Consider the following 288358-nt stretch of genomic DNA (forward strand, 5'->3'; position numbering starts at 1 on the left):
GACAGTGTTTGCGCTTATGTGCAGATTTACCAACGGTTAAAGGAGCTTCAGGCTGCACACATTCTATGAATGGAGACAAAGAAGCTGTATTGTGGTATTGTGGGCAGAATCTATGACTGAGGACGTGGAAATATTATGTTTGCAACATGGAGAGCGTGCAGCAGCAGCTTTATTACTTAATCGATTAGTTTTGTCCTCAAAAGACTCAATAGTAATGCGTTTATTGCAAGCAGCATTAACAGTGTCCAAGCGCTTCTGTCTGTCCTGTGTAGTCTCGTTAGCACGCTGTTTGCGCTTACGTGCGGCATCGGCGGCTTTTCGCTCTGCGTCATTGGTATACTTATTATCAGACCTGATGTTACGTGCGCCATCAGCAGCTTTGGGCTCTGTGTCATTAGTATACTTAACAGTGTCCAGGCGCTTGCATCTATCCTCTGTACTCTTGTTAGCACGCTGTTTGCGCTTACGTGCAGCATCGGTGTCTTTTCGCTGTGCGTCATTGGTATACTTATTATCAGACCTGATGTTACGTGCGCCATCAGCAGCTTTGGGCTCTGTGTCATTAGTATACTTAACAGTGTCCAGGCGCTTGCATCTATCCTCTGCACTCTTGTTAGCACGCTGTTTATGCTTACGTGCAGCATCGGCGGCTTTTCGCTCTGCGTCATTGGTATACTTATTATCAGACCTGATGTTACGTGCGCCATCAGCAGCTTTGGGCTCTGTGTCATTAGTATACTTAACAGTGTCCAGGCGCTTGCATCTCTCCTCTGTACTCTTGTTAGCACGCTGTTTGCGCTTACGTGCAGCATCGGCGGCTTTTCGCTCTGCATCATTACCATACTTTATATCAGACCTGATCTTACGTGCGCCATCAGCAGCTTTGGACTCTGTGTCATTAGTATACTTAACAGTATCCAGGCGCTTGCATCTATCCTCTGTACTCTTGTTAACACGCTGTTTGCGCTTACGTGTGGCATCGGCGGCTTTTCGCTCTGCATCATTACCATACTTTATATCAGACCTGATCTTACGTGCGCCATCAGCAGCTTTACACTCTGTGTCATTAGTATACTTAACAGTATCCAGGCGCTTGCATCTATCCTCTGTACTCTTGTTAACACGCTGTTTGCGCTTACGTGTGGCATCGGCGGCTTTTCGCTCTGCATCATTACCATACTTTATATCAGACCTGATCTTACGTGCGCCATCAGCAGCTTTACACTCTGTGTCATTAGTATACTTAACAGTATCCAGGCGCTTGCATCTATCCTCTGTACTCTTGTTAACACGCTGTTTGCGCTTACGTGCGGCATCGGCGGCTTTTCGCTCTGCATCATTACCATACTTTATATCACACCTGATCTTACGTGCGCCATCAGCAGCTTTGGGCTCTGTGTCATTAGTATACTTAACAGTATCCAGGCACTTGCATCTATCCTCTGTACTCTTGTTAACACGCTGTTTACGCTTACGTGCGGCATCGGCGGCTTTTTGCTCTGCATCATTACCATACTTTATATCAGACCTGATCTTACGTGCGCCATCAGCAGCTTTGGACTCTGTGTCATTACTATACTTAACAGTGTCCAGGCGCTTGCATCTATCCTCTGTACTCTTGTTAGCACGCTGTTTACGCTTACGTGCGGCATCGGCGTCTTTTTGCTCTGCATTATTAGTATACTTTATATCAGACCTAATCTTACGTGCGCCATCAGCAGCTTTGGGCTCTGTGTCATTAGTATCCTTACTATTAGAGCTCATGTTGGCTAAGCTAAACAGCTTTAAGCGTGGTGGTGGCAAACAACAGGTTAATAAGAGGCAGTGTCAGGTAGTAGGAAAATAGCCAGTTAATAATAGGCAATAGTTCTTTGCAGGAATACAGATATTAATAAATAGGCAGTTTATATTGCAGAGAAATTGCTGGGCAATAATGGACAATGTCCTTATGTGGCAAATAATAGAGCAATATACCCAGTGTGGCAAAGAAGAGGTTAATAAACGGCAGTCTCTCAGTATAACAGTCAGTGAATAATAGGCAGTATATGGAGAAAACACCAAACAAAAGTTCAAAATTGGTGTGAAAATGTCACTGAACCACTTCACAACTAAATATATATAGTTTTGGTAAATGGTATTATCATTTTTTTGACGAAATTCGGCAGGAGCTTGAAGAGCGATGTCACTGGGACCGCCTCCACGCAGTAGAAACTTGCTGTGAGGTAAAAATTCAAAAATCACACCAAAATGGCGGGCGGAGTGTGTCACAGTACGGCACATTTCTGATTGGTCGCTCGCGGCAGGCGGCAACCAATCAGAAAAGTGCCGCGCACCACGAAGGCATATATCTTTGTCCACCCTGAGCGGGTGTAGGACGCTGGTGACGTCACTTATCTCCGGACATTATCTCCGGACAAAGCCACGGAAGTTGGCACAAATTGCCGGAAGTAGTATTCTAGGCAATTATATATTAGATTTGAATGTTATCAGTGTTTACCTTTGAACGTTTATATTGTATTGTCCTGTCACCAGCCATGTGTACGATTATCGGCCGAAAGCCTCTCTGGAACCAATAGTCACCCCATGTAAAGGTATCTTTATAAGTTAAAGATTCAGAATACTATGACTTTTATCATATCCTGAACAGTCAAGTTTTTTATGAACCGTTAAGGTTTTCTGGTTGAAGTAAAAAAAACTCTGAGTGTTTACAGTTTGAAACCATAAAATGTTGAAAAATTATGTCATTCTTGAGTATATCACTCAATGGTGCTCATAAACGTGTCAAATTTGATCTATAATATACTTTAATATACGTTACTTTAATCTTTAATATACTTAAGAACAGGGCCCCAGACATCACACAGGGGGTCTGAAACACCGCACAGTGGTCCAAAATATCGCTGTGCTCTGCCTGGGGCCCCATATGCTGCCTGGGGCCCCTGTGCTCTGCCTGGGGCCCCATATGCTGCCTGGGGCCCCTGTGCTCTGCCTGGGGCCCCTGTGCTCTGCCTGGGGCCCCATGTTCTGCCTGGGGCCCCATGTTCTGCCTGGGGCCCCTGTGCTCTGCCTGGGGCCACTGTGCTCTGCCTGGGGCCCCATATGCTGCCTGGGGCCCCTGTGCTCTGCCTGGGGCCCCATATGCTGCCTGGGGCCCCTGTGCTCTGCCTGGGGCCCCATATGCTGCCAGGGGCCCCTGTGCTCTGCCTGGGGCCCCATATGCTGCCAGGGGCCCCTGTGCTCTACCTGGGACCACTGTGCTCTGCCTGGGGCCCCATATGCTGCCTGGGGCCCCTGTGCTCTGCCTGGGGCCACTGTGCTCTGCCTGGGGCCCCATATGCTGCCTGGGCCCCTGTGCTCTGCCTGGGGCCCCATATGCTGCCTGGGGCCCCTGTGCTCTGCCTGGGGCCTCTGTGCTCTGCCTGGGGCCCCATGTTCTGCCTGGGGCCCCTGTGCTCTGCCTGGGGCCACTGTGCTCTGCCTGGGGCCCCATATGCTGCCTGGGGCCCCTGTGCTCTGCCTGGGGCCCCATATGCTGCCTGGGGCCCCTGTGCTCTGCCTGGGGCCCCTGTGCTCTGCCTGGGGCCCCTGTGCTCTGCCTGGGGCCACTGTGCTCTGCCTGGGGCCCCATAGGCTGCCTGGGGCCCCTGTGCTCTGCCTGGGACCACTGTGCTCTGCCTGGGGCCCCATATTCTGCCTGGGGCCCCTGTGCTCTGCCTGGGGCCACTGTGCTCTGCCTGGGGCCCCATATGCTGCCTGGGGCCCCTGTGCTCTGCCTGGGGCTCCATATGCTGCCTGGGGCCCCTGTGCTCTGCCTGGGACCACTGTGCTCTGCCTGGGACCCCATATGCTGCCTGGGGCCCCTGTGCTCTGCCTGGGGCCACTGTGCTCTGCCTGGGGCCCCATATGCTGCCTGGGGCCCCTGTGCTCTGCCTGGGACCCCATATGCTGCCTGGGGCCCCTGTGCTCTGCCTGGGGCCCCTGTGCTCTGCCTGGGGCCCCATGTTCTGCCTGGGGCCCCTATGCTCTGCCTGGGGCCACTGTGCTCTGCCTGGGGCCCCATATGCTGCCTGGGGCCCCTGTGCTCTGCCTGGGGCCCCATATGCTGCCTGGGGCCCCTGTGCTCTGCCTGGGGCCCCATGTTCTGCCTGGGGCCACTGTGCTCTGCCTGGGGCCCCATAGGCTGCCTGGGGCCCCTGTGCTCTGCCTGGGACCACTGTGCTCTGCCTGGGGCCCCATAGGCTGCCTGGGGCCCCTGTGCTCTGCCTGGGGCCACTGTGCTCTGCCTGGGGCCCCATATGCTGCCTGGGGCCCCTGTGCTCTGCCTGGGGCCCCATATGCTGCCTGGGGCCCCTGTGCTCTGCCTGGGGCCCCATAGGCTGCCTGGGGCCCTTGTGCTCTACCTGGGACCACTGTGCTCTGCCTGGGGCCCCATATGCTGCCTGGGGCCCCTGTGCTCTGCCTGGGGCCACTGTGCTCTGCCTGGGGCCCCATATGCTGCCTGGGGCCCCTGTGCTCTGCCTGGGTGTAGGACACTGGTGACGTCACTTATGTCCGGACATTAGCTCCGGACATTAGCTCCGGACATTAGCTCCGGACATTATCTCCGGACATTATCTCCGGACAAAGCCACGGAAGTTGGCACAAATTGCAGGAAGTAGTATTCTAGGCAATTAATCTCCGGACATTAGCTCCGGACATTAGCTCCGGACATTAGCTCCGGACATTAGCTCCGAACATTAGCTCCGGACAAAGCCACGGAAGTTGGCACAAATTGCAGGAAGTAGTATTCTAGGCAATTATATATTAGATTATTATTAATGTGAAATGCTAATGCACTCGGCTCCTGCTCTGCTGCGAGTGGGAGCCGCCTATCATTGCTGTCTGCTCTGATCCTCTAGCATGATAAAATCAGAGCACAGCTGCAGAGGAGACAGAGAAATTAATTTCTCCATCTTCTCTGCTGCCAGCGTCGGCGTGAATCGCACTGCACTCGGATTAAATTCGAGTTCAGTGCGATGTTTCACATGCACCCATAGGCCAGCGTCACACAGTGTATGAAAATACGGTCCGTTTTCATATGAACTCGAGCGTTGGAATTTTTCCCAGGCTCGAGTTCATATGAGGACATCCAGCAGAGGGCGCCTCACCGTGACTCAAGGTAACTACAGGACATTCCCCTGCATTTCATTAATTCCCTGTCTTTTTACAACCACAAACACAGATGCTTTAGCAGAGCTCCTGGGTGTAAAATTATTTAACCCCTTGAGATGGATTTACATCATGGGACGTTCCAGAATGGCGGAAGGTATGGGATATTGTTGATTTTTTATTTTTCCTTTTTTACAGAACGAGGGTCTTCAGGTGGATTAAGAGTATAATAAAATATTAAAACACCCTGTGTCTTTATTTCATTAAAGTACTTTGTAATAATGTGTGTGTGTTTTATTAACCATTTCGTACTATTGGATTAATAATGGATAAGTGTCATAATTGACGCCTCTCCATTATTAATCTGGCTTAATGTCACCTTACAATAGGAAGGTGACATTAACCCTTCATTACCCCATATCCCACCGCTACACGGGAGTGGGAAGAGAGTGGCCAAGTGCCAGAATAGGCTCATCTTCCAGATGTGCCTTTTCTGGGGTGGCTGGGGGCAGATGTTTTAAGCCAGGGGGGCCAATAACCATGGACCCTCTCTAGGCTATTAATATCTGCCCTCAGTCACTGGCTTTACCACTCTGGTGGAGAAAATTGCGTGGGAGCCCAAACCAATTTTTTCTGCGATTTAACCCTTTAATTTAATAGCTAGAGGTCCCAAATTTTGCATATACACACTACTAACATTAGTAGTGTGGAATATGCAAAAAAAAAGGGATATGAGATGGTTTACTGTATGTAAACCGTGTCTCATATCCTGTCGGGTTTGTGAAGGAGATAGCAAAAGCCGGCAATTGAATTACCGGCTTTTCTATAGAACACCGCTGCGTATTTCTCGCAAGTCACACTGCTGGTCCGTGTGTAATCCGTATTTTTCTCGCTCCCATAGACTTTCATTGGCGATTTTTTTTGCCCAATACGGTGACAAACGCAGTATGCTGCGATTTTCTACGGCAGTAGAAGACCGTATAATACGGATCAGTAAAATATGGCAGATAGGAGCAGGGCCATAGAGAATCATTGTACCGTGTGCAATCCGTATTTTCAGCACCTCTCATACGTCCGTATAACTCGCTAGTGTGACGCCGGCCTTAGACTTGTATGGATGCATGCGATCCGAGTTAAGCATGCAATGATGGACTGCTGTGATTTTTTTCCTGTCTGATCACAATCCGATTGTAGCAGAAAAAAAAAACGCAATTGAGAACAGAACCAAAGGATTATATTGGTGCGAATGCAATACAATTTTTAATCTGATTGCATTCGTCCGATTTAAATGCAAGTGGGCCATTTAATAGAACATAGTGCATGATAAAGTATTATAAGACACATTTAAACATCTCCATGTGTGTTCATGTTCTCACAGTATTTAACATGAGTAATAAACAGAGAAAAAGTCATGAGGGTTTAAAATTCCACCGTCGCCATCTACCAACCATTGGAAATCCTGAGGCAAGCATAGCTGCTTGACTGCTCTTATTGTCTGGGGCCACGCTGCAGTAGAGCGGACATCCCTTGAAATTTAATTTGTGTGCCAATTGTATTATCATTGTACGAAACACTCCTTGATTCCTGTATTTTTCTTCGGTATACCCCATACGCATTTCTGCAGATTGGTCACTCGTTATCCAAGAAACAGGCTTCCCAACACCCAATCTTCTCGTGCAAACACTGGGAAAATTCTGGATGCACCGAGTAATATAACGTTCACTGAGTGGATTCCCACCAAGTGCCCAGACTTCATTGACCAGGTTGGCTTCTTCAGGCTTTAGGCTAGAAAATTGCAGGTCACTGCATGAAGAAAAAAGATGTACAAAAATGTGTCACGAATAATCAAATTTCAGGATATTGGTAAGCAATAAATTCACTATAACATGCGCAGTTTTAGGCACCTGTGTATAACACAAAGAAAACTGCATGAATTTTATCCTTGATTGAATTGAAATCAGGACTCTATTGCTGCAAGACAACATGGCTAACCACACTGCTCTTTAGGCCGGCGTCACACTAGCATATTGCATCCGATGCGAGATCATCGGATGCGATATGCTGATGACTCTCGGCTCCTGCTCGCAGCAGAGCAGGAGCCGAGTGTCATGCGTCTGTGCTCCAATTCTCTCGCACAGGGAGGATCGGACCACAGCTGCGGAGGAGGTGGAGAAATTAATTTCTCCATCTCCTCCATTGCTGGGGTCCGCTTATTACGCACAGCACTCGGATGATATCCGAGTGGTGTGCGCTGTCTCACTCGCACCCATAGGCTCATATGGGTGTGAGTGAGCCGAGAGTTTTCCTCGGTCCGAGACAATCGCAGCATGCTGTGATTGTCTCGGACCGAAGAAAACGGCTGACAAAAAGTCGGCTGGTGGGAGCTGCCCCATAGCTGAACATTGGTCCGAGTGCAATGCGAATTTTTATCGCATTGCACTCGGCCGTTTAAAACGCCAGTGTGACGCCGGCCTTAGATAGGTCTTACCTCTTGATTCTTTAGCAAATCAATCATTAAAGTAGTTATCTGTGACTTAGGGTATGTTTCCACGGTCAGTAAATGCTGCGGGTTTGATGCTGCGTACAGAAGTTACAGCATCGGTTCTTTTTTTTGTTTAATTTTTTTTTTTTTCTTTTCTTTTGCAGTTTGGGTCTGAAAGAGACGGAGATATCTGCTTGTTTTATAGCGTTGGATATTACAGATATTAGTGTATTTAATAGGATTAGGGTAAGGAGGAGGAGGACTTTATAGCAGAAGATATATATATGTTGTAATGAGTATAAAAATAATGTCATTAAATGTTAAAGGCATGAATTCCCCTAGTAAAAGGAGCATGGTTTGGTCAGAGGTGTTAAAATCACAAGCAGAAATAATTTGTTTACAGGAGACACATCTGCTTGAAATAGATAATAGGAGATTTCACCATGATCAGTTTCCACATATTTTTTTTTCTAATAATACGGCCAAAAAATGTGGGGTCTGTATTATAATTAAACATACAGTGGCATGTGAAGTGTTACAGACATATGTAGACTCAGAAGGGAGATTTTTGATTTTGTCCTGTACTTTAAATGGGATAATTTATACATTAGCGACAATATATGCTCCGAATAGGGGCCAAGGAAAATTTATTAGAAAGGTATTTAAAAAAATACAGGCAGTGGGAAAAGGAGGTAAAATAGTTTGTGGGGATTTTAATCTTCCTATGAGTAGAGAGATGGACAGCTCTCGAGGGGGTGAGCGGAGTCGAGGGGAGTTGAGACCATTAGCACTCGAATTTCACTATCATGATTATTGGAGATATGTTCAAGCATCAGAAAGAGATTATACTTTTTTCTCCCACCGACACCACACATACAGTAGAATAGATTATTTCCTGGTGGATGATAACATTTTATTAAGGAGTATGGAAGCAAGGATTGGTCTGATAACATGGTCGGATCATGCTCCTATATATCTTAAGATCTCATTGTCTTACCAACAAGCGCCCATATTCAGGTGGCGCATGAATGAGGAAATGCTCCTGAATGAAAGGGTATCTGCGATAGTAGGTTCTGCAGTAAGGGAATATTTTGACCAAAATGACAATGGGGAGATTAATGATGAAACATTGTGGATGGCACATAAAGCGGTTATAAAGGGGGTGTTATTACAACAAGCTTCTATTCTGAAACAAGGAAAGGAGAAGGAGAAAAGAGAGCTTCTGGGCAGATTGCAAATCTTAGAATCTATTAACAGGAAGGCGGTCACTCCTTCAATCACTGCTGAAATCAGATTTAATCAGATTTAAATTACGAGATTCAATGCTGTCTGCGTATGCACATAACATGCGTAAATTAAAAATGAAGTGGTATTCTGCAGGGTATAAAGGGGGGGCCCTCCTTGCTCGAAGAATAAAAAAAAGAGAGATAAAAAATAGGACTGAATATATTTTGAAGTCAGATGGGTCTTATATGAGAAATCCTATGGGAATAGCTGAAGAGTTTGTTAAATATTATATAGAGTTGTATAATCTGGGGAGTGACCCAGGGATCCCACAACCCTCGATGCAGGGAATAAAAAATTATCTCGGATCCGTGAATCTCCCTAAGATTTCAGATGAGCAATTGAGCTATTTGAACGCTCACTTCACAAAAGAAGAAATTATTTCGATCATAAAACAATCTAAAAGGGCTAGCGCTCCTGGGCCGGATGGATTTCCTAACTATTATTACCAAATTTTTCAGGAGGAGTTGGTTCCTTTTATGTTGAGAATATTTTCGAGGTGGAGGGATGAGGGGTCAATCGAGAAAGTTAATTTGGAGGCTACCATTATTACTTTACCGAAACCCGGCAAAACACCCACAACCCCAGAAAATTTTAGACCTATAGCTCTCTTGAACACCGATATAAAAATTTTTACTAAAATGTTAGCCTCGCGTTTAAATCAGATCATTTCAGATCTGGTCTCACCAGACCAGGTAGGGTTTGTGAGGGGTAGAGAGGCGAAAGATGGAATACGCCGAATGATAGATCTAGTTCGGATTGCGGAGCTGTCTGGCCTCCCCAGTGCATTCCTGTCATTGGACGCAGAGAAAGCCTTTGACAGGGGTTATGTCCGGGCAGTTCTGGAAAAAATTGGGTTGGGAGGATCAATTCTCGCAGCTATTTTAGCTATATATGCGGCCCCTTCGGCGAGAGTGTGGACGGCGGGCGCTCTATCGGAACCTTTTTACATAACACCTTCAATTCTCTCCTCCGTCCCCCAGCACCTCCTCCCTCCTCACTTATCTCTGCTGAAGACTTTGCCTCATTCTTCAAGCAGAAGATTGATAACATCAGAGACAGTTTTGGTCAACAAGCCCCAGAGCCCTTCCTCCCAACTTCCCTACCCTCCACCTCCAAAACCAACTACTCCACCATTACAGAAGATCAACTCGCCACTCTACTCTCAAGATCGCATCTCACAACCTGTGCACTTGACCCGCTCCCATCCCACCTCATCCCAAACCTCACCACAATCTTCATCCCAACCCTAACCCATCTCTTCAACCTATCACTAACAACTGGTGTTTTCCCCTCAAGCTTTAAACATGCCTCCATCACACCTATCCTCAAAAAGCCCTCTCTTGACCCATCCTCTGTATCTAGCTATCGCCCTATATCACTTCTCCCCTATGCCTCAAAACTACTGGAACAACACGTCTACCTTGAACTGTCCTCCCATCTCTCTTCTTGCTCCCTCTTTGACCGCTTACAATCTGGCTTCCGGTCACACCATTCCACTGAAACTGCGCTAACTAAGGTCACCAATGACCTCTTAACCGCCAAGACCAAGCGACACTACTCTGTTCTCCTCCTCCTCGACCTGTCGGCTGCCTTTGACACAGTGGACCATTCCCTATTATTACAGACCCTCTCATCCCTTGGCATCACAGACTTGGCCCTATCCTGGATCTCATCATACCTAACAGACCGGACATTCAGCGTCTCCCACTCACACACCACTTCCTCACCTCGCCCCCGCTCTGTCGGAGTCCCACAAGGTTCAGTCCTTGGGCCCCTGCTCTTCTCCATTTACACCTTTGGCCTGGGACAGCTCATAGAATCTCATGGCTTTCAGTATCACCTCTATGCTGATGACACACAGATCTACATCTCTGGACCAGATATCACCTCCCTACTAACCAGAATCCCTCAATGTCTGTCCACTATTTCATCCTTCTTCTCCGCTAAATTTCTGAAACTTAACATGGACAAAACAGAATTCATCATCTTTCCCCCATCTCACGTGACCCCCCCAACGAACCTATCCATTACAGTAAATGGCTGCCCACTCTCCCCAGTCCCACAAGCTTGCTGCCTCGGGGTTATCCTTGACGCTGATCTCTCCTTCAAACCACATATCCAAGCCCTTTCCACTTCCTGCCGACTTCAACTCAAAAATATTGCACGAATCCGTTCATTCCTCAACCAAGAATCTGCAAAAACCCTAGTCCATGCCCTCATCATCTCTCGCCTTGACTACTGCAACCTCCTGCTCTGTGGCCTCCCCTCAAACACTCTCGCACCCCTCCAATCTATTCTAAACTCTGCTGCCCGACTAATCCACCTGTCCCCCCGCTATTCTCCGGCCTCTCCCCTCTGTCAATCCCTTCACTGGCTCCCCATTGCCCAGAGACTCCAGTACAAAACCCTAACCATGACGTACAAAGCCATCCACAACCTGTCTCCTCCTTACATCTGTGACCTCATCTCCCGGTACTTTCCTACATGCAACCTCCGATCCTCACAAGATCTCCTTCTCTACTCCCCTCTTATCTCCTCTTCCCACAATCGTATACAAGATTTCTCTCGCGTATCACCCCTACTCTGGAACCCTCTACCACAACACATCAGACTCTCGCCCACCATCGAAACCTTCAAAAAGAATCTGAAGACCCACCTCTTCCGACAAGCCTACAACCTGCAGTAACCACCGATCGACCAAACCGCTGCATGACCAGCTCTACCCTCACCTACTGTATCCTCACCCATCCCTTGTAGATTGTGAGCCTTCGCGGGCAGGGTCCTCTCTCTTACTGTACCAGTTATGACTTGTATTGTTCAAGATTATTGTACTTGTTTTTATTATGTATACCCCTCCTCACTTGTAAAGCGCCATGGAATAAATGGCGCTATAACAATAAATAATAATAATAATAATAATAATAATAATAATAATAATAACAAACGGGACGCGACAGGGCTGCCCCCTGTCCCCAATAATTTTTGTCCTATGTATGGAACCACTGGCGGAAAGGATTAGGATTTCGCCTTTAATTTCAGGGGTAATGGTAGGAAAGGAAGCTCATAAAATAAGTCTTTATGCGGATGATATTATTATTTCTTGTGTGAACATCAAACAGTCCCTATCGACAGTCTTAGAGGAGCTGAAGGAATTCAGTGAGATATCGTTCTATAAATTAAACCTAAATAAATCATCAATTCTTCCGGTGGCAATATCAATAGAGTCCATACAAGATATGAAGAAATTATTTTCATTTCAGTGGTTAAAAGAAGTAATTCCGTACTTAGGGATAATGTTGACAACTACAGATCAGATAATAAAAGTAAACTTTACAAATCTACATATACAAATTAAAATTTTACTAGAAGATATGCATAAAATCACCACTTCTTGGATAGCCCGTATTAATGCTTTCAAAATGATAGCCTTACCAAAGATCTTGTATTATTTCAGAACCCTCCCCCTAAATATACCAAAAAAATATATTTATGATCTACAACTATTAGTTAGTAAATACATATGGGCATATAAGAAACCACGCGTAGCAAGGGCGTTACTATATCTACCTATGGAAGCAGGGGGGATGGGAGTCCCGGATCTAATGGCATATCATAGAGCCTCAATATTAGTGGGTTTAAAAGAATGGTGGCAGATGACTGGAAACCACAGATGGATGCAGATAGAAAAATTTTATTCTAGACAGGGTTCCACGCGTCTGGCGCTAGAGACAGAGTTAATTCAAACTGGACCCACCTCCCCCTTATTGCCAACAATGCAGGCGGCAATCCGGATATGGAGACTGTTATTGCCCTCACTGCTAGGGATACCATGTGAAACATTATCAATATATGCCATTGAGCCCCATATTCCTTATTTAAACCTCCAACAATGGCGAGGGGCAGGTACAGTATACAAACTTTAGCAGACATAATGGAAATCACTGGAGTTATCCCTTTTGATCAATTGGCCAATAAATATACTGGAATACGAAAATATTTTTACCAGTATTTACAAATTAGGAATTTTCTAAATAAAATTGTAATAGCGAGACACTCTGGTACTACGGGAGAGGGAAAGATGGGAAAACTTATAGTAACATCAGGTCCAATTATAAAAGGAATATCAGTGTTTTATAGAGCTTTAATTAATCCAGTGGAAGAGATTAAACTGCCCTATATGAAAAAATGGGAACTAGAGTTAGGGGAGGTATTAGAATTAAAACTATGGGGAAATAGCATAAAGGAGGTTAAGAAAGTGTCATCCTGTATAAATCACGTGGAACAATTAAAGAAAACTCAAATGAGATGGTATCTATGCCCAGAGAGAATTGCAAAATTTAATCCGCAATCCTCCCATTTATGTTGGCGAGGATGTGGACTAGTAGGCAACCAGAGACATATCTGGTACTTGTGCCCGAAGCTTTTATCCTTCTGGGGCGATGTGTTGAAGCTGATTATGGAGATTACGGGGGTAATGGCACAAATTACACCCTCAATGGCGATTTTACACATCGGTTTGGAAATATTTCCTAAACAAATTAGAGGGTTGATATCACATATATTGATAGAGGCTCGGATACTGTTGGCTAGAAAATGGAAGGAGACCTTTCCTCCAACCCTAAAAGAGCTGACCGAAAAGCTGAATGTGAACTGTAAATATGAATAAATGTTGTCTCAGTCTCTCACTAGGAGAAAAAAGGTAGCAAAGATTTGGCAAACCTGGACTGTGAGCAAATATTATTTGTCTTAACATAGCTGTTAAATTTTTTTTTTTTTTTTTTTGTAATTATAATTTGTAATGGAATTAATTTATGTTTTTGTTGTTATGTGTTACTTTTTGAAAATAAAATAAATATTAAAAAAGAAAAGAAAAAAGAAGTTACAGCATAGTGGAGAGGATTTCAAGAAATCCCATCTCCACTATGCATTAAAAGATGTCCACGGCTCCCTGTGCAAACAGACATGCGGCGCGCCTTTCGTCTTTCTAAACTGCAGCATGTCTATTTATGTTGCGGAGACGCTCAGTGTCCGCAGCATAAATTTCCCATAGACTATCACTAGATGAGGTAAAACCGCATCATCTTTATAGTCACATGCGTAGTAAGTGCGGAAACGCAGCTTACTATGCATGTGTACTAATTTAAATTATGTCCTACCTTGCTTCAGCCGGAAGTTCGCGTACACTGCAGTTCTCGCGAGACACTTGACCGCGAGAACTGCCATGCACGTGACCGCCAGGGTTATTTCCAGTCACCAGCAAAGTTCTCATGGTCAGCTGATCTTGAGAACTGCAGTGCAGGTGACTGCCGGAGACCGAGTTATCTTCTGTCTTCGAGTCTTCTGCTCACAGAGCAGACGCTCAATGGGATAGATGAGGAGGGGGATGGTAGGATGGAGCTGCAGGACAGTGTGGCAGTTAGCTGGATGACAGATAGAAGGCGGGGTAGAGGGAAGAGTGCCAGGGAGGCTAGTCCTGATCTGGCACACCCCAATAAGTTTGCTAAGTTGGCAGATGAGGGGGGTGCCAGTACAGGGGTAGCACTGCTGCAGCCAGGCATGTCCTCTGAAAGCCGGAGGAGTGACTGCTCCAGTAAGGAGGGAAATAGGAGAGCAGGGCAGGCCAGACAGGTGCTGGTAGTGGGGGACTCAATTATTAGGGGAACAGATAGGGCAATCTGTCACAAAGACAGGGATCGTCGGACGGTGTGCTGCCTACCTGGCGCTCGAGTCCGACACATTGCTGATCGGGTGGACAGATTACTGGGAGGGGCTGGTGAGGACCCAGCGGTCATGGTGCACATTGGCACAAATGACAAAGTAAGAGGTAGGTGGAAGGTCCTTAAAGATGATTTCAGGGAATTAGTCTGCAAGCTGAAAGCAAGGACCTCCAACGTGGTATTTTCCGAAATACTGCCTGTACCACGTGCCACGCCAGAGAGGCAACGGGAGATTAGGGAGGTTAATAAGTGGCTCAAGAATTGGTGTAGGAAGGAGGGGTTTGGGTTCCTGCAGAACTGGGCCAACTTCTCAGTTGGCTACAGGCTCTACGCTAGGGACGGGCTGCACCTCAATGGGGAAGGTGCAGCTGTGCTGGGGGAGAAAATGGTTAGAAGGTTGGAGGACTGTTTAAACTAGGGATTGGGGGGGAGGGTATTCATTTTATACGAGGGGAAGATAGTGCAGATAGAGACCTGGGCACAAATAAGGAATTTGGGGTGGCGGTGGCATGGGGGGTGGGGTTAGAACAGTTAGTAATTTAAGAAAGAATAGAGGTACAGAGAGGAACATCAAGTGCATGTATACTAATGCCAGAAGCCTCGCCAACAAAATGGATGAATTAGAACTAATGTTGTTGGAGCATAATTATGACATGGTGGGGATATCTGAGACGTGGCTGGATGAGAGCCATGACTGGGCTGTTAACTTGCAGGGCTATAGCCTGTTCAGAAATGACCGTACAGATAAGCGAGGGGGAGGGGTGTGTCTATATGTAAAATCTTCCTTAAAACCCATCCTGCGTGATAATATAGGTGAATGTAATGAAAATGTAGAGTCCCTGTGGGTGGAGATAAGGGGAGGGGGAAAAAATAATAAATTACTGATAGGGGTTTGTTATAAATCTCCAAAACTAATGGAAGCAATGGAGAATATCCTCGTAAAGCAAATAGATGAAGCTGCGACTCAAGGAGAAGTCATTATTATGGGGGACTTCAACTACCCTGAAATAGATTGGGGAGCAGAAACCTGCAGTTCCAGCAAAGGTAATCGGTTTTTGACAACTATGAGAGACAATTACCTTTCACAACTGGTTCAGGACCCAACAAGGAGGGGGGCACTGCTAGACCTAATATTAACCAACAGGCCAGACCGCATATCAAATATAAGGGTTGGGGGTCACTTGGGGAATAGTGATCACAAAATAATACGTTTTCATGTAACCTTTAATAAGATGGGTAGTAGGGGGGTGACAAGGACACTAAACTTCAGGAGGGCAAATTTCCAACGGATGAGAGAGGATCTTGGTGCAATTAACTAGGACGATATCCTGAGACACAAAAAATACACAAAGAAAATGGAAGACGTTTATTAGCATCCTGGATAGGACCTGTGCACAGTATATACCGTATGGGAATAAACATACTAGAAATAGGAGGAAACCAATATGGCTAAATAGAGCTGTAAGGGGCGCAATAAGGGACAAAAAGAAAGCATTTAGAGAATTAAAGGAAGTAGGTAGTGAGGAGGCATTAAATAAATACAGAAAATTAAATAAATTCTGTAAAAAGCAAATCAAGGCAGCAAAGATTGAGACAGAGAGACTCATTGCCAGAGAGAGTAAAAATAATCCCAAAATATTCTTTAACTATATAAATAGTAAGAAACTAAAAAATGACAGTGTTGGCCCCCTTAAAAATAGTCTGGGTGAAATGGTGGATGAGGATGAGGAAAAAGCCAATATGCTAAATGACTTTTTTCATCAGTATTTACAAAAGAAAATCCCATGGCAGACAAAATGACTAGTGATAAAAATTCCCCATTAAATGTTACCTGTTATGAACTATACTTTTTGGCTCCCTCTTGTGGTCACTCGCGGTATGGCTCTTGGATACTCTTTCCCCAGGTTGGTCGTCACCTGGTTCGTTAAGACTCTGGGTGTTCCTATTTAAACTTCCTGGAGTCTTAGTCCATTGCCTGGCATCTATGTAATCAGTCCTTGTCTGGTTGCTCTTGTCTACTGGTCCTGATTTTTGCAACAATAAGCTAAGTCCTGCTTTCTTGTTTTTGTTTATTTGTATTATTCTGTTTTTTGTCCAGCTTGTTCATAATGTGATTCCTGATTTTGCTGGAAGCTCTAAGGGGGCTGATATTCTCCCCCCATACCGATAGTCGGTACGGGGGTTCTTGGATATTCAGTGTGGATATTTTTGTAGGGTTTTTCGCTGACCACATAAGTCCGCTTTCTATATTTCTGCTATTATTTAGTGGGCCTCTCTTTGCTGAATCTAGTTCATACTTACGTTTGTCCTTTCCTCTTACCTCACCGTTATTATTTGTTGGGGGCCTGTATCTACTTTGGGGTACCTTTCTCTTGAGGCAAGTGAGGTCTGTATTTTCTCTGAAAGGGTTAGCTAGATCTCCGGCTGGCGCGAGACATCTAGAACCAACGTAGGTACGTTCCCCGGCTGCTATTAGTTGTGGGCTAGGATCAGGTATGTGGTCAGCTCACTTACCACCTCCCTAAGAGCTAGTTTTTATGTTTGCAGACATCGCTGAAGACCCTGAGATCCTCTGCCATTAGGATCACAACAGTATGCCAGGCCACTGAATAGTTAATGCATTGCAGAAGTGGGATTAAAAGAAAAAGAAGTTCTGAGTTGTTTTTTTTTGTTTTTTTTCTTCCTTCCCCTTTATCTCTGAATGGCTTGAAACTCTGCTGCAGACATGAATGTGCAAACTCTGATTACTAGTGTGGATCAGCTTGCTGCTCGTGTGCAGGGCATTCAGGATTTTGTTATTAGCAGTCCTATGTCAGAGCCTAAGATTCCTATTCCTGAGCTGTTCTCTGGAGATCGATTTAAATTTAGCAATTTTAGGAATAATTGTAAATTGTTTCTATCTTTGAGACCTCGTTCGTCTGGAGACTCAGCTCAGCAAGTTAAAATTGTTATCTCCTTCTTGCGGGGCGACCCTCAGGATTGGACTTTCTCATTGGCGCCAGGAGATCCGGCATTGGCGAATATTGATGCGTTTTTTCTGGCGCTCGGATTGCTTTATGAGGAGCCCAATCTTGAAATTCAGGCAGAGAAGGCTTTGCTGGCTATTTCTCAGGGCCAGGATGAAGCCGAAGTGTATTGCCAAAAATTTCGGAAATGGTCCGTGCTTACTCAGTGGAATGAGTGTGCTCTGGCCGCAAATTTCAGAAATGGCCTTTCTGAAACCATTAAGAATGTGATGGTGGGCTTTCCCATTCCTACAAGTCTGAATGATTCTATGACGCTGGCCATTCAGATTGATCGGCGTTTGCGGGAGCGCAAATCCGCTAATCCTTTGGCGGTGTTGTCTGAACAGACGCCTGATTTAATGCAATGTGATAGAATTCAGACTAGAACTGAACGACAAAATCATAGACGTCAGAATGGGTTGTGTTTTTACTGTGGTGACTCTACACATGTTATATCAGCATGCTCTAAACGCCTAACAAAGTTTGTTAGTCCTGTCGCCGTTGGTAACTTGCAGCCTAAATTTATTTTGTCTGTGACTTTAATTTGCTCATTGTCTTCCTACCCTGTTATGGCGTTTGTGGATTCAGGCGCTGCCCTGAGTCTTATGGACTTGTCGTTTGCCAGGCGCTGTGGTTTTGTCCTGGAGCCTTTAGAAAATCCTATTCCTCTTAGAGGAATTGATGCTACGCCATTGGCGGAGAATAAACCGCAGTATTGGACACAAGTGACCATGTGCATGACTCCTGAACATCGGGAGGTGATTCGTTTTCTTGTTCTGCATAAGATGCATGATTTGGTCGTTTTGGGTCTGCCATGGTTACAGGCTCATAATCCTGTTCTGGATTGGAGGGCTATGTCTGTGTCAAGTTGGGGTTGTCAGGGAATTCATTGCGATTCCCCGTCGGTGTCTATTGCTTCCTCCACTCCTTCAGAAGTTCCTGAGTATTTGCTTGACTATCAGGATGTGTTCAGTGAGTCCAGGTCCAGTGCTCTTCCTCCTCATAGGGACTGTGACTGCGCTATAGATTTGATTCCTGGTAGTAAGTTTCCTAAGGGACAATTATTTAATCTGTCGGTACCTGAACATGCCGCGATGCGTTCTTATATAAAGGAGTCTTTGGAGAAAGGACATATTCATCCATCCTCTTCCCCTCTTGGTGCGGGATTCTTTTTTGTGGCCAAGAAAGACGGATCTTTGAGACCTTGTATAGACTATCGGCTTCTGAATAAAATCACGGTTAAATTTCAATTCCCTTTGCCACTATTGTCGGACTTGTTTGCTCGGATTAACGGTGCCTGTTGGTTCACCAAGATAGATCTTCGTGGTGCGTACAACCTTGTGCGCATTAGGCAGGGAGATGAATGGAAAACTGCATTTAATACGCCCGAAGGTCATTTTGAGTACTTGGTGATGCCTTTTGGGCTCTCTAATGCTCCTTCAGTGTTTCAATCCTTTATGCATGACATCTTCCGGAAGTATCTGGATAAATTTATGATTGTTTATCTGGATGACATTTTAGTTTTTTCTGATGATTGGGATTCTCATGTAAAGCAGGTCAGGATGGTGTTTCAGGTTTTGCGTGATAATGCTTTGTTTGTGAAGGGCTCAAAGTGTCTCTTTGGAGTGCAGAAGGTTTCTTTTTTGGGTTTTATTTTTTCCCCTTCTGCTGTGGAGATGGACCCAGTCAAGGTCCGAGCTATTCATGATTGGACTCAACCCACGTCTGTTAAGAGTCTTCAGAAGTTTTTGGGTTTTGCTAATTTCTACCGTCGTTTTATTGCTAACTTTTCTAGCGTTGTTAAACCTCTGACGGATATGACCAAGAAAGGTTCTGATGTCGCTAATTGGGCTCCTGCGGCCATTGAGGCCTTCCGGGAGCTGAAGCGCCGGTTTACTTCGGCGCCTGTTTTGTGCCAGCCTGATGTCTCACTTCCCTTTCAGGTTGAAGTGGATGCTTCTGAGATCGGTGCAGGAGCTGTTTTGTCGCAGAGAGGCTCTGGTTGCTCTATGATGAAACCATGTGCTTTCTTTTCCAGGAAGTTTTCGCCGGCTGAGCGGAACTATGATGTTGGTAATCGGGAGCTGTTGGCCATGAAGTGGGCATTTGAGGAGTGGCGTCATTGGCTCGAGGGAGCTAAGCATCGTGTGGTGGTCTTGACTGATCACAAAAATCTGATGTATCTCGAGTCTGCTAAACGCCTGAATCCTAGACAGGCTCGTTGGTCATTGTTTTTCTCCCGTTTTGACTTTGTGGTCTCATACCTGCCTGGTTCGAAAAATGTGAAGGCTGATGCTCTCTCTAGGAGCTTTGTGCCTGACTCTCCTGGAGTCTCAGAGCCGGCTGGTATTCTTAAAGAGGGAGTGATTTTGTCGGCCATTTCTCCTGATTTGCGACGTGTGTTGCAGAGATTTCAGGCTGGTAGACCTGACTCTTGTCCACCTGATAGACTGTTTGTTCCTGATAAATGGACCAGCAGAGTTATTTCCGAGGTTCATTCCTCGGTGTTGGCAGGGCATCCTGGGATTTTTGGTACCAGAGACTTGGTGGCTAGGTCCTTTTGGTGGCCTTCCTTGTCACGGGATGTGCGTTCTTTTGTGCAGTCCTGTGGGACTTGTGCTCGGGCTAAGCCTTGCTGTTCTCGTGCCAGCGGGTTGCTTTTGCCCTAGCCCGTCCCGAAGAGGCCTTGGACACACATTTCCATGGATTTCATTTCAGATCTTCCGGTGTCTCAGGGAATGTCTGTCATCTGGGTGGTGTGTGATCGTTTTTCCAAGATGGTCCATTTGGTGCCCTTGCCTAAGTTGCCTTCCTCTTCCGATCTGGTTCCTTTTTTTTTTCAGAATGTGGTTCGTTTGCACGGCATTCCTGAGAACATCGTGTCTGACAGAGGATCCCAGTTTGTGTCCAGATTCTGGCGATCTTTTTGTGCTAAGATGGGCATTGATCTGTCGTTCTCGTCTGCCTTTCATCCTCAGACTAATGGCCAAACGGAGCGAACTAATCAGACGCTGGAGGCTTATTTGAGATGTTTTGTTTCTGCGGATCAGGATGATTGGGTGACCTTCTTGCCATTGGCTGAGTTTGCCCTCAATAATCGGGCTAGTTCCGCTACTTTGGTTTCGCCATTTTTCTGCAACTCTGGTTTTCATCCTCGTTTCTCCTCGGGTCATGTTGAGCCTTCTGACTGTCCTGGGGTGGATTCCGTGGTTGATAGGTTGCAGCGGACTTGGAATCATGTGGTGGACAACTTGAAGTTGTCACAGGAGAAGGCTCAGCGTTTTGCCAACCGCCGCCGCGGTGTGGGTCCCCGACTTCGTGTTGGGGATTTGGTTTGGTTGTCTTCTCGGTTTGTCCCTCTGAAGGTCTCCTCTCCTAAGTTTAAGCCTCGCTTTATTGGTCCTTATAGAATTTTGGAGGTCCTTAATCCGGTGTCTTTTCGTTTGGATCTTCCTGTGTCGTTTGCCATTCACAATGTGTTCCATAGGTCTTTGTTGCGGCGGTACATTGTGCCTGTGGTTCCTGCTGTTGACCCTCCTGCTCCAGTCTTGGTTGAGGGCGAGTTGGAGTATGTGGTGGAGAAGATCTTGGATTCTCGTCTCTCTAGACGGAGGCTTCAGTATCTGGTCAAATGGAAGGGCTATGGTCAGGAGGATAATTCCTGGGTGGTTGCCTCTGATGTTCATGCGGCCGATTTGGTTCGTGCCTTTCACGCTGCCCATCCTGATCGCCCTGGTGGTCGTAGTGAGGGTTCGGTGACCCCTCCTTAAAGGGGGGGTACTGTTATGAACTATACTTTTTGGCTCCCTCTTGTGGTCACTCGCGGTATGGCTCTTGGATACTCTTTCCCCAGGTTGGTCGTCACCTGGTTCGTTAAGACTCTGGGTGTTCCTATTTAAACTTCCTGGAGTCTTAGTCCATTGCCTGGCATCTATGTAATCAGTCCTTGTCTGGTTGCTCTTGTCTACTGGTCCTGATTTTTGCAACAATAAGCTAAGTCCTGCTTTCTTGTTTTTGTTTATTTGTATTATTCTGTTTTTTGTCCAGCTTGTTCATAATGTGATTCCTGATTTTGCTGGAAGCTCTAAGGGGGCTGATATTCTCCCCCCATACCGTTAGTCGGTACGGGGGTTCTTGGATATTCAGCGTGGATATTTTTGTAGGGTTTTTCGCTGACCACATAAGTCCGCTTTCTATATTTCTGCTATTATTTAGTGGGCCTCTCTTTGCTGAATCTAGTTCATACTTACATTTGTCCTTTCCTCTTACCTCACCGTTATTATTTGTTGGGGGCCTGTATCTACTTTGGGGTACCTTTCTCTTGAGGCAAGTGAGGTCTGTATTTTCTCTGAAAGGGTTAGCTAGATCTCCGGCTGGCGCGAGACGTCTAGAACCAACGTAGGTAGGTTCCCCGGCTGCTATTAGTTGTGGGCTAGGGTCAGGTATGTGGTCAGCTCAGTTACCACCTCCCTAAGAGCTAGTTTTTATGTTTGCAGACTTCGCTGAAGACCCTGAGATCCTCTGCCATTAGGATCACAACAGTTACCTGCTTAACCCAGCAGGAAGTACAGCGGCGTCTAAAAATAACTAAAATTGACAAATCTCCGGGCCTGGATGGGATACACCCCCGAGTACTGCAGGAACTAAGTACAGTCATTGATAGACCATTATTTTTAATCTTTAAAGACTCCATAATAACAGGGTCTGTACCACAGGACTGGCGTATAGCAAATGTGGTGCCAATATTCAAAAAAGGGGCAAAAACTGAACTCGGTAATTATAGGCCAGTAAGCTTAACCTCTACTGTGGGTAAAATCCTGGAGGGCATTCTAAGGGATACTATACTGGAGTATCTGAAGAGGAATAACCTTATGACCCAGTATCAGCACGGGTTTACTAGGGACCGTTCATGTCAGACTAATTTGATCAGCTTCTATGAAGAGGTAAGTTCCGGACTGGACCAAGGGAACCCAGTGGACATAGTGTATATGGACTTTTCCAAAGCTTTTGATACGGTGCCACACAAAAAGGTTGTTACATAAAATGAGAGCAATGGGGATAGGGGAAAATATGTGTAAGTGGGTTGAGAGCTGGCTCAGGGATAGGAAACAAAGGGTGGTTATTAATGGAGCACACTCGGACTGGGTCGCGGTTAGCAGTGGGGTACCACAGGGGTCAGTATTGGGCCCTCTTCTTTTTAACATATTTATTAATGACCTTGTAGGGGGCATTCAGAGTAGAATTTCAAAATTTGCAGATGACACTAAACTCTGCAGGGTAATCAATACAGGGGAGGACAATTTTATATTACAGGATGACTTTTGTAAACTAGAAGCTTGGGCTGATAAATGGCAAATGAGCTTTAATGGGGATAAATGTAAGGTCATGCACTTGGGTAGAAGTAATAAGATGTATAACTATGTGCTTAATTCTAAAACTCTGGGCAAAACCGTCAATGAAAAAGACCTGGGTGTATGGGTGGATGACAAACTCATATTCAGTGGCCAGTGTCAGGCAGCTGCCACAAAGGCAAATAAAATAATGGGATGTATTAAAAGAGGCATAGATGCTCATGAGGAGAACATAATTTTACCTCTATACAAGTCACTAGTTCGACCACACTTAGAATACTGTGTACAGTTCTGGTCTCTGGTGTATAAGAAAGACATAGCTGAACTGGAGCGGGTGCAGAGAAGAGTGACCAAGGTTATTAGAGGACTGGGGGGTCTGCAATACCAAGATAGGTTATTACACTTGGGGCTATTTAGTTCTGAAAAACGAAGACTAAAGGGTGATCTTATTTTAATGTATAAATACATGAGGGGACAGTACAAAGACCTTTCTGATGATCTTTTTAATCATAGACCTGAGACAGGGACAAGGGGGCATCCTCTACGTCTGGAGGAAAGAAGGTTTAAGCATAATAACAGACGCGGATTCTTTACTGTAAGAGCAGTGAGACTATGGAACTCTCTGCCGTATGATGTTGTAATGAGTGATTCATTAATTAAATTTAAGAAGGGGCTGGATACCTTTCTGGAAAAGTATAATGTTACAGGATATATACACTAGATTCCTTGATAAGGCGTTGATCCAGGGAACTAGTCTGATTGCCGTATGTGGAGTCGGGAAGGAATTTTTTTCCCCAATGTGTAGTTACTCTTTGCTACATGGGTTTTTTTTGCCTTCCTCTGGATCAACATGTTAGGGCATGTTAGGTTAGGCTTTGGGTTGAATTAGATGGACTTAAAGTCTTCCTTCAACCTTAATAACTATGTAATCTCCTGTGGTCATCTACAAGCTCTGCTGTGTCTGGATATCAGGCTTGATTGGGGCATATTGCCACTGTTCAGCCAAAGGCATCCAGATGTTGCAGAGCTGGACTCGTAGTGGGACACTCGGTAATTGGACTACGTCGGAAAGGGAGTATTTGTGTTGGTTTATTTTATTTTTTTTGCAGGAGATCGAGGACGTTGGGGATTAAGCGATGCGGTAAGTATGGTTAATAGTTATGAGCGAGTATACTTGTTGCTCGGGTTTTCCCGAGCATGCTCCGGTGATCTCCGAGTATTTGTGAGTGCTCGGAGGTTTAGTTTTCATTGCCTCAGCTGCATGATTTACAGCTAATAGACAGCTTGATTACATGTTGGGATTACCTAGCAAGCAGGCAACCTCCACATGTACTCAGGCTGGCTAGCAGCCGTAAATCATGCAGCTGAGTCAACAAAAACTAAATCTCCAAGCAGTTTCAAATACTTGGAGACCACCCAAGCGTGCTTGGGAAAACCCGAGCAACGAGTATACTTGCTCATTACTAATGGTTAATTAATATTATTAAAAAACTTTATTCTGGCTGTGTCTTTATTGACCATATAACTATAGGACTAGTAATGGATAGGTGTCTTATAGAAGCCTCTCCATTACTAATCCGTGGGCTTGATGTCACCAGACAATACAAAGGTGACATCAAACCCACAAATATTACCCCACTTGCCACCACTACAGGGCAAGTGGGAAGAGCCAGGTAAAGTGCCACAATTGGCGCATCTTTGGATGCGCCAATTGTGGGGCAGCTGCGGGCTGCTACTTTTAGGCTAGTGAGGACCAAAATCCATGGGCCTCGCCAGCCTGAGAATACCAGGCCGCAGCTGTCTGCTTTTTCCTTGGCTGGTTAACAAAAATAGGGGGACCCCATGCCGTTTTTTTTGGAGGGGATCCCACTATTTTTGCTAACCATCCAAGGTAAGTAGACTGCTGCGGCCTGGTATTATCAGACTGATAAGGTTCATGGATATTGGATCCATATCAGCCTGAAATACCAGTCCCAGTAGTCTGCTTTACTCTGGCTGGTTAACATATATAGGTTGACCCCATGCTATTTTTTTAAATTATTATTTATTTATTAAAAAGGAGGGGAACTCTCTCTGTGCTTTCCGCCACTTGTGTCATGTACGTCTGGCTGCGTCACAAGATTCACCATTATGTAAATTAGTACACATGCATAGTAAGCTGCGTTACCGCACTTAATACGCATGTGACTAGGAAGATAATGCGTTTTTTGCCACATCTAATGAAAGTGTATGGGTTATTTACACAGTGGAGACGGAACATCTCCACTACATAAATTGACATGCAGCGGTCTGGAAAGACGCGCTGCATGTCCGTCTCTGCGGGTGAGCCACGGGCATTGGTGCATACATGGGGGGCATAGGATTTCTTGAAATCCCATCCACTATGCTGTAACAGCTGGATGCTGTGGGTTGGATGCTGCAGATGTACGATGCCACAGCGTTTACTGACCGTGGGAAGATGTGCCAATATATCTGCAAACAGGAAATCACTTTTTTTTCCTTCCCAGAAGCCAACTTTCAATTAGCTTTATTTCAATTGACAAAAAATAAGCATGCAATCAAAAAGTGCATCAAAAACACATGCGGAAAAAAATGCATCAAAAACGCATGTAAAAAATGAATAAAAAACCTCAGGTGACCACAGCTGCAGATTTGGTGCAGATTTTAGCTAATCCTGAGCAAATACTGAGACATTTCTGACCGTGGAAACATATCCTTAAGGTTTTTTTCTATGGAGCTAAGCACTGTTCTGCTGTAAGGTGATTTCTCCCGGCACACAGATTACTCCTGGCAACAATTCTCCTACATCTAGTGACTTCATGTCGACAGAGCAGCTTCTTCTCTTGACAATGCTCTGCTGATTGGACGTCATCGCTGTTGATTGACATGTGGCTCAGCCTAACACAGTGGGGAGCTGGCTGTCAATCAACATGATGTTGGTGGTGACGCCTGGTCAACAGAGCAGAGCAGAAGAGAAGGAACTACTCTGTAGATGTAATGCAAGGGGGTGTGCCTTGAAAGATGAGATTCCCCAGTGCTGTGTGGCATTTGTGACCGGAGACTGCCATCTACTAATCAAATATAACCCTGTGGAACTAAATGAAGAGGGAATTGTCGCGGGAAGGATGGGAGTGAAAAGAGCACCAGGCCAGGTGACAAATGTAATGCAGCTACCTGATATAAAAGGTTGGAGTGGCACGGCGGGAAGAGAGTTGGTGCCAATAAATGACACCAGCAGGACATGTGCTGAGAGGGATGCCACTGCCGAGTCACTGGTACGTGCTGGGAGGCATAGACCAGAGGGCCATCATGAACCAGTGAACAAGGTACAGAGGTCGCCAGTCAAAACCCGTGAACCACCCTACGTTGCTGAAGATCTGAGGCCTAGCCCTATGCCAGTCAAGGCCCATGAACCAGACTATGCCGGTCAAGACATGAGGCCTAGTCTTGTGCCTGCCAAGACCCATGAACCAGAAAACTCCAGGCAAGACCCTAGGCCCAGCCCTCAGCCATCCTGGCCTGATAGACAACCATCGCAGGTCAAGCACTGAAGACTGGATACAGACCACAATCCAGAAGTGGACTTACACGGACTTAAGAGGAGCATGTAAACCAGGTTGTTACTTCCAACACTGATGTTCGGTACAGGGTACGTTCTGGGGCTGTAAAGCACATGGTCCAGTCTCACTAGCCAAGAGTCTGTACCACTGGACCTTTTTTGAGACCGCAAAGGATGACCCAACTCACGTTTGCCAAATTTGCACACAAAAAAAATCAGTACAGGCAAAAATTGCCATAATTCGACAACTACATGCATGAACCAGCACATGCGTGAGCAACATGCCTTGGTGTGGGAATCTCACTGCGCTAAAATGCCGAATAGCGGGCCTCGCCAACAACTGGCCGTCCCATTAACCACATCTGCTGCTTCTTCCTCCTCCGTCACCATGCCAAGTCTTCTCACACTGGTCTCCAGCGACAGAAACTCCACTTGTTTACCCACTATAGTCGTGGTGAGTTAGAACCCATCAGCTGTTACAGAAGTGGACATGACTGCTGTTTTTGTGCAACCAGCACAACACATCTTTTTCAATCCACCTTAACATCTCCTCCTGCACCTCACTCACAGTCTAGCAGTTTGTCCTGTTCTCTGTACTCCAACCTCATGGAAGTCTTCAAACAGAGGCTGGACAGACATCTGTCTGGGATGATTTAGTGAAAACTGCTTTGAGCAGGGGGTTGGACCAGATGACCCAGGAGGTCCTTTCCAACTCTACCATTCCATGATTCTATGATTCTCTCTCAGCACAGCAGCCAGCCCTCTGGTCCTTAGCTGCGGCCATGTACAAAAAATGTTTCCTCCTACACATGCGAAAGCTAAGAGCTGGCTCATGTTTTCTACTTGGTGGTACCAAAATTTCTCCTCCACTTTCCTGGCCTGGATGCGCCACTGCAGAAAGCACGATCGCTGTGTGCTTACTTCCAACGATAGCACCCCACAGGTCAAAGACTTGCATCGCTACAGAGGTCTTTCGGCGTACCAGTTAACTGTTTGATTTGCGATCTTCCAACACGGTGGAATTACACTCTGCACATGTTGCAGTGACTGTGGCAGCAGCAACAAGCCCTTGTACAGTATGTAATTTTGCAACATATCGTAACTCTCTTTTAATCGACCTCCCTCTTACCAAACTCTCTCCACTCCAATCTATCCTGAATGCTGCTGCCAGGATTATATTCCTCACAAACCGTTACAACGATGCCTCTACCTTGTGCCAGTCATTACACTGGTTACCCATCCACTCCAGAATCCAGTACAAAACTATTAACCTCATCTACAAAGCACTCCATGGCTCAGCACCACCCTACATCTCCTCCCTGGTCTCAGTCTACCACCCTACCCGTGCTCTCTGTTCTGCTAATGACCTGAGATTAGCATCGTCAATAATCAGAAGCTCCCACTCCCGTCTCCAAGACTTTTCACTTGCTTCGCCAATTCTTTAGAATGCACTACCCTGGTTAATATGATTAATCCCCAATCCCCACAGTTTTAAGCGTGCCCTAAAAAACGTATTTGTTCAGACTGGCCTACTGCCTCAACCTAACTATCCCTGTGTGGCCCATTAAAAAAAAAATAATAATCAGATTCCTGACGTCATTTTCTCATACACTTCATGCAGTTAATAGCCCTCTGTGTCTGTACTGTTACATACTTACGCTGTTAACTGGTTCATGCAGCTTTACATGAACACCCAATCATTACACTATGGCTGGTCAAAACAACGAAAGCAATTGTTACCATCCACCTCTCATGTCTCCCTTTTTCCTATAGATTGTAAGCTTGCGAGCAGGGCCCTCACTCCTCTTGGTATCTATTTTGAACTGTGTTTTTGTTACGCTGTAATGTCTATTGTCTGTACAAATCCCCTCTATAATTTGTAATGCGCTGCGGAATATGTTGGCGCTATATAAATAAAATTATTATTATTAAATTATTATTATTTGCATAACCTGGGCAAATAACGTGGTGCAAATCACGCTTTTAGAGTGGGCACAGATGAAGACCTTTGCACCCTTCTGCACAGTTTTGAAAAGACTGCTAAGATTTCAGTCATCTACATGCTGGATCAAACTTTAAATAGTCTGCCTGAGGAGGTGGTGAACCCAGAGGAAGATGCAGAAGCAGAGGAGGATGCGGAAGGCATAACAATATCTCCCTCATGGGAGGGTGGCTTACAGCAATTGAGAGAGGCTCATGGTACCAGACAAACTGCTAGTAGTGTTGAGCATTCCGATACTGCAAATATCGGGTATCGGCCGATATTCGCTGTATCGGAATTCCGATACCGAGTTCCGATATTTTTGCGATATCGGAAATTGGAATCGGAAGGGCCTATAGTGAAATTATGCAGTAAAATGAAGTGTCGGCGGTGTGTGGGCGGTGCGTGGGTGGAGACTGCGTGTGTGCGTGTGCGGGTGGTGTCTGTGCGTGACCGCGAGGCTCTCTGCGTGTGTGCCAGGGCTCTATGCAGCGTGCGGTGGGTCTCTGTGCAGGGTGTCTCTGTGCGGCGTGTCTCTGTGCGGCATGCGGGGGTCTCTGTGCGGCATGTGGAGGTCTCTGTGCGGCGTGTGGGGGTCTCTGTGCGGCGTGCGGGGAGTCTCTGCGGCGTGTGGGGAGTCTCTGTGCGGTGTGCGGGGTGTCTCTGCGGCGTGGGGGGGTCTCTGCAGCATGCGGGGTGTCTCAGTGCGGGCATCGTCCGATGGGACTACAAGTCCCATCGGACGATGCCTGCTACACTGACAGTGATTGACACATTAGCCAATGATGTTACAGTAGTAGTCCCATCATCCGGCTAATGTGTTGAATGAAAAAAAAAAATACTCCCTACATGCTACATACATACATGCTACATACATACTACATACATACTACATGCTACATTCATACTACATACATACTACATACATACATGCTACATACATACTACATACATACATGCTACATACATACTACATACATACATACTACATACATGCTACATACATACTGCATACATACATACATGCTACATACATGATACATACTACATACATACATACATGCTACATACATGCTACATACATACTACATACATACATACTACATACATGCTACATACATGCTACATACATGCATACATACATGCTACATACATGCTACATACATACATGCTACATACATACTACATACATACATACATACATTCATGCTACATACATACTACATACATACATACATGCTACATACATACATGCTATATACATACTACATACATACATGCTACATACATACTACATTCATACATGCTACATACATGCTACATACATACATACATACTACATACATGCTACATACATACATGCTACATACATACTACATACATACATGCCATACATACTACATACATACATGTTACATACATACTACATACATACATACATACATACATGCTACATACATACTACATACATACTACATGCTACATACATACTACATACATACATGCTACATACATGCTACATACATACATGCTACATACATGCTACATACATACATGCTACATACATGCTACATACATACTACATACATACATACATGCTACATACATACTACATACATACATACATGTAACATACATGCTACATACATACATGCTACATAAATACTACATACATACATACATACATACATGCTACATACATGCTACATACATACTACATACATACATGCTACATACATGCTACATACATACATACATGCTACATACATACATACTACATACATGCCACATACATGCTACATACATACATGATACATACATACTACATACATACATACATACTACATACAATACATTCATACATTACATACATGACATACATATAGACATACAGCACATTAAGCATAGATTACATACTCACTATTACTTGTCATTTTGATCCCCGAAGCCAGTGTCATCTGGAAAAAATATGAAAAAAACAAACAACCAATATACTCCCTGTCCGCAGAAATCCACGAGTGTCCCACGACGATCTCCCATAGAGAACGGCAGCAAGAGCTGTTGCAACCGCTCTCTAGTGGCTCCAGAAACACAATGACGGAGGAAGGTATTCCTCCGCCGCTGTAAAAAAAAGTCCCTAGTCTCACTTTATGGCATTGCTGTATGAGCAATTTTCCCAGGCAGCAATTGTCATAAAGTGAGATTTGTCCTAAGGTAACCTCAGTGATGCACTGCAGGAGCCATTGTCTCCTGTCAGTGTGTCACTGAGGGTCCTATAGAGCAGTGACATCACCCGAGATCGTCATGGGACACTCGTTATTAATTGGACTACGGCGGACAGGTAGTATGCGGTTTATTATTTTACGTTTTTTGCAGGCGCTGAAGTATGGTAAGTATGGTGAAATGAAGAATATTAAAATACTTTTTCCTAATGTGTGCGTGTTTTATTAACCCTTTCTTACTATTGGATTAATAACGGATAGGCGTCTTATTGACGCCTCTCCGTTATTAACCCGGCTTAATGTCACCTTACAATAGCAAGGTGACATTAACCCCATATTACCCCATATCCCACCGCTACACGGGAGTGGGAAGAGAGGGGCCAAGTGCCGGAATTGGCGCATCTTACAGATGCGCCATTTCTGGGGCGGCTGCGGACTGGTATTTGTAGCCGGGGGGGGGAGGCTATATCCATGGCCCCTCTCTAGGCTATGAATATCAGCCCGCAGCTGTCTGTGTAGCCTTTTAAAATATAAGGGGACCCCACGTAATTTTTTTGGGGGGTCCCCCTATTTTAATAGCCAGTAAAGGCTACGCAGACAGCTGCGGGCTGATATTCATAGCAGGCTACAAATATTGGCCCTCAGCCATCGGCTTTCCCCCTCTGGTGCAGAAAATTGCGCGGGAGCCCACACCATTTTTTTCCGTTTTTTTTTTGTGTTTTTTAAATTCAACGCTCATAAAGGCCTGCTTCACACTTGCGTCGGTACGGGTCCGTCGCTATGCGTCGGGCCGACGTACCGACGCACGTTGTCAAATTTCTGCACGACGTGGGCAGCGGATGCAGTTTTTCAAAGCATCCGCTGCCCATTCTGAAGTCCGGGGAGGTGGGGGCGGAGTTGCTGCAGCGCATATGCAGTAGAAAATGGCGGACGCGATGGACAAAAAAACTTTCACTTGAACGTTTTTTCGTGCCGACGGTCCGCCAAAACACGACGGATCCGTTGCACGACGGACGCGACATGTGGCCATCCATCGCGATCCATCACTAATAGTTACATAGTTATTAAGACTTTAAGTCCATCTAGTTCAACCCATAGCCTAACCTAACATGCCCTAACATGTTGATCCAGAGGAAGGCAAAAAAAAAACATGTGGCAAAGAGTAAGGTCCACATTGGGGAAAAAAATTCCTTCCTGACTCCACATACGGCAATCAGACTAGTTCCCTGGATCAACGCCCTATCAAGGAATCTAGTGTATATACCCTGTAACATTATACTTTTCCAGAAAGGTATCCAGTCCCCTCTTAAATTTAAGTAATGAATCACTCATTACAACATCATACGGCAGAGAATTCCATAGTCTCACTGCTCTTACAGTAAAGAATCCACGTCTGCTATTATGCTTAAACCTTTTTTCCTCCAGACGTGGAGGATGCCCCCTTGTCCCTGTCTCAGGTCTATGATTAAAAAGATCATCAGAAAGGTCTTTGTATTGTCCCCTCATATATTTATACATTAAAATAAGATCACCCCTTAGTCTTCGTTTTTCCAAACTAAACAGCCCCAAGTGTAATAACCTATCTTGGTATTGCCAACCCCCCAGTCCTCTAATAACCTTGGTCGCTCTTCTCTGCACCCGCTCTAGTTCAGCTATGTCTTTCTTATACACTGGAGACCAGAACTGTGCACACTATTCTAAGTGTGGTCGAACTAGTAACTTGTATAGAGGTAAAATTATGTTCTCCTCATGAGCATCTATGCCTCTTTTAATGCATCCCATTATTTTATTTGCCTTTGTAGCAGCTGCCTGACACTGGCCACTGAATATGATTTTGTCATCCACCCATACACCCAGGTCTTTTTCATTGACGGTTTTGCCCTGAGTTTTAGAATTAAGCACATAGTTATACATCTTATTACTTCTACCCAAGTGCATGACCTTACATTTATCCCCATTAAAGCTCATTTGCCATTTATCAGCCCAAGCTTCTAGTTTACATAAATCATCCTGTAATATAAAATTGTCCTCCCCTGTATTGATTACCCTGCAGAGTTTAGTGTCATCTGTAAATATTGAAATTCTACTCTGAATGCCCCCTACAAGGTCATTAATAAATATGTTAAAAAGAAGAGGGCCCAATACTGACCCCTGTGGTACCCCACTGCTAACCGCGACCCAGTCCGAGTGTGCTCCATTAATAACCACCCTTTGTTTCCTATCCCTGAGCCAGCTCTCAATCCACTTACATAAAATGAGAATAATGGGGATAGGGGAAAATATGTGTAACAACCTTTTGTGTGGCACCATATCAAAGCTTTTGAAAAGTCCATATACACTACATCCACTGGGTTCCCTTGGTCCAGTCCGGAACTTACCTCTTCATAGAAGCTGATCAAATTAGTCTGACATGAACTGTCCCTAGTAAACCCGTGCTGATACTGGGTCATTAGGTTATTCCTCTTCAGATACTCCAGTATAGCATCTCTTAGAATGCCCTCCAGGATTTTACCCACAGTAGAGGTTAAGCTTACTGGCCTATAATTACCGAGTTCAGTTTTTGTCCCCTTTTTGAATATTGGCACCACATTTGCTATACGCCAGTCCTGTGGTACAGACCCTGTTATTATGGACTCTTTAAAGATTAAAAATAATGGTCTATCAATGACTGTACTTAATTCCTGCAGTACTCGAGGGTGCATCCCATCCGGGCACGGAGATTTGTCAATTTTAGTGATTTTTAGACGCCGCCGTACTTCCTGCTGGGTTAAGCAGGTGACATTTAATTGGGAATTTTTATCACTAGTCATTTTGTCTGCTATGGGATTTTCTTTTGTAAATACTGATGAAAAAAAGTCATTTAGCATATTGGCTTTTTCCTCATCCTCAAGTCTATGGGAAAAAAACGCATCCTGCGAACACATTTGCAGGATCCGTTTTTTTCCACCAGATCCGTTTTTTTCCACCAATCACAGCCATGCCAATAGTTACATGCCTAACATGCAGAACAGGATGTGCCCACACTTCTAATGATTCGTCATTGGATGAATTCTGGCTCTTTGAATTATGAGAACTTCCGATTCCAGTATCCGATATACTGAAAGTATCGGAAATCTGTATCGGAATTTCTGATACCGCGAATATAGGCCGATACCCAATACTTGCGGTATCGGAATGCTCAACACTACGCCAAACATGTCTAGGTTTTTTTTATCTAAGTCGTGAAAAAAAATTCCAAACTTTGTTAAAAAAAAAAAAAATTGCTCCATTTTACGATACCCCTAGCATATCCATTTCTTCTGTTCTCGGATTGGGTGAGAGCTATTTTTTGTGCGCAAAGCTGACATTTTTAAAGATACCATTTTGGTGTAGATACGATCTTTTGATCGCCTGTCATTGCATTTTAATGCAATGTTGCGACGACCAAAAAAACATAATTCTGGAAATTTTACTTCCACTTCCATTTGTTACAGATTGCTACAGCCATGGAACCCGCTGGATCCTAGGTACCTCCAGCCATGGAGCTATGTCAATAGGTTACCTGTCTGAGGGATCAACAGGACAAGGTCACGACCTATCTGCATAACTTGTCTACTCGTATGGATTCCCTGATTTCTTCAACTATGTCCGTCTCTGCTACCGGCATCCAGGTATCTAGTTGCACAGCGAGTAAAGGTCCTCGCCTAGCGGCTCCCACCCACTTCCATGGTGACCCCTTTCAGTGTCGGGGGTTCATTAACTTTGAACTCCTGGGGCATATGTTTACTTCTGATCAGGTCAAGATGGGCTTCATTATGTCTCACCTTGCTGGAGAGGCCCTCACCTGGCTGAATCCGATGTGGGAGAGAGGGTTACTAATCTCCAGTCTTTTCTAGAAGCATTCCGCAGGACCTTTGATGAACCTGGTCATGCCACGTCGACAGCTTCGGCTCTTCTATGGCTACACCAGGAGGCTCTTACAGTGGCTCAGTATGCTGTTTGGTTCTGTACCCTTTAGTCTGAGTTATCCTGGAATAACGAGGCCTTGGTGGCTGCCCTCTGGGAAGGTCTTTCGGGAAGAGTAAAGGATGAGCTGGCGGGACAGGACATGCCTACAACTCTGCATGACCTGATTTCCCTGGCAGTCCAGACAGATCTGCGATTTCAGGAATGCTCCAAGGAGATCAAACGTGATAAGAGGCCCTACCATCTGCTTTCCAGCTCACCAAAACCTGTGGCCTCCCTGACTTCAACCTCCTTTCCTGAGGCTATGGAAGTGGATCAATTTAACTTGGCCAACCACCGCCAGGAGGTGCGACGCCTGGAGGGGAACTGTTTCTACTGTGGCAGTTCTGAGCATCTGATCCGCTCCTGCCCAAAGAAGTCGGGAAACTCCAGTGCCTAGGGTCTGTAGGAGGGGCTACCCTAGGTAAGGAACATCTATCACCATAACTGCAAATAACTATCTCCGTATCCTTCGGTATGGTAAAATTTTCAGAACTCTGTCACCTGGATTCTGGAGCCAATGGGAACCTCATTCAGCAGGCAATACCAGTCCAGCATCTTCCAGATCCGTTGCCGGTGACATCCGTGTATGGCAAACCCCTGACTGAGCCCGTTTGGCTCCAGACTGTGCCAGTGGAAGTTCGGGTAGGTCTAACGCATTTGGAAAGAATCTGTTTTTGTGTTGCCTGGTTTGTCTCACCCCTTGCTTTTAGGTCTACCCTGGCTTCGGATGCATGAACCATTCTTTAATTGGAAGACGGGAGAGGTTCTGCGCTGGGGGGACTCCTGCTCAGACCGATGTATCATCCCTGTTCAGCCTGTTCCACCTCCAGTGAAGCCTACTGCCCTGCCGGGTCTACCTTCCTCTTACTGGGCTTTCGCTGATGTCTTCAGGGAAAAAGGAAGCAGCGAGACTACCTCCGCACAGATCGTATGACTGTCTGATTGATCTCATCCTCAAGGGCGAATCTATCCTCTTTCGCAAGCAGAGACCCAGTCCATGTCTGATTACATCCAGGAGAACCTTCCCAGAGGATTTATCTGGAAGTCATCTTTGCCGGCAGGGGCAGGATTCATCTTCGTGAAGAAAAAAGACAGATTTCTACGGCCCTGTATCGATTGCAGGGGGCTTAATCAGATTTTGGAAAAGAACAGGTACCCGTTAACTTTTATTTCAGAGCTGTTTGATTGTCTCAGAGGGGCCAAGATCTTCACTAAACTGGATATCAGAGGGGCCTACAACCTGATTCATATACATAAAGGAGACGAGTGGAAAACAGCTTTTAACACCCGGAATGGACACTATGAATACCTGGTAATGCCATTTGGCCTAAGTAATGCACCTGCAGTCTTCCAGGAATTAATAAATGACATTTTCAGAGATCTGCTCTATTCTTTTGTTGTTTTTTACCTGGACGATATCCTGATCTTCTCTGCAGACTTAGCCTCACACCGGAGGCAAGTATGTCAGGTTTACAAAGACTCAGGGAGCACAGACTTTATGCCAAATCTGAAAAGTGCCTCTTTGAACAATCTTCTCTGCCTTTCCTCAGTTATATAGTTTCGTCCACAGGACTGAAGATGGATCCGGAGAAAGTGTCCACCATCCTCAAGTGGCCTCGCCCATCCAGGCTGAAAGCTATACAATGGTTCCTGGGATTCGCCAACTACTACCGTCTATTTATTCCACACTTTTTTCACCCGAGAGGCACCCATCTTGGCTTTGACCCGGAAAGGTGCAAACGCCAAGGATTGGACACCCGAGGCAGAGGAAGCTTTTGTTTCTCTAAAACAGGCCTTCTCTTCCGCACCTGTTCTCCATCGACTGGACTCTGATAAGCAATTATTGCTTGAGGTTGACGCTTCTTCCATAGGTGCTGAAAGTCAGCTACCAGTCGTATGGTCACCTGTGGGTTTTTCTCCAAGGTTTTTTCCACTTCTGAAAGGAACTACTCCGTGGGAGATTGGGAATTGTTGGCAATCAAGTTGGCTCTGCAAGAGTGGCGACATCTCCTCGAGGGAGCAGTCCGTCAGGTTGTCATTTTCACTGATCATAAAAACCTCGCTTATCTCCAATCCGCTCAGAGGCTGAATCCTTGTTTTTTTCCTGATTTAATTTTGGTTTTCATTTTTGTCCAGCTGACAAAAATGTTAAAGCCGATGCACTCTCTAGAGCGTTCTTACCTCCCGATTCCGAGGAAGAACAGCAACACATCATCAAGCCGTCCATGTTGGTGCCCATAGACTCAGCTAATCTTGCCCGACTTCCCCCGTGAAAGACTCTTGTGCCCACTTTGGACCGGAGTCGTGTCCTCTGGTGAGGTCACTCTTCCAAATTGGCCACCACACTGGTCAGAAAAAGACTCTGTAACTCCTCTCCTGTTATTACTGGTGGCCCACCACCGGAAAAGATATCCTGGAATATGTCATAACCTGTCCTTCATGTGCCCACAACAAGACTGCTAAACACCTGCCCTCTGGGCAGCTGTTACCTCTTTCTATTCCTGCAGCTCCCTGGCAGCACATCGCGATGGACTTCATTACGGATCTTCCCATCTCTTCCGGTTGTTCCGTTTACTGGGTAGTGGTGGATCGCTTCTTGAAGATGGCCCCCTTAATTCCGTTACCCGGTCTTCCGTCTGCTCCTGAGCTCGCTGACCATTTCATACAGCACATCTTCTGTCTTCATGGGTTTCCTCTCCACATTGTGTCCGACATGGGCATCCAGTTCACCTCCAAGTTCTGGAGAGCGGTTTGTAAATTAGTGAAAGTGGAACTGGACTTTTCTTCTGCATACCACCCTCAACCCAATGGGCAAGTAGAGAGGATCAATCAAATCTTGAACGGATTCCTGCATCACTTCATCAATGCGCATCATGATGACTGGGTCAAGCTGCTGCCTTGGGTGGAATTCTTGTATAACAATCAAGTAAGTGAATCCTCAGGAAGATCTTTCATATTGTGTTTGGATTCCAACCCGGGATCCCTCTTCCCATCTCTGGGTCTTCAGGTGTTCCTGCAGCTCACACCTTTACAGAGGAAATCTCGAAAGTGTGGAGCGACACCAAGGTCGCTTTGGAAAAGGTCTCACAACTTATGAAGAGGCATGCGGACAAAAGATGCCTGGATGCTCCAATCTTTCGGCCCGAAGATAAGGTGTGGCTCTCCTCCAGGTACATCCATCTGAAGGTGCCCTCCTATAAACTGGGTCCTCGCTTCATTGGTGTTTTTGAAATCTTGAAACAGATCAATGCAGTCTCCTACAAATTGAAATTGCCTGCTTCTTTACGTGTGCCTAACTCTTTCCGTGTTTCCCTCTTCATACCAGTAGTTTTGAGCTCCTTCTTTAAGGACACAGGTTCCACCCCTGATCCTGTCAGTGAGGGGATGTCTTTGAGGTAGAAAATATCTTGGCCACTAAGAAAGTAAGGGGTAAGACCTATTATTTGGTGGATTAGTGGGGCTTTGGTCCCGAGGATAAATCATGGGAGCCTAAAGAGAACATCCAGGTCCCTCTCCTACTGAAAAGATTCTACGCTAGCTTGAAAAAGAGGGGGCGTTAAGAGGGGGATACTGTTACACCCGGTCCTGGCAGGACTCCCGCTCTGTGCCATCCCCACCATCCTGCTGCAGCCCCTGCTTCCTCTCTTCCCCCTGCTTCCTGGCGTGTGGCCAGCAGGTCCTCGGGTAGAGTGCTTAGGTCGTGTGTTGTGAAATTGGATTTTGGGCTCCCCCGGTGGCCACTGGTGGAATTGAACTGGTGTGCATCATCCCCTCTGTTCACCTGCTTCCATCAGGATGTGGGAGTCGCTATTTAACCTTGCTCCTCTGTCACTTCCATGCCGGTCAACATTGTAATCAGAAGCCTTTCTGTGCATGTTCCTGCTGCTAGACAACTCCCAGATAAGTTGGACTTTAGTCCTCGTTTGTTTTTGCATTTTGTTCCAGTTCACAGCTGTAGTTTCGTTTCTGTGTCTGGAAAGCTCTTGTGATCTGAAATTGCCACTCTGATGTTATGAGTTAATACTAGAGTCTTAAAGTAATTTCAGGATGGTATTTTGATAGGGTTTTCAGCTGACCATGAAAGTGCCCTTTCTGTCTTCCTGCTATCTAGTAAGCGGACCTCAATTTTGCTAAACCTATTTTCATACTACGTTTGTCATTTCATCTAAAATCACCGCCAATATATGTGGGGGCCTCTGTCTGCCTATCGGGGAAATTTCTCTAGAGGTGAGCCAGGACTATATTTTCCTCTGCCAGGATTAGTTAGTCCTCCGGCCGGCGCTGGGCGTCTAGGGATAAAAAACGTAGGCAACGCTACCCGGCTACTGTTAGTTGTGCGGCAGGTTTAGTTCATGGTCAGTTTAGTTTCCATCCTTCCAAGAGCTAGTACTTATGTTTGCTGGGCTATGTTCTCTTGCCATTGAGAACCATAACAGTCGTGCACATGCGGGCTCCCGGTCTCTTAAAGACACAGCTTTTCAAAAAGTACTTTTGACCAATAGCGTGTTAGTAATGACTATTTCTAGCCCCTCTGCCATAGGGAGAGTGCCGGAGCAACAAGTATCCTCTGTTGCTAGCTTATGGTTTCGGCTAGTGTGTGCTTCAGCTTCTGAAGTGTTCTGCCAGTGCTCCGCTTACTCTGTTTGTCTCCGCAGACTTTCAGCTTACTGTTACCTGACTATCCTGGATGACGACCGTTCTGTCTACGCGAGTTCTGTTATATCCCGCCATTCTGTCATCCGTACCTCTGGACAACGTCAGTACCACCAGTGTCAGCTCCATGACATCTGTCAACCCTGCTTGTCAGTCTGTCCCGCTGGGACAGATGCCACATGTTCGGGGTCTAACTGGAGGTAGCACCTGTGTCCCCCAGGCATTCCATTCTGACCCTGTTCAAGGGGACTTACCATGGGTGTCTGGAGTTCACATAGTCATGCCCCCTTCAGAACCCCCCGGACTGTGGTCTTGAGGTTCTACAAAAATATCAATAATAAATGAATGTGAACTTCACCGCCTGTGCCTCCGCTTCCATTCATTACATTCATCTGTTACTAACGTCATACAGAAGAAGACATCTCACTTTCAAATTGCTTGTACCATCTTGTCTGTTATAGAGGCCTAATCCACAGGCATAAAAAAAAATTCTGTTACTAACGTCATAATTTAGGGGACATCTCACTTTCAAATTGTAGCATCTAGTCTATGCTATTGAGGCCTCATCCACAGGAGCAAAACAAATTATTCTGTTACTAATGTCACACAGTAGGGGACATCTCACTTTGAAATTGTTTGTAGCATCTAATCTATTATAGAGGTCTGATCCACAGGTCCCCCAAATTCTTCTGTTACTAACGTCATACGGTAGGAGACATCTCACTTTCAAATTGTTTGTACCATCTAGTCTGCTATAAAGGACTAATCCACAGGCACAAAAAAAATTATTCTGTTATTAATGTCGTACAGTAGGGGACATCTCACTTTCAAATTGTTTGGAGCATATCTTCTTTGTCTTACAGGCCTCATTCACACTCAAACAATTCTGTCTTCTGTGACTAACACAAATCAGCACACCATATTTCACCTTGTAATTTACTGCCGCTGAAATTCAGCTGTTTGCAGAGCTGGTGCAGAGTTTTTGTGGCTAATACTGTGCTCCTATCACATTATCTGAGCAACATGACTGGGAAAAAGCGAGGCCGTGGTGGAAGGAGGATTAGGCTTGGTGTTCAAGGTGTAAGTGGGGTAGGTGGTAATGTTTTCAAAAGCGCTTGTAAACCAACAACGTCACGTCCTATGCAAAGACAACTGACAACTTCTGTTACTGGGTGGGTGACTCCACTACATTTCTTCGGCAGACGCACAGCAGTATGCCTTGTTGATGATGCCCAAAAAGAGCATGTGCTCCAGTGCCTGGCAAGCACAGCTTCAAGTGGCCTCTCCTCCTCTTCCTCAACATCACACACAGTACAGTTCACAGAGGTGGCACCCAAATTACCCTTGCTTCCCCCCCACTTCCCAACTCTCCAACCGTACAACTGACTGTAGGGAACCACAGATGGGTGAGCCGAAGAGCTGTTCACACACTCTATGACATGGTCATCAGAAGTGTACGCAAAAGCTTCACAGAGTCAAGAGGAGGAAATCTGCACCGATGCCCAAAATCTTTTTAGCTTGGATCTGGGGCAGGATGAAGTAGGGTCCGAGCAGTATCCTGATCATCATCATCATCTGACGTTAACCCCAGGGGGATGGAGGTGATCCAGATGAGACTCAGATATCTGAGGCTCACACATGCTGTACTGTACTGTCAGGGTAGGAAGAGGAGGAGGGCGACTCCAGCGGTGAGGAATGTGATAACAAAGAGGATGATGATGATGAGGTGGTAGATCCCAGTTCGCGTGAACATAGAGGGACAGCTGAATAGGTCATCTGAGGAGAAAAGCAAGGAGGTTACGTTGCGCCGTACGTCACAGTCACGAAGTGATGCAGGCACGACGAGCAATGCATCCTCAGTCAACTGTGGCTGTAACCAGCAGAGTCAGTGGATCTGCAGGTTACAGGGGTAGCAAGTGTTACCTATCCTGGGCCTTTTTTGACATTGCAAAGGATGAGCCAACTCACGTAATCTGCCAAATTTGCAAAAAAATTTGAGTAGAGGTAAAAAGTGCAATAATTTGACTACTACATGTATGAACCTTCACATGCGTAATCAGTATGCGTTACACTGGGAATCCCACTGCACTAAAATGCAGACCAACGGACCACAACAACCTTCAGCCGCCCCATCAATCGCATCTGCTTCTTCCTCCTCCTCTGTTACTGTGCCAACAATTGAGATGCAGGTCTTCGACCGCAGAACCTCTGGTTGTTTACCCGCTCCAGTCACTCTGACTGAGAGCCTGCCATCAGCTGTTACGGACATGCCTGTTGTTTTTGACTGATCTCAGAGAACAAGCACACCACAGCTTTCTCAATTCACTGTAACATCTCCACCTGCACCTCCTTCATGGTCCAGCAGTTTGTCCGGTTCACTGTACTCCTCCCACGGTACCGCAGTTATCGTCACGTAAAAGATTGTTTCCTCCTGCGCATGACAAAGCCAAGAAGTTGAACTCCACCATCTCCAATCTGTTGGCCACGGATGGCCGTTGCAGTCCCCCTGTACCAATTGCCCAGTCGCCATTACTTTTCTCAGAAAGTTGTGCCCGTGCTACACCAGCATGTCGCAGACAACATCACCATTACTTGACTAAATCTATGTCTGCCAGAGTGAATTTCACCACAGACACTTGGATGGGTAAGCACGGCCAAGGGCATTACATCTCATTGACTGGGCACTGGGTGACTCTGGTGGCTGTGGGGCAGGTGCTGCTCCACAAGACTTTGAATCCCCAAGGCTTGCAGGGCAAACCTCTACATTTAACACTTTCTCCACTGCTTCTGCCTCCTCTTCTATCTCCTCTAGGGCCTCCACCTGCGTCCTCAACCTCTGCCTTAATGAGACACACGTTTCAACAGTGCAGAGCGAATCCCCACCAGCTCCATACTGAGCAGCCAGATCTCACCGCAATCAGGCAGTGTTAAAATTGATATGCCTTGGAGATCGCAGTCATACAACTGAAGAGTTGCGGAAAGCTCTCCAGGCCAAGTTTGAGCAATGGCTGTCTCTGCTGAACCTGCTTCCAGGGAAGGCCATGTCTGATAGCGGAGCAAATCTGGTGGTGGCCCTACAGTGAGGTAAGCTCACACATGTTCCTTGCATGGCTCACGTCTTCAACCTAGTGCTACAGCGTTTTCTCCACCATTATCCTGGCCAGGGTGAGCTGCTGCAGAAAGCATGGAAGCTGTGTGATCACTTCGGTTGTTCACACCCCTCAGGTCATTGACTTGCATCGATACAAAGGTCTTTGTTCATGCCAATTGACAGGTTATCTGATGTGCCGACATGGTGGAATTCAACTCTGAACATGTTGCAGCAACTGTAGCAGCAGCAATGAGTCCTGACGCAGTATGTCATGTTGTATAGCCTGGGCCAATGTAGTATGAACGTGGCGCATATCACGTTTACGGAGTGGGCACCGATTAAGGACCTCTACATCCTTCTGCACAGTTTTGAAATGGCTACTAAGATAGTTAGCGCTGATGACGCTGCTCTCAGCATCACTATTTTGGTCTTCTATATGCAGGAGCAGGTTTTGAATAGCCTGCGGGAGGAGGTGGTGGTCCCAGAAGTAGAGGAGGAAGCAGAGGAGGATGCAAAGGGATAATATTGTCTCAAAGTTCCATTCTGTTGCCACACAGGAGGGTGCCAAGGGAGGGTGGATTACTAAGATCAAAGGGGGCTGGTGATAACAGACAAACTATTAGTGAAGGTGCAAGATCAGAGAAACAAAAGGAGGAGAAGGTGATGGGTGAGTAAGTGTCAGGAGATGAAGAGGGTAACCCTCTCCTCTCTGTTATTCATGGTTGGTGGGAGGGGACGGAGGAAAGAAACATCAGTGTTACCCAACCACCAACACAGCATGGGCTTGGACCTCATGGTAGAGCCTTACATATGAGTGCCTTCTTACTGCACTATCTGAAAATTGATCCCCTTATAGATATGATTAGAAATAGTGCTGACTACTGGGTTGCCACTCTATTAGATCCATGTTATAAAACCAAATTTTGCTAGATGCTTCCTGCCCTCAAAAGGGACCCACGAATGCTGGAGTATCGAAACACACTTTTACACAACCTTAAGAGAGTTTTTCCCCAAGAAAGCAGTGAAGCGCACAGTTTGCATTGCAGCTCTAGACTTCCAACCTTCGGCACGTCAATTCATCAATGCCAAAACATTAGCAGCAGCAGTAGTGTAAGTGGAAGAAGCCTTTTCTGCGAGTCATGTGACACTTTTTTTAGACCAGCTTGTGCGCCAGCACAACAGAGTCTTAGTCTCACATGTGGTGAATGAATGGAAAGGATGGGCAGGAGTATCTAGAACGGAATATCAATACCATCAGGAAGGGTTTGGACTTTTTTACATTTTGGTCTTCCAAAATGGATGAGTGGCCTGAGCTCGCCACACACGCCTTGGAGGTTTTATCGGGCCCGGTAGCCAGCGTTATCTCAGAATGTGTCTTCAGCACTGCTGATGGTATCCTGACGGATAAGCATAGCCAGCTGTCCCCTGAAAGTGGAGACCACCTAACTTTCATCAAGATGAACAAGTCATGGATCTCCAAGTACTTTTGCACCCCAATTGCAGACTGTACAGACTAGGCGATATTGCATTTTTTAGTATGCTCCATTAATGTCGCATAACTGCACTCTGTGATATCTTTAGTGTGGCTTCTGTGCCTGCTGTTGCTGCTGCAGGTATTAGCACAAATTTGTGGAAATGTGAACCGTTATTTTTGGTCTACATCTACTGGGTTGGCTATAGTGGAAAACGTGTCGGTCCCAATTATACAATTTTTACTCTTATAAAATTCATGCCACTTCTGTGGTGTCAGGTCCTCATTTTTTAAATTTGAAAACTCCTGGTTGGGTGTCCATCTGCTGGGTTGGGTGTAGTGGAAAACATGTCGGTCCCTATTATGCTATTTCTACTGTGGTGAAACTGATGCAACTTTGGTAGTGTCTGCCAATAATTTTTGGAAATGTGAACACTCCTGGATGGGTGTCCATCTGCTGGATTGGACGTAGTGGAAGACTTGTCAGTCCCTATTATACTATTTCTACTGTGGTGAAAATGATGCCACTTTGGTGGTGTTTGCTAATAATTTTTGGAAATGTGAATACTCCTGGTTGGGTGTCCATCTGCTTGGTATGGTGTAGTGGAAGACTTGTCGTTCGCTTTCATACTATTTCTACTGGGGTGAAAATGATGCCACTTTGGTGGTGTCTGTCAATAATTTTTGGGTACATTCCTGGTTGGGTGTCCATCTGCTGGGTTGGGTGTAGTGGGAGACTTGTCATTCACTATTATACTATTGCTACTCTTGTAAAATTTATGCCACTTTTGTGGTGTCAGGCCCTAATTTTTTAAATTTGAAAACTCCTGATTGGGTGTCCATCTGCTCGGTTGGGTGTAGTGGAAGACCTGTTGGTCCCTATTATACTATTTTTACTGTGGTGAAATTGAAATCATTTTGGTGGTGTCTGCCAATAATAGCTTTTGGGGCCCTTAGAAGGTGTTGTGTGTGCATTTGTTTTTTCCTCCCATTGACTTGATTGGTGTTCAGCTGTGTTCGGCGAATATTGCAAATTTGATGATCATAATCCCAACCAAACATTGAATAATTCACATATCTCTACACAAGAGTACTTTCGAAGCAGTGACCTCTTCAGATATAAAACCGTAAATTAAAAGAATGACAACCCAATTACTTCTGGATCTCTCAGAGGATAAAATTGTTGTTGACGCCACAAAACACCAAAAACATTTTACTTATCCAAGAGAAATAAGCCTTTCTTTCCAATCTTTTTACATACAGAAAAAACTATTGGCTTTAACAAGGAATTCAAAAGGACTTCCCGCTCCATACAACTCCATTCTCCCCTTCAAACACTTATCTAAGTCAACCATACTAGCTAGGAAGTATTTCCAAAGCATCACAAGGGAACTCATCCCCACTGGAGTTACATAGCAATGGTCTGCTATTCTTGATATCCATCAAGAAAATAAAACCTTCTCAATCTTATCCCCAGAAGAAAGACAGCAATTGTTGAAACAATTAAATAATCAACTCTATTCAAAAAATCAAATTGTGTTTCCTACTTAATTGGATTATAATATCTAATGGATTACAATTGACTTCATAAACAATTTTAATATATCTGTGCTAATTACATGACTAGTGAACGCTTTTGTTCAAAAGTATAAGTCTTCATTCTGGAAAACCATACTTACTGCTATGAGATTACAATTCACATTTTTGATTAATAATTTAAAATCCACTCCAAGTTAGTACTCAAGGAACCTCAGAATCAAATTTTCTACCCCGCACTGTTCATCTTGACCTCAGCAAGACGACATAGCGCAACATTTAAAGCAAATCTTCTTTCTGTTTTCTTACTAACAATTTATTTTTCCTAATCTACAGGTTATTTTAAACATGATAAAATGTAATACTGTAAAAATTGCTACATTTTAAAAGTTAATAAATATAACGGTGTTAACGGTGTTAAAAAAACAGGCTTCCCTTCTCTAAGTTTTACTTTATTTGCATTACTTCTTCTCCCTTCCTCCTTATTAAAGTTCAATTTCCTATTCCCTTCCATTCCTTTTTTCCCATTCTTTCTTCAGGGAATATAGTGCTGATTTTCTTATGTTTATTTATTTTTTAATAGAAATAATGAAATAATGAATCCCTACCTATTTTACTTTTCCATTTTTAATTTTGTTACCCCCTATGTATTTTAAAACCCTAATAAAAAGTACTTGTGTAAGGAGGAAAACAGGGCTGCAGGTGCCTGCATCATGCTGAGTCCAGAACTGGTGAGGCGGCGTCCCATGTTGCCCGGAGGAAAGAATAGGGGACATGACAGGCCCCATGACTCGGGAAGAGGGGGTGTGACTAAGCCAGGCAGTGAGGACAAAGCATGTGAAGAAACAGTTTCCCGCTGGCAGCGCGAGCAGCATGCAGCCGGGTAAGCAGCGTGCTCCGTCCCCTGAGCTCCGGTGCCGCGATGTGCTGCACTGTTTGGTCCCCGCCGCCTCCAGCGGGACCACTGCAAAGAGAAGTGCCGTGCCCTCAGTAGCTGCCAGAGACAGAAGTGCCGTGCGTCCAGTGACTGAGTAATTTACACATGCAGGGGAGAGAAGGCCGAGTACTGATCAGACATTTGCTGCCTAACCTGCCACTTGCTTCCCACCCGTTTACCTTTGACTCTGAGAGTGCCGCGGCCTTATTTGCTTCGGCCGCACGTGCTTATGGACTAGAGGCTCAGTGGAAGGTACCGGAGACTGTCCGCTGCTGCCAGAAGACGGACCATTGCTTAAAGAACCCCATCTGAGGACATCGCCCGACCGTTGCCGCTTCAACAACCCCCTGTGGGATCATCTGCTGCAGAGTACCATACAGGACACGATAAGTTCTTGCATTGGACTGTTACTGTTTAACCGTTTGCTCCCTTACCATTTGCCCCTTAACCATTAACCTCTCTGCGAGGAGTGAATACCCTGTTTGATTAAAACTGTTATACATTGTTAACCTTTGCTCTGCCTTCTGTCTGTCACTGCATCCCGCAACCTGCTTACACTTGAACAAGAGGAGTGCATTTTCATACGACAAGTATTGCCAGGTAATGTTATAACAGTTTGATTGCAGTTAAGTGGGTAGAAGAGTTGCAAATCCTTATCCTTAATACCATTTTCATCATCATAAAAACCATGGTGGTGCCTGTATTGGTGATGGCAGAGATACTGTACATACAGATGACTTAGAAACAATAGAAAACACAACCATGGTTTTTATCCTCATCATAATGGGCACCTGTGCCACCATTAGCACCACTCTACTAGCCATGATACATGGATTATCACACAGCACGTCTTGTACCTTATTTCTCTCATCTTCTCCAGCTTTTCACTCTCTAGTCCATCTCTCATATGTAGCAGATGACTTGTGGTATGCATGTGGCTGCCATGTTTGGAGCTGACCTCTTGAAGCACATCAATCAGTGATGGTTGACACCCTGTAAAATGTAATTATTAAGATGTAAAATGACAAAAATAATATATTAATGTAACGATTTTTAAGCAACAATGTAAGGCGGCCAGGGTGGTAGTCGTGGCAACTGGCTATATATCACTTTGGCAGCATGATTCGCACAGATTCTCAAATCCTGCACTTTCCCTGTCTTCTGGGCAGATTCCGATTCTTCTGTATCCTCTCTTTCTTTTCTCAAAGCAATCCCTGCTGTTTCTGTGGACCATCCCTGTCCCATCTGCACTTCCTTCATCACCAGCTCCCTGACGTCCCCTCATCCGGCTCCAGTGGGAAGAGGTGCCAGGAACGCTATCACATTTGCTTCCATTCCAGTCAAAGACCCTTGGATCTGTCTTGGGGATGGTTCCGCTGAGCTGGTGCCCGTCTGCCCTGTTCTCCAGCCTGGGGCCCCTTTCTGCCATGGCAGCTCTATCCCCATGGCCTGTAGCTGTCTTTACACTGCATGCACCCTGCCCTGGGTAGGCTGCCCAGGCTTCTGTCTGTAATCAGGAAGAATCCTAATTATCCTTCTTTACTCTGTGCTGTTTCTCCCCTTTAGTTAACCCCTGCGCTGCCTACCTCCTACTCTATTCTATGCTGTTATCTATCGCTAGTGTGCACCCATCTATTCTAGCCCTGCTATTGTTCTACACTATCCTATATCCTATTCTAGCCCTAATCCTATAAACAGCACACATTAAATACATTTGCATTACAGTATATAAACATTACATCACATTTCACAACAATAATAATGAGGTGCCGCATGTAACCATGCAAACAACGTCCAGTAGAGAGGAGGCACGCGAGGGTCCCCACCACCTCCTTACAACAATACTAAGCATTACACTACAAAAGGTAAACTATACATATAAGGGACAGTGGAAAACATACCACTAACACTGCAGCATAGGGCCATTGCCATCTTAATAGGGTTGTTTAGGAGTCAATGAAATAGTGCAGATTTTGGGGGGTAACATTTCCACTTAGGTTTTGTCTGATATTAAATCGTACTCAACTGAAGTAAATGGGGTTGAGGTTCAATACCAGATACAATTTGTAGACAAAAGGGCTGTTGATTCTTGTTAAAAGGGTTGTTCACTACTGAGTAACCCCAGCTTAATTACTCCTGCAGCAGCGTTGTTCTAGCGATGACATTTTCGCTATTCCCGAAGAGTGACGTGAGTTGTGTCACATGCCGACTGCAGTAAATGAGCTGTCGGTTCCTCAATATTCCCTCAGGGCAGACATCGACTCTCACAAAATATTAAAAGATGCAGCTGATGAGTGGCCTCTCATTGGCTGCAGCCTGCCTGTGATCCAACAAGTCATGTGACTCTCCAGGAACAGTGGCGCTGATATCGCTGGAACATCGACACTGCAGGAGGGGAGTAGAGATTGCTTTTATTTTAATTGAGATCTTGAATTCATTAACGCCTTAAGGACCAGGGGTATTTCCATTTTTGCTTTTCCATTTTTTGCTCCTCTTCTTCCCACGGACATAACTTTTTTATTTTTTAGTCAAAATTACCATATGAGGGCTTGTTTTTTGAACTTTTGAACAACACCATTGGTTTTACAATGTTGTCTACTTCAAAATGGTAAAAAAATGGTTAAAAAAAAGTGCGGTGAAATTGAAAAAAGTGCAATGCTATACTAGTTTTTTGTTTGTCTTTTCTACTAGGTTCACTAAATGCTAAACCTGCTATTATGATTCTCCAGGTCATTCCAAGTTCATAGACACCAAACATGTCTAGGTTCTTTTTTATATAAGTGGTGAAAAAAAATCCAAACTTTGTTAAAGAAAAATAATAAATTGTGCCATTTTCCGATACACGTCTCCATTTTTCAGGATCTCGGGTCGGGTGAGGGCTTACTTTTTGTAAGCTGAGCTGACGTTTTTAATGATTCCATTTTGGTGCAGATGCGATCTTTTGATCGCCCGTTATTGCATTTTAACCCCTTTCAGAAGCCCCGCTTTGATGCAGGCTCCGGCGGTGAGCCCAAATCAAAGCCAGGACATGTCAGCTGTCAAACGCAGACAGCGTCATTCAACCGGCGCTTCCGGCCGGGCGGCCGGAAATGAGCGCATCGCCGACCCCCGTCACATGATCGGAGGTCAGCAATGCTTCAGCATTGTAACCATAGAGGTCCTTGAGACCTCTATGGTTACTGATCGCCGGTAGCTGTGAGCGCCACCCTGTGGTCGGCGCTCACAGCACACCTGCATTTCTGCTGCATAGCAGCGAACATCAGATCGCTGCTATGTAGCAGAGGCGATCGCATTGTGCCAGCTTCTAGCCTGCTATGGAGGTTATTGAAGCATGGCAAAAGTAAAAAAAAAAGTAAAAAAAAATGTGAAAAAAATAAAAAATATATAAAAGTTTAAATCACCCCCCTTTCGCCCCATTCAAAATAAATCAATAAAAAAATCAAACCTAAACATATTTGGTATCGCCGCGTTCAGAATCGCCCGATCTATCAATTAAAAAAAAAAGCATTAACCTGATCACTAAACAGTGTAGCAAGAAAAAAATTCGAAACGCCAGAATTACGTTTTTTTGGTCTCCGCGATATTGCATTAAAATGCAATGAAGGGCGATCAAAAGAACATATCTGCACTGACATGGTATCAATAAAAATGCCAGCTAGGCACGCAAAAAATAAGCCCTCAACCGACCCCAGATCATGAAAAATTTAAGCGCTACAGATATCGGAAAATGGCGCAATTGTTTTTTTTCTTTTTTAGCAAAGTTTGGAATTTTTTATCACCACTTAGATAAAAAAGAACCTAGTCATGTTAGGTGTCTATGAACTCGAAATGACCTGGAGAATCATAATGGCAGGTCAGTTTTAGCATTTAGCGAACCTAGAAAAAAAGCCAAACAAAAACCAAGTGTGGGATGCACTTTTTTTGCAATTTCACAGCACTTGGAATTTTTTTCCTGTTTTCTAGTACACGATGTGCTAAAACCAATGATGTCATTCAAAAGTACAACTCGTCCCGCAAAAAATAAGCTCTCACATGGCCATATGGACAGAGAAATAAAAAAGTTATGGCTCTGGGAAGGAGGGGAGCGAAAAACGAACACGGAAAAATGGAAAATCCCAAGTTCATGAAGGGGTTAATGCAATGTCGTGGTGACCAAAAAAACATAATTCTGGCGTTTTGACATTTTTTTTTCTCGCTGCGCCGTTTAGCGATCAGGTCCTTTTTTTTATTGATAGATTGAGTGATTCTGAATGCGGCGATACCAAATATGTGTATGTTTGATTTTTTAAAAAATTGTTTTATTTTGAATGGGGCGAAAGGGGTGATTTGAACCTTGATATATTTTTCATTTTTTTTTATATTTTTTGAAAAAAATTTCTTTACTTTTGGCATGTTTCAATAGTCTCCATGGGAGACTAGAACCTGCCATAACCCAATCGGATCTGCTACATACAGGTGATGATCAGATCGCCTGTATGTAGCAGAATTACTCACTTGCTATGAGCAACAACCACCAGGCGGCGCTCATATCAATCCGACAGTGACAACTATAGAGGTTTCCAGGAGACCTCTGGTTGTCATGCCGACCCATCAGTGACCCGAGGTCATGTAACACAGGTGCCGATGGGAGGAGGTAATGATGCGCTTCCTGCATGTACATGTTAAATGCCTCTTTAAGAGTTTGACAGCGGCATTTAACAGTTTAACATCCGCCCAGAGCCCATGTCAGCTGATCAGATCAGCTGTCATATGCCAGAAAAGGTGCGGGCTTCGGGGATGAGCCTGCACCAAACAGTAGGAGGCGTCAAATGACAGACTATGTCCATCATTGAACTTTAAGGGGTTAAGCTTGAAGGAAAAGAAAGTTATGTTTTTTCTTATCTCTGGCAATCCTCTTCGGAGAAAAATAGTAATGCTTCATGTCATAAATGATATGAAACCGTAACAGACCATGATAGTAATTCCCATGCTTTTGGTTAATTTGAAACTGGAATATGCCTAGGAACATGTTAGGCATTGTCATATTTGACATGCCCTTGCCTGAGCTACTAGTGCCACTGCATAGGTCAACCGTTAACTATTTTGATCTACACACTTACCCCTGAACTATAATTTTCCCTGATGTGGCCTATGAGGAAAAGGTTTGGGTTCACTATTGCAGGGCCACACTTGGGTACTGCCCTTGTTAGGTCAGGCGTCCTGCATTTGCACACAACAGGGTCTATAGGAACCAAACTATATTATTGATCCCTGTCACCTATATTGCCTTCCAAGGGTGATCTCCAGTGAAATGGGTGAGATCCTCCCAATTTTTTACTGCACTGGTTCGTCTTAAGCGCTTTTTGTATGTCTATGTCATATATTTGTTTATTGGTGTTTTAAGTTTTTAGCCCTCATACATTAAAAGTTAAGTTTTATGATTTCTATGCTATGCACCATTGATCCATGGGAAAGGTCCAGAGTGATCATATTAGCTACATTTTTAGTTTCTATTATCTCAAAACAAATCCAAAAACAGAAATAACTACTGGACATGTGAACATAACCTTAGCCTGCCTCTATTTTATCCTTGGTTTCTCTTAAGACCTGATAACTCATAATAAGATATTCTCTTATGACAGTCAGTGTAGAACTGAAATGTACATTTGGTCGGATGATTATTAAAGGGAATCTGTCACCAGAAAAAAACACTATTAACCTACAGATATTGGGTTAATCTGCAGATTAATAGCGTTATTATAGTGGTCGATGCCTGCACTTAGCCTAATGCTTTGGGGAGAAAAAGAACTTTATTGTTCCTGGCAGCGTTTCAGTCACTGGGGAGGTGCCTCCGCTGGTTTAGTCACCACTCTGAGTATACAGAGCGGCGGCTGTAACTGCGCCCATAACCCTGACTGACAGCTGGCCCTAATGCCAAGGGTGCGGTTACAGCTGCAGCTCTGTATGTCTGAACCATCGCCGCCACCGCCCCTGTGACTAAATCTGCTCCCAAGACCTAACTGATGCTGTCTCTGCATTAGGGCAGTCTGTCAGTCATGGACGGGGAGCGGTTATAGCTGCCACTCTGTATACTCAGATCGGTGACAGAAGCAGTGCCGGTGCCGCCCTAACGAACTGAAATGGGAATGCTGACGGGGAGAATAAAGTACATTTCTCCCCGCAGCGTTAGGCTAAGTGCAGGTGCTGGCCAGCATAATAACGCTATTAACCTTCAAATTTACCCCATATTTGCAGGTTAAAAGTGTTTTTTCAGGTGAAAGGTTCCCTTTAAAGGAGTTGCTGGACTGTAAGTAAAACATTGCTATGTTCTTTCTCTAGTCTGCCCTAACATAAGGTTCTACCCTGATTATCTCAAAGTAACAAGGTGCTTACTATTTAAAACCCGATTGTATTTGAGAAATGTTGCCCATCTTTCTTCCAGCTTTGATAAAATCTTGTCCCTTCCAACCGCTGCATGGTCAGCCATTACAGTAGGTTTGCCACTGTCTAGTTGCTGTTGTCGTTACAGCATCAGTTTACTTATTATTAACCCTAACTGTGGGGCACATGGTGATATCACTCACGACTAAACAGATATCCCCCTTGGAAATTATATATTACCAAGACTATCATTACCTTCTATCGCCAACTCCTGCTTCCAGTTCACAGTTTGTGGATCTTCAAGGAATTTTCGTAAACCTTGTGGGTTTTTACTGAAGAGAAAATATGTGTTGGTGTAAGGATCCGATGGGTCTGTCATTTCCTATGAAAGAAAAAGCTTTATGTATTTACAAACTTCACTGATTATAGACAGGGACATTTTATTGGTAATCTGATGGATGGGGGTAGCTACAATGGGGTAGATTGAATGGGGTAGATTGCTCTTTTGGTGCTACTACTGTCAGCAATACATAGATATAATGAACTGATCACTTGAAAGGCAATGTAGCAAAGTCAGATAGGACTGGATTAAATCCTAGCACTGCAGGTTTATAGATGCACCTGCCTGGCTTTGACTAAAGACCAGGAAATGTGTTCACTTTGTGTTTGTCTGCGGGAGTTGAGCAGTGTGGAGTGTGTTGCAGCTGGTGAGTGACCAACCAAAATGTGAGCTGTAACTGGGAGAGAGACAAGCCAGAGTTTCTCTGTGCATGGAGACTGCAAGGGACAGCTAGGAAATCTGAGCAGTCTGTGTTGGTGCTGCGGAGTAACATGTGGAAGCTCCCTCCTGTTCAGTGTGAACTGTGCATGGAGTTGAACACTTCTGTTTGGCGCTGGATATGCTGTTTACTTAGATATAATTACTATTCAGCTGTTTAGTTTGCAATTCTATTGTCAAAGAAAATATGTTCTGCAATTATTTGTTCCATGCTAAATGTATTATCTTGAGACGCTGCCATCTGTTGGTCAGTAGTGATGAGCGAATATACTCGTTACTAGTGTTGAGCATTCTGATACCGCAAGTATCGGGTATCGGCCAATATTTGCGGTATCGGAATTCCGATACCGAGTTCCGATATTTTTGTGATATCGGAAATCGGAATCGGAAGTTCCCAGTGTATGGTTCCCAGGGTCTGGAGGAGAGGAGACTCTCCTTCAGGCCCTGGGATCCATATTCATGTAAAAAATAAAGAATAAAAATAAAAAATATGGATATACTCACCCGTCCGGCGGCCCCTGGACCTTACCGTTGTAACCGGCAGCCTCCGTTCCTAAGAATGCAGTGAGTTTAGGACCTGCGATGACGTCGCGGCTTGTGATTGGTTGCGTGAGCGGTCACATGAGCGGTCACGCGACCAATCACAAGCCGCGACGTCATCAAAGGTCCTTCACTGCTCATTCTTAGGAACGGAGGGTGCCGGTTACATCGGTAAGGTCCAGGTGCTGCCGGAGGGGTGAGTATATCCATATTTTTTATTTTAATTCTTTATTTTTTACATGAATATGGATCCCAGGGCCTGAAGGAGAGTTTCCTCTCCTTCAGACCCTGGGAACCATCCAGGATACCTTCCGATACTTGTGTCCCATTGACTTGTATTGGTATCGGGTATCGGTATCGGCGATATCCGATACTTTTCGGATATCGGCTGATACAATCCGATACCGATACTTTCAAGTATCGGATGGTATCGCTCAACACTACTCGTTACTCGAGATTTCCCGAGCACGCTTGGGGGTCCTCCGAGTATTTTTTAGTGCTCGGAAATGTAGTTTTTATTGCCGCAGCTGAATGATTTACATCTGTTAGCTAGCATAAGTACATGTGGGGATTCCCTAGCAACCAGGCAACCAGCACTAAAAAATACCCGGAGGACACCCGAGCGTGCTCGGGAAATCTCGAGTAACGAGTATATTCGCTCATCACTACTGGTCTCAGTAATTGTTTACCGCTTGCTATTGTTCGTTCCAATTAAGTTGATTCAAACTGGGCGCTGCTTCACACTGCAGTTCATAGGTCACTTTGCTCTAGGCAACCATTGTAAAGCCCGTGTTGCTGTTAGACAGGGACCACTTATGCTCAGCTTGTGAAGTTATCAATTTCTGACCAACAGCAACCAACGTCTGCGGCATCAGAGAAAATTGCAGTATCGTACGACAAGTATTATTTCTGCATCCAGGTATAAACCAAATCTTCAATTGTACCCACAATGTCATTCTACATTTGAGCTTGTGCTGGTTCTGTCTGCTCCTCATCTTGGATACAGAGGTAGGAAAATCTCATAGCACCTTATCAGTCAGCTACACCTCCAATCATCTTATGTGGAGACAGAACATGAAGATGCTGCAGCTTGGGCTGAAGGTGATATCGAGTCTGGTAGGACCATACCTCTTCTGTGTGTAAAGGTTGCTCCATAAGAAAAGACTGTAATCTGTTCGGCTGTGCCCGTACTGGCATTTTGCACCTGCTGAATTAACTGTTTATTTTCTGCTATACCTCAGTGCCCAGAAGAGCCTATTTTGGTTATGAATCCCTTGGAGTTTTATGAAAGCAATAAAACTGCATGTTTGGACAAAATTGAATTGCTTGTGTGTACGCCACCTAGTTTTGAGTGTGAATTCCTACAGAAGCTACTTCCTACTTTAGTTTATTGTCTACCAGAGGTAAGAGGTTTTTCATCAGCTATAATTTACTAATATGCTTCATGTTTGAAAATTGCCTCAATCTTCAGCCTTAAAAGGTCCAGTATTAGACAACTCTTAATTATTTCCCAATTCCAAGTCCCAATTAAAATAATAACAATCTATACTCACCTTCAAGAGAAGTACCATTCCAGCGATGTTGGATGCCTCTGTTCCAGGAAAGTTACATGACTTGTTCTGTCACGTGCAGGCTGCAGCCAATGATTAGCTGCAGCACATCAATATTCCTTCAGGGCAAACATCCACTCTGGAGAAATAGTAATAAAGGCTTCAGCTGAAGAGCAGCCACTCATTGGGTGCAGTGTACATGTGACCCAACTAGTCACGTCATTTCCAGGATCACTGGCGACGCCATCACTAGAATGGCACCACTGCAGGAGGTCAGTAGAGATTGTTTTAATTATAATTGGGGACCTGAAATTATTAAGCTGGGGTTGACACCTTTAGGCTATGTACACACGTTGCGGATTTTGATGCATTTACGAATCACTTTTGGACTCGCAGAATTGCATCAACTCCACAGTGTAGTGCACAAGCAATGTTAGTCAATGGAAAACTGACAATTGGTGTGCAGATGCTGTGGAAAAAACACCCGAGTGCTTGCGGCAGTACCGGGTATTGAGGTGCGAGACTCGTGCGAGTGTCTCGCAAGTGTGACCCCAGCCTAACACAGATTTTGTGTGTGTGTGTTTATTTAACTCTCTATGTACCATTTTATTATGTTTATTACTAAACATCGGGCTTAGTATTAGCTATCTATCTATAGATATATCTATCTAGCTATACATCAATATATTTATACATAGATATATCAATAGATAGATAGATAGATAGATAGATAGATAGATAGATAGATAGATAGATATAGATGGATATATCTATAGATAGATATATCTATAGATCTACAGTGCCTTGTGAAAGTATTCGGCCCCCTGGAACTTTTCAACCTTTTCCCACATATAATGCTTCAAACATAAAGATACCAAATGTAAATTTTTGGTGAAGAATCAACAACAAGTGGAACACAATTGTGAAGTTGAATGAAATTTATTGGTTATTTTACATTTTTGTAGAAATTCAAAAACTGAAAAGTGGGGCGTGCAGTATTATTCGGCCACTTTGCTTTCAGTGCAGCAAACTCACTCCAGAAGTTCATTGTGGATCTCTGAATGATCCAATGTTGTCTTAAAGGCCTAATGATAAATATAATCCACCTGTGTGTAATCAAGTCTCCGTATAAATGCACCTGCTCTGTGATAGTCTCGGGGTTCTGTTTGAAGCACAGAGAGCATGATGAAGGCCAAGAAACACAACAGGCAGGTCCGTGATACTGTTGTGGAGAAGTTTAATGCTGGATTTAGATACAAAATTATTTCCAAAACTTTAAACATCCCAACGAGCACTGTGCAAGCGATTATATTGAAATGGAAGGAGTATCTTACCACTGCAAATCTACCAAGTCACGGCTGTCCCTCTAAACTTTCATCTCAAACTATGAGAAGACTGATCTGAGATGCAGCCAAGAGGCCCATGATCACACTGGATGAACTGCAGAGATGTACAGCTGAGGTGGGACAGTCTGTCCATAGGACAACAACCAGTCGTGCACTGCACAAATCTGGCCTTTATCTAAGAGTGGCAAGAAGAAAGTCATTTCTCAAAGATATCCATAAAAAGTGTTGTTTAAAGTTTGCAACAAGCCACCTGGGAGACACACCAAACATGTGGAAGAAGGTGCTCTGGTCAGATGAAACCAAAATCGAACTTTTTGGCAACAATGCTAAATGATATGTTTGACGTAAAGGCAGCTCACCAGCAGCTCATCACCCTGAACACACCATGCCTACTATCAACCATGGTGGTGGCAGCATCATGGTTTGGGCCTGCTTTTCTGCAGCATTGACAGATAAGATGGTTAAAATTGATGGGAAGATGCATGGAGCCAAATAAAGGACAATTCTTGAAGAAAACCTGTTGGAGTCTGCAAAAGACCTGAGACTGGGACGGAGATTAGTCTTCCAACAAGACAATGATCCCAAACCTAAAGCAAAATCTACAATGGAATGGTTCACAAATAAACGTATCCAGGTGTTAGAATGGCCAAGTCAAAGTCCTGACCTCAATCTAATTGAGAATCTGTGGAAAGAGCTGAAAACTGCTGTTCACAAACGATCTCCATCAAACCTCACTGAGCTCGAGCTGTTTGCCAAGGAAGAATGGGCAAGAATTTCAGTCTCTCGATGTACAAAACTGATAGAGATATACCCCAAGTGACTTGCAGCTGTAATCGCAGCAAAAGGTGGTGCAGCAAAGTATTAAGTTAAAGGGGCCGAACAATATTGCACACCCCACTTTTCAGTTTTTGAATTTCCACAAAAATTTTAAATAACCAATAAATTTAATTCAACTTCACAATTGTGTTCCACTTGTTGTTGATTCTTCACTAAAAATTTACATTTGGTATCTTTATGTTTGAAGCATGAAATGTGGGAAAAGGTTGAAAAGTTCCAGGGAGCCGAATACTTTTGCAAGGCACTGTATCTATCTATAGATCTATCTATTGTCTATCTATTATCTATCTATTATCTACAGATCTATCTGTCATTCATCTGTGTGCCATATATATGTGTTTTTCTATTTTGTAGTTTAATTCTGTAAGTATATTTGATTTGCCGTTCAAAGACTTTGCAATCTTTGTTATTCCTTGATTAAAAATATTCAAAATGTAGTACCGAAAATCGTGTGTTTTTATTATAAAACATTAGGAGTAATTTTCATCAGAAATTGAAAATATCTCGAAATCCTGATGTGCTAGTGCAGCGCCCCAGAGTCCTGGTCGTTGCAGTACTGTGGCTCCGCCGCTAAGGGGGGCTATGGTACGTCTGATGGCACTGAAGGAGTTCATCTGACCAGGTATCACATACACCAATACATTTCACAGTCGGGCCTCCAGGGGGAGCTAAGGGTACTATTCATTAGGCCACTCCTCACATACTGGTAAAACTGGGGGTCAGGCAGGAAGTTAGAGAGAACGCTGACTGGGTTGGAACCAGGCAACACCTTGTGGCAGAGGGTGTTGCAGGGGAAGATTCGGTAGGGTCCCTGTCAGGGGTGGGATCCTGACAGAGGCCTGGCAAACAGAGAGAAAGACATGGGACCGCGCCTGCACTTCATAGCGGCGGTGCCCTAAGAAAGGACAAGAAGCGAGATTTATTGTGCTGAGTGAGAAACGAGATCAAAGCAAGAAGGAGAATACCAGTAGGAGTCATGCTGTAAGATCGAGGCAACATCCTACTGAGGCGTAAACAACCGGCGGCTGGAACACCGAGGAGGTACAGAGCTCTAAGCCATACTTCAAACCAACGGCAGGACAGTCAGTCACAGGCGGGCTGTCTCACCTAAATCACCTACGCAGACATAGGGGGCAACCTTTGGAGAGGGGCGACTCTAGGGTCCCGGAAGAGCTCCGAGCCTACCCGTCATACGGGTGCGTCCCAACCATAACACCTGGGAGGGACGGAAGATTAGCAGAAGATCATCTAATCGAGTTGTGAGGGAACACGAGAAACAGACACAACAGTTGTGGGGACTATCCCTTAAGCTCCGCAGGGGAGGATCACAACACATAGCGCTAGAAGGAAGGCACAGATTTCCACCTGCAAAGGGAACTCTGGAGGTGCCATTGGACCGGCTGGACTTGCGCAGCCTGGTGAACCGTATTCCGGACTGAGGACCCAGAGACCTTCAGTAAAGAGGTAAAGAGACTGCAACCTGGTGTCCTCGTTATTTTCTGCACCGCACCACCACCACTATCCACATCTATTACTGTACGCCCCTCAGCAGGGTCACGGACCGGGTCTAGCCACCGTGACAACCCCAGAGCAGAGACTCAGAGGCCCGGTACCGGGTACCCCTTGGCCCTGCGGCAGTGGGGGCGCTACACTAGCCAAAAACGGAGTTCATATTCGTAATCAGCAGCCAAAATTGACTTAAAATATGTTTTAAAACCTTTTGCCAGAAAAATTGCGTTGACCAGTGTAATAGATCTTTATTTAGCTTACAAAAACGCATACAAATCCACACGAAAAAAACCGCATGAAAATCCACATCAAAAACGCATCAAATCCACATGGATTTTTACCTGCATTTTCTGTGAAGAGATGCAGAATCTGTGCAGAAAATTCCACAGGCAAATTTGCAAGGTGTGCACAGGTGTGCAGCTTCTCCTTCTGCTCAGACACGTCTGTGTCAGCATCTCCCATTTAGCCACCAACGCTGGCTCCTACAGCAACTCCAGGGAAACTGCCTGATCTGCAGGCACAGCTGTGCAACCAACGGACTTGTTTCCAAACCCTCTTTTGGCCATAAAATCCTCCTTGCCTGGATATATATGTCTCAGCAATTCCACTGTATCACTAACGCCGACCAGCACAGTAACTCCATTCAAACACGGACGTGTTCTTTTTTCAAAACCAAATACCAACCTTATTGTCTGTCGGTGCACACTGTATGCATTCCTACCTTGGCGTCTTTTGGACCCCAGTGCAAAAACTTTTTTTTCCCTCAGTGTGGATTTTATGTATACACCCTCATATTTATCTACCTCAATGATACTACATGTTCAAATTCTAGAAAACAACCTACGAAGGGCGACATTGTGATCAAGGCCACTGATTGGCCGAACGTTAATTTTTTCTGTCACCTCACTTTTCACCAATAAATTATTCACTTGAAGCAAACCTTATCCTGTACGAATGCAGTGATTATATATTTTATTATCGATGGGACTACTGGCTCCGTTCACTAGCACCGTCACCTCCACAGAAGTCGAGTGCTAGCTTTCTTCTACAATTATTTTTCTGAAAGAATGCATGCAGCATTTAAAGGTAAAATCCTTCAACTCAAGGATGCAGAATGAAACCGCAACTTCATCTTATATAACTTGTTAGTTTCAGATGATAATGAAAGCAAAAGCGACAATTTTCTAGGGGCATTCATCAACACTAATGTGGCTCTACATACGGTATCTCACTCACTTCCATCGGTGGGCGACATATGACAGAATTAAAGTCTGGCCACTGGTCCACCAGAACCTGAAGTCTGAAAGGATTTTGGTTGATAACATGATGCAAAGCACCACACACCTGCAAGGAGGAAAAGGCAACAGATTAGTACTCAAATACAAGTGCAATTGTTTATGCTAATTAAAGGTAAACATTTAAAGCCAGTGGTTAAATGCTTGTCCTGTTATGTCAGAAATACGACAGATGTTCTGATGAGTTGGAATCTCATTGGAACCTAATATGTATTTGTTGACTGCAGATAAAGCAATATACACATGTATTACACATTACTACGGTGTGGAAGCGAGGGTTCCCTTCTTCAAGGGCATGACCCTCTAGGTCAGACCTAGGTGTGAGCTGTGTTTGCTACGGTTACATTATTGACTGGACTTAATGCAAATCAATTCACAGCACCCAGTCCCGCAGCCTGGTCAGTAATCTGTGACTGCTGGATAGGAGCTCTGATAGCCAGCTCCTCTCTCCAACTGCATCTGCTGTTCTAATTTTGACTACGCAACTTGGCGTGACATCACATGAGCGTCATGCCGCTATGATGATATTGCACCACGCCAGTGAAGAAGAGCCACAGATGCAGATAGAAAGGAGATGGTTTTCAGGCTCATGCCCAGTAGCCAGAGATTACAGACCTGACTGCTAGACTGGGTCCTGAGAATCAATTTGCACCAACTCTAATACTGGCACATCATTTTTTTTGCTTAAAGTTATTTTTTTCTACAGAAACAATACACTGTCACTGGCAGCTATGCAGTCCAGGCTTTCAGAGAGTCAGGTGTTGCGTGGCAAGGGTGTGTAGATCATCGACCATTAGCAGTGCTGAATGAGCTATACTGATGTACTTAATTATTTGTCAGGGTAATGACTAGTGTTGAGCGATACCGTCCGATACTTGAAAGTATCGGTATGGGAAAGTATCGGCCGATACCGGCAAAGTATCGGATCCAATCCGATACCGATACCCGATACCAATACAAGTCAATGGGACTCATGTATCGGACGGTATCCCTGATGGTTCCCAGGGTCTGAAGGAGAGGAAACTGTCCTTCAGGCCCTGGGAACCATATAAATGTGTAAAAGAAAGAATTAAAATAAAAAATATCGCTATACTCACCTCTCCGACGCAGCCGGGACCTCAGCGAGGGAACCGGCAGCGTTGTTTGTTTAAAATTCGCGCTTTTACTTGGTTACGTGAAGTCCCGGCTTGTGATTGGTCAGGGCGGCCATGTTGCCGGGACGCGGACCAATCACAGCAAGCCGTGACGAAATTACATCACGGCTTGCTGTGATTGGTCCGCGTCCCGGCAACATGGCCGCCATTAACCAATCACAAGCCGTGACGTCACGGGAGGCTGGACTTGCGCGCTTTTTAAAAAGCGCGCGTGTCCAGCCTCCAGTGACGTCACGGCTTGTGATTGGTTAATGGCGGCCATGTTGCCGGGACGCGGACCAATCACAGCAAGCCGTGACATAATTTCGTCACGGCTTGCTGTGATTGGTCCGCGTCCCGGCAACATGGCCGACCTGACCAATCACAAGCCGGGAATTCACGTAACCAAGTAAAAGCGCGAATTTTAAACAAACAACGCTGCCGGTTCCCTCGCTGAAGTCCCGGCTGCGTCGGAGAGGTGAGTATAGCGATATTTTTTATTTTAATTCTTTCTTTTACACATTTATATGGTTCCCAGGGCCTGAAGGAGAGTTTCCTCTCCTTCAGACCCTGGGAACCATCAGGAATACCGTCCGATACATGAGTCCCATTGACTTGTATTGGTATCGGGTATCGGTATCGGATTGGATCCGATACTTTGCCGGTATCGGCCGATACTTTCCGATACCGATACTTTCAAGTATCGGACGGTATCGCTCAACACTACTCGTGACACAACTTGTGTCATGAATAGGGAGGCATGAACCTGCACTGTAAAGTTAGGGATTTGTACCAGACTCTGACTTTTCCCCACAAGTTCGTTTTACTATTCGGGTTTGGTGCCAAATAAAGTTTGTTGAAAGGATGCAGCACAGGCAATCAACAAGCTTTTGGCTGTATACGCTTCTGAACCCATCACAGCCATGCCAAGTGAATGGCAGGAGCAACAAGTGAACCAGCCTGTGTAAATGCCAGATCATGGATTGCACCGCCATGGGTTACCATAACAGCCTGGTACCATGTGCCCTAACAGCCTAGTGCACAGTGCCATAACAGCCTTGAGTAGAGTGCCATAATAGCCTGGTGCAGTATGATCTAATAGCCTGGTGCAGCATGCCATAATAGCCTGGTGCAATGTGCCATAACGGCCTGGTATAGAGTGTCATAACTCCCCATGGCCCTCCATACAATAAAATGCACTCTCCATGGTTCTCCATTTTATATACAGTGGGTACAGAAAGTATTCAGACCCCTTTAAATTTTTCACTCTTTGTTTCTTTGCAGCCATTTGGTAAATTCAAAAAAGTTCATTTCTTTCTCATTAATGTACACTCTGTACCCCATCTTGATGGAAAAAAGACAGAAATGTAGAAATCTTTGCAAATTTATTAAAAAAGAAAAACTGAAATATCACATGGTGATAAGTATTCAGACCCTTTGCTCAGTATTGAGTAGAAGCACCCTTTTAAGCTAGTACAGCCATGTGTCTTCTTGGGAATGATGCAACAAGATTTTCACACATGTACTCCACATGGTCCTTCATACAATATAATGCACTCCGTATGGTCCTCCATACAATAAAATGCATTCCACATGGTCATTTATGCAATATAATGCACTCCCCACAGTCCTCCGTACAATATAATGCACTCCCCATGGTTATCCATACAGTATAATGCACTCCCCATGGTTGTCCATACAATATAATGCATTCCCTTTGGTACTTCATACAATACAATGCATTGCCCATTTTTCTCCATACAATACAATGCACTCCCCATGGTACTTCGGTACTTCATACAATATCATGCACTCCCCATGGCCCTCCATATGATATAACGAACTCCCCATGGTCCTCCATACAATATAATGATCTCCTCATGGTCCTCCATACAATATAATGCACTCCCCATGGTTGTTCATACAATATAATGCATTCCCTTTGGTACTTCATACAATACAATGCACTCCCCATTTTTCTCCATACAATATAATGCACTCCCCATGGTACTTCATACGATATCATCACTCCCCATCGCCCAACATAATGAACTCCCCATACTCCTCCATAAAATATAATGTACTCCCCATGGAACTACATACAATATAATGCACTGTACATGGTCATTCATACAATATAATGTACTCCCCATGGTCCACCATACAATATTATGCACTCTGCATGGTCCATCATACAATATAATGCACTCCCCATGGTCCACTATACAATACATTGCACTCCCCATAGTCCTCCATACAATTTTATGCAACACCCATGGTCTTCCATACCATATAATGCAACCCCATGGTCCTCCATACAATATAGTGTACTCCCTATGGGCCTCCATGCAATATAATGCATTCCCCATGGTCCTCCATACAATATAATGCACTCCCCATGGTTCTCCATGCAATATAATGCATTGCATGGTGGAGCAGTGGATAGCACAGCAGCCTTGCAGCGCTGGAGTCCTGGGTTCAAACTCCACTAAGGACATCATCTGCAAAGAGTTTGTATGTTCTCTCCGTGTTTGTGTGGGTTTCCTCTGGGTACTCTGGTTTCCTCCCACATTCCAAAGGCATACTGATAGGGAATTTAGATTGTGAGCCCCAATGGGGACAGCGACGATAATGTGCGCAACCTGTAAAGCGCTGCGGAATATGTTAGCGCTATATAAAATAAAGATTATTATTATTCCCCATGGTCCTCCATCAAATATAATGCACTCCCCATGGGTCTCCGTGTAATATAATGCAATCTCCTTAGTCCTCAATACAATATAATGTACTTCATACAATACAATGCACTCCCCATGGTCCTCTGTTAAATATTAAATAATGATTATTACACTCAATTCTGTACTGAGCCTCGTGGAAGGTTTCGCTGACATTACATGTGCTTTTTCTGTATATTTAGTTGAGAGTAAACGTTAACACCATATAGAGAGAACACGTGCTCTATGGGACATATATAATCATAAATCATAGGAGAGAGGGGCTGTCACTTAGGGGCTTCTCCTTCACTCTCTACGGACTTCAGACTACATACAGACTTCAAATGGAATGAACGTCTGGTATGTGAGTTAGCCATGATGACTTCTACCATTCTCCATGACAGAGACAGACGCCATTTACCATTCAGAATCTCAGGAAAGATGGGGAACAATCTTTGATAGGGACAAATGGACAATCTGCTAAAAACACCAGTAGCGCTTATAACCTAGTAAACCTGCAGCAGATAATGTTACGGTCACTCCTATCCGTAACTAAAAACAATATAGTCCAAAGATATAAAAGAGAGTTATCTGCGCTGGATTACAATTGTTCCTTCTATATGTAGAGACTTACAAGGGATAATTGCTTTACATTCAATGTAAACATGGAATAAATCAATATACCTGATGGAATTTCTTATCTGAAAGTGTGATCTTCCGTGGTTGAAGCCCCTCGCAGAATCCTGCAGACAGAGACCAAATGAAAACAAGACTGTGTAAGGTCTGTCTAGGCTGATGGATAACTGCCGTTTACGATGCAGGATCTTGCCGCAGTCCTCACACTTACGTGTCCCGGGGAAAAAAAGGAGGGGGGAGAAAAAGTGAGACGAGAGAGGTCCAGGAACTACCGGATATTATCTGTAGAGTAACAGGTAGCAGGAACTGCCCCGGCCGGTGGCAGTTAAAAAATCCTGCACTCGTTATACTCTCCTGTTGGTCAGTAATGCTGTGTTGCTTGGCTTAGCCGCTCGGTACTCTGCCGTAGCAGGACCTGTGTGACGTCACAGTCACGTGATGCCTCACGTGACGGGCTATGGAAAGACACTAGGACCAAAATCCTACGCGTTTCGGAGCTGAAAACGAGCTCCTTCATCAGGGATGGTCCTACCTGAATCGTATGTGCCTAAATAGCTACACAGTCATCTGACCTACATCTAAGAGTTAAAAGCAAAAAGTTCAACCTCACTATTTAGACCCTTGGGAATTAAAGTGTCAAAGATGAAAATCATTCTAGTTTCCTCTCTAGACATTTTCTGAATAAAATCTCCTCCTCTTCGGCACTTTTTCACCACTTTTAAACCAGTAATAACGGTGCCACGTATTAATCCCCCATGATGCATTAAATAATGTTTGGAGAGGGGATGCCCTTCAAACTTCTTGTTAATATTATTTATGTGCTCATTAATTCTGATTTTTAGAGCCCTTTTTGTTCTGCCAATATACATTTTATCGCACGGGCATCTGATCGAATAGATAACCCCTTTCGTGTCACAAGAAATGAAATTATCTATTTTCCAATCAGTCTTACCCTTTTTGCATCCAAGTTGTTTTTCGGTTCTCAATAATTTGCACGATTTGCATTTTTTACAGGGGAAGAAACCTTGAGGTTTCTGAAAGCACACTCTGTCAGTTGAAACAAGATGTGGAACTGTAGGGGCTATTCTATTCCCCAGATTCCGGGCTTTTTTATATATGAACAATGGATGTTCCGGAAGTTTTCCACCAATGACTTTGTCCTCCTTCAAAATGTCCCAATGTTTCTGCACAATCTTTCTAAGAAGATGTGTATTGGTGTTATATCTGGTGATGATTGGGATTTTCTCCAATACTACTTGGTTATCACGTTTTTCTTTAGTATGAAAGAGGCTACTGTCTAATGAAATATAATTGTTCCCATCGGTGGGTTTATGAAATGTTCTCGTGTGGATTTTGCCCTCCTCAATAAAAATGCTGAGGTCTAGAAAGTCAATCGAAACTGTACTGGTGGTACCCGAAAATTTTAAAAAATATGAATTTTTATTTAAATTACTGATAAAATTGGACAATGAATCGGGTCCACCAGACCATATAAAAACAATGTCATCGATAAATCTATGCCAGAGTACCAGGTTCGCTCTCAGGGAAGGGTCATTGTAAATGGTGTCAAGTTCCCATTTGCCAACATAAAGGTTGGCATAACTTGGAGCGAACCTGGTACCCATGGCCGTACCCCATTGCTGGGAGTAGTAGTGCGCTTGGAATTTAAAATAGTTGTGTGTTAAAATAAAACGCATACAATCTAAAATAAATAAAATTTGACTTTTTGGGAGTATTCCCTGTTTATCCAGAAAAAATTCCACCGCCTCACACCCCTTCTCATGCTGGATGACCGTATAAAGTGAAGTAATATCCAGTGTTCCTAAAATAAAATGATCCTTCCAATTTTTTAAAATTTTCGGGTACCACCAGTACAGTTTCGATTGACTTTCTAGACCTCAGCATTTTTATTGAGGAGGGCAAAATCCACACGAGAACATTTCATAAACCCACCGATGGGAACAATTATATTTCATTAGACAGTTGCCACCTCCCCCACTGGCTGCTGAATGTTCCCAAGAGCCAGATGATTCGGGCGCATAGGAATTGCTCCCGACCACAGGACTTTATACATGAAACAGATATTCTCATGGACAAATTTGTTGAGAAAGGCTATTCATATAGTTCTCTGTCTGCAGTAAAAAATCAGGTTGAGAAATTACCAAGATCGAGCCTCTTTCATACTAAAGAAAAACGTGATAACCAAGTAGTATTGGAGAAAATCCCAATCATCACCAGATATAACACCAATACACATCTTCTTAGAAAGATTGTGCAGAAACATTGGGACATTTTGAAGGAGGACAAAGTCATTGGTGGAAAACTTCCGGAACATCCATTGTTCATATATAAAAAAGCCCGGAATCTGGGGAATAGAATAGCCCCTACAGTTCCACATCTTGTTTCAACTGACAGAGTGTGCTTTCAGAAACCTCAAGGTTTCTTCCCCTGTAAAAAATGCAAATCGTGCAAATTATTGAGAACCGAAAAACAACTTGGATGCAAAAAGGGTAAGACTGATTGGAAAATAGATAATTTCATTTCTTGTGACACGAAAGGGGTTATCTATTCGATCAGATGCCCGTGCGATAAAATGTATATTGGCAGAACAAAAAGGGCTCTAAAAATCAGAATTAATGAGCACATAAATAATATTAACAAGAAGTTTGAAGGGCATCCCCTCTCCAAACATTATTTAATGCATCATGGGGGATTAATACGTGGCACCGTTATTACTGGTTTAAAAGTGGTGAAAAAGTGCCGAAGAGGAGGAGATTTTATTCAGAAAATGTCTAGAGAGGAAACTAGAATGATTTTCATCTTTGACACTTTAATTCCCAAGGGTCTAAATAGTGAGGTTGAACTTTTTGCTTTTAACTCTTAGATGTAGGTCAGATGACTGTGTAGCTATTTAGGCACATACGATTCAGGTAGGACCATCCCTGATGAAGGAGCTCGTTTTCAGCTCCGAAACGCGTAGGATTTTGGTCCTAGTGTCTTTCCATAGCCCGTCACGTGAGGCATCACGTGACTGTGACGTCACACAGGTCCTGCTACGGCAGAGTACCGAGCGGCTAAGCCAAGCAACACAGCATTACTGACCAACAGGAGAGTATAACGAGTGCAGGATTTTTTAACTGCCACCGGCCGGGGCAGTTCCTGCTACCTGTTACTCTACAGATAATATCCGGTAGTTCCTGGACCTCTCTCGTCTCACTTTTTCTCCCCCCTCCTTTTTTCCCCGGGACACGTAAGTGTGAGGACTGCGGCAAGATCCTGCATCGTAAACGGCAGTTATCCATCAGCCTAGACAGACCTTACACAGTCTTGTTTTCATTTGGTCTCTGTCTGCAGGATTCTGCGAGGGGCTTCAACCACGAAAGATCACACTTTCAGATAAGAAATTCCATCAGGTATATTGATTTATTCCATGTTTACATTGAATGTAAAGCAATTATCCCTTGTAAGTCTCTACATATAGAAGGAACAATTGTAATCCAGCGCAGATAACTCTCTTTTATACAAATGGACAATCTCTTTGTAAATATTTCACCTATTTTATGTTTTGCTGCAATTATGTTTTTTGGTGGACAATCCAATAAACCACTACATTTTTTTATGAGAAATATCATGACATTTTCTGTAGAAAATCGCATCTGATAAAGAGTCCTGATAAAATAAATATGCAAAATAAGCATATTTAACATCCTCCATACAATATAATGCACTATGCATGTTAATTCATACAATATAATGCACTCCCCATGGTTCTCCATACAATATAATGCACTCCCCATGGCCCTCCATACAATATAATGCACTCCCCATGGTCCTCAATACAATATAATGCACTCCTCATGGTCATTCATACAATATAATGTACTCCTCATGGTTCTCCATATAATATAATGAACTCCCATGGTTCTATTACTTACTCTATTATGGCCACCAGTCACTGATTTGAAAAAATAAATAAATATAAGTATCACCTCTCCTCGTTCCATCCGATGCTCCAGTCTCCTGAGCGTGTTGGTGTGACACCAGGCTCCCCCAGCTCAAGGGTCCCATTGTAGTCCCGTGGCCTGACGCCATTGGTGGTACGCCACTGGAGCAGACTTATCACTCAATATGTGGACACATACTCTTCCACCATGCTGTGGTTGTAGTAACAATGCATTTTTTTATTTTTCTCGCTCATATAGTCATTAATTTAGCAGCAGTTTACAGACATTATAATCACTGTCCCCATTGGTGTTCACAATCTATATTCCCTATCAGTATGTCTTTGGAGTGTGGGAGGAAACCTACGCAAACACGGGGAGAACACACAAACTCATTACAGATATTGCCCTTTGTGGGATTTGAACTAGGACCCCAGTGCTGCAAGGTTACAGTGCTAACCACTGAGCCACCGTACTGCCTGCGCCACAATCTGGGCAATTTGGCGGTTGTTGAGTAGGCACAGCAGCATGTATTTGCTAATGTGTGCCAGGCTTCCCAGAGGCAATGACAAACTGTCCTTGGTGTGAGGTGTGTCTGTGTCCAGTGCATCCCTCAGCCATACTCCAATGATGCTCGTGAGCTGCTTTGAATGCCACCCTGCTGTGAACATATTTTCTCTTCCTCATCCTCCAAAACTTTCCCCTTGCTGGACATTTTGGTACCTTGCCACTGTTGGCACAGGAACCCACCCTTAGAGCCATGTGCGGACGACTTGCCTGATAATGGTGTGAATGGTCCCTGTTCCTCCTCTTAACCACCTCATCCGTCATTGCCTGAAGCGTTCTTTTCATGGAGGCATAGAAGTGGGATAGTAATTGTGAGGCAGTGATGGGAATCATATATGAGGGCTATTATGTTTCTCCCAGGATGTACATAGAAACATACTGAACCCAGTGGTGAGTGTTGTCATTACAGCCGCAGATATGGTTGCAACGCAAAATAAAAGTGTAAGTGTGGACGAGGTCAAGCTATTTGACCAAGTCAGATTTAGGAAAACCTGACATGGGTTTTTATTTTTGGAGAGATCTGTAGGAAGGTAATGGGACTAATCTCTCCATCCATTCCAGGTGTTGTAAGTGGCCCTTGGCCACAATTCACTGTTAATCCTGCAGGTAAGGGTTGGGTGTGTCAGTGTTGGTTTTCCAGCAGCAGAGCAGGAGGTTCAGTCCATGTTTGTATGTGTGAGATGGAACATAGACCAGAGCCAGAGACTAGATCAAAGCCATTACCACACCCACGAGATATATGGTGGTGCAATTGTCCACGGCAATAGATTGGATATGGATAAAAAAAGTTTAAACTTATTTTGTAAGTTGGCAAATAAAGACATTTAATTTGATCTTTCTTGGGTCATTGTCTCATTACCATGCTGACATGAAAGCCGCTGCCTTACATATGGTGGAGAATGCTGGCAATGTGAACTGAGGCATACCCCCATGGAGAACTGCATGTCAATGATCAAGCCTGCAACACTACATCACAGGCCCGTCGACAAGATGAAGGAAATACTAGAATAGTTGGTCCACTACAGTGTGCAGCAGCAGCAGAATAACAACCTGTTGGTATAATAGATTACGGGCTTGCGGGAGACACCCCCAACCACGACACCAGTCTGTCCTGAGGCCTGGGACAAAGTCACATCAGCGCTGAAGAAGATGAGCCCGGATGATGACATGGAAGCCTTTCTCACCATGTTTGAAAAAGCAGAGGAGCGGGAAAGCTTGCCAATCTCCCAGTGGGCTGAAGTGGTAGCCCCTTTCTTGATGGGAGATGCCCAGAAAGCTTATTTTTACCTCAGCCGAGAGGACATCTTGGACTATGGCAAACTCACAGGTGAGATCGTTACCTGGATGGGGGTCAATAGGTATGTGCCAGTGCAATGAGTGTACCAGAGGACCTTTGTGGAGGCTCGACTCGCTAGGCCTCAGGAATATAACGCTCTGCATCTAGTAAAAAAGTGGCTCCAGCCTGAGACCTTGAGTCCAGTCCACATGGTAGAGAGGGTAGTAGTCGACCAGTTAGTGCGGATTCTGCCGGTAGCCATACATCACTGGGTGGGCAAGGAAACCCAGGCAATCTAGATAAGGTGACTAGCCTCATAGAACATTATATGGCCACCCAGGACTTGGTACAGGCCTCTGCACCACTGCAGGTCCAGCCCAGGAGCCTGGAAAAGGGACACAACCCTCTGCAGGGGTGAGTCAGAAGAGAGCCCATACTAATAATAATAATAATAATTTTTATTTATATAGCGCCAACATATTCCGCAGCGCTTATACTAAGGGGGTTCCCCAGAATGAGGGTAGCAGGAGTCCAGTTTCCCCTAACCCGGTCACATGGGCCAGCGGAGCCACCGCCATCAGGTGATTGCGGTGCCAAGGGCCAGGGGCCCGGACATGTGGTGGTCAACTGCCCCCTTACTGCTGAGCCCATGGACTGCGGGTTCACTTGTCGGATACCAATGTATGCACAGACCGTCTGCACAGCGGACGCAGTTGCCCCATCTGTGCCACGAGCCCATCAACAGGCACCTGGTGGAGGCTCTTTTGGACTCTGGTACGGAATCCAAAGATCCCGAGTCAGGGATATCTGCCGTAGGGATCACCCTCAGGTCTTGGCAAGAGAGGTCGAAGAGACCATGTCAATTCCGGAGCTGGAAATATTCTGGGGCATTTTTGGGACAACTCAGCTCTAGGATCCCACACTGGCCCAGGCATAGGAAAGGGTGACAGCAATAAATGGGGTGGCTCAGCAACCTGAAAAAGAGGTGTTTTTTCCTCATATGGCGGTCAACCAGGAGTTGCTATACTGAGTTGACAAAATCCGAGATGAAGTCATAGAACAGCTGGTACTGCCCCAAACTTAATCCTAGGCGGTGCTTCAGTTGGCCCATAAATGCATGCTGGGTGACTACCTAGGGGTTAAAAAGATGCAAGAGCTATTCTGCTAAGGTTCTTTTGGCCAGAGATAGTAAAATCAGGGTGTGGCCACCAACACATATTAATGATAGTGAATTATGTCACTTGGTGCCCAGAGGCATTTCCGCTTTGTCATACTTCTGCAAAATTTACTGCCTGGGAGTCGTTTGCCATGTTTTGCTGCCTTGTGCTACCTAAGGAGAGGAGACTCCTTGTATGTCCAAGGTGACAAAAGAACTGTGTACTAATAGAGAACCGTGTGCACTACTAAGAAAGGTGCCATAGTAGGATCCCACACCATGAAGTAATACAAAATAAACTAGGCACTCAACGTAAGGATTAATTTTTTGACTTTTAATGTAGTCAAGGCAAAATGTTTCGGCCACATCTGGCCTTCATCAATTACAAACTATACAGGAGTGTCAGGGATGCGTGGGAATCCTGTGGATTTTAGTGAGGCACGTCTCGGTATGGTCACTTTCACAAGAGTATAGGGCATCAGGGGACCTGAATGTGCGCATGTGCCTGGAGAAAGATGCAGTGGGGAAAACCACTGTTTGGGCGCACAGCAGGACTCGGAAGGGAAGCAGAGCCTTTTGACTTTTTGAACGCAAAATTGGCTGGAATTGAGAGTGGATGCCATGCTGCGTTTGAAGAGCCCCTGATGTCCCTAAACATTGGAACACCCCCACAAGTGACCCCATTTTGGAAAATAGACCCTTTAACGAACTTATGTAGCTGTGTGGTGAGCACTTTGATCCCCCAGGTGCTTCACAGAAGTTTATAACGTAGAGCTGTGAAAAAAAAACACATTTTTTCCACGAAAATTATCTTTTAGCAATGATTTTTTTATTTTCACAAGTGTAAAAGGAGAAAATGATCCAATAAAATTGTTGAGCAATTTCTCCTGCACTTTGAACCCCCAGGTGCTTCACAGAAGTTTATAATGTAGAGCCATGGAAATAAAAAAATTGTTTTCCACACAAATGATCTTTTAGCCAAAATTTTTTTATTTTCACAAAGGTAACGGGAGAAAATAAACCACTAAAGTTGTTGCACATTTTCTTCTGAATACGCCGATACCCCATATGTGGGTTAAAACCACTGTTTGTGCACGCGGCAGGGCTCAGAATGGAAGGAGTGCCGTTTTGGATTGCAGACTTTGATGGAAAGGTCTGCGGTCGTCATGTTGCATTTGCAGAGCCCCTGATGTGCCTAAACAGTGGAAATCTCCCAAAGTGACCCCATTTTGGAAACTAGACCTCCCAAGGAATTTATTTAGATATGTGGTGAGCACTGTAAACCTCCAAGTGCCTCACAGAAAATTATAACGTTGAGTCATGAAAATAATAAAAAATCACATATTTTCCACAAAAATGAATTTTAGCCCCAATTTTTTTATTTTCACAAAGGTCACAGGACAAAATAGACCACTAAAGTTGTTGCACATTTTCTCCTGAGTACGCCGATACCCCATATGTGGAGGAAAACCACTGTTTGTGCGCACAGTAGGGCTCAGAATGGAAGGAGTGATGTTTTGGATTGCAGACTTTGATGGAATGGTCTGCGGACATCATGTTGCGTTTGCAGAGCCCCTGATGTGCCTTAACAGTGGAAATCCTCTACAATTGACCCATTTTGGAAACTACACCTCTGAAGGAATTTATCTAGAGGCATAGTTTTATAGTAATAACTATAATGCTTTTGGTTTTAGTGTATGAATTTATAATGTGGCGGTATGTGTAAGATGTGCTCGGTACATCAGATTATAGGTGTTTTGTGTCAAAAGCGTATAAACTAATTTTATTAATTTGTGGACGTGTGGTACGCTTTGAAACAATCCTTAATGCAAAGACCAGGTTTCTCAGGGCAGGTTTCACAATGGTAAGTTGTGTCCTTTCAGATTCCCCTCTTGGAGCATGCTCTGCACCGTTTTTGTGATCAGCCTGTCCTCGCTGCTTGGGGAACCTGTCCTGGGAAATGTTGACCTGGGACAATACGGGCACTATCAAATTCAGAAGTACTGGGGTCCTCATCTCCCCGAGTGCCAAATATTAGGGCCTAGATGACTTCCTCCTGAAACTGAAGGAAGGTCCCCGTATTGCCTGCAGATCGGGACAGCACAAAAGCATTGTACAGTGCCATCTGTACAATGTGCACGGACAATTTTTTGTACCATACTTTGGCTTTTCGCATAGCACTGTATGGTTGGAGGACCTGATCTGAAAGATCCACACCCCCCATGTACAGATTGTAATCCAAGATGCAATCTGGCTTTCGGACATGTGTTGTGGTCCCACAAACAGTGACAAGGGTACTGTTGTCACGGTGTATGGTGGTCAGGATAAGGACATGCCTTTTGTCCTTATACTTGACCACCAGCATGTTGTCGCTGCATTGGGCTCTGCTTTCCCCTTTTCTCAGCATTTGCCCAATTAGCGGCTTAGGGAGGCCTCGCTGATTTTTTCGCACGGTGCCACATGCAGCTGTACCTCTGGCAGAGAGGGCCTTGAAGAGTGGAATGCTGGTGTAAAAGTTATCAATGTAGAGGTGTTAACCCTTATCCAGCAGTGGGTGCAGCAATTCCCACATAATTTTCCCACTCACCCCCAGGAGGGGGGGGCATTCAGGGGGGTGAATTTGGGTGTCCTTCCCCTCGTACACCCTAAATCTGTGAGTGTACCCTGAGGTACTCTCGCACAGTTTGTACAGCTTTATTCCGTACCTGGACCTCTTACTGGGCAGGTGTTGTCGGAATTTTAGCCTCCCTTTGAAGCAAACAAGAGATTCATCAATAGCGATGTCCCTCTGGGGCTATGTACGCCTCAGCAAATTTTCTTGCTGAAGTGTTCAACCACTGGCCGAATTTTATATAGACGATCAAAGTTAGGATCGTCTCGGAGAGAACACTGCGCATTATCACTATAATGCAAAAATCTTTGGATCCCTTCAAATCGTGTCCTTTTCATGGCCATGCAGAACATTGGTGTACTGTCTCTGTTTTTTTTTTTTATTATGCCCATATGCAGCACAATTCCCTAAAATGTCACCATCTCTGCTGCATTTACGGGGGTCCATCTGGCGTATGATGATGTGGAATTTTGGGTGAAAAATTGCTGGGCATACAGCTTCGTCTGGGCCACCATAAGATTTATTATTTCCTCACTGAAAAAGAATTTGAAGAAGTCAATTTCAGTGAGGCCAGTGGTGTCAAACTGGATTCCTGAGCTGCTGCTGAAATCTGGAATGATGGGCTGAAAATTTTCAGGGGGGTGCAATCCATACGGGATCGATTGCTTCAGGAGTTGCCTGGGTCCTAGGGTGCCTTGTTGGGGGTCCTTCCTCACCAGATGAGGAGGAGGAATAGAGGAATGTGGGATCTTCCTCACTGGCTGAATCTGTGTCGCAAGGATGGCATAAGCCTCCTCTGGTGAATAGCGCCTTGTTGACGAATGGGCCATTTTTATTTTTTCCCCCAAACTCGGGGATGTGTATGTAAGTGGTGCTTTTACATGTGTAACGTGTGGGGCTTGTGTATAGGGTACTCTTTATTATGACAAAACAGAGAAAAAAGAAGTAGAGAGGTAAAATGTAGAAGAAAAAATGGAAAGAAAAATCAGATTTAAAAAAAAAGTTTGTATAAAAAAAACCAGACATTCACTACACTAATGCCCTCCCTATAAATTTACCCAACGCAAATTATTTTTTACAAAAGAAAAACGGACGTCACCAACAATGTAACGTACGCTCCCCTAATGCACTCGCTAAAAAGTAAATCGACGAAACTAATTCTTTTTTTTTACAAAAGAAAAATGGACGTCACCAACAATGTGACGTACTCTCCCCTAATGCACTTTTTATGCAAGATAAAAAAAAGCTACCTCCCTACCTATAAAACTACTCTGTACTTTTTTTTCTAAAACAAGATCGGTCCTCACTAACGCTGTGACGCCGGCTGTACTATCACTCTACCACTAAAACTATGCTGTTCAATTTTTTTTTCTCTAAAAGAAGATCGGTCGTCACTAACGATGTGACGCCGGCTACGCTACCTTGCTATGTCTAAAACTATGCTGTACTAACTACTATTATTTTTTTCTAAAAAAGCTTGGACGTCGCATAGACTGCGAAGTCCGCTACACTAACTAGCTATAAAAGAAAAATTCCCATGGCGCAGTCTCTGATCAGCAGCGATACTGATCAGAGCGCTGGGGACACAGGAAGAGCACGAATGCTCTGCGCGGGATGACGCGCACAGGAAAAAAAGCGCAAAAAAAGTGCCCTAAAAATTCAATTGGACGGGGGGGACGTCACCAAACACTGACGCCGACTGCGCTACTTTGCTACGTCTAAAACTACACTATTCTAACTACGATTATTATTTTTTTCTTAAAAAAATCAGACGTCACTTAGACTGCAAAATCTGCTACACTAACTAGCTAAAAAAGAAAAATTCCTGTGGCGCAGTCTCTGATAAGCAGTGATACTGATCAAAGCGCTGCGGACACAGGAAGAGCACGAACGCTCTGCGCGGCACGCAGCGCACAGGAAAAAAGTGCATAAAAGTGCGCAAAAAATCAATTGGAGGGAGAAGAGGGAGGGGGGTTTGTTATGACCTCAATGGCAGAGGGTCTCAAAAGTACATACCAAGTCTGCAAACACAAAAAAACAGCTCATAGGGCAGTGGTAACTGGGCTGACCATATATCTAATCCTAGCACCACAAATAGCAGCAGCCGGGGAACATGCCTACGTTGGTTCTAGACGTCTCGCGCCAGCCGGAGAACTAACTAACCCTAGAAGGGAAAAGATAGACCTTTCTTGCCTCCAGAGAAAAGACCCCAAAAGTTGGATACAAGCCCCCAACAAATAATAACGGTGAGGTAAGGAGAAAAGACAAACGTAAGAATGAACTAGATATTTAGCAAAGAGAGGCCCACTGACTAATAGCAGAATATAGTAAGATGACTTATATGGTCAGCAAAAACCCTATCAAAATTTCCACGCTGGATATTCAAGAACCCCCGAACCGTCTAACGGCCCGGGGGGAGAACACCAGCCCCCTAGAGCTTCCAGCAAAATCAGGAATCACATTTAGTACAAGCTGGACAAAAAATAAGAGCAAAGCAAATAACCAAAAAACAAGGAAGCAGGACTTAGCTTAATTTTGCAAGATCCAAGACCAGCAGACAGGAGCAAACAGAAAGGAACTGATTACAACGATGCCAGGCACTGGACTGAGAAACCAGGAAGTTTATATAGCAACACCCCTGGACTAACGACCCAGGTGGGTGCCAAACTGAGGAAAGAATCCCAGAGTCATATCACTAGTGACCACAAGAGGGAGCCAAAAAAGTCTAATTCACAACAGTACCCCCCCTTTAAGGAGGGGTCACCGAACCCTCACCAAGACCACCAGGGCGATCAGGATGAGCAGCGTGAAAGGCACGAACTAAATTGGCCGCATGCACATCAGAGGCAACCACCCAGGAATTATCCTCCTGACCATAGCCCTTCCACTTGACCAGATACTGAAGCCTCTGCCTGGAGAGACGAGAATCCAAGATCTTCTCCACCACGTACTCCAACTCGCCCTCAACCAACACCGGAGCAGGAGGCTCAACAGAAGGAACCACAGGTACAACGTACCGCCGCAACAAAGACCTATGGAACACGTTGTGAATGGCAAACGACACCGGAAGATCCAAGCGAAAGGACACAGGATTAAGGATTTCCAATATCTTGTAAGGACCGATGAAGCGAGGCTTAAATTTAGGAGAGGAGACCTTCATAGGAACAAATCGAGAAGACAGCCATACCAAATCCCCAACACGAAGTCGGGGACCCACACCGCGGCGGCGGTTGGCAAAACGCTGAGCCTTCTCCTGTGACAACTTCAAGTTGTCCACCACATGATTCCAGATCCGCTGCAACCTATCCACCACGGAATCTACCCCAGGACAGTCAGAAGGCTCCACATGTCCCGAGGAAAAACGAGGATGGAAACCAGAGTTGCAAAAAAATGGCGAAACCAAAGTAGCGGAACTAGCCCGATTATTAAGGGCAAACTCAGCCAACGGCAAGAAGGTCACCCAATCATCCTGATCTGCAGAAACAAAAACACCTCAAATAAGCCTCCAGAGTCTGATTAGTTCGCTCCGTTTGTCCATTAGTCTGAGGATGAAAGGCAGACGAAAACGACAAATCAATGCCCATCTTAGCACAAAAGGATCGCCAGAACCTGGAAACAAACTGGGATCCTCTGTCAGACACAATATTCTCAGGAATGCCGTGTAAACGAACCACATTCTGAAAGAACAAAGGAACCAGATCGGAAGAGGAAGGCAGCTTAGGCAAAGATACCAAATGGACCATCTTGGAAAAGCGATCACATACCACCCAGATGACAGACATGCCCTGAGACACCGGAAGATCTTAAATGAAATCCATGGAAATGTGTGTCCAAGGCCTCTTCGGGACAGGCAAGGGCAAGAGCAACCCGCTGGCACGAGAACAGCAAGGCTTAGCTCGAGCACAAGTCCCACAGGACTGCACAAATGACCGCACATCCCGTGACAAGGAAGGCCACCAAAAGGACCTAGCCACCAGATCTCTGGTGCCAAAAATTCCCGGATGCCCTGCCAACACCGAGGAATGAACCTCGGAAATGACTCTGCTGGTCCACTTATCAGGAACAAACAGTCTGTCAGGTGGACAAGAGTCAGGTCTACCAGCCTGAAATCTCTGCAACACACGTCGCAAATCCGGAGAAATGGCTGACAGGATAACTCCCTCTTTGAGAATACCAACTGGTTCTGCGACTCCAGGAGAGTCAGGCACAAAGCTCCTCGAAAGAGCATCAGCCTTCACATTCCTTGAACCTGGTAAATACGAGACCACAAAGTCAAAACGGGAGAAAAACAATGACCAGCGGGCCTGTCTAGGATTCAGGCGTTTAGCAGACTCGAGATACATCAGATTTTTGTGATCAGTCAAGACCACCACACGATGCTTAGCACTAGGGTTGAGCGACTTTCATTTTTTTAAGATCGAGTAGGGTTTTGGGAAACCCGATTTTGTCCAGAGTCGAGTCGAGTGCAGTCGGCCGATTATCGCTAAAAGTCGGGGATCGACCGAAACACGAAACCCAATGCAAGTCAATGGGGAAGCATAGTCGGCAGTGAGTGGAGGCCAGGAAAACACCTACAGTGCCCATTTTAATGCCAAAAACATCCATTCTTGTTTCTGAAGCTTGCCAATCTTAATTAACTGTATAATAATAGTTGGGCATAGGGAATTGGGGGAAAGTTGTGGGGGGAGTAGGGCTGGCTCAAGTTTTTCGTGGGCCCAGGAAATGCGGACTACGTCACGGCGGTGTTGCAGGGAAAGGTAAGTATTTAAAAGTTGCAAGTGCTGTGATCCTGAGCAAGCAGGGGGGGGGCCCACTCGTTCGCATTGCCACTGGCACAGGGCCCCTCAAAGTACGGCGGTGTGTTTGCATGGCGGGGGCGCCTCCCACCAGCAGCGACACTTTTGCGTACTCTGAGGGGCCCTGTGCCAGTGACGTCGCCAACGAGTATGCCCCCCCACCTGATGAAGGAACCTGCACTTTCATCTGCACCTTCCTCTTTGTCCCTGTGTAAGGTGGTATAACATGCGGGAAGGGGAACCTTACTTTCAGCAGGGACAGATTCTGGCTGTGTAGAGTACAAGGGGAATGTAGTGGTCTAGGTCAATGTACCAGCAGACTCATTTAGCAGTGGCTGGGCAATGGGCAGGATGAGGAGGAAACAGATATAGGGCCAAAGAATAAAGTAGGCTACATGCAGTTCAAAATTGGTAACAGGACTAAACAGGCGGCATTGCTTTGTTCAGTGGAGTAGCAAACCCAAGAGCAGCAGACACTGTTTCAAGGGCCTAACCACACTAGTAGGCCAAATGCAGTTTAATATCTGATAGTATAGGGCGAAAGCCAGAATGTGGAAGCTCAGCTTTGTTCAGTTGAGGACAACACCAGGGAGGGGCAGACACCTTTAGTAGGCCGGAAAAGCCTATTGCATTTTTTAAAATGGTAATTTGGAGCAGAAGGTTGAAGCTCAGCTTTATTTAGTTGAGGGCAACACCAGGCAGGGGCACACAGACAGACACCTTTAGTAGGCCGGAAAAGCCTATTGCATTTTTCAAAATGGTAATTTGGAGCAGAAGGTTGAAGCTCAGCTTTATTTAGTTGAGGGCAACACCAGGGAGGGGCAGAAGCCGTTAGTAGGCCCTAACCACCATTTTTTTTTTTTAAACCACATAATGAGAGCCGGAAGGTTGAAGCTCAGCTTTATTTAGTTGAGGACAACACCAGGGAGGGGCAGAAGCCGTTAGTAGGCCCTAACCACCATTTTTTTTTTTAAAACCACATAATGAGAGCCGGAAGGTTGAAGCTCAGCTTTATTTAGTTGAGGACAACACCAGGGAGGGGCACACAGACAGACACCTTTTGTAGGCCTGAAAAGCCTATTGCATTTTTCAAAATGGTAATTTGGAGCAGAAGGTTGAAGCTCAGCTTTATTTAGTTGAGGGCAACACCAGGGAGGGGCAGAAGCCGTTAGTAGGCCCTAACCACCATTTGTTTTTTTAAAACCACATAATGAGAGCCGGAAGGTTGAAGCTCAGCTTTATTTAGTTGAGGACAACACCAGGGAGGGGCAGAAGCCGTTAGTAGGCCCTAACCACCATTTTTTTTTTAAAAACCACATAATGAGAGCCGGAAGGTTGAAGCTCAGCTTTATTTAGTTGAGGACAACACCAGGGAGGGGCACACAGACAGACACCTTTTGTAGGCCTGAAAAGCCTATTGCATTTTTCAAAATGGTAATTTGGAGCAGAAGGTTGAAGCTCAGCTTTATTTAGTTGAGGGCAACACCAGGGAGGGGCAGAAGCCGTTAGTAGGCCCTAACCACCATTTGTTTTTTTAAAACCACATAATGAGAGCCGGAAGGTTGAAGCTCAGCTTTATTTAGTTGAGGACAACACCAGGGAGGGGCACACAGACAGACACCTTTTGTAGGCCTGAAAAGCCTATTGCATTTTTCAAAATGGTAATTTGGAGCAGAAGGTTGAAGCTCAGCTTTATTTAGTTGAGGACAACACCAGGGAGGGGCACACAGACAGACACCTTTTGTAGGCCTGAAAAGCCTATTGCATTTTTCAAAATGGTAATTTGGAGCAGAAGGTTGAAGCTCAGCTTTATTTAGTTGAGGGCAACACCAGGGAGGGGCAGAAGCCGTTAGTAGGCCCTAACCACCATTTGTTTTTTTAAAACCACATAATGAGAGCCGGAAGGTTGAAGCTCAGCTTTATTTAGTTGAGGACAACACCAGGGAGGGGCACACAGACAGACACCTTTTGTAGGCCTGAAAAGCCTATTGCATTTTTCAAAATGGTAATTTGGAGCAGAAGGTTGAAGCTCAGCTTTATTTAGTTGAGGACAACACCAGGGAGGGGCACACAGACAGACACCTTTTGTAGGCCTGAAAAGCCTATTGCATTTTTCAAAATGGTAATTTGGAGCAGAAGGTTGAAGCTCAGCTTTATTTAGTTGAGGGCAACACCAGGGAGGGGCAGAAGCCGTTAGTAGGCCCTAACCACCATTTGTTTTTTTAAAACCACATAATGAGAGCCGGAAGGTTGAAGCTCAGCTTTATTTAGTTGAGGACAACACCAGGGAGGGGCAGAAGCCGTTAGTAGGCCCTAACCACCATTTTTTTTTTTAAAACCACATAATGAGAGCCGGAAGGTTGAAGCTCAGCTTTATTTAGTTGAGGACAACACCAGGGAGGGGCACACAGACAGACACCTTTTGTAGGCCTGAAAAGCCTATTGCATTTTTCAAAATGGTAATTTGGAGCAGAAGGTTGAAGCTCAGCTTTATTTAGTTGAGGGCAACACCAGGGAGGGGCAGAAGCCGTTAGTAGGCCCTAACCACCATTTTTTTTTTTAAAACCACATAATGAGAGCCGGAAGGTTGAAGCTCAGCTTTATTTAGTTGAGGGCAACACCAGGGAGGGGCAGAAGCTGTTAGTAGGCCCTAACCACCATTTTTTTTTTTAAAACCACATAATGAGAGCCGGAAGGTTGAAGCTCAGCTTTATTTAGTTGAGGACAACACCAGGGAGGGGCAGAAGCCGTTAGTAGGCCCTAACCACCATTTTTTTTTTTAAAACCACATAATGAGAGCCGGAAGGTTGAAGCTCAGCTTTATTTAGTTGAGGACAACACCAGGGAGGGGCACACAGACAGACACCTTTAGTAGGCCGGAAAAGCCTATTGCATTTTTCAAAATGGTAATTTGGAGCAGAAGGTTGAAGCTCAGCTTTATTTAGTTGAGGGCAACACCAGGGAGGGGCAGAAGCCGTTAGTAGGCCCTAACCACCATTTTTTTTTTTAAAACCACATAATGAGAGCCGGAAGGTTGAAGCTCAGCTTTATTTAGTTGAGGACAACACCAGGGAGGGGCAGAAGCCGTTAGTAGGCCCTAACCACCATTTTTTTTTTTAAAACCACATAATGAGAGCCGGAAGGTTGAAGCTCAGCTTTATTTAGTTGAGGACAACACCAGGGAGGGGCACACAGACAGACACCTTTAGTAGGCCGGAAAAGCCTATTGCATTTTTCAAAATGGTAATTTGGAGCAGAAGGTTGAAGCTCAGCTTTATTTAGTTGAGGGCAACACCAGGGAGGGGCAGAAGCCGTTAGTAGGCCCTAACCACCATTTTTTTTTTTAAAACCACATAATGAGAGCCGGAAGGTTGAAGCTCAGCTTTATTTAGTTGAGGGCAACACCAGGGAGGGGCAGAAGCCGTTAGTAGGCCCTAACCACCATTTTTTTTTTTAAAACCACATAATGAGAGCCGGAAGGTTGAAGCTCAGCTTTATTTAGTTGAGGACAACACCAGGGAGGGGCAGAAGCCGTTAGTAGGCCCTAACCACCATTTTTTTTTTTAAAACCACATAATGAGAGCCGGAAGGTTGAAGCTCAGCTTTATTTAGTTGAGGACAACACCAGGGAGGGGCACACAGACAGACACCTTTAGTAGGCCGGAAAAGCCTATTGCATTTTTCAAAATGGTAATTTGGAGCAGAAGGTTGAAGCTCAGCTTTATTTAGTTGAGGGCAACACCAGGGAGGGGCAGAAGCCGTTAGTAGGCCCTAACCACCATTTTTTTTTTTAAAACCACATAATGAGAGCCGGAAGGTTGAAGCTCAGCTTTATTTAGTTGAGGGCAACACCAGGGAGGGGCAGAAGCTGTTAGTAGGCCCTAACCACCATTTTTTTTTTTAAAACCACATAATGAGAGCCGGAAGGTTGAAGCTCAGCTTTATTTAGTTGAGGACAACACCAGGGAGGGGCACACAGACAGACACCTTTAGTAGGCCGGAAAAGCCTATTGCATTTTTCAAAATGGTAATTTGGAGCAGAAGGTTGAAGCTCAGCTTTATTTAGTTGAGGGCAACACCAGGGAGGGGCAGAAGCCGTTAGTAGGCCCTAACCACCATTTTTTTTTTTAAAACCACATAATGAGAGCCGGAAGGTTGAAGCTCAGCTTTATTTAGTTGAGGACAACACCAGGCAGGGGCACACAGACAGACACCTTTAGTAGGCCTGAAAAGCCTATTGCATTTTTCAAAATGGTAATTTGGAGCAGAAGGTTGAAGCTCAGCTTTATTTAGTTGAGGGCAACACCAGGGAGGGGCAGAAGCCGTTAGTAGGCCCTAACCAAAGTTGAAGGCCAAATGCAGTTTAATTTCTGATACTATAGGCCGAAAGCCAGAAGGTGGAAGTTCCGATTTAGACAGTGGAGGACAATTTGAATTAGGGACTGCAGACAGACTTAGTAGGCTGTCCCCTGTGGACCATGCATCCACCACATTAACCCATTGCGCCGTAATGGACACGTAATCTTCCGTGGCCATGCCTACAGGTCCATGCGTCTGTTGTCAGGTGCACCTTTGTACTCACAGATTGCCAGAGTGCATGGACAATGCGGTCTTCTACATGCTGGTGGAGGGTTGGGATGGCTTTTCTCGCAAAAGAAGTGTCGACTGGTTAGCTTGTAGCGTGGTACAGCGTAGTCCATCATGGCCTTATTAATAGTAAATAAAATATATAACTAGGCTCTATGAACTTTTAAATAGGTTCCAGGGGTACACGGGCAGCATTGGTGTGGTCAGTGGAGGAGTATTGCAAGTAGGGGCTGCAGACAGGCTATCAAAGGCCTAAAATAACAAACAGTAGGCAGTCATGGCAGTTTTACATCGGTTACATGGATACACAGGCAGGCACTCCAGGCAGCATTGTGGTCAGTGGAGGAGTATTGCAAGTAGGGGCCGCAGACAGGCTATCAAAGGCCTAAAATAACAAACAATAGGCTCATGGCAGTTTTACAGCGGTTACATGGATACACGGGCAGGCAGCTTGGTGGTGAGTGGAGGAGTATTTAAAGTAGGGACCGCAGACAGGCTTCAAAGGCCTAACATAAGAAAATGGGCTGGCTGTAGGCACTTTATAATTGGTTCCAGGGGTACACGGGCAGCAGTGGTCTGGTCAGTGGAGGAGTATTTAAAGTAGGGACCGCAGACAGGCTATCAAAGGCCTAACATAACAAACAATAGGCTCATGGCAGTTTCACAGCGGTTACATGGATACACGGGCAGGCAGCTTGGTGGTGGTGAGTGGAGGAGTATTTAAAGTAGGGACCGCAGACAGGCTTCAAAGGCCTAAAATAACAAACAATAGGCTCATGGCAGTTTTACAGCGGTTACATGGATACACAGGCAGCTTGGTGGTGAGTGGAGGAGTATTTAAAGTAGGGACCGCAGACAGGCTATCAAAGGCCTAAAATAACAAACAATAGGCTCATGGCAGTTTTACAGCGGTTACATGGATACAAAGGCAGCTTGGTGGTGAGTGGAGGAGTATTTAAAGTAGGGACCGCAGACAGGCTTCAAAGGCCTAACATAAGAAAATGGGCTGGCTGTAGGCACTTTATAATTGGTTCCAGGGGTACACGGGCAGCAGTGGTCTGGTCAGTGGAGGAGTATTTAAAGTAGGGACCGCAGACAGGCTATCAAAGGCCTAACATAACAAACAATAGGCTCATGGCAGTTTCACAGCGGTTACATGGATACACGGGCAGGCAGCTTGGTGGTGGTGAGTGGAGGAGTATTTAAAGTAGGGACCGCAGACAGGCTTCAAAGGCCTAAAATAACAAACAATAGGCTCATGGCAGTTTTACAGCGGTTACATGGATACACAGGCAGCTTGGTGGTGAGTGGAGGAGTATTTAAAGTAGGGACCGCAGACAGGCTATCAAAGGCCTAAAATAACAAACAATAGGCTCATGGCAGTTTTACAGCGGTTACATGGATACAAAGGCAGCTTGGTGGTGAGTGGAGGAGTATTTAAAGTAGGGACCGCAGACAGGCTTCAAAGGCCTAACATAAGAAAATGGGCTGGCTGTAGGCACTTTATAATTGGTTCCAGGGGTACACGGGCAGCAGTGGTCTGGTCAGTGGAGGAGTATTTAAAGTAGGGACCGCAGACAGGCTTCAAAGGCCTAACATAAGAAAATGGGCTGGCTGTAGGCACTTTATAATTGGTTCCAGGGGTACACGGGCAGCAGTGGTCTGGTCAGTGGAGGAGTATTTAAAGTAGGGACCGCAGACAGGCTATCAAAGGCCTAACATAACAAACAATAGGCTCATGGCAGTTTCACAGCGGTTACATGGATACACGGGCAGGCAGCTTGGTGGTGGTGAGTGGAGGAGTATTTAAAGTAGGGACCGCAGACAGGCTTCAAAGGCCTAAAATAACAAACAATAGGCTCATGGCAGTTTTACAGCGGTTACATGGATACAAAGGCAGCTTGGTGGTGAGTGGAGGAGTATTTAAAGTAGGGACCGCAGACAGGCTTCAAAGGCCTAACATAAGAAAATGGGCTGGCTGTAGGCACTTTATAATTGGTTCCAGGGGTACACGGGCAGCAGTGGTCTGGTCAGTGGAGGAGTATTTAAAGTAGGGACCGCAGACAGGCTATCAAAGGCCTAACATAACAAACAATAGGCTCATGGCAGTTTCACAGCGGTTACATGGATACACGGGCAGGCAGCTTGGTGGTCAGTGGAGGAGTATTTAAAGTAGGGACCGCAGACAGGCTATCAAAGGCCTAAAATAACAAACAATAGGCTCATGGCAGTTTTACAGCGGTTACATGGATACACAGGCAGCTTGGTGGTGAGTGGAGGAGTAGTGCAAGGAGTGTCTGTCCCAGTACTCCCAAAATATAAATAGATGTTAATGTCTCGCAAAACAACCAAAACAAAAAAAAAAGGTGGCATACTTAGGTACAGGGGTGGGCTCATCTACTGAGTTTCTGACATAGTAATTTGGCAGTAACTATTTAATGGTGCCAATATAGGACACAGACACAGACTACTTTAAGTTGCATCATAGATGTCTACAAATTTGTATTGTCAGTGCCAGACATTGAATGATGTCAGCGAATAGACTAAAGATTGGTGGAGCTGTGCGACATAATTTTGCACGTGGTAGAGCACATTTTGAGCTGGGGTAGGGGGGAACTCTCTTGAGGCCGGCGGGACCGCCCCAGGGCCCCTCATGTTACAACGGTGTGTCTGACGTTGGGTGCGCACCACCACCGCCAGAGACACTACATTGTACTATGAGGGACCCAGTAGCAATGCCGTCAACCAAAAGCGAGCACACCCACCTCTTCAGACAAACAGCAGTCTCACGGGTGCTTGCGCCAAGTCGCGATACCACGGCCCCGTGTGGGGAGTTTTGCCATTTAGGGAGGTGTAAACATGTCGTATGCTGTACAATCAGCTGCAGCAAATTAGACATTAGAAAAGTAATTCACAGGCAAGAGCTTTTCATAGGAAAGCTAGGTGTCGGCCGGGCAAGGTGGGGCAAAAGATTTCGAAATCCAGTTGTGGTTCATTTTAATGAATGTTAGATCGTCAACATTTTGGGTAGCCAGACGAGTCCTTTTTTCGGTTAATATTGAACCTGCAGCACTGAATACTCTTTCTGATAGGACACTTGCTGCCGGGCAAGCAAGCTCCTGCAATGCATATTCTGCCAATTCTGGCCAGGTGTCTAATTTGGAGGCCCAGTAATCAAATGGGAATGACGGTTGAGGGAGAACATCGATAAGGGATGAAAAATAGTTAGTAACCATACTGGACAAATGTTGTCTCCTGTCACTTTCAATTGATGCAGCAGTACCTGTCCTGTCTGCGGTCATAGCAAAATCACTCCACAACCTGGTCAGAAAACCCCTCTGTCCAACGCAACTTCTGATGTGTGCACCCCTAACACTCCTAGTCTGCTGCCCCCTGGAGCTCGTGTGAGAACGATCACGTGCGCTGTGTGCTGGGAATGCCTGAAGCAAACGGTCAACAAGAGTTGATTGTTTGGTTGCTAATATTAGTTCCAAGTTCTCATGTGGCATAATATTTTGCAATTTGCCTTTATAGCGTGGATCAAGGAGGCAGGCCAACCAGTAATCGTCATCGTTCATCATTTTCGTAATGCGTGTGTCCCTTTGTAGGATACGTAAGGCATAATCCGCCATGTGGGCCAAAGTTCCACTTGTCAAATCTCCGGTTGTGATTGGTTGAGGGGCAGTTGCAGGCAAATCTACGTCACTTGTGTCCCTCAAAAAACCAGAACCCGGCCGTGACACGCAACCAATTTCCTGTGCCCCCGTGAAAGTTTCCGCATTAAAAATATACTCATCCCCATCATCCTCCTCGTCCTCCACCTCCTCTTCGCCCGCTACCTCGTCCTGTACACTGCCCTGACCAGACAATGGCTGACTGTCATCAAGGCTTCCCTCTTCCTCTGGTGCAGACGCCTGCTCCTTTATGTGCGTCAAACTTTGCATCAGCAGACGCATTAGGGGGATGCTCATGCTTATTACGGCGTTGTCTGCACTAACCAGCCGTGTGCATTCCTCAAAACACTGAAGGACTTGACACATGTCTTGTATCTTCGACCACTGCACACCTGACAACTCCATGTCTGCCATCCTACTGCCTGCCCGTGTATCCTCCCACAAATAAATAACAGCACGCCTCTGTTCGCACAGTCTCTGAAGCATGTGCAGTGTTGAGTTCCACCTTGTTGCAACGTCTATGATTAGGCGATGCTGGGGAAGGTTCAAAGACCGCTGATAGGTCTGCATACGGCTGGCGTGTACAGGCGAACGTCGGATATGTGAGCAAAGTGCACGCACTTTGAGGAGCAGGTCGGAGAACCCAGGATAAGTTTTCAATAAGCACTGCACCACCAGGTTTAAGGTGTGAGCCAGGCAAGGAATGTGTTTCAGTTGGGAAAGGGAGATGGCAGCCATGAAATTCCTTCCGTTATCACTCACTACCTTGCCTGCCTCAAGATCTACTGTGCCCAGCCACGACTGCGTTTCTTGTTGCAAGAACTCGGACAGAACTTCCGCGGTGTGTCTGTTGTCGCCCAAACACTTCATAGCCAATACAGCCTGCTGACGCTTGGCAGTAGCTGGCCCATAATGGGACAACTGGTGTGCAACAGTGTCATCTGCCGATGGAGTGGTTGGCCGACTGCGTTCTGTGGAAGAGCTGTAGCTTCTGCAGGAGGACGAGGAGGAGGAGGAGGGGGTGCGAACGCCTACAGCCAACTGTTTCCTAGACCGTGGGCTAGGCACAACTGTCCCTAAATTGATGTCGCCTGTGGACCCTGCATCCACCACATTCACCCAGTGTGCCGTGATGGACACATAACGTCCCTGGCCATGCCTACTGGTCCATGCATCTGTAGTCAGGTGCACCTTTGTACTCACAGATTGCCTGAGTGCATGGACGATGCGCTGTTTAACATGCTGGTGCAGGGCTGGGATGGCTTTTCTGGAAAAAAAGTGTCGACTGGGTAGCTCGTATCGTGGTTCAGCGTACTCCATCAGGGCTTTGAAAGCTTCGCTTTCAACTAACCGGTAGGGCATCATCTCTAACGAGATTAGTCTAGCTATGTGGGCGTTAAAACCCTGTGTACGCGGATGCGAGGATAAGTACTTCCTTTTTCTAACCAGAGTCTCATGTAGGGTGAGCTGGACTGGAGAGCTGTAGATCGTGGAACTTTCGGGTGTGCCGGTGGACATGGCAGACTGAGAGACGGTTGGAGACGGTATTGTTTCCACCGGTGCCCTACATGCAATATTTCCTCCTACAAAACTGGTGATTCCCTGACCCTGACTGCTTTTGGCTGGCAAAGAAACCTGCACAGATACTGCCGGTGGTGCGGAAAATGGTGGCCTTACAGTGACGGAAGGGATGTTGCGTTGCTGACTAGCTTCATTGGCCGAGGGTGCTACAACCTTGAGGGACGTTTGGTAGTTAGTCCAGGCTTGAGAATGCATGGTGGTTAAGTGTCTATGCATGCAACTAGTATTTAGACTTTTCAGATTCTGACCTCTGCTTAAGCTAGTTGAACATTTTTGACAGATGACTTTGCGCTGATCAGTTGGATGTTGTTTAAAAAAATGCCAGACTGCACTCTTCCTAGACTCTGATCCCTTTTCAGGGATTGCAGACTGAGCTTTAACCGGATGGCAACGCTGTGCTCCAACAGGTTTTGGCTTTGACACGCGTTTTGGTCCAGATACGGGCCCGGCAGATGGAACCTGTTGCGATGTTGATGCCTGCTGCGGCCCCTCCTCCACCTCCGCTTCTGAACTACTGCCGCCTGCACCCTGTTCCCCCAATGGCTGCCAATCGGGGTCAATAACTGGGTCATCTATTACCTCCTCTTCGAGCTCGTGTGCAACTTCGTCTGTGTCACTGTGTCGGTCGGTGGTATAGCGTTCGTGGCGGGGCAACATAGTCTCATCAGGGTCTGATTGTGGATCTGTACCCTGAGAGGGCAATGTGGTGGTCTGAGTCAAAGGAGCAGCATAGTACTCTGGCTGTGGCTGTGCATCAGTGCACTCCATGTCAGAATATACTTGTAATGGGCATGGCCTGTTAAATGTTTCACTTTCTAAGCCAGGGACGGTATGTGTAAAGAGCTCCATGGAGTGACCCGTTGTGTCGCCTGCTGCATCCTTCTCTCTTGTTGTAGTTTTTGCTGAGGAGGACAAGGAAGCGACTTGTCCCTGACCGTGAACATCCACAAGCGACGCGCTGCTTTTACATTTACCAGTTTCGGAAGAGGAGGCAAAAGAGCTAGAGGCTGAGTCTGCAATGTAATCCAAAACTTGCTGTTGCTGCTCCGCCTTTAAAAGCGGTTTTCCTACTCCCAGAAAAGAGAGCGTTCGAGGCCTTGTGTAGCCTGACGACGAAACTGGCTCCACAGCTCCAGACTTAGGTGGAATATTTTTATCCCCACGACCACCTGATGCTCCACTACCACTACCATCATTACCAGCTGACAATGAACGCCCACGACGACCTCTTGCACCAGACTTCCTCATTGTTTTAAAATCTTAACCAAAGTAACTTTATTTGTTGCTATCAAACAACTTACACGGTGAGCTATAACTTCAGTATGATTTCAATATCCCTTAACAGGTTGGTGAGACCACAAGGAAAATCAGGCACAATGTTACACACTCTGTTTTCTGTGGCACAAAATCACAGAGATGACACACACGCAGGACTGTCACTCAAGCACTAATGTCAATATTAATCTCCCACCTAATTTATTTATTTTTTTTTCTCAGGGAGACTTTAGAAACCAAATAATATTAAAAAAAAAAAAAAAAAAGGCTTTCTATGGCCCACAATTAGAGAGAGAGAGGTGGCACAACCAGGAGTCAAGACTGGCGCACAAGCTGAAAGGGCAATATTACTCTCCCACTGTTTTTTATGTTTTTTTTGTTTTTTTCAGGGAGACTTTAGAAACCAAATAATATTAAAAAAACCAAAAAAAAAAAAGGCTTTCTATGGCCCACTGAATGAGAGGGAGAGAGGTGGCACACCCAGGAGTCAAGACTGGCACACAAGCTGAAAGGGCAATATTACTCTCCCACTGTTTTTTTATGTATTTTTTGTTTTTTCAGGGAGACTTTAGAAACCCAATAATATTTAAAAAATAAAATAAATAGGCTTTCTATGGCCCACTGAATGAGAGGGAGAGAGGTGGCACACCCAGGAGTCAAGACTGGCACACAAGCTGAAAGGGCAATATTACTCTCCCACTGTTTTTTTAGGTTTTTTTTTTTTTTTCAGGGAGAATTAGAAACCAAATAATATTAAAAAAAAAAAAAATAGGCTTTCTATGGCCCACTGAATGAAAGGGAGAGAGGTGGCACACCCAGGAGTCAAGACTGGCACACAAGCTGAAAGGGCAATATTACTCTCCCACTGTTTTTTTATGTATTTTTTGTTTTTTCAGGGAGACTTTAGAAACCCAATAATATTTAAAAAATAAAATAAATAGGCTTTCTATGGCCCACTGAATGAGAGGGAGAGAGGTGGCACACCCAGGAGTCAAGACTGGCACACAAGCTGAAAGGGCAATATTACTCTCCCACTGTTTTTTTAGGCTTTTTTTTTTTTTCAGGGAGACTTTAGAAACCAAATAATATTAAAAAAAAAAAAAAAAAAAAAAAAAATAGGCTTGCTATAGCCCACTGAATGAGAGATAGCACACACAGCAGTGGCACACAAGCCCTGACTGAGGCCAATATTTTTCTCCCACTGATTGATGTAGTGTTTTTGTGTTGAGGTAGAATTTAGAACACAAATCACGGAAAAAATAAATAGGCTTTCTATGGCCCACTGAATGAAAGGGAGAGAGGTGGCACACCCAGGAGTCAAGACTGGCACACAAGCTGAAAGGGCAATATTACTCTCCCACTGTTTTTTTATGTATTTTTTTTTTTTTCAGGGAGAATTAGAAACCAAATAATATTAAAAAAAAAAAAAAAATAGGCTTTCTATGGCCCACTGAATGAAAGGGAGAGAGGTGGCACACCCAGGAGTCAAGACTGGCACACAAGCTGAAAGGGCAATATTACTCTCCCACTGTTTTTTTATGTATTTTTTGTTTTTTCAGGGAGACTTTAGAAACCCAATAATATTTTAAAAAAAAAATAAATAGGCTTTCTATGGCCCACTGAATGAGAGGGAGAGAGGTGGCACACCCAGGAGTCAAGACTGGCACACAAGCTGAAAGGGCAATATTACTCTCCCACTGTTTTTTTAGGTTTTTTTTTTTTTTTCAGGGAGAATTAGAAACCAAATAATATAAAAAAAAAAAAAAAAAAGGCTTTCTATGGCCCACAATTAGAGAGAGAGAGGTGGCACAACCAGGAGTCAAGACTGGCGCACAAGCTGAAAGGGCAATATTACTCTCCCACTGTTTTTTATGTTTTTTTTGTTTTTTTCAGGGAGACTTTAGAAACCAAATAATATTAAAAAAACCAAAAAAAAAAAAGGCTTTCTATGGCCCACTGAATGAGAGGGAGAGAGGTGGCACACCCAGGAGTCAAGACTGGCACACAAGCTGAAAGGGCAATATTACTCTCCCACTGTTTTTTTATGTATTTTTTGTTTTTTCAGGGAGACTTTAGAAACCCAATAATATTTAAAAAATAAAATAAATAGGCTTTCTATGGCCCACTGAATGAGAGGGAGAGAGGTGGCACACCCAGGAGTCAAGACTGGCACACAAGCTGAAAGGGCAATATTACTCTCCCACTGTTTTTTTAGGTTTTTTTTTTTTTTTCAGGGAGAATTAGAAACCAAATAATATTAAAAAAAAAAAAAATAGGCTTTCTATGGCCCACTGAATGAAAGGGAGAGAGGTGGCACACCCAGGAGTCAAGACTGGCACACAAGCTGAAAGGGCAATATTACTCTCCCACTGTTTTTTTATGTATTTTTTGTTTTTTCAGGGAGACTTTAGAAACCCAATAATATTTAAAAAATAAAATAAATAGGCTTTCTATGGCCCACTGAATGAGAGGGAGAGAGGTGGCACACCCAGGAGTCAAGACTGGCACACAAGCTGAAAGGGCAATATTACTCTCCCACTGTTTTTTTAGGCTTTTTTTTTTTTTCAGGGAGACTTTAGAAACCAAATAATATTTAAAAAAAAAAAAAAAAAAAAAAATAGGCTTGCTATAGCCCACTGAATGAGAGATAGCACACACAGCAGTGGCACACAAGCCCTGACTGAGGCCAATATTTTTCTCCCACTGATTGATGTAGTGTTTTTGTGTTGAGGTAGAATTTAGAACACAAATCACGGAAAAAATAAATAGGCTTTCTATGGCCCACTGAATGAAAGGGAGAGAGGTGGCACACCCAGGAGTCAAGACTGGCACACAAGCTGAAAGGGCAATATTACTCTCCCACTGTTTTTTTATGTATTTTTTTTTTTTTCAGGGAGAATTAGAAACCAAATAATATTAAAAAAAAAAAAAAAATAGGCTTTCTATGGCCCACTGAATGAAAGGGAGAGAGGTGGCACACCCAGGAGTCAAGACTGGCACACAAGCTGAAAGGGCAATATTACTCTCCCACTGTTTTTTTATGTATTTTTTGTTTTTTCAGGGAGACTTTAGAAACCCAATAATATTTTAAAAAAAAAATAAATAGGCTTTCTATGGCCCACTGAATGAGAGGGAGAGAGGTGGCACACCCAGGAGTCAAGACTGGCACACAAGCTGAAAGGGCAATATTACTCTCCCACTGTTTTTTTAGGTTTTTTTTTTTTTTTCAGGGAGAATTAGAAACCAAATAATATTAAAAAAAAAAAAAAAATAGGCTTTCTATGGCCCACTGAATGAAAGGGAGAGAGGTGGCACACCCAGGAGTCAAGACTGGCACACAAGCTGAAAGGGCAATATTACTCTCCCACTGTTTTTTTAGGTTTTTTTTTTTTTTCAGGGAGACTTTTGAAACCAAATAATATTAAAAAAAAAAAAAAAAAAAAAATATAGGCTTGCTATAGCCCACTGAATGAGAGATAGCACACACAGCAGTGGCACACAAGCCCTGACTGAGGCCAATATTTTTCTCCCACTGATTGATGTAGTGTTTTTGTGTTGAGGTAGAATTTAGAACACAAATCACGGAAAAAATAAATAGGCTTTCTATGGCCCACTGAATGAAAGGGAGAGAGGTGGCACACCCAGGAGTCAAGACTGGCACACAAGCTGAAAGGGCAATATTACTCTCCCACTGTTTTTTTATGTATTTTTTTTTTTTTCAGGGAGAATTAGAAACCAAATAATATTAAAAAAAAAAAAAAAATAGGCTTTCTATGGCCCACTGAATGAAAGGGAGAGAGGTGGCACACCCAGGAGTCAAGACTGGCACACAAGCTGAAAGGGCAATATTACTCTCCCACTGTTTTTTTATGTATTTTTTGTTTTTTCAGGGAGACTTTAGAAACCCAATAATATTTTAAAAAAAAAATAAATAGGCTTTCTATGGCCCACTGAATGAGAGGGAGAGAGGTGGCACACCCAGGAGTCAAGACTGGCACACAAGCTGAAAGGGCAATATTACTCTCCCACTGTTTTTTTAGGTTTTTTTTTTTTTTTCAGGGAGAATTAGAAACCAAATAATATTAAAAAAAAAAAAAAAATAGGCTTTCTATGGCCCACTGAATGAAAGGGAGAGAGGTGGCACACCCAGGAGTCAAGACTGGCACACAAGCTGAAAGGGCAATATTACTCTCCCACTGTTTTTTTATGTATTTTTTGTTTTTTCAGGGAGACTTTAGAAACCCAATAATATTTTAAAAAAAAAATAAATAGGCTTTCTATGGCCCACTGAATGAGAGGGAGAGAGGTGGCACACCCAGGAGTCAAGACTGGCACACAAGCTGAAAGGGCAATATTACTCTCCCACTGTTTTTTTAGGTTTTTTTTTTTTTTTCAGGGAGAATTAGAAACCAAATAATATTAAAAAAAAAAAAATAGGCTTTCTATGGCCCACTGAATGAAAGGGAGAGAGGTGGCACACCCAGGAGTCAAGACTGGCACACAAGCTGAAAGGGCAATATTACTCTCCCACTGTTTTTTTAGGTTTTTTTTTTTTTCAGGGAGACTTTTGAAACCAAATAATATTAAAAAAAAAAAAAAAAAAAAAATATAGGCTTGCTATAGCCCACTGAATGAGAGATAGCGCACACACAGCAGTGGCACACAAGCCCTGACTGAGGCCAATATTTTTCTCCCACTGATTGATGTAGTGTTTCTGTGTTGAGGTAGATTTTAGAACACAAATCACGGAAAAAATAAATAGGCTTTCTATGGCCCACTCAGTGAGAGATGGCACACACAGGGATGGCACTGTAGCAGAAATGCCAATCTTAATCTCCCACAAAAAAAAAACAAAAAAAAAAAAAAAACTGTCCTACAATTACTATCTCCCTGCAGTAATGTAAGCCAGGTATGGCAGGCAGCAATAGGAGTGGACTGATGCACAAATTAAATAAAAAGTGTGGACAAACAAAAAAGATAGCTGTGCAGAAAGGAAGGAACAAGAGGATATGTGCTTTGAAAAAAGCAGTTGGTTTCCACAGTGGCGTACACACAGCAATACAGCTATCACGGAGCCTTCTAGGGCAGCCCAATGAGCTACAGCGCTGAGGGGAAAAAAATAAATAAATAGCTTCCACAGTCCCTGCACACCGAAGGTGGTGTTGGACAGTGGAAATCGCTGCAGCACAAGCGGTTTGGTGGTTAGTGGACCCTGCCTAACGCTCTCCCTGCTTCTGATGAAGCGGCAGCAACCTGTCCCTAAGCTCAGATCAGCAGCAGTAAGATGGCGGTCGGCGGGAACGCCCCTTTATAGCCCCTGTGACGCCGCAGACAGCAAGCCAATCACTGCAATGCCCTTCTCTAAGATGGTGGGGACCAGGATCTATGTCATCACGCTGCCCACACTCTGCGTTCACCTTCATTGGCTGAGAAATGGCGCTTTTCGCGTCATTGAAACGCGACTTTGGCGCGAAAGTCGCGTACCGCATGGCCGACAAGCACAGGGGTCGGATCGGGTTTCATGAGACGCCGACTTAGCCAAAAGTCGGCGACTTTTGAAAATGATCGACCCGTTTCGCTCAACCCTACTTAGCACCCTCGAGCCAATGACGCCACTCCTCAAATGCCCACTTCATGGCTAACAACTCCCGATTGCCAACATCATAATTCCGCTCAGCAGGCGAAAACTTCCTAGAGAAAAAAGCACATGGTCTCATTACAGAGCAACCAGGGCCTCTCTGCGACAAAACGGCCCCTGCCCCAATCTCAGAAGCATCCACTTCAACCTGAAAGGGAAGTGAGACATCAGGCTGGCACAAAACAGGCGCCGAAGCAAACCGGCGCTTCAACTCTTGAAAGGCTTCCACGGCTGCAGGAGCCCAGTTAGCAACATCAGAACCTTTCTTGGTCATATCCGTCAAAGGTTTAACAACGCTAGAAAAATTAGTGATAAAACGACGGTAGAAGTTAGCAAAACCCAAGAACTTCTGAAGACTCTTAACTGACGTGGGTTGAGTCCAATCATGAATAGCTCGGACCTTGACTGGGTCCATCTCCACTGCAGAAGGGGAAAAAATAAAACCCAAAAAGGGAACCTTCTGTACTCCAAAGAGACACTTTGAGCCCTTAACAAACAAAGCATTCTCACGCAAAACCTGAAACACCATCCTGACCTGCTCTACATGCGAGTCCCAATCATCAGAAAAAAACAGAATATCATCCAGATAAACAATCATAAATTTATCCAGATACTTCCGGAAAATATCATGCATAAAGGACTGAAACACTGAAGGAGCATTAGAGAGCCCGAAAGGCATCACCAAGTACTCAAAATGACCTTCGGGCGTATTAAATGCAGTTTTCCATTCATCTCCTTGCTTAATGCGCACAAGGTTGTACGCACCACGAAGATCTATCTTGGTGAACCACTTGGCACCTTTAATCCGGGCAAACAAGTCCGACAACAGAGGCAAAGGATACTGAAATTTAACAGTGATTTTATTCAGAGGCCGATAGTCAATACAAGGTCTCAAAGATCCGTCCTTCTTGGCCACAAAAAAGAATCCCGCACCAAGAGGGGAAGAGGATGGACGGATATGCCCCTTCTCCAGAGATTCCTTGATATAGGAACGCATTGCGGTATGCTCAGGTACAGACAGATTAAATAATCTTCCCTTAGGAAATTTACTACCTGGAATCAAATCTATAGCGCAGTCACAGTCCCTATGAGGAGGAAGAGCACTGGACCTGGACTCGCTAAATACATCCTGGTAATCAGACAAATACTCAGGAACTTCCGAAGGAGTAGAGGAAGCAATAGACACCGGCGGGGAATCACCATGAATTCCCTGACAGCCCCAACTTGACACAGACATTGCCTTCCAATCCAAGACTGGATTATGGGTCTGTAACTAGGGTTGAGCGACTTTCATTTTTTTAAGATCGAGTAGGGTTTTGGGAAACCCGATTTTGTCCAGAGTCGAGTCGAGTGCAGTCGGCCGATTATCGCTAAAAGTCGGGGATCGACCGAAACACGAAACCCAATGCAAGTCAATGGGGAAGCATAGTCGGCAGTGAGTGGAGGCCAGGAAAACACCTACAGTGCCCATTTTAATGCCAAAAACATCCATTCTTGTTTCTGAAGCTTGCCAATCTTAATTAACTGTATAATAATAGTTGGGCATAGGGAATTGGGGGAAAGTTGTGGGGGGAGTAGGGCTGGCTCAAGTTTTTCGTGGGCCCAGGAAATGCGGACTACGTCACGGCGGTGTTGCAGGGAAAGGTAAGTATTTAAAAGTTGCAAGTGCTGTGATCCTGAGCAAGCAGGGGGGGGGCCCACTCGTTCGCATTGCCACTGGCACAGGGCCCCTCAAAGTACGGCGGTGTGTTTGCATGGCGGGGGCGCCTCCCACCAGCAGCGACACTTTTGCGTACTCTGAGGGGCCCTGTGCCAGTGACGTCGCCAACGAGTATGCCCCCCCACCTGATGAAGGAACCTGCACTTTCATCTGCACCTTCCTCTTTGTCCCTGTGTAAGGTGGTATAACATGCGGGAAGGGGAACCTTACTTTCAGCAGGGACAGATTCTGGCTGTGTAGAGTACAAGGGGAATGTAGTGGTCTAGGTCAATGTACCAGCAGACTCATTTAGCAGTGGCTGGGCAATGGGCAGGATGAGGAGGAAACAGATATAGGGCCAAAGAATAAAGTAGGCTACATGCAGTTCAAAATTGGTAACAGGACTAAACAGGCGGCATTGCTTTGTTCAGTGGAGTAGCAAACCCAAGAGCAGCAGACACTGTTTCAAGGGCCTAACCACACTAGTAGGCCAAATGCAGTTTAATATCTGATAGTATAGGGCGAAAGCCAGAATGTGGAAGCTCAGCTTTGTTCAGTTGAGGACAACACCAGGGAGGGGCAGACACCTTTAGTAGGCCGGAAAAGCCTATTGCATTTTTTAAAATGGTAATTTGGAGCAGAAGGTTGAAGCTCAGCTTTATTTAGTTGAGGGCAACACCAGGCAGGGGCACACAGACAGACACCTTTAGTAGGCCGGAAAAGCCTATTGCATTTTTCAAAATGGTAATTTGGAGCAGAAGGTTGAAGCTCAGCTTTATTTAGTTGAGGGCAACACCAGGGAGGGGCAGAAGCCGTTAGTAGGCCCTAACCACCATTTTTTTTTTTTAAACCACATAATGAGAGCCGGAAGGTTGAAGCTCAGCTTTATTTAGTTGAGGACAACACCAGGGAGGGGCAGAAGCCGTTAGTAGGCCCTAACCACCATTTTTTTTTTTAAAACCACATAATGAGAGCCGGAAGGTTGAAGCTCAGCTTTATTTAGTTGAGGACAACACCAGGGAGGGGCACACAGACAGACACCTTTTGTAGGCCTGAAAAGCCTATTGCATTTTTCAAAATGGTAATTTGGAGCAGAAGGTTGAAGCTCAGCTTTATTTAGTTGAGGGCAACACCAGGGAGGGGCAGAAGCCGTTAGTAGGCCCTAACCACCATTTGTTTTTTTAAAACCACATAATGAGAGCCGGAAGGTTGAAGCTCAGCTTTATTTAGTTGAGGACAACACCAGGGAGGGGCAGAAGCCGTTAGTAGGCCCTAACCACCATTTTTTTTTTTAAAACCACATAATGAGAGCCGGAAGGTTGAAGCTCAGCTTTATTTAGTTGAGGACAACACCAGGGAGGGGCACACAGACAGACACCTTTTGTAGGCCTGAAAAGCCTATTGCATTTTTCAAAATGGTAATTTGGAGCAGAAGGTTGAAGCTCAGCTTTATTTAGTTGAGGGCAACACCAGGGAGGGGCAGAAGCCGTTAGTAGGCCCTAACCACCATTTGTTTTTTTAAAACCACATAATGAGAGCCGGAAGGTTGAAGCTCAGCTTTATTTAGTTGAGGACAACACCAGGGAGGGGCACACAGACAGACACCTTTTGTAGGCCTGAAAAGCCTATTGCATTTTTCAAAATGGTAATTTGGAGCAGAAGGTTGAAGCTCAGCTTTATTTAGTTGAGGACAACACCAGGGAGGGGCACACAGACAGACACCTTTTGTAGGCCTGAAAAGCCTATTGCATTTTTCAAAATGGTAATTTGGAGCAGAAGGTTGAAGCTCAGCTTTATTTAGTTGAGGGCAACACCAGGGAGGGGCAGAAGCCGTTAGTAGGCCCTAACCACCATTTGTTTTTTTAAAACCACATAATGAGAGCCGGAAGGTTGAAGCTCAGCTTTATTTAGTTGAGGACAACACCAGGGAGGGGCACACAGACAGACACCTTTTGTAGGCCTGAAAAGCCTATTGCATTTTTCAAAATGGTAATTTGGAGCAGAAGGTTGAAGCTCAGCTTTATTTAGTTGAGGACAACACCAGGGAGGGGCACACAGACAGACACCTTTTGTAGGCCTGAAAAGCCTATTGCATTTTTCAAAATGGTAATTTGGAGCAGAAGGTTGAAGCTCAGCTTTATTTAGTTGAGGGCAACACCAGGGAGGGGCAGAAGCCGTTAGTAGGCCCTAACCACCATTTGTTTTTTTAAAACCACATAATGAGAGCCGGAAGGTTGAAGCTCAGCTTTATTTAGTTGAGGACAACACCAGGGAGGGGCAGAAGCCGTTAGTAGGCCCTAACCACCATTTTTTTTTTTAAAACCACATAATGAGAGCCGGAAGGTTGAAGCTCAGCTTTATTTAGTTGAGGACAACACCAGGGAGGGGCACACAGACAGACACCTTTTGTAGGCCTGAAAAGCCTATTGCATTTTTCAAAATGGTAATTTGGAGCAGAAGGTTGAAGCTCAGCTTTATTTAGTTGAGGGCAACACCAGGGAGGGGCAGAAGCCGTTAGTAGGCCCTAACCACCATTTTTTTTTTTAAAACCACATAATGAGAGCCGGAAGGTTGAAGCTCAGCTTTATTTAGTTGAGGGCAACACCAGGGAGGGGCAGAAGCTGTTAGTAGGCCCTAACCACCATTTTTTTTTTTAAAACCACATAATGAGAGCCGGAAGGTTGAAGCTCAGCTTTATTTAGTTGAGGACAACACCAGGGAGGGGCAGAAGCCGTTAGTAGGCCCTAACCACCATTTTTTTTTTTAAAACCACATAATGAGAGCCGGAAGGTTGAAGCTCAGCTTTATTTAGTTGAGGACAACACCAGGGAGGGGCACACAGACAGACACCTTTAGTAGGCCGGAAAAGCCTATTGCATTTTTCAAAATGGTAATTTGGAGCAGAAGGTTGAAGCTCAGCTTTATTTAGTTGAGGGCAACACCAGGGAGGGGCAGAAGCCGTTAGTAGGCCCTAACCACCATTTTTTTTTTTAAAACCACATAATGAGAGCCGGAAGGTTGAAGCTCAGCTTTATTTAGTTGAGGACAACACCAGGGAGGGGCAGAAGCCGTTAGTAGGCCCTAACCACCATTTTTTTTTTTAAAACCACATAATGAGAGCCGGAAGGTTGAAGCTCAGCTTTATTTAGTTGAGGACAACACCAGGGAGGGGCACACAGACAGACACCTTTAGTAGGCCGGAAAAGCCTATTGCATTTTTCAAAATGGTAATTTGGAGCAGAAGGTTGAAGCTCAGCTTTATTTAGTTGAGGGCAACACCAGGGAGGGGCAGAAGCCGTTAGTAGGCCCTAACCACCATTTTTTTTTTTAAAACCACATAATGAGAGCCGGAAGGTTGAAGCTCAGCTTTATTTAGTTGAGGGCAACACCAGGGAGGGGCAGAAGCCGTTAGTAGGCCCTAACCACCATTTTTTTTTTTAAAACCACATAATGAGAGCCGGAAGGTTGAAGCTCAGCTTTATTTAGTTGAGGACAACACCAGGGAGGGGCAGAAGCCGTTAGTAGGCCCTAACCACCATTTTTTTTTTTAAAACCACATAATGAGAGCCGGAAGGTTGAAGCTCAGCTTTATTTAGTTGAGGACAACACCAGGGAGGGGCACACAGACAGACACCTTTAGTAGGCCGGAAAAGCCTATTGCATTTTTCAAAATGGTAATTTGGAGCAGAAGGTTGAAGCTCAGCTTTATTTAGTTGAGGGCAACACCAGGGAGGGGCAGAAGCCGTTAGTAGGCCCTAACCACCATTTTTTTTTTTAAAACCACATAATGAGAGCCGGAAGGTTGAAGCTCAGCTTTATTTAGTTGAGGGCAACACCAGGGAGGGGCAGAAGCTGTTAGTAGGCCCTAACCACCATTTTTTTTTTTAAAACCACATAATGAGAGCCGGAAGGTTGAAGCTCAGCTTTATTTAGTTGAGGACAACACCAGGGAGGGGCACACAGACAGACACCTTTAGTAGGCCGGAAAAGCCTATTGCATTTTTCAAAATGGTAATTTGGAGCAGAAGGTTGAAGCTCAGCTTTATTTAGTTGAGGGCAACACCAGGGAGGGGCAGAAGCCGTTAGTAGGCCCTAACCACCATTTTTTTTTTTAAAACCACATAATGAGAGCCGGAAGGTTGAAGCTCAGCTTTATTTAGTTGAGGACAACACCAGGCAGGGGCACACAGACAGACACCTTTAGTAGGCCTGAAAAGCCTATTGCATTTTTCAAAATGGTAATTTGGAGCAGAAGGTTGAAGCTCAGCTTTATTTAGTTGAGGGCAACACCAGGGAGGGGCAGAAGCCGTTAGTAGGCCCTAACCAAAGTTGAAGGCCAAATGCAGTTTAATTTCTGATACTATAGGCCGAAAGCCAGAAGGTGGAAGTTCCGATTTAGACAGTGGAGGACAATTTGAATTAGGGACTGCAGACAGACTTAGTAGGCTGTCCCCTGTGGACCATGCATCCACCACATTAACCCATTGCGCCGTAATGGACACGTAATCTTCCGTGGCCATGCCTACAGGTCCATGCGTCTGTTGTCAGGTGCACCTTTGTACTCACAGATTGCCAGAGTGCATGGACAATGCGGTCTTCTACATGCTGGTGGAGGGTTGGGATGGCTTTTCTCGCAAAAGAAGTGTCGACTGGTTAGCTTGTAGCGTGGTACAGCGTAGTCCATCATGGCCTTATTAATAGTAAATAAAATATATAACTAGGCTCTATGAACTTTTAAATAGGTTCCAGGGGTACACGGGCAGCATTGGTGTGGTCAGTGGAGGAGTATTGCAAGTAGGGGCTGCAGACAGGCTATCAAAGGCCTAAAATAACAAACAGTAGGCAGTCATGGCAGTTTTACATCGGTTACATGGATACACAGGCAGGCACTCCAGGCAGCATTGTGGTCAGTGGAGGAGTATTGCAAGTAGGGGCCGCAGACAGGCTATCAAAGGCCTAAAATAACAAACAATAGGCTCATGGCAGTTTTACAGCGGTTACATGGATACACGGGCAGGCAGCTTGGTGGTGAGTGGAGGAGTATTTAAAGTAGGGACCGCAGACAGGCTTCAAAGGCCTAACATAAGAAAATGGGCTGGCTGTAGGCACTTTATAATTGGTTCCAGGGGTACACGGGCAGCAGTGGTCTGGTCAGTGGAGGAGTATTTAAAGTAGGGACCGCAGACAGGCTATCAAAGGCCTAACATAACAAACAATAGGCTCATGGCAGTTTCACAGCGGTTACATGGATACACGGGCAGGCAGCTTGGTGGTGGTGAGTGGAGGAGTATTTAAAGTAGGGACCGCAGACAGGCTTCAAAGGCCTAAAATAACAAACAATAGGCTCATGGCAGTTTTACAGCGGTTACATGGATACACAGGCAGCTTGGTGGTGAGTGGAGGAGTATTTAAAGTAGGGACCGCAGACAGGCTATCAAAGGCCTAAAATAACAAACAATAGGCTCATGGCAGTTTTACAGCGGTTACATGGATACAAAGGCAGCTTGGTGGTGAGTGGAGGAGTATTTAAAGTAGGGACCGCAGACAGGCTTCAAAGGCCTAACATAAGAAAATGGGCTGGCTGTAGGCACTTTATAATTGGTTCCAGGGGTACACGGGCAGCAGTGGTCTGGTCAGTGGAGGAGTATTTAAAGTAGGGACCGCAGACAGGCTATCAAAGGCCTAACATAACAAACAATAGGCTCATGGCAGTTTCACAGCGGTTACATGGATACACGGGCAGGCAGCTTGGTGGTGGTGAGTGGAGGAGTATTTAAAGTAGGGACCGCAGACAGGCTTCAAAGGCCTAAAATAACAAACAATAGGCTCATGGCAGTTTTACAGCGGTTACATGGATACACAGGCAGCTTGGTGGTGAGTGGAGGAGTATTTAAAGTAGGGACCGCAGACAGGCTATCAAAGGCCTAAAATAACAAACAATAGGCTCATGGCAGTTTTACAGCGGTTACATGGATACAAAGGCAGCTTGGTGGTGAGTGGAGGAGTATTTAAAGTAGGGACCGCAGACAGGCTTCAAAGGCCTAACATAAGAAAATGGGCTGGCTGTAGGCACTTTATAATTGGTTCCAGGGGTACACGGGCAGCAGTGGTCTGGTCAGTGGAGGAGTATTTAAAGTAGGGACCGCAGACAGGCTTCAAAGGCCTAACATAAGAAAATGGGCTGGCTGTAGGCACTTTATAATTGGTTCCAGGGGTACACGGGCAGCAGTGGTCTGGTCAGTGGAGGAGTATTTAAAGTAGGGACCGCAGACAGGCTATCAAAGGCCTAACATAACAAACAATAGGCTCATGGCAGTTTCACAGCGGTTACATGGATACACGGGCAGGCAGCTTGGTGGTGGTGAGTGGAGGAGTATTTAAAGTAGGGACCGCAGACAGGCTTCAAAGGCCTAAAATAACAAACAATAGGCTCATGGCAGTTTTACAGCGGTTACATGGATACAAAGGCAGCTTGGTGGTGAGTGGAGGAGTATTTAAAGTAGGGACCGCAGACAGGCTTCAAAGGCCTAACATAAGAAAATGGGCTGGCTGTAGGCACTTTATAATTGGTTCCAGGGGTACACGGGCAGCAGTGGTCTGGTCAGTGGAGGAGTATTTAAAGTAGGGACCGCAGACAGGCTATCAAAGGCCTAACATAACAAACAATAGGCTCATGGCAGTTTCACAGCGGTTACATGGATACACGGGCAGGCAGCTTGGTGGTCAGTGGAGGAGTATTTAAAGTAGGGACCGCAGACAGGCTATCAAAGGCCTAAAATAACAAACAATAGGCTCATGGCAGTTTTACAGCGGTTACATGGATACACAGGCAGCTTGGTGGTGAGTGGAGGAGTAGTGCAAGGAGTGTCTGTCCCAGTACTCCCAAAATATAAATAGATGTTAATGTCTCGCAAAACAACCAAAACAAAAAAAAAAGGTGGCATACTTAGGTACAGGGGTGGGCTCATCTACTGAGTTTCTGACATAGTAATTTGGCAGTAACTATTTAATGGTGCCAATATAGGACACAGACACAGACTACTTTAAGTTGCATCATAGATGTCTACAAATTTGTATTGTCAGTGCCAGACATTGAATGATGTCAGCGAATAGACTAAAGATTGGTGGAGCTGTGCGACATAATTTTGCACGTGGTAGAGCACATTTTGAGCTGGGGTAGGGGGGAACTCTCTTGAGGCCGGCGGGACCGCCCCAGGGCCCCTCATGTTACAACGGTGTGTCTGACGTTGGGTGCGCACCACCACCGCCAGAGACACTACATTGTACTATGAGGGACCCAGTAGCAATGCCGTCAACCAAAAGCGAGCACACCCACCTCTTCAGACAAACAGCAGTCTCACGGGTGCTTGCGCCAAGTCGCGATACCACGGCCCCGTGTGGGGAGTTTTGCCATTTAGGGAGGTGTAAACATGTCGTATGCTGTACAATCAGCTGCAGCAAATTAGACATTAGAAAAGTAATTCACAGGCAAGAGCTTTTCATAGGAAAGCTAGGTGTCGGCCGGGCAAGGTGGGGCAAAAGATTTCGAAATCCAGTTGTGGTTCATTTTAATGAATGTTAGATCGTCAACATTTTGGGTAGCCAGACGAGTCCTTTTTTCGGTTAATATTGAACCTGCAGCACTGAATACTCTTTCTGATAGGACACTTGCTGCCGGGCAAGCAAGCTCCTGCAATGCATATTCTGCCAATTCTGGCCAGGTGTCTAATTTGGAGGCCCAGTAATCAAATGGGAATGACGGTTGAGGGAGAACATCGATAAGGGATGAAAAATAGTTAGTAACCATACTGGACAAATGTTGTCTCCTGTCACTTTCAATTGATGCAGCAGTACCTGTCCTGTCTGCGGTCATAGCAAAATCACTCCACAACCTGGTCAGAAAACCCCTCTGTCCAACGCAACTTCTGATGTGTGCACCCCTAACACTCCTAGTCTGCTGCCCCCTGGAGCTCGTGTGAGAACGATCACGTGCGCTGTGTGCTGGGAATGCCTGAAGCAAACGGTCAACAAGAGTTGATTGTTTGGTTGCTAATATTAGTTCCAAGTTCTCATGTGGCATAATATTTTGCAATTTGCCTTTATAGCGTGGATCAAGGAGGCAGGCCAACCAGTAATCGTCATCGTTCATCATTTTCGTAATGCGTGTGTCCCTTTGTAGGATACGTAAGGCATAATCCGCCATGTGGGCCAAAGTTCCACTTGTCAAATCTCCGGTTGTGATTGGTTGAGGGGCAGTTGCAGGCAAATCTACGTCACTTGTGTCCCTCAAAAAACCAGAACCCGGCCGTGACACGCAACCAATTTCCTGTGCCCCCGTGAAAGTTTCCGCATTAAAAATATACTCATCCCCATCATCCTCCTCGTCCTCCACCTCCTCTTCGCCCGCTACCTCGTCCTGTACACTGCCCTGACCAGACAATGGCTGACTGTCATCAAGGCTTCCCTCTTCCTCTGGTGCAGACGCCTGCTCCTTTATGTGCGTCAAACTTTGCATCAGCAGACGCATTAGGGGGATGCTCATGCTTATTACGGCGTTGTCTGCACTAACCAGCCGTGTGCATTCCTCAAAACACTGAAGGACTTGACACATGTCTTGTATCTTCGACCACTGCACACCTGACAACTCCATGTCTGCCATCCTACTGCCTGCCCGTGTATCCTCCCACAAATAAATAACAGCACGCCTCTGTTCGCACAGTCTCTGAAGCATGTGCAGTGTTGAGTTCCACCTTGTTGCAACGTCTATGATTAGGCGATGCTGGGGAAGGTTCAAAGACCGCTGATAGGTCTGCATACGGCTGGCGTGTACAGGCGAACGTCGGATATGTGAGCAAAGTGCACGCACTTTGAGGAGCAGGTCGGAGAACCCAGGATAAGTTTTCAATAAGCACTGCACCACCAGGTTTAAGGTGTGAGCCAGGCAAGGAATGTGTTTCAGTTGGGAAAGGGAGATGGCAGCCATGAAATTCCTTCCGTTATCACTCACTACCTTGCCTGCCTCAAGATCTACTGTGCCCAGCCACGACTGCGTTTCTTGTTGCAAGAACTCGGACAGAACTTCCGCGGTGTGTCTGTTGTCGCCCAAACACTTCATAGCCAATACAGCCTGCTGACGCTTGGCAGTAGCTGGCCCATAATGGGACAACTGGTGTGCAACAGTGTCATCTGCCGATGGAGTGGTTGGCCGACTGCGTTCTGTGGAAGAGCTGTAGCTTCTGCAGGAGGACGAGGAGGAGGAGGAGGGGGTGCGAACGCCTACAGCCAACTGTTTCCTAGACCGTGGGCTAGGCACAACTGTCCCTAAATTGATGTCGCCTGTGGACCCTGCATCCACCACATTCACCCAGTGTGCCGTGATGGACACATAACGTCCCTGGCCATGCCTACTGGTCCATGCATCTGTAGTCAGGTGCACCTTTGTACTCACAGATTGCCTGAGTGCATGGACGATGCGCTGTTTAACATGCTGGTGCAGGGCTGGGATGGCTTTTCTGGAAAAAAAGTGTCGACTGGGTAGCTCGTATCGTGGTTCAGCGTACTCCATCAGGGCTTTGAAAGCTTCGCTTTCAACTAACCGGTAGGGCATCATCTCTAACGAGATTAGTCTAGCTATGTGGGCGTTAAAACCCTGTGTACGCGGATGCGAGGATAAGTACTTCCTTTTTCTAACCAGAGTCTCATGTAGGGTGAGCTGGACTGGAGAGCTGTAGATCGTGGAACTTTCGGGTGTGCCGGTGGACATGGCAGACTGAGAGACGGTTGGAGACGGTATTGTTTCCGCCGGTGCCCTACATGCAATATTTCCTCCTACAAAACTGGTGATTCCCTGACCCTGACTGCTTTTGGCTGGCAAAGAAACCTGCACAGATACTGCCGGTGGTGCGGAAAATGGTGGCCTTACAGTGACGGAAGGGATGTTGCGTTGCTGACTAGCTTCATTGGCCGAGGGTGCTACAACCTTGAGGGACGTTTGGTAGTTAGTCCAGGCTTGAGAATGCATGGTGGTTAAGTGTCTATGCATGCAACTAGTATTTAGACTTTTCAGATTCTGACCTCTGCTTAAGCTAGTTGAACATTTTTGACAGATGACTTTGCGCTGATCAGTTGGATGTTGTTTAAAAAAATGCCAGACTGCACTCTTCCTAGACTCTGATCCCTTTTCAGGGATTGCAGACTGAGCTTTAACCGGATGGCAACGCTGTGCTCCAACAGGTTTTGGCTTTGACACGCGTTTTGGTCCAGATACGGGCCCGGCAGATGGAACCTGTTGCGATGTTGATGCCTGCTGCGGCCCCTCCTCCACCTCCGCTTCTGAACTACTGCCGCCTGCACCCTGTTCCCCCAATGGCTGCCAATCGGGGTCAATAACTGGGTCATCTATTACCTCCTCTTCGAGCTCGTGTGCAACTTCGTCTGTGTCACTGTGTCGGTCGGTGGTATAGCGTTCGTGGCGGGGCAACATAGTCTCATCAGGGTCTGATTGTGGATCTGTACCCTGAGAGGGCAATGTGGTGGTCTGAGTCAAAGGAGCAGCATAGTACTCTGGCTGTGGCTGTGCATCAGTGCACTCCATGTCAGAATATACTTGTAATGGGCATGGCCTGTTAAATGTTTCACTTTCTAAGCCAGGGACGGTATGTGTAAAGAGCTCCATGGAGTGACCCGTTGTGTCGCCTGCTGCATCCTTCTCTCTTGTTGTAGTTTTTGCTGAGGAGGACAAGGAAGCGACTTGTCCCTGACCGTGAACATCCACAAGCGACGCGCTGCTTTTACATTTACCAGTTTCGGAAGAGGAGGCAAAAGAGCTAGAGGCTGAGTCTGCAATGTAATCCAAAACTTGCTGTTGCTGCTCCGCCTTTAAAAGCGGTTTTCCTACTCCCAGAAAAGAGAGCGTTCGAGGCCTTGTGTAGCCTGACGACGAAACTGGCTCCACAGCTCCAGACTTAGGTGGAATATTTTTATCCCCACGACCACCTGATGCTCCACTACCACTACCATCATTACCAGCTGACAATGAACGCCCACGACGACCTCTTGCACCAGACTTCCTCATTGTTTTAAAATCTTAACCAAAGTAACTTTATTTGTTGCTATCAAACAACTTACACGGTGAGCTATAACTTCAGTATGATTTCAATATCCCTTAACAGGTTGGTGAGACCACAAGGAAAATCAGGCACAATGTTACACACTCTGTTTTCTGTGGCACAAAATCACAGAGATGACACACACGCAGGACTGTCACTCAAGCACTAATGTCAATATTAATCTCCCACCTAATTTATTTATTTTTTTTTCTCAGGGAGACTTTAGAAACCAAATAATATTAAAAAAAAAAAAAAAAAAAGGCTTTCTATGGCCCACAATTAGAGAGAGAGAGGTGGCACAACCAGGAGTCAAGACTGGCGCACAAGCTGAAAGGGCAATATTACTCTCCCACTGTTTTTTATGTTTTTTTTGTTTTTTTCAGGGAGACTTTAGAAACCAAATAATATTAAAAAAACAAAAAAAAAAAAAGGCTTTCTATGGCCCACTGAATGAGAGGGAGAGAGGTGGCACACCCAGGAGTCAAGACTGGCACACAAGCTGAAAGGGCAATATTACTCTCCCACTGTTTTTTTATGTATTTTTTGTTTTTTCAGGGAGACTTTAGAAACCCAATAATATTTAAAAAATAAAATAAATAGGCTTTCTATGGCCCACTGAATGAGAGGGAGAGAGGTGGCACACCCAGGAGTCAAGACTGGCACACAAGCTGAAAGGGCAATATTACTCTCCCACTGTTTTTTTAGGTTTTTTTTTTTTTTTCAGGGAGAATTAGAAACCAAATAATATTAAAAAAAAAAAAATAGGCTTTCTATGGCCCACTGAATGAAAGGGAGAGAGGTGGCACACCCAGGAGTCAAGACTGGCACACAAGCTGAAAGGGCAATATTACTCTCCCACTGTTTTTTTATGTATTTTTTGTTTTTTCAGGGAGACTTTAGAAACCCAATAATATTTAAAAAATAAAATAAATAGGCTTTCTATGGCCCACTGAATGAGAGGGAGAGAGGTGGCACACCCAGGAGTCAAGACTGGCACACAAGCTGAAAGGGCAATATTACTCTCCCACTGTTTTTTTAGGCTTTTTTTTTTTTTCAGGGAGACTTTAGAAACCAAATAATATTAAAAAAAAAAAAAAAAAAAAAAAAATAGGCTTGCTATAGCCCACTGAATGAGAGATAGCACACACAGCAGTGGCACACAAGCCCTGACTGAGGCCAATATTTTTCTCCCACTGATTGATGTAGTGTTTTTGTGTTGAGGTAGAATTTAGAACACAAATCACGGAAAAAATAAATAGGCTTTCTATGGCCCACTGAATGAAAGGGAGAGAGGTGGCACACCCAGGAGTCAAGACTGGCACACAAGCTGAAAGGGCAATATTACTCTCCCACTGTTTTTTTATGTATTTTTTTTTTTTTCAGGGAGAATTAGAAACCAAATAATATTAAAAAAAAAAAAAAAATAGGCTTTCTATGGCCCACTGAATGAAAGGGAGAGAGGTGGCACACCCAGGAGTCAAGACTGGCACACAAGCTGAAAGGGCAATATTACTCTCCCACTGTTTTTTTATGTATTTTTTGTTTTTTCAGGGAGACTTTAGAAACCCAATAATATTTTAAAAAAAAAATAAATAGGCTTTCTATGGCCCACTGAATGAGAGGGAGAGAGGTGGCACACCCAGGAGTCAAGACTGGCACACAAGCTGAAAGGGCAATATTACTCTCCCACTGTTTTTTTAGGTTTTTTTTTTTTTTTCAGGGAGAATTAGAAACCAAATAATATTAAAAAAAAAAAAAAAATAGGCTTTCTATGGCCCACTGAATGAAAGGGAGAGAGGTGGCACACCCAGGAGTCAAGACTGGCACACAAGCTGAAAGGGCAATATTACTCTCCCACTGTTTTTTTAGGTTTTTTTTTTTTTTCAGGGAGACTTTTGAAACCAAATAATATTAAAAAAAAAAAAAAAAAAAAAATATAGGCTTGCTATAGCCCACTGAATGAGAGATAGCACACACAGCAGTGGCACACAAGCCCTGACTGAGGCCAATATTTTTCTCCCACTGATTGATGTAGTGTTTTTGTGTTGAGGTAGAATTTAGAACACAAATCACGGAAAAAATAAATAGGCTTTCTATGGCCCACTGAATGAAAGGGAGAGAGGTGGCACACCCAGGAGTCAAGACTGGCACACAAGCTGAAAGGGCAATATTACTCTCCCACTGTTTTTTTATGTATTTTTTTTTTTTTCAGGGAGAATTAGAAACCAAATAATATTAAAAAAAAAAAAAAAATAGGCTTTCTATGGCCCACTGAATGAAAGGGAGAGAGGTGGCACACCCAGGAGTCAAGACTGGCACACAAGCTGAAAGGGCAATATTACTCTCCCACTGTTTTTTTATGTATTTTTTGTTTTTTCAGGGAGACTTTAGAAACCCAATAATATTTAAAAAAAAAAATAAATAGGCTTTCTATGGCCCACTGAATGAGAGGGAGAGAGGTGGCACACCCAGGAGTCAAGACTGGCACACAAGCTGAAAGGGCAATATTACTCTCCCACTGTTTTTTTAGGTTTTTTTTTTTTTTTCAGGGAGAATTAGAAACCAAATAATATTAAAAAAAAAAAAAAAATAGGCTTTCTATGGCCCACTGAATGAAAGGGAGAGAGGTGGCACACCCAGGAGTCAAGACTGGCACACAAGCTGAAAGGGCAATATTACTCTCCCACTGTTTTTTTATGTATTTTTTGTTTTTTCAGGGAGACTTTAGAAACCCAATAATATTTTAAAAAAAAAATAAATAGGCTTTCTATGGCCCACTGAATGAGAGGGAGAGAGGTGGCACACCCAGGAGTCAAGACTGGCACACAAGCTGAAAGGGCAATATTACTCTCCCACTGTTTTTTTAGGTTTTTTTTTTTTTTTCAGGGAGAATTAGAAACCAAATAATATTAAAAAAAAAAAAAATAGGCTTTCTATGGCCCACTGAATGAAAGGGAGAGAGGTGGCACACCCAGGAGTCAAGACTGGCACACAAGCTGAAAGGGCAATATTACTCTCCCACTGTTTTTTTAGGTTTTTTTTTTTTTTCAGGGAGACTTTTGAAACCAAATAATATTAAAAAAAAAAAAAAAAAAAAAATATAGGCTTGCTATAGCCCACTGAATGAGAGATAGCGCACACACAGCAGTGGCACACAAGCCCTGACTGAGGCCAATATTTTTCTCCCACTGATTGATGTAGTGTTTCTGTGTTGAGGTAGATTTTAGAACACAAATCACGGAAAAAATAAATAGGCTTTCTATGGCCCACTCAGTGAGAGATGGCACACACAGGGATGGCACTGTAGCAGAAATGCCAATCTTAATCTCCCACAAAAAAAAAACAAAAAAAAAAAAAAAACTGTCCTACAATTACTATCTCCCTGCAGTAATGTAAGCCAGGTATGGCAGGCAGCAATAGGAGTGGACTGATGCACAAATTAAATAAAAAGTGTGGACAAACAAAAAAGATAGCTGTGCAGAAAGGAAGGAACAAGAGGATATGTGCTTTGAAAAAAGCAGTTGGTTTCCACAGTGGCGTACACACAGCAATACAGCTATCACGGAGCCTTCTAGGGCAGCCCAATGAGCTACAGCGCTGAGGGGAAAAAAATAAATAAATAGCTTCCACAGTCCCTGCACACCGAAGGTGGTGTTGGACAGTGGAAATCGCTGCAGCACAAGCGGTTTGGTGGTTAGTGGACCCTGCCTAACGCTCTCCCTGCTTCTGATGAAGCGGCAGCAACCTGTCCCTAAGCTCAGATCAGCAGCAGTAAGATGGCGGTCGGCGGGAACGCCCCTTTATAGCCCCTGTGACGCCGCAGACAGCAAGCCAATCACTGCAATGCCCTTCTCTAAGATGGTGGGGACCAGGATCTATGTCATCACGCTGCCCACACTCTGCGTTCACCTTCATTGGCTGAGAAATGGCGCTTTTCGCGTCATTGAAACGCGACTTTGGCGCGAAAGTCGCGTACCGCATGGCCGACAAGCACAGGGGTCGGATCGGGTTTCATGAGACGCCGACTTAGCCAAAAGTCGGCGACTTTTGAAAATGATCGACCCGTTTCGCTCAACCCTATCTGTAACCATGGCAGACCCAAAACGACCAAATCATGCATTTTATGCAGAACAAGAAAACGAATCACCTCCCGATGTTCAGGAGTCATGCACATGGTTACCTGTGTCCAAAACTGCGGTTTATTTTCCGCCAATGGCGTAGCATCAATACCTCTAAGAGGGATAGGATTTACCAACGGCTCAAGAACAAAACCACAGCGCTTGGCAAACGACAGATCCATAAGACTCAGGGCAGCACCTGAATCCACAAACGCCATAACAGGGTAGGAGGACAATGAGCAAATTAAAGTCACAGACAAAATAAATTTAGGTTGCAAATTACCAATGGCGACAGGACTAACAACCCTAGTTAGGCGTTTAGAGCATGCTGATATAACATGTGTAGAATCACCACAGTAAAAACACAACCCATTCTGACGTCTATGATTTTTCCGTTCATTTCTAGTCTGAATTCTACCACATTGCATTAAATCAGGTGTTTGTTCAGACAACACCACCAGAGGATTCGCGGCTTTGCGCTCCCGCAAACGCCGGTCAATTTGAATAGCCAGCGCCATGGAATCATTCAGACCTGTAGGAATGGAGAAACCCACCATCACATTCTTAATGGCTTCAGAAAGGCCATTTCTGAAATTTGCGGCCAGAGCACACTCATTCCACTGAGTAAGCACGGACCATTTCCGAAATTTTTGGCAATACACTTCAGCTTCATCCTGACCCTGAGAAATAGCCAGCAAGGCTTTTTCTGCCTGAATTTCAAGATTGGGTTCCTCGTAAAGCAATCCGAGCGCCAGAAAAAACGCATCAATATTTGCCAATGCCGGATCTCCTGGCGCTAGCGAGAAGGCCCAATCCTGAGGGTCGCCCCGTAAGAAAGAGATAACAATTTTTACTTGCTGAGCTGAGTCTCCAGATGAACGGGGTCTCAGAGATAGAAACAATTTACAATTATTCCTGAAATTCCTAAACTTAAATCGGTCTCCAGAGAACAGTTCAGGAATAGGTATTTTAGGTTCAGACATTGGACTACTGGTAACAAAATCTTGTATGCCCTGCACACGAGCAGCAAGCTGATCCACACTTGTAATCAAAGTCTGGACATTCATGTCTGCAGCAAGCACAAGCCACTCAGAGGTAAAGGGGAGGAAAAAAAAAAGAGAGGAAAGAAAAAAAAAAAAAAACTCAGACTTTCCTTTCTTGTAATCCCACTTCTGCAATGCATTAAACATTCAACCTTGGCCTGGCATACTGTTATGACCCCAATGGCAGAGGGTCTCAAAAGTACATACCAAGTCTGCAAACACAAAAAACCAGCTCATAGGGCAGTGGTAACTGGGCTGACCATATATCTAATCCTAGCACCACAAATAGCAGCAGCCGGGGAACATGCCTACGTTGGTTCTAGACGTCTCGCGCCAGCCGGAGAACTAACTAACCCTAGAAGGGAAAAGATAGACCTTTCTTGCCTCCAGAGAAAAGACCCCAAAAGTTGGATACAAGCCCCCAAGAAATAATAACGGTGAGGTAAGGAGAAAAGACAAACGTAAGAATGAACTAGATATTTAGCAAAGAGAGGCCCACTGACTAATAGCAGAATATAGTAAGATGACTTATATGGTCAGCAAAAACCCTATCAAAATTTCCACGCTGGATATTCAAGAACCCCCGAACCGTCTAACGGCCCGGGGGGAGAACACCAGCCCCCTAGAGCTTCCAGCAAAATCAGGAATCACATTTAGTACAAGCTGGACAAAAAATAAGAGCAAAGCAAATAACCAAAAAACAAGGAAGCAGGACTTAGCTTAATTTTGCAAGATCCAAGACCAGCAGACAGGAGCAAACAGAAAGGAACTGATTACAACGATGCCAGGCACTGGACTGAGAAACCAGGAAGTTTATATAGCAACACCCCTGGACTAACGACCCAGGTGGGTGCCAAACTGAGGAAAGAATCCCAGAGTCATATCACTAGTGACCACAAGAGGGAGCCAAAAAAGTCTAATTCACAACAGTACCCCCCCTTTAAGGAGGGGTCACCGAACCCTCACCAAGACCACCAGGGCGATCAGGATGAGCAGCGTGAAAGGCACGAACTAAATCGGCCGCATGCACATGCAGCGCCCCAGAGTCCTGGTCGTTGCAGTACTGTGGCTCCGCCACTATGGGGAGCTATGGTGCGTCTGATGGCACTGAAGGAGTTCATCTGATCAGGTATCACAGACACCAATACATTTCACAGCTGGGCCTCCGGGGGGAGCTAAGGGTGCTATTCATTAGGCCACTCCCCACCATAGTGGGTAAACTGGGGGTCAGGCAGGAAGTTAGATCAGAAAGCTGACTGGGTTGGACCAGACAACACCTTGTGGCAGAGGGTGTTGTAGGGGAAGATACAGTAGGGTCTCTGTCAGGGGTGGGATCCTGACAGAGGCTTGGCAACAAGAAAGAACGTAACGGGACCGTGCCTGCTCCGGGTAGCGGCGGTACCCAAGAAAGGATTAGAAGCAAGATAGATTGTGCTGAGTGAGAAACGAGATCACGCAAAGGAGAAATACCAGTAGGAGTCGTGCTGTAAGACCGAAGCAACATCCTACTGAGGCGCACTACCGGTGGCCGGAACGCCGAGGGAGTAGAATAACATTCAGCTTCAAGCAATACTCCAAACAGCGGCAGGACAGTCAGTCTAAGGCGGGCTGTCTAACACATATCACCTATGCAGTCTTGGGGGGCAACTTGTGGAGAGGGGCGACTCTAGGGTCCCGGAAGAGCTCCGAGCCTACCCGTCAAACGGGTGCCGTCCCAACCAGAACATCAGGGAGGGACGGAGGATTAGCAGAACATCATCTAATCGAGTTGTGAGGGAACTTAAGAAACAGACACAACAGTTGTGGGGGACTTTCCGTAAGCACAGCAGGGAAGGACCACAACACATAGCGCTAGAAGGAAGGCACCGATTTCCACCTGTGAAGAGAACTCTGGAGGTGCCATTGGACCGGCCGGACTTGCGCAGCCTGGTGAACCGTATTCCGGACTGAGGACCCAGAGATCTTCAGTAAAGAGGTAAAGAGACTGCAACCTGGTGTCCTCGTTATTTATTGCACCGCACCACTACAGCATCACTAATATCATTCATTCATCATATCCTTCACTACGCGCCCCACGGCAGGGTCACGGATCGGGGCCTAGCCACCGTGACAACCCCAGAGCAGAGACTCACAGGCCCGGTACCGGGTACCCCTCGGCCCTGCGGCGGTGGGGGCACTACAATTTGGCGTCACGAACAGGATCTACTTAAGCCTGAAGAATCAGGTCATGTGTGCCTTGGAACTGTGATTTACTGTGCTTGGACTGTACTTTATTAGAAGGGCTGTGCATTGCCGCTTGCCGCCAGAAGTTCCCGCCAAAATCGCCGCCATTGCTGCGCCAAAGAAGAAGGAGGGCGTGCCATGGGAGGAGCCTATCAAAGTGGCGCCAGAAACGGCGACCGCCCCCTGCGTCTCTTGATGCAAAGCGGTGACCTGCCTCAAAGCAGAGAACAGCCCTCTGACTTCCAACGGCGGGAACGAGGTGAAGAAGGAGGCCGACCTTGGAGAAATGGCGGAGCCAGGTGCATGCGTTGCCGCCGAATGCCCGACAGCGACGATGAGCAGCAAGTGCCCGAGCAACGGCGAGGTGATCCCGGCCTGCCCTTACCCATTAGAGGCGGGCCCGCGTCCACCGCTAGTGAGGGACCTGAACCCCTTGGAGCCGCCAGTGGAGGAGCCGAGCCTGCCTATCCCAGCCACGGAACCATGGAGGGCGGAGCTACATCAAGAGGTGACGCCGGAGGAGCCGCGGTTCGGGCTGCAGCCGATTCCAGTGTCCTTGTCAACGGACCGGAGCGACACCGGTGGAATCTCATCAGGCGCAGGTATGGACGGCGTCCCTACTCCCCTGGTCGATTCTGCTCTCCCGACCGATCCGGCTCCCCTGACCGATCCCGCTCCAGTGACCGTCCCTCACCCCAGCAATGATCGTTCCTTCTTGGTGGAGCGGGTCATCCTCACCTCTAACGCGATGGGAAAGCTGGTACCTCCGCTACCAACCAAGATGGGAGAACCCATAGATGTGGGCCCAGACGGAGTGATCCTCCGGTGGGACACCCCCTGGACCGGGCCGGATGGGACCCGGGAGGACGGCCTCACCCTTGCGGTGCTTACCTGGGAACAGTATAAGCAATGTCTAATACAACACTGGAAAGATCGAGACGAGACCGAACCACCGGACACACAACGTAGGAAGTCTACTCCCGGCAAGAAAGACGTGGTAAAGCGGGGAACCGTGCTGACCTACACCCGCCATCGGAGTGCACAAGGATGGTGTGCCCGGAACGTTCGACGGTGTGAGCCTGAGAGAGCGCCCCCTGTTGCCCCGATCATGACTGATCCCGATTTGCCAGATCTTATTCCTATCACCACCGTACGCCTCGTAGCGGCTCCTGAACTTGCGAGCAGGATTAGCTTTCAAATTCAGGCACCGGCTGATCTGATGGCACCTGAGAGACCAACTACCAGCTCAGGAGCTGCCTCAACCGGGGGTGGGAGACCACCCCCAGACTTGGAAGAATAAACCTCGGAAACCTGAAACTGTATATAGTTACTGTTCTCTTATTTTGCTGCTAAACCCGTTCAGGGTAAACTCTTAAAGGGATCCCTTTGTTGACCCGGGATCCCTATTGTTTTGTTTTTTGTTGTTTTTCCAAAGTTTTGCACAAGTTTCTAGTTGAAAAGAACTGCTGAAATCATGAACAGTGCATGATCCGAACTTCTTGTACATAGTTTGCACCTTATTAAAGGCGCTCCCTACTGGTTTTACTTAAAGAAGGACTCTTTGCGAAGATACCACACTGGAACCTTTGCTGAGTATGGACTGGTAGCTTGAGAAGGCGTGCTACCTCATAGAGACTTGGTTCCCTCTTAAAGGGGATGTTCATTTGTTACGCTTAAACCGTGATATTGCTTTAAGACAGGTAGCAATAATGTTTTGACGAAAGGAAGTGATGATAATGTTTATATGAGTAAGTTATATGTATTTAACTAGTTAATTGTGAAGAAATGTCGATGATGTCCTCCGAAAGAAAGTGAAAGATAAAAGAAGGATGCAGTGGGCCCGTAGGGGTAGACGTGATGTCCAGCATGCATGATAGAGAGAAAGATAATGAGAAGGCTTAATGTTCAATAGAAAATGTTTTGATAATGTTGATAGATAGTTAGGATAGAAGGTAAACCCTGAGTCCTCATAGGAGTCATGTAGAGATGGCTCAGTGCTCTTAAACTGAAAGTAATGTTATGTTCTATACTGTGTATAGTAGTTGAAAAGGCAGTAGGCCCTGGCTGAACGGGCGGTCCTGTAACTGAAAGGAGAGGCAGAAGGTCTGGTGCCGATAGGACAGGCGGTCCTGCAGATCTAAAGTAGGAGAATGAAAAAGTTAAATTGCCTTATAATATGATTATAAGAAGGTCTTTAGTGGATTTAGAGTGTATGTCCTTAAAGGCAATGTTAAATTATTGTTCAACAATTTTGCACTTAGTAGAATACCCGGTTGGGTAAGAAGAGTTATTTATAGCCTGTTGCTATGATATTTAACCATGTTTGTAACGTTCAAGTGTCCTTACCTCCCATAAAGGGAAGCCTGTTCAAGTATACTTATTGTTATTACACTCAACAAAACTGTATGTCTTTTTGCTAACTTGTATTGTTGTTTTCTTCCCAGTCCCGGAGTACTGTGTTTAACCAGGGGGGAGTGCAGCGCCCCAGAGTCCTGGTCGTTGCAGTACTGTGGCTCCGCCACTATGGGGAGCTATGGTGCGTCTGATGGCACTGAAGGAGTTCATCTGATCAGGTATCACAGACACCAATACATTTCACAGCTGGGCCTCCGGGGGGAGCTAAGGGTGCTATTCATTAGGCCACTCCCCACCATAGTGGGTAAACTGGGGGTCAGGCAGGAAGTTAGATCAGAAAGCTGACTGGGTTGGACCAGACAACACCTTGTGGCAGAGGGTGTTGTAGGGGAAGATACAGTAGGGTCTCTGTCAGGGGTGGGATCCTGACAGAGGCTTGGCAACAAGAAAGAACGTAACGGGACCGTGCCTGCTCCGGGTAGCGGCGGTACCCTAGAAAGGATTTGAAGCGAGATAGATTGTGCTGAGTGAGAAACGAGATCACGCAAAGGAGAAATACCAGTAGGAGTCGTGCTGTAAGACCGAAGCAACATCCTACTGAGGCGCACTACCGGTGGCCGGAACGCCGAGGGAGTATCATAACATTCAGCTTCAAGCAATACTCCAAACAGCGGCAGGACAGTCAGTCTAAGGCGGGCTGTCTAACACATATCACCTATGCAGTCTTGGGGGGCAACTTGTGGAGAGGGGTGACTCTAGGGTCCCGGAAGAGCTCCGAGCCTACCCGTCAAATGGGTGCCGTCCCAACCAGAACATCAGGGAGGGACGGAGGATTAGCAGAACATCATCTAATCGAGTTGTGAGGGAACTTAAGAAACAGACACAACAGTTGTGGGGGACTTTCCGTAAGCACAGCAGGGAAGGACCACAACACATAGCGCTAGAAGGAAGGCACCGATTTCCACCTGTGAAGAGAACTCTGGAGGTGCCATTGGACCGGCCGGACTTGCGCAGCCTGGTGAACCGTATTCCGGACTGAGGACCCAGAGATCTTCAGTAAAGAGGTAAAGAGACTGCAACCTGGTGTCCTCGTTATTTATTGCACCGCACCACTACAGCATCACTAATATCATTCATTCATCATATCCTTCACTACGCGCCCCACGGCAGGGTCACGGACCGGGGCCTAGCCACCGTGACAACCCCAGAGCAGAGACTCACAGGCCCGGTACCGGGTACCCCTCGGCCCTGTGGCGGTGGGGGCGCTACACACATCAGAGGCAACCACCCAGGAATTATCCTCCTGACCATAGCCCTTCCACTTGACCAGATACTGAAGCCTCCGCCTGGAGAGACGAGAATCCAAGATCTTCTCCACCATGTACTCCAACTCGCCCTCAACCAACACCGGAGCAGGAGGCTCAACAGAAGGAACCACAGGTACAACGTACCGCCGCAACAAAGACCTATGGAACACGTTGTGAATGGCAAACGACACCGGAAGATCCAAGCGAAAGGACACAGGATTAAGGATTTCCAATATCTTGTAAGGACCGATGAAGTGAGGCTTAAATTTAGGAGAGGAGACCTTCATAGGAACAAATCGAGAAGACAGCCATACCAAATCCCCAACACGAAGTCGGGGACCCACACCGCGGCGGCGGTTGGCAAAACGCTGAGCCTTCTCCTGTGACAACTTCAAGTTGTCCACCACATGATTCCAGATCCGCTGCAACCTATCCACCACGGAATCTACCCCAGGACAGTCAGAAGGCTCCACATGTCCCGAGGAAAAACGAGGATGGAAAACAGAGTTGCAAAAAAATGGCGAAACCAAAGTAGCGGAACTAGCCCGATTATTAAGGGCAAACTCAGCCAACGGCAAGAAGGTCACCCAATCATCCTGATCTGCAGAAACAAAACACCTCAAATAAGCCTCCAGAGTCTGATTAGTTCGCTCCGTTTGTCCATTAGTCTGAGGATGAAAGGCAGACGAAAACGACAAATCAATGCCCATCTTAGCACAAAAGGATCGCCAGAACCTGGAAACAAACTGGGATCCTCTGTCAGACACAATATTCTCAGGAATGCCGTGTAAACGAACCACATTCTGAAAGAACAAAGGAACCAGATCGGAAGAGGAAAGCAGCTTAGGCAAAGATACCAAATGGACCATCTTGGAAAAGCGATCACATACCACCCAGATGACAGACATGCCCTGAGACACCGGAAGATCTTAAATGAAATCCATGGAAATGTGTGTCCAAGGCCTCTTCGGGACAGGCAAGGGCAAGAGCAACCCGCTGGCACGAGAACAGCAAGGCTTAGCTCGAGCACAAGTCCCACAGGACTGCACAAATGACCGCACATCCCGTGACAAGGAAGGCCACCAAAAGGACCTAGCCACCAGATCTCTGGTGCCAAAAATTCCCGGATGCCCTGCCAACACCGAGGAATGAACCTCGGAAATGACTCTGCTGGTCCACTTATCAGGAACAAACAGTCTGTCAGGTGGACAAGAGTCAGGTCTACCAGCCTGAAATCTCTGCAACACACGTCGCAAATCCGGAGAAATGGCTGACAGGATAACTCCCTCTTTGAGAATACCAACTGGTTCTGCGACTCCAGGAGAGTCAGGCACAAAGCTCCTCGAAAGAGCATCAGCCTTCACATTCCTTGAACCTGGTAAATACGAGACCACAAAGTCAAAACGGGAGAAAAACAATGACCAGCGGGCCTGTCTAGGATTCAGGCGTTTAGCAGACTCGAGATACATCAGATTTTTGTGATCAGTCAAGACCACCACACGATGCTTAGCACCCTCGAGCCAATGACGCCACTCCTCAAATGCCCACTTCATGGCTAACAACTCCCGATTGCCAACATCATAATTCCGCTCAGCAGGTGAAAACTTCCTAGAGAAAAAAGCACATGGTCTCATTACAGAGCAACCAGGGCCTCTCTGCGACAAAACGGCCCCTGCCCCAATCTCAGAAGCATCCACTTCAACCTGAAAGGGAAGTGAGACATCAGGCTGGCACAAAACAGGCGCCGAAGCAAACCGGCGCTTCAACTCTTGAAAGGCTTCCACGGCTGCAGGAGCCCAGTTAGCAACATCAGAACCTTTCTTGGTCATATCCGTCAAAGGTTTAACAACGCTAGAAAAATTAGCGATAAAACGACGGTAGAAGTTAGCAAAACCCAAGAACTTCTGAAGACTCTTAACTGACGTGGGTTGAGTCCAATCATGAATAGCTCGGACCTTGACTGGGTCCATCTCCACCGCAGAAGGGGAAAAAATAAAACCCAAAAAGGGAACCTTCTGTACTCCAAAGAGACACTTTGAGCCCTTAACAAACAAAGCATTCTCACGCAAAACCTGAAACACCATCCTGACCTGCTCTACATGCGAGTCCCAATCATCAGAAAAAAACAGAATATCATCCAGATAAACAATCATAAATTTATCCAGATACTTCCGGAAAATATCATGCATAAAGGACTGAAACACTGAAGGAGCATTAGAGAGCCCGAAAGGCATCACCAAGTACTCAAAATGACCTTCGGGCGTATTAAATGCAGTTTTCCATTCATCTCCTTGCTTAATGCGCACAAGGTTGTACGCACCACGAAGATCTATCTTGGTGAACCACTTGGCACCTTTAATCCGGGCAAACAAGTCCGACAACAGAGGCAAAGGATACTGAAATTTAACAGTGATTTTATTCAGAAGCCGATAGTCAATACAAGGTCTCAAAGATCCGTCCTTCTTGGCCACAAAAAAAGAATCCCGCACCAATCGGGGAAGAGGATGGATGGATATGCCCCTTCTCCAGAGATTCCTTGATATACGAACGCATTGCGGTATGCTCAGGTACAGACAGATTAAATAATCTTCCCTTAGGAAATTTACTACCTGGAATCAAATCTATAGCGCAGTCACAGTCCCTATGAGGAGGAAGCGCACTGGACCTGGACTCGCTAAATACATCCTGGTAATCAGACAAATACTCAGGAACTTCCGAAGGAGTAGAGGAAGCAATAGACACCTTCGGGGAATCACCATGAATTCCCTGACAGCCCCAACTTGACACAGACATTGCCTTCCAATCCAAGACTGGATTATGGGTCTGTAACCATGGCAGACCCAAAACGACCAAATCATGCATTTTATGCAGAACAAGAAAACGAATCACCTCCCGATGTTCAGGAGTCATGCACATGGTTACCTGTGTCCAAAACTGCGGTTTATTTTCCGCCAATGACGTAGCATCAATACCTCTAAGAGGGATAGGATTTACCAACGGCTCAAGAACAAAACCACAGCGCTTGGCAAACGACAGATCCATAAGACTCAGGGCAGCACCTGAATCCACAAACGCCATAACAGGGTAGGAGGACAATGAGCAAATTAAAGTCACAGACAAAATAAATTTAGGTTGCAAATTACCAATGGCGACAGGACTAACAACCCTAGTTAGGCGTTTAGAGCATGCTGATATAACATGTGTAGAATCACCACAGTAAAAACACAACCCATTCTGACGTCTATGATTTTTCCGTTCATTTCTAGTCTGAATTCTACCACATTGCATTAAATCAGGTGTTTGTTCAGACAACACCACCAGAGGATTCGCGGCTTTGCGCTCCCACAAACGCCGGTCAATTTGAATAGCCAGCGCCATGGAATCATTCAGACCTGTAGGAATGGAGAAACCCACCATCACATTCTTAATGGCTTCAGAAAGGCCATTTCTGAAATTTGCGGCCAGAGCACACTCATTCCACTGAGTAAGCACGGACCATTTCCGAAATTTTTGGCAATACACTTCAGCTTCATCCTGACCCTGAGAAATAGCCAGCAAGGCTTTTTCTGCCTGAATTTCAAGATTGGGTTCCTCGTAAAGCAATCCGAGCGCCAGAAAAAACACATCAATATTTGCCAATGCCGGATCTCCTGGCGCTAGCGAGAAGGCCCAATCCTGAGGGTCGCCCCGTAAGAAAGAGATAACAATTTTTACTTGCTGAGCTGAGTCTCCAGATGAACGGGGTCTCAGAGATAGAAACAATTTACAATTATTCCTGAAATTCCTAAACTTAAATCGGTCTCCAGAGAACAGTTCAGGAATAGGTATTTTAGGTTCAGACATTGGACTACTGGTAACAAAATCTTGTATGCCCTGCACACGAGCAGCAAGCTGATCCACACTTGTAATCAAAGTCTGGACATTCATGTCTGCAGCAAGCACAAGCCACTCAGAGGTAAAGGGGAGGAAAAAAAAAGAGAGGAAAGAAAAAAAAAAAAAACTCAGACTTTCCTTTCTTGTAATCCCACTTCTGCATGCATTAAACATTCAACCTTGGCCTGGCATACTGTTATGACCCCAATGGCAGAGGGTCTCAAAAGTACATACCAAGTCTGCAAACACAAAAAACCAGCTCATAGGGCAGTGGTAACTGGGCTGACCATATATCTAATCCTAGCACCACAAATAGCAGCAGCCGGGGAACGTGCCTACGTTGGTTCTAGACGTCTCGCGCCAGCCGGAGAACTAACTAACCCTAGAAGGGAAAAGATAGACCTTTCTTGCCTCCAGAGAAAAGACCCCAAAAGTTGGATACAAGCCCCCAACAAATAATAACGGTGAGGTAAGGAGAAAAGACAAACGTAAGAATGAACTAGATATTTAGCAAAGAGAGGCCCACTGACTAATAGCAGAATATAGTAAGATGACTTATATGGTCAGCAAAAACCCTATCAAAATTTCCACGCTGGATATTCAAGAACCCCCGAACCGTCTAACGGCCCGGGGGGAGAACACCAGCCCCCTAGAGCTTCCAGCAAAATCAGGAATCACATTTAGTACAAGCTGGACAAAAAATAAGAGCAAAGCAAATAACCAAAAAACAAGGAAGCAGGACTTAGCTTAATTTTGCAAGATCCAAGACCAGCAGACAGGAGCAAACAGAAAGGAACTGATTACAACGATGCCAGGCACTGGACTGAGAAACCAGGAAGTTTATATAGCAACACCCCTGGACTAACGACCCAGGTGGGTGCCAAACTGAGGAAAGAATCCCAGAGTCATATCACTAGTGACCACAAGAGGGAGCCAAAAAAGTCTAATTCACAACAGGGGTTACTGGAACAGGGAGGGGGGATGGGAAAGGGGACGTCAAACACTGACGCTGGGTACGGTACTTTGCTGAGCCTGAAACTACACTGTACTACCTACTATTATTATTTATTTTTTTTTTAAAGAATTATTATTTTTTCTTTAAAAAAAAATCGGACTTCGTTTAGACTGCGAAGTCCGCTACGCTAACTAGCTAAAAAAAGAAAAAGTCCTGTGGTGCAGTCTCTGATCAGCAGTGATACTGATCAAAGCGCTACGGACACAGGAAGAGCACGAATGCTCTGCGCGGGATGCCGCACACAGGAAAAAAAGCGCAAAAAAGTGTGCAAAAAAATCAAATGGAGGGAAGAGAGGGAGGGGGGTACTGGAACAGGGATGGGGGGATGGGAAAGGGGTGGGGGAGGTGCTGCTGCTGCTGTGATCACGGGAGTCACACAGCAGGCAGATGGCAGCACAGCACAGATCGCAGGAGATCAGCACAGGAGGCAGGAGATCGCAGGGATGATCGCACTGGCCACCAATGGAATCCTTTGCTCAGGTGACACAGAGGGGTTTAGACCACCGCTCTGCATGCCAAATCTGAGGTAAAGATGGTGGGCAAGGCGGTGATCGCTATTTTAAATTAACCCCTTTGGCGCTGATTGGCTAGAAGCTATTGTTAAGCCAATCAGCGCCATAGGGGTTAATCAGGTGTGGTGACGTGGTTATCACCCCACCTACTGTGATGACTGTGATTGGTGCTATGTCACACAGCACCAATCACAGCCTGTCACATCCTTTTTTTTTCCTGCAACTTTATTGTCAGCTTTGCTGTGATTGGCTGGTGAGAGTTCACCAGCCAATCACAGCGATCGCTGACGTGGGGGGGTGGATCAGCCCCTCGTGGTGACGTGCCAGGATGTTCTGCTGTCAGAAACACCAGCCATCCTCACCCGGTCACCGCGCGATGCAGCGCGGTGACCGGAAATAGCAGCACCGTACTAGCACCGTACTAGTAACGCAGTTCCCGCAAAGCAGTACTAGTACTGCGCATGTCAGGAAGGGGTTAAATGGAAGAATATTGGCCATGGTTCGGAGGAAAGCTCAGGCAGAGGAAGCATTCCAGTCCCTGATGTCGGTGTTGAGAAGATAGCCCCGTCCTCACCATCCCCAACTTTAGGAATAGTTTTATTGTGCAAACATCCCAGTCCTCACCCCTGCCCGCTTTGTCAGTCAGCACACTGCAGAAATCCGCAGCAGTTGGCATCTGTGTTTTGACAGGATCATCAGAGATGTGCTGCGGTGGTCCACTGACCATTTGCACTACCCTTTTCATGTACTCATCCTCAGCCAGAACAAGTGGCTAAGCACCAGTGCACTCAATCTCTTCCACTTGTGAGGCATAGCCAGGTGGATGGCCCACGGAACCACAGCAAGCAGAATCATGTAAATGCAGAGGTGACTGCTGCATGACTTGGTGCTTAGACTGCTTGCCTGGTTTGAAAAGGGGTGAGGTGGAAGACATATGTCCATGGGATAGTGCAAACTCTGCACTTTCAGCAGGGGACTGGGAGGAAGACAAAGCGAAGAAACTGGAGGTACCCAGTGAATCCTGCATTGAGCAGGGGGTTGGACACGATGACCCTGGACCCTGGAGGTCCCTTTCAACTCTAACATTCTATAATTATGTGATTTTATGATTCCCTCTGATATCCAATCTAAAACCTCCTCTACATGTTCTGGCCTCACGATTCATCCAGCAGTACTCGGGCCTTTTATGCAAAAAGTCTTGCCGCCTGTGTGCACAAGAGGAAGGTGTTTCATTTGACATGTAGCAGGCACAGACAACGTCCTCTATCTCCCTGCAGCAGCTATACCATCACCAGCATCAACACGGTCAAACATACCCTATTTAATGCTCTCATTCTTAGCACCACAAAACAGTACAGAGTATTACACGGCCGGTACACAGAAAGAGAATGGCCAGCAGATTATTATACTGACTGTATGCAGAGTACCCCCAAAAAATAAAAAAATAACACTAAAACAGTGTTGGCTACCTCATCATCCACTACTTCCACCTACACTGCCACGTCCACTTCCACTTAGACATCCACCTCCTGGTTCACGATTATTATTGTCATTTTTTTACTCTTTTATTTTAAGTCATTTTCCTATCCACATTTGTTTGCAGGGGAATTGACCTGCTCTTACCCTCATTTTTCTTCCTTTTTCAACCTCCTAGACCTTACTCCTACCATTTTACAGCCATTTTTCAGCACCAAAGTTTGGGTCCCCATCGACTTCTATTGGGTTTGGTTTATGTGTCAAGTTTGGGTCAAGTTCTGATGCCTGACCCGAACTTTGGACTACAGTTTGACCTAACCCCGACAAATCCGAACATCCACGGGTCTGCTCATCCCTAGTCATGATGCATGAGCAGTTTAGCAGACTGCCTAATGTGGGGCAGTGTTCTGCGGTAGTCTCACTGGACATATGCCATTTAAACAGCTGGCACTAATCAGTTCATCTAGATGGTATTTAAAGGGGTACTCCATCTATAGAAAAATATAAATTCCTAAATACCTTTAATTAGCAAAGCACACTGTTTTTTGTAGAAATCAGTCCTGGGTGGTTGTGAACATGTGTAGTAGAAAGCTGAATGTGAAGATACCAGGGATTCTAAAATAAGAAAACTCTGCTTACACTGCTTTCCACCCTGTTTATCTGATCCAATAATGGAAATACCAGGGGTACTGATGTAAACAGAGGCTGCTCATGCTATATACCTGTATGTATAAAGTATGCACCAAATAATGGTAAACTGACTGAACAGAGAACTAGTCTAAACTAGTCTGAACTTTATAGGAAGGTCAGAAACCAAATGTGTTTGGATGTACTGTAATTAAAATCCAAATGCAGCGCCCCAGAGTCCTGGTCGTTGCAGTACTGTGGCTCCGCCACTAAGGGGAGCTATGGTACGTCTGATGGCACTGAAAGAGTTCATCTGATCAGGTATCACAGACACCAATACATTTCACAGTCGGGCCTCCGGGGGGAGCTAAGGGTTTTATTCACTAGGCCACTCCCCACCATAGTGGGTAAACTGGGGGTCAGGCAGGAAGTTAGATGAGAAAAGCTGACTGGGTTGGAACCAAGCAACACCTTGTGGCAGAGGGTGTTGTGGGGGAAGATACAGTAGGGTCTCTGTCAGGGGTGGGATCCTGACAGAGGCTTGGCAACTTGAACGAACGTAACGGGACCGTGCCTGCTCAGGGTAGCGGCGGTGCCCAAGGAAGGATTAGAAGCTAGATAGATTGTGCTGAGTGAGAAACGAGATCACGCAAAAGGAGAAATACCAGTAGGAGTCGTGCTGTAAGACCGAAGCAACATCCTACTGAGGCGCACTACCGGTGGCCGGAACGCCGAGGGAGTATCATAACATTCAGCTTCAAGCAATACTCCAAACAGCGGCAGGACAGTCAGTCTAAGGCGGGCTGTCTAACTTAAATCACCTATGCAGTCTTGGGGGGCAACTTGTGGAGAGGGGCGACTCTAGGGTCCCGGAAGAGCTCCGAGCCTAACCGTCAAACGGGTGCCGTCCCAACCAGAACACCAGGGAGGGACGGAGGATTAGCAGAACATCATCTAATCGAGTTGTGAGGGAACTTAAGAAACAGACACAACAGTTGTGGGGACTTTCTGTAAGCACAGCAGGGAAGGACCACAACACATAGCGCAAGTAGGAAGGCACAAATTTCCACCTGTGAGGAGAACTCTGGAGGTGCCATTGGACCGGCCGGACTTGCGCAGCCTGGTGGACCGTATTCTGGACTGAGGACCCAGAGATCTTCAGTAAAGAGGTAAAGAGACTGCAACCTGGTGTCCTCGTTATTTACCGCGACCTGCACCCCACGACTGCACCAGTATCATCACACTCCATTCCTATAGACTGTGCGCCCCACGGCAGGGTCACGGACCGGGGCCTAGCCACCGTGACAACCCCGGAGCAGAGACTCAGAGGCCCGGTACCGGGTACCCCTCGGCCCTGCGGCGGTGGGGGCGCTACAACTTGGCGTCACGAACAGGATCTACTTAAGCCTGAAGAATCAGGTCATGTGTACCTTGGAACTGTGATTTACTGTGCTTGGACTGTGCTTTATTGCAAGGACTGTGCTGCGCCACTTCCCGCCAAAAACCGCCGCCATTGCTGCGCCAAAGAAGAAGGAGGGCGTGCCATGGGAGGAGACTATCAAAGTGGCGCCAGAAACGGCGACCGCCCCCTGCGCCTCTTGCTGCAAAGCGATGACCTGCCTCAAAGGAGAGGACAGCCCCCTGACTTCCAACGGCGGGAACGAGGTGAAGAAGGAGGCCGACCTTGGAGAAATGGCGGAGCCAGGTGCATGCGTTGCCGCCGAATGCCCGACAGCGACGATGAGCAGCAAGTGCCCGAGCAACGGCGAGGTGATCCCGGCCTGCTCTTACCCATTAGAGGCGGACCCGCGTCCACCGCCAGTGAGGGACCTGAACCCCTTGGAGCCGCCAGTGGAGGAGCCGAGCCTGCCTATCCCAGCCACGGAACCATGGAGGGCGGAGCTACGTCAAGAGGTGACTCCGGAGGAGCCGCGGTTCGGGCTGCAGCCGATTCCAGTGTCCTTGTCAACGGACCGGAGCGACATCGGTGGAATCACATCAGGCGCAGGTATGGACGGCATCCCTACTCCCCTGGTCGATTCTGCTCTCCCGACCGATCCGGCTCCCCTGACCGATCCCGCTCCAGTGACCGTTCCTCACCCCAGCAATGATCGTTCCTTCTTGGTGGAGCGGGTCATCCTCACCTCTAACGCGATGGGAAAGCTAGTGCCTCCGCTACCGACCAAGATGGGAGAACCCATAGATGTGGGCCCCGACGGAGTGATCCTCCGGTGGGACACCCCCTGGACCGGGCCGGATGGGATCCGGGAGGATGGCCTCACCCTCGCGGTACTTACCTGGGAACAGTATAAGCAATGTCTAATACAACACTGGAAAGATCGAGACGAGACTGAACGACATGACACACAACGTAAGAAATCTGCGCCAAGCAGGAAAGATGTGGTAAAGCGGGGAACTGTGCTGGCCCACCACCCGAAGAGGGGATGGGGCTCCATACAGGAACCGGGGTTACCAACTGATGTCTTTGTTACTAGCTATAATGTAAAAACCCCCTGCTGCAGTCGAGATGGTGACCCATTACAAAGGGGGGATCAGGTGACCTACACCCATCATCGGAACGCACAAGGATGGTGTGCCCAGAACTTTCGACGGTGTGAACCTGAGAGAGCGCCCCCTGTCGCCCCGATCATGACTGATCCCGATTTGCCAGATCTTATTCCTATCACCACCGTACGCCTTGTAGCGGCTCCTGAACTTGCGAGCAGGATTAGCCTTCAAATCCAGACACCGGCTGATCTGATGGCACCTGAGAGACCAACTACCAGCACAGGTGCTGCCTCAACCAGGGGTGGGAGACCACCCCCAGACTTAGAAGAATAAACCTCGATACCATGAGTATGTAAATAGTTACTGTTCTCTTATGTTGCTGCTAAAACCCGTTCAGGGTTAACTTTTTAGGGGGATCCTTTTGTTGACCCGGGATCCCTATTGTTTTGTTTATTTTTCTAAGTTTGCACAAAGTTTCCAGAACTGCCACAATCATGAACAGTGCATGATACAAACTAGTTGTACATAGTTTGCACCTTATTAAAGGTGCACCCTACTGGTTTTACTTAAAGAAGGACTCTTTGTGAAGATACCACACTGGAACCTTTGCTGAGTATGGACTGGTAGCTCAAGAAGACGTGCTACCTCATAGAGACTTGGTCCCCTCTTAAAGGGGATGTTCAATTGTTGCACTTAAACGGTGATATTGCTTTAAGACAGGTAGCAATAATGTTTTGACGAAAGAAAGTGATGATAATGTTTACATGAGAAAGTTATATGTATTCAACTAGTTAATTATGAGAAATGCTGATGATGTTCCCTGAAAGAAAGTGAAAGCTAGAAGAAGGATGCAGCGGGCCCGTAGGGGTAGACGTGGTGTCTGGCATGCATGTTAGTGAGAAAGATAATGAGAAGGTTTAATGTTCTATAGAAAATGTTTGATAATGTTGATAGATAATGAGGATAGAAGGTGAACCCTGAGTCCTCCTAGCAGCCATATAGAGATGGCTCAGTGCTCTTAAACTGAAAGTAATGTTATGTTCTATACTGTGTATAGTGGTGGAAAAGACAGAAGGCTCGGGCTGAACGGAGCGGTCCTGTAAGAAAGGAAAGGCAGTAGGTCTGGTGCCGTTAGGACAGGCGGTCCTGCCGATTTAAAGAAGGAGAATGTAAAAGTTAAATTACCTTATAATGTGATTATAAGAAGGTCTTTAGCAGATTCAGAGTGTACATCCTTAAAGGCGATGTTAAATTATTGTTCAACAATTTTGCACTTAGTAGAATACCCGGTTGGGTAAAAGAAAGTTAGTTATAGCATGTTGCTATGATATTTAACCATGTTTGTAACGTTCAAGTGTCCTTACCTCCCATAAAGGGAAGCCTGTTTAAATATGCTTACTGTTATTGCACTCACAAAAATTGTATGTCTTTTTGCTAACCTGTATTGTTGTTTTCTTCTCAGTCCCGGAGTACTGTGTTTAACCAGGGGGGAGTGCAGCGCCCCAGAGTCCTGGTCGTTGCAGTGCTGTGGCTCCGCCACTAAGGGGAGTTATGGTACGTCTGATGGCACTGAAAGAGTTCATCTGATCAGGTATCACAGACACCAATACATTTCACAGTCGGGCCTCCGGGGGGAGCTAAGGGTTCTATTCACTAGGCCACTCCCCACCATAGTGGGTAAACTGGGGGTCAGGCAGGAAGTTAGATGAGAAAAGCTGACTGGGTTGGAACCAGGCAACACCTTGTGGCAGAGGGTGTTGTGGGGGAAGATACAGTAGGGTCTCTGTCAGGGGTGGGATCCTGACAGAGGCTTGGCAACTTGAACGAACGTAACGGGACCGTGCCTGCTCAGGGTAGCGGCGGTGCCCAAGGAAGGATTAGAAGCGAGATAGATTGTGCTGAGTGAGAAACGAGATCACGCAAAAGGAGAAATACCAGTAGGAGTCGTGCTGTAAGACCGAAGCAACATCCTACTGAGGCGCACTACCGGTGGCCGGAACGCCGAGGGAGTATCATAACATTCAGCTTCAAGCAATACTCCAAACAGCGGCAGGACAGTCAGTCTAAGGCGGGCTGTCTAACTTAAATCACCTATGCAGTCTTGGGGGGCAACTTGTGGAGAGGGGCGACTCTAGGGTCCCGGAAGAGCTCCGAGCCTACCCGTCAAACGGGTGCCGTCCCAACCAGAACACCAGGGAGGGACGGAGGATTAGCAGAACATCATCTAATCGAGTTGTGAGGGAACTTAAGAAAAAGACACAACAGTTGTGGGGACTTTCTGTAAGCACAGCAGGGAAGGACCACAACACATAGCGCAAGTAGGAAGGCACAGATTTCCACCTGTGAGGAGAACTCTGGAGGTGCCATTGGACCGGCCGGACTTGCGCAGCCTGGTGGACCGTATTCTGGACTGAAGACCCAGAGATCTTCAGTAAAGAGGTAAAGAGACTGCAACCTGGTGTCCTCGTTATTTACCGCGACCTGCACCCCACGACTGCACCAGTAATCATCACACTCCATTCCTATAGACTGTGCGCCCCACGGCAGGGTCACGGACCGGGGCCTAGCCACCGTGACAACCCCGGAGCAGAGACTCAGAGGCCCGGTACCGGGTACCCCTCGGCCCTGCGGCGGTGGGGGTGCTACACAAACACATTTGGTTCTGACCTTCCTATAAATACAGGCTTTACCAAGACATTAGCCAGAGGTAAGTGTTCACACTAGGCAGTTACGTCAGGGACCCATCCATGAGTTTACTTTGATGTTGGTGGATGGGCTCACATTTTTTGGCCAAATTTTGTGCTAAGCATCTCATGTTTTTTTTCTTAGATTTCACAAGCCATTCTGCTATTCACATTTGATGTATCAGACATTCACTTCCTTGAGTACAATTGAGTGCAACCATTTCTCTACTTGATATGTATCGAATATGTAGACAGTGAAAATTTTGACCACTGTCAGTCTCATTCGGATACATGTCATTTCTAGTGTGAGCTGAACCACTGACAGTCTTACTATACTCTTTGAGACTTCGAGCGAGATCTAGACCACGGTTTTACCGAGTATGGTCTAGAGTAGTGATGAGCAAATTTGTAAAATTATCGCCAAGCATAAATTCGGCACCAATATGGCTCATTCGGATTTGTGATCGGAAACACGAGTAAGTTGGGAAAAATCAGAAACATTCAGTAAAAAGTGCCGAAACATATTTGTGTTGCCAAAAAAGTATTTCCAACACTTTGGCTATGGTAATGGTAGTGTATCATGAGCGTAGGGCACGTGTTTGATGAGGGGAGAGGGTTTGCAGAGCTCAAAGGAGCGGCGTTCTTGTAAACAGTGATTTTTTTTCCCGTAACTTTATGTGTGCACATTGCGGCAAGCCAATCAGGGCACAGGAAACATTCACAATGTCCTGACACAACAGCTTGCATCATTGGCTGCTGAAATCACATGTACCTCTCCATATAAAGAGCGAACATCTTCTTTTAGCGCCATTTTGACACTGTAACAGCGCAGAGAGGCTGCTACTGATGCTGGGACTGATAGCAGCTAGATTTTAGCTAGTTAGCTAGGCGGTTGTTACTTTTTTAGATAGTTTAGCTAGGTAGTGTCCTGTGTGGCTGTGAAATCAACCCTCCAACAATTTGGCTTTTTGCCATTACTGAGGTCCACGGACAAAGACAGCAGGGCACATTTCATGTGTTATGCACTGCTTCTATTGTGCTCCATGCAGGAGTATAGTGTTCTAAATCTTATTTTTTCACTAGCTAAATGTGGAACAGCATGCTCATACATAGCTCATGCACATAAAAAAAAAAAATAATAATAATAATCTTTATTTTTATATAGCGCTAACATATTCCGCAGCGCTTTACAGTTTGCTCACATTACCATCGCTGTCCCTGATGGGGCTCACAATCTAAATCCCCTATCAGTATGTTTTTGGAATGTGGGAGGAAACCGGAGTACCCAGAGGAAACCCACACAAACACGGGGAGAACATACAAACTCCTTGAAGGTGTTGTCCTTGATGGGATTTAAACCCAGGACTCCAGCGCTGCAAGGCTGCAGTGCTATCCATATATATGCTATTATATATATAATATTTTTTTTTCTGTTGCTAAATGTCATACAGCCCGCCATATACTACATTGTCATTTTGTGGCGGTGATATGAAGCTGTCTGCAGACCTAACACACATTTTTAAAAAATTTTAAAAAAATTTCTGTTGCAAAACATGATACAGCCCATCATATCCCACACTGTCATTTTGTTGGGTTGAAAGAAAGCTGTCTGTAGACCTCACGCACATAACAAAAAAATTCTCTGTTGCTAAACGTGATACAGCCCACCATACCCCACATTGTAGTTTTTTGGCGGTGAAATTTTTGTGTGTGCATAGCTGTTGCACATAGGAAAAACAACATTTTTGGGGTTTTACAAACGTGATACAGCAGACTAAATCTGAATTTGAAATTGTTTGGAGCATATCTTATACAGGCATCACCCATACTAAAAAAAAAATTGTTCTATTACTAACCTCCTACAGTAGTGTACATATCACTTTCAAATTGTTTTAGAGGCCTAATGCACAAGCACCAAAAAAATTCTTCTGTTACTAGTGTCATACAGCAGGGGACATCTCACTTTCATATTGTTTGTAACATCCAGTCTTTTATAGAGGCCTCTTCCACAGGCCCCCCAAAAATTCTTATGTTAATAATATCGTACAGTAGGGGACATCTCACTTTCAAATTGTTTGTAGCATCTAGTCTGTTATAAAGGTCTCATCCACAGGCCCCCAAAAATTCTTCTGTTTCTAACGTTGTACAATAGCGGGCATCTCACTTTCAAATTGTTTGTAGTATGTAGTCTGTCATAGATTTCTAATCCACAGGCCCCCAAAAAATTCTTCTGTTACTAATGTTGTACAGTAGGGAACATCTCAATTTAAAAAACTGGTTGTAGCATCTAGTCTGCTATGGAGGCCTGATCCACAGGCTCCCAAAAAATTCTTCTGTTAGTAACTGTGAAGAAACCAGATTGTATCTTAATTTCCCAGACAACCATGTTTTTGCAAAACCAAAAGAACTGGCTTTTTATCTGTATATTGGCTTGTGAATTTAAGTGTTTATGTCTGGTGGGTCAAGAAGACAGACTTGCCGGGGGGGCGTGTCCTGGCCATGAGGAAGGAAGACTGCTAATTCCCTGAGCTCCTGCTTCTCCAGCCGAATAAAGCCCTGCAACAGCCCAGAAACTGACTTTACCAGAGCCTATGCCTGCTAAACGGAAGCCTGCATGCCCCACCACCCCTTCTGGACCCCCTGTGGAGTTCTCTGCAAGTATATCTCGCTTTTTAAGAAGCTCTGGGAAGGGGCCTTGGAGCTGCACTGTTCCTAAGATGGCTGATCCCTCCCCCAAGCCCTGCAGCACTACACATGAGGCAAAAAACAAACAGAGAGAGAAGGAGACACCTCATGCCTGCACGGAGGTTTCCAGAGCATCTGTCACCAGACTGTTTACTCAGGAGAGGCCCCTGGAGGCCCCCCTGCAGGGGGTCTCAGATGAAGGTACCGCAGGGGAGAGGGAGGATGGTGGGGGCTCGGATCATGAGACTGTACAAACAGAGGGAGAAGTGGTGAGGTCCTGGACACAGAGAGCAGAGCTCTACCCCTCCCAAACTGAGTGGCCTGTGCTGCAGGAGACTCAGCAGCCTCCTAGCCTGTCTCCTCAGCCACTTACACATACAGAGGGGGTGCTTCAACAACTCTCTATTCAGAAACCGGGCTGTGGAGCAGGTTATCTCCCCCCTCTACTAAACCACCCCACAGAAGCCACAGGGGGTGAGAGACGAGTGGAGCCGACCATCACTGGAGGCCCCAGTGGTTCCCCTATTTTACCAAATATGCGGCCACAAGATAGCCCTGACCCAGACATGTGGGAAGCTTTTAAGGCCCGTATTAGCAACGTCCCAACTAAAGAGGAACTTGAGGGCTTTATCTCCAGGGTGGAGAACTCCTTTAAAGCTGAAACAATGGCCCTGAGAGGGGACGTCTCAGCTCTAGCGGGCAGAGTCACACTTACTGACACTACTGTGGAAAATCTCTCCAGCAAGATTCTAGCCCTTGAGGATAAACTGTCAGCCCAGACGTCCACCTTTGAGAGCTTTCTAGACCATATGGAGGACTTGGAGAATCGGGAGAGAAGGCAAAATCTAAGAGTGAGGGGTCTACCGGAATCAGTCCAAGCCAGTGACCTAACTGCGACTCTTCAAGCTTTGTTCAATTCCGTTAGGAACACTGCCCCGGAGGTGGGTATTGAATTTGACAGAGCTCATAGGTCGCTGGGCCCTCTCCCCGAGGATGGAGGTCTGCCTAGAGACGTGATTTGTCGTTTTCATAGGTACCAAGTGAAGGAAGAAATCCTCAACTGTTCCAGAAAGACCCAGGAGATCCGATTCCAAGATTACCAATTACAGTTCCTCTCGGATCTGTCACGGAGAACCCTCCAAAAGAGGAGAGCTCTGCGACCTCTACTTAACCTCCTTCGCCAGAGCCAGATCCCCTATTCTTGGGGATATCCGTTCCGCCTTCAGGTTCGGCGGGGAACCCAGATGGTGTCCTTATCTCACCCCAGGGAGCATCGTTCATTTCTCTCCCTTCTGAACCTCGAGGATCTGGGCTTACAATTCCCTGACTGGCCTTATCCCGTTGGTCAGGATATGGGCCCTATGCCACAGCGCCGAAAGAGGGCGCGTCGCAACCGTGGAAGAGGCCGCACTAGATCTCGTGGTAGAGGACAGAACTGTAATGATGTATCTGAAGACGGCTGATATGCAAGCGTCCAGTAATTTTGGTTCAGTCGGTTGTAGACCTTTAGGTCTTTGGTCTAGCTTCAGGCAGTAATGGCCGTGTTGATGATATATGCTTTGCTCTTTTCCCTTGGTCATTTTCCCTTCCCTCTCTACTATTCCATTCTCTTTCTTTCCCCTTCTATTCTTCCCCCTCCCTCTCCTCTCCTTTGATTACCCCTCCCCCCCCTTTTTTTCTTCTCCCTTTCCCTCCCCCTCTGGTGGTTCGGTTGGTTGTTCTGGGTAATTTTGTGTATTTTCTTTGTCTCAGGGTAGTTCGCCGGGGAACATAGTGTGTTATACAGATATATTGTTTATCGAATCCGTCGGTATACGACTTATTTTGTTATATATTGTTTTGACTTTCTTCCTTTCTTCAGTGGAAAGGACACGACTCATTACGGGGTTATACGGTTGGTCCAAACCGTGATATTCGTAAAACGACTATACCCCATATCTTCAGTAAGAGTTTTCAATTTTCAGCTCCCCCAGGGGTACAATTTACTGCTACATTCCTTTTTTCTTCTATATTTGCCTACTCTTTTTCTCTTCTTTTTTTTCTAATTTGCTGCGTCTTGTTTTCTGCTCTATTCTCTCAGGTGTCAGGATAACCCCTTTTTGGGGCCTAACGGTTGGGTACTCGACGTTCTATTGAAAAATGGGTTCCTTAAAATTTGGGTCCCTAAATGTACGGGGTTTCAATACTCCCCAAAAACGAAGCCACGTACTTTCAGATATGCACAAGCTAGGGGTTCAGATACTCTTTCTTCAAGAAACTCATTTTAGAACTGACCGGATACCAGTTATCGGGGGTAGACTTTATGATAGATGGTCCCATAGTTCCAACCCCGAATCGAGGACAAAAGGTGTCTCAATAGCCTTTTGTAAGAATTTAAATATTATATTGATAGACACGGTCATAGATGAAGGGGGACGCTATATTTTTATGAAAGTTAAAGTTGCTGAACGGATCCTGACCCTTGTTAACTGGTATCTCCCGAACCGGGAACAGCCTAAGGTCTGCAGGTCTCTATTGTTGAAACTGTCTTCATTTGCGGTGGGCCAGGTTGTGATAGGTGGAGATTTTAACTTTGTCTTTGATCCCAAACTAGATACCTCCTCTGGTCGGGGGGCGATCCCATCGAAAAAGGTGAGAGCCCTACAAAAATTCTTACTTAAACTACATCTGATAGATGTCTGGAGAATCCTCAATCCTAGAGGTAAGGATTATACTTTCTATTCTACTCCACATAACTCCTACAGCAGAATTGACCTTTTTCTGGTCAGCAGGGGGGTCTTATCTTGGAGGCCTGATGCCAGGATTGGTAATATGGTTCAGTCGGATCATTGCCCTATTTTTTTATCCTTGGAGATACCTGGGCTGGCTATGAAACAATTCTCATGGAAATTGAATGGCAACCTTTTACGAGACGCAACCTGTTTGAGTGATTTGAAATCTGACATTGCAGCGTTTGCCCATACTCATGCGACAGATCCCACACCTCAGGCAATTAAATGGGAAGCACTGAAGTGCGTCATGAGAGGCACCCTAATCAAACATGGGGCTAGAATCAAAAAACTTCAGACTGAGGAAATAGACGCTTTGTTGTCACAAATTCAGACCCTGGAAAGCAGGCATAAGAATTCGAGGTCCTCTGAGACTTTGGTCAAGCTCACTACAAAAAGGCTTGAACTTAAAGGCCTGCTGGATAGACGGTTTATGGGTGACAAGGAAAGAACTAAAGGGTTTTTCTACAAAAGAGCTAATGTTTGCGGGCGCCCTCTAGCACGACTGCTTCATCCCAGATCGGGTCCCACCCTTATCTCATCACTCAAAAATGATAAGGGCCAACTGGTCCATAGTAATGAGGAGATCCTAGAGGTCTTTCAAAAGTTCTATAAATCTCTATACAACATTAGGGGCAGGTTCGCTGATTTGGATCCCACCACGTTGAAAAATAAAATTAAATCTTATATGAATAGGATCAAGGTCCCGTCCCTCCTTGAGGCGGATTTGGCTGTCCTGGAAAAGGACGTAACCCCTGAGGAGCTGTCAGAAGCTGTTAAATCCACGTCCACCTCTAAATGTCCTGGGCCGGATGCGTTCACTCCCTTATTCTATAAATCCCTTCTATCTGACTTGCTTCCCCAAATGGTCCTCACCTTTAATGCGATTTCTGAGGAGAATAGTTTTACCCCCCAGTCTCTAGAGGCTCATATTTCTGTTCTGCTAAAGCCTAATAAAGATCCCCTACTGGCCGGGAGTTATAGGCCAATCTCCCTGATCAACGTCGATGTAAAATTATTTGCTAAGATATTGGCTGACAGATTGTCGGGACTTCTCCCATCTATTATCGACATTGATCAGGTGGGCTTTGTCAAGGGCCGGGAGGCGCGGGACAGCATTATCAGGTCTCTTCTCCTTATTGAGAGGACCAAGATGCAAAAGTCCCCTCTTTGTCTTCTGTCGATTGACGCGGAAAAGGCCTTTGATAGAGTCCATTGGGATTTTCTACGGGAGACCCTGACCCATATTGGCTTACAATCCAATTTCCTGGGGAAAATGATGTCATTATATTCAAAACCCTCAGCTCGTGTTAGAGTCAATGGATCTTTGTCCGATCGTTTTTATATCCAGAACGGTACTAGACAAGGCTGCCCGTTGTCGCCCCTATTATATGTTTTAGTTATTGAGCATTTGGCTAAGGCTATCCGAGTTAATGACAGTATCTCAGGGATTCAGGTTGGAAACTCTAACCATAAAACGGCCCTATTTGCCGACGACATCCTCCTCTTTGTCTCTAACCCAGTCGTCTCTTTTCCACTGCTTATGAAGGAGTTCGAATCCTTCGGGGATTTAAGTAACTTCAAGATTAATTACTCCAAAACTGAGGTCCTAAACATTTCTCTATCTTCTTCCGTGGTGGCTTCCTTGAAGCAGGCCTTCCCCTTCAGATGGCAACGGGATCAGATTTCATATCTCGGGGTGAACCTCACCTCGGATCCTCTTCAATTATTTTCTTTGAACCATCAGGTCATTTTGAACAAGGTGGGATCCCTTCTGGAGTCTTACGGCCCATTGAGGCTGTCGTGGCTCGGTAGGATTCAGGTGGTAAAGATGGATATCCTGCCGAGATTTCTTTATATCTTTCAGGCAATTCCCATTTGGCCACATAAATCGTTTTTTATTAAAATACAGTCCTTGATTTCCCGTTTTATCTGGAAGGGGAAAACACCGAGGGTGAGTTACAAGGTTTTATCTAGGCCACGCCAGTTTGGTGGGGTTGGTCTACCCAACCTCCGAAACTATTGCAGGGCGGCCATATTAGTTCGCCTCTTGGACTGGAAATATAAAATTAAATTTAAAAAATGGGTAGAGTTGGAACAAGAATGGTCCGATTTGCCTCTTCAGTATCTTCAGTGGATCCCAAAGCAATATGCTCTTCAACGGGGGAGATTTTCCTTCTTAACCTCAGAGGCTATGAGGGCATGGCACTGCAGTGGGGTGAAGGGGTCCGCTCCTTCTGGGGCCAGCCTTCTTACACCTATTTTTTGCAACCCGGCATTTCCTCCGGGCATTCACAGGAAAGCCTTCATGGGATGGAAATACGAGGATGACATACGGGTTGGTGATATCTTACAGCGTGGCGAGATTCCCACCCTCTGTTCCCTCCAAACCCAATCTCTCTCCACTAAACTTCTATGGTGGGAGTACTTGCAGGTCCGGTCTTTCCTGGCCTCTTTGAATTTGCCTAGGGGTTCGAACTGTAGACTCTCTCCCTTGGAACTGTTGTTTGCCGGTGGTGACGCCCCGAGCAGGGGAATCTCTTCCCTCTACTCAATTTTTTCAACACCTGACTCTGACTCAAGGCTCTATTTCCAGTCTGCTTGGGAGAAGGATTTAGGGCGGACTCTGTCGGATGAGGATTGGGAGCGTTGCTTCCTGATGAACCATAAACTCCCGAGTTCCAGTGAGGCCTCGGACAAGGGGTATAAACTGCAATATAGGTGGTACCTCACACCTGACAGGTTACACAAATTTTCTCCCTCAATTTCAAACTGCTGCTGGAGGTGTGGAAATGGCATTGGCTCCCTTTTGCATATCTGGTGGGACTGCCCCTTGATTAGAACATTCTGGGACCAAGTGTTCCGAAATTATGGTTTGATCACAGGCAAGCACATCACCGGTACTCCGGAGATGGCATTGCTCTCCATGATTCCCGGTTCGGTGAGATCCCAAAAAAAGGACATCCTTAAATTTTGCCTAGCAGCTGCTAGAACGGTCATCCCCCGCCGATGGCGAGACCCGGTTCCCCCCGATGTTGTGGAGTGGTTTTCAGAATTTGAAACCATCTTTAGGATGGAGGAAATTGAAGCAGACCTTTCACAGACAAGGGTCTCCTTCTTAGGTACCTGGACTGAATGGATTCTATTTAAAGATTCTGCTCGTTTCCCTGACCTGTTTACCTGAATACACCTGTCTATTCTACAGTCGATTACTAAGCTACTCTTCCTTTCTTTTCATGTTCTCATTTTAAATATCTTTTCTTGAGCCCCACCTAATTGGGCTCCCCCCTCTATTTTTTCTTCTTTCTATCTCCCCCCTGGGTGAGCTGTTCACCTTCCACCAGCTCGGTGTGATAGGTCTGTACCATGATTTACCAGTTACTTTTATAATGATACCATCTGCGTGCATGTCTCGCTTTAGGGGACATGGGCGAACTGATTTTAGGTATGCTTTACTTTATTTACGGTAATGAAAGTCCTCGCCTGTTGCGGGGGCAAGGAGTCATTGCTTATATGTTAAAGATACCGTAGTCATTCTTGAGGGTTTACTCCCTCTAATTTTTTTTTTTTTTTCTTTCTCTCTTTTTTGTAAGATTTATGCAAGGTTTGTGAATGAGTGTTTTTTTGTGTTACTCTTCTCGAATTGTATATTATAAGAAAAAGTACTTTGATCATTGACGTAGTTTTCAACTACTGTTTTTCTTGTAAAATTCTCTTCTCTTTAATAAAAATATATTTAACCACAAGAAGACAGACTTGCCAACTGATATACTATCTAACATACTGTGTAAGTCTGTAATAATGACTGTACATTGAGTGTGTTCAGCTTTGTTTATTGATCTGTGCCTATATGCTAATAGTGCTACTTAATCCCATCACCATTGTTTACCTTATCTTGATGTTGGACTGAAAGACCCTGGGTAATTCTAAAAATAGCCTACCTGCCTTGGGTATAAAAAGACTCAGAGATCACATCCTGGGAGACTGAAGTAATACAGAGCTACCATCCAGACATTCTGCAAACCACCCAACAGACAAGAGAAAGGACTGCAGCCAATTCATCATGACACCATAACGAGGGACACTGATCTATGATTCTATAGGATATAACCTAGGGGTTTTCGGCTCCGGTTGGAAGGACACAGATCTGATCCAGTGACCATCTCTGAACCATGGATATGTTTGGAGAAAGCCAGGTTTGGGACCCGCTGGTTGCCTGGTTCCAAGGAGATGGTCAGATAAGCCAGGTGGCGACTGTCGTGTCAACTGGTTTTGAGCCTTGTATGGACTCTATGGACAGTTCTTGGTCATCTCCCTATGCTTGTCGTTACCTCTTCTCTGTGCGTGCATCCACAGATGAAGTAGCGACCCTGGGAGCTCTGACATCGTGTCAACTGGCTTTGGACCTTGTATGGACTCTATGGACAGTTCTTGGTCATCTCCCTATGCTTGTCATTACCTCTTCTCTGTGCGTGCATCCACAGATGAAGTATCTACCATTATCTCGGCGAGTCAGCGGAGGCCCTGTAATGTGCACCATCTTGGGGTAATTGGTGGGATTGTTCTGTTTGCTATTGTGTGCTGTGGTTCAATAAAGTATTGCCACACTGTTTTACCTTAACCCTGTGTTGTCTGTGTAGTGTATTGCCCACTGGGAGATAGAGTGGGCGTTCAGTGGTATGAGCCGTGGTCCATGCAGTCTTGCTAAAGACAGCCGGGCCAGCGGACGAGAGCACCCACTGACCTGGTTTCTCCACGCTAACGTCATACAGTAGGGGAGATCTAATTTTAAAATTGTTTGGAGCATATCTTCTTTGTTATGCAGGCCTCATACACACTCAAACAATTCTTTATTCTGTGACTAACGTGATTCAGCACTTCATATTTCACCTTGTCATTTACTGCTGCTGAAATTCAGCTGTTTCCAGAGCCGGTGCAGAGTTTAAAATCAATTTTTTTGTTGATAATACTGTGCTCCTAACACACAATATGAGCAACATGACTGGGAAAAAGAGAGCCCGTGGTGGAAGGGGGATTAGGCTTGGTGTTCAAGGTGTGTGTGGGGTAGGTGGTATTGTTTGTGAAAGCACTAGTGAACCAACAACGTCATGTCCTATGCAAAGAAAACTGACAGCTTCTGTTACTGGACGGGCTACTCCACTACCCTTTTTTGGCAGATGCACAGCGGCAAGCCTTGTAGATGAGGCCCAGAAAGAGCACGTGCTTGAGTTGATGGCAAGCGCATGCTTCAAGTGGCTTCTCCTCCTCTTCCTCCACCTCAACATCACACCCAGTACAGTCTACAGAGGTGGCACCCAAATTACCCTTGCTTTCCCCCATGTCTCAACTCTCCAACTTTACAACTGACTGTACGAAACCTCAGATGGGTGAGTCTGAAGAGCTGTCCACACATTTTATGCTATGGTCATCAGAAGTGTACTCAAAAGCTTCACAGAGTCAAGAGGATGAAATCTGCTCCAGTACCCATTTTTTTATAGCTTGGATGTGGGGCAGGATGAAGTAGGGTACGAGCAGCATCCTGACCCTCATCACCAGACATTAATCCTTGCCTGTGGGGGAGCTGATCCTAATTAGACTCAGATATCTGAGGTGCATGAGGACTGTACTGTGCTGTCAGCGCACAGGAAGAGGAGGAGAGTGACTCCAAGGGCAAGGAATATGATAACACAGAGGAGTATGATGGGTTGGTAGATCCCAAACAGATCGCAAACAGCTGAGTAGGTCATCTGAGGAGGAAGACGAGGAGGTTACATTGTGCCACAATGTCGCAGACACATAGTTATGCAGCCACAACAAGAAATGCATCCTCACCCAACAACGGTGGCTGTGACCAGCAGCGTCCGCAGGTCTGCAGCTCGCAGGGGTGGCAAGGGTTGCCTAGCCTGTTTTTTTAACATTTCAAAGGAATAGCCAACTTACGTAATCTGCCAACTTTGTGAAAAAAAACGAGTAAAGGTAAAAAGTGCAATAATTTGACTTCTACGTGTATGAACCTTCACATGCACAATCAACAGTGCGTTACTTTGGGAATCCAATGGCGCTAAAATGCGGATCAGTGAACCTCAACAACCATCAGCTGCCCCTTCAATCGCATCTCCTGAGTCTTCCTCCTCCTCTGTTACCCTCTAACTATTGAGATGTAGGTCTCTGACCATAGACCCTCGGGTTCTTTATCAGCTCCAGTCACGCTGACTGAGAACTCGCCCTCAGCGGTAATGGAAGCGGACATGTCTGCTGTTTTTGACCGATCTCAGAGAACAAGCACACCAAAAGTTTCTCAATCCACCATATCATCTCCGCCTGCACCTCCCTCACGGTCCAGCAGTTTGTCTGGTTCACCGTACTCTGCCCCCTCTCAGCATTGCAGCCAGTCAACGGTACCTCAGTTGTAATCACATAAAAGATTGTTCCCTCCTACGATTAACAAAGCTAAGAGGTTGAACTCCACCATCTCTAATCTGTTGCCAAAGAAATTCTGCCTTTCCACCTGGTAGATACAGATGGATTCCAGTCACTGTCCCCCAGTACTAGTTGCCCAGTCGCCATTACTTTTCTAAGAAAGCTGTGTGTTCTCTACACCAGTATATTGCAGACAACATCACCCGTTCCTTGACTAAATCTATGTCTGCCTGGGTGCATTTCACCACAGACACTTGGATAAGTAAGCATGGCTAAGGGTGTTACATCTCACTGACTGGGCATTGGATGACTCTAGTGGCTGTGGGGGCAGGCGCTGCTCCACAAGTCTTGGAATCATCATAGCTTGCAGGACAAACCTCTATATTTAACACTTCCTGATTCTACCTCCTCCTCTATCTTCTCTAGGGCCTCCACCTGCACCCTCAACCTCTGTCTTAATGAAACACGTGTTCCAACAGTGCAAAGCGAATCCCCACCCCCTCTGTACTGCGCAGCCAGGGCTTAACACAATCAGGTAGTGTTAAGATTGATATGCCTTGGAGATCGCAGTCATACAGCTGAAGACTTGTGGACAGCTCTCCAGGCCGAGTTTGAACAATGGCTGTCTCCGCTGAACCTGCATCCAGGGAAGGCCATGTCTTATAATGGTGCGAACCTGGTGGCGGCTCTACGGTGAGGCAAGCTCACACCCATGCATTGCATGGCTCAAGTCCTCAACCTGGTGGTACAGCGTTTTCTACACCACTGCAGAAAGCACGGAAGTTGTTTGTTCACTTCCGCCATTCGCACCCTCAAGTCATTGACTTACATCGATACAGAGGTCTTTGGCAATGCCAGTTAACAGGTTAATATGTGATGTGCCGACATTGTGGAATTCCACCCTGCACATGTTGCAGCAACTGTGGCAGCAGCAACGAGCCCTGACATAGTATGTCATATCGTATAACCTGGGCCAACGCACTACGGATGTGGCACATATCATGTTTACAGAGTGGGCACAGATTAAAGACCTCTGCACCCTTCTGCACAGTTTTGAAATGGCTAATAAGATGGTTAGTGCTGTCGACGCTGTCATCAGCATCACTATTTCAGTCATCTATATGCTGGAGCAGACTTTGAATAGCCTGTGGGAGGAGGTGGTGGTCCCGGAGGAAAAGGAGGAAGAAGAGGAGGATGCGGAAGGGATAACATTGTCTCAAAGTCCCAGATTGTCGTCACACAGGTGGAAGCCAAGGGATGGTGGATTACAGTGATCGAGGGGGGTTGGTGATAACATACAAACTGTTAGTGAAGGTGCAAGATCTGAGGAACAAATGGAGGAGGAAGAGGTGATGGGCGAGCAACTGTCAGGAGATGAAGAGGGTAATCCTCTCCTCTCTGTTGCTCATGGTTGGCGGGAGGGAATGGAGAAAACAAGCATCAGTGTTACCCAGCCACCAACACAGCATGGGCTTGGATCTCATGGTAGAGCCTGTCATATCAGTGCCTTCTTGCTGCACTATCGGCAACACAATTTCCATATAGTTCTGATTAGAAATAGTGCTCTATAGTGCTGACTACTCGATTGCCACTCTAGATCCACATTATAAAACCACATTTTACCAAATGCTTCCTGCCCTGGATAGGGACCCGCGAATGCTGGAGTATCAAAACAAGCTTTTACACAACCTTAAGAGAGGTTTTCCCCAAGATAGCAGTGAAGCACCCAGTGCGCATCACAGCTCTAGACTTTCAACGTCCGGGACATCAATTCGTCAACTCCAAAACATTAGCAGCAGCAGTAGTGTAATTGGAAGAAGACATTTCTGTGAGTCCTTTGACACATTTTTACACCAGCTCGTGCAACAACAGAATCCAAGTCTTACACGTGGTGAACGAATGGAGAGGATAGTGCAGAATTATCTTGAACTGAATATCATTACCATCATGGTGAGTTTGGACCCTTTCGCATTTTGATCTTCCAAAATGGATGAGTGGTCTGAGCTTGCCTCACATGCCTTTGAGGTTTTATCATGCCCGGCAGCCAGCGTTGTATCAGAATGTGTCTTCAGCGCTGGTGGTGTCCTAATGGATAAGCGCAGCTGGCTGTCCCCTGAAAGTGTAGACCACATTACAGTACTTTCATCAAGATGAACGAGTCATTGATCTCCAAGGACTTTTGCACCCCTATCACAGACTGTACAGACTACGCAATGTTGCATATTTTAGTATGCTGCATTAATCTTGCGCAACTGCACTCTGTGATATCTTTAGTGTGGCTTCTGTGCCTGATGTTGCTGCTGCTGCAGCTGTTAACACAAATTTGTGGAAATGTGAACAGTCAAGGTTGGTCTACATCTGATGGGTTGGATGTAGTGGAAGACGTGTTGGTCCCTATCACACTATTTCTACTATCGTGAAATTTATGCTACTTCAGTGGTGTCTGGTAGAGTTGAGTGACATTTACTTTTTTAGGATCGAGTCAGGTTTCGTGAAACCTGACTTTCTGAAAAGTCGGGTCGGGTGAAATCGGCCGATTATTGCGTAAAGTCGGGGGCCGACTGAAACACGAAACCCAATGTAAGTCAATGGGGAATCAAAGTCGGCAGTGAGTGGAGGACTGGAAAACACCTACAGTGCCCATTTTAATGCCAAAAACATCAATTCTTATTACTGAAGCTTGTCAATCTTAATTTAATTTATAATAATAGTTAGGCATTGAAAGCTGGGGGTCATTTGGCTAAAGTTGTGGGGGGGTAGGGCTAGCTCAAGTTTTTTTTGGGCCCAGGAAATGCGGAATACGTCACGGCGGTGGAGCAGGGAGAGGTAAGTATTTCAACTTTGGAAGTGCTGTGATCCTGAGCAAGCAGTGGGAGCCCACTCGCTGGCATTGGCACTGGCACAGGGCCCCTCATAGTACAGCGGTGTGTTTGCTGGCGGGTGGCGCCTCCCACCGGCAGAGACACTTGTGTGTACTATGAGGGGCCCTGTGTCAGTGACGTCGCCAATGAGTATGCCCCCCACCTGATGAAGGAACCTGCACTTTCATCTGCACCTTCCTCTTTGTCCCCGTATAAGGTGGTATAGTATGCGGGAAGGGGAACCTGACTTTCAGCAGGGTCAGATTTTGGCTGTGTAGAGTGCAAGGGGAATGTAGTGGTCTGGGTCAATGTACCAACAGACTCATGTAGCAGTGGCTGGGCAATGGGCAGGATGAGGAGGAAACACAGATATAGGCCCAAATAATAAAGTGGGCTAAATGCAGTTCAAATGTGGTAACAGGACTAACCAGGCGGCATATTTTGTTCAGCGGAGGACAACTGTAAGGAGTGGCTGACACAGTGAGTAGGCCCAAATAAGTAAGTAGGCTAAAAGCAGTTCAAAATTGGTAACAGGACTAAACTGGCGTCATTGCTTTGTTCAGTGGAGGACAATTGTAAGGAGTGGCTGACACAGTGAGTAGGCCCAAATAACTAAGTAGGCTAAATGCAGTTCAAAATTGGTAACAGGACTAAACTGGCGGCTTTGCTTTGTTCAGCGGAGGACAACTGTAAGGAGTGGCTGACACAGTAAGTAGGCCCAAATAAGTAAGTAGGCTAAATGTCTGCCAACATTTTTTTAATAAATAAACAGGTGGCATAGTTAAGTACAGGGGTGGGCTCCTCTGCTGAGTAGCAGACAGTGGTAGTAGGCGCAAAGTATTAACTGGTCTAAATGGAGGCCAGGGCCCCTGTATATTTTAACTGTCATCTATCATTTCAACAAATTTGTATTGGCAGTGCCATTGAAGGATTTAACAGCACAGACTACACAGTGGTGGAGCAGGGAGAGGTAAGAATTGCAAGTGTTAGAGCACTGTTCGAGCTGGGGGGGAACACTCTCTTGTGGGCGGCGGTACTGGCACAGGGCCCCTCGTATTACGACTGGGTGTCTGACGTTGGTTGTGCACCACCACCGTCAGAGACACTTCATTGCACTATGAGGGACCCTGTGCCAGTGCCGTCGCCCAAGAGTGGGCACACCCACCTGTCCAGGCAAACGGCACTCGCACGGGTGCTTGCGCCAGGTGGTAACCACGGCCCTGTGGGGGGAGTCAGCCCATTTAGGGAGGTATAAAAATGGCCTATGGTGGACATTCAGCAGCTGCAAATGGAGGAATTGGAGAAGTCAGTAAGAGGATGCCACAAGCAAGACATTTTTCAGGCAAGCTACGTGTCAGCAGGGGAAGGTGGGGCCAAATAATTTGAAATCCATGATTGGTTCAATTTAATGAAGGTTAGATTATCAACATTTCGGGTAACCAGACGTGTCCTTTTTTCGGTCAGTATTGAACCAGCAGCACTGAATACTCTTTCTGATAGCACACTAGCAGCAGGGCATGCGAGCTCCTGTAATGCATATTCTGCCAATTCAGGGGCCAGGTGTCTATTTTAGAAGCCCAGTAATCAAAGGGGAATGACCTGTGAGTGTTACAACCGCCACTCTCCTGCGGCGCGGTTCTCACCTCTCCAGCGTTGCGCCTGTTACAACCGCCACTCTCCTGCGTTCTCATTCCACCTCTGCTGCGTCCCGGTTTGCACGCTCCTCTGCCTTCCCGGCACTTCCGGTCTCCAGGTCCTCGGCTGGTGTCCTGTCTCAATGCAGGCGCTCTAGCTTCCCTCCTGGACGCAGGTACAGCCTCTCGGCCACCGCCCCCTGAGGTCATGGGGTCTCTCTCATCCTATCCTGTTCTTGCTCCTGCTACAAAAGGCTGCTTCACCTGTTCCTCTGTGCCTGATTGTCATTAGCTTTTGCTTGTGCGTCTGGCCCCTTCCGCTACTGTGCTGTGTACCTACTCCGTTTGGTTCCTTGTCTAGTCTCACCATTGCCCACCTTTCCCTTCCAGTACCCGCTCCTTCCTTCCCTTGTCTTTGTTCCTTTGTTTCTTTCCATCAGTCTCCCTGCTCCGGTTTCCAGCCTTTCAAAACACCTTCAGCCTTGTTCTCCTCCAGCCTCTTCCGTCTTCCTTCCTGGAGCCGTCCCTCTTGGTACTCCACCGTGGGTAAGAGACCTCTGGGCTTGCTCCTAAACGATCCCTGTATAGGGGTTGGTTTCCTATCTAGGTCCGCTCGCCCAGGGGTAGTTCCCCCACGGTCCAGAGGGTCCACTCTTGTTTCGTTCCTGCTCGTAATAGTGAGGGAGAACATCAATAAGGGAGGAAAAGTAGTTTGTAACCATACTGGACAAATGCGGTCTCCTGTCACTTTGAATCGATGCAGCAGTACCTGTCGTGTCAGCGGTCATTGCGAAATCACTCCACAACCTGGTTATAAAACCCCTCTGTCCAATGCCACTTCAGATTTGTGCACTTCTAACGCCTCTGCCATGTTGCCCACTACGGCTCGTGTGAGAACCATCACTGCCGCTGTGTGCTGCGAATGCCTGAACCAAACGGTCTACAAGAGTTGCTTGTTTGGTAGCCAATATTTGCTCAAGGTTCTCATGTGGCATGATATTTTGTAATTTTCCATTATATCGTGGATCCAGGAGGCAGGCCAACCAGTAATCGTCATCGGTCATCATTTTGATAATGCGGGGGTCCCTTTTTAGGATACGCAAGGCATACTCAGCCATGTGGGACAATGTTCCAGGTGTCAATTGACTGCTTGTGCTGGGTTGAGGAGCACTTTCTTGCAAATCAACATCACTTGTGTCCCGCAAAACCCCTCTACCTGACCTTGCAACGCCACCAGTTTCTATTGCCCCCTGAGAAGCATCCTCCTCCCATAAATATTCATCCCCATCCTCCTCCTCCTCTTCGTCCGCCACCTCGTCCAGGAGAGTTCCCTGAGCTGACAATGGCTGACGTTCATCAAGGCTTCCCTCCTCTTCTTCTGCAGACGCCTGCTCCTTAATGTGCATCAAACTTGCATCAGCAGACGCATTAATGGGATGCTCATGCTTATGATGGCGTCGTCTGCACTTACCAGCCGTGTGCATTCCTCAAAACACTGAAGGACTTGACAGAGGTCTTGTAGTTTCGACCACTGCACACCAGACAACTCCATGTCTGCCATCCAAGTGCCTGCCCATGTATGTGTATCCTCCCACAAATAAATTACAGCACACCTCTTTTCGCACAGCCTCTGAAGCATGTGCAGTGTGGAGTTCCACCTTGTTGCAACATCGATTATTAGGCGGTGCTGGGGAAGATTCAGCGATCGCTGATGGTTCAGCATATGGCTGGAGTGTACGGGTGACCGGCGGATGTGCGAGCAAAGTCTTCGCACCTTCAGGAGCAGGGCTGGTAACAACGGATAATTTTTCAGGAAGCACTGCACCACCAGGTTTAAGGTGTGAGCCAGGCAAGGTATGTGTTTCAGTTCTGAAAGGGCTGTGGCAGCCATAAAATTCCTTCCGTTATCACTGACTACCTTGCCTGCCTCAAGATGTACATTGCCCAGCCATGACTGAGTTTCTTGCTGCAAGTACTCCGCCAGTACTTTCGCGGTGTGTCTGTTGTCGCCCAAACACTTCATTTGTAACACAGCCTGCTGACGCTTACCACTAGCTGTTCGATAATGGGACACCTCGTGTGCAACACTGGCATCTGTAGATAGAGTGGTCGTGCGACTGCGCTCTGTGGATGAGCTTTCGCTTCTGGAGGAGGTGGAGGGGTGACGAACGCCTACAGCCGATTGTTTCCTAGACCATGGGCTAGGCAGAACTGTCCCTCTATGGCTGTCCCCAGTGGACCCTGCATCCAGCACATTAACCCAGTGCGCCGTGATGGACACGTAACGTCCCTGGCCATGCCTACTAGTCCATGCATCTGTTGTGTGGTGCACCTTTCCACTGACTGATTGCCTCAGTGCATGGACAATGCGGTCTTTGACATGCTGGTGGAGGGCTGGGATGGCTTTTCTCGCAAAGAAGTGCCGACTGGGTAGGTCACAGCGTGGTACTGCGTAGGCCATCAGGTCTTTGAAAGCTTTGCTTTCAACCAACTGGTAGGGCATCATCTCTAACGAGATTAGTCTAGCAATGTGGGCGTTCAAACCCTGTGTACGCGGATGAGAGGATGAGTACTTTCTTTTCCTAACGAGAGTCTCTTGTAGGGTGAGCTGGACTGGAGAGCTGCATATGGTCGAACTAGCGGTGGTGGTGGTGGTGGACATGGCGGATTGAGAGAGGGTTGGTGATGGTATTCTTGATGTTGGCCTACATTCAGTGTTTCCTACCAATAACCTTGTGATTCCCTGACTGCTTTGGTTTTGCGACGATACCTCCACATTTGCTGCTGGTGGTGTCCTAACCGGTGGACTTACAGTGAGGGAAGCAATGTAGCGTTGCTGACTACTTTCATTCTGAGCAGGTGCATCAACGGTACGTGACGTTTGGTAGTTAGTCCTGGCTTGCAAGTGCATGCTGGTTTAATGTCTACGCATGCACGTTGTATTTAAATTTTGAAGATTCTTTCCTCTGCTAAAGGTCTTTGAGCATTTCTTACAGAACTTTTGACTGATCATTCGGATCTTGGTTAAAAAATTGCCACACTGCACTCTTCCTACTATGGAATACCTTTTCAGGCATTGCACGCTGTGCTACTTTCACCAGATGGCCACGCTGTCCTAAAACTGTTTTTGTTTTTGACACACATTTTTGGCCTGATACAGACCTGCCAGATGACAGCTGTTGCGATGTAGATGGCTGCTGCGGATCATCCACCTCCGCTTCTGAGCTACTGGCAGCGGCACCCTCTTCCCCCAATGGCTGCCAATCTGGGTCAACAACTGGGTCATCTATCACCTCCTCTTCAATGTCATGTGCACCTTCCTCTGTGTCACCGTGTAAGGTGCCATAGCATTCGGGACAGGGCACCATAGTCTCATCAGGGTCAGATTCTGGCTGAGTACATTGCGAGGGCAACATAGTGATCTGAGGTCAATGGAACAGCATAATAATCTAGCTGTGGCTGTGCATCAGTGCACTCCATGTCCGATTCATCTTGTAATGGGCAGTTAACAATTTCCCTTTCTAACCCAGGCATGGTATGTGTAAAGATCTCCATGGAGTAACCTGTAGTGTCGCCTGACGCATCCTTCTCTCTTGGTTTGGGTGAAGGACACAAGGAAACATCTTGTTCCTGACCGGGAGCATCCACTGACGACTCGCTGCTTTTATATTTGGAACTTTCTGAAGAGGAGGCGAAAGAGCTAGAGGCTGAGTCAACAAGGAAAGCAAAAACTTTTTCCTGCTGCTCCGGCTTTAAAAGCGGTTTTCCTACTCCAAGATAAGGGAGCCTTCGAGGCCTTGTGTAGCCAGATGATGACGCTGGCTAAACACCTCCAGCCTTAGGTACTATTTTGCTTTTCCCACTACCACCAGATGCTCCACCACCACCACCATCAGTACCAGCTTGCAACGACCGCCCATGGCCTCTTCCACCAGACGTCCTTATTTTTGGGAAAATGTATCCAAAATAACAACCATTATCTGGTACTACATAACAAGGTAGAAGGTGCATATAAACTTGCCGAGAATTTAAATCTCCCTTTTTATTTTGGGGAGACTGAACCAAAACTCAGGCCCAGTGTATAACACAACACAATGTAAGTGGCAGAACGTGGCTGGCTGATATACGACAAACTAACAGAATTGACGTATATACACTTTGTGACAATTTGCATCTCCCTTTTTCGGGGGGGGGGGGGAGACTGCACCACAACTCAAGCCCAGTGTACAACGCAACGCAATGTGAGTGGCAGCAAGTGGCTGGCTGATATATGACAAACTAAGAGGACTGAGGTATAACCACTTTGTGAGAATTTGAACCTCCCTTTTTTGGGGGGGAGACTGAACCCAAACTCATGCCCAGTGTATAACACAACGCAATGTGAGTGGCAGCTAGTGGCTGGCTGATATACGACAAACTAAGAGGACTGAGGTATATCCACTTTGTGAGAATTTGAATCTCCCTTTTTTGGGGGGAGACTGAACCCAAACTCAGGCCCAGTGTATAACACAACGCAATGTGAGTGGCAGCAAGTGGCTGGCTGTTATACGACAAACTAAGAGGACTGAGGTATATCTATTTTGTGAGAATTTGAATCTCACTTTTTTGGGGGGGAGACTGAACCCAAACTCAGGCCCAGTGTATAAAACAATGCAATGTGAGTGGCAGCAAGTGGCTGGCTGATATACGACAAACTAAGAGGACTGAGGTATATCCACTTTGTGACAATTTGAATCTCCCTTTTTTGGGGGGGAGACAGCACCACAACTCAGACTCAGTGTATAACACAACACAATGTAAGTGGCAGGACGTGGCTGGCTGATATACGACAAACTAACAGAACTGACGTATATCCACTTTGTGACAATTTGAATCTTCCTTTTTTGGGGGGGAGACTGCACCACAACTCAGGCCCAGTGTATAACGCAATGCAATGTGAGTGGCAGCAAGTGGCTGGCTGATATACGACAAACTAAGAGGACTGAGGTATATCCACTTTGTGACAATTTGAATCTCCCTTTTTTTGGGGGGAGACAGCACCACAACTCAGGTCCAGTGTATAACACAACACAACGTAAGTGGCAGAACGTGGCTGGCTGATATACGACAAACTAACAGAACTGACGTATATCCACTTTGAGAGACTTTGAATCTCACTTTTTTTGGGGGGGAGACTGAACCCAAACTCAGGCCCAGTGTATAAAAAAATGCAATGTGAGTGGCAGCAAGTGGCTGGCTGATATACGACAAACTAAGAGGACTGAGGTATATCCACTTTGTGAGAATTTGAATCTCCCTTTTTTGGGGGGGAGACTGAACCCAAACTCAGGCCCAGTGTATAACACAACGCAATGTGAGTGGCAGCAAGTGGCTGGCTGATATACGACAAACTATGAGGACTGAGGTATATCCACTTTGTGAGAATTTGAATCTCCCTTTTTTTGGGGGGGGGGAGACTGAACGCAAACTCAGGCCCAGTGTATAAAACAACGCAATGTTAGTGGCAGCAAGTGGCTGGCTGATATACGACAAACTAAGAGGACTGAGGTATATCCATTTTGTGACAATTTGAATCTCCCTTTTTTGGGGGGGAGACAGCACCACAACTCATGCTCAGTGTATAATGCAGCGCCCCAGAGTCCTGGTCGTTGCAGTACTGATGCTCCGCCGTTAAGGGGGGCTATGGTACGTCTGATGGCACTGAAGGAGTTCACCTGACCAGGTATCACAGACACCAATACACTTCACAGTCTGGCCTCCAGGGGGAGCTAAGGGTGCTATGTATTAGGCCACTCCTCACAGTCTGGTAAAACTGGGGGTTAGATAGGAAGTGAGTCAGAAGCTGACTGGGAATCGAACAGGCAACACCCTGTGGCAGAGGGTGTTGTGGGGAGAGACTCAGGAGGGTCCCTGTCATGTTCTCAATGGCAAGAGAACATAGCATCAGCATATATAGGAACTAGCTCTTGGAAGATGGGAACTGAGCTGACCATGAACTAAACCTAACGCACAACTAGCAGTGGCCGGGTAGCATGCCTACGTTGATTCTAGATGCCCAGCACCAGCCGGAGGACTAAATAATGCTAGCAGAGGAAAATATTAGTCCTAGCTCACCTCTAGAGAAATACCCCGAAAGGAGACAGAGGCCCCCCACATGTATTGGCGGTGAATTAAGATGAAATAACAAACGTAGTATGAAAATAGGTTTAGCAAATTTGAGGTCCACTTACTACATAGCAGAAGACAGAAAGGACACTTTCATGGTCAGCTGAAAACCCTATCAAAACACCATCCAGAAATTACTTTAAAACTCTGGCATTAACTCATAACACCAGAGTGGCAATTCCTGTTCACAAGAGCTTTCCAGACACAGTAACGAAACTACAGCTGTGAACTGGAACAAAAATGCAAAAACAAACATGGACAAGAGTCCAACTTATCTAGTAGTTGTCTAGGAGCAGGAACAAGCACAGAGAGGCTTCTGATAACATTGTTGACCGGCAAGCAACTAACAGAGCAGCAAGGTTATATAGCGACTCCCACATCTTGATGGGAACAGGTGAACAGAGAAGATGAAAACACCAGTTAAATTCCACCAGTAGCCACCGGGGGAGCCCAGAATCCAAATTCACAACAGTACCCCCCCCTCAAGGAGGGGGCACCGAACCCTCACCAGAACCACCAGGGCGATCAGGATGGGCCCTATGAAAGGCACGAACCAGATCAGAGGCATGAACATCAGATGCATTCACCCAAGAATTATCCTCCTGGCCGTATCCCTTCCACTTGACCAGATACTGGAGTCTCCGTCTGGAAACACGAGAGTCTAAGATTTTCTCCACAACGTACTCCAACTCACCCTCAACCAACACCGGAGCAGGAGGCTCAACGGAAGGCACAACCGGTACCTCATACCTGCGCAATAATGACCGATGAAAAACGTTATGAATAGAAAAGGATGCAGGGAGGTCCAAACGGAAGGAAACAGGGTTAAGAATCTCCAATATCTTATACGGGCCGATGAACCGAGGCTTAAACTTAGGAGAAGAGACCCTCATAGGGACAAAACGAGAAGACAACCACACCAAATCCCCAACACAAAGCCGAGGACCAACACGACGGTGGCGGTTGGCAAAAAGCTGAGTCTTCTCCTGGGACAACCTCAAATTGTCCACCACCTGCCCCCAGATCTGATGCAATCTCTCCACCACAGCATCCACTCCAGGACAATCCGAAGATTCCACCTGACCAGAGGAAAATCGAGGATGAAACCCCGAATTACAGAAAAACGGGGACACCAAAGTGGCAGAGCTGGCCCGATTATTGAGAGCGAACTCTGCCAATGGCAAAAAAGCAACCCAATCATCCTGGTCAGCAGACACAAAACACCTCAGATATGTCTCCAGGGTCTGATTAGTCCGCTCGGTCTGGCCATTCGTCTGAGGATGGAAAGCGGACGAAAAAGATAAATCTATGCCCATCCTAGCACAGAATGCCCGCCAAAATCTAGACACGAATTGGGTCCCTCTGTCAGAAATGATATTCTCAGGAATACCATGCAAACGAACAACATTTTGAAAAAACAGAGGAACCAACTCGGAAGAAGAAGGCAACTTGGGCAGAGGAACCAAATGGACCATCTTAGAGAAACGGTCACACACCACCCAGATGACAGACATCTTCTGAGAAACAGGCAGATCTGAAATAAAATCCATCGAGATGTGCGTCCAAGGCCTCTTAGGAATAGGCAAGGGCAACAATAATCCACTAGCCCGAGAGCAACAAGGCTTGGCCCGAGCACAAACGTCACAAGACTGCACAAAGCCTCGCACATCTCGTGACAGGGAAGGCCACCAGAAGGACCTTGCCACCAAATCCCTGGTACCAAAAATGCCAGGATGACCTGCCAACGCAGAAGAATGAACCTCAGAGATGACTCTACTGGTCCAATCATCAGGAACAAACAGTTTATCAGGTGGGCAACGATCCGGTCTATCCGCCTGAAACTCCTGCAAGGCCCGCCGCAGGTCTGGAGAAACGGCTGACAATACCACTCCATCCTTAAGGATACCTGTGGCCTCAGAGTTACCAGGCGAGTCAGGCTCAAAACTCCTAGAAAGGGCATCCGCCTTAACATTCTTAGAACCCGGTAGGTATGACACCACAAAATTAAACCGAGAGAAAAATAATGACCAGCGCGCCTGTCTAGGATTCAGGCGCCTGGCGGTCTCAAGATAAATCAAGTTTTTGTGGTCAGTCAATACCACCACCTGATGTCTGGCCCCCTCAAGCCAATGGCGCCACTCCTCAAAAGCCCACTTCATGGCCAAAAGCTCCCGATTCCCAACATCATAATTCCGCTCAGCGGGCGAAAATTTACGGGAAAAGAAGGCACAAGGCCTCATCACGGAGCAGTCAGAACTTTTCTGCGACAACACTGCCCCAGCTCCGATCTCAGAAGCGTCGACTTCAACCTGAAAAGGTAGAGCAACATCAGGCTGACACAACACAGGGGCAGAGGAAAAACGGCGCTTAAGCTCCCGAAAGGCCTCCACAGCGTCAGGGGACCAATCAGCAACATCAGCACCCTTCTTAGTCAAATCGGTCAATGGCTTAGCAATATCCGAAAAACCAGCAATAAATCGACGATAAAAGTTAGCAAAGCCCAAAAATTTCTGAAGACTCTTAAGAGAAGAGGGCTGCGTCCAATCACAAATAGCTTGAACCTTGACAGGATCCATTTCAATGGAAGAGGGAGAAAAAATATATCCCAAAAAGGAAATCCTCTGTACCCCAAAAACACACTTAGAACCCTTCACACACAAAGAATTAGACCGCAAAACCTGGAAAACCCTCCTGACTTGCTGGACATGAGAGTCCCAGTCATCTGAAAAAATCAGAATATCATCCAGATACACAATCATAAATTTATCCAAATAATCGCGAAAAATATCATGCATAAAGGACTGGAAAACTGACGGAGCATTTGAAAGACCAAAAGGCATCACTAAATACTCAAAGTGGCCCTCGGGCGTATTAAATGCGGTTTTCCACTCATCCCCCTGCCTGATTCGCACCAAATTATACGCCCCACGAAGGTCAATCTTAGAGAACCACTTGGCCACCTTTATGCGAGCAAACAAATCAGTCAGCAACGGCAATGGGTATTGATATTTTACAGTGATTTTATTCAAAAGCCGATAATCGATACATGGTCTCAAAGAGCCGTCTTTTTTTGACACAAAGAAAAAACCGGCTCCTAAGGGAGATGACGATGGACGAATATGTCCCTTTTCCAAGGACTCCTTTATATATTCTCGCATAGCAGCATGTTCAGGCACAGACAGATTAAATAAACGACCCTTTGGGTATTTACTACCCGGGATTAAATCTATGGCACAATCGCACTCTCGGTGCGGAGGTAATGAACCAAGCTTGGATTCTTCAAAGACGTCACGATAGTCAGACAGGAACTCAGGAATTTCAGAGGGAATAGATGATGAAATGGAAACCACAGGTACATCCCCATGAGCCCCCTTACATCCCCAGCTCAACACAGACATAGCTCTCCAGTCGAGGACTGGGTTGTGAGATTGCAGCCAAGGCAATCCTAGCACCAAATCATCATGTAGATTATACAGCACCAGAAAGCGAATAATCTCCTGGTGATCCGGATTAATACGCATAGTTACTTGTGTCCAGTATTGTGGTTTATTATTAGCCAATGGGGTGGAGTCAATCCCCTTCAGAGGAATAAGAGTCTCCAAAGGCTCTAAATCATACCCACAGCGTTTGGCAAAGGACCAATCCATAAGACTCAAAGCGGCGCCAGAGTCGACATAGGCGTCCGTGGTAATAGATGACAAAGAGCAAATCAGGGTCACAGATAGAATAAACTTAGACGGTAAGGTGCAAATGGAAACAGATTTATCAAGCTTTTTAGTGCGCTTAGAGCATGCTGATATAACATGAGTAGAATCACCACAATAGAAACACAACCCATTTTTCCGTCTAAAATTCTGCCGCTCGCTTCGGGACAGAATTCTATCACACTGCATACTCTCTGGCGACTTCTCAGTGGACACCGCCAGATGGTGCACTGGTTTGCGCTCCCGCAAACGCCTATCGATCTGAATAGCCATTGTCATGGACTCATTCAGACCCGCAGGCACAGGGAACCCCACCATAACATCCTTAATGGCATCAGAGAGACCCTCTCTGAAAGTCGCCGCCAGGGCGCACTCATTCCACTGAGTAAGCACAGACCATTTACGGAATCTTTGACAGTAAATTTCCGCTTCATCTTGCCCCTGAGATAGGGACATCAAAGTTTTTTCTGCCTGAAGCTCCAAATGAGGTTCGTCATAAAGCAACCCCAAGGCCAGAAAAAACGCATCCACATTGAGCAACGCAGGATCCCCTGGTGTCAATGAAAAAGCCCAGTCTTGAGGGTCGCCCCGGAGCAAGGAAATCACAATCCTGACCTGCTGTGCAGGGTCTCCGGCAGAGCGAAATTTCAGGGACAAAAATAATTTGCAATTATTTCGAAAATTCTGAAACCCAGATCTATTCCCCGAGAAAAATTCCGGCAAAGGAATTCTCGGCTCAGATACAGGTGCATGACAAACAAAGTCTTGCAAATTTTGTACTTTCGTGGCGAGATTATTCAAACCTGCAGTTACACTCTGAAGATCCATTACAAACAGGTGGACACAGAGCCATTCAAAGATTAGAAGGAGAAAAAAAAAAAAAAAAAAAATTCTCAGCAGACTTCTTATTTCTCTCCTATCTCAGCCAAGGATTTTAACCCTTTAGTGGGCCGGTCAAACTGTCATGTTCTCAATGGCAAGAGAACATAGCATCAGCATATATAGGAACTAGCTCTTGGAAGATGGGAACTGAGCTGACCATGAACTAAACCTAACGCACAACTAGCAGTGGCCGGGTAGCATGCCTACGTTGATTCTAGATGCCCAGCACCAGCCGGAGGACTAAATAATGCTAGCAGAGGAAAATATTAGTCCTAGCTCACCTCTAGAGAAATACCCCGAAAGGAGACAGAGGCCCCCCACATGTATTGGCGGTGAATTAAGATGAAATAACAAACGTAGTATGAAAATAGGTTTAGCAAATTTGAGGTCCACTTACTACATAGCAGAAGACAGAAAGGACACTTTCATGGTCAGCTGAAAACCCTATCAAAACACCATCCAGAAATTACTTTAAAACTCTGGCATTAACTCATAACACCAGAGTGGCAATTCCTGTTCACAAGAGCTTTCCAGACACAGTAACAAAACTACAGCTGTGAACTGGAACAAAAATGCAAAAACAAACATGGACAAGAGTCCAACTTATCTAGTAGTTGTCTAGGAGCAGGAACAAGCACAGAGAGGCTTCTGATAACATTGTTGACCGGCAAGCAACTAACAGAGCAGCAAGGTTATATAGCGACTCCCACATCTTGATGGGAACAGGTGAACAGAGAAGATGAAAACACCAGTTAAATTCCACCAGTAGCCACCGGGGGAGCCCAGAATCCAAATTCACAACAGGTCCCTGTCAGGGGTGGGATCCTGACATAGGCCTAGCGAACAGAGAGAACGTTACGGGACCGCGCCTGCACTTGATCGCGGCGGTACCCTAAGAAAGGACAAGAAGCGAGGTATATTGTGCTGAGTGAGAAACGAGATCAACGCAACAAGGAGAAATACCAGTAGGAGTCGTGCTGTAAGACGAGGCAACATCCTACTGAGGCGCGTAGCCGGTGGCCGGAACGCCGAGGAAGTACTAAGCTCCAAGCAATACTTCAAACCTACGGCAGGACAGTCAGCTATAGGCGGGCTGTCTCACACAAATCACCTACGAAGACACAGGGGGGCAACAACAGGAGAAGGGCGACACTAGGGTCCAGGAAGAGCTCCGAGCCTACCCGTCATACGGGTGCGTCCTAGCCATATCATCTGTGGGACAAAGAAGAACATCATAATCGAGTTGTGAGGGAACTTCAGAAACAGACACAACAGTTATGGGGACTATCCCGTAAGCACAGCAGGGGAGGACCACAACACACAAGCGCTAGAAGGTAGGCACAGATTTCCACCTGCAAAGGGAACTCTGGAGGTGCCATCGGACCGGCCGGACTTGCGCAGCCCAGTTAACCGTATTCCGGACTGAGGATCCTGAAGCCTTCAGTAAAGAGGTAAAGAGACTGCAACCTGGTGTCCTCGTTATTTACTGTGACCGGCACCGCACCGCACCATAACACTACCACCACCATCCACACCTATTATTGGGCGCCCCTCAGCAGGGTCACTGTTATGATCCTAGTGGCAAGGATCGCAGGTCGGACTAGCTAAGTAACTGAACAGACTACTAGCTCTGGGGAAGTGGTAACTAGATTGACCGCAACCTGATCCTATCCGCAAACAACTATAGGCAGCCGTGGAACGTTACCTAAAAAATCCTAGATGTCTCGTCACGGCCTGAGAAACTGACTATTCCTGAAGGGAAAGTAAGTCCTCACTTGCCTCAGTGGAAGACCCCAAAGATATAGAATAGCCCCCCACAAATATTAACGGTGAGTTAAGGGGAAAGCACAAACGCAGAGATGAAATCAGATTTAGCAAATGAGGCCCGCTAATACTAGATAGCAGAAAATAGGAAGGAAACTGTGCGGTCAATAAAAAACCCTATTCAAAATATCCACGCAGAGATTGCTCGAGCCCCCGCACCAACTAACGGTGCGGGGGAAGCAACTCCGTACCCCAGAGCTTACCAGCAAAAAGAAATCACATGTTAGCAAGCTGGACTAGACTCATCATACACAGAAATCATATTGCAGGCAGATGAGCAAAAAATATTCAAACAGAACTTAGCTTATCCTGAAGAGGCAGAAAACGAGATAATCAGGAGTAATCAGAATAGCACTGAATACATTGACAGCCAGCAACAAGTGGGAGTGAAGCAGAGCTAAATAGGAGCCTCCCTGGTGAATAATGAGGCAGCTGATCCAGCAGACCCGCAGGATAATAAACCAAACCACCAGGGGGAGCCAAAAAACCAAAGTCACACAATACCATCTGTGACCACAAGAGGGAGCCTGAAAACGGAGTTCACAACAGGTCACAGACCGAGCCTAGCCACCGTGACACTCCCAGAGCAGAGACTCAGAGGCCCGGTACCGGGTACCCCTCGGCCCTGCGGCAGTGGGGGCGCTACATATAACACAACATAATGTAAGTGGCAGAATGTGGCTGGCTGATATACGACAAACTAACAGAACTGACGTATATCCACTTTGTGACAATTTGAATCTCCCTTTTTGGGGGGGAGACTGCACCACAACTCAGGCCCAGTGTATAACGCAATGTGAGTGGCAGCAAGTGGCTGACTGATATACGACAAAATAAGAGGACTGAGGTATATCCACTTTGTGAGAATTTGAATCTCACTTTTTTTGGGGGGAGACTGTACCCAAACTCATGCCCAGTGTATAAAAAAACGCAATGTGAGTGGCAGCAAGTGGCTGGCTGATATACGACAAACTAAGAGGACTGAGGTATATCCACTTTGTGAAAATTTGAATCTCCCTTTTTTGGGGGGGAGACAGCACCACAACTCAGGCCCAGTGTATAACACAACACAATGTAAGCGGCAGAACGTGGCTGGCTGATATACGACAAACTAACAGAACTGACGTATATCCACTTTGTGACAATTTGAATCTCTCTTTTTTGGGGGGGAGACTGCACCACAACTCAGGCCCAGCGTATAACGCAATGTGAGTGGCAGCAAGTGGCTGGCTGATATACGGCAAACTAACAGGACTGAGGTATATCCACTTTGGGAGAATTTGAATCTCACTTTTTTTTTTGGGGGGGGGACTGAACCCAAACTCAGGCACAGTGTATAAAACAACGCAATGTAAGTGGCAGCAAGTGGCTGGAAGATATATGAAAAAATACAAGGACTGCAGTACAATTTCAATCTCCCTACAATGATCTCAGGACAAGTATGGCAGCAATAAAAAGGACTGCTGCACACAAAAGTGTGGACAAATAAACAAGATAACTGTGCAGAAAGGAGTAACAGGATTTTAGCTTTTAAAAAAGCAGTTGGTTTGCACAGCAGCGGCGCAGACAGCAATGCAGCTATCAGGCAGCCTAATAAGCTACAGAGCTGATGCACAAAGATATAGCCTCCACAGTCCCTGCAAAAAAAGGTGGTGTTGGACAGTGGAAATCGCTACAGCACAAGCGGTTTGGGGGTTAATCTTCCCTCCCTAACTATGTCCCTTCTTCTGACGAAGCTGCAGCAACCTCTCCCTATGCTAAGATCGGCAGAGGTAAGATGGCAGTCGTCGTGCACTCCCCTTTATATTCCCTGTGAAAGCAAGCCAATCACTGTCATGCCCTTCTTTAAGATGGTGGTGACCGAGACCTCTGTCATCACGCTGCCCACACTCTGCGTCCTCCTTCATTGGCTGAGAAATTTCGCTTAACGCGTCATATGAAACGCGACTTTGGCGTGAAGATCGCCGACCTCATGGCCGATCCCACACTAGGATTGGGTCGGGTTTCATGAATCCCGACTTTGCCGAAAGTCGGCGATTTTTGAATTTGTCCGATCCGTTTCGCTCAACCATAGTGTCTGGCCCTCAATTTTTGAAATTTGAAAACTCCTGGTTGGTTGTCCATCTGCTGGGTTGGGTGTAGTGGAAGACCTGTCGGTCTCTATTATATTATTTATACTATGGTGAAATTGATGACATTTTCCTGGTTTCTGCCACTAATTTTTGTAAATGTGAACACTTCTTGTTGTGGGTCCATCTGCTGGGATGGGTGTAGTAGATCTGTTGGTCCCTATACTATTTCTACTCTCATGAAATTTATGCCACTTCGGTGGTGTCAGGCCCTCATTTTTTAAAATTTGAAAAGTCCTGGTTGGGTGTCCATCTGTTGGATTGGGTGTAGTGGAAGACCAGTCAGTCCCTATTATACTATTTATGTTCGGTGAATATTCAACGAATAAATAGGCGATCTTAATCCAAACTGAACATTAAAATATTAGCTCATCTCTAGTCGAGTACCGCAGATTAACCTAAACCACTGTTAGTACCTCTCTGTAGAAATACACTTCTGCCTAGCCTGACTATACTGGTCCAATTGTTGTGTGATTGTCTTATTGCCCTACATGGTAATATTCATGCTTGTCTATTTTATAACCTCATATTCAAAGTTACATTTTAGCTTATTATCCTCACATTGTCCTGAATTCATACTTATGAACTTAGGCAGTATTGGTGATGTAACCTCTCCTGTATCACCCCCACTTTTGGCTTGCGTGGAAGATGAACCAGTGAACCATGAGTAGTGATCTTTCTAACATTAATTTGGTTTCAGGTCTTTTATATTTGAGATTGGTTGGGCTCCCATCAAATAATTATGATGCACCAAAATTACTCCCAAAGACATTTTGATAGGTAATTCAGATTGTGAGCGCCAATGGAGACAGCGGTTTTCATGTCTTTAAAGCATTGTGTAAATTAATAGCACTATATAAGCAAGAAAAATGTATTAAATAAATTATGGTAAAAATAAAACAATAAAAGGCAATTGATACCTCTTGGTTCACATACAAAAAGTAAAACATAAATATCTGTATTTGCCTTCTTACCTTTAAAGACTCTGGAAAATTATGAGTCAGTAATTTTCTGAGAGCGGCAAGCTTTGAGGAACAAGTCAGGACTAGCATTCTAAACATGGGGAAAAAATTAAGAAATCACCAACATTTTTTAGAAAAAGTCAAAATAAAGACATGTACAAAATGTTCTAAGAGGCAGATCACAAAAAAACAATCAAATTACAAGGATCACATGTATATACACTGACGAGAAAAAGGGTAATAATGTTTTGAACTTTTGACTTTGAGGCTCCATATCTCACCATACACTACTGCTTTAATTGTGAATCTACCATCATTTTATAGGCAATCATCTTGGCTATCTGATACATAAATTTAACTTGCAACTATTTAGCATACAATTAGTTATGCAGATTCTTGTCATGTCCCTGCATTGTTACTGTTTTGCTCCTGGTGGTGGAAACATATTTTTCTTCCTGAATACTACAAATTACAACCTGTTCTCACATTCCCTAATAGCTCAGTGTGTTAGTAGATTGATCCCCAAGTGAAAGGTCACTGGTTCGAATCGAGGAGCAGCCATTGTCTCTCTGCCCCTTGACCAGGATCGTTTATAGTCTCAATGCTGAGCTATATGTGAGTATCTTATAAGACACGTTACTTCGTATATGCAAGTACTATGGGTATGAAAAAGATGTCTGTTACGCACATAGTTGTGGAACCACTGTGCCACAGTCCTGGGAGAGCCTGGAGGGGCATAACTAAGCGATCACCTAGTTCTTTACTAGAGCCCCTGATGGCGTGATTAGACTTGAGCCAGGTGGATGTCATGTGCTACTACAGGACAGACCCCCCAGCCGCGACAGCTGACCCCCAAAGGGGCAGGGAAGGAGGAACAGCCAGGAAATGCATAGCAAGAGAGGTACGGCTGGTAGACAAAATAGGTACCGGATCAGGAGCAGACATGATGAGTTCAGGAATACAGAACGGCCTCAGGTAGGAGATCACAGGTGCAGGTTCAGACTGGACTGGTCAGGGTAGCGGTGTAGGTGTAGATAAAACGGATCAGGCTTTCAACTTGGTAGAGAGAGGACAGACTGGATCAGGTACAGAGAGAACAAGCAGGTCAGACTGAGTCAGTTTCGGACAGAGCACAGGTACAGCAACCTTACAACTTTGTAGCAGACAGCAGACTGAATACTGAAGTTGATAAGGCATCTCAGACATCTCCCAGATATTGAGTCAGGACATTTTCAGAAGTGTGCGTATGCTGGTCCTTTAAGAGGCAGGGAGCACCCACACTCTAACCACACTCATAGGAGACCTTCTTGGAAAGCAGATAAAGAGGGTGCACGGAAGGGGAAATGAATATGCCGGCATCCCTACAGAGAAGAGGAAGGGGATTCATGCAGAGGCGCCGGCGCTGTTCTAACAATGACATAGTGTTCCTGAATCATACATCGAGATTGGCAAAGAAATGGTTTAATGACAATGAAGTAGAGGTGCTGGATTGATCCCCAGACCTCAACCCAATCGAACACTTGTGAGTAGAGTTGAAGAAAAATAGCTGTATACATACCCAAGTGAGTTGACCAGCATGCACCAACTTTGGTAACGTGTAAAAGAGACCTAGTATCAGAATTCGGTCGAGATATGCTTGATTCTGATCAAGAGCATGCCCATGAGAATTCAGGCAGTGTTTAAAGCCAAAGGTGGATTTACAAAATAATAAAAATTAAAATTTAGATTTTTAGGATCAAAACAGCAACAATGCAGTGACATGACTATAATCTGCATAGCCAATCATATGTAAAACAGTTGCAAATCAAATTTATGTATGAGATAGCCAAGATGATTGTCTATAAAATGATGGTAGTCTAATATTCGAAGCAGTAGAGTTTGATGAGATATGTAGCCTGAAAGTCAAAACATTAAAATATTGTTACTCTTTTGCTCGCCAGTGTAAGCACTGTTCACAGTAAGTTTCATAACATAAAATACATCAAGTGTGAAGTCTAATGCTCTGCTTCTTGTTCAGAGCTGATTTTCAGCTTGTGAAGTATATGATTTTCCCTGGTCTGGCAAACATCTGTATAAATGAGTGTGAATGGTTCTCAGTAGTGATGGGTGAACCCGTGTATGTTCAGATCCTGTGGGTTCAGCCGAACATCTCAAAAAAAGTTTGGTTTAAGTGCCAGAACAGTACCCAAACCCAAACCCAGACCTCATTCAGATGAATGGGGGCCAAAATATCCGTTGTTTGCCACGCTGTTATCTGCATGACAGAGCGCAAACATGGACTCTGTTCGGCAGTAAGATCATTACCGCCAGTTTGAGAGCTACAGTTCTCATGTTGTCAGATGGCAGCATGAGCAAGCAGTTGTGACCGGCGGTAAAAAGGTTACCTCCGGTTACAAGCATCAGCTGATAAGAGAATACTACTCCCATGAGCCTACGCCTGCTGTCCTTGATAACAGGCGCCGCTGATGCGAGTATTCATCAGCTGGCACCTGTGCTATAAATAAATAATAATAAAAAAATGAGGTGAGGTCTCTTCTCTTCTATTTTTGATAACCAGTGCAAGCAAAATTGACAGCTGCGGGCTGCAACTCTCAGCTGTCAGTTTTATCATGGCTGGTTATCAAGAATAGAGGGGTCTCATGCCGTTTTTTTTAAATTATAAAAAAAAACACATTTTTTGCAACCAGCCAAGCTAAAGCAAACAGTTGGGAGTTAGTATTCTCAGACTGGTAAGGGACCATGGATACTTTTCCCCCCCAAAGCCTAAAAATAGCAGCCACAGCCACTCCAGAAAAGGCACATCTATTAGATGCACCAATTCTGGCATTTTGCCTGACTCTTCCCATTTGCCCTGGGGCAGTGGCAAGCGGGGTAATAGTTGTGGTGTTCATGTCAGCTGTTTTATGGCTGCTGACATCAAGTACACAGGTTAGTAATGGATAGGCATCTATAAGACACACCCATTACTAACCACATAGTTAGATTGTAAAAATTACACAGCCAGAATAAAGTCCTTTCATTGAAATAAATACACTGACACCTTTATTTGAAATAAAAATAGAAAAGTTAAAGTAAGTTATACTCACCTTATGCCTAATTCACCGATGCCCATATCACATGCAAAAGACAGAAAATAATAAACAGCCATTTAAATAGATATATCGATAGATAGATAGATAGATAGATAGATAATACCAAGCCCGATGTTTAGTAATAAACATAATAAAATGGTACATAAAGAGTTAAATAAAGACACACACACACACAAAATCTGTATTATTAAACGCACTATCTGGGGGCCGATGTTTATAGCCTGGGAAGGGGATAATGCCCATGGATCTTCCCAAGCTATGAATATCAGCCCACAACTGTATATTTAGCCTTTACTGGCTATTAAAATAGGGGGACCCCAAAAAAAATGAGGTGGGGTCCCTCTATAATTTATAGCCAGAAAGGCTATGCAGACAGCTGCTGGCTGATATTCATAGCCTAGAGAGGGGCCATGGATATTGGCCCCCCGGCTACAAATACCGGCTCCCAGCTGCCCTAGAAATGGTGCATCTGCAAGATGCACCAATTCTGGCACTTAGCCTCTCTCTTCCCACTGCCCTGTAGCAGTGGCATATGGGGTAATAAGGGGTTAATGTCACCTTTGTATTGTAAGCCTGGCTAATAATGGAGAGGCATCAATAAGACACCTATCCATTACTAATCCTATAGTAGTGAAAGAGTTAAATAAAAGACACAGCCAGAAATAAGTATTTTAATATTCTTAATTTCACCATACAAATACTCCTAATTCCTCGAAGCCATCAATCACCTGCAAAAAAATAAAAAATAATAAACCAACAGTATACTCCCTGGTCCGATGCAGTCCAATTAATAATGAGTGTTCCACGACGATCTCCCCTATAGAACAGTGACATCGGGTGATGTCACTGCTCTATAGGGCCTTCAGTGACACACTGACAGGAGTCAATGGCTCCTGCAGTGCATCACTGAAGAGGTTACCTTAGTTCATTCTCTCGCTTTACGGCAATGCTGCGTGGGAATTTTCTCACACAGAGTTGCCGGCGAGCAATTGAACCTAAGTGATCTCTCTCCCGGCAGCGGCGGAGGGATGTACATCGTGGAGGATTACCTCCGCTTACCTCTGCTGTCAGTTCACCGAGGGGCCTCTGTAGAGAGCTAACATCTCCCGATGTCACTGTTCTACATGGGAGATCGTCGTGGGACACTCGTTATTAACTGGAATACGGCGTATAGGTTTTTTTATGTTATTTTTATTACAGGAGAATCGAGGGCTTCGGGGACTAGGTGTTTGGTAAGTATGTACTCTATGTTATGTGTTGTATGTTATGTGTATTTACTGCATGTTATATGTTGTATGCTTTTTTTTACTACTGAACACAGCCATTGTATGATGGGACTACTTTCCCATCATTGGCAATGCTGTCACTGTGAGCATTCATTGCTGGATGGGAGCAGTAGTCCTATCAGACAATGGATGCCTGCACAGACATGCACACACACAGGGACACACAGACCTGTGCACACACATAATACACACAGACCCCCGCACACACTATACACGCACACACTCCATCCTCCCGATCTACTGCGTTTCATCCGCAGCAAAACCACAGATCTTTTTTTACATCTGTAGGTTTGCTGCGGATGTGCCTGACTCAATGGAAGTCAATGGGTGCAGAAACGCTACAGATCCGCCAAAAGAATTGACATGCTGCGGAAAAAAATGTGCACAACAAATGTCAATTTCACATAGATTAAGATTGACTGTGCACTACACTGCGGATTTGATGTGAATACTTGAGGTCAAAAACGCAGCGGAAACACATCAAAATCCGCAACGTGTGCACATAGCCTAAATGGGAAACTAAATGGTATTTGTGTGATCGTATGGTGTCGCAAAACAATATTGACAGTGGGAAGTTATGTACAGACTGTCAAAACAACAATTTCATATAGTAGGTTATTAACATAACAAACCTATATAATATTTACGCAAGCACAATCAGAGAGGAAACTCATAATAAGAAGTCACATGCAATAAAGAAAACAGGTATCTGCACTCAATTAAAAAAACAAAAACACTTACATAGAAAAACTCTAAGCGCTGAAGCACCACTAAATGTGTACACCTATGCTTGAAAAGCTTCTAGTCTAACCAAATATTTACAACCCACGTTACGTACAGACATAGACGCATGCATATCTGGTACCAGAAATGATTATGTAAAAGGAGTTGGGACTATAATGATTGATTAGATAACTGGACCATGTAAAATGACATCAGGATGATAACAACATAAGTCTTAATTTTATCCAGAAATCTTGAATCCTCCAGGGAACGGAAAAAGTTCTGCCCAGGTATACAAATCATCTTGATGCAGTGTGCTGTTCTGAAAACTTTCCGTACCAAACAAAAATACAGTGGTGCTTGAAAGTTTGTGAACCCTTGACAATTTTCTATATTTCTGTATAAATTTGATCTAAACATAAATCAGATTTTCACACAAGTCCTAAAAATTGATAAATAGAATCCAATCAAACAAATGAGTCAAAAATACACTCACTTTTGTGAGTGACAATGAGAAAATTTGCTTTCGGTTTCTGGTGAAACCCCCTTGTACAGAAATAACTGCATCTAAATGTTGCAGGCAATTGTTGAATAGCCCAGCACATCGGCTTGGAGGAATTTCAGCCCATTCCTCCCTACAAAACAGTTTTAACTCTGTTGGTGGGGTTTCTCCAATAATTGCTTGCTTCAGGTCCTTTTCCAACATTTCTACTAGATTAAGGTTAGGACTTTAACTTGGACACTCCAAAATTTTAACCTTCTGCTGTCCTGACATTTTACTTTACAATTTAAAGAATTTCATAATTCAATGTTCCATCAATGATAACAAGCCATCCTTTGTTATATGCAGCAAAACAGGCCCAAACCATGATACTACCACCTAGCTCTATTTTGTTCTTATTCGTTCACGAAACATTGTCCCAATAGCCCTCTGGCTTGTCCAGTTGATCTTTAACAATCTACAGACAGGCAGATGTGTTTTTTTTTTAGAGAAGTCTTTAGTTGCTCAGAGGTGTCCTTGTGGACCATTGTACACTTTGCTTTTGGAGTTATCTTTGCTTGTCAATCACCTGTGAGGATGGAAATAATGGTCTTGAATTTCCTCCATTATTAGAAAGTCTGCCTAACTGTGAATTGGTGAAGTCCAAACTTTTTAGAAATTATATTCTAACCTTTTCCAGCCTAATGAGCATAAACAACTCTACTTTTGAGGTCCTGAAAAGTCTTCTTTGTTTTTGCCATGATGCACTTTCACAAACATGCGTTATAAAAATCAAATTTTGATTGATCACTGTTCTTGAAATAAAATAGGTCGCCTACCCACTTATAATAGCCACCCCAATAAATAAAAACCCCAAACTCGAACTTAACCCTTAAATTATCTAATCTTTGGATGAAGCTTATCAAACCTAGTTCAGATAATTTAAGTACACATCTAGAACTCTCCTTGATGGAGAAAGATGCTGAGCTATATCTTTGGTCATCCATCTCTTCTCTGTGTAATAAACTTAGTGATAAGTGCAGTGGAGATCAGTATCATGGGTCAGAAAAGAGGCCGAGAGACAACAGGTTAAAAGTTAAAGAATATTTATGATGGTATGCAGGTAAACAGCTATGACACAGCAGGTTAGTAGCAGACAGAGCTGGATAGGCAGTAAGCACGTGTACAGATCGTGGAAGTCCAAGTATGTCAGGTCCAGAGACCTGGAGACCAGACCAGGCCTCCTAGCAGGGAGCAGTCCAGCAGCAGAGATGAGTGCAGCGCAGATCCAGGGAAACAAGTCTTACAACGAAGAGACGTAGATCTGGAGACAGACGGGTATCCCAAATTAATGAAGAAACCAGCAAGATAGCAGTTCTTCCAACTTGATCACAAGTCAGGAACAAGATACTCAAGCAATGAGTAATATACAGAGCTCCCTTATATATACCACAGACAGGAACAGGAAAAGTCTGACAGGACGCAAGATGGCCCCCATGAGGCCAGTGACTCCAACTAAGGTAAGGGCAAAAGTAACTGAACTGAGGGCAACAGCAGACAGAAACAGATGTGCAGTCCAAGTCCTTACATTACTCCCTTCTTAAAAGACGTCCTCTGAACGATCTTAAGTCTGGTTTATTGGGGTATCTGAGGTGAAACAGTCTGATCAGATGAGGAGCATGGATGTTTTCCAGAGGTTCCCAGGAATTTTCTTCAGCCGAGTATCCCTGCCATTTCTCCAGATATTGAAGACATCTCCTATGAATCCGTGAATCCAAGATTTTCTCCACGACTAATTCCTCTTGCCTGTCAATGAGGACTGGATCAGGAGGAGCAGAGGTGTGTCCGGGTAAAGAATTAGGCACTGCTGGTTTAAGCAGGGAAACATGAAAAACAGGATGAATTCTTAAAGAGTTAGGCAACTTGAGTCGACAGGCTACAGGATTCACAATAGCACTGATCTTATATGGGCCAACATATTTTTGCCCCAACTTGGAAGTCCGAATTCTGAGTTTCAAGTTTTTTGTTGAGAGCCAGACCATGTCTCCTACCTTGTATGTTGGTGCTGGCTTACGGAATCTGTCTGCTGCCTTCTTGAATCTTTCCTGTGCTGAAACTAAGGTGTTTTTTAGAACGTCCAAATTTTGCTGTAAAGATGCAATGCGGTCAGCAACCGCAGGTACACACATGTCTATGGGAAGTCAAGGGAGAATACTGGGATGATATCCCTTATTAGCAAAGAACGGAGATAATTTGGTGGAAGCATTTTGAGAGTTGTTATACGTGAACTCGGCCAAGATGACACACGTAGCAACGCAGATACTGCTCCAAGGTTTGGTTGGTTCGCTCTGTTTGGCCGTTAGACTGTGGATGAAAGGCAGATGATAATTTTACTTTGATGTCCAGAGCAGCACAGAAGCTTTGCCAGAACCGTGAGGTGAATTGAACCCCACGATCAGATTTTACTTCATCTGGAGCTCCGTGTAAACGAAAAACGTTTTGCACAACAAGATCCGCTGTTTGCTTAGCTGTTGGGACACCAGCACAGGGAATAAAATGAGCAGCTTTAGTCAACCGGTCAACTACTACAAGAATCGTGGTTTTTCCCTGTGACAAAGGCAACTCCACAATAAAATCCATTGAAATAGAGCCCCAGGGACGAGATGGAACAGGCAGAGGTTGCAACAGTCCAATAGGTGAAGAACGAGGAACTTTTAACCTGGCACACACCTCACATGATGAGACGTACTGAAGAACATCTTTCCGAAATGTCGGCTATCAGAAAAAACGAGACAGAAATTCCTGAGTCTTCTGAACTCCCCTATGACCGGCAAACTTAGAGTCATGCATTAATTTCAACACACTCAGTTTTACTGTTTCTGGGATATACAGACGCTGTCCTTGAAACCAAAGTCCATTCTTGAAAGTCAGATTTACCTGAGTGGGTGGTTGACTCAAAAGCGAATCCGCATCATAAGCTTCCTTAATCTCAGTTAGAAGATCCTGATTATGCAAGACGCTTACAAAGTTTTTCTCAGATAGAGGCCGGCGTCACACTGGCGAGTTTTACGGACGTAAGAGCGCAGAAACTACGTCCGTAAAACTCGCAAAATAAACGGCACAATTATTCTCAATGGGGCTGCTCCTATCAGCCGTATATTACGGTTCAGTATTATACGGCTTTCTACGGCCGTACAAAATCGCAGCATGCTGCGTTTGTCAGCGTATTGCGCAAAAAATTCGCCAATGAAAGTCTATGGGGGCGAGAAAAATACTGATTCCACACAGACCAGCAGTGTGACTTGCGAGAAATACGCATCGGTGTTAGTGAAAAGTCGGTAATTCAATTGCCGGCTTTTCATTTCTCCTGCACAAACCCGAAAGGATATGAGACATGGTTTTCATACAGTAAACCATCTCATATCCCCTTTTTTTTGCATATTCCACACTACTAATGTTAGTAGTGTGTATGTGCAAAATTTCAGCGCTGTAGCTGCTAAAATAAAGGGTTAAATGGCAGAAAAAATTGGCGTGGGCTCCCGCGCAATTTTCTCCGCCAGAATGGTAAAGCCAGTGACTGAGGGCAGATATTAATAGCCAGGAGAGGGTCCATGGTTATTGGCCCCCCCGTGGCTAAAAACATCTGCCCCCAGCCACCCCAGAAAAGGCACATCTGGAAGATGCGCCTATTCTGGCACTTGGCCACTCTCTTCCCACTCCCTGTAGCGGTGGGATATGGGGTAATGAAGGGTTAATGCCACCTTGCTATTGTAAGGTGACATTAAGCCAGATTAATAATGGAGAGGCGTCAATTATAACACCTATCCATTATTAATCCAATTGTTTGAAAGGGTTAAAAAACACATCCATTAGATGTCGGTTTTGCAAGCCTGCGCGAAAATCTCGCAGTACTGATGCCATACGGATTACATACGGAGGATGCCATGCGCAAAATACGCTGACACACCCTGACTACGGATCAATATTTTGGGAACATTTCTCCGTATTACGGCCGTAGTACGGACGTATAATACGTGGCGTATTGTCTTACGCCAAGTGTGACCCCAGCCAGAATGGTCGTTGAAGATGAAGCTGAAGTTGCTTCATCTGAATGAATCCTGGATAGTGCATCAGCCTTCTTATTACGCGAGCCCGGCCTATAGGAAATGACAAAATCAAATTGATTAAGAAAAAGATTCCACCGAGCCTGTCTAGGTTTCAGACATCTTGCCGACCTCATGAATTCGAGATTCCCATGATCCGTGAGTATAACAATCTGTTGGGAAGCACCTTGTAACAGATGTCTCCATTCCTTAAATGCAGTTATGATGGCTAACAGTTCCTTATTGCCAACGTCGTAATTCCTTTCTGCGGGTGACAATTTTTGCGAGAGAAAGGCAGACGGATGCAAGAGATCTTTCTCACCTGTTCTTTGTGAGAGTATGGCTCCTACAGCACAGTCTGAGGCATCCACTTCCACTATGAAGGCCTTGTCTGGGTCAGGGTGGACAAGAATGTCATAAATTTAGATTTCAACGTAGAAAATGCTGTTTGAGCTTGAGGAGGCCAGACAAATGGCGTCTTCTTCTGAGTTAACTGAGTTATGGGCGCAACAATCGCTGAAAATTTTTTAATAAAGCGTCTGTAAAAATTGGCGAATCTGATAAATCGCTGTACTTCCTTCACCGACTTGGAAGTTGGCCACTCCTGAATGGCTTGTGTCTTGCTTGCATCCATACTGAGACCCTGGGGAGAAATATCATATCCCAAGAATTGAATTTCTGTTTTGTGAAACTCACATTTCTCCAGTTTGATGTATAAATGATTCTGCTGTAGAGGATCCAAAACCATTTTCACGTGTCGCTGATGGTCCTCGATATTGCTGGAAAAAATCAAAATGTCATCCAAATAAATCACAACAAAAATATCGAGTATATCCCTGAAAACATCATTCGTCAAATGCTGGAATGTAGCTGGTGCGTTACGAAGGCCGAAAGACATAACGAGGTACTCGAAATGTCCATAACGAGACCGAAAAGCCGTTTTCCACTCATTGCCAGGACGAATCCGTACTAGATTGTACGCTCCACGAAGATCCAATTTTGTGAAGATTTTGGCATGTCGCACTCTCTCAAGTAATTCGGGAATTAGTGGAAGTGGATAAGAGTTCCTGATTGTGATTTTGTTGAGCTCCCGGTAATCAATGCATGGTCGGAGTGAGCCATCTTTCTTTTTGACAAAGAAGATTGGAGCACCTGCTGGGGAGGAAGATGGTCGTATAAACCCCTTAGCTAAGTTTTCATCTATGTACTCCTTGAGAGCTTTTAATTCTGGCCCAGACAATGGATAAATACTCCCGAAAGGAATCACGGCACCAGGCAATAATTTCACGGGACAGTCATATGGCCGATGTGGCTGTAATTTATCCGCATTTTTCTTGTCACACACATCACTAAAATCCCGATACTCTACCGGCAATGTTGAGTCGACCGTGACTGCTGTCTTCACTGGAGCCAGCTCTCCGGACAACGCTGATTCATTTGGAAACTGTAATTCCTTTGTTGTCCAATTGATAGTCGGATTCCGCAGCCGCAACCAGGGCAAACCTAAAATAATAGGAAAATTAGGAGAAGAAATCAACAAAAAGGACATATTTTCAGAATGATCCACGCCCATACGGATCTTTAATGGGACTGTTTCGAGTTTCACAGGCCCAGATATTAGTGGAGACCCGTCCATGGTTTCCATAAACACCGGAGAGTCTCTTTTTTGTGAGCGTATGCCATGTTTTTCAGCAAAAGAGAAGTCCATAAGATTGCTGCAAGCTCCAGAGTCTATCGTGGCAGAGCAGGTGATCCAGCAGGAACACACCCAAATTTTGATGGAAACGCAACAGAGCGAATCCCTCCTCGCCGTGGTAGAACTTACGGAAAGTAAAGCTATGTCCACAGGTGATGATGTTACAGATGAATCATCAGGAAAATCAAAGTTTTCAGCAGATATTTCCTGTCTGTGTGGAAGAGAACACACTGAAGATACATCCGAAAAGTCAAGTCCAGTTGCGGACTTGCGATTTTTCCCGGGGCACTCTGAAATATAGTGACCCGATTTACTGCAGTAAAAACATAAATTCTCCTTAAAACGGTATTCCTTACGTGCATCGATGGGTTTCCTCCGTACTGCGTCAACCTGCATAGGTTCCAGCTCTGTCTAAGATAAAGTCTTAGTCAGCGCCTCCTTGGTGGATGGAAAAGGCATAAAATTATTACGATTAGCATCGGCCCATTTTTCTTGACGACGTTCAGTAAGATGAATATCAATCCGAATGCAATGATGTATAAAGTCAGCCAAGTTAGGTGATTCACCTCGAGCTAGTTCATCTTTGATGGAAGCAGATAAACCTCTCCTGAATACTGCATATTTCGCTGAATCGCACCATGCAGTATCCAGCACCCATTTCCGAAACTCCATTGCGTATTCCACAACAGGACGCTTCCCTTGACGTAGTGTTAGTAATGCGGTTTCAGCTGTGATACTCCGATTAGGGTCATCAAACATTTGACACATTGCTGTAGTAAAGTCTTTCAGGGAATTCAAGCACACATCATTAGTCTCAATCAGAGGATGAGCCCAGGCTAACGCTTTGTTTGTTAGCAACATAATTATGGTCAACACTTTATCCCGATCAGTTGCAAACTGGGCCGCACATGCAGAGAAATACAGCTGACATTGATACAAAAAACCCCGAAATTTCTCTCACCACGAAACCTGAATGGTGGGAGTTTAGGAAAAGCCGGACCAGGAGCCGGGATTGGAGCAGATACCATGGTTGCAGCTGTAGTCTCCACATTTGAAAGTCGAGATGCTAAGGCCTGAATAGACGTATCGGCCACATTCGAATTATGATTAGTTTGTGATTCTAATGTCCCAGGTTTAGTTTTTATAGCCTTCAGCTCCCCATGAAGTCCAGAGACAAATGAGCAAAGTTTTTTCATTCGCACCTCCATAGAATCTGACCCAGAGATCTCCATTTTTTGGGGCTTGAGTATTCTGTAATAAACTTAGTGATAAGTGCAGTGGAGATCAGTATCATGGGTCAGAAAAGAGGCCGAGAGACAACAGGTTAAAAGTTCAAGAATATTTATGATGGTATGCAGGTAAACAGCTATGACACAGCAGGTTAGTAGCAGACAGAGCTGGATAGGCAGTAAGCACGTGTACAGACCGTGGAAGTCCAAGTATGTCAGGTCCAGAGACCTGGAGACCAGGCCTCCTAGCAGGGAGCAGTCCAGCAGCACAGATCCAGGGAAACAAGTCTTACAACGAAGAGACGTAGATCCGGAGACAGACGGGGTATCCCAAAGTAACGAAGAAACCAGCAAGATAGCAGTTCTTCCAGCTTGATCACAAGTCAGGAACATGATACTCAAGCAATGAGTAATATACAGAGCTCCCTTATATATACCACAGACAAGAACAGGAAAAGTCTGACAGGAAGCAAGATGGCCCCCGTGAGGCCAGTGACTCCATCTTAGGTAAGGGCAAAAGTAACTGAACTGAGGGCAACAGCAGACAGAAACAGATGTACAGTCCAAGTCCTTACACTCTGCCTCAAAAGTTTGATGAAATAACCTCGAACACCTTACCTATTAGACGTGCTCTCATACCAAACCAACTCCCCCATTGTTCCTTTCTGGACAATATCCCACTAAAACTTATTCCGTGGCTAACAGACCCAAATTACATAGATGAATATGGCCTGTGGGGAGCCTTGCCGAACATCCCAATATCACATCATCTATCTAACCAGATCCCATGTATTGATAACTGTCCAGTTTCCGCAAAAAAATTACCGCTTTGACTTCCTTCAAAAGCATCATGTACGTCATATTGTGACGAGGTTTAAGACTGAGCTGAAACGTAACACTGACTGGCACTGGCTTGAGTTACTGGTGGGGCTGGCCTCACCAATTCCGAAAATTGTTTCCAAACTATATGCAAATCTTGTCAAGCCTCCAATCCGATTTAAACCTCTCTATCTTCTCTCTTGGGAAACGGAACTAAAAATTTCCTTAACGCCTCAAGATGTCCAAAAAATCCTATCTAACTCATATGGTTTCTCTAGATGTATTCTATTACAAGAGAACGACTTTAAACTCCTCTCTTGGTGGTATAGAACCCCGGAACAGCTGTTTCGTCTAGGTTTGAGTGAGACCCCGTTATGTTGGAGATGCTTTAATGCAGTAGGCTCCTTATCACATATCTTTTGGCATTGCCCAGAAATATTAAAATTTTGGTCAGATATAAACATCTACCACCATCGTTTGTAGTTAACGAAACGGAACTAAACCCCCCAAGAAATTTTACTCTCAAACCCCTCTAAAACCTGTGCCCCAAAGAAACATGATTTAACCCCTCTTTTGTCGACTGCAGCGAAACATCTGATTTTATCACACTGGAGGCAGACATCCTCTCCTACGCTGAATGAATGGATCCACGATATACATAGATTAGAGGAACTAACTAGCTGGGAGACCCGCACACATGGGAAGTTTCTCAACACCTGGCTACCCTGGACCAAATATTCACACACACGTATGTAGGGATCTCTTGCATGGCTTGTCTCCCCACGCTGACCTCCGAAGACTCATAGTATATCTCACTGTTGGGACTTTAACAAGGACCCACCTACCAATATCGCTATCCCTTTGCACACGCCATGGTGGTCGAGCTTGCTGCCCTGATCAGTAGCCCCTATTAAGTCTAGCTAATTGTTTTGTTTTCTTTGCATTTATTATTATGTCACCATTTGTTAGCTGACATCCTATTTTAAATGGTCCTACTGTCACTCCTTTTTTTAAAAAAAAATCCGGGTTGGTTGCTAGAGGAACTACAGTACTGGAATAATGTCAAAATTTTTGCCTGAACCTGTTACTTGTTGTTGTTATATAATTGGTTTTGATTTACACTTTGCACACTTTGCAATTTCTTGCCAACAGAGACTTCTAAGCCTTCTCTGTAACAGTTTTATATGCTCTCAATAGAAGTCTACAACTTCCCGTACTATAAGATTTGCAATGATTTGTACTATTGTTTTTGAAAACTAAGTAAAGAATTACAAAAAAAAAATTATCCAATCTTGAGGTCTTGTTCAAATGAATGGACCTGTTCAGTTGACGTTGGTGGAACTCGGATACCCAGAGGGAGGCACCTAAGCCAAAGGCTCTGCCCGGAACCAGCTGACGGTACTGGAACCAGGATGGGGAGCAGAAGGTACAAGAGCAAGTGTCTGCGTGGCTTTTGCAGGACACGATGCCGGCTGCACAGCAGGGGAACAGCTGGCGGTGCTGAACCCCACTGACACATTGGCTGGTGTTTTTCTCTGTGCAGCTAGCAGTACCGGGCCCGAACTGGCGGTGTTGGAGCCCGGGGTCAGCAGGAGGAGGAGAGGGAGCAGAGTGTAGGCCGAAGCCTGCACTGGCGGCAGCTTTGGGTCTGTTGTGCCTGCGTGGCTGTTGCAGGACACGTTGCCGGCTGCACAGCAGGGGAACAGCTGGCGGTGCTGAACCCCACTGACACATTGGCTGGTGTTTTTCTCTGTGCAGCTAGCAGTACCGGGCCCCAACTGGCGGTGTTGGAGCCCGGGCTCTGCAGGGGGAGCAGAGTGTAGGCCGAAGCCTAATCGAACCAATTTCAAAGGTAACCTTTAACCCCCCCTCAGGGGTTACAAAGTAGAAGAGCCACAGCTTATGCAGCAGTAGTGGTGCACAAGTCAAAGGTTGCTCTTTTAATTTGGCTCCTTGCACACGCTGAATGGAACACGTATAACATTTAGCCCTTTATACAGTCAAACTGTGTTGGAGGCGCGAGTTCCCTTTGTAATGAGACGCAGCACAGATGTCAAGAATCCCACCTTGGTGCTGGGTGCAGCCTCCTGAGCGTTGTTATTTGCTGTACAGGAGTCTGCGCTGTCGTGTTATCCCCTGGCCTAGCGCTGTTAGCGCTGCCCATCTTCTGACCTCATTTAATGTTGGCTGGTGCGGTTCGCGATGACCATGAATCCCAGCCCCGCAGTGTCTTAACATTGTTAAAACACTGCTGGGCTGGGATTCATGGCCTGGCGCAGCACATATGTTCACCTCTCACACTCGGGTCCTTACACCCGCTTCAGACTGTGCGGCGTCAGCTGATCCCTTATCGCATGCCACGGCCATGAAGCCGCACAGTCTGAAGAAGGCGGAAGGAGATGAGGGACAGGCGAACTGATGCACTGCTCATGCCCATCAAACATACCCTCGCAGTCCCAAGAAATAAGACACCGAGGGGCGTTGTGTGGGTCAGGGCGGCCGCAGAGGTGCAGGCAGCCAAACAATGATGCCAGAAGACGGGCAGCGCTACCAAGGGGGTTGCAGCGTGTCATTACAAAGGAAAGTCACACCACCGGGACGGTTAAATGGTCACACAGAGGACACATTTTAGACGTGTTTTCCGTTCCACATGTGCGAGGAGAATACGTTTATGAGCCACCTTGCACACATGCAGCATTACCGCTGTACAAGGTGGCCTTAAAAACGTACAAACGCCTGGGGGAGGGGGGACAGGTTCCCTTCAATTTCAGTTCTGGTGTCTGCGTGGCTTTTGCAGGACACGATGCCGGCTGCACAGCAGGGGAACAGCTGGCGGTGCTGAACCCCACTGACACATTGGCTGGTGTTTTTCTCTGTGCAGCTAGCAGTACCGGGCCCGAACTGGCGGTGTTGGAGCCCGGGGTCAGCAGGAGGAGGAGAGGGAGCAGAGTGTAGGCCGAAGCCTGCACTGGCGGCAGCTTTGGGTCTGTTGTGCCTGCGTGGCTGTTGCAGGACACGTTGCCGGCTGCACAGCAGGGGAACAGCTGGCGGTGCTGAACCCCACTGACACATTGGCTGGTGTTTTTCTCTGTGCAGCTAGCAGTACCGGGCCCCAACTGGCGGTGTTGGAGCCCGGGCTCTGCAGGGGGAGCAGAGTGTAGGCCGAAGCCTAATCGAACCAATTTCAAAGGTAACCTTTAACCCCCCCTCAGGGGTTACAAAGTAGAAGAGCCACAGCTTATGCAGCAGTAGTGGTGCACAAGTCAAAGGTTGCTCTTTTAATTTGGCTCCTTGCACACGCTGAATGGAACACGTATAACATTTAGCCCTTTATACAGTCAAACTGTGTTGGAGGCGCGAGTTCCCTTTGTAATGAGACGCAGCACAGATGTCAAGAATCCCACCTTGGTGCTGGGTGCAGCCTCCTGAGCGTTGTTATTTGCTGTACAGGAGTCTGCGCTGTCGTGTTATCCCCTGGCCTAGCGCTGTTAGCGCTGCCCATCTTCTGACCTCATTTAATGTTGGCTGGTGCGGTTCGCGATGACCATGAATCCCAGCCCCGCAGTGTCTTAACATTGTTAAAACACTGCTGGGCTGGGATTCATGGCCTGGCGCAGCACATATGTTCGCCTCTCACACTCGGGTCCTTACACCCGCTTCAGACTGTGCGGCGTCAGCTGATCCCTTATCGCATGCCACGGCCATGAAGCCGCACAGTCTGAAGAAGGCGGAAGGAGATGAGGGACAGGCGAACTGATGCACTGCTCATGCCCATCAAACACACCCTCGCAGTCCCAAGAAATAAGACACCGAGGGGCGTTGTGTGGGTCAGGGCGGCCGCAGAGGCGCAGGCAGCCAAACAATGATGCCAGAAGACGGGCAGCGCTACCAAGGGGGTTGCAGCGTGTCATTACAAAGGAAAGTCACACCACCGGGACGGTTAAATGGTCACACAGAGGACACATTTTAGACGTGTTTTCCGTTCCACATGTGCGAGGAGAATACGTTTATGAGCCACCTTGCACACATGCAGCATTACCGCTGTACAAGGTGGCCTTAAAAACGTACAAACGCCTGGGGGAGGGGGGACAGGTTCCCTTCAATTTCAGTTCTGGTGTCTGCGTGGCTTTTGCAGGACACGATGCCGGGTGCACAGCAGGGGAACAGCTGGCGGTGCTGAACCCCACTGACACATTGGCTGGTGTTTTTCTCTGTGCAGCTAGCAGTACCGGGCCCGAACTGGCGGTGTTGGAGCCCGGGGTCAGCAGGAGGAGGAGAGGGAGCAGAGTGTAGGCCGAAGCCTGCACTGGCGGCAGCTTTGGGTCTGTTGTGCCTGCGTGGCTGTTGCAGGACACGTTGCCGGCTGCACAGCAGGGGAACAGCTGGCAGTGCTGAACCCCACTGACACATTGGCTGGTTTTTCTCTGTGCAGCTAGCAGTACCGGGCCCCAACTGGCGGTGTTGGAGCCCGGGCTCTGCAGGGGGAGCAGAGTGTAGGCCGAAGCCTAATCGAACCAATTTCAAAGGTAACCTTTAACCCCCCCTCAGGGGTTACAAAGTAGAAGAGCCACAGCTCATGCAGCAGTAGTGCTGCACAAGTCAAAGGTTGCTCTTTTAATTTCGCTCCTTGCACATGCTGAAAGGAACACGTATAACATTTAGGCCCTTACACAGTCAAACTGATTTTGAGGCGTGAGTTCCCTTCGTAAAGAGACGCAGTACAGCTGGCAAAAATGCCACCTTGGTGCTTTGCGCGGCCTCCTGAGCATCGTTATTTGTTGCACAGGAGTCTGCGCTGTCGTTTAATCCCTTGGCCTTGCGCTGTTACTGCTGCCCGTCCTCTGACATCATTTGATGTCGGCTGGTGCGGTTCGCGATGCCCATGAATCACAGCCCCGCAGTGTATTGACATAGTTAAAACACTGCGGGGCTGGGATTCATGGCCTGGCGCAGTACATATGTTCGCCTCTCGCTTGGGTTCTTACACCTGCTTCAGACTATGTGGCGTCAGCTGATCCCTTATCGCATGCCACGGCCATGAAGCCGCACAGTCCGAAGAAGGCGGAAGGAGATGAGGGACAGGCGAAGAAATGCACCGTTCATGCCCGTCAATCACACCCTCGCAGTCAAAATAAATAAGACACCGAGGGGCGTTGTGTGGGTCAAGGCGGCCGCAGAGGCGCACCCAGCCAAACAATGATGCCAGAAGACGGGCAGCGTTACCAAGGAGCTTGTTGCGTATGTCAATACAAAGTAAAATCACACCTGAGGGACGTTTTAATGGTCACAGAGGACACATTTTAGACGTGTTCAGTTCCACGAGTGCAAGGAGAATACGTTTCTGAGCCACCTTGCACACATGCAGCATTACTGCTGTACAAGGTGGCTGTAAAACATAGAAACACCTGGGGGAGGGGGGACAGGTTCCCTTCAATTTCAGTTCTTGTGTCTGCGTGGCGGTCGCAGGACACGATGCCGGCTGCACAGCAGGGGAACAGCTGGCGTTGCTGAACCCCACTGACACATTGGCTGGTGTTTTTCTCTGTGCAGCTAGCAGTACCGGGCCCCAACTGGCGGTGTTAGAGCCCGGGGTCAGCAGGAGGAGGAGAGGGAGCAGAGTGTAGGCCGAAGCCTGCACTGGCGGCAGCTTTGGGTCTGTTGTGCCTGCGTGGCTGTTGCAGGACACGTTGCCGGCTGCACAGCAGGGGAACAGCTGGCGGTGCTGAACCCCACTGACACATTGGCGAGGTGTTTTTCTCTGTGCAGCTAGCACATCTGGGCCCCAACTGGCGGTGTTAGAGCCCAGGGTCAGCAGGAGGAGCAGGGGGAGCGGAGTGTAGGCCGAAGCCTGCACTGGAGCAAGTTGAAAGGAAACCTTTAACCCCCCCCCCAGGCGTTTGTAGCTGGAAGAGCCATCGTGTACAGCACTAATGCTGGAAAAGGTAAACTTAGCTCTTTTAATTATGGTCCTTGCAGATGCTGAACCTAACACTTATGAAATGTGTCCCCTCACAGCGTTCAACCGTCCGGTAGGTGGAACTTTCCTTTGTCATGTGACGCAGCACAGCCGTCATTTTTACCCCCTTGGCGCCGTGCGCCGCCTCCTCAGCGTTGTTTGAATCTGTCCCGGAGCCTGCGCTGTTAGGTTACCCCTTGGCCATGCACACATTTTGCGCTGCCCGTCTTCTGACATCATTTGCTGTCAGGCTGGCTGCGCCTGTGCGGGTGCGCTGTCCGAGATTCAGCCTCGCGGTGTCGTCTAATGTAATCCCACCGCGGGCCTGGGATCCGTGTCCATGCGCAGTGCATATCCTCGCCTCTCACTCCCCTCCCTACGGCTTCTTAAGACTGTGCGGTGTCACGGCCGTGGCATGCTATTAGGGATCAGCTGACACCGAACAGTCTTTAGAAGCCGTAGGGAGGGGAGTGAGAGGCGAGGATATGCACTGCGCATGGACACGGATCCCAGGCCCGTGGTGGGATTACATTAGACGACACCGCGAGGCTGAATCTCGGACAGCGCACCCGCACAGGCGCAGCCAGCCTGACAGCAAATGATGTCAGAAGACGGGCAGCGCAAAATGTGTGCATGGCCAAGGGGTAACCTAACAGCGCAGGCTCCGGGACAGATTCAAACAACGCTGAGGAGGTGGCGCACGGCGACAAGGGGGTAAAAATGACGGCTGTGCTGCGTCACATGACAAAGGAAAGTTCCACCTACCGGACGGTTGAACGCTGTGAGGATACACATTTCATAAGTGTTAGGTTCAGCATCTGCAAGGAGCACCACGAAAAGAGGCACTTTTTCCCTTTGCATCATTACTGCTGCACAAGGTGGCTCCTTCAGTAACAAACGCCTGGGGGGGGGGGGACAGGTTCCCTTAAATTTAACTTGTTGTGCCTGCGTGGCGGTCGCAGTACACGTTGCCGTATACACAGCAGGGGAACAGCTGGCGGTGCTGAACCCCACTAACACATTGGCGAGGTGTTTGGCTCTGTGCGTACAGCACTTCTGGACGGCAACTGGCGGTGTTGGAGCCCAGGGACAGGTGGAGGAGGAGGAGGTTGGAGGAGGTAGGAGGGATTGCCACACACACAGCAGGGGAACAGCTGACGTTACTGAACCCCAATAACAGAGGAGGGACTGTTGACTGTGCGTACAGCACTTCTGGACGGCAACTGGCGGTGTTGGAGCCCAGGGACAGGTGGAGGAGGAGGTTGGAGGAGGTAGGAGGGATTGCCACACACACAGCAGGGGAACAGCTGACGTTACTGAACCCCAATAACAGAGGAGGGACTGTTGACTGTGCGTACAGCACTTCTGGACGGCAACTGGCGGTGTTGGAGCCCAGGGGCAGGTGGAGGAGGAGGAGGTTGGAGGAGGTAGGAGGGATTGCCACACACACAGCAGGGGAACAGCTGACGTTACTGAACCCCAATAACAGAGGAGGGACTGTTGACTGTGCGTACAGCACTTCTGGACGGCAACTGGCGGTGTTGGAGCCCAGGGGCAGGTGGAGGAGGAGGAGGTTGGAGGAGGTAGGAGGGATTGCCACACACACAGCAGGGGAACAGCTGACGTTACTGAACCCCAATAACAGAGGAGGGACTGTTGACTGTGCGTACAGCACTTCTGGACGGCAACTGGCGGTGTTGGAGCCCAGGGACAGGTGGAGGAGGAGGAGGTTGGAGGAGGTAGGAGGGATTGCCACACACACAGCAGGGGAACAGCTGACGTTACTGAACCCCAATAACAGAGGAGGGACTGTTGACTGTGCGTACAGCACTTCTGGACGGCAACTGGCGGTGTTGGAGCCCAGGGGCAGGTGGAGGAGGAGGAGGTTGGAGGAGGTAGGAGGGATTGCCACACACACAGCAGGGGAACAGCTGATGTTACTGAACCCCAATAACAGAGGAGGGACTGTTGACTGTGCGTACAGCACTTCTGGACGGCAACTGGCGGTGTTGGAGCCCAGGGGCAGGTGGAGGAGGAGGAGGTTGGAGGAGGTAGGAGGGATTGCCACACACACAGCAGGGGAACAGCTGACGTTACTGAACCCCAATAACAGAGGAGGGACTGTTGACTGTGCGTACAGCACTTCTGGACGGCAACTGGCGGTGTTGGAGCCCAGGGACAGGTGGAGGAGGAGGAGGTTGGAGGAGGTAGGAGGGATTGCCACACACACAGCAGGGGAACAGCTGACGTTACTGAACCCCAATAACAGAGGAGCGACTGTTGACTGTGCGTACAGCACTTCTGGACGGCAACTGGCGGTGTTGGAGCCCAGGGACAGGTGGAGGAGGAGGAGGTTGGAGGAGGTAGGAGGGATTGCCACACACACAGCAGGGGAACAGCTGACGTTACTGAACCCCAATAACAGAGGAGGGACTGTTGACTGTGCGTACAGCACTTCTGGACGGCAACTGGCGGTGTTGGAGCCCAGGGACAGGTGGAAAAGCAGAGGAACACAATGTAGGCCGAAGCCTGAGAAAGTCGAAAGGGAACCTTTAACCCCCCCCCAAGGCGTTTGTAGCTGAAAGAGCCAGCTTGTGCAGCACAAAAGATGCAAAAGGAAAAGGTGGCTCTTTTCATCATGCTCCTTGCAAACACAGAACTAAACACTTATAAAATGTGTCCCCTGCAACCGTAAAACCGTCCCGGAGGTGGGACTTTCCTTCGTAATGTGACGCAGCCCAGCCGTCATTCCTACCCCCCCGGCGCCGCGCACCGGCTCCTCAGCGTTGTTTTATTCCGTCCCGGAGCCTGCGCTGTTATGTTATCCCGTGGCCAGGCACACTTAGCGCTGCCCGTCTTCTGGCATCATTTGGTGTCAGGATGGCTGCGCCTGTGCGGCCGCGCTGGCAGAGAGCCCGCCTCGCAGTGTCTTCTGATTTAATCCCACTGGGGGCCTGGGATCCATGGACATGCGCAGTGCATATCCTCGCCTCTCACTCCCCTCCCTACGGCTTCTTAAGACTGTGCGGTGTCACGGCCGTGGCATGCTGTTAGGGACCAGCTGACACCGAACAGTCTGAAGAAGCCATAGGGAAATGAGTGAGAGGTGGAGGTTCAGATATGCACTGCGCATGTCCATGGATCTCAGGCCCCCAGTGGGATTAAATCAGAAGACACTGCGAGGCGGGCTCTCTGCCAGCGCGGCCGCACAGGCGCAGCCATCCTGACACCAAATGATGCCAGAAGACGGGCAGCGCTAAGTGTGCCTGGCCACGGGATAACATAACAGCGCAGGCTCCGGGACGGAATAAAACAACGCTGAGGAGCCGGTGCGCGGCGCCGTGGGGGTAGGAATGACGGCTGGGCTGCGTCACATTACGAAGGAAAGTCCCACCTCCGGGACGGTTTTACGGTATCAGTGGACACATTTTATAAGTGTTAAGTTCTGCGTGTGCAAGGAGCTAAACAAAAATAGCTACCTTTTCCTTGTGCAGCATTACTGCTGCACAAGGTGGCTCTTTCAGTAACAAACGCCTTGGGGGGGGGGGACAGATTCCCTTACATTTCAGTTGTTGTGTCAGCGTGGCGGTCGCATGACACATTGCCGGCTACACAGCTGGGGATCAGCTGACGTTACTGAAACCCAATAACACTGGGTCGTATGTTTTGACTGTGCAGACGGCACTTCTGAGCCTCAACTGGCGGTGTTGGAGCCCAGGAATTTAAGTTCAGGTGGTAGAAAGATGAACACAACAGGAGACCTGGATAACGTATACAGTGACCTAATTATTTAATCAGGAGGAGGAGTGGCAAATTCCTGCGAGATCCAGGCCTTGTTCATTTTCAGGAAAGTAAGCCGGTCAACGTTATCGGAGGATAGTCGCATGCGACGGTCAGTTAGTACACCACCTGCAGCACTAAAGACACGTTCCGATAATACACTGGCCGCAGGGCAAGACAGCACCTCCAATGCATACTGGCTTAGCTCTGGCCATGTATCCAGCTTTGAGACCCAAAACTTGAAAGGGGAAGAGCCGTCTGGGAGTACAGCAAGAGGGCAAGACATGTAGTCTGTCACCATCTGACGGAACCGTTGCCTCCTGCTGACTGGAGCCGTCTGTGATGGTGTAGACTTTTGTGGGGGGCACAGAAAACTGTGCCACAGTTGGGCCATACTGGTCTTGCCTTGGGCAGAGGCACTGCTTCTGCTCCCTCTTTGTGCAGAGCCTCCACCACTGCCTGGACGCACTGAGCTGCTTTGGAATGCACTAGCAGCACTTCTCTCAGTTGGAATGGAGAAGATGATGGAATTGACCAGTGTGTCTTGGTACTCCCGCATTTTTCGCTCCCGGTTCAACGGTGTGATGAGGCTTTCTACGTTGTCCCGGTAGCGAGGATCGAGGAGGGTGAACACCCAATAATCAGACATGTTGAGAATGTGGGCGATGCGGCGGTCGTTTCTCAGGCACTGCAGCATGTAATCCACCATGTGCTGCAGACTGCCAACTGCCCAAGAAACGCTGTCCCCTGCTGGAGGCGTGATCTCTGCCTGCTCGTCATCACCCCACCCTCGCTGTACACACTGAGTACTGGACAATTCGGTAACTCCCTCCTCTGGACGGACGTCTTCCTCCTCCATTGACTCCTCCTCATCCTCCTCACAAACTGTCCCCTGCCTACGCGTTTGTGAGGAACCACGTGGCGCTGACTGTCCAGAAGATGATGGAAATGGTGAATCCTCATCCTCCACCTCTTCCACAACATCATCCCTTAGCGCTTGCAGTGATTTTTCAAGCAGGCAGATAAGGGGGACAGTCATGCTGACTAGTGCATCATCTGCACTCGCCATCCGCGTGGAATAATCAAAGGGACGCAAAACCTGGCAGACGTCATTCATAGTGGCCCACTCTGTGGTTGTGAAGTCTGTACGGCGCTGAGTGCGACTTTTTTGCGCCTGAAGCAGCTGGTACTCCATTACAGCTTGCTGCTGCTCACACAACCGCTCCAACATATGTAACGTGGAATTCCACCTGGTAGGTAGGTCACATATGATGCGATGTTCCGGCAGGCGGTGTCGGCGCTGCAGAGCCGCAATGCGCGCTTTTGCCGTGCTGGAACGCCGCAAGTGAGCACACTCTAGGCGGACCTTGTGCAGCAGTGCATCAAGATCCGGATAGTCCCTCAAAAAGCTCTGCACGACCAAATTGAGCACATGTGCCAGACATGGGATGTGAGTGAGGTTGCCGAGGCCCAGAGCTGCCACCAGATTTCGGCCATTATCACACACTACCATGCCTGGCTGGAGATTCGCTGGCACAAACCACACATCGCTCTCCTGCTTGATGGCATTCCAGAGCTCCTGCGCTGTGTGGCTACGATTCCCCAAAAAAATTAATTTCAAGACGGCCTGTTGACGTTTGGCCACGGCTGTGCTCATGTCGGTCGTAACAGGTACACGTTCATCACGGGTCCATGTGGAGGTGGACTGTGACGGCTCCTGCAGCGATGATTCTGAGGAACTGGTGTAAGAGGAGGAGTCAATGCGTACAGAATGGATTCCTGCAATCCTTGGAGTGGGCAGGACACGTCCTGCGCCACTCGCACGGTCTGTACCTGGCTCAACGACATTAACCCAATGGGCAGTGAGGGAAAGGTATCGCCCCTGTCCATGTTGACTGGTCCACGCATCGGTGGTGAGGTGGACCTTGCTACTGACGGCGTTCAGTAGCGCGTGTTTTATGTGTCCCTCCACATGCTTGTGCAGGGCAGGGACAGCTTGCCTGCTGAAGTAAAAGCGGCTGGGCACATTGTACTGTGGGACTGCCAATGACATCAAGTCACGGAAGCTGTCAGTCTCCACCAGCCTGAATGACAGCATTTCCAGTGACAGCAGTTTGGCAATGCCTGCAGTCAGAGCCTGTGCTCGTGGGTGGTTTGACGAGAAAGGCCGCCTTTTCTCCCATGCCTGTACTACCGATGGCTGTAGACTGGGCTGGGAGTGTGTGGATGACTGGGAAAGTGGTGCTGCGGGTGGAATTACAGCGGGTCTCTGGACAACAGGGCCAGAGGTTCTTCCACGGCGATCCTGGGAGGAAGCCGAACCAGCTGCGTGTGAGCTAGAGGAAGAGGCAACACGAGCTGAAGAGGTGGTAGCTGCCGCTGTTGGTTGGCCTACCTCTTCAGTGTGTTTTTCTAACTCCGCCGGGTGCCTGTTGCGCACATGTTTCCACATGTTGGAGGTATTGAGGTTGCTGACATTTCGACCTCTTTTGACTTTTTGATGACACACGTTGCATCTGACATAGCAAATGTCATCTGCAACTGTGTCAAAAAAGGACCAGGCACTGCAAGTCTTGGGAGCGCCCTTTTTGGCTTTTGGAAGAGACATGCTCCTAACGGGTGCCAAAGCGGAGGCTGCAGGATCCGCAGTCTTCCCCCTCCCTCTCCCTCTTTGGGCCGTACGGGGAATCTCTTCCTCAGAGCTGCTCCCACCACCTTCCTGTCCCTCACGCCAAGATGGGTCAAGGACCTCATCATCTACACTACCCTCTGCCCCCAACTGCTCCTCCTGGGTAGTCTCAGCAGCAGAGCACGCACCAGTAAGTGGCACCTGAGTGTCATCATCAGCTGATGCGGCCTGCGATGTGGTGACCGGAGCCACTGGCCCACCCGCCTCTTCAGAGGAAGACAGAAAAAGCTGTTGGGCATCACTGCACCCTGCCTCTTCTTCTATTTCTCCAATGCTGCTTGGCTGGCCCCCTGTTTCCAAGCCAAGAGATTCAGAGAACAGAAGTAGAGACGGCTCCTGTCCTGGGCTCTCTGTCTGCCTGGGCAATTTGGCAGGTGGTGAAGAGACAGATGGCTGCTCTCCAGTGCTCTGTGTCTGAGAGGATGTGGCACTAATGGAAGTTGATGCATTAGCTGCCATCCATCCGACAACAGCTTCAATTTGGTCTTGACGCAGCAGCGGTGTACGGCGCTCTGACACAAAGCTGCGCATGAACGACTGTTGCCTGGTGAAAGTGGGTGCTGATGAGTCACCAGTGCCCGCAGCAGGCACAGAATCCCCACGTCCCCTCCCTGCTCCGCGCCCACGCCCACGCCCACGTGCCTTACTCACTGCCTTCTTCATCTTGGTTGACTGATAAAGATAAGCAGAAAAGTACTAACGGATTTGTGTGCTTATTCCTGAGCAACTCCTCCTAACAGGTATAAGAAACACTAATTTTCTAAAGTGTGGACTAGACTTTAATATGAGCTAATGTGGCCTACAGAAATGTAAAGTGGTGTAACTGGTGTGTTTGGTGAACTTTATTATTTATTTCTTTTTTGGGGGCTGAACTGACAACAGATAGAGCTGCAGTCACACAGAGACCGTGCAGACAGACGTAAACGGCGCTGCAAGGCCCAAAAACCCTCCTCTACTTTATCCTATGTAGTGTTTTTCCACAAATTAGCTGGAGACGGGTGGAAAGACACTAATAGGATTTTTTTAAATTAATTAGCAGCAGACTACACTACTTGAAAAAAAATTAAAATTGATTTGGCGGTATGACGCAGTGAACAACCCTGAGCTGGAGACAACCAGGCTACGGCTGCTCACAGACTACAGGGCGAGCTGCAGTCACACGGAGACCGTGCAGACAGCCGTAAACGGCGCTGCAAGGCACAAAAACCCTCCTCTACTTTATCCTATGTAGTGTTTTTCCACAAATTAGCTGGAGACGGGCGGAAAGACACTAATAGGATTTTTTTAAATTAATTAGCAGCAGACTACACTACTTGAAAAAAAATTAAAATTGATTTGGCGGTATGACGCAGTGAACAACCCTGAGCTGGAGACAACCAGGCTACAGCTGCTCACAGACTACAGGGCGAGCTGCAGTCACACGGAGACCGTGCAGACAGCCGTAAACGGCGCTGCAAGGCCCAAAAACCCTCCTCTACTTTATCCTATGTAGTGTTTTTCCACAAATTAGCTGGAGACGGGTGGAAAGACACTAATAGGATTTTTTTAAATTAATTAGCAGCAGACTACACTACTTGAAAAAAAATTAAAATTGATTTGGCGGTATGACGCAGTGAACAACCCTGAGCTGGAGACAACCAGGCTACGGCTGCTCACAGACTACAGGGCGAGCTGCAGTCACACGGAGACCGTGCAGACAGCCGTAAACGGCGCTGCAAGGCCCAAAAACCCTCCTCTACTTTATCCTATGTAGTGTTTTTCCACAAATTAGCTGGAGACGGGTGGAAAGACACTAATAGGATTTTTTTAAATTAATTAGCAGCAGACTACACTACTTGAAAAAAAATTAAAATTGATTTGGCGGTATGACGCAGTGAACAACCCTGAGCTGGAGACAACCAGGCTACGGCTGCTCACAGACTACAGGGCGAGCTGCAGTCACACGGAGACCGTGCAGACAGCCGTAAACGGCGCTGCAAGGCCCAAAAACCCTCCTCTACTTTATCCTATGTAGTGTTTTTCCACAAATTAGCTGGAGACGGGTGGAAAGACACTAATAGGATTTTTTAAAATTAATTAGCAGCAGACTACACTACTTGAAAAAAAATTAAAATTGATTTGGCGGTATGACGCAGTGAACAACCCTGAGCTGGAGACAACCAGGCTACGGCTGCTCACAGACTACAGGGCGAGCTGCAGTCACACGGAGACCGTGCAGACAGCCGTAAACGGCGCTGCAAGGCCCAAAAACCCTCCTCTACTTTATCCTATGTAGTGTTTTTCCACAAATTAGCTGGAGACGGGTGGAAAGACACTAATAGGATTTTTTTGAATAAATTAGCAGCAGACTACACTACTTGAAAAAAAAAAAAAAAAAAAAAAAGAACAGTATGAGGCAATGAACCACCCTCCCTGAACTGAATACAACCAGCTATGGATGGCCTATGTGGCTGCACTCAGACTAGAGAGTGGGCTGCACTCACACACACACACACACACACAGACCTTGCAGATCGCTGTGAAAACAGCGCTACAAGGCAAAAGCAAGGTGAATAGTAGGTGAACACAGCGGTTGCTAAATTAGCCTTTGGAAAGCACAAAGAAGCAAATCGCTATCTCTAAACTGTCCCTCAGTCAGCAAACAGCGTCCTGTCACTAACTGAATTCACAGCAGAGTGATCGCAAAATGGCGCCAGCGAATTTTAAACTGCAGCATGACATCATTTCAGCAGCCAATCACAGCCTTGCCAGTAGTTTCATGCCCTCCATGCTAAACAGGATGTGCCCACACTTGGAATCATTCTCATTGGCTGAATTTCGGAATTTTGAATCTGGGAACTTCCGATTCCGGTATCCGATACGCGGCAAGTATCGGAATCCCGGTATCGCAATTCCGATACCGCAAGTATCGGCCGATACCCGATACTTGCGGTATCGGAATGCTCAACACTAGTCAGCACACTTATGAAATGTAATAAGGACTGAGTGCGTGAAAAAAAGTAGTTAGCAGAGACTCGCCTATTTAAGTTTATGAGTGCGCAAAAAAATAGGTCCTATACTGATCATGTTGAGGTAAAAAAATGTATCATACACGGATGTACAATAGACACACGGTTGCAAAATGCAGACTCACAGATGGCACAATGATGACAACACAGATGAAAAGCGTCTGAATCTTCTGGATGAAAATGGGATAATTTTTGATACGCCTGTCTGAACTTGGCCTAAAGGTAGCTTTTTATGCAAATTTATGAAGCAGTATAGTAAATTCTGAAGGGTTTACATATTTGCAAGTAAACCTGTGGGTTTATAGATTTGGGAAATCAAGATTCTAATATGGAGCAATATAATCAACATGAGCCTAATAAAAACAATATGACTGGGATACAACTGGGTATCAGCTTCCAGTCCAAATCTTGACAGATAGCAACCAATTCATGTCTAATTAGTAGTTTATCACAATTTCTGAGTTTCTGTTTGTCTTCCCTCTTTTTGAGAATTGGCCATAGGTTCTCAGTGGGATTGTTAATCTGGGGAGTTTCCTTGTCATCGACCCAAAATTTCAATGTTTTGTTCACTGAGCCACTTAGTTATCACTTTTGCCTTTTGACTTTCATGCTTAAAAAAATGCTGCTCAGTTGCTCCTGGATTGTCTAGATAAGTTGCTCTTAGATGATGTTCTTAAGAAAAATTGTGCATGAGCCTATGGTATTGGATGAAAAGCAACACCACACATTATTGAATTCAGGATGCTTTAGTGTTGGCATGACACAGTACTCATAGTAGTGCTTACTTTTTCTTCTCTGGACAATGATTTTTCTGGATATCCCAAACAGTTTTAAGGGGCTTCATCATAGAAAATAACTGTACAGTGATAGAATTGCAGAGGACTGGGATTAAATTAAGTTTCTTTGATGAAACCCACTTCTGATTATTTGGGACATCTGGAAAGAATGATGGTTTGGAGTAGAAAAAGTGCACGCTACCCTGAGTCCTGTGTCATGCCGATATTAAAGCATCCTGAGACCATTTATGTGTGGCGTTGCTTTTCATTTAATGGAGAGGTCTCACTCACAATTTTACCTACCAACACTGCCATAAATAAAGAATGGTATCCAACCATATTCCTAGACCAAATTTTGTGATCTTGAAGTACGTAATTGGTGATGTGTTTTCCTGCTTTCCTCATGTTTCTACTGTTGTAAACAGAATGTTTTAGAGCCTTCTGCATTGACCATTCCATGTACCCCTGTGCTGTTAAAATTGGTCTTTAATGCTTTTTTCTCATTCGTAGAATAGTGTTTGACTTTATACAAAGCAGAAATCCCATAAGAGAATAACTACACACTTAGTGCTGTGTAATATTTCTTCAGTGCTTATTTAAGCTTGACACTAAGGCTGGCAGGACCTGTGGACACAGGTCTTGTGACCCCGATGATATCTTTACAGGTCCTTTTTCTCTTCTATGTTGCTGCCTGCTTATGATTAGTCAATGTCATAAAGGAGGCAGAAGAACCTGCCCTCAGTGAAAAATATCTAACAACACCCACTTGAATTTAACAAACGTAAACTCATTAAAAGTTTTTACTCCATTCTGCAGCCACAATTACATGGTGTGGAAAAATAGCAACTGTAGGGCAGCACCTCACCAAAAATAAATTGATATGTATGTAGTGGTTACATGTATGCCAAAAAGAGGATGATCCCGATCCACCATAAGATCTAAAGATGAAGAGAGCAACAACAGCATCCACGATAGCAAAAATAATCTATATTAATACATTACATAATACAAGGACCTTACATGATAGATAGTTTTCATCATGCCAAGATCTATCTCTCTTTTAAGTTCGAAACATTGCAGTCTACCCGTATTATGTGATATATTTATAAAGAAAAATATACTGTCATGACTCTGTTGTTGAGTGTCCCGGGACCAGGGGCTCCGTTCCTGTCCATAATGTTAGGGGCATCTTAGCTCGCCCTGTTCCCAGGATTACTTCTGATTGTGAAGATGCTGGGGACATGTATCTTGCCTTAGCTCCTTAATCTGCCCTCAGTCTATACCCTTCCCTCACCCAAGTAGGAAGGGAGTAGTAGTGTACAGTAATACGTCAACCAGACTAACAAGGTAATATGAAAAGAGGTAATGAAAAACACCACACATACAAATATACACACACAAATAAAAGAGGGATGCACTGGGGGAGTGGACGATGGGGTTAAACCAAAGTAGGAGAAAAAAGAGAATTATCACACACTCAAAACCTAACAACTGTCACAGATAAATCCACCAGCCACCTTCTCTAATAACCACCAACAACAACCTTCAGCCATGCAGCATAAGCTACTCTGACAATGAGTGCTAGCCGGGACCCATTTTATATAGGAGATGGAAGTGGCTAACAGTGCACAGCTGAGAGCCTAAACTCTCCAGGAGCTCTCAACTGAGTAGATTAACCCCTGCACTGTCAACATAAATTTACAGAGTTTAATTTGAAGGTGAAGTGCTTCTAACCAGTGCATGAGTACAAAAAAAAATCAGACCCTTCAGTCTTCTGGCTCCTCTCTGTTGCGGTAAACCCATGACAGATAATACCGTATATACTCGTGTATAAGTGGAGTTTTCAGCACTTTTTTTGTGCTGAAAATGCCCCCCTTGGCCTGTACACGAGTCATTGTCCCAGAAAGATGGCGGGGGAGGGGGAGCGGCGGAGCAGCGGGTCACAGAGTCAGGACTTGGCAGCTGTGGCTAAGGCCTGTGCACGCTGTTAAAGAGAAATGAATATTCACTGCGATGGCAGTGGATATTCATTTCTCTTATAGCGCGCACAATTACAGCCGCAGCTGCCAGCTTCCATCAGCTGCCGGGCTCTCACGGGTGCCCGTTCACCTCTCTCCACTCCCACATGAGTCAATATTCATTACCTTAATAAGCAAGGACATGTGATCGCTCTGCTGGCACCAGAATGAGATGCAACAAGGGCGCGCAGGGAAGATAAATAAGATTTTTTTTTCTTTAATAGGAACCATGCATACAAGGAGAGGAATGGGAAGCCATGCATACAAGGATAGGGGATAAGGAGCCATGCATACAAGGATGGGGATAAGGAGCCATGCATACAGGGATGGGGATAAGGAGCCATGTATACCAGGATGGGGATAAGGAGCCATGCATACAAGGACAGGGAAAGGGAGCTATACATATATGGACAGAGATGGGGAACCATGCATGCAAGGACAGGGATAGGGAGCCATGCATACAAAGACAGGGATGGGGGGACAATGCATACCTCAGCACTCAGTCACTCTGATGCCTTTATAGAGATTAAGAAATGTAATTTATTTAAATTAAGAAATGTGCTAAAAAGATTACTTCATTAAAATAAAAATACAATATCAAGATAACATTGATACAAATCAAGATAAGGGTATACAATATGGATATTTTGCCATCGATGTACGTGGGTGAGATGTGTCTGAGGGATGTGAACACGGTTCTCTGTATAAGCAATAGCAGATAGCATTAACCCACTAACTTGTGCTAACATTCCTGAAGAGCTGCACGTGATTAGTCCGGAAGGATGATGCAGTGATGAATTCAATAGGTTTTATTTACAGTATCTTGATGAGATAAGGTGAGATATCAGGATGATGAAGGGATGAAGATGAGGTAGAAGTTAGTACTGCAGGTTTGTTAGCGGTAACAAGAGAATCCTTTCTCCAGTCCTGTAGCATGTGTTATCCAAGATGGCACTGACAAAGAAGAAGGAAGTGAGATACAGATAGGAGGAGTTGTGGAAAAAAAGGTATTATGGGTAAAGCAGAGTAATATTACATGAACAACACAACAATGACCAATAGATGGCAGCAAAATACTCCAAATACAATATATGGAATTAAACTATATAGCTAACAACACACTCCCCGCCTGAAATCCTTGGATTTCACTATTTAACGGTCTTAAAGGGGAGATATATCCTTAAGGACACTGAGGGATACCTCATCCTGAAAGACAAAACAGTGCACACAATGCAACAATAACATAAATGAAGTGGACGAATGTCTATAACCACTTCTTGAAGTAATCCAATGGTTCAAGTTCCAATGCAATGAGAAGACCATCTTAAATAGTCCGAAAGTTCCTTCTGGTTGGATAGATCCTTGATGTTTGGTCTTTTCATGGTAATGTCATTTTAGTAGAGTGGTGATATAGTGACGGCCAGATATAATTAGAGGATTCTTTTCTGCCTCCTCCAACTTGGCTTTGTTTAAGCAACCACCAATTCTTAGTAAACCATTCTTGTCAATTATTGGATTTAAGTTAACAATGGGGCTGTTTTTAAGAACATCTTGATTTTTAAGTATACATTCCAGTTCCTTGTGAAAAACATGCTGTTGCACATTACATATCACGAACAGAGTAATGTCTTCTGCAGAGAGGCTTATGAGAGATGTGCCAACCGCGACAATCAGCGTTACTGTTCTTATTGCGATAGCATTGTGTGATGTGGACTAACCTTGCAATAGCACAAACGAGCCTTGTCCACCTGGTGAAGCGATCAAATCGCTGACAGTCCAAACCAACCTTCTCTTTTGATTTGGTGATGAGGGTGTTGACATCAGAACGAATCTCTGGGTCAATGTCAGGATCCTGAAGGCTGAAGCTGTCTTCAGCGGCAGTCTCTCCACACTGGCCGTGAGGGAACTCCAGTCCTGTTAACCAAGAAGAGTTTGCGAAAGTGCCACAGCCAAGGTCAGCAGGGTTAAGATGGGATGGAACATACTGCCATTGCTCAGGTTTGGAAGATTTCCTGATCCTTTCAATGCGGTTGCTGACATAGATGTAGAAGCGTTTAGTTTGGGTGTATATGTAGCCCAGAACAACGTTGCTGTCTTTGTAGAATCTTGTGTCATCCACGTGAATAACTAGTTCGTTCTGTATGAAATCTGCAATGTCTATGGCTAGCACAGCCCCAAAGAGTTCAAGTCTGGGTATTGTGTGCATGGTTTTAAGAGCCAATTTAGCCTTTCCAAAAAGAAATCCAACATGAGTTTCATTGTTAGAGTCTCTAATCTTCAAATAGGCAACAGCTGCAATAGCTTCAGTAGAGGCATCAGAGAATATGTGGATCTCCTTCCTTTGACTAGTAGCAAGGGATGCTGGAGTGTAACAACGTGGTATGTGGATCTTTTCCAAGGCACAAAGAGAGTATAGTCAATGGTACAATGAACCCAATGGATTGTATAGACTGTTCACTAGTGATGGGCGAGCACTAAAATGCTCCGATGCTTGTTGCTCGGGTAGAGCAAATTGGAATGCTCGGGTGCTAGACCCGAGCAACGAGCCCAATGTAAGTCTAAGGGAAAACCAAGCATTTTTGCAGCGACCCCTATCCGGAGGTCCTTTTAGGGTCTAAAAATATCTGAAATTGATGGGAACAGTGCTCAAATTACATGGGAACATCATGGGGAAGACCCCTGGAAGCATTTCTAACTCCCAGGTCACAGCTGTGAACAATGTAGTCTTACGCCACTTTCACAGGCGCACAATAAATCGAAACCAAAATGGATTTTCATGGCAAATATGATAAGGAACAGCCTTTCCAGGGTAATGATGTATGTAAGGCACAATAAATAACCGAAAACAAAAATGTTCCTCCACCACTTGGGCTATGTTCACACGTACCATTTTTCATGCATTTTTCAACTTTAGCACTGCTTTCAACCAGGACAAATGCATTCACTGGGAAATGTCATTTTAACATTTTATAACCTTATTTGGCCATGTGGTGTGTGACACATCATCAGACACATCATGTTTCATTTATAAAAGAGGGACTCTGAAAGTCAAAAAGTCTATTTTTATAGGGCCAGCAATCAACCCTCACTATTCTTAGAGAGCCATCAGCTGACTATGCTCTGTAGTTTCCATAATTAAACAGTGGGTCCCTTATACTGTTATTGTGCATGCAGTGAGTGGCAGGGCTGCCCAAAACAGACATCATGTATGACCACATACAACCAAAGTTCAAAGTATTCATTTGGTACTCCCATACTGTTTGCTTATGCATTGAATGCAAGGCCTGCCCTGCCCTAAAGTTATACGCACTCCAATAAGAATTTGAACCCACGTATTGAATGGCCACAGGAAATTAAAGTTCCCATTATTCATTTGGTACTCCCATACTCTTTGCTTATGCATTGAATGCAAGGCCTGCCCTGCCCCAAAGTTACACGCACTCCAATAATAAGCCTTTTAACCCACGTACTGGATGGCCACAGGAAAACCAAGTTCACATTATTCATTTGGTACTCCCATACTGTTTGCTTATGCATTGAATGCAAGGCCTTCCGTGCCCCAAAGATACACCCCCCCAATAAGCCTTTGAACCCATGCACTGGATGGCCACAGGAAAACCATGTTCCCATTATTCATTTGGTACTCCTATACTGTTTGCTTATGCATTGAATGCAAGGCCTGCCCTGCCTCGAAGTGACACGCACCCCAATAAGCCTTTGACCCGAGGTACTTGATGGCCACATGAAAACAAAGTTCCCATTATTAGTCATTTGGTACTCCAAGTTTGTCCATGAAGTGAATGCAAGGTCTGCCCCAAATTTGCATGGACCCCAATCCCCTTGGAATAAATGTGGACGATGGCCTCCGAAAAATGTTTTCCCAGTTTAAAGGAGCGGGTCTCCTATACTTGTAATGCCCATGCAGTAAGTGTATGGGCTGACAAACATTTCCCCCAGGGGAGAACACATCAACATACTGTGTAAACACTTTTATTTACGGGCATCATAAGCACCCTTGAATAAAATAACTTGGCTGTTGCATCACGGAACACGTTCACCGTGGTGATCTAGTGGTGGTGTCGGAAGAGACGTGGAGGATGGCCTCCCAAAAATGTTTTCCCAGTTTAAAGGCGCAGATCTCCTATACTTGTAACATTTCCCCCTGGGGGTACACATCAACAGACTGTGTAAACATTTTTTGCACAGGCATCAAACACCCTTGAAAAAAATAACTTGGCCGTTGCATCACGGAACACATTCAGCCTGGTGATCTAGTGGTGGTGTCTGAAGAGATGTGGAGAATGGCCTCCTAAAAATTATTTTCCCAATTTAAAGGATCGGGTCTCCTATACTTGTAATGCCCATACACTAAGTGTATGGGCTGACAAACATTTGCCCCTGGGGAGTACACATCAACATAGCGTGTAAACAATTTTTTTGCAGGCATCATAAACACCCTTTAACACTGTAACTTGGTAGATGCATCACGGAACACGTTCACCCTGGTGATCTAGTGGTGGTGTCTGAAGAGATGTGGAGAATGGCCTCCTAAAAATTATTTTCTCAATTTAAAGGAGCGGGTCTCCTATACTTGTAATGCCCATACACTAAGTGTATAGGCTGACAAACATTTCCCCCTGGTTTGTACACTTCAACATAATGTGTAAATATTTTTTTACGGGCATCACAAACACCCTTTAACACAATAATGTGACTGTTGCATCACGGACCACAGTCACCATGGTGATCTAGTGGTGGTGGCTGGTGAGGATGAGGAGAAGGAGGAGGATAACAGCAAATAGGCAAAATCAGGAGGCGTATACCCATGTGTGGGTTTGAAGAGGTGCATGGGAAGAGACCTCCCAAAAAATGACAGTGGACTTGAGGTTATGTTTCGCTGTTATCATTCGGTGGTGTAGAGAAGTCTGGCCCTATAATTGTCAGCCTGTCAGCTTATCAGTTATAATTCCTACAGCGGTACAAAAAACCCGCTCTGAGAAAACGCTAGTGGCTGGGCAGGCCAGGACCTCCAAGGCATAGAGAGCCAGTTCATGCCACGTGTCCAGCTTGGATACCCAATAATTAGAAGACATAGAGGAATCACGGAGGACATTGGCACGGCCAGCAAGGTACTCCCTCGGCATCTTCCAAAACTTTGCACTCCTTGCGAGAGTACCTGTGCCTCAAGGCTAGTACGATGGGAGGGTCCAAGAAAAAGCTCTCAGAACTTTGACAGTGTTCCCCTGCCTCTGCTGGATAGGAGTTGTGTCTCTCTTGTATGTTCTCCTTGGTTGTCCAACGAACTGTGACCTCTGCCGCCTGCTTTTTCAGATGGGAATTTTTTTAATAATTCCGCAACAATGGCCTTCTGGAAGAAGCCATTGAAAGTTCTCCTTGTAGTGTGGGTCTAGAAGTGTCACCAACCAGTAATGACTGTCACCCAAAATTTTCAGAATACGAGGGTCATGGGAAAGGCAGCACAACATGAAGTCAGCCATATGCGCCAGACTGCTAACAGGCAAGACTTCCGTGTCTTCACCAAGAAGAATACTGACCATGGTCCCCTCCTCCCTGTCCTCAGGCCATCCACGCTGAACAGACGGTATGACAGTTGTGCTTGTAGTACCGTCTATAGCGCATGAAAGTAGCTCTTGTTCTTCCTCCTCTTCCTCATTGTCAACCAATCCAAATTGGGATGACATGAGGCTGACCTGTGTGTAATCACCCTGTATGGTTCCTTGCTCCATCTCATTGTGCTCTGCCTGCATTTCATCCTCTTTCATTGTGAGCAGAGAGCTTTTCAGAATACAGAGAAGCGGGATGGTGACTCTAATTATGGCATTCGGGCAGCTTTTGAGAAACTGCTGAACAACAAGGTTAAGCACATGGGCCAGGCATGGCACGTGTGTGAACTCACCTCACCTCAGAGCCACCACCAGATTTCGGCCATTGTCACACACGACCATGCCTGGCTGTAGGCTCAGAGGTGTCAGCCACAGATCTGCCTGCTCTTTCAGAGCTGTCCACAACTCTTCAGCATTGTGCGGTTTGTCACCTAAGCATATTGGCTTCAGCACAGCCTGTTGCCGATTTGCTGAGGCAGTGCTGCAGTGCTTCCAGCTTGTGACTGATGTGGTCATTTTGGAGATGGAGGATGAAGAGCAGGAGATGCAGGAGCTGTAGACTGTGGGGGCTACCCTGATTGAATTAGGTCCCGCAATCCTCGGCGTCGTTTTCCATTCCAAGGTCCGACTGGGTTTACTATGATAACCCAGTGTGCCATCAGCGAGATGTACCGTCCCTCCCCACAAGCACTTGTCCACATGTTTGTTGTTAGGTGGACTTTCCCAGAAACAGCATTGTTGAGGGCATAGCTAATGTTCCGGGACAAGTGCTTGTGTAATGCGGGGATGGCACACCGGGAGCAATAGTGGTCGATGGGGACTGATTACCTTGGGACGGCCGCTGCCATGAGGTTGGGAATAGCTTCTGTCTCCACGAGCCTAAAAGGCAACATTTCAAGTGCAAGCAGACAAGAAATGTGTGAATTTAGTACTGTTGCCCGTGGGGCGTTGGCTGCGTATTTACACTTGCGTTCCAAGGACTGGGGTATGTTCAACTGAATGCTGCGCTGGGACAAGGACGCGGATGTTCTTGATGTTGGTGCTAGTTGAGTGTGTGCAATGACAGGTGCACGGCAGGAGGGATCTTTGCAGGCACCGTGGACAGGGGAATGGCTTCCATGCACAACAGTGGAAGAAGCAGTGGTGTCACTCGCAAACAGTGTTCCTGGATCCTGGTGTTCGGCCCACAAAGTCGGGTGCCTTGCTGCCATGTGCCTGATCATGCTGGTGGTGGTCAGGCTGGTAGTTTTGCTACCCCTGCTGATGCGGGCATGGCAGGTGGTGCAAATGGCCTATTCGGAATTATAGTCAGAGTGTTAAAAAAACAACCAGACTCGGGAAAACCTAACAGTTGTACTGACAACTTCTGTCATGTTGGTGTTACGAGGAACGGTTGCCTGCCTTCTGTCTTCGGCCACCACACTGCTTGTTCATGCCTGTTGAGATGCTTCGCCTCCCTTCCCCTGTGTGCTGCTGTCCTCGCTCTGCATGTCCTCCTGCCAGGTTGGGTCAGTTACTATATCATCTACCACCTCGTCTTCCACTTCCACATCCTGGTTCTCCTCCTGACTTTCTGGCAATTGTGTCACATCATCGTCCACCTCTTGTGACACGTTCCCATCGTTGCCTTCATGTGACCGTGGCTGCTCAAATATTTGGGCAACGATACATGCGATCTCATTTTGCCCGCTTCAAGTGGACCGAGAGAGAGGCTCGAATCTATAAATGGAAAAGTGAACAGCTCATCGGAGTGTCCAAGTGTAGGATCAGTTGTCTCCAGGCACTTGGCATGGTGGGAGGAAGGATGATCAGGGTGAGGAATATGAGGTCCAGATTCACGGCTACTCAGACTTGACCATGTAGAAGACAGGGTAGTTTTGGCAAAGTGACTGGAGGCATTATCCACTATCCAACCAACAACCTTTTAACACTGCTCTGGGTTCAATTGTGGTGTTCTGCGGTCCCCTAGTAATTCGGACCGGAAGGTCAGGCAAGAAGATGTGGGTATTTGTTGTGGCCCAATTTCAGCTTGCCCATGGCCTCGGCCTCTGCATGCACCATCACGTACACTTCCCCGTCCCTTGCCACGCGCCTTGCCCATTTTAAAAGCACTAAAATATTTTCCATGTTCACTACAAATGGCTGAATTTGGAGCAAACTTATATGTGATCCGTGTGCGGGAAAACCACAGTTTAAAATATCTGGCCTGTAGCTAACAATTTTTTTTTCAGCAAACTTGTGTCAATAACTAGGCTAAGACACCAGAAAACAGTTCAATGTAGGCCTGAAATGCCACAATTTTTAGCCCACAGATAGATGAGGCATGTGACGGAAATACCAGACTGTAAAATATGTGGCCTGCATTTTTATTTTTTTACAGGAAAGTGGTGTCAAGAACAAGGGTAACACACAGTAAAAACAGTTAAATAGAAGCCTGAAAATGCCACAATTTTTAGTCCACAGATCGACGAGGCGTGTCATAGAGATACCAGACTGTAAAATATGTGGCCTGCATTTTTATTTTCTTACAGGGAAATAGTGTCAAGAACTAGGGTAGCACACAGCAAAAACAGTTCAATATAGGCCTGAAGTGCCACAATTTTTAGCCCACAGACAGATGAGGCGTGTGACGGAGATACCACGCTGTAAAATATGTGGTCTGTATTTTTTTTACAGCAAAATAGTGTTACTAACTAGGGTAGCAAACAGCAAAAACAGTTAAATATAGGCCTCAAATGCCACAATTTGTAGCCCACAGAGAGATGAGGCGTCTGACAGAGGTAGCCCACTTTCAAATATCTGTCCTGTATTTTTAATTTTTTTTTTTTGGCCAGCAAAATTGTCAATACATAGGCTAAGACACAACAGAAACAATTCTATGGAGGCCTGAAATGGCACAATTTTGACTGCAATGATATGCGATCTGTTTGGTAGTGTAAAATATCTGCCCTGTAGCTAAATATTTTTTTGGTAGCTAAATATTTTTTGGGGCAGCAGAATGGTGTCAAGAAATTGTATAAGACACTCCCAAAAAATTTACAGTACCACAAAAATGGCAGAATTTTATGTCCACTCAGATGTGACCGCTGGGACGGGCAAACTCGTTTAAAATAGCTGGATTTTCATGCTGTACTATGAAAAGGATCTGACTCTATTCTGCAGTCCCAACAAGCAAATGGAGAGAAAAAACATGGGCTCTGTATTGCTTTGTAATTAAATAAACAGGATTAACATCCCCCAAAAAATTATTCCTGGCCAATGATACCTGGGGCTATGTATATAAGGTCAATATATGTAATAGGCAGCAGCAGACAGTAATGAAATGGACCCTCTTGATGTATGCAATAAAGTATGCCACATACAATGCCTGCCGCCTGCTACTGATATCTATATACCCACATACACTCCCTGCCCATCTAGCACTACTATCTATATACCCCGTAATTAGTCCTTAGAAGGACTTTTGGTTTTGCTGGATTTGTGTATTCAATTATGGTATACCCACAGTAACTGATACACCACCTATTCTGTCCCTATCACTGCAGCAACTCTCCCTACACTGGTGATTCCGGAGCTGACTGTGCAGAGCAGGGCAGTGCCAGGTCTGATATAGACCTGATAGAAAAGCCGCGGAGACACCATCACGTGTTTCTCAACGCAAGCAATGAATAGCCAGGTCTTTCACTGGGAAGGAACAACCACGGGAAGGGCAGCATCCAATAAAGGAAAACCACCTATGCCAAAACATGGTATCCATCCACAGACAGCTGTTTCGGGGTATTTGCCCCTCATCAGTGTGGAGTAGGAAACTGGCTATTAGGAGCAGTGCCTAGTGAAAAGGCTATGAACATAAGGATGAATGATTTCGGGGAGATCAAAACTTCCAACACCTGCGGAGACACCATCACGTGTTTCTCAACGCAGTGATCCAGAACACTGCCCCCATCCCTTATGGGAAATATGCAAATGCATGTAGAAAAGCCGCGGAGACACCATCACGTGTTTCTCAACGCAAGCATATTCATAGCCTTTTCACTAGGCACTGCTCCTAATAGCCAGTTTCCTACTCCACACTGATGAGGGGCAAATACCCCGAAACAGCTGTCTGTGGATGGATACCATGTTTTGGCATAGGTGGTTTTCCTTTATTGGATGCTGCCCTTCCCGTGGTTGTTCCTTCCCGGTGAAAAACCTGGCTATTCATTGCTTGCGTTGAGAAACACGTGATGGTGTCTCTGCAGCTTTTCTACATGCATTTGCATATTTCCCATAAGGGATGGGGGCAGTGTTCTGGATCACTGCGTTGAGAAACATGTGATGGTGTCTCCGTGGTGTTGGATGTTTTGATCTCCCCGAGGTCATTCATCCTTATGTTCATAGCCTTTTCACTAGGCACTGCTCCTAATAGCCAGTTTCCTACTCCACACTGATGAGGGGCAAGTACCCCGAAACAGCTGTCTGTGGATGGATACCATGTTTTGGCATAGGTGGTTTTCCTTTATTGGATGCGGCCCTTCCCGTGGTTGTTCCTTCCCAGTGAAAGACCTGGCTATTCATTGCTTGAGTTGAGAAACACGTGATGGTGTCTCCACGGCTTTTCTACATGCATTTGCATATTTCCCATAAGGGATGGGGGCAGTGTTCTGGATCACTGCGTTGAGAAACACGTGATGGTGTCTCCGCGGTGTTGGATGTTTTGATCTCTCCAAGGTCATTCATCCTTATGTTCATATGATATAGACCTGATGACGCTGTGCAGCCAGCTGTAATGTATAATGATTAGATCTGTCTCTTAAAGAAAGTGAGGGCGGGAGTTTATTTGCAGTTTCAGTTTCAAAAAATGAGAAAAATGTTATGCTACTGTTATGCTGTGTGCTGGTGGAAAGGAGGAGACGAATAAACTACAGTTAAAGCTTACTCTCTTAAATTCCTTGCACCATGTGGACATTACAACTGGCGACGAGGATAGAATGCAATCACCTGCTGCTGTGAGTACTGACTCCTGCTTTACCGCTTCACACGCCAGCGCCACTGAGAGACTCCATCATGGCTGAATACTTGCACACATTCCCACAGTTTGATATGACTGATGTTACTAATCTCTCTCATAACTGGAGAAAATGGCTACACCGGTTTGAGAACTTCCTGGAAGCAATAGATATAAAAGATGAGAAAAGAAAGAGAGCCGTGTTCCTGCATTGCGTGGCACAGGAGTCTATGACATATACAGCACATTACCGGCAGCAGAGACAGACATGTACAGCAACTGCTCCAAAGCTCTCACTGACTACTTCAACTCTAAACAAAACATCAGATATGAAAGATACAAGTTCAGGATTGCTAAGCAGCTTCCAGAAGAATTCATAGACACTTCTGTCACCCGGCTAAAAGAACTAGCACATGGGTGTGCATTTACTGACGTAGATGATGAAATCCTAACTCAAGTAATTGTCACCTGCTCGCAGGGGCGTAACTACCGCGGTCGCAGCGGTCGCCATTGCGACCGGGCCCCGCAGGTCAGGGGCCCCGGCAGGCTCGGACTGGCCCACCGGGGAGGGCCCCCACTGCTCCGGGGGCCCCCCTGGCCGCCCCCCACCCACCCTCCTTGAAGACGATACTCACCCTGCTGCCTGCTCCAGCGATGGTCTCGGCGTCTGCTCTGCACTGCATCTTCTTCCTGCTTGTGCGGTCACGTGGTACCGCTTCATTAAGGCCATGAATATGCGCATATTCATGACTTTAATCAGTATCACATGACCGCACAAGCACAAGCAGGAAGAAGATGCAGTGCAGAGCAGATGCCGAGACCATCGCTGGAGCAGGCAGCAGGGTGAGTATCGTCTTCAAGGAGGGTGGCGGCCGGGGGGCCCCCGGAGCGGCGGGTGCCCCTGGAGCAGTGGGGGACACTGGGGGGGGGGGGGGGCAGAATGCTGGAGACACACACTGGGGCAGAATGCTGGAGACACACACTGGGGCAGAATGCTGGAGACACACACTGGGGCAGAATGCTGGAGACACACACTGGGGCAGAATGCTGGAGACACACACTGGGGCAGAATGCTGGAGACACACACTGGGGCAGAATGCTGGAGACACACACTGGGGCAGAATGCTGGAGACACACTGGGGCAGAATGCTGGAGACACACACTGGGGCAGAATGCTGGAGACACACACTGGGGCAGAATGCTGGAGACACACACTGGGGCAGAATGCTGGAGACACACACTGGGGCAGAACGCTGGAGACACACACTGGGGCAGAACGCTGGAGACACACACTGGGGCAGAACGCTGGAGACACACACTGGGGCAGAACGCTGGAGACACACACTGGGGCAGAATGCTGGAGACACACACTGGGGCAGAATGCTGGAGACACACACTGGGGCAGAATGCTGGAGACACACACTGGGGCAGAATGCTGGAGACACACACTGGGGCAGAATGCTGGAGACACACACTGGGGCAGAATGCTGGAGACACACACTGGGGCAGAACGCTGGACAGACTGGGGGCAGAACGCTAGACAGACTGGGGGCAGATTGTTGGACACACGGGGGTAATATGCTGGACACACTGGGGCAGATTGCCAGACATACTGGGGCAGATTGCTGGATACACTGTCTGGAGGCAATGCTGGACACACTGGGGCAGATTGCTGGACACACTGGGGGCAGGACTGGAGGCATGGGCAGAATGTAGATACAGGGCATGATTGGAGACACGGGGCAGAATGAAAGACATGGGGCAGGATTGGATCATGGGCCAGGATGGATACGATGGGGCAGGATGGGGAGATCATACTGTCAGCTAATTTTCCTTACAATCTTTTCTTTTTAGGGGATGCAACATGAAAGTTCATCTTTTGAGGGTAAGCTGTTGTTTACAACACTTTTTTCTTATCTTTCGGAAATGTTTTTTTTGCAATAGATATTTACTTCTTAGTTTAACATTGTATGCGTGTGTCTGTATATCATTTTTTTTTTTTTGGGGGGGGGGGGCCCCATTCAAAAGTTCGCACCGGGGCCCGCAGGACTGTTGTTACGCCCCTGCCTGCTCGTCTAATAACATAAGGCGTAAAGCTCTGCAGCAGGATCTCTCTCTGCATGATTTACTCAAGATGGCCCGTGCTATAGAGATAGCAGATCATCAGGCAACTGCAATGGAGAATGGGGATAATTTACATGTGCATAATCTCAAACATAAAAGTGCACAAGGCAAGCAAGGCCCGTAACAGAAGAAATGTTATAGATGTGGACAAGATTTCCCTCACCACATGAATAAATGTCCAGCTATAGGACAAACTGCAAATATAACAATGGTAAATCAAGATATAGAAGAAATGTCTGTGGCTGAGAACTATGTGTTCACAACTTCTGTCACTGGCTCAGTGCAGTCTCCATATATTACACTCACCATCTGCAACACGGATATCACCTTTGCAATAGATACAGGAGCTTCGGTGGATATCATAGACAGCAATGCTTATGAACAATTCAAAACAAAGCCAGTCTTACAGCAAGTGCATACTAAAATCTTTCCATATGGATCTAAAACACCTCTAGTTACAATGGGATAATTTGATGCTGAACTTAGCTATAAAGAAAATAGGCAGAAAACCACTTTTCAAACATTACAAGGATCGGGAGGCTGTCTTCTCAGCTATCACACTGCCTTGAAGCTAGGACTCATCCAGATTATTCATACAATGGTCCCAAGACTGTCAGGCCTCTTTTGAAACAATTAAAAGCGAACTCTGCTCAACAACCACCATGGCCTATTTTGATCCAGCTCTTCGAACCGAACTGATAGTGGACGCAAGTCCCGTGGGACTGGGTGCTATTTTAGCACAATACAAGGATGACAATCAAAGTCTAAAGATCATTTCTTATGCAAGTAAAAGCTTAGCAAGCACTGAAAGAAAGTATTCGCAACCTGAAAAAGAAAGCTTGGCAGTCGTCTGGGGATGTGAACACTTTCACTTATTTCTCTATGGAGCCTCCTTCACTATTGTCACAGATCATCAAGCCCTCCTTATAATTTTTGGAAATCCCAGAGCTAAAATGCCAGCACGGTTTGAACGATGGGGTCTTCGTCTACAGGACTATAATTACAAAATTGTTCACAATCTGGAACATACAGCAATCCGGCTGATTACCTCTCAAGACTACGAATGATGATTTACCTGGGCATTCCTCCATTGAAGAATACATACATTTTGTTGCAGCTCATGCCGTGTCAAAAGCACTTTCTGTTGATCAGTTTGTGAATACAACAACAAGTGACAAGACACTCTGTGCCTTAATACAAATTATTCAAAATAGAAGATGGCATGAAATTCAAAAGAAAAAATTTCCTGATGACTGGATTGATTTGAAGGAGTTAAAACTATTTTCAAATGTACGTGAGGAATTATCAGTCAGTGAAGACCAACTCATCCTTCGTGGTACCAAACTGGTTGTACCTAAGGCCTTGCGCAACCTAGTCATACAGATAGCACACGAAGGTCATTTAGGAATTGTTGGCACAAAAAAGTTACTCAGAGAAAAAGTATGGTTCTCAAATATGGATAAATTGGTGCAAGAGAAGATTAGACATTGCTCCACTTGTCAAGTAATTACTCCATCATCAACTCTAGAGCCATTACAAATGTCTCCATTACCCACTGCTGTATGGGAGGAAGTGGCAGTTGACATATATGGACCATTACCAAATGGCCAATACATTCTAGTAACAATTGATGAATATTCTAGATATCCTGACAATTCATTCATCTCTTCAACATCTACTAATAGTGTCATACCAGAACTGGACGACACATTCTCTGCATATGGCATTCCAAGAGTGGTCAAAACAGATAATGGACCTCCATTCAATGGACATGTGTTTGCACAGTTTTCTGAATACTTGGGGTTCAGCCACAGAAAAATCACACCTGGCTGGCCACAATCTAATGGAATCGTAGAACGTTGGGGAAACGAATCAAGGCAGCTAGTCTGGAGCACACCCCACTGAATCAGTCACTATACAAATTCATGCGCACTTACTGCAACACGCCACATTCTACCACTAATGCTGCTCCATCTCATCTAATGTTCAGCAGAACTCCTCGTATACGGATCCCTGATGTGACCAGTCATCCCTTACCAAATGACTCTTCAGTGCGAATGGATTTCTTTAACAAGCAAGCCATGAAACATTATGCAGACAGAAGGCGAGGGGCACAGCCATGTGCCATCAAAAGAGGTGATATCGTTGTTGTGCGTCAAAAATCAACCAACAAAACCTCAGCTGTATATAGTCCTGCAAAATATAATGTTACTGAGAGAGAAGGCAATATGGTCACAGCTGAGCGAGACGGACATTCCATCACTCGAAATTCCTCACATTTTAAAATCATACCGCAGAACAATGGTAATGAAATCCCACCAGTGGAAGATTTGATACCCGACGGTGGAGAGGACCAGCACCAGCAGCAGGTGGCTGATCCGTCAGCGATGGACACCCCCAATGAACCCAGACATTACCGTACACGGCGGGAAAGAAGGGCTCCATCGAGACTTATTGAAGAGATATAATTTAAAAAAAAGGAAAAAGACAATACAGACATATGGTTTCTCTTGGACATTTTCGTGTTGTTGCATTGTCAATATTTGTTTTAGATTAAGAAAGTGAGGGCGGGAGTTGATTTGAAGTTTCAGTTCTAGCCTGAGGAGAAAAATGTTATGCTACTGTTATGCTGTGTGCTGGAGGAAAAGAGGAGATGAATAAACTACAGTTAAAGCTTACTCTCTTAAATTCCTTGCACCGTGTGGACATTACACCAGCCAATCACTGTAATGCCACAACCAACATGGCTGCAGCATTACAGTGTGTGGCAGACAATCCCTGCATGTTGATTGGTGCTCTAAAAAGTGCCAAACATGCAGGGCGGGGACCCGAGCTCCAGTCTAATAATCCTGGAAATGCTCGGCGCTCGCCAAGCACTAAGAGGTCCTTTTCAATGAACTGTTGGGCATCCTTCCCGAACTCTGTTTTGCCATCAGAGGAAGTCCTACGTAGGCCGTATGTAGCAACTGCAGGAGAAGGACTGTTTCTGAACACATGCACCTTCATGCGGTATTCAACCATTTCCTTGTCGGGGTCGTTGTCTCGGTGCCATAGAAAATGGAGATAATTTCTGTGATCTTGTCACACAATGAAACAGTAATAGTGACTGGCTCTTTTCTGAATCTCATTAGTACTCCCACCAGGCTATTAGTCAGGTTGGGACCAGTAAGGAGAACGTCCTTCAGAGATACACCATGATGCTTGGCGCTTGAATCGAACACCACTCTGATGTGTTTAGGTTTTCTCGGATGATATACTCCAAAAGAAGGTAAATACCAGCATTCTTTATTCGCTTGCAAGGGTGGAGCTGGCTCTGCATGGTCATTGAGAAATATCTTGTCCATAAAGGTATGAGACACACCAAACATGTGGAAGAATGGTGCTCTGGTCAGATGAAACCAAAATTGAACTTTTTGGCAACAATAGCAAGCGAAAGGCAACACAGCTCATCACCCTGAACACATCATCCCCACTGTCAAACATGGTGGTGGCAGCATCATGGTTTGGGCCTGCTATTCTTCAGCAGGGACAGGGAAGATGGTTAAAATTGATGGGAAGATGGATGGAGCCAAATACACGGCCATTTTTGAATAAAACCTGCTGGAGTCTTCAAAAGACCTGAGACTGAGATGGAGATTTGTCTTCCAACAAGACAATGATCCCAAACATAAAGCACAATCTACTGTACAAAGGAATGGTCCACAAATAAACGTATCCAGGTGTTAGAATGGCCAAGTCAAAGTCCAGACCTCAATCCAATCAAGAATTTGTGGAAAGAGTTAAAAACTGCTGTTCACAAACGATCTCCATCAAACCTCACTGAGCTGGAGCTGTTTGCCAAGGAAGAATGGGAAAGAATTTCCGCCTCTCGATGTACAAAACTGATAGAGACATACCCCAAGTGACTTGCAGCTGAAATCGCAGCAAAAGTTGGCGCAACAAAGTATCATGTTAAAGGGGCCTAATAATATTGCACGCCCCACTTTTCAGTTTTTGAATTTCCACAAAAATTTAAAATAAATAAGCAATAAATTTCGCTCAAACTCACTATTGTGTTCCACTTATTGTTGATTCTTCACCAAAAATTTAAATTTGGTATCTTTATGTTTGAAGCATGATATGTGGGGAAAGGTTGAAAGTTAAAGGGGCCCGAATACTTTTGCAAGGCACTGTATACTTTGTGTAAATGTGTCTATATATACCAGAAGCTAGAGAACAGTTCATACAAAATGACATGTATAGGGCATTACAGAGCACAGATCCTAGGACAGGGTATACAGGACAGAGCGCATAATGTACAGTGGGTAAATCACCTGCTTCAGATCTGGTCCCGTGTATAATATAGAAGTGAGAAGGTATCTTGTGTTGTTTTCAGGGGACTGGACTAATTATCCATTGATGATTGCTCTTTAATATTAAACCAAGAAATAGCAAACTTAATCTGGAAACTAAATCCACTAGGTGAGAGGAATTTGGTGCATTTCAAAGGTGTATTTGAAGTACTACAAGATATAACCTTTGCACCGGATAGCTGATAACTAGTCGATTGGTGGATTTGACTGCTGAGAGGCCTCTCGTTCACCAGTCTGATGTTTTGAGTGGAGGGGCTGTCATATACAAAATTAGCTCAATTGTTAGGATTTTATTGTAAGGGACTTAGCTTTGCTAACCCTCCTTGAAGAACAGGAGAAGTCCCAGGAGTATGGAGAAGAGAAAATGTCCCTATCTTCTAAAAGAAGGTGGACCCAGGGAACTATAGGCTGGTGAGTCTGACTTCTATACCAGGAAAGATCTTTGAACAAATTATTAAACAACATGTACGCAAGTACCTGGATGACAATGAAATGATTAACCAGAGTCAGCATGGATTTGTAACTTACAAGTCATGTCAGGCTAACTTAATTTTCTTCTCAGAAGCCCTGACTGAGTGGATCACGGAAAACAGTAAATATAGTATATCTTGACTTCAGCAAAGCATTTGACAAAATATCTCATGCCATCCTTATTGAAAAAATGATCAAGTATGTAATGGACAAGGCAACTGTTAATTGGATTCATAACGCGCTTAACCCCTTTCCAACCTGAGACACAGCTATATGTCCTTGTGATCTGAGCCTTATTGACCTGGAAGTATGGATACATCCCGGCTCTTTTGTGTGCACAGAGGCTGTGCGTGCGTGATCGCCACCAGGTGTCAGCTGACTTTGACAGATGACACCCGCACCGCTCCTGACACTTTGACCTCCTAAATGCTGCGATCAAACTCGATCAAAGCATTTCGGGAGCATGGAAAAGGGAAGACAACCCCTCTGCCCTTGGATCGGAGACCTTGCGTTGTCATCGCGGGGTCCCAATCGTTGACGACATCCAGGTCACCAGAGCTAGCAAACTTGCTTGATCATGCTCAGTGCATGATCAGCAACTTTGCCTGTCAGTGAATTGCTGACAGTTTGCATTGCAAAGGGATGCTCCTGCATCTCTATGCTATACAAGCGATCAGCCTGAAAAAAATGAAAGTCCCAGAGTGGGACAAAGGAAAAAAGTTTTTACTAAATTGTAAAAATATATATATAAAATATATAAGAAAAAAAGGGGTTGAAAAAATAATGCTCTCATTGTGACAATGATGTTACAAAGCAAGCTTTCGGGACTTCTTAGGTCCCTTCCTCAGGAACTTGTATGGTATGCCTGAGGAAGGGACCTAAGAAGTCCCGAAAACTTGCTTTGTAACAACATTTATTTTATTTTTGTTAGTCATTAAAAGGCATCATAACTGCAAGATTATCTTGTTTTTCACACTGAGAGCAATATTTTTTAAAGAAACCGTGGCTATAAATGCAGTGTGTAACGAACCTCAAACTGACAGGCATAATGCAACTAATACAAAGATATTAAAGGGACTCTGTCACCCCCTCCAGTTGTTAGAAACTAAAAGACCCACCTTGTGCAGCAGTAATGCTGCATTCTGACAAGGTGGCTTTTTTAGTTATTGGTGCAGTCAAAGCTGAAATAAAGCGTTTTATAATTTCGCAAAAATACCTGTCTTTAGCCCTGGAGGCAGGTCTTAACCCCCCTGCTGCACACGCCACACTGCCGTCACTCAAGGCTTCGTCGGCGCCGGGCGCCGCCCCCTCCGCGCTGTTTTCAAATCAAATCCGGCGCCTGCGCTGTTTTGTTCTGCCTGGGGCAGGCGCAGTGATCGTGTGCGGCAACCCAGCTTGTGAATCCCAGCCCCGCAGTGTGTTATGCATTATGCACAGTGCGGGGCTGGGATTCACAAGCTGGGTGGCCACACAGGCGCAGTCTGCGAGACTGCATCTGAGGTCAGACGGGCAGCGATTACTGCGTGTGGCTTGTGCAGCAGGGGGGTTAAGAACTGCCTCCAGGGCTAAAGACAGGTATTTTTGCGAAATTATAAAACGCTTTATTTCTGCTTTGACTGCACCAATAACTAAAAGAGCCACCTTATCAAAATGCAGCATTACTGCTGCACAAGGTGGCTCTTTTAGTTTCTAACGGCTGGAGGGGGTGACAGAGTCCCTTTAAAGTGTTTTATATATGGAATAGCATGTCCCCTAGAAGAATTTCAATAATTAGCAAAACTCTAAAAAAAAAAAAAGCCTTTGACACTCTGTATAGTTTATCATTCCTGAACCGCAGCCTTGGGACACTACAGATGGACCACCATAAGCTCTATCTGGCTTACCTGAGTAACGCTGAATCCGTGTCTGCTGTCTTCTCTGTAATGTGGTGGTTTGGGAGCACTGTCTTTCCACCTGTTGACGTAAGGGACAATGTGATCTTTTGTTCTGGTGCCAGATGTAGATGGTTGCCAAAACTTAGGTTGTGTTGTAACATCTTGGCTTCAGCAGTAAAGGGGCTGCAGTCCGGAACATAGGAGGTCAGTTAAGGTTGAGCCCCTGTAAGTTGTGGATCATTGATAGTCCCATAGGAGTAATTTAGGCAGGTTAATGAAAATAACACATTAGCTAGTACTGTAATTTAATCATTATGTATTCCTGGTGCAAATGGAAGGCCATGTGCACACGTTAAGTATTTTTCGTGTTTTTTTCGCGTTTTTTTCGCTATAAAACGTGATAAAAATGCAAAAAAAGCGCTAACATATGCCTCCTATTATTTACAGTGTATTCCGTATTTTTTGTGCAAATGTTGCATTTTTTTCCGCAAAAAAACGCATCGCGGAAAAAAAAGCAACATGTTCATTAAAAATGTGGAATTGCGGGGATTCCACACACCTAGGAGTGCATTGATCTGCTTACTTCCCGCACGGGGCTGTGCACACCATGCGGGAAGTAAGCAGATTATGTGCGGTTGGCACCCAGGGTGGAGGAGAGGAGACTCTCCTCCACGGACTGGGCACCATATAATTGGTAAAAAAAAAAAGAATTAAAATAAAAAATAGTCATATACTCACCTTCGATGGCCTCCGGAGTCTTCCCACCTCTCCGGTGCATGCTGCCGCTTCGGTTCCTATAGCTGGTGTGCGGTGAAGGACCTGCGATGATGTCGCGGTCTTGTGATTGGTCGCGAGACCGGTCATGTGACCGCTCACGTGACCGCGACGTCATGGAAGGTCCTGCACACACACAGCATCTATAGGAACGGACGCCGCTGAGGAGATCCGCTGTCTGCAGGTGAGTATAACCATTTTTTTTATTATTTTTTATTATTTTTAAACATTCTATCTTTTACTATAGATGCTGCATAGGCAGCATCTATAGTAAAAAGTTGGTCACACTTGTCAAACACTATGTTTGACAAGTGTGACCAACCTGTCAGTTTTCCAAGCGATGCTACAGATCGCTTGGAAAACTTTAGCATTCTGCAAGCTAATTTCGCTTGCAAAATGCTAAAAAAATGCGAAAAAAACGGGAAAAAAATGCAAAAAAATGCGGATTTCTTGCAGAAAATTTCCGGTTTTCTTCAGGAAATTTCTGCAAGAAATCCGGACGTGTGCACATACCCTAAGACAGGTTGGTAATGCAATTTGTGTTGCAGAGTGCGTCTTCTTGCAGTCACCGCTGTACTTAGGAGAGCTTCAATCAGCAAGATATCTTGAGTAAACAGTATTTACTTCATACTGGATAAACATGAGATACAATTCAGTGTCACACAGTCCGTGCACTGAAGACAACACATTCAAGAAGAAGAAGAAAAACAGGAAGTAAGAAAAACAACCAACAATTGCGAGCTTCCCTCCCCACATTACAGCAAGTATATAACTTTACACACTATCGCCATCTGCTGTCTGGTTAGTATAAAGTCCTCCTTTCACTTATAATAAGTCCTAATCTGTTGCATATGCCAACAATTTGTAATATATTACTAAGGTTGGGACAAACTGTTTTGATGCCCTCAGACAAAAGCCAAAGTACATATGTCAAAACATCAAGTGAGCATATTTGTCTTGAGTTGCAAAATCTGGCACCGTAATAGCAAGCTCAGTAACACCAACATTACTATTTTCCATGTTGCTGATGGTATGATTGATTAGCAGGGTACCAATTTTGGACTGCCTGTAGCTTCTCCTACTTCCCCTCTCCATCGAACTCTATGAGCAGCAACTGCCATCTACTACTCGGATAACTTCTTCTCATACCCCTCGCATGGCATCAATAAAATAACAAAGCCTATACTCATGTGTATGCCCTTATTTTTGGAATATGTGCATACAGCATCTTTAAACGCACGTATTCTCGCAGATTTTGCTTCAGGAAGATGTTTCAGGAAACCGTTGGCAGTGTTTTTCCTGAAGTGTCTTCTTTGGCGTTTTTTTGATCGTTTATGCGCTAACTTAGACTTGGGCATCTTTTTTTTTTTTTTTTTTAAACTTGTATGTATAAATTAATGAAAATGGTGAAGTCACTTCTTTTACCTACTTCACGTTCATGGAAACCTGAAGCAATAAAAGAAGCTGAAAAAAGCTGAATATGCAAAGCAAGTAGTGATGAGCGAGCGTGCCCGGATAAGATGTTATCTGAGCACGCTCGGGTGCTAACAGAGTATCTTCATCGTACTTGAATACTATGCCCGAATCGCTGTGGATGGATATTACACGGCAATTTGACAGCCACAACACATGCAGGGATTGCCTAACAGGAAATCCCTGCATATGTTATTGGCAGCTATAGAAAAGCCATGAGACATGCAGCGACGTCAATTCAAACATAGTATTCAAGCACGCCAAAGATACTCTGTTAGCACTCGAGCATGCTCAGATAACAGCTTATCCGAGCACGCTCGCTCATCACTAAAAACAAGTAATTTTGACATGGTGATGCATTTGTTCATTCTTTTTAGTATTTTTTATACACTTTTTATGGACTTTTTCAGAGCTAACACCTATAAAAGACATTTTGTGTGCATATATTTATGAATCCTATTAGACAAATAGCACAATTGCATTTTTGTGTGGTTTTGGAGTATGGACCAATAGCTATAACATGCTGCATTTACGCAGATTAGTGTATTCAGTTTACAGAGCCTCTTTAATGATATAACATCTCATTCTATTGATGTAAATAGTATAAAAATTAAACTAAAAAAAGATAGTGATAAAGCACTGCTGAATGTGACAGACAGGCAGAAGAATTTCTGAAAATAATAAGGGCTACACATTTCAACATCGGACAGATATCTTCCTCAGGCCAGGCATGTATGTTAGCTGTACAACAGACAGGGTTTAAATGGCCAAAAAAGAGGAGGTACACACTGACATCATTGGGTCAGGGACAGAGATGAGCGAATATTTCAATATTCGTTTTGGATTATCTACAATATTCACCGATTAATTTGTCGAATATTAGTCGAACATAGCCAAACACCATTATAGTCAATGGGAGGCAAAAACAAATGCATGCACAACACCTTAGAACGACCTCCAATGCTGCCAAAACACAGAGACAAGCACTAGAAAAGTGGCCTCAATTCAAAGACAGTACAAATTGTAGCATGGCACTGCAGCAATCAGCCAGGCATGAGGGGCCTGGGACGCAAAAGTGCTTGCAGGATGCGTTTTTTCTCCATTGACTTGCATTAGCGACGCATTGCGACGGATTGACACACGTCGCATCCGTCGTGCGACGGATGCATTGTGCTTTGGCGGACCGTCGGCACAAAAAAACGCTACATGTAACGTTTTTTGCTGCCGATGGTCCGCTTTTTCCGACCGCGCATGCGCGGCCGGAACTCCGCCCCCACCTCCCCACACCTCACAATGGGGCGGCGGATGCGCTGGAAAAATGCATCCGCTGCCCCCGTTGTGCGGCGTATACAACGCTAGCGTCGGTAACCTCGGCCCGACGCACTGCGACGGGCCGAGCCCGACGCTAGTGTGAAAGAAGCCTAAGACGAGGTGGGTGAGGGATCGGTGTAGGCCCCCTTCACTGGGAGCCCTGATACCACATGCAACACCTCTACCTACTTTCATGATGAGCCACACTCAGGCGGCACAAATATCAGTTTTGTAGACTACCATTGTCAGAAAAATGTAAGGATAGCAACGTGGGTAGTTGAATCCAAGGAAGTGGAGGCCTGATAGTCTCTGAGGCTTACTGCTACAGGCAGCACGCATGAAGGAGTCCTAACCAGGAGTGGCATCAATTTCACCACAGTAGAAATAGTCTAATAGGGATCAACAGGTCTTTCACTACACCCAGTCCAGCAGATGAACACTCAACAAGGAGTGTTCACATTTCCAAAACTTATTGGCAGACACCACCAAAGTGGCATCAATTTCACCACAGTAGAAATAGTAGAATAGGGACCAACAGGTCTTTCTCTACACCCAACCCAGCAGATGTACACTCAACCATGAGTGTTCACATTTCCAAAAAATATTTGCAGATATCATCAAAGTGGCATCCAATTCACCACAGTGGAAATAGTATAACTGGGACCGACAGGTTGTTCACTACACACAGTCCAGCAGATGGACATTCAACAAGGAGTGTTCACATTTCCAAAAATTATTGGCAGACACCACCAAAGTGGCATCAATTTCACCACAGTAGAAATAGTAGAATAGGGACTGACAGGTCTTTCACTACACCCTATCCAGCAGATGGACACCCAACTTGGAGTGTTCACATTTTAAAAAATGAGGGCCTGACACCACCGAAGTGGAATAACTTTCACGAGAATAGAAATAGTGTAATTGGTACCGACACGTCTTCCACTACAGCTCACAGCAGATGTAGACCAACCATGACTGTTCACATTTACACAAATTTGTGTTTAACGTCAGCAGCAGCAGCAGCCACAGAAACGACACTAAAGATATCACAGAGTGCAGTTATGTGACATTAATGCATCACACTAAAAAATGCCATATCACCTCGTCTGTACAGTCTGCGATTGGGGTGCAAAATTCCTTGGAGATCCATGACTTGTTCATCTCAATGAAAGCTAGGTGGACAACACTTTCAGGGGACAGCCATATTCGCTTATCCATCAAGACACCAGCAGCGCTGAAGACACGTTCTGAGAGAACGCTGGCTGCCAGGCACAATTAAGGCCGGGATCACACATACGCGAGATACGGCCGAGTCTCGCAGGTGAAAACCCAGCTCTGGCGCCGGCACTCCGGAGCAGAGTGTGCAGCTCCATGTATTGCTGTGCGGCTGCACGCTCAGCTCCGGAGTGCCGGCGCCAGAGCTGGGTTTTCACCTGCGAGACTTGGCCGCATCTCGCGTATGTGTGATCCCGGCCAAAACCTCCAAGGCATGTGAGTCGCCCACCGGGGCTGTGGGGTACTCGGCACCGGGTCCGGGCGCTCTTAACCCCTTCAAGTCACGGCCCTTTTTCATTTTTGCTTTTTCGTTTTTCACTCCCCTCCTTCCCAGAGCCATAACTTTTTTATTTTTCCGTCAATATGGCCATGTGAGGGCTTATTTTTTGCAGGACGAGTTGTACTTTTGAACACCACCATTGGATTTACCATGTCTTTTACTAGATAACGGGGAAAAAATTCCAAGTGCGGTGAAATTGCAAAAAAGTGCAATCCCACACTTGTTTTTTGCTTGGCTTTTTTTGCTAGGTTCACTAAATGCTAAAACTGACCTGCCATTGTGATTCTATAGGTCATTAGGAGTTCATAGACACCTAATATGTCTAGGTTATTTTTTATCCAAGTGGTGAAAAAAAATTCTAAACTTTGCTAAAAAAAAAAAAAAAAAATGCCATTTTCCGATACCCGAAGCGTCTCCATTTTTCGTGATCTGGGGTCGGGTGAGGGCTTATTTTTTGCATGCCGAGCTGACGTTTTTAACAATATCACTTTTGTGCAGATACGTTCTTTTGATCGCCCGTTATTGCATTTTAATGCAATGTCACGGCGACCAAAAAAACGTAATTCTGGAGTTTTTAATTTTTTTCTCGCTACGCTGTTTAGCGATCAGGTTAATGCTTTTTTTTATTGATGGATCGGGCGATTCTGAACGCGGCGATACCAAATACGTGTAGGTTTGATTTTTTTGTTATTGTTTTATTTAGGATGGGGCGAAAGGGGGGTGATTTAAACTTTTATGTTTTTTACGTTTTTTTTCATATTTTTAAAAACATTTTTTTTTTACCTGTGCCATGCTGAAGAAGCTGGCACAACTCGATTGGCTCAGCTACATAGCAGCGATCATCAGATCGCTGCTATGTAGCTGAAATGCAGGTGTGCTGTGAGCGCCGACCACAGGGGTCTCAAGGACCTCTATGGTTACTGTCCTGACACATCGCCGACCCCCGATCATGTGACAGGGGTCGGCGATGACGTCATTTCCGGCCGCCCGGCCGGAAGCTTTAGTTAAATGCCGCTGTCTGCGTTTCACAGCGGCATTTAACAGGTTAATAGCGGCGGGTGAATAGCGATTTCACCCGCCGCTATTGCGCGCACATGTCAGCTGTACAAAACAGCTGACATGTCGCGACTTTGATGTGGGCTCAGCGCCGGAGCCCACAGCAAAGGGGGATTCACAGCATGCGCTGTACATGTACGGCGCATGTCGTGAAAGGGTTAAAGGGAATGTCACGGTGGCTGCGACCCGGTCCATGGCCCTGGACGCCCAATTTAAGGGGAATGTCTTTTAGGGGTTTTATGAATAAAGTTTATTGTTCGTTACTGCATCTGTGGTGTTTGGTCAGTGGGGGCCGAAGCTGCTTAAAGGGGTCCTCTGGGGTGATGGTATGCAACAAGATGGTGACGCTTCCCACAGGTGAAGCGGGGTCTCCAGGGCTTCCCAGGTGTAGGGCACCGATGGTGTGGTGGATGGTATGGCAAAGAATGAGGACACAGGTTTCCAGTCTTTACCTGGTTTACTGATGGTAGCAGTCCTCAGTCCAGGGTACCAAGTGCAGGGTAGCTGTGGTCCGTCCGGCTTGGAGGCAATAGGAGATCCCTCTCCCAGGTGAGGTCCATAAGCCTTTCCTACTTGCGCTACTTTAGTTGGCGAGGTCCCTGCCGCTTGAAGCTTGGTTGCAAAGTCCCCTCTCTCCTGTCTTAAGACAGATGTCTGTACGATAGACAGTGCGAGACGGTTTATAGGGTCTCTATCACGGCTCGGGCTCTCAGGTTACTGCTTCACCTCAGACTTGATGCGGGCAATAGACATACAGTCCTATGCCCTCTGGTTCTGTCGCACGTCCTGGAGAGCAACACGACCTCGGGCTCCCGCTACCCGGTTTCTGCGCTCTGGCTCTGGGGGTGTCCTTCTGCTGTTCCCCTGTTGAGCCTCTTCCTCCTCTGTGCTCCTTTCCGCTAAGCTCCTCCACTATTCAACTCCTTTAAATTCTCACTCTTTCCAAGAGTCGCAGCTCCCATATGGCTGCTCTGCCCCTCTGTCTGTTCCAGACTTCCTTCTCCTCCCATCTCTCCTCTAACTCCTCCTCCAGACCAGGAAGCCTATAGCTAAGGGAAGCTCCCCTGAATCCGGGCCCTGAGCTTCCCCTTCTGGCCTGGATTCAGATTGTGTTGAATGTGAGTGCCTTACCTGGTAAAGAGAATTCTCCTTGCCTCCAAGTGTGATATCACCCTCCCCGAAAGGAAGGCAACATCACTTTAGCAACCGGTTACCTGGGGTGTTACACATGTGAGGCGAGCTAAGGCCACTCCTCCATTTTGGAAGACCAAAATGTGAAAGGGTCCAAACCCTCCCTGATGGTATTCATATTTAGTTCTAGATAGGAGCAGGAGGTATTGGAGCTTCAACGGGATCCACATGCAACACCAAATGGGTAGAGCCAAATCAGAAGGCAGGTGTGTGCTCGTAAGGCTAGTGAGCACAGCCAAACAGGAAAAATGAGAGGATAGCAGCACATCACTGATGAAAAATTGAAAAAAACTTTGTTCAGGCATAACAAGCCCTATAAAAACCTGAAAAAGCCTTACGCGTTTCAGGTGCATGCAGCACCCTTAGTCATAGGATATACAATTAAAATCACAGCCAGAATAAATATCAATGAACAACCAATCAGAGATGACAAATGATTAATTACATATGCACAAGGTGTGGATGCAAACACAGCAGCAAAGGACAAAAAAAAAAGAACATATCAATAAATATAAAATAAATAATTTCTTGAGTTCATGCCCATCGGATATCTCGTGTCCAACTTTAGAATCCAGAATGCCTCCCTTGAAGTCAATAGTTTCTGTTTGTTTCCACCCCGAATAGGATTAAAAATCTTTTCAAATGCATAAAAAGCAAAATGCATGACGTCTCCTTGCTGTAAATTCACAAAGTGTTTTGTGGGCACCGGAGTAAGCCGCAATTTTGTTTTGAATATTGGCTAAATCTTCAGCTATGCGTTTCTTGATTTTTCGTGTAGTACAACCAACATGTTGCATTTTGCACGACAAACAACAGATGCAGTAAATTATATATTGTGTATAACAATTCATGAAAGACATAATCTTCTGTGAAAAACCCGAAAAAAAAAAATAGATTTAGTTTTATCAGGTGCGTAAATGCACACATTGCAATGATTACCAGCACATTTGTAAAAACCAGTTAGTTCTAGATACTCCTGCACCATTCTCTCCATTCGTTCACCACATGTAAGACTTGGACTCTGTTGTGCTGGTGCATGAGCTGGTCTAAAATAAGTTGCCCTGACAGCACAGTACAGTCCATGAGAGCCTCAGATATCTGAGTCTCATCAGGATCACTTCCCCCCCAAGGGTTAACATCTGATGACAAGGGTCAGGATGCTGTTGGGACCATACTTCTTCCTGCCCCAGATTCAAACTAAAACATTTTTGGGCATCGGTGCAGATTTCCTCATCTTGACTCTGCAAAGCTTTTGAGTACACTTCTGATGAACATGGCATAGAATGTGTGAACAGCTCTTCAGAATCACCCATCTGTGGTTCTGTGCAGTCAGTTGAAAGTTTGGATAGCTGGGACGTGGGAGGAAGAAAGGGGAATTTTGGTGCCACATCTGTGGACTGTACTGGGTGTGATGTTGAGGTGGAGGAGAAGGAGGAGAGGCCACTTGAAGCTGCACTTGCCATGCACTCAAGTTCATGCTCTTTCTAGTGCTTTCACCAACATTACCACCTACCCCACGTACACCTTGAACACAAAGCCTAATCCCCCTACCACTACGGCCTCGTTTTTTCCAAGTCATGTTGCTCAGATAGTGTGGTAGAAGCACAGTATTAACCCCTTAATCCCGTATGACGTACTATCCCGTCAAGGTGACCTGGGACTTAATTCCTGGTGACGGGATAGTACGTCATACGCGATCGGCCGCGCTCACGGGGGGAGCGCGGCCGATCGCGGCCGGGTGTCAGCTGCATATCGCAGCTGACATCCGGCACTATGTGCCAGGAGCGGTCACGGACCGCCCCCGGCACATTAACCCCCGGCACACCGCGATCAAACATGATCGCGATGTGCCGGCGGTGCAGGGAAGCATCGCGCAGGGAGGGGGCTCCCTGCGGGCTTCCCTGAGCCCCCCGCAGCAACGCGATGTGATCGCTTTGCTGCGAGGGTCTTACCTCCCTCCCTGCCTGCTCCAGACCCGGATCCAAGATGGCCGCGGATCCGGGTCCTGCAGGGAGGGAGGTGGCTTCACAGACGCCTGCTCAGAGCAGGCACTGTGAAGCAGCCTGCACTTCTCTCAGATCGGTGATCTGTCAGAGTGCTATGCAAACTGACAGATCACCGATCTGTATTGTCCCCCCCTGGGGCAAAGTAAAAAAGTTTAAAAAAAAATTTCCAAATGTGTAAAAAAAAAATAAAAAAAAATATTCCAAAATAATGAAAAAAAAAAAATAAATATTATTCCCATAAATACATTTCTTTATCTAAATATATAAAAAAAAACAATAAAAGTACACATATTTAGTATCGCCGCGTCCGTAACGACCCGACCTATAAAACTGGCCCACTAGTTAACCCCTTCAGTAAACACCGTAAGAAAAAAAAAAAAAAAACGAGGCAAAAAACAACGGTTTATTATCATACCGCCGAACAAAAAGTGGAATAACACGCGATCAAAAAGACTGATATAAATGACCATGGTACCGCTGAAAGCGTCATCTTGTCCCGCAAATAACGAGCCGCCATACAGCATGATCAGCAAAAAAATAAAAAAGTTATAGTCCTGAGAATTAAGCGATGCAAAAATAATTATTTTTTCAATAAAATAGTTTTTATCGTATAAAAGCGCCAAAACATAAAAAAATGAGATAAATGCGGTATCGCTGTAAGCGTACTGACCCGAAGAATAAAACTGCTTTATCAATTTTACCAAACGCGGAACGGTATAAACGCCTCCCCCAAAAGAAATTCATGAATAGCTGGTTTTTGGTCATTCTGCCTCACAAAAATCGGAATAAAAAGCGATCAAAAAATGTGACGTGCCCAAAAATGTTACCAATAAAAACGTCAACTCGTCCCGCAAAAAACAAGATCTCACATGACTCTGTGGACTCAAATATGGAAAAATTATAGCTCTCAAAATATGGTAACGCAAAAAATATTTTTTGCAATAAAAAGCGTCTTTCAGTGTGTGACGGCTGCCAATCATAAAAATCCGCTAAAAAACTCGCTATAAAAGTAAATCAAACCCCCCTTCATCACCCCCTTAGTTAGGGAAAAATAAAAAAAAAGTATTTATTTCCATTTTCCCATTAGGGCTAGGGTTGGGGCTAGGGTTAAGGCTACAGTTAGGGTTGGGGCTAAAGTTAGGGTTAGGGTTTGGATTACATTTACGGTTGGGAATAGGGTTGGGATTAGGGTTAGGGGTGTGTCAGGGTTAGAGGTGTGGTTAGGGTTACTGTTGGGATTAGGGTTAGGGGTGTGTTTGGATTAGGGTTTCAGTTATAATTGGGGGGTTTCCACTGTTTCGGCACATCAGGGGCTCTCCAAACGCAACATGGCGTCCGATCTCAATTCCAGCCAATTCTGCGTTGAAAAAGTAAAACAGTGCTCCTTCCCTTCCGAGCTCTCCCGTGTGCCCAAACAGGGGTTTACCCCAACATATGGGGTATCAGCGTACTCAGGACAAATAGAACAACAACCTTTGGGGTCCAATTTCTCCTGTTACCCCTGGGAAAATACAAAACTGGGGGCTAAAAAATAATTTTTGTGGGAAAAACAAAGATTTTTTATTTTCACGGCTCTGCGTTATAAACTGTAGTGAAACACTTGGGGGTTCAAAGTTCTTACAACACATCTAGATAAGTTCCTTGGGGGGTCTAGTTTCCAAAATAGGGTCACTTGTGTGGGGCTTCTACTGTTTAGGTACATTAGGGGCTCTGCAAACGCAATGTGACGCCTGCAGACCATTCCATCTAAGTCTGCATTCCAAATGGCGCTCCTTCCCTTCCGAGCCCTCCCATGCATCCAAACGGTGGTTCCCCCCACATATGTGGTATCAGCGCACTCAGGACAAATTGGACAACAACTTTTGGGGTCCAATTTCTCCTGTTACCCTCGGGAAAATACAAAACCGGGGGCTGAAAAATATTTTATGTGGGAAAAATTTTTAGTTTTATTTTTACGGCTCTGCATTATAAACTTCTGTGAAGCCCTTGGTGGGTCAAAGCGCTCACCAAACATCTAGATAAGTTCCTTAGGCGGTCTACTTTCCAACATGGTGTCACTTGTGGGGGGTTTCTACTGTTTAGATACATTAGGGGCTCTGCAAACGCAATGTGACGCCTGCAGACCATTCCATCTAAGTCTGCATTCCAAATGGCGCTCCTTCACTTCCGAGCCCTTCCATGCGTCCAAACGGTGGTTCCCCCCCACATATGGGGTATCAGCGCACTCAGGACAAATTGGACAACAACATTTGGGGTCCAATTTCTCCTGTTACCCTCGGGAAAATACAAAACTGGGGGCTAAAAAATAATTTTTGTGGGAAAAAATTTTTGTTTTATTTTTACGGCTCTGCATTATTAACTTCTGTGAAGCCCTTGGTGGGTCAAAGCGCTCAAAACACATCTAGATAAGTTCCTTAGGGGGTCTACTTTCCAAAATGGTGTCACTTGTGGGGGGTTTCAATGTTTAGGCACATCAGTGGCTCTCCAAACGCAACATGGCGTCCCATCTCAATTCCTGTCAATTTTGCATTGAAAAGTCAAACGGTGCTACTTCCTTTCCGAGCTCTCCCATGCGCCCAAACAGTGGTTTACCCCCACATATGGGGTATCAGCGTACTCAGGACAAATTGTACAACAACTTTTGGGGTCCAATTTCTCCTGCTACCCTTGGAAAAATACAAAACTGGAGGCCAAAAAATAAGTTTTGTGGGAAAAAAAGGATTTTTTATTTTCACGGCTCTGCGTTGTAAACTGTAGTGAAACACTTGGGGGTTCAAAGTTCTCACAACACATCTAGATAAGTTCCTTGGGGGGTCTAGTTTCCGATATGGGGTCACTTGTGGGGGGTTTGTACTATTTGGGTACATCAGGGGCTCTGCAAATGCAACGTGACGCCTGCAGACCAATCCATTTAAGTCTGCATTCCAAATGGCGTTCCTTCCCTTCCGAGCTCTGTCATGCGCCCAAACAGTGGTTCCCCCCCACATATGGGGTATCAGCATACTCAGGACAAATTGGACAACAACTTTTGGGGTCCAATTTATCCTGATACCCTTGTAAAAATACAAAACTGGGGGCTAAAAAATCATTTTTGTGAAAAAAAAAAAGAATTTTTATTTTCACGGCTCTGCGTTATAAACTGTAGTGAAACACTTGGGGGTTCAAAGTTCTCACAACACATCTAGATAAGTTCCTTGGGGGGTCTAGTTTCCAATATGGGGTCACTTGTGGGGGGTTTGTACTGTTTGGGTACATCAGGGGCTCTGCAAATGCAACGTGACGCCTGCAGACCAATCCATTTAAGTCTGCATTCCAAATGGCGCTCCTTCCCTTCTGAGCTCTGTCATGCGCCCAAACAGTGGTTCCCCCCCACATATGGGGTATCAGCATACTCAGGACAAATTGGACAACAACTTTTGAGGTCCAATTTATCCTGATACCCTTGTGAAAATACAAAACTGGGGGCTAAAAATCATTTTTGTGAAAAAAAAAGAATTTTTATTTTTACGGCTCTGCATTATAAACTTCTGTGAAGCACTTGTTGGGTCACAGTGCTCACCACACATCTAGATAAGTTCCTTAGGGGGTCTACTTTCCAAAATGGTGTCACTTGTGGGGGGTTTCAATGTTTAGGCACATCAGGGGCTCTGCAAACGCAACATGGCATCCCATCTTAATTCCAGTCAATTTTGCATTGAAAAGTAAAATAGCGCTCCTTCCCTTCCGAGCTCTTCTATGCGCCCAAACAGTGGTTTACCCCCACATATGGGGTATCGTCGTACTCAGGACAAATTGCACAACAACTTTTGTGGTCTAATTTCTTCTCTTACCCTTGGGGAAATAAAAACATAGGGGCGAAAAGATCATTTTTGTGAAAAAATATGATTTTTTTATTTTTACGGCTCTGCATTATAAACTTCTGTGAAGCACTTGTTGGGTCAAAGTGCTCACCACACATCTAGATAAGTTCCTTAGGGGGTCTACTTTCCAAAATGGTGTCACTTGTGGGGGGTTTCAATGTTTAAGCACATCAGGGGCTCTCCAAATGCAACATGGCGTCCCATCTCAATTCCAGTCAATTTTGCATTGAAAAGTCAAATGGCGCTCCTTCCCTTCCGAGCTCTGCCCTGCGCCCAAACAATGGTTTACACCCACATATGGGGTATCAGCGTACTCAGGACAAATTGCACAACAATTTTTGAGGTCCAATTTCTTCTCTTACTCTTGGGAAAATAAAAAATTGGGGGCGAAAAGATCATTTTTGTGAAAAAATATGATTTTTTATTTTTACCGCTCTGCATTATAAACTTCTGTGAAGCACTTGTTGGGTCAAAGTGCTCACCACACATCTAGATAAGTTCCTTAGGGGGTCTACTTTCCAAAATGGTGTCACTTGTAGGGGGTTTCAATGTTTAGGCACATCAGGGGCTCTCCAAATGCAACTTGGCGTCCCATCTCAATTCCAGTCAATTTTGCATTGAAAAGTCAAATGGCGCTCCTTTCCTTCCGAGCTCTGCCATGCGCCCAAACAGTGGATTACCCCCACATATGGGGTATCAGCGTACTCAGGACAAATTGTACAACAAATTGGGGGGTCTATTTTCTCCTGTTACCCTTGGTAAAATAAAACAAATTGGATCTGAAATAAATTTTGTGTGAAAAAAAGTTAAATGTTCATTTTTATTTAAACATTCCAAAAATTCCTGTGAAACACCTGAAGGGTTAATAAACTTCTTGAAATTGGTTTTGAGTACCTTGAGGGGTGCAGTTTTTAGAATGGTGTCACACTTGGGTATTTTCTATCATATAGACCCGTCAAAATGACTTCAAATGAGATGTGGTCCCTAAAAAAAAATGGTGTTGTAAAAATGAGAAATTGCTGGTCAACTTTTAACCCTTATAACTCCGTCACAAAAAAAAATTTTGGTTCCAAAATTGTGCTGATGTAAAGTAGACATGTGGGAAATGTTACTTATTAAGTATTTTGCATGACATATGTCTGTGATTTAAGGGCATAAAAATTAAAAGTTGGAAAATTGCGAAATTTTCAAAATTTTTGCCAAATATTCATTTTTTTCACAAATAAACTCAAGTTATATCGAAGAAATTTTACCACTATCATGAAGTACAATATGTCACGAGAAAACAATGTCAGAATCGCCAAGATCCGTTGAAGCGTTCCAGAGTTATAACCTCATAAAGGGACAGTGGTCAGAATTGTAAAAATTGGCCCGGTCATTAACGTGCAAACCACCCTCGGGGCTTAAGGGGTTAACAACCAAAACTTAGATTTTAAACTCTGCTCCACCTCTGCAAGAAGCTGAATTTCAGCGACAGTAAATTCAAAGTTGAAATATGGTGTGCTGTATCGTGTTAGTCACAGAAAAAAATATTTTTTCTTTAGACCAAGGATCAGGCCTCTATAACACACTAGATGCTAAAAACTATTTTTCAAGTCAGGTCCCTTACTGTATGACGTTAATAACAAAAGTATTTAAAAAAAAAAAAAACAATCAGGTCTCTAGAACACAATAGACGCTACAAACTATTTTTAAACTCTGGTCTCTTACTGTAGGACGTTAATAACAGGAGAATTTCTTTGTGGCCTATGCATCAGGCATCTATAACACACTAGATGCTCCAAACTACTTTTCAAGTCAGGTCCCTTACTGTACGATGTTAATAACAGAAGAATTTGTTTGTGGCCTATGTATCAGGCCTCGATAACACACTAGATGCTACAAACTGTTTTTAAACTCAGGTCCCTTACTGTATGACTTTAATAACAGAAGGATTTTTTGATTTTTTGGGGGACCAAGCGTTAGGCATCAAGATCCCACCTCTGCACAGGGGGAATCTCAAGCCATGTCTTCTGCAGTCTCCCATTCTTTCTCAGCCACAGAAGATCCTGCTCAGTAGAGAGGTCAGTCCCAGCATCTTGCTCAGGGCTCATACTCACATTCGAGAAACTCGGATGAGTCTCGCACGTCAATACCCGGCACTCAGGAGCGGACGATCACTCATTGGTGGTCGGAGGTCACATGCCCAGGTCCTCAAGCAGCTTGGATTGGTCCATTAGCAAACTCCTGGAAGACTGCAGCTATGAAAGGATCTCACGGCCGCACGGCCGTGCGCTAGTATAGACCATGACAAGTGTGTGTGTATGTGTGAATGACTCTGGTGAAAGCTCCGATTGATCCCCTACCTGCTGGTTGTTGCATGAGTACTAGGGTGATTGGAGTCAGAGTCAGCGCCAGCTAGTGGCATCGCCAGTGCTAAGCCGTGTGCACAGTGGGTCCAGTCATACTATAACCCCCGCATCCTAGGGGCTGCGACTCTGTGGAGTAACAGAGCTCGCCGCAGTACTCTCCGGGTGACGGTTAACCTGCGATAAAGCCATTTTGTGTCCGCCATTGCTGAGCAGCAGTTACCATCTCTGCACAGTGGACCCCGGATTGCGAACGCACCTTATTGCTATTATTTTTATTTGGTGCGTTCCGCCAACCCTAACACCAAGGATCTGGCCTCTAGAACACAGTAGATGCTACAGACTATTTTTAAACTCTGGTTGCTTACTGTAAGACGTTAATAACTGAAGAATATTTTGTGGCCTCTGGATCACGCCTCTACAGCTTAATTTCAACCCAATCAAATGACGAAGTGTGATACAGTGGGTTGTCTAACTTTTTGCAACTGAAAAATTATAATTTTTTTTTTTTAATGTGCCTTAGGTCTGCAGACAGGTTCATATCATCGCCACAAAATTACTATGTAGGATACAGGAGGCTGTTTCACTTTTAGCAACAGAAAAAATTATAACTTTTTGTTAATGTGCCTTAAGTTTTCAGACAGTTTATTTCACCACAGCACTAAATTACAAGGTGGTATACAACAGGCTTTTTAATATTTATTCACTAGCTACATGTGAATTAGAATGCTATACTCATGCATCGATCACAATAGAAGCAGTGCACAACACGTGCCCTGCTGGATTTGTTTGTGCACCTCAGTATGGCCAAAAAAGAAAAAAAGTGCTGGAATCTAAATTTAATAGCCACACTGGATACTAGCTACCTACAGTGTCTGACTGATATGCAACCACCTATCTAGCTAGCTACAATGTGGGAAACAGCAAGCTTTTCACATTTACCTACTTGAAATAATGTTATTTGAATGCTATACTTGTGCATGGGCACTATAGAAGCAGTGCACAACACACTTGTAGGACATGTGCCCTGCCGCCTTTGTCTGAGACCCTCAGTTGTGCCCCTCCCCAAAAAAAATCTGGAAGGTAAATTTTACAGCCACACTGGACTCTATATCATTAGAGAGATACCAGTAGGATAAAAATATCCATCAATTTAGAACTACTCATACTACAATTGCATAAGAAGGAGGACATGGAGTTTGCTAAATGTACAAAGTTTATTTCATCAAACAATAACATAGTAAAAATGGATATCATAAGTCAAGTACATAGTTAAACGTGAACCATACCCAGGTGTGATAGACTGACCAAAGGTCCCCACTTTAAACCGGAAGGGCTAGGCATGTATTACAATGCATGCAATGAATGCTATACTTGTGCATGGGCACTATAGAAGCAGTGCACAACACACTTGTAGGACATGTGCCCTGCCGCCTTTGTCTGAGAACCTAAGTTGTGCCCCTCCCCAAAAAAAATCTGGAAGGTAAATTTTACATCCACACTGGACTCTATCTAGCTACACTAGGGTCATGTGAAAGTCATCAGTACATAAAGTCTGATATGACATGGACTGATATGCAGTGCCTGTCTATTCACAGCTAGTAATGATTATTTAGATTTACTTGGGAGCAAATAAAAGATGCGTGCTTACCACATACCTAACAAGACCCCTGAGGAAGAAACTTGAGTGTGTCGAAATGCGTGGTTCACTTGCTCCCCAGGCTGCACATGGCACCTTACCTCCAAATGGCTATCCGACTGCGTAGTATCCCCCTCCCTCTTATCCATACCAGATGGATTTGCATTTGATAACTGCTTTAATCTCTTAATAGGGCATATTTCTTCAGCTCTTTATTTCCCTTGATTTATATAGGGACAGTTACCCTAATATAGGTAGCATCATGAACATAAACTTTATTCCCTTTAGAGAACTTTCCCTTTTACATGGGCACCCAGGGCCACGGACCGGGTTGCAGCCACCGTGACATCCCCCTGTGAACACCAGACCCGGTACCGAGTACCCCATGGACCTGGCGGGTGACTCAAATGCACCAGTAAATTAGTTGTGCTGTCATCGCTACAGAAATGCTAAATATGTGGATGCTAAATGTGGTTTACAGTTAGGTCCATATATATTTGGACAGAGACGACATTTTTCTAATTTTGGTTATAGACATTACCACAATGAATTTTAAGCAAAACAATTCAGATGCAGTTGAAGTTCAGACTTTCAGCTTTCATTTGAGGGTATCCACATTAAAATTGGATGAAGGGTTTAGGAGTTTCAGCTCCTTAACAAGTGCCACCCTGTTTTTAAAGGGACCAAAAGTAATTGGACAATTGACTCCAAGGTTATTTCATGGACAGTTGTGGGCAATCCCTTCGTTATGTCATTCTAAATTAAGCAGATAAAAGGCCTGGAGTTGATTTGAGGTGTGGTGTTTGCATTTGGAAGGTTTTGCTGTGAAGTAAACATGCGGTCAAAGGAGCTCTCCATGCAGGTGAAACAAGCCATCCTTAAGCTGCGAAAACAGAAAAAAAAAACATCCGAGAAATTGCTACAATATTAGGAGTGGCAAAATCTACAGTTTGGTGCATCCTGAGAAAGAAAGAAAGCACTGGTGAACTCATCAATGCAAAAAGACCTGAGCGCCCACGTAAGACAACAGTGGGGGATGATCGCAGAATAATCTCCATGGTGAAGAGAAACCCCTTCACAACAGCCAACCAAGTGAACAACACTCTCCAGGAGGTCGGCGTATCAATATCCAAATCTACCAAAAAGAGAAGACTGCATGAAAGTAAATACACAGGGTTCACTGCACGGTGCAAGCCACTCATAAGCATCAAGGATAAAAAGGCTAGACTGGACTTTGCTAAAAAAAACAACTAAAAAAGCCAGCACAGTTCTGGAAGAACATTCTTTGGACAGATGAAACCAAGATCATCCTCTACCAGAATGATGGAAAGAGAAAAGTATGGCGAAGGCGTGGTGCAGCTCATGATCCAAAGCATACCACATCATCTGTAAAACACGGCGGAGGCAGTGTGATGGCTTGGGCATGCATGGCTGCCAGTGGCACTGGGTCACTAGTGTTTATTGATGATGTGACACAGGACAGAAGCAGCCGAATGAATTCTGAGGTATTCAGAGCCATACTGTGTGCTCAGATCCAGCCAAATGCAGCCAAACTGATTGGTCGTCGTTTCATACTACAGATGGACAATGACCCAAAACATAAAGCCAAAGCAACCCAGGAGTTCATTAAAGCAAAGAAGTGGAATATTCTTGAATGGCCACGTCAGTCACCTGATCTCAACCCAATTGAGCATGCATTTCACTTGTTAAAGACTAAACTTCAGACAGTAAGGCCCACAAACAAACAGCAACTGAAAACCACCGCAGTGAAGGCCTGGCAGAGCATCAAAAAGGAGGAAACACAGCGTCTGGTGATGTCCATGAGTTCAAGACTTCAGGCAGTCATTGCCAACAAAGGGTTTTCAACCAAGTACTAGAAATGAACATTTTATTTAAAATTATTTAATCTGTCCAATTACTTTTGGTCCCTTTAAAAACAGGGAGGCACATGTTAAGGAGTTGAAACTCCTAAAATCTTCATCCAATTTTAATGTGGATACCCTCAAATAAAAGCTGAAAGTCTGAACTTCAACTGCATCTGAATTGTTTTGTTTAAAATTCATTGTGGTAATGTCTAAAACCAAAATTAGAAAAATGTTGTCTGTGTCCAAATATATATGGACCTAACTGTAGTTACACTGTAGGGCTAAGAAAGGAGGGGGCTTTTGGATTTGTGAGGACAGAATTTGCTGAATCTATTTTGGGGGGTGAGGAGGCATAGCACTTTTCCAGAGCCTTTGTACTATCAGTAACGTGGTAGCCCACTAAATTTCTGTTAACAGATAACAGATCAGAGTGGATACTTGTTTTTTTTGTGGATTGAGTTTAAACTTTTGCTGAGAACATTTTGCATAACACTTGGGATCACATTTATCCTTCACTCTATGATAATTTTTTCCAGAGTTGTAAGTGATTAAGAGACCACTTCACATTTTTATAAAAATCAGCTTCTCTACATATCTGACAGCCATTCCATTCCAGTGTCAGTTGAATTCCAAAAGGAGTACACCTCATTCTACTTAATGTGCCTCTGATTAGGTGATAACCTGAACAAAATCTTATTTAACGAAGGAAAGTATAAATAATACTGCTGTGGTGTTCACAATACTCTTGTAACAGGACAAGCTGGATGGCAAAACAAGTGCTAGCAATATCCAAAAAGTAATAGGAATGAAAAAATAACTTTTAACCATGCCAAAGGAGTTGAAAAGAAAAGCCTTGAATGAGGAAAAGAAGGGCTCAATTCTGGCTTTACTAGCAGAGGGACACAGTGAACGTCATGTTGCCTCCATCCTTAAAATTTCTAAGATGGCAGTCCATTATAACAAGGTCAAGCAGCAGACATTGGGGACAAGAAAACTACAGACTGGCAAAGGGCGAAAACGACTCTCCACTGACCGGTATGACCGTCATCTTCTTGGAATGTCACTCAGCAACCGCAGGATGACATCAAGTGACCTACCAAACGAATGGAAAATGGAAGCTTGGGTGAAGTGCACGGCAAGAACAGTTCATTCAACTGGCCCCAAGTCATGTAAAGCTAGAAAAAAGCCTTTCATCAATGAGTAGCAGAGGAGAGCCAGGCTGAAGTTTGCCAAAGACCATAAGAATTGGACCATAGAGGACTGGAGTAAGGTAATCTTCTCTGATGAGTCTAATTTTCAGCTTTGGTCATCTAATGGTGTGATGGAGACCTGGAGAGGCGTACAAGCCACAGTGTTTTGCACCCACTGTGAAATTTGTTGTAGGATCGGTGATGATCTGGGGATGCTTCAGCAAAGGATGGAATTGGGCAGGTTGTTCTTTGCGAAGGACGTATGAATCAAGCAGCATACAAGGTTATACTGGAAAAACAGTTGATTCCTACAGCTCAAGCAATATTCCCCAACTCTGAGAACTGTTTTTTTCTAGTAGGACAATGCACCATGACACAGCCAGGTCAATCAAGGTGTGGATGAAGGACCACCACACCAAATCCCTGTTATGATTGGCTAGCGGGCCGGGCCCAATCTCCAGACCTGATCCCCATTAAAATCCTCTGGAATGTAATCAAGGTAAGATGGATAGTCACAAGCCATCAAACAAAAAAGAACTGCTCAAATTTTTGTACCAGGAGTAGCATAAGGTCACCCAAAAGCAGTGTGAAAGACTGGTAGAAAGCATGCCAAGACGCATGAAAGCTGTGATTAAAAATCATGGTAATTCCACAAAATATTGATTTCTGAACTCTTCCTGAGTTAAAACATTAGTATTGTTGTTCCTAAATTATTATGAACTTGTTTTTTTCTTTGCATTATTTGAGGTCTGAAAGCAATGCATTTTTTTGTTATTTCAACCATTTCTTATTTTTAGAAAATAAATACAAAATGTATTGCTTGGAACTTTAGAGACATGTTGTCAGTAGTTTATAGTAGGGTTGAGCGAAACGGATCGGACAAATTGAAAAATCTCCGACTTTCGGCAAAGTCAGGTTTCGTGAAACCCGACCCGATCCCACTGTGGGATCGGCCATGAGGTTGGTGATCTTTGTGCCAAAGTCGCGTTTTGTATGACGCTTTCAGCGCCATTTCTCAGCCAATGAAGGAGGACGCAGAGTGTGGGCAGCGTGATGACATAGGTCTCGGTCCCCACCATCTTAGAGAAAGGCATGACAGTGATTGGCTTGCTTTCTGCGACATCACAGGGGCTATAAAGGGGCGTGCACGCCGACCACCATCTTACTTCTGCCGATCTGAGCATAGGGAGAGGTTGCTGCAGCTTCGTCAGAAGCAGGGATATTGTTAGGGAGGAAAGATTAACCCCCAAACCGCTTGTGCTGTAGCGATTTCCACTGTCCAACACCACCTTTTTTTTGTAGGGACAGTGGAGGCTAGATTTTTGTGCTTCAGCTCTGTAGCTTATAAGGCTCCCTGATAGCTGCATTGCTGTTTGTACGCCGCTGTGCAAACCAACTGCTTATTTAACCCCTTCACCCCGAAGCCTGTTTTCACCTGTGACAGGGCCAATTTTTACAATTCTGACCACTGTCACTTTATAAGGTCATAACTCTGAAACGCTTCAACGGATCCTGGTGATTCTGACACTGTTTTCTCGTGACATATTGTACTTCATGATAGTGGTAAAACTTCTTTGATATGACTTGCATTTATTTGTGAAAAAAACAGAAATTTGTCGAAAATTATGAAAATTTTACAATTTTCAAATTTTTCGTTTTTATGCCCTTAAATTAGAGAGTTATATCACATAATATAGTTAATAAACAACATTTCCCACATGTCTGCTTTACATCAGCACAATTTTGGAAACATAATTTTTTTTTGTTAGGGAGTTATAAGGGTCAAAAGTTGACCAGCGATTTCTCATTTTTGCAACAAAATTTGCAAAACCATTTTTTTCACGGACCACCTCACACTTGAAGTGACTTTGAGGGGTCTATATGACAGAAAATACCCAAAAGTGACACCATTCTAAAAACTGCACCCCTCAAGGTACTCAAAACCACATTCAAAAATTTTATTAACCCTCCAGGTGCTTCACAGGAATTTTTGGAATGTTTAAAAAAAATTGAACATTTAACTTTTTTTTTACAAAATTTTTACTTCAGATCCAATTTGTTTTATCTTACCAAGGGTAACAGGAGAAATTGGACCACAAAAGTTGTTGTTCAATTTGTCCTGAGTACGCCGATACCCCACATGTTGGGGTAAACCAATGTTTGGGCACATGGCAGAGCTCGGAAGGGAAGGAGCGCCATTTGACTTTTCAATGCAAGATTTGCTGGAATTGAGATCAGAACCCATGTCCCGATTGGAGAGCCCCTGACGTGCCTAAACAGTGGAAACCCCCACAAGTGACACCATTTTGGAAAGTAGACCCCCTAAGGAACTTATCTAGATGTGTGGTGAGCACTTTGAACCTCCAAGTGCTTCACAGAAGTTTACAATGTAGAGCCGTAAAAAAAAATTCATATTAATTTTTACAAAAAATGATCTTTTCGCCCCCAATTTTTTATTTTCCCAAGAGTAACAGGATAAATTGGACCCCAAAAGTTGTGCAATTTGTCCTGAGTACGCTGATACTTCATATATGGGGATAAACCACTGTTTGAGCGCATGGCAGAGCTCGGAAGGGAAGGAGCGCCGTTTGACTTTTCAATGCAAAATTGGCTGGAATTGAGATTGGAACCCATGTCGCGTTTGGAGAGCCCCTGACGTGCCTAAACAGTAGAAACCCCCCACAAGTGACCCCATTTTGGAAAGAAGACCCCTTAAGGAACTTATCTAGATGTGTTAGATGTGTGGTGAGCACTTTTAACCCCCAATTGTTTCACTAAAGTTTAGAATGTAGCGCCGTGATTAAAAAATCATTTTTTCTTTCCACAAAATGATGTTTTAGCCCGCAATTTTTTTTCCCAAGGGTAACAGGAGAAATTGGACCACAAAAGTTATTGTCCAATTTGTCCTGAGTACGCTGATACCCCATATATGGGGGGAAACCACTGTTTGGGCGCACGGCAGAGCTCGGAAGGGAAGGAGCGCCGTTTGAAATGCAGACTTAGATGGATTGGTCTGCAGGCGTCATGTTGCATTTGCAGAGTCCCTGATGTACCTAAACAGTAGAAACCCCCCACAAGTGACCCCATATTGGAAACTAGACCCCCCAAGGAACTTATCTAGATGTGTTGTGAGAACTTTGAACCAACAAGTGTTTCACTACAGTTTATAACGCAGAGCCGTGAAAATAAAAAAAAATTTTTTCCACGAAAATGATATTTTAGCCCCCACATTTTTTTTTCCCAAGGGTAACAGGAGAAATTGGACCACAAAAGTTGTTGTCCAATTTGTGCTGAGTACGCTGATACCCCATATATGGGGGGGAACCACTGTTTGGGCGCACGGCAGAGCTCGGAAGGGAAGGAGCGCCGTTTGAAATGCAGACTTAGATGGATTGGTCTGCAGGCGTCATGTTGCATTTGCAGAGTCCCTGATGTACCTAAACAGTAGAAACCCCCCACAAGTGACCCCATATTGGAAACTAGACCCCCCAAGGAACTTATCTAGATGTGTTGTGAGAACTTTGAACCAACAAGTATTTCACTACAGTTTATAACGCAGAGCCGTGAAAATAAAAAATATTTTTTTTCCCACGAAAATGATATTTTAGCCCCCACATTTTTTTTTCCCAAGGGTAACAGGAGAAATTGGACCACAAAAGTTGTTGTCCAATTTGTGCTGAGTACGCTGATACCCCGTATATGGGGGGTAACCACTGTTTGGCGCACGGCAGAGCTCCGAAGGGAAGGAGCACTGTTTTACTTGTTCAAAGCAGAATTGGCTGGAATTGAGATCGGACGCCATGTCGCGTTTGGAGAGCCCCTGATGTGCTTAAACAGTGGAAACCCCCCAATTCTAACTGAAACCCTAACCCCAACCCTAACCCTAGCCCTAACCCCAGCCCTAACCCTAGCCCTAACCCCAACCCTAACCCCAACCCTAACCCCAGCCCTAACCCTAGCCCTAACCCTAACCCTAATGGGAAAATGGAAATAAATACATTTTTTAAAATTTTATTATTTTTCCCTAACTAAGGGGGTGATGAAGGGGGGTTTGATTTACTTTTATAGCGTTTTTTTTGGCGGATTTTTATGATTGGCAGCCGTCACACACTAAAAGATCCTTTTTATTGGAAAAAATAGTTTTTGCATCACCACATTTTGAGAGCTATAATTTATCCATATTTTTGCCCACAGAGTCATGTGAGATCTTGTTTTTTGCAGGACGAGTTGACGTTTTTATTGGTAACATTTTCGGGCACATGACATTTTTAGATCGCTTTTTATTCCGATTTTTGGGAGGCGGAATGAACAAAAAACAGCAATTCCTGAAATTCTTTTGGGGGGGCGTTTATAGCGTTCCATGTGAGGTAAAATTGATAAAGCAGCTTCATTCTTCAGGTCAGTACGATTACAGCGATACCTCATTTATATAATTTTTTTATGTTTTGGCGCTTTTACACAATTAGAACTATTTTATATAAAACAATAATTGTTTTTGCATCGCTTTATTCTGAGAGCTATAACTTTTTTATTTTTCTGCTGATTATGCTGTATGGCAGCTTTTTTTTTGCGGGACAAGATGACGTTTTCAGCGGTACCATGGTTATTTATATGCGTCTGTTTGATCGCGTGTTATTCCACTTTTTGTTCGCCTGTATGATAATAAAGCGCTGTTTTTTGCCTTGTTTTTTTTTTTTTTTTTTGCGGTGTTCACTGAAGGGGTTAACTAGTGGGATAGTTTTATAGAGCAGGTCGTTACGGACGCGGCGATACCAAATATGTGTACTTTTATTGTTTTTTTTAATTTACATAAATAAATGGATTTACTGGGAAATGTTTTTTTTTTCCTTTATTTGGGTATTTTTATTTTTTTTTATTTTTTTTATACATTCTATTTTTTTTTTTTAACTTTCTACTATTGTCCCAGGGTGGGACATCACTGTATTACATCAGATCGTTGATCTGACAGTGTGCATAGCACTCTGTCAGATCAACGATTTGACAGGAAGGTTAGGTGACTTTCCGGCGCCTGCTCTCAGCAGCTCTTGCAGGCGCCGGCAAGCCAGGTCATTTTATGACCCGGAAGGAGTCCCACGGCCATCTTGGATCCAGGGACTCCTTCCGGATCACCGGAGCAACGCGATGAGATCGCGTTGCTCCGGTGGGAGAGCGCAGGGAGCCCCCGTCCCTGCACGATCCCCCTCTATGCCGCTGTCACTACTGACAGCGGCATCAGAGGGGTTAAATGCCCGTGATCGGCGCTAGCGCCGATCGTGGGCATTGCTGCGGGGTGTCAGCTGTCATATACAGCTGACACCCGCACCCGATCACCGCGGCGCTCAGTGTGAGACCGCGGTGATCGGTGCGCTGTACTAGTACTGCGGCTGGCACAAATGCAGTGCCGGCAGCGCAGTACTAGTACGGCGCATGGCACGAAGGGGTTAAAAGCAAAAATCCTGTTGCTCCTTTCTGCACAGTTCTATTGTTTCTTTGTCCACACTTTTGTGTGCAGCAGTCCTTTTTATTGCTGCCATACTTGTCCTGAGATCATTGTCGGGAGATTGTTATTGTAGTACGGTCCCTTTTTTAATATTAATATATATATATATATATATATATATATATATATATATATATCTGCCTGCCACGTTCTGCCACTTACATTGTGTAGTGTAATACAGTGGGCCTGGTTTTTTGCAGCAGTCTCCCACCTAAAAAAGGGAGATTTAAATTGCCCCTAAGTGGATCTGCGTCAGTTCTGTTTGTCGTATATCTGCCTGCCAAGTTCTGCCACTTACATTGTGTAGTATAATACAGCGGGCCTGTTTTTTTCCAGCAGTCTCCCACATAATAAAGGGAGATTTAAATTGCCACTAAGTGGATCTGCGTCAGTTCTGTTTGTCGTATATCTGCCTGCCACGTTCTGCCACTTACATTGTGAAGTATAATACAGCGGGCCTTGTTTTTGCAGCAGTCTCCTACACAAAAAAGGGAGATTTAAATTCCCTAAAGTTTATATACACCTTCTACCTTGTTTTATAGTACCATATAACAGTTGTTAGTTTGGTTACATTTTCCCAAAAATGAGGAAGTCTGGTGGAAGAGGCCGTGGGCGGTCATTGCCAGCTGATAATGATGGTGGTGGTGGTGGTGGAGGAGCATCTGGTGGTAGTGGGAAAAGCAAAATAGCACCTAAGGCTGGAGTTGTTCAGACAGCGTCATCATCTGGCTACACAAGGCCTCGAAGGCTCCCTTATCTGGGAGTAGGAAAACCGCTTTTAAAGCAGGAGCAGGAGGAACAAGTATTGGCTTTCATTGCTGACTCAGCCTCTAGCTCTTTTGCCTCCTCTTCCGAAAGTTCGAAATATAAAAGCAGCGAGTCGTCAGTGGATGCTCCCGGTCAGGAACAAGTCGCTTCCTTGTGTCCTTCACCCAAAGCAAAAGTGAAGGATGCGGCAGGCGACACTACAGTTTACTCCATGGAGCTCTTTACACATACCCTGTCAGGGTTAGAAAGGGAAATAGTTAACAGCCCATTACAAGATGAATCGGACATGGAGTGCACAGATGCACAGCCACAGCTAGATTATTATGCTGTTCCATTGACTCAGATCACTACATTGCCCTCGCAGTGTACTGAGCCAGAATCTGACCCTGATGAGACTATGGTGCCCCGTCCCGATTGCTATAGCACCTTACACGGTGTCACAGAGGATGGTGTACAGGACATTGAAGAGGAGGTGATAGATGACCCAGTTGTTGACCCAGATTGGCAGCCATTGGGGGAACAGGGTGCCGCTGGCAGTAGCTCTGAAGCGGAGGAGGATGATCCGCAGCAGGCATCAACATCGCACAGCTTTCATCTGGCAGGCCCATATCAGGCCCAAAACGTGTGTCTAACACTAAAACAGTTTTAGGACAGTGTGGCCATCCATTGAAAGTAGCACAGCGTGCAATGCCTGAAAAGGTATGCGATAGTAGGAAGAGTGCATTGTGGCAATTTTTTAACCAAGATCCGAATGATCAGTGCAAAGTTATCTGTAAGAAATGCTCAAAGACCTTTAGCAGAGGGAAGAATCCCCTAAATTTAAATACAACGTGCAAGTGTAGACATTTAACCAGCATGCACTTGCAAGCCTGGACTAACTACCAAGCATCCCGTAATGTTGGTGCACCCCCTCAGAATGAAGGTAGTCAGCAACGCTACATTGCTTCCCTCACTGTAAGCCCACCGTTTAGGACACCACCTGCAGCAAATGTGGAGGTATCGTCGCAAGGCCAAGGCAGTCAGGGAATCACCAGGTTCTTGGGAGGAAACACTGCATGTAGGCCAACATCAAGAATACCATCACCAACCCTCTCTCAATCTGCCATGTCCACCACCACCCCCGCTAGTTCAACCATATGCAGCTCTCCAGTCCAGCTCACCCTACAAAAGACTCTCGTTAGGAAAAGGAAGTACTCATCCTCTCATCCGCGTACACAGGGATTGAATGCCCACATTGCTAGAGTAATCTCGTTAGAGATGATGCCCTACCGGTTGGTTGAAAGCGAAGCTTTCAAAGCCCTGATGGCTTACACAGTACCACGCTATGACCTACCCAGTTGACACTTTTTTGCTAGAAAAGCCATCCCAGCCCTCCACCAGCATGTCAAAGACCGCATTGTCCATGCACTCAGGCAATCAGTCAGTAGAAAAGTGCACCTCACAACAGATGCATGGACCAGTAGGCATGGCCAGGGACGTTACGTGTCTATCACTGCGCACTGGGTTAATGTGGTGGATGCAGGGTCCACAGGGGACAGCCATAGTAGGACAGTTCTGCCTAGCCCACGGTCTAGGAAACAGTTGGCAGTAGGCATTCGACACCCCTCCTCCTCCTCCTCCTCCAGAAGGGAAAGGTCGTCCACAGAGTGCAGTCGCCCTACCACTCCATCCGCAGCTGCCAGTGTTGCACACGAGGTGTCCCATTATGGAACAGCTAGTGGTAAGCGTCAGCAGGCTGTGTTAGAAATGAAGTGTTTGGGCGACAACAGACACACCGCGGAAGTACTGGCAGAGTACTTGCAGCAAGAAACTCAGTCATGGCTGGGCAGTGTACATCTTGAGGCAGGCAAGGTAGTCAGTGATAACGGAAGGAATTTTATGGCTGCCATAGCCCTTTCAGAACTGAAACATATACATTGCCTGGCTCACACCTTGAACCTGGTGGTGCAGTGCTTCCTGAAAAGTTATCCAGGGTTACCAGCCCTGCTCCTCAAGGTGCGAAGACTTTGCTCGCACATCCGCCGGTCGCCCGTACACTCCAGCTGTATGCTGAACCATCAGCGATCGCTGAAGCTTCCCCAGCACCGCCTAATAATCGACATTGCAACAAGGTGGAACTACACACTGCACATGCTTCAGAGGCTGTGCGAATAGAGGCGTGCTGTAATGTATTTGTGGGAGGATACACATACACGGGCAGGCAGTTAGATGGTAGACATGGAGTTGTCAGGTGTGCAGTGGTCGAAGCTACAAGACTTCTGTCAAGTCCTTCAGGGTTTTGAGGAATGCACGGCTGGTAAGTGCAGATGACGCCATCATAAGCATGAGCATCCCACTAATTCGTCTGCTGATGCAAAGTTTGACGCACATTAAGGAGCAGGCGTCTGCAGCCGAGGATGAGGGAAGCCTTGATGACAGTCAGCCATTGTCTGCTCAGGGAACTCTCCTGGACGAGGTGGCGGACGAAGAGGAGGAGGAGGAGGATGATGGGGATGAATATTTATGGGAGGAGGATGCTTCTCAGGTGGCAATAGAAACTGGCTGGCATTGCAAGGTCAGGTATAGGATTTTTGCGTGAGACAAGTGATGTTGATTTGCAAGAAAGTGCTCCTCAACCCAGCACAAGCAGTGAATTGACACCTGGAACATTGGCCCACATGGCTGATTATGCCTTGCGTATCCTAAAAAGGGACCCCCGCATTATAAAAATGATAACCGATGATGATTACTGGTTGGCCTGCCTCCTGGATCCATGCTACAAAGGGAAATTACAAAATATCATGCCACATGAGAACCTTGAACAAATATTGGCAACCAAACAAGCAACTCTTGTAGACCGTTTGGTTCAGGCATTCCCAGCACACAGCGGCGGTGATGGTTCTCACACGAGCTGCAGGGGGCAACATGGCAGAGGTATTAGAGGTGCACAAATCAGAAGTGGCGTTGGACAGAGGGGTTTTATGACCAGGTTGTGGAGTGATTTCGCAATGACCGCAGACTAGTGTTGAGCATTCCGATACCGCAAGTATCGGGTATCGGCCGATATTTGCTGTATCGGAATTCCGATACCGAGTTCCGATATTTTTGTGATATCGGAAATCGGAATTGGAAGTTCCCAGTGTATGGTTCCCAGGGTCTGGAGGAGAGGAGACTCTCCTTCAGGCCCTGGGATACATATTCATGTAAAAAATAAAGAATTAAAATAAAAAATATGTATATGCTCACCCCTCCGGTGGACCCTGGACCTTAGCGGTGTAACCGGCAGCCTCCGTTCCTAAGAATGCAGTGAGTTTAGGACCTGCGATGATGTCGTGGCTTGTGATTGGTCGCATGAGCGGTCACATGAGCTGTCACGCGACCAATCTCAAGCCACAACGTCATCGAAGGTCCTTCACTCTGCATTCTTAGGAACGGAGGCTGCCGGTTACATCGCTAAGGTCCAGGGGCCGCCGGAGGGATGAGTATATCCATATTTTTTATTTTAATTCTTTATTTCTACATGAATATAAATCCCAGGGCCTGAAGGAGAGTTTCCTCTCCTTCAGACCCTGGGAACCATCCAGGATACCTTCCGATATTTGTGTCCCATTGACTTGTATTGGTATCAGGTATCGGTATCGGTGAGATCCGATATTTTGCCAGTATCGGCCGATCCAATCCGATACCGATACTTTCAAATATCGGAAGGTATCGCTCAACACTACCGCAGACACGACAGGTACTGCTGCATCAATTCAAAGTGACAGGAGACAACATTTGTCCAGTATGGTTACGAACTATTTTTCCTCCCTTATTGATTTTCTCCCTCACACGTCATTCCCCTTTGATTACTGGGCATCTAAAATAGACACCTGGCCTGAATTGGCAGAATATGCATTACAGGAGCTCGCTTGCCCAGCTGCTAGTGTGCTATCAGAAAGAGTGTTCAGTGCTGCTGGGTCAATACTGACCGAAAAATGGACTCGTCTGGCTCCCCAAAATGTTGATGATCTAACCTTCATTAAAATGAACCAATCATGGATTTCTAATTATTTTTCCCCACCTTCCCCTGCTGACACGTAGCTTGCCTGAAAAATGTCTTGCTTTTGGCCTCCTCTTACTGACTGCTCCAATTCCTCCATTTGCAGCTGCTGAATGTCCACCATAGGCCATTTTTATACCTCCCTAAATGGGCTGACTCCCCCCACAGGGCCGTGGTCACCACCTAGCGCAAGCACCCATGCGAGTGCCGTTTGCCTGGACAGGTGGGTGTGCCCACTCTTGACGGCACTGGGTCCCTCATAGTACAATGAAGTGTCTCTGACGGTGGTGGTGCACAACCAACGTCAGACACACCGTCGTCCCACGAGAGAGTGTTCCCCCCCAGGTCGAACAGTGCTCTACCACTTGCAATACTTACCTCTCCCTGCCCCAGCACAGTGTAGTCTGTGCTAATAAATCCTTCAATGGCACTGCCAATACAAATTTGTTGACATGATAGATGATAGTTAAAATATACAGGGGCCCTGGCCTCCATTTAGACCAGTTAATACTTTGCGCCAACTACCATTGTCTGCTACTCAGCAGAGGAGCCCACCCCTGTACGTAGCTATGCCACCTATTTATTTTTGAAAATTGTTTTGGCAGACATTTACCTCACTTTATGATTTTGGCCTACTTACTGTGTCAGACACTCCTTACAGTTGACCTCCACTGAACTAACCAATGCCGCCTGTGTACCCCTGTAAGCAATTTTAAACTGCATTGAGCCTACTTTTTTATTTTAGGCCTACTAAGTCTGTCTGCGCCACTCCTTACAGTTAACCGCCACTGAACTAACTAATGCCGCCTGTGTACCCCTGTAAGCAATTTTAAACTGCATTGAGACTACTTTTTTATTTTAGGCCTACTAAGTCTGTCTGCGCCACTCCTTACAGTTGACCTCCACTGAACTATCCAATGCTGCCTGTGTACCCCTGTAACCAATTTTAAACTGCATTGAGCCTACTTTTTTATTTTAGGCCTAGTAAGTCTGTCTGCGCCACTCCTTAAAGTTGACCTCCACTGAACTATCCAATGCCGCCTGTGTACCCCTGTAAGCAATTTTAAACGGCATTGAGCCTACTTTTTTATTTTAGGCCTAGTAAGTCTGTCTGCGCCACTCCTTACTGTTGACCTCCACTGAACTATCCAATGCCGCCTGTGTACCCCTGTAAGCAATTCTAAACTGCATTGAGCCTAATTTTTTATTTTAGGCCTACTAAGTCTGTCTGCGCCACTCCTTACAGTTGACCTCCACTGAACTATCCAATGCCGTCTGTGTACCCCTGTAACCAATTTTAAACTGCATTTGGCCTACTTGTTTGGTTGGGCCTACTAACGGTGTTTGCCGCTGCTTGGTGTTCTCCTCCACTGAACAAAGCTGAGCTTCAATTTTCAGGTTTTCAGCCTATATGAAATATGAAACTGCATTTGACCTACTTGTTTGGTTGGGCCTACTAACGGTGTCTGCCACTGCTTGGTGTTCTACTCCACTGAACAAAGCTGAGCTTCAATTTTCAGGCTATATCAGATATTAAACTGCATTTGGCCTATTTGTTTGGTTGGGCCTACTAACGGTGTCTGCCGCTGCTTGGTGTTCTCCACTGAACAAAGCTGAGCTTCAATTTTCAGGCTATATCAGATATTAAACTGCATTTGGCCTACTTGTTTGGTTGGGCCTACTAACGATGTCTGCTGCTCCTTGCTTTTCTCCTCCACTGAACAAAGCTGAGCTTAAATTTTCAGGCTATATCAGATATTAAACTGCATTAGGCCTACTTGTTTGGTTAGGCCTACTAACAGTGTCTGCCGCTGCTTGGTGTTCTCCTCCACTGAACAAAGCTGAACTTCAATTTTCAGGCTTTCAGCCTATATGAAATATGAAACTGCATTTGGCCTACTTGTTTGGTTGGGCCTACTAACGGTGTCTGCCGCTCCTTGCTTTTCTCCTCCACTGAACAAAGCTGAGCTTCAATTTTCAGGCTTTCAGCCTATATGAAATATGAAACTGCATTTGGCCTACTTGTTTGGTTGGGCCTACTAACGGTATCTGCCTCTGCTTGGTGTTCTCCACTGAAAAAAGCTGAGCTTCAATTTTCAGGCTATATCAGATATTAAACTGCATTTGGCCTACTTGTTTGGTTGGGCCTACTAACGGTGTCTGCCGCTGCTTGGTGTTCTCCTCCACTGAACAAAGCTGAGCTTCAATTTTCAGGCTTTCAGCCTATATGAAATATGAAACTGCATTTGGCCTAATTGTTTGGTTGGGCCTACTAACGGTGTATGCCGCTGCTTGGTGTTCTCCACTGAACAAAGCTGAGCTTAAATTTTCAGGCTATATCAGATATTAAACTGCATTTGGCCTACTTGTTTTGTTGGGCCTACTAACGGTGTCTGCCGCTGCTTGGTGTTCTCCTCCACTGAACAAAGCTGAGTTTCAATTTTCAGGCTTTCAGCCTATATGAAATATGAAACTGCATTTGGCCTACTTGTTTGGTTGGGCCTACTAACAGTGTCTGTCGCTGCTTGGTGTTCTCCACTGAACAAAGCTGAGCTTCAATTTTCAGGCTATATCAGATATTAAACTGCATTTGGCCTACTTGTTTGGTTGGGCCTACTAACGGTATCTGCCGCTGCTTGGTTTTCTCCTCCACTGAACAAAGCTGAGCTTCAATTTTCAGGCTTTCAGCCTATATGAAATATGAAACTGCATTTGGCCTACTTGTTTGGTTGGGCCTACTAACGGTATCTGCCTCTGCTTGGTGTTCTCCACTGAAAAAAGCTGAGCTTCAATTTTCAGGCTATATCAGATATTAAACTGCATTTGGCCTATTTGTTTGGTTGGGCCTACTAACGATGTCTGCTGCTCCTTGCTTTTCTCCTCCACTGAACAAAGCTGAGCTTAAATTTTCAGGCTATATCAGATATTAAAGTGCATTAGGCCTACTTGTTTGGTTAGGCCTACTAACAGTGTCTGCCGCTGCTTGGTGTTCTCCTCCACTGAACAAAGCTGAACTTCAATTTTCAGGCTTTCAGCCTATATGAAATATGAAACTGCATTTGGCCTACTTGTTTGGTTGGGCCTACTAACGGTGTCTGCCGCTCCTTGCTTTTCTCCTCCACTGAACAAAGCTGAGCTTCAATTTTCAGGCTTTCAGCCTATATGAAATATGAAACTGCATTTGGCCTACTTGTTTGGTTGGGCCTACTAACGGTATCTGCCTCTGCTTGGTGTTCTCCACTGAAAAAAGCTGAGCTTCAATTTTCAGGCTATATCAGATATTAAACTGCATTTGGCCTACTTGTTTGGTTGGGCCTACTAACGGTGTCTGCCGCTGCTTGGTGTTCTCCTCCACTGAACAAAGCTGAGCTCCAATTTTCAGGCTATATCAGATATTAAACTGCATTTGGCCTACTTGTTTGGTAGGGCCTACTAACGGTGTCTGCCGCTCCTTGGTTTTCTTTTCCACTAAACAAAGCTGAGCTTCAATTTTCAGGCTATATCAGATATTAAAATGCATTTGGCCTACTTTTTGGTTGGGCCTACTAACGGTGTTTGCCGCTGCTTGGTGTTCTCCTCCACTGAACAAAGCTGAGCTTCAATTTTCAGGCTTTCAGCCTATATGAAATATGAAACTGCATTTGGCCTACTTATTTGGTTGGGTGTTGTGAATTTGGATTCTGGGCTCCCCCGGTGGCTACTGGTGGAATTGAACTGGTGTTTTCATCTTCTCTGTTCACCTGTTCCCATCAAGATGTGGGAGTCGCTATATAACCTTGCTGCTCTGTTAGTTGCTTGCCGGTCAACAATGTTATCAGAAGCCTCTCTGTGCTTGTTCCTGCTCCTAGACAACTACTAGATAAGTTGGACTCTTGTCCATGTTTGTTTTTGCATTTTTGTTCCAGTTCACAGCTGTAGTTTCGTTACTGTGTCTGGAAAGCTCTTGTGAACAGGAATTGCCACTCTGGTGTTATGAGTTAATGCCAGAGTTTTAAAGTAATTTCTGGATGGTGTTTTGATAGGGTTTTCAGCTGGCCATGAAAGTGTCCTTTCTGTCTTCTGCTATGTAGTAAGTGGACCTCAAATTTGCTAAACCTATTTTCATGCTATGTTTGTTATTTCATCTTAATTCACCGCCAATACATGTGGGGGGCCTCTGTCTCCTTTCGGGGTATTTCTCTAGAGGTGAGCTAGGACTAATATTTTCCTCTGCTAGCATTATTTAGTCCTCCGGCTGGTGCTGGGCATCTAGAATCAACGTAGGCATGCTACCCGGCCACTGCTAGTTGTGCGTTAGGTTTAGTTCATGGTCAGCTCAGTTCCCATCTTCCAAGAGCTAGTTCCTATATATGCTGATGCTATGTTCTCTTGCCATTGAGAACATGACAGTTGGGCCTACTAACGGTGTCTGCCACTCCTTGCTTTTCTCCTCCACTGAACAAAGCTGAGCTTCAATTTTCAGGCTTTCAGCCTATATGAAATATGAAACTGCATTTGGCCTACTTGTTTGGTTGGGCCTACTAACGATGTCTGCCGCTGCTTGGTGTTCTCCTCCACTGAACAAAGCTGAGCTTCAATTTTCAGGCTTTCAGCCTATATGAAATATGAAACTGCATTTGGCCTACTTATTTGGTTGGGCCTACTAACGGTGTCTGCCACTCCTTGCTTTTCTCCTCCACTGAACAAAGCTGAGCTTCAATTTTCAGGCTTTCAGCCTATATGAAATATGAAACTGCATTTGGCCTACTTGTTTGGTTGGGCCTACTAACGATGTCTGCCGCTGCTTGGTGTTCTCCTCCACTGAACAAAGCTGAGCTTCAATTTTCAGGCTTTCAGCCTATATGAAATATGAAACTGCATTTGGCCTACTTGTTTGGTTGGGCCTACTAACGGTGTCTGCCGCTCCTTGCTTTTCTCCTCCACTGAACAAAGAGCTTCAATTTTCAGGCTTTCAGCCTATATGAAATATGAAACTGCATTTGGCCTACTTGTTTGGTTGGGCCTACTAACGGTATCTGCCTCTGCTTGGTGTTCTCCACTGAAAAAAGCTGAGCTTCAATTTTCCGGCTATATCAGATATTAAAATGCATTTGGCCTACTTGTTTGGTTGGGCCTACTAACGGTGTCTGCTGCTGCTTGGTGTTCTCCTCCACTGAACAAAGCTGAGCTTCAATTTTCAGGCTATATCAGATATTAAACTGCATTTGGCCTACTTGTTTGGTAGGGCCTACTAACGGTGTCTGCCGCTCCTTGGTTTTCTTTTCCACTAAACAAAGCTGAGCTTCAATTTTCAGGCTATATCAGATATTAAACTGCATTTGGCCTACTTCGTGGTTGGGCCTACTAATGGTGTCTGCCGCTCCTTGCTTTTCTCCTCCACTGAACAAAGCTGAGCTTCAATTTTCAGGCTATATCAGATATTAAACTGCATTTGGCCTACTTGTTTGGTTGGGCCTACTAACGGTGTCTGCCGCTGCTTGGTGTTCTCCTCCACTGAACAAAGCTGAGCTTCAATTTTCAGGCTTTCAGCCTATATGAAATATGAAACTGCATTTGGCCTACTTGTTTGGTTGGGCCTACTAACGGTGTCTGCCGCTCCTTTCTTTTCTCCTCCACTGAACAAAGCTGAGCTTCAATTTTCAGGCTTTCAGCCTATATGAAATATGAAACTGCATTTGGCCTACTTGTTTGGTTGGGCCTACTAACGGTGTCTGCCGCTCCTTTCTTTTCTCCTCCACTGAACAAAGCTGAGCTTCAATTTTCAGGCTTTCAGCCTATATGAAATATGAAACTGCATTTGGCCTACTTGTTTGGTTGGGCCTACTAACAAGTGTCTGCCGCTGCTTGGTGTTCTACTCCACTGAACAAAGCTGAGCTTCAATTTTCAGGCTATATCAGATATGAAACTGCATTTGGCCTACTTGTTTGGTTGGGCCTACTAACGGTGTCTGCCACTGCTTTTTGTTTTCCACTGAACAAAGCAGTGCCGCCTGTTTACTCCTGTTACTAATTTTGAACTGCATTTGGCCCACTTTATTATTTGGCCTTACTAACTGTGTCTGCAACTCATTACAGTTGTCCTCCACTGAACAAAGCAATGCCACCTGTTTAGTCCTGTTAACACATTTGAACTGCATTTAGTCTACTTTATTATTTGGGCCTACTAACTGTGTTTCCTTCTCATCCTGCTAATTGCCTAGCCACTGCTAGATGAGTCTGCTGGTACATTGACCCAGACCACTACGTTCCCCTTGCACTCTACACAGCCAGAATCTGACCCTGCTGAAAGTCAGGTTCCCTTTCCCGCATACTACTGTACCACCTTACACGGGGACAAAGAGGAAGGTGCAGATGAAAGTGCAGGTTCCTTCATCAGGTGGGGGGGCATACTCGTTGGCGACGTCACTGGCACAGGGCCCCTCATAGTACACAAAAGTGTCTCTGCCGGTGGGAGGCGCCCCTGCCGTCAAACACACCGCCGTACTTTGAGGGGCCCTGTGCCAGTGCCAATGCGAACGAGTGTGCCCTCCCTGCTTGTTCAGGATCACAGCACTTGCAAAGTTGAAATACTTACCTCTCCCTGCTCCGCCGCCGTGACGTAGTCCGCGTTTCCTGGGCCCACGGAAAACTTGTGCCAGCCCTACCCCCCCCACAACTTTAGCCAAATGACCCCCAATTTTCAATGCCTAACTATTATTATAAGGCAAATTAAGATTGACAAGCTTAAGTAACAAGAATTGATGTTTTTGGCATTAAAATGGGCACTGTAGGTGTTTTCCCGTCCTCCACTCACTGCCGACTTTGCTCCCCATTGACTTGCATTGGGTTTCGTGTTTCAGTCGGATCCCCGACTTTTGCAATAATCGTCCGATTTCACCCGACCCGACTTTTGAGAAAGTCGGGTTTCGCAAAACCCGACTCGATCCTAAAAAAGTAAAAGTCGCTCAACTCTAGTTTATAGAATTAAAGAACAATTTATATTTTACTCATAAATATGCCACTATGCTGTGGTCTTTTTGATTTTTGCCAGAGCTGTATATTAGGTAGGAAAACGGATTTGTTCCAGTACAACCATTCAGCTAAAAATAGCCATTTTTATTAGAACAGTTGAGTTTAAAAGAAACCTGACGTGTTTCTGGCGCAATAGTAGCGCTCTTAGACATAAGATATTGAACAGAAAATAAAGAGTTGTATATAAAGTAAAATAATCCAATCACAAACAAGTATGGTTAATTGCATTCAAAATATTCAAGTTGGGTGGAACACTGACAACAGCAGCAGGGTTGACACCCTCCAGTGATATTGCAACTTCAAGCTGCTTGGATGCTCCCAGACCTCTCCTTTCCACTTATATTGACTGAGGTTTCCATTTAAATCTCTGAATGATGTGATTCAGATGAAAACTCACAAGGGGTTCATTCACTATAATGTGGCAGAAGAGTTACTCTGGACTCAGTCTGGCCTCTGTTCAGATATGTCCTTCTTTTCAGAAGTGCACAAAACTGTTGCAGACCGCACTTTTATTAAAGCCTAAAAAGATGGACACTGCAGGATCATTGGGAGCCACATGGCATCCACAGTGCCTCCATCTGCCTCATTACAGAAAATCTTCCACCAAGGGATCCAACTGAATCATGTATTAGAGATTGTAATACTATTGTAGGAACTCGAGGATTCTGATAGCGTGGGGCAATAAACAGACAGAGACGGGTTTCTTTAGTGCAAATAGTGTATTTGTACAACAGCAATAACACCCAAAACAATATACTGATAACCCACAGTGTCCTGGAATGAAAAAAGTCCTTGAAACATACAGCAAATCGGCAGAGTTCTTAAGACAGAGTTCTCAGCAAGGTGATCAAAAGGTGAGTGTGACAGGTGACGTGGTGCAGATCCAAACACTGTCGGTACAGAAAGAGTCAAATCCAGGTATGAAGTAAACACAGGGAAGTCCAGAACAAGTCCACAAGTTCATCCCGGGTGTGGCATGAACACGGGTAAGTCCAGGAACTAGTTCACAAGTGTTTCCCAGATGTGGCATAAACACGGGTAAGTTCAGAAACAGGTTCATATTTAAGTATTATTATACTGGTGTTGTTTCCATCAGCTCCCACCGGGGGAGTAAATGAAGGATTAAGTAGCAACACACAGTCCAGAAACATAGTTCAGAAACACAGTTCTTACCAGGAGGAATGAACCAAGAGTTAAGTTCCAAGTCAGCAGACTAATGATAACATAGAGAGTGTAGCTTACATATGCAGGGAATGTCCAGAGCCAGAGACACACTCAGAACCAGCAGCTGAGCTGAAGGAGAACAGAATCAGAATACTCCAGCAAAGAGGCTGACACCTTACCCGGGTTTTAAACAAACAAACAGGAAGTAGGGCAGACAAAAACAGTAAACTCCATCTTAATACAGGGCAAAATCATTCACAAGGTGACTTGGAAAACCCGGAATACTGACATTACTCCCCCCCCAGATACGGTCTCAGGATGATCCTGGACCAGGCTTGTCTGGGTATCTACAATTAAATTGAGCAACCTTCAGGGGAGCATTGATGTTACTTACTGGTTCCCAAGAATCGTTTTCAGGTGAGTAACCCTGCCATCTAACTAGATACTGAAGCCGGTTCCTATGAAGTCTTGAATCGATAATGTCCTGTACCACAAATTGTTCTTCACCATCAACCAACACTGGTGGAGGAGGAGGTACGATACGTCCCTGAAATGTGTTAAGAGTAGTGTTGAGTAGTGTTGAGCGATACCGTCCGATACTTGAAAGTATCGGTATCGGAAAGTATCGGCCGATACCGGCAAAGTATCGGATCCAATCCGATACCGATACCTGATACCAATACAAGTCAATGGGACTCAAGTATCGGACGGTATTCCTGATGGTTCCCAGGGTCTGAAGGAGAGGAAACTCTCCTTCAGGCCCTGGGAACCATATTAATGTGTAAAAGAAAGAATTAAAATAAAAAATATTGCTATACTCACCTCTCCGAGGGAACCGGCAGCGTTGTTTGCTTAAAATTCGCGCTTTTCTTTCCTTACGTGAAGTCCCGGCTTTGTGATTGGTTGCGTCGCAGTCACATGGGCGACGCAACCAATCACAGCAAGCCGTGACGTAATTTCAGGTCCTTAAGGATTTTAAAATTACGTCCCGGCTTTGTGATTGGTTGCGTCGCAGTCACATGGGCGACGCAACCAATCACAGCAAGCCGTGACGTAATTTCAGGCCCTTAAGGATTTTAAAATTACGTCCCGGCTTTGTGATTGGTTGCGTCGCAGTCACATGGGCGACGCAACCAATCACAAGCCGTGACGTCACGGGAGGCTGGACACGCGCGCATTTTAAAATGCGCGCTTGTCCAGCCTCCCGTGACGTCCCGGCTTGTGATTGGTTGCATCGCGGTCAACCAATCACAAGCCGGGAGGCTGGGCACGCGCGCATTTTAAAATGCGCGCATGTCCAGCCTCCCGTGACGTCACGGCTTGTGATTGGTTGCGTCGCCCATGTGACTGCGACGCAACCAATCACAAAGCCGGGACGTAATTTTAAAATCCTTAAGGGCCTGAAATTACGTCACGGCTTGCTGTGATTGGTTGCGTCGCCCATGTGACTGCGACGCAACCAATCACAAAGCCGGGACGTAATTTTAAAATCCTTAAGGACCTGAAATTACGTCACAGCTTGCTGTGATTGGTTGCGTCGCCCATGTGACTGCGACGCAACCAATCACAAGCCGGGACTTCACGTAAAGGAAAGAAAAGCGCGAATTTTAAACAAAGAACGCTGCCGCTTCCCTCGGTAAGGTGCAGGCTGCGTCGGAGAGGTGAGTATAGCAATATTTTTTATTTTAATTCTCTCTTTTACACATTTTTACATTAATGTTGTTTCGATACTGATACCTGGTACCACAAAAGTATCGGATCTCGGTATCGGAATTCCGATACCCGATACTTGCGGTATCGGAATGCTCAACACTAGTGTTGAGCGATACCGTCCGATACTTGAAAGTATCGGTATCGGAAAGTATCGGCCGATACCGGCAAAGTATCGGATCCAATCCGATACCGATACCCGATACCAATACAAGTCAATGGGACTCAAGTATCGGACGGTATTCCTGATGGTTCCCAGGGTCTGAAGGAGAGGAAACTCTCCTTCAGGCCCTGGGAACCATATTAATGTGTAAAAGAAAGAATTAAAATAAAAAATATTGCTATACTCACCTCTCCGAGGGAACCGGCAGCGTTGTTTGCTTAAAATTCGCGCTTTTCTTTCCTTACGTGAAGTCCCGGCTTTGTGATTGGTTGCGTCGCAGTCACATGGGCGACGCAACCAATCACAGCAAGCCGTGACGTAATTTCAGGTCCTTAAGGATTTTAAAATTACGTCCCGGCTTTGTGATTGGTTGCGTCGCAGTCACATGGGCGACGCAACCAATCACAGCAAGCCGTGACGTAATTTCAGGCCCTTAAGGATTTTAAAATTACGTCCCGGCTTTGTGATTGGTTGCGTCGCAGTCACATGGGCGACGCAACCAATCACAAGCCGTGACGTCACGGGAGGCTGGACACGCGCGCATTTTAAAATGCGCGCTTGTCCAGCCTCCCGTGACGTCCCGGCTTGTGATTGGTTGCATCGCGGTCAACCAATCACAAGCCGGGAGGCTGGGCACGCGCGCATTTTAAAATGCGCGCATGTCCAGCCTCCCGTGACGTCACGGCTTGTGATTGGTTGCGTCGCCCATGTGACTGCGACGCAACCAATCACAAAGCCGGGACGTAATTTTAAAATCCTTAAGGGCCTGAAATTACGTCACGGCTTGCTGTGATTGGTTGCGTCGCCCATGTGACTGCGACGCAACCAATCACAAAGCCGGGACGTAATTTTAAAATCCTTAAGGACCTGAAATTACGTCACAGCTTGCTGTGATTGGTTGCGTCGCCCATGTGACTGCGACGCAACCAATCACAAGCCGGGACTTCACGTAAAGGAAAGAAAAGCGCGAATTTTAAACAAAGAACGCTGCCGCTTCCCTCGGTAAGGTGCAGGCTGCGTCGGAGAGGTGAGTATAGCAATATTTTTTATTTTAATTCTCTCTTTTACACATTTTTACATTAATGTTGTTTCGATACCGATACCTGGTACCACAAAAGTATCGGATCTCGGTATCGGAATTCCGATACCCGATACTTGCGGTATCGGAATGCTCAACACTAGTGTTGAGCGATACCGTCCGATACTTGAAAGTATCGGTATCGGAAAGTATCGGCCGATACCGGCAAAGTATCGGATCCAATCCGATACCGATACCCGATACCAATACAAGTCAATGGGACTCAAGTATCGGACGGTATTCCTGATGGTTCCCAGGGTCTGAAGGAGAGGAAACTCTCCTTCAGGCCCTGGGAACCATATTAATGTGTAAAAGAAAGAATTAAAATTAAAAATATTGCTATACTCACCTCTCCGAGGGAACCAGCAGCGTTGTTTGCTTAAAATTCGCGCTTTTCTTTCCTTACGTGAAGTCCCGGCTTTGTGATTGGTTGCGTCGCAGTCACATGGGCGACGCAACCAATCACAGCAAGCCGTGACGTAATTTCAGGTCCTTAAGGATTTTAAAATTACGTCCCGGCTTTGTGATTGGTTGCGTCGCAGTCACATGGGCGACGCAACCAATCACAGCAAGCCGTGACGTAATTTCAGGCCCTTAAGGATTTTAAAATTACGTCCCGGCTTTGTGATTGGTTGCGTCGCAGTCACATGGGCGACGCAACCAATCACAAGCCGTGACGTCACGGGAGGCTGGACACGCGCGCATTTTAAAATGCGCGCTTGTCCAGCCTCCCGTGACGTCCCGGCTTGTGATTGGTTGCATCGCGGTCAACCAATCACAAGCCGGGAGGCTGGGCACGCGCGCATTTTAAAATGCGCGCGTGTCCAGCCTCCCGTGACGTCACGGCTTGTGATTGGTTGCGTCGCCCATGTGACTGCGACGCAACCAATCACAAAGCCGGGACGTAATTTTAAAATCCTTAAGGGCCTGAAATTACGTCACGGCTTGCTGTGATTGGTTGCGTCGCCCATGTGACTGCGACGCAACCAATCACAAAGCCGGGACGTAATTTTAAAATCCTTAAGGACCTGAAATTACGTCACGGCTTGCTGTGATTGGTTGCGTCGCCCATGTGACTGCGACGCAACCAATCACAAGCCGGGACTTCACGTAAAGGAAAGAAAAGCGCGAATTTTAAACAAAGAACGCTGCCGCTTCCCTCGGTAAGGTGCAGGCTGCGTCGGAGAGGTGAGTATAGCAATATTTTTTATTTTAATTCTCTCTTTTACACATTTTTACATTAATGTTGTTTCGATACCGATACCCGATACCACAAAAGTATCGGATCTCGGTATCGGAATTCCGATACCCGATACTTGTGGTATCGGAATGCTCAACACTAGTTAAGAGAGACCGGTTTTAATAAAGAAACATGAAATACTGGGTGTACCTTTAGAGTTCGTGGCAGCTTCACAAGCAACAGAGTTCACAATTCCGGTGATCTTGAATTGACCGATGAACTTCTGTCCCAGTTTCTGTGAAGGAACACCCAATCTTAGATTCTTGGTGGACAAGCAAACCGAGTCTCCTACCTTATACATGGGTGCCGGTTTCCGGAATCTATCGGCTGACTTCTTGTAACGCTCCTGTGCTGCAGTCAGAGAGTCTTTCAAAGCTTCAAGATTACGTTGCAACACCGCCACTCTGTCTTGAACTGCCGGTACCGAAGTAGCAACCGGAGACCTATGCAAAATATTTGGATGATATCCCAGATTGGTGAAAAAAGGCGTTACCTTCGTGGAACTGCTCTGTGAGTTGTTATAAGAAAATTCCGCTAACGGAAGTAGCTTCAGTCAATCATCCTGCAAATGACTGACGTAACAGCGTAGATATTGCTCCAAAGTTTGATTGGTCCGTTTGGTCTGCCCGTTGGTCTGAGGGTGGTATGCAGAAGACAAGCAAACATTAATGTAGAGCGCAGAACAAAATCCTTTCCAAAACCTAGAGGTAAATTGTATTCCCCGGTCAGAGATGATCTCATCTGGTACCCCATGCAGCCAGAAAACGTTCTGGATAACCAGATCCACTGTCTCTATAGCTGAGGGAAGACCGGTGAAAGGAATAAAATGAGCAGCCTTCGTTAAACGGCCCACTACCACCAAAATAGTATTTTTACCACCAGAGGTGGGTAACTCCACAATAAAGTCCATCGAAATAGACCCCCAAGGGTGAGATGGTACGGGTAGTGGCTTAAGAAGGCCAGTCGGTGAAACACGAGGAACTTTGTACCGGGCACAAACCTCACAAGAGCGGACATAATCATTCACATTCTTCGAGCAGGTAGGCCACCAGAAAAAACGACTTAAAAATTCCTGCATCTTCTGTACCCCCCGATGACCAGCCAATATGGAGTCATAGACCAATTTGAAGTCTCACAGCCTCAGGGACATAAATACATCGATCTTTAAGACATACACCATTCTGAAAGACAAGATTCACATTGTCAGGTGGGGCAGCAAGAAATACATCACCATCATAGGCCAGCTTGATCTCCTCCCACAAGTCCCAGTCCTGGAGCACTCCTATGAAATTGGCATCAGACAAGATGGTCTTAGACGGGGTCCCAGGCACGGAGTCCATCGTGTGGATTCGGGATAGTGTATCGGCTTTCCCATTATGTCAACCTGGGCGGTATGAGATGATAAAATCAAACTGGTTCAAGAACAAACTCCACCTAGCTTGTCGAGGAGAAAGACATCTGGCGGACTTAAGGAATTCCAAATTACGGTGATCTGTGAGCACTACTACCTGTTGAGTTGCTCCCTGCAAATGGTGTCTCCATTCCTTAAAGGCGGAAATGATTGCCAAAATTCCTTATCTGCAATATCATAGTTCAGTTCAGCAGAAGATAACCTGTGTGAAAAGAAGGCACACGGGTGCAGCAAACCTTTGTCTCCGGTTCATTGTGAGAGGATTGCTCCCAGTGCACAGTCAGAAGCATCCACCTCCACGACAAAAGGCAGTGCAGGATCCGGGCGCGTCAATATCGGAGCCGTGGTAAAACAAACCTTGAGGCGATCAAAGGCTTCCTGGGCTTGCGAAGACCATACAAACTTCTTCCCCTTCTTAGTGAGGAGAGTGATGGGACGAACAATTTCAGAAAAATTCCAGATGAAACGTCTATAAAAGTTAGCAAAACCAATGAATCATTGTACCTCTTTAATGTTTCCTGGTACTGGCCAATCTATGATCACCTGGATCTTGCTGGACACCATATTCAATCCCTGGGGAGAAATAACATAGCCAAAAAGTTGAATCTTGGAGCAATGAAATTCACACTTTTCGAGTTTGATGTACAAATGATTATCTCTCAAACGTTTGAGGACGGTCTTGACATGTTCCTGATGTTCCTGTAGGGAATCAGAGAAAATCAAGATCCATCCAGGTAAATTACTACATAATGATCCATTAAATCCCTGAAAATATCGTTGGCTAAGTGTTGGAAAGCAGCAGGAACGTTACAGAGTCCGAATGGCATCACTAAATATTCAAAATGTCCATACCGACATCTGAAAGTTGTCTTCCATTCGTCTCCGGGACATATATGGAGTAAATTATATGCCCCGCGAAGATCTAATTTGGTAAATATTTTAGCTTGGTGAACTCTCTTGTTGTGAATTCTGTTGTGGGTTCTGCTCTTGGGCTCCCTCCGGTGGTTATAAGTGGTAGTGCTGCTGTTTGTCCTTCACAGCAGTCATCAGGTGCTTCCACTTTGGACGGGGCTATTTAGTCTGGCTTCACCCTTTAGTGAGTGCCAGTTTTCCATTGTTTTTCTGGAGGATTCACATCTCTGCTTGGTTTCTCCTGCTGGATTGTCCAAATCATCAAAGATAAGTCCTGGCTTTGTTTTTGCAGTCCACATGCGGTGGACTTTATAGTTCAGTGAATTGCTATGTTTTTTTCTTGTCCAGCTTTGTCTGTGTAAGGATTTATTCAGCCAAGCTGGAAGCTCTGGAGTCGCAGAGTTACCCTCCATGCCTTTAGTTAGGTGTGGAGATTTTTGTATTCTCTGTGGTGGATTTTTGTAGTATTTTAATACTGACTGCACAGTACTCTGTCCTGTCTTTTCTTTCTAGGTAGCGTGGCCTCCTTTGCTAAATTCTGTTTTCAGTCTGCGTTTGTAATTTCCCTCTCCTCTCACAGTCAATATTTGTGGGGGGCTGTCTTTCCTTTGGGGATTTTCTCTGAGGCAAGATAGTTTTCCTGTTTCTTTCTTTAGGGGTAATTAGTCCTCCGGCTGTGACGAGGTGTCTAGGGAGTGACAGGAACATCCCACGGCTACCTTTAGTTGCGGTGTTAAGTTCAGGGTCTGCGGTCACTATAGAGGCCATCTACTCCAGAGCTCGTCCATGCTGCTCCTAGGCCACCAGATCATAACAGTAAAACTGGCCAACAATGAGTTAACCGCATCTCAAAAGAAGGGAAAGAAAGTGCTGAGCCATTTTTTTTTCTGTACTCTGTTGTGTTTTTTTTCCCTCTTCACCTCTGGGTGGCTCAGGAGTTAGGCGCTGACATGGATGTTCAGGGACTTGCCTCTCGGGTGGATCAACTTGCTGCTAGAGTACAGGGTATTTCTGATTATATCGTGCAGACTCCTGTTTTAGAGCCTAGAATTCCTACCCCCGATCTGTTTTTTGGGGACAGGTCCAAATTTTTGAGCTTTAAAAATAACTGTAAACTGTTTTTTGCTCTGAAGCCCCGTTCCTCTGGTGATCCCATCCAGCAGGTAAAAATTGTCATTTCTCTGTTGCGTGGTGACCAGCAGGATTGGGCATTTTCCCTGGAATCTGGGAATCCAGCCTTGCTTAATGTAGACACCTTTTTTCTGGCGCTTGGGTTATTGTATGATGAACCTAATTCTGTGGATCATGCTGAGAAAACCTTGTTGGCCCTGTGTCAGGGTCAAGAAGCGGCAGAATCATATTGCCAGAAATTTAGAAAATGGTCTGTGCTTCCTAAGTGGAATGAGGATGCTTTGGCGGCAATTTTCAGAAAGGGTCTTTCTGAATCTGTTAAAGATGTTATGGTGGGGTTCCCCACGCCTGCAGGTCTGAGTGATTCTATGTCTCTGGCCATTCAAATTGATCGGCGCTTGCGTGAGCGCAGAGTTGTGCACACTATGGCGTTGTCTTCTGAGCGGAGTCCTGAGCCTATGCAGTGTGATAGGATTGTGTCTAGAGCTGAACGCCAAGGATTCAGACGTCAGAATAGGTTGTGCTTTTACTGCGGCGATTCTGCTCATGTTATTTCTGATTGCCCTAAGCGTGCCAAGAGAATCGCTAATTCCGTTACCATCAGTACTGTACAACCTAAATTTCTGTAATCTGTGACCCTGATCTGCTCATTTTCGTCATTCTCTGTCATGGCATTTGTGGATTCAGGCGCCGCTTTAAATTTAATGGATTTAGAATTTGCCAGACGTTGTGGTTTTCCCTTACAGCCTTTGCGGAGTCCTATCCCTTTGAGGGGTATTGATGCTACACCATTGGCTAAAAATAAACCTCAGTTTTGGACACAGTTAACCATGTGCATGGCGCCAGCCCATCAGGAAGATTGTCGTTTCCTGGTATAGCATAATTTGCATGATGCTATTGTGCTGGGGTTTCCATGGTTACAGGTACATAATCCGGTGTTGGATTGGAAATCTATGTCTGTGACTAGTTGGGGTTGTCAGGGGGTTCATGATGACGTTCCTCTGATGTCAATTTCCTCCTCCTCCTCTTCTGAAATTCCTGAGTTTCTGTCAGATTTCCAGGATGTTTTCGATGAGCCCAAGTCCAGTTCCCTTCCACCGCATAGGGACTGTGATTGTGCTATTGACTTGATTCCAGGCTGTAAGTTTCCTAAGGGCCGACTTTTCAACCTGTCTGTGCCTGAACATGCCGCCATGCGGAGCTATGTAAAGGAGTCTTTGGAGAAGGGGCATATTCGGCCATCTTCTCCATTGGGAGCAGGTTTTTTTTGTTGTTGTCAAGAAGGATGGCTCCTTGAGACCCTGTATTGATTATCGCCTCTTGAATAAGGTCACGGTCAAATTCCAATACACTTTGCCTTTGCTTTCTGATTTGTTTGCCAGGATTAAGGGGGCTAGTTGGTTTACTAAGATTGACCTTCGAGGGACATATAATCTTGTTCGTATTAAGCAGGGTGACGAATGGAAAACTGCGTTTAATACGCCCGAGGCGTTTTGAATCCTCTCTCTCTTCTCTAGTATTAGCTATCCCTCCTAGCTTTGTGTTATCAGCAAATTTAATCAGTGTACCCTCAATTCCTTCATCTAAATCATTGATAAAGACATTGAACAATACAGTGTCCAGGACAGAACCCTGTGGTACCCCATTTGAGACATTCCTCCAACTGGATGTGCAGCCATTTACAACCACTCTTTGGGCCTGATCACTAAGCCAGTTATGAATCCACCTAACAGTTGCCTAGTCCATTCCATACTTAGTAATTTTTTCAATAAGGATGGTATGAGATACTTTGTCAAATGCTTTTCTGAAGTCAAAATATACTATATCTACAGCATTTCCCTGATAAACCCAGTCAGTGATTCTGTCATAGAAGGAAATTAAGTTAGTCTCACATGACGTATTAGTTACAAACCCGTGCTGACTCCGTTTAATCACTTCATTCTTATCCTGGTACTTACATACATGTTGTTTAATAATTTGTTCAAAGATCTTTCCTGGTATGGAAGTCAGACTCACAGGCCCATAGTTCTCTGGGTCCACCTTCTTCCCCTTTTTGAAGATAGGAACAACATTTGCTCTTCTCCAGTCTTCTGGGACTTCTCCTGTTCTCCAAGAATTTTCAAAGATTATGGAGAGTGGTTTAAAAATTTCTTCTCCTATCTCCTTCAGTACTCTGGGGTGTAATTCATCTGGACCTGGAGACTTGAATTCATTTATGTTAGCTAAGTGTTTTTTCACTATCTTTCTGTTTATAGATATCCTGGATTTTTCTATTCCTTTAATAGGACAGTGAAGATCAGTTGATGTTACCTATCCTTTCTGAGAGAAAACAGATGCAAAATAGGAATTTAAAAGTTCGGCCTTCTCAACATCCTTTCTTACAATTTCATCATTTTCATCTTGTAAAAATCCTATAGCATCCTTGGCTTTTCTTTCACTTTTGACATATCCCCAAAATCCTTTTTTATTGCTTTTGACGTCTCTTGCAAGCGTTTTTTTCAGTTTGGCTGATGTCACACACTAAGTCTAGAAAAAAGACAACTGAGAAGCGACAATACAAATATCTCTCCAAGGATCTGTTTATACCAAGGAAGGTGACAGTCACAAGGGGGCATTCTCTGCGTATGGAGGATAGAAGGTTTTTCCACCAACATAGAAGAGGATTCTTTACTGTTAGGGCAGTGAGAATCTGGAATTCCTTGCCTGAGGAGGTGGTGATGGCAAACTCAGTCGAGGGGTTCAAGAGAGGCATGGATGTCTTCCTGGAGCGTAACAATATTGTATCTTACAGTTATTAGGTTCTTAAGAAAGATCTAGATCTGGGGATTTATTATGACAGAATATAGGCTGAACTGGATGGACAAATGTCTTTTTTCAGCCTTGCTAACTATATTACTATGTAAAAGACATTTATTATTGCAAAAACAAGTCTTTGCATCACCATATTTAGATAGCCATAATTTTTCCATATTTCGGTTGACAGAGTCATGTGATGGATTGTTTTTGTAAAATGAGTTGAGGATTTTATTGGTTCCATTTTTGGGAACATAACATAATTTTTTGATTGCTTTTTATTCTCATTTTTGGTAGGCAGATTGAATAAAAACCAGCAATTCAGGTTTGTTTTTTTTAAATGCCGTTCTGCTTATGGTAAAATTGATAAGGCAGCTTTAGTCTTCAGATCATTCTACATTTATATCCTTTTTTCTATGTTTTGACGCTTTTACACAATAAAATATTTTTGCATCTCTTTATTCTGAGAGCTATAACTTTTTTATTTTTCCGCTGATGAAGCTGTATGGTGGCTTGTTTTTTGCTGGATAAGATTACGTAATCAGCTGTACAATGTTTATTTATATCCTTCTTTTCTATAGCGCTTTATTCCACTTTTTGCTCAGGGTCATCATGGAGACCATCAGCACAATGGCATCAGAGAGGTTAAATGCATGTGTTCGGTGGTAGCACCTATGGTAGGCATTGCTGCTTTGTGTCAGATCTTACTTAGCCCGGATATCCACATTTGATTGCAAAGTGAGCCAACAAGATTATCAAGCCGTATGTATGTGGTGCCACTGAAGGTCCAGTCACCACAAAGGTACTGCATCTCAGCCAGAGGTGTGGTTTCCCAACTCTCTGGTAAGGCGGGAACATTGTACAGAACTCTAACACTCGCACCCAACAGACACCAGTTTAGATGGGACATCTGGGTGTACCCTTAGGGAGGATGGCCTCATCCCAGTCTGGATAGGAAAGGGTGCTGGGGAGTGGGTGGAGAAGGTAGGAAAGAGGGGGGAGCTAGATACATAGAGGGAGACAGTTAGTGAGTAGGCAGACAGAGAGTCTGCAGAGAGCAGGAGAACAGAGCAGACATGGAGCTGGGGACTGGAGCTGGTAGGAGCTCATCCCAGCAAGAAAGTGAAAGGAAGGAAAGAAGCTCCCAGGAAGAAGGGGTTGCAGGGGCACGGAAAGGGTGGAAGCCACCCATGGATCCTGTATCCAGGCTGACCTGCATCAGTGGATGAACCAGGCCGCAGTAGGGGAACCGGCCCCTGAACTAGTGGGAAAACTTCAGGATCCAGCAAGCAATCCAGAGGCTGCTGTGATGTAGGTGCAGCAGCCACATTTGTACCTACTCATTGAAAAGGTGGACAGAGGGGGTCCAGGGGACAGAGAGTACGTTAACTGACAAGATTTGCTTTCACCGGCTTGGGACACTGGGTGGCAAGCGCAGAGCAGGAGTGGAGATAGCAGTGCAGAAAGATGGCCTGGAGAGGCATATATAAAAGAGGAGTTCTAGACAAGTGTCCAACTTTCCAGAGAGTTACATGGACTTCCCACCTGGAGGCACAGCACCCCGTCTGGGGAGCCTGAACTGTGAGTAAAACCGTGATAACTGCGACAAGCTGTGTCCTTCCATTACTTTCCGGCATCATCTACACTGCTCCTCTACTTGTCACTAGTAACTGTAACAACCCTGCTGGCATCACTGCATGGCCTTTCATCCCCCACCTGCATTACACTCAAACTCACTTCTCTGGGCCTTGTTGTGACTTCTCTCTGCTGCCAGCTCCTTGCTGTGTGCCTCATGTCTGTTGTTTGCTCTGTGCATGTCTGTGTGCATAGGGGGCGACACCTGTGTCTTATTGAGACTGTGTGCACCTTGCTAAGGTGTCCCCGGCCAATCGCCATGAGGCTTCCTGTATTTAAGACATCCCCACCCATTGGTGGGGGCCTGTGCAACTTACTCCCTCAGTCAGTCCGTAGCTGCTGAGGTGCAAGGCCCTATCTCTTTTAATATTGTGTCCACCACCCGGGGGGGGGGGGGGGGGTTGTACCCTGGTCTGTGTCCGCCATCCAGTGGGGCTTTGTATCCTGGCCTATGTCCGCTACCCAGAGGGGCGTCATACCCTGGCTTGTGTCCATGTCTCTGTGCCTTGTCCGTTTGTATCCTGCCTTTGTTTCCATTCCTTGCTGTGCGTACTCTGTGTCTTGCTTTGTTCTGCTCTCAGCTCTGCTCTGCACTCACTCTGCACTCACTCTGCTCAGCTCTACGTCTCTTGCTCTTGGCTCCGCCTCCTGCATTTCTGCACTTGGCTCCTCCTCCTCCTGGCTCCACCTCCTGCGTCTCTGCTTTCACTCTGCATCCACTCTTGCAGTTTTGCAGTCTTAAGTCCTCCTGTATGAACCGGTTCTTACCTGTTTTACATACCTGCCTGCAGACCAGTCCCTACCGGTTCTTCCAGTATACCAGCCTTGTCCACCTGTCCTGCCAGAGAGTCAGCCGTACCTGCCTGCCTACCAGAGAGCCAGCCGTGCCCACCTGCCTGCCAATGTCTGTTGTACCCGTCTGCTTGCCTGTCTATGTTCCATTCTCTGATGGGATCAGCAGCCAGACACCACCCTGGAGTTACACCTGGTAGCTTCCTGCCACACAAGTCTGATCTCACCATCAGAGGCTCCAGTGAATACCAAGGAAGATACTGTTAGGAGTCGAGTTCCCGTCGCTGCACAGGGGGAATCTTGAACCATGTCCGCTGCGGTCTCCCATTCTGCATCAGCCGCAGAGGAGCCTGCTCAGCGGAGACATCGGTCCCAGTGTCTCACTCAGTCTGGTATTGTGCAAAGGGTTACTGCTGCCTTTTCAGGCCCTGCTATTGTACCCTTTACTGGTCTGCAGCAAGCAAGCTTTTCTGGGACTAAGTCCTGCTTTGCACACACTGAGCATGCCCACGGGAGGACCTCTCATTGGAGGTCGAGGGTCAAGCGCTCAGGCCCTGTAGCAGCTCCCATTGGTCCTCCAGGAAGGTCCTGTAGAGCTGCAACTATAAAACGTTCGCAGGTGCGCACGGCCATGCGCTAGTGTAAATTATGTATGTGCTCAGCGCCAGTGTGGTCGTGTGTGTGCAGTCAGGGACCCGGCTGAAATAAGCCCCTAGAATGCTGGCACCTCCGGCGAGGAGTTTCATGTGTGTGGATCCCGGTTTGCAAATGCACCTATTACTTCTAATAAATATATTTGGCACATGTTGGGAAGGGATTAGAGGGATTCCTATTGGGAACCAAAGAGATAGACAAAACTAGTTTTTTTGCCGCACTCTGGCAGCTTCTCCCCGCCCTGCCCTAATTGATTGAAATGTCTCCTCATGTGTACATAGTGAAATTCTTGTTAATCACTTGAAGCAGTGCAAGAGGAAAGTGCTGGACTAGTCTCATCTATGTGTATGATCCTGTGCCTGTTTTCTTACAAAACTCTACATTTTAAAACACTACAAAAGACGTCAGGAGTCTTCTGACAGTCTTTTTGGGCTTCTCATAGACTTATCTATTTAGTTTCTGGTGTCTTCAAACCACAAGATGCCTGAAGAATGGTAAGGTCACTTGTTCAAGCCACTATGCATCTTTGGAAATCCGAAACTGTTAAAAGATGATCAAAAGTCTAAACATATGAATAGCAAGTAATTTTAAATTGAAATGCATATTCAGTGTTTTCTATACTTTTAGGGCACTTTTTCCGGTGAGATTCAGAGCACACTGCAAATGAAAAAGATGTCATGTGCACATACATGCTCATACAGACATCCATGTTGCATGTACGTGTTCTATCTGTTTTTTTCACAGATATAACATGTACCCACTATAATTTATGGTGCTATGGTGTTATTCATATATCCATGTGTTTTTACAGACTATGTGTGTCACGGGTTTACCGCAACAGAGAGGTGCCAGAAGACTACAGCATCTGATTTCTCCGACTTCTGAACTGAATTGAAGCACTTCACCTTCATATTAAACAGTGTAAGTTTCTTTCAGCAGTGCAGGGGTTAATCTCCTCAGTTGAGAGCTCCTGGAAGCAAAAACTTCATGGCTTCAGGTTGTTGGTGGTTGGAGAAGGCATTTGGTGGATTTATCTGTGACTGTTGCTAGGTTTTCAGTGTGTGATAATTCACTTTCTTCTCTTACTTTGGTTTAACCCATGATGCATGATGCATTCCTATGTTGTCTGAGTGAGTATATTTGTATGTTTGGTATTTTTTGTTATCCCTGTTCGCACGACCTTGTGAGTCTGGTTGGCGTATTACCGTACACTACTACTCCCCTCTTCCCTGGGTGGAGGATCGATGCAGACTGAGGGCAGATTCTGGAGCTAAAGCAAGGTACCTTGTCCCGGCGTCTTCACCATCTGAAGTAATCCGGGGAACAGGGTGAGCTAGCGTTAGGGATAGGGAAGGAGCCCTGGGTCCTGGGACACTCGACAACAGAGACTTAACATTGTGTCCGTGCAATCATAGAGTCAACTCTGTTTTCTCATCATTCCTATTTATCAAACGGTACAAAATTGTTTTTGCAGGAAAGGGTAAAGCAACAGCAACCCTTTCTGAAAATTGCCGCCAAGGCATCCTCATTCCATTTAGTCAGCACAGACCATTTTCTAAATTTCTGGCAATATAATTCTGCCGCTTCTTGACCCTGACACAGGGCCAACAAGGTCTTCTCAGCATGATCCACTGAATTAGGTTCATCATACAATAATCCTAGCGCCTGGAAAAAGGTGTCTACATTAAACAAGGCCGGATTCCCAGATTCCAGGGAAAACGCCCAATCCTGAGGGTCACTGTTGTGAATTCCGCTCTTGGGCTCCCTCCGGTGGTTGTAAGTAGCATTTTTGTGAATTCTGCTCTTGGGCTCCCTCCTGTGGGTTTGAGTGGTATGGCTGCTTCTTGGGATTTAGCATCTGCAGCTGTTTCCACTGATCATCTTTCTGGCTCGGCTATTTTAGTCTGGCCTTATCCCTCAATCAATGCCAGTTGTCAATTGTCCCTGCTTGGAGTCACGGCTCTTTGGATTTCCCTGACACTCTGACCAGTTCAGCAAAGCTAAGTCCTTGCTTGTCCTTTTGTAGTTCACTTGTTGTGGACTTTATTGTTCAGCACTTTCTATGTTTTGCTCATTTGTCCAGCTTATCAGTATGGATCTATTCAGCTAAGCTGGAAGCTCTGGGCAGCAGATTTTGCCCTCCACACCTTTAGTCAGGTGTGGAGATTTTTGCATTTCTCTGCGGTGGACTTTTTCTAGTTTTTATTACTGACCGCAGTGTTCTATTCTGTACTACTTATCTAGCTAGTAGTGGCCTCCTTTGCTAAATCTTGTTTCATACTACGTATGTCATTTCCTTCTCCTCTCACAGTCATTATTTGTGGGGTGCTGTCCTATCCTTTGGGGATTTTCTCTGAGGCAAGATAGCTTTCCTGTTTCTACCTTTAGGGGTAGCTAGTTCTCCGGCTGTGACGAGGTGTCCAGGGAGTGACAGGAACATCCCACGGCTACTGCTAGTGTTTGTGTTAAGATCAGGAACTGCGGTCTGTATAGTTACCACCTGCTCAGAGCTAGTCGCATGTCGCTCCTAAATCACCAGACCATAACAGGTCACCACGCAGCAGAGAGATGACTATTTTAACCTGCTGAATGGGATCACCAGAGGAACGGGGTTTCAGAGCAAAAAACAGTTTACAGTTATTTTTAAAGCTCAAAAATTTGGACCTGTCCCCAAAAAACAAATCAGGAGTTGGAATTCTAGGCTCTAAAACCGGAGTCTGAACGATATAATCGGAAATACCCTGTACTCTAGCAGCAAGTTGATCCACACGAGAAGCCAATCCCTGAACATCCATGCCAGCACCAAACTCCTGAGCCACCCAGAGGTAAAGAGGGAAGAAAAGACACAACAGACTACAGAAAAAAAAATGGCTCAGCACTTTCCTTCCCTTCTTCTGAGATGCGATTAACTCATTGTTGGCCAGTTGTACTGTTATGATCTGGTGGCCTAGGAGCAGCATAAGACGTACTCTGGAGAAGGTGGGATCTGTACTGACCGCAGACCCTGAACTTAACACCGCAAGTAGAAGTAGCCGTGGAATGTACCTAACACTCCCTAGACATCTCGACACAGCCGGAGGACTAAATACCTCTAGAGATAGAAAAGGGAAAACTATCTTGCCTCAGAGAAAATCCCCAAAGGATAGACAGCCCCCCACAAATATTGACTGTGAGAGGAGAGGGAAATAACATACGCAGACTGAAATCAGGATTTAGCAAAGGTGGCCGCTCTAGCTAAATAGAAAGGATAGGACAGAGTACTATACGGTCAGTATTAAAACACTAGACACCACAGACAATACAAAATCTCCACATCTAACTAAAGATATGGAGGGTATATCTGCATCTCCAGAGATACCAGCTTGACTGAACAAATCCTTATACAGACCAAGCTGGACAAGACAAAACATGGAAAAGAACTGAACAATAAGGCCCACAGCATGTGGACTGCAAAAAACAAAGCCAGGACTTATCTTTGTTGAAATGAACAGCAAAGCAGGAGAGACCAGGCAGGGATGTGAATCCTCCAGGAACAATGGACAACTGGCACTGACTAAAGGGTCAAGCAAGACTAAATAGCCCAGTCAGAAATGCAATAAGTGGAAACACCTGATGAATGCAGCGATCCAAAGACAGCAGCGCTACCACTTATAACCACTGGAGGGAGCCCAAGAGCAGAATTCACAACACTCGGGCTCCTGGTTCCCGGTTACTGCGCTTCAGCTCTGAGGGTGCCCTGCCACAGTTCCCCTCTGAGCTCTGTTCCTCTCCTACGCCCCTTCCCTTCTGGCTACTCCACATTCAACCCTTCCAGGTTATCTGTCCTTCCAGAGGCTGCAGCTCCCTCGTGGCTGCTAGACCTCTCTGACTGCACTCAGTTCCAGACTTCCTTCTACTTCAGTGTCTCTGAACAACTAACTTGCTTGGTCTCACCTGGACCAACTAACTAGCTCCTCCTCCAGGTCAGGATACATAAAAAAGCTCCCCTGAATCCGGGTCCTGAGCTCCCCCTCCTGGCCTGGATTCAGAATGTGTTGCATGTGTGTGCCTTACCTGGTGAAGAGAACTCCATTGCATCTGAGCATGACATTACCCTCCCCGAAGGAAAAGCAACATTACTGCAGCAGCTGGTTACCTGGGGTGCTGCATATACAATGTGAAGAGGAAGGGTGACAGCACTGTCCCCTGAGGGGCTCCCATACTGCTCCATACACTGCTAGATACCACCTACCCCATCCTTACAAACTGTGGTCTGTCTGTCAGGTAGTCGTTTATCCAGTAGTCGTAATGTATAATATATAAAAGGCGAGTGTTTTGGAAGGATATCATAGGAACAGAAATAAATAATAAAAAATATATAGTAGTAGTATGATAACGCTCTTCCTTACAAAATCTCAATGCCAACAGTGGGCAACAATAAGGGGCAGTAAACAATATGTTATATATCCGTATATCCCAAAAGTATGCAATAGTATGGTCATTCCCTTCCTTATAAACATTTCTCAGTGCCCAAATTATCACTCTTGAGGCAGACCAGGTAAAAGTAATAACAGCAACAGGTCATCTTCACTATGTACTGACTTATTAGCAGATAAATGCGGCAATGGGCGCTAAACTTAATTTTATTTAAGTCAAACATAAGAGAAAGTAAATAGTAATAATCATTACCTGAATGATACTGCCAAGTGATGAATACCCAGGCATTCCCTCATCTTGACGCACGTTTTGCCACCAGGGGCATCACTATGGACAACTATAATGCGGGTGGGAGGTTCTCCACCTTGTCTCAAACCCAGGGTTTGGTCTGGGGCTTAAAAAGCTGGCTTCCAGAGGCAGAGGGTGATCAGTGTCTGGAGAGAAGTGGTTGTGCTGGAACTAACCTGAACCATGTATTCAGCTAACTGTGAGCGGGAGGAACCCCGCTATCAGAATGACTGTGCTTTGTGCTACCATTTTGTTTTGTTTTCCTGTTTTGCCCAGAGGGCTGGGTTTGTTTTACTTCACCTTAATTTATGCCACATATAATAAACCAAAGTAGGTTCTTAAAGAGACAGTGTTCCAGGTCTACCTCCGTGTACAGCTGAGTGGGCCGATCTACCACAGATGGTGGAGTATGCGGCAGCGCTCCCAGGGAACATGTGTGATGGCTACAAGAGGTACTGCATGTTCTAGGTGAAGGAGGCCACAAGCCAGCATACGATGTCAGCCAAAATGGAGGACCTGCTCAAACATCTGGTACAGCAGCAGCAGCAACAGCATCATCAGCAGTTACAGCAGCAACAGATGGTGCAACAGAAGATAAGTAAGCTGCTTATACAACAGATGCAACAGCAGATCCAGCAGCAGATTAACTTGCTCGCAAAGGCAGTTTGTGAAAAGCTGGCAGCCCCTCCCAAATGTCCAGGTGATGAGCCATGCAAAAAATGACTCGGGGTGATGATTTCAAACCATTTTTACTTTTTTTGAAAGGATAGCAGAGCATGAGAAACTACCGCCAGAGCAGTGGGTGGAGGTGCTGGCCTGCTATCTAACTGGAGAGCCCCAAAAGGCTTATAATGATTTGTAGTTACAAGATGCACAATAGTATGTCAAATTAAAAACTGAAATTTTGGCAGGCGCAAGAATGACTATGTTGTTCACTTCACAAAGGGTTCAACACTGGGCGTATTATGATGACAAACCACCTTGAGCCTAAATGATTGATTTACAATTTTTGTGCAAAAATCATCGCAGCTGGAATCCTCAACTTCAGCCCAGATGGTCGTGCGGGTTGTCATAGACAGATTGGTTGACTCCCTTACTAGGATGGTGCAGACCTGGGTTGCCCAATGAGAACCCCATAATGCGGATGAACTGGCGAGCCTAGTGGAACGGTACCAGATGGTCAAGAGGTCCCTAAGAAAGCCAGGGGGTGGTGCATCTCCATAATGGGGTACCCAGCGGCAGCCCAAGTTCCAAAAGAGGGGAAGTAGAGCTACCACTAAGTGGAGTCATAGATCCCAATCGGATGGGATCGCTGAGGGGTTGTTAAGGGCCATTGGTAAAGACTAGTGTTGAGCGATACCGTCCGATACTTGAAAGTATCGGTATCGGAAAGTATCGGCCGATACCGGCAAAGTATCGGATCTGATCCGATACCGATACCCAATACCAATACAAGTCAATGGGACTCAAGTATCGGAAGGTATCCCTGATGGTTCCCAGGGTCTGAAGGAGAGGAAACTCTCCTTCAGGCCCTGGGATCCATATTAATGTGTAAAATAAAGAATTAAAATAAAAAATATTGATATACTCACCTCTCCGACGCAGCCTGGACCTTACTGCTGGTAACCGGCAGCCTTCTTTGCTTAAAATGAGCGCGTTCAGGGCCTTCCATGACGTCACGGCTTCTGATTGGTCGCGGCCGCCCATGTGACCGCCACGCGACCAATCACAAGCCGTGACGTAATTCTCAGGTCCTAAATTCCTAATTCTAGGAATTTAGGACCTGAGAATTACGTTACGGCTTGTGATTGGTCGCGTGGCGGTCACATGGGCGGCCGCGACCAATCACAAGCCGTGACGTCATCTAAGGCCCTGAACGCGCTCATTCTTAGGAAGGAAGGCTGCCGGAAAGAAGCAGAGGGTGAGTATATTCCTATTAGGTATATACTCACCCTCGGACGCGCCCTGCTTCTTTCCGGCAGCCTTCCTTCTTAAGAATGAGCGCGTTCAGGGCCTTAAATGACGTCACGGCTTGTGATTGGTCGCGGCCGCCCATGTGACCGCTCACGCGACCAATCACAAGCCGTGACGTCATCCCTCAGGTCCTAAATTCCTAGAAGGGAATTTAGGACCTGAGGGATGACGTCGCGGCTTGTGATTGGTCGCGTGGCGGTCACATGAGCGGCACGCGACTAATCAGAAGCCGTGACGTCATGGAAGGTGCTGAACGCGCTCATTTTAAACAAAGAAGGCTGCCGGTTACCAGCGGTGATGTCCAGGGGCCTCCGGACAGGTGAGTATATCAATATTTTTTATTTTAATTCTTTATTTTACACATTCATATGGATCCCAGGGCCTGAAGGAGAGTTTCCTCTCCTTCAGTCCCTGGGAACCATACACTGGAAACTTCCGATTCCGATTCCCAATACCACAAAAGTATCGGATCTCGGTATCGGAATTCCGATACCGCAAGTATCGGCCGATACCCGATACTTGCGGTATCGGAATGCTCAACACTAGTAAAGACTTGATCTGCTGGAGATGTCGCGATCCGGAACATATAGCTGCTCATTTTCCTTTGTCCTCCAAGGAGATAGACTGCAGCCTAGGGAGGCACTGCTCATATTATGCCTCTTCTGCCTGCAGTTTGGACTATCAGAGCACTGAGGTACCACAGGCATGTCCGGTGACAATAAATGGGGTGCTGGTGTCAGGACTCTTGGACTCTGGGAGTTTGGTGACCCTGATAAAGAACACACTCCCCCACCAGTAGATCCCAGGGAAACACGTGTGTGTCCACTGTATCCATGGGGATGTCAAGGACTACCCCATCACCAGAAAAAGAGCCAGGGCACTGAGTCCCATGAGGTCACAGTAGCCAAAGACTTGCTATACCCCGTGATAATCAGGCAGGACTTCAGCCTTTTATGGGACTTGTGAGGAAAGGCGAGGATACCAAGTGATGCAGACAGGAGCCAGCTTAACCCTGATGAAACTCCATTGCAGTTGGAGGTGGATGAGTTCCCCTTGTGTGTCCTGGCTGGTGACAAGGATGAGACGGTGACCAGTGAGGCCGAGATTCTTGAACTGGGGGTTTCTGGGGTAAATTTTTGGGACTGTTCAAATGCGGGATCTTACCCTAAAAGGGGCATTTGAAAATATGTTGGTGATAAATGGGGTTGCCCAAGAACTTGCTGACACCAAGTTCCTGTACTTCGTAGTTAATGAGGAGTAGCTCTATTGAGTCACTAAACAGTGAGAAGTATTAGAGCAGCAGTTAGTCCCAGGACCCTATTGATGTAGGGTAGATTTGGACCAGTCTCATGTCCTGGGGGGGGGGGGATCTAGGAATAGATAAAACCCAAAAGCGAGTCCTTCAGAGGTCCTACTGGCCTGGGTGTCACAAGGACATTGTTAATTTCTGCCAGTCCTGCCCTACCTGTCAGCTAACTGCTCCCGTATCCCACTTCCGCAGCCCCAAGTTCCGATAACCATTATAGAGGTCCCCTTTGACCGGATTGCTATGGACCTGGTAGGACCCCTAGTTAAGTTTGCCAGAGGCCACCAATACATCTTGGTGATCATGGACTATGCAGCATGGTACCTGGAGTAGGTACCACTGAGGAACTCCTCAGCCAGGAGTATAGCCTGAGAGCTAGTTCATATTATCTCCCAAACGGGCCTGCCCAGGGAGATTCTGACAGACCAAGGAACACTGTTTATGTCCAAGGTAATGAGAGAGTTATGTAAAGCCCTCCAGATTACCCAACTCAGGACATCTGTGTTAGGGCTAGCGGAACGCACCTAATGAATGTATATATTTTATTAGAATAGATGCGTTCGCAGCCCGGGGTCCACCATGCAGGAGAACCTGCTGCTAGCAAATAGCGGAACTATATGGGGGTGTTAGCTAACTCAGTTACTTCACAGAGCAGCTGTGAACTCAAAGCACTGCGCCCTGTTAGACTCCACAGAGGCACAGGCTAACTGTCTAAACAAGAACAGTCAGTGGTCTTGCATGCACACGAAACTCCTTGCCGGAGGTGCCAGCATTCTAGGGGCTTATTTCGGCCAGGTCCCTGAACACACAAGCATACAAACTCCTCGCCGGAGGTGCCAGCATTCTAGGGGCTTATTTCACACATACAAGAGCACACTGGCGCAAAGTACATAAATAAAAGCAATACTAGCGCATAGTATAGTAAATAGTTGCAGCACGTACAGGACCTTCCAAGAAGGACCAATGGGAGGCTGCCACAGAGCGTGAGCACCTACAGGACCTTAGCTGCAGTGTCTGATCATGTGACCCTCGATCTCCACTGAGAGATCTTACGCTCAGTATGCTCAGAACGAGAAAAGCAGGACTTAGTCCCAGAAGCGTCTGTTCGCTGCTGCCCAGCACTGACTTCAATGGCAGAAGCAGGAAAAGCAGCAGCAACTCTCTGTACAGAGTCAGACTGAGTGAGACGCTGGGACCGACGTCTCCGCTGAGCAGACTCCACTGCGGCAGAAGAATGGGAGACCGCAGCGGAGATGGCCCGAGATTCCCTCTGTGCAGAGACGGGAACTCGACCCCTAACATTACCCCTCCTAGGGCCCCCCCTCCTTGGACCTCACTACGCTCGAAGGCAGCAATGAGCTGCGGAGCCCGAATGCGCTCAGCAGGCTCCCAGGACCTATCCTCAGGACCGTAACCCTTCCAGTCCACCAAATTAAATTTTTTACAACGAACCACCTTGCACCCCAAAATAGCGTTCACCTCGTAATCGTCCGTAGATGAACCCGATGTCCCGGCAGATGACAGAAAACCGGGACATGTATACAGGTTCAAGAGGGACACATGAAAGGTGTCAGTGATACCCAGGCGTGGCGGAAGGGCTAAACGGTAGACCACAGGGTTAACCTGTTTGAGGACCTTGTAGCGAGGTGCAAACTTAGTGGACTCAACTCGCAGCCTGATGTTACGGGCGGAAAGCCACACTAAGTCGCCGGGAGCAAAAGTCGGAGCGGGGCGCCGATGTGCATCGGCGGAGGACCTCATTCTCTCCTTGGAGGCCTGAATGGCCTCCTGAGTGCGGTCCCAAATATCCCGTGCTTCCACAGCCCAGTCTGCCACCCTGGAGTCGGCAGAAGACACGGCATAGGCACAGGTACCCGCGGATGCTGACCATAGTTGAGGAGGAATGGGGTTTGTCCGGTGGAGTCGGCAACCGCATTGTTCAGCGCAAACTCTGCCCATGGTAGCAAGGATGCCCAGTCATCCTGCATGGCTGAGACAAAATGTCGCAGATATGTGACCAAGGTCTGACTGGCCCTCTCTACCAATCCATTCGTCTCGGGATGATATGCGGAGGAGAGATTTAACTCAATGCTGAGAAGACGACAAAGCTCTCTCCAGAACCAAGACGCAAACTGGGGACCCCGGTAACTGACAATCTTGTCTGGCATACCGTGTAGGCGAAATATGTGATTTATGAACAACGCTGCCAAGGCCCGTGTGTCACGGGAAGCCTAGGTAGGCAAAAGCTAGTAACCCGGGCCCCTGCGATTTCCCTCAACTCTGGGAAACCCTGACTGACCCTCTCCCAGAGTTTACACTGATGGTGTGCATGTCTGGGCCTCCACCCTCACCCTGTCTCCTGTTTCAACCCCTTGCTGAAACCACCACCCACCACCCAGTGAAGAGACCACTAACCAATACCCACAGTTAGCACAGACAAGGATAACGGAAAATATACACCACGCCGCAGTCACACAGGAATACACTAAAAGTGCACAGGGCAAAACAAATACAAATATAGGAAGGAGGAAAATATGACAAAGGGAAATATACACCACCAGATACGATACTCCTTCTCCTAGACCACCACTCCAGACCGAGATAACCAAGCACAAGACAGAAGCTATAATCGGCGACACCCAATGTTCAGAAGAACAATTTAAAGGCAGTGGGCGTGACCCAGCTTCCAATCCGAGCCCCAGCTAAATTAACCCCAGACCAGCTAGATAAAATCTAGCCGACGCCACTGAGCGCATAGAGGACAAAAGCGGAATTACCGCTGTCTGTCGAACGCCCTAGTATGAACAGTGTCCGACATGACAGTACCCCGCCTTCTACGAGGGACCCCAGGGCCCTCACGACTTATAGGACCCGGCTTGTCCGGATGGCGGTGGTGAAACATACTGACCAGCCGATCCGCATGAATGTCCGAGGCTGGTACCCAAGACCTCTCCTCCGGCCCATAACCACGCCAGTGTACCAAGTACTGTAAGGTGCGGCACACCACACAAGAGTCAACCACCTTGGAGACTTCAAATTCCAAATTACCATCCACCAAGACTGGAGGAGGCATCGGTGTCGCGTCCACAAGACCCACCATCTTTTTTAGCAACGATCTGTGGAACACGTTGTGTATCTTATACACCGTAGGAAGCTCCAATCAGTAAGCTACTGGGTTAATGACAGCAGTGACCTTAAATGGACCAATAAACCTAGGACCCAATTTAAGGGATGGTATTTTGAGTCTTATGTTTTTTGTGGATAACCACACCCAGTCATCCACACTCAGGTCCGGACCTGGCACACGCCTACTGTCAGCCACACGTTTGTACCTAGTACCCACGCTCAACAAGCGCTGTTTAACTCTCCTCCAGACTGATGACAGTAGTGCTCCTAACTGGTCTTCCTCCGGGACGCCGGAAGAGCCCCCCTGACTCAAAGTACAAAATTGAGGATGTAGCCCGTAAACACAAAAAAACTGAGACTCCCCAGAAGACTCCTGGCGGTGATTATTGTTGGCAAACTCAGCCAAAGGAAGGAACGTCGACCACTCCTCCTGGTTATCAGAGACAAAGCAGCGTAAGTACTGCTCCAAATTTTGGTTCATACGCTTGGTCTGACCATTCGACTGAGGATGAATCGCCGAAGAATGAGACAACTTGATCCCCAGATGTGAGCAAAACGCTTTCCAAAACTTTGCCACAAACTGAGTACCTCTATCGGAAACGATGTCAGACGGAACCCCATGAAGTCTGACCACCTCCTGCACAAATACCTGAGCCAGAGTCTTAGCGTTAGGCAATGAAGGCAAAGACACAAAGTGCGACATTTTTGAGAACCGATCAACAATCACCAAAATGACCGTGTTCCCAGCTGAGGAGGGCAAGTCAGTGATAAAATCCATGGAGATCTCCATCCATGGCTTGCTAGGTACCTCGAGAGGAAGTAGTGTGCCAACAGGATGGGAACGGGGCGTCTTAGCCCTAGCGCACGTGGTGCAAGCTGACACGTATGAGACCACGTCCTGTCAGATTTTGGGCCACCAAAACCGACGTGACACCAACTCCAAAGTACCCCTGACCCCTGGGTGGCCAGCCAGGACAGCATCATGATGCTCCGCCAAAACCTTTAAGCGGAGATGAAGCGGTACAAACGATTTGTTGATGGGAAGCTCAGATGGTACCTCCTCCTGAGCCTCGGCAATCTCAGCCTCAACCTCGGTTGTGAGAGCCAAAACCACAACACCCTTTTGGAGGATGGGTACCGGATCTTCCCGAGGTTCTCCCCCCGGAAAACACCTGGACAGAGCATCCGCCTTAGTGTTTTTAGACCCAAGTCTGTAAGTAACAACAAAGTTGAACCGCGTGAAAAACAATGCCCAGCGAGCCTGCCTGGGAGATAGACGCTTGGCAGACTCCAAATAAAGCAAATTCTTATGGTCGGTAATTACAGTAACCTGATGAACCGACCCCTCCAAGAAGTGTCGCCATTCCTCAAAGGCCAACTTGATTGCCAACAACTCCCTGTTGCCGATATTGTAGTTACTAGGGTTGAGCGACTTTTACTTTTTTGGGGTCGAGTCGGGTTTTGCGAAACCCGACTTTGTCAAAAGTCGAGTCGAGTGAAGTCGGACGATTATCGCGAAAAGTCGGGGATTGACCGAAACATGAAACCTAATGCAAGTCAATGGGGAAGCATAGTCGGCAGTGAGTGGAGGCCAGGAAAACACCTACAGTGCCCATTTTAATGGCAAAAACATCCATTCTTGTTACTGAAGCTTGTCAATCTTAGTTTACTTTATAATAATAGATAGGCATTGGAAATTGGGGGTCATTTGGCTAAAGTTGTGGGGGGTAGGGATGGTTCAAGTTTTTAGTGGGCCCAGGAAACGTGGACTATGTCACGGCGGTGGAGCAGTGAGAGGTAAGTATGTCAAGTTTGCAAGTGCTGTGATCCTGAGCAAGCAGGGGTGGCCCACTAGTTGGCATTGGCACTGGCACAGGGCCCCTCAAAGTACAGCGGTGTGTTTGCACGGCGGGGGCGCCTCCCACCGGCAGCGACACTTTTGCATACTCTGAGGGGCCCTGTGCCAGTGACGTCGCCAACGAGTATGCCCCCCCACCTGATGAAGGAACCTGCACTTTCATCTGCACCTTCCTCTTTGTCCCTGTTTAAGGTGGTATAGCATGCGGGAAGGGGAACCTTACTTTCAGCAGGGTCAGATTCTGGCTGTGTAGAGTGCAAGGGGATTGTAGTGGTCTGGGTCAATGTACCAGCAGACTCATCTAGCAGTGGCTGGGAAATGGGCAGGATGAGGAGGAAACACAGATATAGGGCCAAAGAATAAAGTAGGCTAAATGCAGTTCAAAATTGGTAACAGGACTAACCAGGCGGCATTGCTTTGTTCAGTGGAGGACAACTGTAATGAGAGGCTGACACAGTTAGTAGGCCCAAGTAATAAAGTGGGCCAAATGAAGTTCAAAATTGGTAACAGGAGTAAACAGGCGGCACTGCTTTGTTCAGTGGAGGAGAACACCAAGGAGCGGCAGACACCGTTACTAGGCCCCAACCAAAGTAGTAGGCCAACTGCAGTGTGACATTCAAAAATACTTAATGAGAGCCTGAAAGTTGAAGCTCAGACAAGGAAACCTGGAGGAGAACACTGTTATGATCCGGTGACCTTGGAGCCGTATGAGAGACTTTCTCAGGAGTAGGTGGTACCTGTACTGACCGCAAACCCTAAACTAACACCGCAACTAGAAGTAGCCGTGGGATGTACCTAACACGTCCTAGACACCTCGACACAGCCGGAGGACTAAATACCCCTATAGATAGAAATGGGAATTCTATCTTGCCTCAGAGCAGAACCCCAAAGGATAGGCAGCCCCCCACAAATATTGACTGTGAGTATGAGGAAAAACACACGCAGGCAGAAAAACAGGATTTAGCAAAAGAGGCACTTCTAGCTAAATAGAAAAGGATAGGACAGAATTCTAAGCAGTCAGTATTAAAATCCTAAAAAGATCCACAGCAGATAATACAAATATTCTACATCTAACTAAAGACATAGAAAGTATATCTGCATCTCCTGAGAATCCAGCATGACTGAAAAATCCAAACAAAGTCTAAGCTGGAAAAAAACACAATGAATTGCACTGAATTGCAAAGCACACTGCAAGTGTGCACAGAGACAAAAAAACAGACACTTATCTTAGCTGAATTGGCAGCAGGGCATGAGGAGCCAGAGAGAGATGCAATCCCTCCAAGTACAATGGACAACTGGCCAGGAATAATGGATCCTGCACACCTAAATACCTAATAGAGCTGAAATCAGCAGAAACACCTGCCCTGGATTACAACCCCAAGACAACTGCACTACCACCAACAACCACCGGAGGGAACCCAAGAGCAGAATTCACAACAGAACACCAAGGAGGAGGAGAACACCAAGGAGCGGCAGACACCGTTACTAGGCCCCAACCAAAGTAGTAGGGCAACTGCAGTGTGACATTAAAAAATACTCAATGAGAGCCTGAAGGTTGAAGCTCAGACAAGGAAACCTGGAGGAGAACACCAAGGAGGAGGAGAACACCAAGGAGCGGCAGACACCATTACTAGGCCCCAACCAAAGTAGTAGGGCAACTGCAGTGTGACATTAAAAAATACTCAATGAGAGCCTGAAGGTTGAAGCTCAGACAAGGAAACCTGGAGGAGAACACCAAGGAGGAGGAAAACACCAAGGAGCGGCAGACACCATTACTAGGCCCCAACCAAAGTAGTAGGGCAACTGCAGTGTGACATTAAAAAATACTCAATGAGAGCCTGAAGGTTGAAGCTCAGACAAGGAAACCTGGAGGAGAACACCAAGGAGCGGCAGACACCGTTACTAGGCCCCAACCAAAGTAGTAGGGCAACTGCAGTGTGACATTAAAAAATACTTAATGAGAGCCTGAAGGTTGAAGCTCAGACAAGGAAACCTGGAGGAGAACACCAAGGAGCGGCAGACACCGTTACTAGGCCCCAACCAAATTAGTAGGCTAACTGCAGTGTGACATTCAAAAATACTTAATGAGAGCCTGAAGGTTGAAGCTCAGACAAGGAAACCTGGAGTAGAACACCAAGGAGCGGCAGACACCGTTACTAGACCCCAACCAAAGTAGTAGGGCAACTGCTGTCTTATATAAACAACTACTTAATGAGAGCCTGAAGGTTGAAGTTCAGCTTTTTCAGTGGAGGACAGCGTGATTGAGTGGCACCGCAGACAGACAAAGGTAGTATGTGTTAAATAAAAAAAGTTGGCTCTATGCATTTTTAAATTAGTTACAGGGGTACACAGGCAGCATTGGTGTGGTCAGTGGAGGACAATTGGAAGGAGGGACCGCAGACAGACTTCCTAGGCCTAAAATAATAAAATAGGCTCTATGCAGCTTCCATTAGGTGGCAGGGGTACACAGGCAGCATTGGTGTGGTCAGTGGAGGACAATTTGAAGGAGGGACCGCAGACAGACTTCCTAGGCCTAAAATAATAAAATAGGCTCTATGCAGGTTCCATTAGGTGGCAGGGGTACACAGGCAGCATTGGTGTGGTCAGCGGAGGACAATTCGAAGGAGGGACCGCAGACAGACTTCCTAGGCCTAAAATAATAAAACAGGCTCTATGCAGCTTCCATTAGGTGGCAGGGGTACACAGGCAGCATTGGTGTGGTCAGTGGAGGACAATTGGAAGGAGGGACCGCAGACAGACTTCCTAGGCCTAAAATAATAAAATAGGCTCTATGCAGCTTCCATTAGGTGGCACGGGTACACAGGCAGCATTGGTGTGGTCAGCGGAGGACAATTGGAAGGAGGGACCGCAGACAGACTTCCTAGGCCTAAAATAATAAAATAGGCTCTATACAGCTTCCATTAGGTGGCAGGGGTACTCAGGTAGCATTGGTGTGGTCAGCGGAGGACAATTGGAAGGAGGGACCGCAGACAGACTTCCTAGGCCTAAAATAATAAAATAGGTTCTATGCAGCTTCCATTAGGTGGCAGGGGTACACAGGCAGCATTTTCAGTGCCCCAGAGTCCTGGTCGTTGCAGTACTGTTGCTCCGCCACTAAGGGGAGTGATGGTACGTCTGATTGCACTAAAGGAGTTCACCTGACCAGGTATCGCAGACACACACTACACCTCACACTCCGGCCACCAGAGGGGGTGGTTCTATCTATTAGACCACTCCTCACACTTGGGTAAAACTGGGGGGGGGTTGGACAGGAAGTGAGGAAGAAAGGAGCTGGGAAGAGCTCGAGAGAGGACCTGTCAGACGTGGGATCCTGGCAGAGCCCTAGTGAACAGGAAAGAACGTTACGGAGCCGTGCCTGTGCTTACAGCGGCAGTCTCCTAGGAAAGGACAAGAAGCGAGGGGTATTGTGAAGGAGTGAGAAACGGGAATACAGCGCAGAGGTGATAGGACCAGAAGGAGTCGTGCTGTAAGATCGAGGCAACATCCATCTGAGGCGCAAAGTCGGTGGCCGGAACGCCGAGAAAGTAAGAGACTCTAAGCATTACTTCAAACCACGGCAGGACAGTCAGTTATAGGCGGGCTGTCTCACCTAAATCACCTAAGCAGACAACGGAGGCAGCTGTGGGAGAGGGGCGACTCTAGGGTCCCGGAAGAACTCCAGGCCTACCCCGTCATACGGGTGCGTCCTAACCATATCATCTGCGGGACGGAGAGAACGAACATCAGAGACAGACACAACAGTTGTGAGGACTATCCCGGGGTGCTCAGCAGGGAAGGACTACAACACACAGGCGCTAGAAGGTAGACACTGATTCCCACCTGCTAAGGGAACTCCGGATGTGCCTTTGGACCGGCCAGTCTCAGCCAGCCCTGTTAACAGTGCTCTGGATTGAGTATCTCGAAGCCTTCAGTAAAGAGGTAAAGAGACTGCAACCCTGTGTCCTCGTTATTCATCGCACCCTGCACCACACATCATCACTCTCAACTTTCACTGGACGCCCCTTAGCAGGGTCACGGACCGAGTCTAGCCACCGTGACAATCCCAGAACCGAGACAGAGAGGCCCAGTACCAGGTACCCCACGGCCCTGCGACGGTGGGGGGCGCTCCACATTGGTGTGGTCAGCGGAGGACAATTGGAAGGAGGGACCGCAGACAGACTTCCTAGGCCTAAAATAATAAAATAGGCTCTATGCAGCTTCCATTAGGTGGCAGGGGTACATGGGCAGCATTGGTGTGGTCAGTGGAGGACAATTTGAAGGAGGGACCGCAGACAGACTTCCTAGGCCTAAAATAATAAAATAGGCTCTATGCAGCTTCCATTAGGTGGCAGGGGTACACAGGCAGCATTGGTGTGGTCAGCGGAGGATAATTGGAAGGAGTGTCTGACACAGTAAGTACACCGAGTCCCAAAACCTAAATTGATGCTAATGTATCCCCCCAAAAAAACAAACAAACAAAAAAAAAGGGTGGCATACTTAGGTACAAGGGTGTGCTTCTATGCTGACTTTCAGACATTGTAATTGGGCTCAAAGTATTTACTGGTGTATATGTAGCACAGGGCCCCTGACTATTTTAACTAGCATCATACATGTCAACAAATTGTTATTGTCTGTGCCAGGCATTGAAGGATTTCAGCGCATAGACTAAACAGTGGTGGAGCAGCGACAGATAATTTTGCCAGTGGTAGAGCACTGTTTGACCTTAGGGGGGACACTCTCTCCTGGCCGGTGGTACAAGCCCAGGGCCCCTCATGTTACAACGGTGTGTCTGACGTTGGGTGCGCGCCACCGCCAGAGACACGTCATTGTACTATGAGGGACCCAGTGCCAGTGCCGTAGACCAAAAGTGGGCACACCCACCTCTTCAGACAAACGGCACTCTGACGGGTGCTTGCGACAAGTGGCGAGACCACGGCCCCGTGGGGGGAGTTAGGCCATTTAGGGAGGTGTAAACATGTCGTATGCTGGACAAACAGCAGCTGCAAATTAAGAGATTGGAACAGTCAGTAACACCATTCCCAAAGCAAGACCTTTTTACATGAAAGCTAGGTGTCAGCCGGGAAAGGTGGGGCAAAATAATTTGAAATCCATGAGTGGTTCATTTTAATGAAGGTTAGATCATCAACATTTTGGGTAGCCAGACGAGTCCTTTTTTCGGTCAGGATTGAACCAGCAGCACTGAATACTCTTTCTGATAGCACACTAGCTGCTGGGCAAGCAAGCTCCTGCAATGCATATTCGGCCAATTCAGGCCAGGTGTCTATTTTAGATGCCCAGTAATCAAAGGGGAATGACGGTTGAGGGAGAACATCGGTAATGGAGGAAAAATAGTTAGTAACCATACTGGACAAATGTTGTCTCCTGTCACTTTGAATGGATGCTGCTGTACCTGTCGTGTCTGCGGTCATTGCGAAATCACTCCACAACCTGGTCAGAAAACCCCTCTGTCCTACGCCACTTCTGATTTGTGCACCTCTAACACCTCTGCCATGTTGCCCCCTGCATCTCGTGTGAGAACCATCACCGGCGCTGTGTGCTGGGAATGCCTGAATCAAACGGTCTACAAGAGTAGCTTGTTTGGTTGCCAATATCTGTTCGAGGTTCTCATGTGGCATGATATTTTGCAATTTGCCTTTATAGCGAGGATCAAGGAGGCAGGCCAACCAGTTATCGTCATCGGTCATCATTTTTATAATGCGTGGGTCCCTTTTGAGGATACGAAAGGCATAATCCGCCATGTGGGCCAATGTTCCAGTTGTCAACTCAGTGCATATGCTGGGTTGAGGAGCACTTTCTGGCAAATCAACGTCACTTGTCTCCCTCAAAAACCTGAACCCAGCCTTGCACCGCCAGCACTTTCTATTGCCCCCTGAGAAGCTTCCTCATCCCAAAAATACTCATCCCCATCATCCTCCTCGTCCTCCTCTTCGCCCGCCACCTCGTCCTGTAGACTTCCCTGAGCAGAGAATGGCTGACTGTCATCAAGGCTTCCCTCGTCCTCGGCTGCAGACGCCTGTTCCTTTATGTGCGTCAAACTTTGCATCAGCAGACGCATTAGGGGGATGCTCATGCTTATTACGGCGTTGTCTGCACTAACCAGCCGTGTGCATTCCTCAAAACACTGAAGGACTTGACACAGGTCTTGGAGCTTCGACCACTGCACAGCTGGCAACTCCATGTCTGCCATCCAACTGCCTGCCCGTGTATTTGTATCCTCCCACAAATACATAACAGCACGCCTCTGTTCGTACAGTCTATGAAGCATGTGCAGTGTGGAGTTCCACCTTGTTGCAACGTCGATGATTAGGCGATGCTGCGGAAGGTTCAAAGACCGCTGATGATTCTGCATACGGCTGAAGTGTACGGGCGAACGGCGGATGTGAGAGCAAAGTCTGCGCACTTTCAGCAGCAGGTCGGGTAACCCCGGATAACTTTTCAGGAAGCACTGCACCACCAGGTTTAAGGTGTGAGCCAGGCAAGGAATGTGTTTCAGTTGTGAAAGGGCTATGGCAGCCATAAAATTCCTTCCGTTATCACTCACTACCTTGCCTGCCTCAAGATGTACAGTGCCCAGCCATGACTGAGTTTCTTGCTGCAAGAACTCGGACAGAACTTCCGCGGTGTGTCTGTTGTCGCCCAAACACTTCATTGCCAATAGAGCCTGCTGACGCTTGCCACTAGCTGTTCCATAATTGGACACCTCATGTGCTACAGTGGCAACTGCGGATGGAGTGGTCGTGCGACTGCTGTCTGTGGACGAGCTCTCGCTTCTGCTGGAGGACGAGGAGGAGGAGGGGTGACGAACGCCTACAGCCAACTGTTTCCTAGACTGTGGGCTAGGCAGAACTGTCCCAATATTACTGTCCCCTGTGGACCCTGCATCCACCACATTAACCCAGTGTGCCGTGATGGAGACGTAACGCCCCTGGCCATGCCTACTGGTCCATGCATCTGTTGTCAGGTGCACCTTTCTACTGACAGATTGCCTGAGCGCATGGCCAATGCGGTCTTTTACATGCTGGTGGAGGGCTGGGATGGCTTTTCTGGAAAAAAAAGTGGGTAGCTTGTAGCGTGGTACAGCGTAGTCCATCAGGGCTTTGAAAGCTTCGCTTTCAACTAACCGGTAGGGCATCATCTCTAACGAGATTAGTCTAGCAATGTGGGCGTTCAAACCCTGTGTACGTGGATGCAAGGATGAGTACTTCCTTTTCCTAATGAGAG

The 288358-nt window shown here is 45.9% G+C and overlaps 1 protein-coding gene across 1 annotated transcript; it reads right to left on the minus strand.

The window, feature by feature from the left end:
* Nucleotides 1-5253: 5253 nt before the first annotated feature.
* On the minus strand, nucleotides 5254-216026 carry LOC143764960 (glycine N-acyltransferase-like). The gene is made up of 6 exons (XM_077251111.1): nucleotides 215907-216026; nucleotides 164822-164900; nucleotides 60584-60691; nucleotides 53043-53169; nucleotides 47285-47420; nucleotides 5254-6951 (listed from the first exon to the last, which is right to left on the minus strand). Exons 2-6 carry the CDS (start codon nucleotides 164897-164899, stop codon nucleotides 6558-6560), a joined length of 843 nt encoding a protein of 280 aa, XP_077107226.1. The 5' UTR covers nucleotide 164900; nucleotides 215907-216026; the 3' UTR covers nucleotides 5254-6557.
* Nucleotides 216027-288358: the final 72332 nt, after the last annotated feature.

The sequence above is a fragment of the Ranitomeya variabilis genome, chromosome 4 (genome assembly GCF_051348905.1).
Source record: "Ranitomeya variabilis isolate aRanVar5 chromosome 4, aRanVar5.hap1, whole genome shotgun sequence".
NCBI lineage: Eukaryota > Metazoa > Chordata > Amphibia > Anura > Dendrobatidae > Ranitomeya > Ranitomeya variabilis.

Bases quoted from the DNA above. Each gene is read 5' to 3' on its own strand.
- LOC143764960 (XM_077251111.1), bottom strand. From the start codon at position 164,899: ATGCTAGTCCTGACTTGTTCCTCAAAGCTTGCCGCTCTCAGAAAATTA. The intron at 60,692-164,821 runs GTAAGAAGGCAA...TCCTCCTTGCAG, and splicing joins ATTTTCCAGAGTCTTTAAAG to GTGTGTGGTGCTTTGCATCA. The intron at 6,952-47,284 runs GTACAAGACGTG...TTCTTCATGCAG, and splicing joins GAGAAGATGAGAGAAATAAG to TGACCTGCAATTTTCTAGCC.